Genomic DNA, 288,358 nt, shown 5'->3' with positions numbered 1-288,358 from the left:
GAAAACTAGAATGCCCACCCAAATCACACCCTGACCTAACCAAATAGAGAAATAAACAGGCTCTCTAAGGTCAGGGTGTGACATGGGTCAAATGTTTCTTGTAGCCTTCCACAAGCTTCCTACAATAAGTTGGGTGAATTTTGGCACATTCCTCCTGACAGTGCTGGTGTAATTGAGTCAGGTTTGTAGGCCTCCCTGCTCGCACACACTTTTTCAGTTCTGTCCACTAATTTTCTATGGGATTGAGGTCAGGTCTTTGTGATGGCCACTCCAATACCTTGACTTTGCTGTCCTTAAGCCATTTTGCCACAACTTTGGAAGTATGCGTGGGGTCATTGTCCATTTGGAAGACCCATTTGCAACCAAGTTTTAACTGATGTCTTGAGATTTTGCTTCAATATACCCACATAATTGTCCTGCCTCATGATGCCATCTACTATGTGAAGTGCACCAGTCCCTCCTGCAGCAAAGCAACCCCACAACATGATGCTGTCACCCCTGTGCTTCACGGTTGGGATGGTGTTCTTCCGCTTGCAAGCCTCCCCTTTTTCCCCCCAAACATAACGATGGTCATTATAGCCAAACAGTTCTATTTTTGTTTCATCTAACCAGAGGACATTCAAAGTACGATCTTTGTCCCCATGTGCAGTTGCAAACCTTAGTCTGGCAATTTGTATGGCGGTTTTGTTTGGAGCAGTGACATCTTCCTTACTGAGCCTTTCAGGTTATGTCGATATTATATACTCGTTTAACTGTGGATATAGATACTTTTGTACCTGTTTCCTCCAGCATCTTCACAAGGTCCTTTGCTGTTGTTCTGGGATTGTTTTGAACTTTCCACACAAAAGTACATTCATCTCTGGGAGACAGAACGCATCTCCTTCCTGAGTGGTATGATGGCTGCATGGTCCCATGGTGTTTATAATTGTGTACAATTGTTGGTACAGATGAGTGTGGTACCTTCAGGTGTTTGGAAATTGTTCCCAAGGAATAACCAGACTTGTGGAGGTCTACAATTTTTTTCTGAGGTCTTGGCTGATTTCTTTTGATTTTCCCATGATGTCAAGCAAAGAGGCACTGAGTTTGAAGGTAGGCATTGAAATACATCAACAGGTACACCTCCAATTGACTAAAATTATGTCAATTAGCCTATCAGAAGCTTCTAAAGCCATAACATAATTTTCTGGGTAAACTGGGACATGACTAAAGAGTTAATCAGGGTAAACTGGGACATGACTAAAGAGTTAATCAGGGTAAACTGGGATATGACTAAAGAGTTAATCAGGGTAAACTGGGACATGACTAAAGAGTTAATCAGGGTAAACTGGGATATGACTAAAGAGTTAATCAGGGTAAACTGGGACATGACTAAAGAATCAGTTAATGACTAAAGGGTAAACTGGGACATGACTAAAGAGTTAATCAGGGGACATAAAAGAGTTAATCTGGGACATGACTAAAGAGTTAATCAGGGTAAATTGGGACATGACTAAAGAGTTAATCAGGGTAAACTTATGACTAAAGTTAATCCTCTCTGGGACATGACTAAAGAGTTAATCAGGGTAAACTGGGACATGACTAAAGAGTTAATCAGCGTAAACTGGGACATGACTAAAGAGTTAATCAGCGTAAATTGGGACATGACTAAAGAGTTAATCAGGGTAAACTGGGACATGACTAAAGAGTTCATCAGCGTAAATTGGGACATGACTAAAGAGTTAATCAGGGTAAACTGGGATATGACTAAAGAGTTAATCTAAACTCATGACTAAAGAGTTAATCAGGGTAAACTGGGACATGACTAAAGAGTTAATCTCTCTGGGACATGACTAAAGAGTTAATCAGCGTAAATTGAGACATGACTAAAGAGTTAATCTAAACTGGGACATGACTAAAGAGTTAATCCGTAAATCATGACTAAAGAGTTAATCAGGGTAAACTGGGACATGACTAAAGAGTTCATCAGCGTAAATTGGGACATGACTAAAGAGTTAATCAGGGTAAACTGGGACATGACTAAAGAGTTAATCAGGGTAAACTGGGACATGACTAAAGAGTTAATCAGGGTAAACTGGGACATGACTAAAGAGTTAATCAGGGTAAATTGGGACATCTATCTATCTATCTATCTATCTTGTCCTCTCTCTCTCTCTCTCTCTCTATCTTGCTCTCTCTCTTTATCTATCTCGCTCTCTCTATTTCTCTCTATCTCTCTCTCTCATCTCTCTCTCCCCATCTCTCTCTCCCCATCTCTCTCTCTCTCTCTCTCTCTCTCTCTCTCTCTCTCCCCATCTCCCTCTCTCTCTCTCTGTCTCCCCATCTCTCTCTCTCTCCCTCTCTCTCTCAATTCAATTCAATTCAAGGGCTTTATTGGCATGGGAAACATCTGTTAACATTGCCAAAGCAAGTGAGGTAGATAATATATGAAGTGAATATATAAAGTGAAATAAACAATACAAATTAACAGTAAACATTACACATACAGAACTTTCAAAACTATAAAGACATTACAAATGTCATATTATATATATACAATGTTTTAACAATGTACAAATGGTTAAAGGACACAATATAAAATAAATAAGCATAAATATGGGTTGTATTTACAATGGTGTTTGTTCTTCACTGGTTGCCCTTTTCTCCATGGCAACAGGTCACAAATATTGCTGCTGTGATGGCACACTGTGGAATTTCACCCAGTAGATATGGGAGTTTATTAAAATTGGATTTGTTTTCGAATTCTTTGTGGATCTGTGTAATCTGAGGGAAATATGTCTCTCTAATATGGTCATACATTGGTCAGGAGGTTAGGAAGTGCAGCTCAGTTTTCACCTCATTTTGTGGGCAGTGAGCACATAGCCTGTCGTCTCTTGAGAGCCATGTCTGCCTACGGCGGCCTTTTCTCAATAGCAAGGCTATGCTATGCTGTACATAGTCAAAGCTTTCCTTAATTTTGGGTCCGTCACAGTGGTCAGGTATTCTGCCGCGGTGTACTCTCTGTGTAGGGCCAAATAGCATTCTAGTTTGCTCTTTTTTTGTTGTTAATTCTTTCCAATGTGTCAAGTAATTATCTTTTTGTTTTCTCATTATTTGGTTGGGTCTCTCTCTCTTTCTCTCTCTCTCTCTCTCTCTCTCTCTCTCTCTCTCTCCTTTGTCCTTGTCAGCGTTATAGGCAGTTCTATGGAACAACACTTGTTCTATTTTCTTCCCATGTTGTGTTGGAGATGTGGCAGTGTGTAGGCGATTCAGAGGGAAGGCGTTGTGAGGCAGCAGTCATCTCTGTGTCTCCCTGTCGTCTTCTCTCTGGGATTCACCTCCCTCTTGCCTCAAACTTCAGGAGAAAATAATGGCCACTGTCGACATCCTGTCGCCCTAGGAACAATGCAGAAGAAAGCTGCTCGCTCTCAGTTTCCTGTTGCCAAAGTCTGTGTTCCATTCCAGGAAAAGGGCTTTGCATCGGAGGTCCTCAACTCACATTGGGGTTGTTTTTAATCATGTTTTATCTGTCTTTTCCTGTGAAGAAATGACTTCACATTGATGCAGTGTGTTTTAGAAATATTGTGCATGAGTGTGGGGTGGATAGTAAATCCAAGAGAATTCTGACAATGACAAGTGAAGATGTTTAGCTGGTCCTCAGAACTAAAAAGTTTATTTTAGGCTTAGGGGTTAGGTTTAGGGTTAGAATTCAGGTTAGGGGTTAGCTTTAGGGTTAGAATTCAGGTTAGGGGTTAGCTTTAGTGTTATAATTCAGGTTAGGGGTTAGCTTTAGGGTTAGAATTCAGGTTAGGGGTTAGGTTTAGGGTTAGAATTCAGGTTAGGGGTTAGGTTTTGGGTTAGAATTCAGGTTAGGGGTTAGGTTTAGGGTTAGAATTCAGGTTAGGGGTTAGCTTTAGGGTTAGAATTCAGGTTAGGGGTTAGGTTTAGGGTTAGAATTCAGGTTAGAGGTTAGCTTTAGGGTTATAATTCAGGTTAGGGGTTAGCTTTAGTGTTAGAATTCAGGTTAGGGGTTAGCTTTAGGGTTAGAATTCAGGTTAGGGGTTAGGTTTAGGGTTAGAATTCAGGTTAGGGGTTAGGTTTAGGGTTAGAATTCAGGTTAGGGGTTAGGTTTAGGGTTAGAATTCAGGTTAGGGGTTAGCTTTAGGGTTAGAATTCAGGTTAGGGGTTAGGTTTAGGGTTAGAATTCAGGTTAGGGGTTAGCTTTAGGGTTAGAATTCAGGTTAGGGGTTAGGTTTAGGGTTAGAATTCAGGTTAGGGGTTAGCTTTAGGGTTAGAATTCAGGTTAGGGGTTAGGTTTAGGGTTAGAATTCAGGTTAGGGGTTAGGTTTAGGGTTAGAATTCAGGTTAGGGGTTAGGTTTAGGGTTAGATTTCGGGTTAGGGGTTAGGTTTAGCGTTAGATTTCGGGTTAGGGGTTAGGTTTAGGGTTAGATTTCGGGTTAGGGGTTAGCTTTAGGGTTAGAATTCAGGTTAGGGGTTAGGTTTAGGGTTAGAATTCAGGTTAGGGGTTAGCTTTAGGGTTAGATTTCGGGTTAGGGGTTAGGTTTAGAAGTTAGGGTTAGCGAAAATAGGATTTTCACAAGTACAGTAATGTGTGTGTGTGTGTGTGTGTGTGTGTGCCTGTGCATGCGTACGTGTGTGTGTGCAGGTCAGCTGTTGGTTCTCCTGCACCAGCCCGCAATTACTAATAACCCATCCACAAGCGACGACTATATGTGATGAAGTGAACATCTGAGGCCCATAGCTGACCCTATAACACTCTAACATAGAAAATGCATTTTAGACTACAGTTGGAGACAGTTGACATTTTTTGGGACGAGGGTGGAGGATGTTGTTGCTAGATTTAGATATGTTTCTGCTTGTAATTCCTGACATTTTGGTAGAGGCTATTTGTTAGTCAACTTGTCTATACTTAGATACATGCAGCTTCTCTTTTGTCATTATATGATGCCCTAGAAGACTGAATAAACCCTTGCTGGTCAGAATGTCATAAATTGATAGAATGATGTTGACATTGGTGAAGTTCTCTGTCATCGCTTCTTCTTCCGCGGAGCAAAGACGTTTAGCGAATAAAATACAATAACTCAACCCACCCCAAAAATATATATCTATAGAATTTCCGTGCAAAATGTCCAAATGACATCAGTTTGATGGGTGTCAGGAAATAAAAAGATGTGAAAACGACCATTATGTTTCTGAGAAGATTTCAGTTTGGCTTAGATGCATATTTTATGTGGTTGAAATACTATCAGTGTCAAGTGTCATCAGTGTGCAGAGATGAGGACGGAGTCAGGTTGCAGGACACAGAACTGAGTAAAATAACGCACTTTAACTCGAAAAAGAAACAACCATAAATTCCACGCAGGGAAAACACACCATAACACAAGCAGTCGTAAGACTCAACAAGGAACAAACACGCAACAAAACATATTGGGAACCAGAGGGTTAATTAGGGGAAATAATATTAACGTAATGGGAACCAGGTGTGTACAATCAAGACAAAACAAAATAGGGAAAAAAAAACGTAGATCGGTGGCGGCGAGAAAGCCGGTGACGATGACCGCCGAACGCCGCCCGAACACGGAGAGGCACCAACTTCGGCGGTGGCGCCTCCCCTCCGTCGTTAGACATATCATTTTACAGCAAGAAATGCTTGATTCAGCAGGAGGTAACTTGTAGGCTATGTAAGATGGCTATAGACCTACAGTTTCTATTTAACTCATCTGAACAGCAGGCTACAGTTCCCTTCACGTGCCATAGGCCTATTTGAAGTCCCCATCGCCTCACAATCATCACACAATCATCACACATACTGCTTTCATCCTATTCTACCACTTCACCACATCTTACCCATTACCGTTCTGGCCCTCCCTTCTCTTTATTTTCAACTCTCCATTTCGCAGCTTTTCTCTTATTGAATTAACTCTGACATTGTCCTTTTTACGCTACTGCTACTCTCTGTTCATCATATATGCATAGTCACTTTAACCATATCTAGTATCTACATGTACATACTACCTCAATAAGCCTGACTAACCGGTGTCTGTATATAGCCTCGCTACTCTTATTTTCACATTTATTTTTACTGTTGTTTTATTTATTTATGTATTACTGACACACACACATCACACACACACATCCACACACACACACACACACATACTTTTTTTCCTCCGCACTATTGGTTAGAGCCTGTAAGTAAGCATTTCACAGTAGGTCTATACCTGTTGTATTCGGCGCGCGTGACAAATAAACTTTGATTTGATTTGATGTTAACTATTCTGTACATTTCCAAAAGCATGTGGAGATTGGAGTGTAGGCTATTTGGCGTAGAGTTAGGCCTTAAAGCTTAGGCTTGTAGACTAATGCCAGATAACCTAAATACCTGAATGTCGCCTATAGATAGAAATTGCACAAGAATGATACATTTATAATTTTTTATACATTTATGGATTTTTGTCAAGGTATTGTTTTCTCGTTATTCAACACACCCGACACCTACCCGCCCTTCATCCACACAATATTTAATGACCCTAATCCCAGCCCCCCTGCGGATATGACCGCAGGGGACTGTGGGTTATGAGCCAACCCACGCTTCACAGTGTGCGTGTGTGTTGTGATTTGGGTTAGCCTAGTTTCTCAGTGTGCCTGGTTACATAGGCAGAGAGTTGTTTTTGTCAAAGGCTTTATCAACTCAAACCACATCCACCCCCATAACTTGTAGGCCCGCTCTTCTGCAGTAACTCTGAACAGCACAGCCTGTCTGTACAAACCAAAAAGAGAGCAAGGACTCACCCAGGCTGATTATACATTTGCGGCAGACAGGAAAAATAAAGGAGCTTTGATGGGGGTGGCTGAGCGCTCCGCTCCCCCACGCAAAGTGCCATCCATAAGGTGGCTTCGTCACCTCCACCAAGGGAGCACTGCATGCCTGGAGAAGCTCTCCTGAAGAGGGAACGAGAGGAGAAGACAGAGAGGCAGAGGAAAAGAGAGATACAGAGATAGAGATTATTTTCTGCTCTCAGCATCTCTCAGGTGAGTCAGTGATAGACTTGCAGGGTCTCATGCCAGTGGAGTGCTTCAGAGGAGCAGGATCATGTTTTGCTGGGTCAGTGAGTCAGAGAGATGACGAGTGAGATGAGAAACAGTATGGGGACAGAAACACTGAACAGTGGGATCGTTACTGAACACGTCAGAAACTAGGTCACCCTGCAGAGTGGAAAGTGGTGAGTACCAAACAACGTACCCTGCCTGCATCCACCAGACTAGACCGGAGGACCATCACTGGTGTAAAATGTGTGTGTGTGTGTGTGTGTGTATGGCGAGATTGTATCATGCAGTTCAATGAAAAGAATGGCCACCAACCACCCAGGTAGAAGGAAGAGATGAGGAGAGTCTGTATACTCGATACGGTAAGATAGAGGAGATGACACAGAGAGTGGGAAACAAAACACTGTTCTTCCATGTCTCAACAGATCTTATCCTGGCTGCAGTGTGTGTTGTGTTGCGCTGGGCTTGGGGACTGTGTATCTTTGCTTCAGAGCATTAATCATAGCAGTACTGTTACTGTAGGCGGTGGGATGGAGGTTAACTGCCTCTGTTTGTCAGCAGTGTGTTGTTGGTGACTCATTCAAGCTGAGTATTTGGGACTTATTTTCCCACACTAGCGCTTAGCGGGGGTCATGCTAGCTCCAACCCCATTCATCCATCCGCTATCCCAGCTGGGTCACATCACTCGACAACTGGTGCATACTCTAAACTCTGCTCTGTTCAATAAAACGCACCCTTACTCAATTTTTCATTTCATTTTTTTTAACTCGATCTGGACGACCTTATTAGAATTGTTGGTTTCATTCCAGGACTATTTTATTGCATAAATGGGAAAAAGTTTCTGGCAGCAGAAATGAAGCCAATCCCTCGTTTTCGAGGGGAAGCGTTTATTTTTTTCTCAGACTATAAGCATTGGGGAGAAGGTCCAGGCAGTCCCATTCTCCACCAGGCTGGTTACTGGCTGGGAGGAACAGAGTCATTTGTGTGGATACAGCCCAGCCCAGCAACCACTACAAAGGCACCAGAGTCCTAGATTTATGGCTCATTGCTCTGGTTCACTGGGGATAATATCATGCCTAGAAATGGGATCACTTACATTCAGGATTTACTGTAGGCCCTTCTAAGTTGTAGACTCGTCGTGTACACTTTTACTGGGTATGTATGCTTATGTCTTGGTATAGTAAGTCTCCAGCGAGGGGTTAAGTTACTGACTGTCAAAACTGAAAGTGATGGCCATCTTGAATCCTCCAATCTGGAAGCAGGCTTGTCTTATGGGTGTGTGCATGTACCAAGTGCTCCAATGGGCTGCTATATGAAACTCCTACGTTATACAGATGAACACACACTCGTGTAGAAATAACCTACGCGTGTTCCACGGTTCGTTGTCAGGTGTGTGGGAGAGTAACTTGGCAGAGGCAGCCTATGCTGTACAGGGAGACTGGAGACTGGGAGCTGAGTGCTGTGTGCATGTCGGTTACATTGGCTTTACTGAAATGTGGTTCAAGCCCACAGAAGCCATATCATTCACTGTAGTATATGGAGCCTGACTTAACCCCCATGGAAATGACTCTCCCGAAGGCCTCCAGCAAGAATGCCGGTCGGGAATGGAAATACGAAGGCGTCCTAAATAACCCGGCATCAGTAATTAGAAGGATTGGTCTGTAATAGTGGTTCTTTTGTACAAACACTAATGTAAAAACTAACACAGTTAACCAGGATTTATTTGAACCCAATTTGTGGGAAATGTGGCGTTAAGACTGGGTGTCCTAATTTCTGGAGCTTTGGGAACCTGTCCAAACAAGTTAGGCCAACTCTCTCTTGTCTGTGTAACTTGTGAGTGTTTTCCACTGTCCCTGGCTAGCTGTGCCTGGTTTGAAGGTGCCCCTGCTTGCCCTGACCCTAAATGTGCCTGAGGAGCAGTGTATTGCCCTGTTGTCTGCAACCTAGTCTGGGAGAGGACAGTGTGATGGCCAGGACACTGCTGAGCCCCGTCACACCACACAGGACACTACTAAACCCAATCACAGACTATCACACCACACACACACACACACACACACTGACCAGGAAGACTAGACACTGAGAGCCATCTGGGACAAACAGAGGCAGAGGAAATGAGAGTGAGAGGTAGTGGACTAAATGAGGAAGAGGAATTACATGAGAGATGGAAAGAGAGAGGAAGAAGGGATTGATGGATCTCAAAGCACTATGAATACCTGTGACAGGCAGCAGATGCAGCCGTTTGAGTGAGAGGGAATGGATTGTTGGGAAATAAAGAGGGGAGGAGAGAGAGAGAGAGGTTAAGGCCAATGCTGCGTGGCCAAAGCCAGAACGTCTTAATCTTGTGTCCCCTCCGAGGACGGATGGTTTGGCACCCAGTAATTCCCTCAGGCCTCCCTCGCGCTTAATTACCCAGCTAACAAGCCTTACACAACCCCTTTTTTTAATCTTCATCTGAGCCTGTTTAACCAGCCACTTCGAAACGGTTACATCATGGAAATTCAGCATTGGCCACTAAGACCTCTGTTTTCAGCTTAGACTTATTTGTGACTGGTACCTCCATGGCCGTGTTTTATACTGTGCGATGAATACAAATGATGTGGGTTTGGAGAAAGGCTTTGTTGGCGTTAGCGGGTCGTAGAGGAGCTCCAGACCTGCTGAGGGGGGTTAGGGTTGGAAAGCTTTGGACCTGGGCTATGGAAAAATACACCAGTTATACTGCTGACCGACAGCCCACATGGTTCATATCACCATTCTGCATAGTTTACTGCACCGCTGAAAACATTCTCATGCGGCTTTTGTTTTTTAATACGACCACATTATGAAGGCCGTACTACAATGGGGACGTATGTCTGTTCGGGCTGGTCTGTAAAATGGGGGTAACCATCCCTAGACCCTACCCACACAGCTCTGCCAGAACGTTAATGAAACCCCTGGTATCTGTTTAACAGATCTGCCAGACTTCTGCTCTAGTGTGGTATTACATTGTAAATATGACATCATAGGGTGAATATGAATGTAAAGCCCATATGTCAAGGTTATTGTTGGTTATTACAGTTTGTTCTTCTTTGGGCCGTGTAATTGAGTCTGACGAAGACTTTGGCGACACATTAGTGTTGGTTCAGAGGAAGACTCAGTATTGTTATGATTGGGTTAGAATTAACTGGATGTTCCAGAGTGGGAGAACCATGGGGGATTTGATATGATTCATTGCATAAAGTGGACAAATTGATATCATATTATTAGATTAGTGAAAGTAGTTTAATAAAGGCCCAGTGGCAGTGGGAGTGTTTCGGCTTGAGGGAAGGGAAGCAGACAGGAGAAGAATACAGTGAGTGGGGGATGGATGTTATGTTACCGTATGTGTTTCGATGCGATTTCCATATTGGGTCACCTATTTCTGGAGTGGGATCTGTGTGAGTGATTCCAGGTTCTACTCTGAGGTGGAATGAGTAAACGGATCCTACAGTATGCACGCACGCACACACACACACACACACACACACACACACACACACACACACACACACACACATCATAATGCACATGCTCTACAAACCTTTGCAGCATCAGACACATACCATCAACAAACAGTAATTCACATAGGATTCCAGCTGTAGCGTTTGTCTATGCCTTGAATCTTCCTCTCCTTCCCTCTCTCCCTCTGTTTTCTTCTCCAGGCAGGAACACTGGAATCCAAGGCCCAGTCCGAGTCCTCATCACACAGGGGAGGTAATGGTCACGGGGGAACCCGGGGTTCTCCCCATAGAGTTGTCGTGACTGGAGACAGAGGAGAAGGTGGGGGAGGTGGAAAAGGAGGTATGGGTTACCAGTACCCTTACACCACCCTCTGCAAACCTCCTCCAGACGCCAACATGGTGGACTGGGCCAGTAAGAACCTGAACCAACACACTCAGGGCCTGTTCCGGCGCCGCGTCTCCATCTCCAACATGCTCTCCTGGAACAGGGGCTCCATTAAGAAGCCCATGCTGATCACCAGCGACCGCACAGTCAAGAAGGAGGCCTGTGAGATGTTCAAACTGGTCCAGGCCTACATGGGGGACCGTCCAGCCCGGCTGGAGCGCCGTCACGCTGCCCTGCTGGTGGTCACTAAGTGCTGGGGCATGCAGGGCCTGAGGGACGAGTTGTACGTCCAGCTGGTCAGACAGACCACTGACAACCTGAACCTGAGAAGCCTGGAGGCCGGCTGGGAACTCATGGCCATCAGCCTGGCCTTCTTCTCCCCCTCACCCAAGTTCAGACGCTACCTGGAGGGGTACATTCAGAGACATCTGGAGCCCTCCAACGACAAGAAGAGTGAGTGGCAACACCGCTTCTATTGATAAAATGTTTTTTTCTGTTTATATAAATCTATGAATGTTTTTCTGTGTTTACCATTGGTTGTGGGTTGGTGAAGGTTGTTGTTTCCTGTGGCTGCGGATTTTTGGTGTTTTGGGGGTAAATACGATTGGTTTGATTAGACTAGAATGCATCCAGAGGTGTGTTTGTGTTTCCGGTATTCCCGTGTGGTCAAAAACAGCCAGTTGATATTTCCAGCTATTATTATCTGGGATTCAGGCCAGATCAAACAGGATGCAGCACTGGAAAAGTGAGAGAAGAAAAAAAAGGAGGGGGGAGTAAGGTCAAAGTTGAGAGAGCCCAGCACAAAACACCATCATCTGTTTTTCAGATCTCCACACGGAGAAGAGTTATTGCGATAAATCTTTAATCAAATAACGTTTTCACTTTCCGCCGTGTTTGCCACTTACAGTCATGCAGCACATTATGGAACAACAGGACATGAAGAACAAGAAGAATTCAAAGTCCCGGAAGAAGAGGAAGCAGAACAATGAGGAGGAAGAAGAGGAGGGTGAGTTTCACTACGGCAACACTTGTTCATTCATACAGGAGGAACATTGAGAGGGAGGATTAACCCCACAGTGTCACCCTCTTAGAACTGACACACTCACAGGAGAGATTAACTAGCTCTTTTTCTATATGAGATTGATCGTTGAAGGTAATTGCACACATTTGCATCACCACAACGCTTTTTAAATGAGAGTAGCAGAACCACACAAAGGAGCCTTGAGATCCAAGCGCCAGGTTGTCCTGTTTCCCTCTGTGCTGTATCTCTGTTGCCCAGCTGAGCTGGCTTGCACACTCTGCCAGTCGTCCTCCCTGGCCCTTTCTCCTCCTAACCCTCTGGTCTAAAGAACAGTAGTGACGCTGTCTTGGCCATGGCTGAGGATGGCTTTCTTTAGAGCGAGAGGAGACACCACCTACCTATAGGAAATATCCTCACACATACAGTTGAAGTCGGAAGTTTACATACACTTAGGTTGGAGTCATTAAAACTCTTTAGTCATGTCCCAGTTTACCCTGATTAACTCTTTAGTCATGTCCCAGTTTACCCTGATTAACTCTTTAGTCATGTCCCAGTTTACCCTGATTAACTCTTTAGTCATGTCCCAGTTTACCCTGATTAGCTCTTTAGTCATGTCCCAGTTTACCCTGATTAACTCTTTAGTCATGTCCCAGTTTACCTATTTTGTTATGGTCTCCCTACACCTAGTGACCTGTATTCTAAATAATATAAGCAAAAACAACTTTAATTGGAACTTCAAGCGGGCCTATTTATATAATGAATATGAATTCAGAGGGCAGAAATGATGAAATATTAAAGCATTAGACCTCCCACTGAAGGCGTCAGTCATATCCCAGTTTACCCTAAAAGTCCTACTTAAATCCAAATGGGTTCTGTAACAGATTAGTAAGTACGTCTCACAGAAATGTTCAAGATGGGGTGAGAAAACCAGGATATCAGTTTCCTTTCAGGACAAAACAATTAACAGCTGTGCCAAATAGATTGCAAAATAGTTGTCCCAGAGATTAACTCAAATGTCCCAATTCCATGATTAGCTCTTTAGTCATGTCCCAGTTTATGATTAACTGATACATAAAACAACGCTGGATTTAAACCTCAACATTTTTCAATTAAGATTATTATACAACATTTTGGCCACCAATATAATGTTATAAATATGGGGGATACAACCATCCCAGCTCTGCACATTTTGCTGCAAAGAGACAGAATCATTAGATCATTTGTTTGGTAGCTTCTTTTTGGTTGCAGGTTCAGGAATGGATGAAAATTGCAACATTTACCTTGAGAGAACTCTGCAAATAGCACTGCTGGGTGATTTAAAAAATCATAATCAATTGGTCAATAATATAATAATACTCTTATCAAAAATGTGTATGTTTAATTTACAATCTGTAGAAACTATGAGAATAGAACGGTCCAGAACTTTTGAGAAACATCACAGCACAGTTGAAAAATTGTGTGGTCTTCAGAGATAGATGGGAGGGGTTGAGGGTAGCTGAACGGGGTTGAGGGTAGCTGAACGATGGGACTAAAAACAAACTAAAGAGAACTATTGTAAAATACTTTGTGTCCATAAAATGTATATACAGTTGAAGTCGTAAGTTTACATACACTTAGGTTGGAGTCATTAAAACTCGTTTTTCAACCACTCTACAAATGTCTTGTTAACAAACTATAGTTTTTGCAAGTCGGTAAGGACATCTACTTTGTGCACGACACAAGTAGTTTTTTCAACAATTGGTTACAGACAGATTATTTCACTTATAAATCACTGTATCACAATTCCAGTCGGTCAGAAGTTTACATACACTAAGTTGACTGTGCCTTGAAACAGCTTGGAAAATTCCAGAAAATGATGTCATGGCTTTCGAAGCTTCGGATAGGCTAATTGACATCATTTGAGTCAATTGGGGGTGTACCTATGGATGTATTTCAAGGCCTCCCTTCAAACTCAGTGCCTCTTTGCTTGACATCATGGGAAAATCAAAATAAATCAGCCAAGACCTCCAGGAAAAAAATGGTAGACTTCCACAAGTCTGGTTCATCCTTGGGAGCAATTTCCAAACGCCTGAAGGTACCACGTTCATCTGTACAAACCATAGTATGCAAGTATTAACACCATGGGACCACGCAGCCGTCATACTGCTCAGGAAGGAGACGCGTTCTGTCTCCTAGAGATGAACGTACTTCGGTGTGAAATGTGCAAATCAATCCCAGAACAACAGCAAAGTACCTTGTGAAGATGCTGGAGGAAACAGGTACAAAAGTATCTATATCCACAGTAAAACGAGTCCTATATCGACATCACCTGAAAGGCCGCTCAGCAAGGAAGAAGCCACTGCTCCAAAACCACTATAAAAAGCCAGACTACGGTTTGCAACTTCACATGGGGACAAAGATTGTACTTTTTGGAGAAATTACCTCTGGTCTGATGAAACAAAAATAAAACTGTTTGGCCATAATGACCATCTTTATGTTTGGAGGAAAAAGGTAGAGGCTTGCAAACCGAAGAACACCATCCAAACTGTGAAACACTGGGGTGACAGCATCATGTTGTGGGGGGTGCTTTGCTTTGGGGACTGGTGCACTTCACAAAATAGATGGCATCATGAGGCCGGAAGGTTATGTGGATATATTGAAGCAACATCTCAAGACATCAGTCAGGAAGTTGAAGCTTGGTCGCAAATGGGTCTTCCATTTGATCCCAAGCATACTTCCAAAGTTGTGGCAAAATGGCTTAAGGACAACAAAGTCAAGGTATTGGAGTGGCCATCACAAAGACCTGACCTCAATCCTGTAGAACATTTTTGGGTAGAACTGAAAAAGCATGTGCGAGCAAGGAGGCCTACAAACCTGACTCATTTACACCAGTTCTGTCAGGTGGAATGGGACAAAATTCACCCAACTTATTTTGGGAAGCTTGTGGAAGGCTACCCGAAACGTTTGACCCAAGTTCAACAATTTAAAGGCAATGCTACCAAATACTAATTGAGTTTATGTATACTTCTGACCCACTGGGAATGTGATGGAAGAAATAAAGCTGAAATAAATCATTCTCTCTACTATTATTCGGACATTTCAAACATTGGTGATAAATGAACATAAATTGGTGATCCTAACTGATGTAAGACAGGGAGTTTTTACTAGGATTAAATGTCAGGAATTGTGAACAGAGTTTAAATGTATTTGGCTAAGGTGTATGTAAACTTCTGACTTCAACTGTAGCAGAAGTATAAGTAAACAGTAGCTGTTTGTTATAAAGAAGCTGTTGAGTGAGTGTGCTTCCTACTACAGACCACAGCTACTTTCATTATGTGTAATTGTTCTACAGCTAGCAGCACTCTCGGCATGGTCAATCAGTGACGTACTCTGACTCACCCCAGCTCTCTGTGTGTCATGACATTCCTGTTGATGTTGTTTGATTCTGTGGATTCATTTGACCAATCAGATGGCTCCTCACAGCTGTGTCCCAGCATGATGCAGCGTTCTGCCCCGAGGCCAAACACACCGCGTCTTCCACACCAAGACCCAGCCTCAGACACCAGACCACATCACAGAGTTATCCGCAGCACTGCTACCAGCTGTACTAGTACTGTGACAGAGAGAGTCGACTCACTGCACTCCATCATCAACGAGACTATAGCGCATGGGAGAGGTGAAGAGAATTGAGATGGTTGTTGACTCACTCCCCGCACTGCAGTAGAAACCAGTTAGTCATACTCCACATCCGCCCTGGAGTGTTGGCATCGAGGACAGAGGACCTACTGTCTGTGGGAGACTGGTTGTTTGTACTGTAGGGTTGGGTGATCCATACTCTTTTACAGATATGGGGCACTGGACAAATGATCCAGCTTCCTGTGATCCAGACCCCAGTCTACAACAGAGGCCCTATGATATGGGCTCAAGTACAGGTAGAGATGAAGGGAGGAGGGGTTTGATGGGGACGGTCGTAGGGATGTCCTGACGGGAGGGAGGTGGCGTCTTTATGGGCTTCACCAGCTGCCTCTCCGGGCCCAGGCTGCTGAGTGGGCATTGTTCTGGGCAGCATTTTGGGGCCTCAGATCCAGCTCTTCATCAAAAGAAGAGAAAGAGGGTGTAGAAGGTTTGTTTAGGTAGTGCCCGACTTCTCTGTGGCACGTTTTAGAGCGTGTGGCTGACAATGGCTGGGGAGGCCTGTGCAGCCAGGCATTGTGGTAGCAGCAGTGGGCTGTCCTGGGAAAGACGCTCCCAGTGAAGGGGGAGAGTGGGCTATAGGAGTGGGGTGGTTGGGGCCTCTTCTCCTCTCTGTGGAGGATTAAAGGTTGGCACCAACACTTATTTGTATGCAAATACTCTCTTTACGTTTTCTCTATCGTTTTTTCTCTGGCCCTGGCTGTCCCTGTTTAGCATTGGACACTAAGCTGAGGCTCAGGCCACAGGCACAAACAGGCTGCTAGTGGAGAGGAATGAAGAGACCGTTGCTCTTTTCTGTCACCTGCTTTATAGATACCCCCCATCCCCCATGTCTATTTCTCTTTTATGCATACATACACATCCATCCACCTCTCTCTCTCTCTCTCTCTCTCTCTCTCTCTCTCTCTCTCTCTCTCTCTCTCTCTCTCTCTCTCTCTCTCTCTCTTTCCTTCTCTCTCTCTCTCTCTTTCTCTCTCTCGTTCTCTCTCTCTCTTTCTCTCTCTCTCTTTCTTCTCTCTCTTTCTCTATTATCTCTCTCTCTTTCTTTCTTCTCTCTTTCTCTTTTTTAACTCTCTCTCGCTCTCTCTCTCTCTCGCTCAAATCTTTCTCTTTTTCTCTCTCTCTCTCGCTCCCTCCCTCCTGGACGCTCTCCTCTCTCTCTCTCTCTCTCTCTCTCTCTTGTTACTCTCTTTCTTGCCTCTCTCTCTCTCTCTCTCTCTCTCTCTCTCGTTCTTTCCTTGTGGTATTATACAGGTATTGCACCCACCAGGAAGTGTTTATTTTTATTTCATATTGTTTTAACTAGGCAAATCAGTTAAGAACAAATTATTATTTTACAATGACAGAATGAGGAGAATGGATGAGGAGTAGGAGTATGCCACAGCAACAATCAGAGGAGAGGATAATACATTCAAGATTGGGAGGGGCAGAGGAGAGGAGTGAGGACAAAAACTGGTTGAATCACACCATTTCAAGAAAAACATTCAGTGTGATGATGTTGAATCAATGTGGAAAATTGATTGGGCTTGCAAGTCATCATCAACGTAAGGGAACTCTTTTTTTTCACACAACGTTTTACCAGAATCACAGCTGTGTATTTACAGTAAAAATGAATCAATCATTTCTCCATGAGGACCCTATGATATCTTTGCACCCTTCTCTCTCTGTTGTTTCATGAAACAGTAAAGTTGGGTTGTGATTTTAAGGGTAAATTTTTGTTGTTCTTGATTTCACGCTGAATTCACATTAGCTGACAACTCAACCAAATGTCAATCAAAACTAAACATGGAACTGGCGTCTGTGCCCAGTGGGAAGTGAATAAAAGAGGATGAGAGGAGAAGAGAAGACTAGGGATCTAAAGAGAATACTGTAGGGAAGAAAGAAAGGACCTGGAGTTGTAGCAGCAGTCCCAGCAGCAGTCCTGAGCCAGAGCGATGTGTGTGTGCTGCAGTCCAGCAGCAGTCCTGAGCCAGAGTGAAGTGTGTGTCCTGCAGTCCCAGCAGCAGTCCTGAGCCAGAGTGAAGTGTGTGTCCTGCAGTCCCAGCAGCAGTCCTGAGCCAGAGCGATGTGTGTGTCCTGCAGTCCCAGCAGCAGTCCTGAGCCAGAGCGATCCTGAGCCAGAGCGATGTGTGCAGTCCCAGCAGGAGTCCTGCAGTCCCAGCAGCAGTCCTGAGCCAGAGCGATGTGTGTGTGTCCTGCAGTCCCAGCAGCAGTCCTGAGCCAGAGCGATGTGTGTGTCCTGCAGTCCCAGCAGCAGTCCTGCCTGAGTCCAGCAGCAGTCCTGAGCCAGTGTGTGTCCTGCAGTCCCAGCAGCAGTCCTGAGCCAGAGCGATGTGTGTGTCCTGCAGTCCCAGCAGCAGTCCTGAGCCAGAGCGATGTGTGTGTCCTGCAGTCCCAGCAGCAGTCCTGAGCCAGAGCGATGTGTGTGTCCTGCAGTCCCAGCAGCAGTCCTGAGCCAGAGCGAAGTGTTGTCCTGCAGTAACAGCAGCAGTCCTGAGCCAGAACGATGTGTGTGTGTCCTGCAGTCCAGCAGCAGTCCTGAGCCATAGCGATGTGTGTGTGCTGCAGTCCAGCAGCAGTCCTGAGCCAGAGCGATGTGTGTGTCCTGCAGTCCAGCAGCAGTCCTGAGCCATAGCGATGTGTGTGTGCTGCAGTCCAGCAGCAGTCCTGAGCCAGAGCGATGTGTGTGTCCTGCAGTCCAGCAGCAGTCCTGAGCCAGAGCGATGTGTGTGTGCTGCAGTCCAGCAGCAGTCCAGAGCCAGAGCGATGTGTGTGTCCTGCAGTCCAGCAGCAGTCCTGAGCCATAGCGATGTGTGTGTCCTGCAGTCCCAGCAGCAGTCCTGAGCCAGAGCGATGTGTGTGTCCTGCAGTCCCAGCAGCAGTCCTGAGCCAGAGCGATGTGTGTGTGCTGCAGTCCAGCAGCACAGAGTCAGAGATCAGAGACGGGGCCTTGGGAAATGACTGCCCTGCCTCTTAAACATGTGTTTTTACAGCCAGATTAAAGAGAACTTCTCTTGAAACAACTCATATACAACTTTCCCCTTCACCATTTCTGTTACGAAGCACTACGCCCACTATGTTTGAACATGTTGACGACACTGTAAACACGGCTGGAAGAGGAGAAGGGAAAGTGTTTGTTCTGGACTGAGGTCATCAGGTTTGTCCTGTGTGGCCCGTCACCTCTCTGACTCTCCCTGTTGAGGCCTGCTTGGCCATGTGGCCTCACAGCTGTGCTCTGAGGTGAATGACCCAGTAGTATGAATTCTGGTGTCTACTCTTCTAAAACGATGCAGTGCCATAGTAACAGTAGGGCCTGGTCGGGCTGATGAAGGTTCCTCCTTGGTCATAGTACTCCTCTTTCTCCCCCTCTCCTAGTCTCTGGGAGGGACCTGCCTAATGTGTGCCTCTTCCTTTCCTCATTTCCTCATTCCTCACTTATTTTCTCCTTTGCACCCCAGTATCTCTACTTGCACATTCATCTTCTGCACATCTACCATTCCAGTGTTTAATTGCTATATTGTAATTACTTCGCCACCATGGCCTATTTATTTCCTTACCTCCCTTATCTTGTCTCATTTGCTCACAATGTATTTGGACTTTTTTGTTATTGACTGTATGTTTGTTTACTCCATGTGTAACTCTGTGTTGTTGTATGTTTTTTTGTTTTTCTAATTTGAAACAAAATAGCGTGTTGGTTACTCATGAATGAAACAAATAACAAGAAAATACTGAGACAAATACAAAACAACAAAACGGAACGTGAAAGCTATTACAGCCTATCTGGTGAACACTACACAGAGACAGGAACAATCACCCACGAAATACAAAGTGAAACCCAGGCTACCTAAAACAAATCAAATTTATTTATATAGCCCTTCGGTTCCCAATCAGAATGACAACTCCCTAGAAAGAAAACCTCACCTGACTCTGATTGAACATGGCCAAGATGTTCAAATGTTCATAAATGACCAGCATGGTCGAATAATAATAAGGCAGAACAGTTGAAACTGAAAGCCTGGATGCAAGGAGTCATCCCCTGGGGCATGGTCCTCAAGAGAGAGAAAGAAAGAGAATTAGAGAGAGCATATGTGGGGTGGCGCAATCCCAATCAACTAAAAGAACCCCACTATGCAACACCCCTACTCAGCCGCAAATACAAAAAACAACATAAACCCATGTCACACCCTGGCCTGACCAACTAATTAACGAAAACACAAAATACTAAGACCAAGGCGTGACAGCTTTATCTTGTCCAGGTCGCAGTTGTAAATGAGAACTTGTTCTCAACTGGCCTACCTGGTTAAATAAAGGTGAAATAATAATGAATCAATCATTTCTCCATGAGGACCCTATGATATCTTTGCACCCTTCTCTCTCTGTTGTTTCGTGAAGCAGTAAAGTTGGGTTGTGATTTTAATTACTTTTCCTCGGCATTGAAATCCATCTCATTTCCGTCTTGGGTGAGAATAAAGTCCTCCCTCTCCCACCATGTCAGTTCTGTGTGATTCATTCGATTTATGACAGAAGACAATAATCACAAAATCTTTTTTAAAGCGTCAACATCTCGTAGTCTCTCAAAACGCAACTCATCTACCCTCGGCCAAAACCGCGGCGGCTGTTTTGGTGCTGAGGACATGCTTTCACCTGTTTGCCATAAATCTGTGTCATGTGGATGTTTCACTACCAGCGTCTGTAGCCAAGATGCATTTTGGTTCTCACAGTTAGAACAAGATGTGTAGGCCAATGCCTCAGTCGCTCATTCAATGCAGCCTTAATATTGTTATATGGGCCTGAGATACAATAGTAGTACTTTGCTCTAGTAATAGTTCAGCGGTCAGTGTTTGACGTCTCAGTGGCTTTAACCTTGAAGCACAGCTGTTCCCTACAGCTCTATATGCTGGGTTATATTACTCCATGCTGGCTGGGCACGATTCTCATGGAATATGCAGAGCTGATATCCAAAATGCCCCGCGGTGGACAGATTTGGTTTTAATGATTCATTGGTAACAAGATCTGTCGGTGGATCTGTCGGGTTTTATCACTGTGGAACAGAAGTGATACGGCCTCAACACTGAGGATGTTGACATGCAGGCAGATAGAAAACAGCAACGGATTGTGTTACCGCCTCAGGATTGGTCAGTAACGGTGTCTGTCATCTCCCCTCTCTCCAGGCCTGCCAATCAGCACTTATGCCAAGTACTGCTATCGCAAGCTGCAGAAGGTCGCCGTCACTGGGGTCAAAAAGGTAGGAAGGTCATCCTAAAGCACTATTAAAAGGTCCAGGGAGGGGGTGTCAGACAAGGACAGAGGGGGTTGCACCATCTCTCACTGCTGGTCTGGATGGAGGTTTCATTTACAGACTTTCTGCTGCAGTTTTATACTCTAATGATCTGAAGGGATATTGGGACTCCAACCCTCCCAGCAGACGAAGGGAAGTGGAACATTTCTATTGTTTTAATGAGTCAGTGTTGCCCCTGAGGTTAGTGTCGGCCGTGAAGCGTGGCACTGACTGAAGCATTCTGGGAGCTCTCACATATGTTAGCAATCATTGCACTGGGCCCTTAGGAGTCCTCAGCAAAATAGGCACTAATCTGTAAACCCAAACTGAGGTGGGGGGGTTACGACAACTTTTTAACCCCCCCCCTTCCGTCATCCGCTCTCTCCCCATCCACACTGGACACGTGGAGCTAAAGATGGGGTTCAAGTCTGAGCTCACAGCCCAACCAACCCTCCATCAGTGCAGCAGCAGTCTCCCAACCTCCACCCTGTCCTCTGCTGTGTCCCACCCTGTAATCAGCTTGCCCACAGCCGGCACACTGCAGCCTTACTGCAGCCCCAGGCCAAGCACTTTTACTGGGGGTTATATTTAACCCTCTGAGCTGCTGAGATGGAATCTGGGCTTTAAATATGGCCCGGTATCTCCTTCTACTGTATACAAGGGAACTGACCTACAGTTCAGCTGTGATTACTGTAGGGAAGTTACAGTAGTGTGAGAGACTCCAAGTGGGCCTCAAGTAGCTTACCTAGATAATGGGCTAGGGACAGCTTTCAACCAGTTCTAAACTTAATCAATAGACTTGTGGTTCTAGAGCTGTGCTTAGAGTCAGGTCCTGTCTACAGAAGACTCTAATGTATTTTTTTCCTTCTCACAGGGTCTAAGGAAGCCCACCCTGGAGGAGTTAGACCAGGGGAGGAATGCTATTGTGACCCCCTCTCTGTTCGGCAGTGCTCTGGAGGAGATCATGGAGCGTCAGAGTGAGCGGTTCCCGGAGCGCAGGCTCCCCTGGGTGCAGGTGCAGCTGTCCCAGTACGTCCTGGCCCTGGGAGGGGCCAAGACAGAGGGAATCTTCAGGTGAGTAGTCACACCAGCACACCAGGCTGGGCTGCAGACAGAAGGGGTGGAAGGATGGAGGGGGGCAATGTTGGTGGCAATGGGATAAACATATGGTACCAGAAACAGTCTCTGCAGATGAGGATCACTCTGAGGTATGGGGTAAGTGATGTTATGGGGGTAAAGAAAGACAGGTGTGGAAATACAGTTGAGCCTCGGTGGCAAACATGGGATGCAGAATAAGGGCCAGATTCAATCCGATCTCGTTTTGTCTGCTATACATGTTTTAAAGGTAATGTTCCCGCATTCGGGGAGACCACATTCACGGTAAACGCTGAATATGTCGGCTCAATCGGAAATTACCTTTAAATGTCAATCAAGGTTTTTAGCGGATCTTCCATGGTCCGGATTGAATCTAGGCATAAGACTGGGTCAGAGGCTTTGCTTCATCAGTAAGAAGCAGTACAGTCAGGGCTGCTCCTGTTCTGATACTCCTTTCCCAGCCCAAGGCCAGCAGCATTACGGGACCCGCCAAAAGCCTCTATCACATTACAGCATCATTGCGCAAAATGGTTCGCAGCATCATCTTGGTATGTGTGCAACAAAAGTTCATCATTCACCTTCTGCTACTATTTCTGTCAAGCCGTCTACGCATACAGTTGGATAAATCCAACGTATCCACCACACAGAACACTCTGCCTGCAACTGCCTCTGCAACGCAATGCTGCAATGCAAACACAGTGTTCCATTGGAGATGAATGTACTTCTGTACCAAAACGCAATGACACTGTCAGTGTGATCGAGGTGTGAGACTCCCATTGGCCGGCAGGGGAGCAAGTTAGCCTGAAATCAAAAGAGAAAGAGTCTATGTTAAATCACTTAAACAAACACAGCATCCCTTGAAGGGGTATACTACAAAGCAGGATCAATGAGTTAGTCAGCTAATTGTGATGACCAACCAGAAATAACTATTGACTTTCTGCTTCATTAAGAAAGCTAAACTTAGATATGTGTTTTTGGTTGTTGAGTCGATTAGCCCATTCCTATTTCAAGCTCATCTTCCTAATGTAAGAACACTTAGGCCAGTTAGTGCTAACTCATTGATCCTGCTTTGTGGTATACCCTTCAGGACCTATGGGCTTTGGTAAACAAACAAGCCATCTGGTTAACCTGGGGACGTTAATCATTCACTGACTGGGCTGTGGAGAAGAGGAGAGGACTGCACCCTGTTCTCTCTGATTCAGACTCTCTCCTGGGGCATCCATATAGACGTCTGCAGCTCTGACGACCCCCCTCCCTGGTCTGGCTCAGACTCTCTCCTGGGGCATCCATATAGACGTCTGCAGCTCTGACGACCCCCCTCCCTGGTCTGGCTCAGACTCTCTCCTGGAGCATCCATATAGACGTCTGCAGCTCTGACGACCCCCCTCCCTGGTCTGGCTCAGACTCTCTCCTGGGGCATCCATATAGACGTCTGCAGCTCTGACGACCCCCCTCCCTGGTCTGGCTCAGACTCTCTCCTGGGGCATCCATATAGACGTCTGCAGCTCTGACGACCCCCCCTGGTCTGGCTCAGACTCTCTCCTGGGGCATCCATGACGTCTGCAGCTCTGACTCTCCCCTGGTCTGGCTCAGACTCTCTCCTGGGGCATCCATATAGACGTCTGCAGCTCTGACGACCCCCCTCCCTGGTCTGGCTCAGACTCTCTCCTGGGGCATCCATATAGACGTCTGCAGCTCTGACGACCCCCCTCCCTGGTCTGGCTCAGACTGAGACTGGGTGGTCATCCAGAGAGATGGTAGTTCAAACAAACATTAATATGTTTGACTTTACCAAATGATACATATTCAGACTAAATGCCTCTCACATAACAAAGAGTGAAAATGCACCAGATAAAGCTCTTGCCCTGTCATGCTTCAGATAACATCTAGGGAGTTTTTACTAGCCACCGTGCTTCTACCTGCATTGCTTGCTGTTTGGGGTTTTAGGCTGGGTTTCTGTACAGCACTTTGTGACATCAGCTGATGCAAGAAGGGCTATATAAATATATTTGATTTGATTTGATAACAGCATCCAGTAATTAAAGACATTGTTTTATGCGTGTGTAATGTAAATACAGTGGGTATAGTTTCCCCTTTCTCTCCCATTTGTGTTTTCTCTGCACACAATCTCTGTATAAGTTCCTCTTTGTCTAAATTCTCATCACAGACTGACAGATTGTGGACTGTATATAGAACAAAAAAGGAGATTGATATGAACAAATGTGCACATTATTATTTTAAGCCAGTTCTCATTTTATGAGTCACATCTCCCTTTTGTCAGGTGTGTGATTTGAAAATGGACAGGAAATCAGTTTATTTTAAAAACCATGCTATGGAAGGATTGTCTTTATTTTTATTTTCTTATTTAGCTTCAGGGTTTATTTATTTTTACTAGACATGGGTCCCTGTGTCAGGGATATGACTGATGTTGTCCTTGTGGCTCTGTGATTTTGCTTAGGTTTTTCTTCTTGGCACAATCAGTTCCCTTGTAATAGATACCTCCGGACGTGTAGCACTGCTATGTCCATGTCTGCGGATATGAAATGACTTTCATACTAATTATATATAAATGGTATTGCATAACCATGTCCACCTGGGTTCACATATCCCCCATGTGTGGACTAGACCTTGGCAACATGCTAAAGTCATGCTGTGGTTGTCCCTGGGCTGCTTAACGGGGTTGCTGCACCACCTAGTGGGGCTATGTCACAATCCAAGAACAATGGCAATACTCTCATACAAGTATTCAGTCATATTGAAATAGGAGATAAAGCTATTACTTCCTTGTCTCCAGGGGCTGTTATACTTCTATCTGCTGTATGTCTCTTCCCTCAGGGTGCCTGGAGATATTGATGAGGTGAATGCACTGAAGCTGCAGGTGGATCAGTGGAATATTCCAGAAAACCTTGGCGACCCCAACGTCCCAGGTAAGAAAAATCCCTGTCGTTCTGGCTCTATTTCTCCTCTTTGCTGATGTCTTTCTTGAATTGAGCAACTATCTATTGCCTCTTTCCAAATATGTGTTGTAAAGGCTGGAAACACTACTGTATATAGTGCAGGCTGCACACCATTGTGTATTGAAGGGAGTGTATCTCTCTCCTCTAGCGTCTCTGCTGAAGCTGTGGTACAGGGAGCTGGAGGAGCCAGTCATCCCTCAGAGCTTCTATAAGCAGTGCATCAGTAACTATGAGGATCCAGAGGCAGCGATCAGTGTGGTGCAGTCTCTGCCTGAGTTAAGCAGGCTGGTGCTCTGCTACTTTATACACTTCTTACAGGTAACCCTCCTACATATAGGCCTCTCGTCTCTACCCTCGCTATCGCTCTCTCTCTTTATAGGTTTATCTGTCACTTTGTTTGTTTTGCAGTTATAACTACATAATACCTGTAGGTTTTAATATAAACAGAATTAACAAACACCACATAAATGTCTCTGAGCTTCACTTTCACCCTAAACTCACTCCCTCGCTCTCCTGCAGGTGTTTGCCCAGCCCGTCAATGTGAGTAAGACCAAGATGGACGTGAACAACCTGGCCATGGTGATGGCTCCCAACTGTCTCCGCTGCCAGTCGGATGACCCGCGCATCATCTTTGAGAACACACGGAAAGAGATGTCCTTCTTACGCATGCTCATTGTTCACCTGGACACCAGCTTTGTCAAGGGCATCATCTGAGAAGGCCTCCTCTAGACCGCTCACACCACTCTCTACTGCCACCTCACCCACAACAAGCCCGCTGTTCCTTCACACATGTCACATCTCAACCTTCTGTCTGGTTCACTAACACCACATTCTGAGGACTACAGACAGTGGACTGCCCAGAAAGTGACTGGACATCAAGACAGATTTCCTGCTCTGAATCATCTCAGTTGAGACTTTGGGACAAGCTCACATGTGATGGTAATGTGAGACTGTTCATCAGTTTTAAAGCACACTGCAGGACATACTGTACATACTATATGTATCTCCCCATGTTTCTGCTCCAAACACTGGACCGTGCTGGCGTGAGATTCAGCATATGAAGAGCAGTCACAATAGGAGACTGTGATGCACATTAAGCAAGAGTGCAGGGATAAATCAAGACAAATCTCATTTGTAAATATGGGTTTTTAAAGGTTTACTTCCTGCTTTGAGTGCCACATACATATCTGACGCTATGGTCATGAATTATGTCTCGTCATGTGTTCTGAAATAACAAAATGAGGGGAAACCCACTCTGTATTATAACCATTCTCTTTCCTTTATTGTAATAGTGTATTCAAGCAATGTTTTCCTTCTCATTCTAAGTTAATTTGGAATGCTTTTTTGTCTAATTTAATATGAATTCTGTCTGGGTTGACAGAGCTGCAGGATGAGTTGACAAAAAAGGTTTATGCTACTCCTGACCTCTCCACTGGCCTCAGAGACAGGTTCACTCTCTAGGTAAATAAAACACATTTATTTCTGAATTAAAGTTTCTCTAGCAGGAAAAATGATTCCCAATCAGTAAGGCATAGCTGTGTGTACATATTTTAGAGATACAGTCTTGGACTAAAATAATTAGGAGCATTTCTTGTAGCACTTTCAGCTGTTTTACTCCAGACACTTACAGTGGGCTTATTTGCCATCCGTTCAGAGAAACACAATTATACCTTTGATGGAGCTTGTAAAAAAGCAAAGTTGAGCTATTAGCAGGTCAGGGGAAAAGAATGCAGGAGAAAATGAGAGAGCTGTCGCTGCCTGTAGCTAAAGCCTCACCCACGCCAACAGTTGTGAATTTACAGTGCGAGCCATAGGGAGGGGCCATCTGGCAGTGGTTTGGGGGCCTGAGGTACGTTAGTGCCATAGACTGGGAGGAAAACCATTAAGACAAAACACAAGCTGATTTACTATTTTTAGACAGTGTTGCCTAACAAGGACTTTCCTATTCCTCTAAATCTCGTGCCTCATGAGGGGAAGAGGGTTTAAAATCCATATTTCAGCTGTCTTAACGGCCACGCTGTCGCTGTTATATTTAGCAGTGTTGTCAGGGTTTGGGTTTTAGCACCCCACATGTTTTCTCTGTGTCTACCTCATCTTAGTGATGGGCTCTGTGCTGCAAGGCTGTCCGTGTTTGCGGGTGTATGTTTGTGTGCACGTGTATGTACGTTTTTGCACATCAGTGTGGGTGTTTGTGTATCGACTGTACATGCATGTGTGTGTGTGTGTGTGTGTGTGTGTGTGTGTGTGTGTGTGTGTGTGTGTGTGTGTGTGTGTGTGTGTGTGTGTGTGTGTGTGTGTGTGTGTGTGTGTGGTATCAGAGATAGAGAAGCTTGTGTTCATACAGCACACTCTCCCTAATTCCTGGAAGCTGGAGCCCCTAAATTAGAGGGTGTGTTTAGCCAGAATAATGTATCTGGAGGCTAGATGGTTGTTAATCCCTTTTCTGCAGTCACAGCTTTTACAGCGGCCGTGACTCTGTGCCTCCATTTCTGCTTCACTATTCATCTTTTGAAAACCTAAACCCCCAGGGTTGAGTACTCCATAGCCACATTGGAGGATATACCCAGCTTTCCATCACCTCCAGCCAGCAGGGGCAGTGCTGAGGTGGGCAGGATGCACAGTGCTGGTATTTCTGGGAGTGCATCAGGGATATACAGTTGAAGTTCACATACACTTAGGTTGGAGTCATTAAAAGTCATTTTTCAACCACTCCACACATTTCTTGTCAACAAACTAGTTTTGGCCAGTCGGTTAGGACATCTACTTTGTGCATGACACAAGTCATTTATCCAACAATTGTTTACAGACAGATTATTTCACTTATAATTTACTGTGTCACAATTCCAGTGGGTCAGAAGTTGACATACACTAAGTTGACTGTGCCTTTAAACAGCTTGGAAAATTCCAGAAAATGATGTCATGGCTTTAGAAGCATCTGATAATTGACATCATTTTATTCAATTGGAGGTGTACCTGTGGATGTATTTCAAGGCCTACCTTCAAACTCAGTGCCTCTTTGCTTGACATCACGGGAAAATCAAAAGACCTCAGAAAAAAAATTGTAGACCTCCACAAATCTGGTTCATCCTTGAGAGCAATTTCCAAATGCCTGAAGGTACCACATTCATCTGTACAAACAATAATATTCAAGTATGAACACCACCACCATCATACCGCTCAGGAAGGAGACGCGTTCGGTCTCCTAGAGATGAACGTACTTTGGTGCGAAAAGTGCCAATCAATTCCAGAACAACAGCAAAGTACCTTGTGAAGATGCTGGAGGAAACCGGTACAAAAGTATCTATATCCACAGTAAAAACGAGTCCTATATCGACATAGCCTGAAAGTCAGCTCAGCAAGGAAGAAGCCACTGCTCCAAAACCACGATAAAAATAGCCAGACTACGGTTTGCAACTGCACATGGGGAAAAGATCGTACTTTTTGAAGAAAGGTCCTTGGGTCTGATTAGACAAAAATAGAACTGTTTAGCCATAATGACCATCGTTATGTTTGGAGGAAAAAGGGGGAGGCTTGCAACCTGAAGAACACCATCCCAACCGTGAAGCACGGGGGTGGCAGCATCATGTTGTAGGGGTGCTTTGCTGCAGGAGGGACTGGTGCACTTCACAAAATAGATGACATCATGAGGGAGAAAAGGATATATTGAAGCAACATCTCAAGACATCAGTCAGGAAGTTAAAGCTTGGTCGTAAATGGGTCTTCCAAATGGACAATGACCCCAAGCATACTTCCAAAATTGAAGCAAAATGGCTTAAAGACAACAAAGTCAAGGTATTGGAGTGGCCATCACAACGCCCTGACCTCAAACCTAGAGAGAATTTGTGGGCAGAACTGAAAAAGCGTGTGCGAGCAAGGAGGCCTAGAAACCTGACTCAGTTACACCAGCTCTGTCAGGAGGACTGGGCCCAACTTATTATGGGAAGCTTGTGGAAGGCTACCCAAAACGTTTGACCCAAGTTAAACAGTTTAAAGGCAATGCTACCAAATACTAATTGTGTGTATGTAAACTTCTGACCCACTGGGAATGTGATGAAAGAAATAATAGCTGAAATAAATAATTCTCTCTACTATTATTCGGACATTTCACATTCTTAAAATAAATTGGTGATCCTAACTGACGTTAGGGAATTTTTACTAGGATTAAATGTCAGGAATTGTGAACAACTGAGTTTAAATGTATTTGGCTAAGGTGTATGTAAACCTCCGACTTCAATTGTATGCTGAGCATGCAGAACAAGGAGGAAGATGTCATGGACAGAGCCCATACTCTCACGCACTGAACTCCCAAAGCTCTGGTTTAACTCGTCTCCATCCTATGCTCTTCTGTGGATGATGGCTGTACATATTCAGTTTGATATGTGAATAGCAGTATGGTCTTTGGTCACTGATTGTTCAAACCAATGAGTTATAACATGATTCAACCATATTGTTAAAAAAATATCAACTAATGTTCCATTCTACAGTAATGTCATTATTCTCTTCATTTGACTTAAATGCTCGTGGTGCAACTCATCAGTGTAATTTTTCAATTTGATAAATAGCCTAACCTTTGACACAATCTTTTTTCGTCCTTGCAATGAGTGTTGGTAGTGGTTGTTGAGATGATAGAATAACTTAGGTGTGTGATGTTTACACTGTGTGTGGTTACAGTTACAACATGTGTGTGCACCTCATCCATTGCACTTCTATCTCTAATCCCCTGTCCTCACATGATGGATGCTATTGACTATTGTTGTAAATATGCTTGCAGGTCTTTGGGGCTGTTTGAAAAACAATAAAAACAGCAATGGCGATTGTGATTTTGCAGATGCATTTATATCATGAAATGATTGTAAAAAAATCAAATGGAAAGTAAAGAAATGTGTTCATTTTGCACGGATACGAGTATTTAACTCTTAACTTTTGTCTCCCATTGACATCAATATGCATTTCACAGTTCAAGTTTTTTGTCACCAACAGAAACATTGAGTAGATGGCTAGAGGCCAGCGCTTACGCAGGATTTGGTTCTGGGTGCCATTAAATCTATGTGCTATGGTAGAATTATGTCTTTCACTGCACCCAACACACCTGGACCCTGACACATCTGAATGTGGCCTATAAGAAATAAACGTTAGCACAACCCCAACAGCAGTCATGGTATCTCCGTGTTAAAGCACACATACAAACCTCTGGGGCAGTTGCATGCAGGAGGCCAAGTAAGTATGATAAGCAGACCTGCAATTTAGGCTCAGCTGTATTTTCTAAGTGTAGGTGTTTATGTATAGGACACAATTGTTGCAGGGCCAAATCACCCTCAATAAAGGGAGAGAAAGTGGATGGGTGTTCTTGACCTTTTCTCCTGTAGGTTCTCCGTGTGGTGAGCCAGTGTGGCCCCGTCACATTCCAGGTAGTGTGGGGCCTTGGATTTTGGTGTGTGAAACAGGAGTTACTTTGACTGTTGGTGTCTCTGTCTCTGTCACATCAGCTGTTCTTGTCCCTGGTTTGTTGCAACCTGCAAGCACAGCATAAGCATGCACAACTCCACAAGGATACAGCTCAAATTATCTACAGGTTGTCTGTAAAGTATTTGAAAACATGAATGAATTCTGCATAATGCCCATTTCATTTGCTAGCTAGCACAGTGACTAAAACACAATCAAAGGAAATACAAAAGCACATATTTGAAGTTGCTTTTAATACACTATGTTGAGAAGTGGCTGGAAATAACATCTAAAATAACACACTTATGATCAGTGGTTAAATTGGGATTTGGGAGGTGGAGGGTGATATAATTGACTAGCCTAAGTAATGTGACACTGACAAAAGCACATATTACAGCATACAACAGGTCACGGAAGTGAAGGAAAATAAAACGATGCTGACATCTAAAATGTCATTTCCCCCTCCAGAAATGAGCCCAATAACATGTAGGTCCATATTATCAGCAATAATCATTATCACCTGATGTTGCCCACCTAACGCAGAACAGTGGCTAGAAATAAATAGGGGTTTTCCATCTGCGTTTATCCCAAACTCTAGACATTAGACTCTCTTGTTGCTAGTTAGAAACATATTGATGATTGAATGTCTCCCCCCAAAAAACATTCCACTGGCACTCAGCCAACCAAGGATCATGTACTGTGAATATAATGTAGGCCTACCAGTTACACCTGACAATTGTTACATTTATCTGCGGTCATCCATGTGTATTCATGCCACTGGTGACCACTAAAGCACATACAGTGCCTTTGGAAAGTATTCAGACCCCTTGACTTTTTCCACATTTTGTTATGTTACAGCCTTATTATAAAATGGATTACATTTATAAAAAATCTGGAGCAATCGACAAAGTGAAAACAGGTTTTAAGACATTTTTGCACATATTAAAAATACAAAACAGAAATACCTTATCTAAGTATTCAGACCCTTTCCTATGAGACTCAAAATTGAGCTCAGGTGCATCCTGTTTCCATTGATCATCCTTGAGATGTTTCTACGACTTGATTGGAGTCCACCTGTGGTAAATTCAATTGTATGGACATGATTTGGAAAGACTGTCTACATAAGGTCCCACAGTTGACAGTGCATGTCAGAGCAAAATCCAAGCCATGAGGTCGAAGGAATTGTCTGCAGAGCTCCGAGACAGGATTGTGTCGAGGCACAGATCTGGGGCAGGGTGCCAAAAAATGTCTGCAGCGTTGAAGGTCCTCAAGAACACAGTGACCTCTATGATTCTAAATGGAAGAAGTTTGGAACCACCAAGACTCACCCTAGACCTGGCCGCCAAGACAAACTGAGCAATCGGGGGAGAAGGGCCTTGGTCAGGGAGGTGACTAAGAACCTGATGGTCACTCTGACAGAGCTCTAGAGTTCCTCTGTGGAGATGGGAGAACCTTGCAGAAGGACAACCATCTCTGCAACACTCCACCAATCAGGCCTTTCTGGTAGAGTGGACCGACGGAAGCCTCTCCTCAGTAAAAGGCACATGACAGCCCGCCCGGAGTTTGCCAAAAGGCATCTAAAGACTCAGACCATGAGAAACAAGATTCTCTGGTCTGTTGAAAACAAGACTGAACTCTTTGGCCTGAATGCCAAGCAATCATGCCTGGAGGAAACCTGCCATCCCTATGGTGAAATATGGTGGTGGAAGCATCATGTTGTGAGGTTGTTTTTCAGCAGCAGGGACTGGGAGACTAGTCAGGATGGAGGAAAAGATGAATGGAGCAAATTACAGAGAGATCCTTGATGCCTGCTTCAGAGCGTCAAGGACCTCAGACTGGGGTGAAGGTTCCCCTTCCAACAGAACAATGACCCTAAGGAACACAGCCAAGACAACGCAGGAGTGGCTTTAGAACAAGTCTCTGAATGCCCTTGAGTGGCCCATTCAGAGCCTGGATTTGAACCCGATCCAACATTTCTGGAGAGACCTGAAAATAGCTGTGCAGCAACACTCCCCATCCAACCTGACAGAGCTTGAGAGGATCTGCAGAGAAGAATGGGAGAAATACAGGTGTGCCAAGCTTGTAGCGTCGTACCCAAGAAGACTCGATGCTGTAATCGCTGCCAAAGGTGCTTCAACAAAGTAATGAGTAAAAGGTCTGAATACTTATGTAGATGTGATATTTCAGTTTTTTGTTTTTAATACATTTGCAAAAATGTCTAAAAAACAGTTTTTGCTTTGTCATTATGGGGTGTAGATAGACAAGAAAGGAAAAAAAACAATTGAATCCGTTTTAGAATAAGACTAGTCAGGATCGAATAGAATAAGGCTGTAACGTAACAAGATGTGGAAAAGGTAAAGTGGTCTGAGAACTTTCCGAAGGCGCTGTACATCATGCAGCTGCTTAAAACTCCAGTTCTAAAAACTCAGGTTCAAAAATGTTCCATTTTAGGCCTACTCATTGATTGAATTTTACAAATATGTGTAGCCTAGTAACACTAGACATCTCTGTGATCCTCAATTAACAGTGGCCATCATAACTGCTTCCAAAGGTGTGTTTTCCGACTGCATTAAGAATGAGGTTTAGAAATTCTGTAGTTGTTCAATGACTGGGCATGCATATTTCTCTCCCTGTGCGGCTCTCGCAACAGACACAAAGTCAAAATGGGCTATATCGTAAAAATGTGTTATTAAACATTAGGCCTGTCACGACTTCTGCCGAAGTCGTTGCCTCTCCTTGTTCGGGCGGTGCTCGGCGTTCAACGTCACCGGTCTTCTAGCCATCATTGATCCTTTTTTCATTTTCCATTGGTTTTGTCTTGTCTTCCCACACACCTGTTTTCAATCCCATTCATTACCTGTTGTGTATTTAACCCTCTGTTTCCCCTCATGTCTTTGTCAGAGATTGTTTTATTGTCAGTATAGTGTGATTGTTGTATAGGTGCGCGTCGGGTCCTCGTACCCATGTTTGGTTTGTTTGTACATTTAGTGTTATGGAGCATACTCTTGGAACTTTATTAAAAGACTCCATTTTACACTCAGTTTGACTCTCCTGCGCCTGACTTCCCTGCCACCTATTACACCTATGCATGACAAGGCCAGACAACTTGATTTACTGTTTACGGCAAAGAACCACAGGCTGAAATAAAACTTTTGTATTTACTTATCAATTTTGAGATTTGTTTGTATTTTGGTCCATTAATTTGAGTATTTTCAAAAACTATATATAAAAATGTTGTCACGGATCCCTCCAGAAATGTCATTACACACACCTGTCCCCTAAGACCACTTGTTAGTATTTGTATATATGTGCCCTTTGGTTTCCATTGGGGGGCCGATTATTGTTACAATGTCCGTTGGTGCGTGTGAGTACCTGTGCTGTGTGTTTTGGCTTTCGTGCCATTGTGGATTGCGCAGATGATTATGGGTCTCGTCCCGTGTGTTAATCATTATGCACGTGTGTTATTTATTCAAGGTACTCCTCACTCTTTTGTTTAGGGTTTCTACCCTGTGTTTTGTTATGTGTTTGTTTGGTCTTCGTCCCCGTGCCTTACATGGCACGCCGTAATTTGGGTAAAAAAAAAAAAAAACAACCTATAACGCATTCCTGCATCTGTCTCCCGAATCATATATACCAACGTGACAAATGTAAAAATAAATAAATAAAATCATATCAAATTACATTGCTCACATACAGATATTATAGATATTTAGATGTTTTTGGGAGTGTAGAGAAATGCTTTTGTTCCTAGCACCAACCGTGCAGTAGTATCCAACAATTCACAACAATACACACAAATCTAAAAGTAAAATAATGGAATTCAGAAATACATAAATATTAGGATGAGCAATATCGGAGTGGCATTGACTAAAATACAGTAGAATCGACTACAGTATATCCATATACAATGAGTAAAGCAGTATGTAAACATTATTAAAGTGACTAGTGTTCCATTATTAAAGTGACCAGTGATTCCATGTCTATGTATATAAGGCAGCAGCCTCTAAGGTGCAGGGTTGAGTAACCGGGTGGTAGCCGGCTAGTGATGGCTATTTAACAGTCTGATGGCCTTGAGATAGAAGCTGTTATTCAGTGTCTCGGTCCCAGCTTTGATGCACCTTTACTGACCTCGCCTTCTGGATGATAGCAGGGTGAACAGACCGTGATGTTCTTGATGATATTTTTTTACCTTTCTGTGACATCGGGTGCTGTAGGTGTCCTGGAGGGCAGGCAGTTTGCCCCAGGTGATGCATTGGGCAGACCACAGACTGGAGAGCCCTTCGGTTGCGGACTGTGCAGTTGCCGTACCAGGTGGTGATACAGCCCGATAGGATGCTCTCAATTGTGCATATGTAAAAGTTTGTGAGGGTCGTAGGGGCCAAGCCAAATTTCTTCAGCCTCCTGAGGTTGAAGAGGCGCTGTTGTGCCTTCTTCACCACACTGTCTGCGTGGGTGGACCTGTCCGTGATGCGTACAAAGGAACTTGAAGCTTTTCACCTTCTCCACTGCTGTCCCGTTGATGTGGATAGGTGGGTGCTCTCTCTGCTGTTTCCTGAAGTCCACGGTCAGCTCCTTCGTTTTGTTGACGTTGAGGAAGAGGTTATTTTCCTGGCACCCATCTGCCAGGGCCATCACCTCCTCCCTGTAGGCTGTCTCGTCATTGTTGGTAATCAGGCCTACTACGGTTGTGTCATCTGCAAACTTGATTGAGTGATGATTGAGTTGAAGGTGTGCTTGGCCACACAGTCATGGGTGAACAGAGGGTACAGGAGGGGGCTGAGCACGTACCCTTGTGGAGCCCCTGTGCTGAGGATCAGCAAAGTGGAGGTGTTGTTGAGAAAGGGGTGAGGTGAAGAGAAAGTTTCTGCAAGGAATTTACAACCTGTCATTAAGTCATAACAACTGACCAACATCTTCCCCTCCCCTCCTCTCCCTATCCTGTGGAAGAGAGAGAGGGTCCTTTGATCCATAGTCAGGACCATCATGACACTATATATATAAAACATGGGTTTGAATAAGAACCATAGGAATACAGAGGTAGCAATTCAAAATGGTCCTGCTCCAAGGCCAATTAAGCTACAAGACCAACATTCAGGCTATCACATTCTTTAACACTTTTATAAACTTATAGCTATATAAATGTCTATAAATTTGCATAAAATAACCCACCAACAGTAACTCTTGAACTGTTCAAGCTAGGGACACCAAACCAATTTTCACGTATTCAGTCTTTCATATCTTCAAATTCTCTACAACATTTGTCAACTATATCTGTTTAAATTAGCATAAAACAACCCACCAACAGTAACTCTGAAACCGTTCAAGCTTTGGGAACTAAACCAACTTTTACACGTTTAAGCTATTCTTACTTAAAATTCTTTAAAATGCTTATCGACTTTAACTATATACATTAGTATAATATAACTCATCAACACTTGAACTGTTAAAGCTAGATACACCAAACCAAATCTCATATGTTCAGGCTTTTCTTTTGAGATTTTTGACATTCAGCAGACACTCTAATCCAGAGCAATCTATAGTAGTGGGTGCATATATTTTTGTACTGGTCCCCCATGGGAATCAAACCCATAACATTGCAAGTGCCATGCTCTTACCAACTGAGCCACAGACACCATCATATACATATATATTTATGTTCTGGACTCTGACATTGCTCATTCTAATATTTCTGAATTATTTTCTTTGAATTTGAGGGATTTGTGTGTGTTGTTTTGCATTGATAGTTATTACTGCACTGTTGGTACATTTTGTACATTTTGTTTTTTTTATTTTGTTCGCTCGCCTCACTTTTCTAGAAAAACTTTGTCCAGCCTTAGGGTTTGGCATACGGTTATCAGAGTGGTTAGAGTTCAGGTTAGGGTTAGGTTTAAAATCACATTTTAAGAAGATACATGTTAGAAGTGGGCGGTTTATAACTTTGTGACTATGGTAACTAGTGGTCACCCATAAAATGTGACAGGTTGCACAATTGAATAGGTAAACTATTCTACTATGAGGGTTGCCGGATTTTGCTGTTGCTTACTCCTGTTTTTGGCTGTGGGAAATTTTTCATAAGATAATTCAAATAACCAAAAGTACCAGGTCTAGCCCCATGCCTGGCTTCGGTGTTATTATACTGATGGTTTGTTGAGACTGATGGTTTGTACCATAGGGTTGGTTGTTTAGCAACTAAACCGAGGCGTGCTCAACTATGGGGCAAAATAGACAGGGTTGGCTTAGAGTGTTGACAACGTGTAAGCTATATTTCTTCTCCGATGTTTATTGAAAACATACATTTGCACAATGAGCACTTGTTGTCTCAAATACATCATTACCCATCTATCTTCAGAGCTCATGCTGCTAGGTGACCTAAACTGGGACATGCTTAACACCCCAGCCATCCTACAATCTAAGCTTGATGCCCTCAATCTCACACAAATTATCAATGAGGTACAACCAGGTACAACCAGGTACAACCCCAAAACCATAAACACGGGTACCCTCATAGATATCATCCTGACCAACTTGCCCTCCAAATACACCTCTGCTGTTTTCAACAAAGATCTCAGCGATCACTGCCTCATTCCCTGCATCTGTAATGGGTCTGCGGTCAAACGGACACCCCTCATCACTGTCAAACGCTCCCTAAAACACTTCAGCGAACAGGCCTTTCTAATCGACCTGGCCCGGGTATTCTGGAAGGATATTGACCTCATCCGGTCAGTAGAGGATGTCTGGTTATTCTTTAAAAGTGCCTTCCTCACAATTTTAAATAAGCAAGCCCCATTCCAAAAATGTAGAACCAGGAACAGATATAGCCCTTGGTTCACTCCAGACCTGACTGCCCTTGACCAGCACAAAAACATCCTGTGGAGTAGTGCATTAGCATCGAATAGCCCGCGTGATATGCAACTTTTCAGGGAAGTTAGGAACCAATATACACAGGCAGTTAGGAAAGCTAAGGCTAGCTTTTTCAAACAAAAATTTGCATCCTGTAGCACTAACTCCAAAAAGTTATGGGACACTGTAAAGTTCATGGAGAATAAGAGCAACTCCTCCCAGCTGCCCACTGCACTGAGGCTAGGAAACACTGTCACCACGATAAATCCACTATAATTGAGAATTTCAACAAGCATTTTTCTACGGCTGGCCATGCTTTCCACCTGGCTACCCCTACCCCGGTCAACTGCCCTGCATCCCTCACAGCAACTCGCCCAAGCCTCCCCCATTTCTCCTTCACCCAAATCCAGATAGCTGATGATCTTAAGAGCTGCAAAATCTGGACCCCTACAAATCTGCCGGGCTAGACAATCTGGACCCTCTCTTTCTAAAATTATCTGCCAAAATTGTTGCAACCCCTATTACTAGCTTGTTCAACCTCTCTTTTGTATCGCCTGAGATTCCCAAAGTTGGAAAGCTGCCACGATCATCCCCCTTTTCAAAGGGCAAGACACTCTAGACCCAAACTGCTACAGACCTATATCTATCCGACCCTGCCTTTCAAAGAACTTTGAAAGCCAAGTTAACAAACAGATTACCGGCCATTTCAAATCCCACCGTACCTTCTCCACTATGCAATCTGGTTTCAGAGCTGGTCATGGGTGCACCTCAGCCACACTCAAGGTCCTAAACAATATCATAACCGCCATTGATAAGAGACATTACTGTGCAGCAGTATTCATCGACCTGGCCAAGGCTTTCGACTCTGTCGATCACCACATTCTCGGCAGACTCAACAGCCTTGGTTTCTCAAATGACTACCTCGCCTGGTTCACCAACTACTTCTCTGATAGAGTTCAGTGTGTCAAATCGGAGGGCATGTTGTCCGGAACTCTGGCAGTCTCTATGGGGGTGCCACAGGGTTCAATTCTCGGGCCGACTCTCTTCTCTGTATATATCAATGACGTCTCTCTTGCTGCTGGTGATTCTCTGATCCACCTCTACGCAGACGACACCATTCTGTATACTTCTGGCCCTTCTTTGGACACTGTGTTAACTAACCTCCAGACAAGCTTCAGTGCCATACAACTCTCCTTCCGTGGCCTCCAACTGCTCTTAAATGCAAGTAAAACTAAATGCATCTCTCTTCAACCGATCGCTGCCCGCACCTGCCCGCCCATCCAGCATCACTACTCTGGACGGTTCTGACTTAGAATATGTGGACAACTACAAATACCTGGGTGTCTTTCTAGACTCACATTAAGCATCTCTAATCCAAATCTAAATCTAGAATTGGCTTCCTGTTTCTCAACAAAGCATCCTTCACTATCCTTCACAAACATACCCTCGTAAAACTGACAATCCTACCGATCCTCGACTTCGGCGATGTCATTTACAAAATAGCCTCCAACATTCTACTCAACAAATTGGATGCAGTCTATCACAGTGCCATCCGTTTTGTCACCAAAGCCCAATATACTACCCACCACTGTGACCTTCTTCTTCTTCTTCTTCTTACTCGTTGCCAAACCCACTGGCTCCAGGTCATCTAAAAGACCCTGCTAGGTAAAGCCTCGCCTTATCTCAGCTCACTGGTCACCATAGCAGCACCCACCCATAGCACGCGCTCCAGCAGGTATATCTCCCTGGTCACCCCCAAAGCCAATTCCTGATTGGCTGCGTTTCCTTCCAGTTCTCTGCTGCCAATGACTGGAACGAACTGCAAAACTCTCTGAAGATGGAGACTCATATCTCCCTCACTAGCTTTAAGCACCAGCTGTCAGAGCAGCTCACAGATCACTGCACCTGTACATAGCCCATCTGTAAGTAGCCCATCCAACTACCTCATCCCCATACTGTAGTTATTTATTTATCTTGCTCCTTTGCACCCCAGTATCTCTACTTGCACATTCATCTTCTGCACATCTATCACTGCAGTGTTTAATTGGTATATTGTAAATAATTCACCACCATGGCCTATTTATTGCCTTACCTCCCTTAACTTACCTCATTTGCACACACTATATATAGACTTTTTCTACTGTATTATTGACTATATGTTTGTTTATTCCATATGTAACTTTGTGTTGTGGTATGTGTCAAACTGCTTTGATTTATCTTGGCCAGGTCGTAGTTGTAAATGAGAACTTGTTAACAACTCGCCTACCTGGTTAAATAAAGGTGAAATAAAAAAATAAAAAACAGTTGTTGGTTAGCTAGCTAGCAAATTTTTACCATTTGCATTGACATGAAATCATTCAAAAGATTAAACGAGATGAAATGAGTCACTTATGATTCCTCACATAGCAGTTTCTTGTCATTCTTCCTAGTAATCTGATCATCCAGAATCACAAAAATCCGCTGACTTCTGCCTCATGGAAGCGCACACATCGTTTGTGTGATGTTGTGAGGTAACCCAACTATTGTGGCTACCATTAAAACAGGGTTGCCAACTTTTGAAGAAGGTGAGACTCTGTGATCAAATACCCATACTAACCGTACTATTTGTGACATGAATTGAGTATATAATATGCTAATTGGTCATAGTATGGATATAGTTAGTATGCCAAAAGTTCCCAGATTCGTACTAGATTTGCCAAAATACGAAGTATACGTTCAGTGGACACTATTTCCATACTTTTAGGGCCCATAATGTAATTCTTCAGAAAATGGGCGTGACTTCACAACTTTTTCAGATTTGAAGAAAATGGATGAAAATATGCAGCCAAAGTCCAACAAGAGCAGATACAAATTCATTGCTTTAACTATAGTAATTATGTCAAATGTTAAGAAAATGTTGGGCAATGTAATAATGTAATAACTTTTCAAACTATTTTCGTTACACGTTATGTTGGCTGACAATTTGCTAGCTACGCTATCCTTACGAACCGCATAGCATTACAACAGTATGTACCGGTATGTTAGCTAGTTACCTAACGTTAGTTGGCTACTCAAACTTGCCAGGCAGTATATTAATTATCGTTATCTAACTAACTACCCAATGTTGATTGACTTCATTATTTACATCATTCTTAGCTAAGTGGTATAGTTGTTGTGCGTTTCAATGGACATTGTTAATTCTGGCTATCTACTCTGCTTTCAGAGCAACACCCATTGAATATGGCCGGTGTCAGTAAACATCCACAAAAAAAGTGCAATTAAATTATTGCCAATAGTACAGTTACATTCACCAACGCTCTGGATAACATGAAACAGCAAAACCAGCTCTGCTAGGGCGTGAAAAATGGTCAGAGTGAGGTGTTCCCTCATTTGTGTCTGGAAGTAGCTAGCCAACGTTAGCCAGTTTGCTTGAGTGTACGACTGCCATTAAATGCTCGGATCAACCCTACTCCAAGGCCAGAGAGTCCATTGTGTGCTTTGAACGCTCCAAGAGCGTTTACAGTATACTAAAATTAACTAATAGTATGTAGTATATACTCATTAAGTATGTAGTATACGGTACTTTAGTATGGGTATTTGAATACAGCCACGCCTAGAGTGGGGTCGAGGTGTCCTCCTCCAGGAAAATTTATTTTTTACATGGCTTAGGCCTAAAAAAAATACAACACAGGTCAGGTGTACTCAGAATGCTTTGAACATTAAAGGGACACTCAAAATTCGACGACTTTATTACTTTGCGATTTTTGGGGGATGAGATTTGAAGTTTTAGGTGGTTTGACACTTTATTCAGACAGTAATGAACTTAGATGGGGAGACAGGGAAATGGGAGTAACATTGGGAAGGTCTGAAGCAGGGATGGATGTGTATGTGTAAAGCTGTATGTACTGGCATTGTTACCACTATACCATGTGTCAAACTTATTTTCGCATGTACTTTATTGATGAGTTACGATCACTAATTAGTAAAGAACTCCCCTCACCTGGTTGTCTAGGTCTTAATTGAAAGGAAAAAAACTAAAATCTGCAGACACTAGGCCCTGCATGGAATGATTTTGACACCCCTGCACTACACCAATGCTCTGCACAGGAAATACTAATAATAAATAATAGATTGTAGTCTCCTTGTCCATAGACTGCTTTCAAAGTAAGGATACAAACATCTTGTATTTTGTCATTTTGGTGAACTAATGTATCTCTTTAAAATACGGCTGGAAGAAAATCCTGCTTCCCATCCAGGAGGGTTGGCCACCCCTGATCTAAGTTTCCCCAGTGCTGGGTGTTTGAAAATGTTCTTGTTGTGACAATTAATTTCTCAAAATCACCCAACCTTGAAGAAAAATGGCATGATTATCAATATTCAGGTGGTTTATGCCTACTAGTTGAAAATCCTTGCCATCATCTTACTCTTCATTGACAAAATGCTATGTGTTTTTAAGTTATGAGTCCCCCTAACATTACAATCTCTACCTAGCATGTGCACAATGCTAAAATGTCAAACAGTATATTTGAGGCCTGGCGTATTTAATATCCAATGCTTATTTGTAGGACTTATTAAAAAAGTGTCCATGAGAGGCTGCAAAAATACATAGCCTCATATAATTAATTTTCAAAGACACAAGCAGGCATATCAGATTTGAAATTTGTGATTTCACAGGCAAATTTGGGAAGACGTGGAATAATAAAATACTGTAAATGTGGGGAATAACAGTAGTGTTTTTGTTGACAATCACACTAATTACCCTTTATTTTAGACCATTGTTAAGAATTAGAATTGTTCTACTGATCAGACTAAATGTTTTACATTGATAATAATATCTCCTGAAGACATGTTGACAAATTTGCCCCTACACCTTAACCACGTATCATTTCTAGTCATGTTGAAGAGATGAAAAATATTCCTGGAGTGATTGATGCACGTCGGCTAAACTCAAGTGCAGTTAGGATATATCAACTACAGAGTCAGAGCATTTATCCCAATACCAATGCAGTGGGATCATTGTCAAGCTTTTGGTCATATTTCAAGTGTTTGCAGAAGGGTGAAGCCGAGATGTCCAAGTTGTGGAAAAGATCATATTATGTGTTATAGAAGTGATGAAAATGTGACATGTTTCAATTGTGGTGGGAACCATGAAGCCACGTCTTTTGAATGCCCCACAAGGGTGAAAGAGAATGAGGCATCCAAAGTCAGGGCTGTCCAGCAGCTGTTAAAAGGGTTGAGGGTGTGAATGCTGCACTTGAAGAGTCCATGGTGGTGAAAAGGCCCCCACTGCAGGCAGTAGGCTGCAGGGTTTTCCTTTCACCTGCAGGATCCTGACATTTTAAAGGTTAAGAAGGTGGACATAATAGCGATGGTGATAGACGGAACTGCCAAGGTGGAGAGAAGGTCCAGGAATATAGAAATCATTGTGGAAGCAGCAGAACGGTTCCTAGGGCTGAAAGATTTATCGGAGAAGGAGTTACATGGAATATTGTCACAAGTCCTAGAGCCTGAGAAGGGAGATATGGAGAATTGAAAGAAGGAAAAAGTGGGAGTTTTGTTTTGTCAATGTACTATTGTTATTTGGGTGGTTTCCCTATCATGTATGGATTTTATTTTTTATCTTGATTTGGTTTCAACCCTTCCAGTTGGTGGCGGCAATACACATGTTTGGGTTGTAATCTGTCATAAAATCCACAGAAGAAGAAGAATGAAAAGACCAATCATTTGCTTGAATGTGCATTGGTTCCCAGTTCTGTGGCATGACAGGACAATGATGGAGGTTCTACTCGTGATGTTACATTGCAGTCGCAGATGTTCCGATTTCGAAACGATGTGTCTCACAGTTGAAATGTTAACGTACCATATAGAGATATAAGAGGTGTGATCGTGAGAAGAGGGACAAATGCGTGAGAGTTGGCAGCTCTGACTACATCTCCATCTAGTTGTCGCATTGGGGATAACAGTTGTTGATAGGTTTAGCTAAAATGCTAAAGTTAATTTTCCTAACCTTCAACTCAGTCTCCTAACCTTCACCGTTAATTATCCTAACCGGCTGTCTAAACTAACCACCAGTGCCGATAAATCATCAGCATCACCACAAGACCCGGCCTAATTTAACCGGGGTTTATATTCGCAAAATTGGTAGTGTGAGCAAGGAAATACGTTTTAATTAAGTGAAAGCTATACTGCTCTCTGGTGGACAGAAGTGTTAGATCATTTGTTTACATGTAGACCTTGGTGTCAGAATAGGGCGTTGGGCCGCAAGTACCGCTTCAATGCACCTTGGCATATATTATAGGGGAGGTTACAAAAGTATCCGTACTGGGTGAGCTCCATTTGTGAGCGCAACGTGGCGGCTTTGGGTTACAATGTGCTAATCTGTATGTATGCGCCAACTGGAAAAGCACACGATCATTTATCGTGGTAAAAAAAAACGCTCTGATTGGCTTGGTAAATATTATCGGTAAAATAAACCATTTCAACCATGTCTGCATCAAATAGGGCCTATGTATGCTGCTGAGACAAGGTTGTTTAAAACATGTTTGTGGTGACAGCGCTTCAAACAACAGCTCCCCAAAACAAGTCCACGTCGAAGCAAAAACTGAAAGGTCAATTAATGTGCTTTGCATTGCTTAGAATACACTTGGTTATTCCTAATATTTTTCATGATTATTCTGTTTCTTATTATTGGGAGTGCGATTTTGAGGGAGGGGGGTAGATTAGTTACATAGTCATTAAAACACATTTTTCATATCATTTATTGTGGAAAAACCTTAGCAAAATAGTTCTGTTCATAAATATGGATTCCCCCTGTTAAGAAACGTACCGCAAGCGACGCGTGTCAATGTTCAGATTGAGGTTGGGGCTCTTAACAAAACTACCCCGTATAGAAGATCCCTTCATCCAATGACTCTTATGGGTAATGCAGTGGTCACCGACTGGTCGATCTCCAAGGCATTTCTTGTCGATCAACAAATATTTCTGTAAAAAACCCAACGATAAAGCCTTGTGTTTAAAACATGTTTCATTATACTGAACAAATATATAAACACCATATGCAAAAAAATGTCAAACATGTTGCTGAGTAACAGTTCATATAAGTAAATCAGTCAATTTTAAATAAATTCATTAGGCCCTAATCTATGGATTTTAAGATACCTTAAAAAAAAGGTAGGGGGTGGATCAGAAAGCCAGTCCGTATCTGGTGTGACCACCAGTTGTCTCATGCAGCAGGACCCGTCTACTTCACATAGAGTTTATCATACAGTTGATTGTGGCCTGTGGAATGTTGTCCCACTCCTCTTCAATGGCTGTGCAAAGTTGCTGGATATTGGCAGGAACTGGAACACTTTGTTGTACAGGTCAATCCAGAGCATCCCATACATGCTCAATGGGTGACATATCTGGTGAGTATGCAGGCCATGGAAGAACTGGGACATTTTCAGTTTTCCAGGAATTGGGCACAGATCCTTGCGACATGGAGCCGTGCATTATCATGCTGAAACATGAGACAATGGCGGCGGATGAATGGCACGGCAATGGGCCTCAGAATCTCATCACAATATCTCTGTGCATTCAAAATGCCATCAATAAAATGCTATTGTGTTCGTTGTCCGTAGCTTATGCCTGCCTGCCTGCCTGCCTGCCCATACCATAACCCCACCAACACGGGGCACTCTGCTCACAACATTGACCTACGCAAACTGCTCGCCCACAAGGCGCCATACACACGGTCTGTGGTCGTGAGGCCGGTTGGACGCACTGCCAAATTCTCTAAAACTACGTTGGAGGTGGCTTATGGTAGAGAAATAAACATTTACATTTTCTTGCAAGAGCTCTGGTGGACATTCCTGCAGTCAGCATGCCAATTGCACGCCACCCTCAACTTGAGACATCTGTGGCATTGTTGTGTGACAAAACTGCACATTTTAGTGGCCTTTTATTGTCCCCAGCACAAGCTGCACCTGTGTAATGATCATGTTGTTTAATCAGCTTCTTAATTTGCCACAACTGTCAGGTGGATGGATTATTTTGGGAAAGGAGAAATGCTCACTAACAGAGATGTAAACAAATTTGTGCACAAAATTTGAGAGAAATAAGCTTTGTGCCAGTGGAACATTTCTGGGGTCTTTTATTTCAGCTCAGGAAACATGGGACCAACACTTTACATGTTGCCTTTATATTTTTGTTCAGTGTAGCTTCACACTGTTGGTGGTAGGTGCACTTGATTCAGCAGCCCGAATGCCGGGAAGGCAAAGTGTTCCCATTTTTAACCATTTCATGTGTCTGAAGGTAGAACTCTGCCTACCCAGCAGGCCCAGTGAGCAAATCAAGTGCACCTAAAGGCCTACCGCTGGATAGCTCAGATCACTGTTGTCCGCAGTTTCCTTGAGCCATACACTGTAAAAATAAGTTTTGAAAGCATGGAAAAGTCAATACTTTGAGATTTCAAAACTTTTAAAACCATGAGGAGATAGAGACTCAACAAATACAATAATGAGCTGCTGTTTTTATGAGTAAGTTTAAGTTGTTATTCAGTACTGTCAACACATTTACGCCATAAAATGCACATTCTCCCTACTTCCACTCACGCCATCACCAGCACTCAAGCTGCAATGAATGAGTATAGCAAAGTATTACAATAAGCTTGCGTTGTTATTATTAGTGGCTTGTGTCTTTTTTAATATCAAGCAATATTTAACTTTATCCTGTCATAGGAGAAACATGAATTGGTGCTTGAGGCAGAAATAATGCAGTGCGACTTGAGATTCACCATTAACTGGAAGACTGTGTTCCCTTTCCCGTGGAGGCGGGGAGAGTGGAGAGGAAGCCTCACTGCTGCTCCCTCCTTCCCCTCAGACTGACCATGAGATGCAGGCCATCAGTCCAGTAAAAAGTAATACACAAATGATCTATTACCAGTGTGATCGTAGTACGAAATGTTTTAACATATCATTTCAAAATGGTCTGAGAAGAACAACATTGGCAGGGCAATTCAAGCATAGCCAATATGCAGTGATAATGTATTGGGCCTAAAGCCTACTGCACAAACCTCATTGCTAGGGAACTGTATTTCATTGTTCATGTTGCATATGCTTACGTTTTTTTTAAGTCATGTTTAAAAAAAATCTGAGCGGTAGAGCTTGGTTTGCATTTTGACTCACAGTGATCTCAGAAAAAGGCTCAGAAAAGGTTGGTGACCAGAGCCGCCAGATCCCTCACTTAGTCAAGTGTTTCCTTTATTTTGGCAGTTACCTGTACATGTACAATGTAAAACACAAGTCACTCAAATTATGACTACTGAATTTCAATTAAAGAGGACCTAAAAAACATTATAGTTCAAGTGTAGGATTAAGGTAAACATTATTTTTCTTAAGGTCTTGATAGGTTCATCATGCCATCTACCAAAGCCTGTACAGTAGTAGTGGTATATTTTAGCACAAAGGGGAATTAAAATGGAATATAATAGAAAAGTAAACTAAACAAATGTATGAATCATCATCACTGTGTAGCCTATATTTTCTTTCTCTCTCTCTTCTCTGAGACAAAAATAATGACAGCAAGCAATGTGAACCCCCTTAAAAAAAACAACTTAATTCTCTACAAAAAAAGTTACATTTCATAATAGAAAGAAATCGAACATTCTAGATCCACTTCTTGTTCTTGAGCTAGGAGGCAGAAGAGCGGAATAGCAGTTGCGCACGCGCAGAGGTTCGCCACTTAGTAACGGAGGCAGCGCTGTCGGAGTGTGGACGAGAAACAAACTGCGTTGGCCGAGAAGCACGTTGCTCCAAGGAAGGACTTGCAAGTGAAGTAGGCTTCATCCACGAGAAGAAACAACTAGGAGCTCGAGGTAAGCGTCTAGTTTCTTTGTAATGTCAATATGTATCATGTCTTACACAATGTATAATTTAAATGTTAAACTACAATGACATGTGTTTTGGTGGCAGACATGCTTCTTCTGTGTATATCAAACTTGTCCGCACGCGTGCGGAATGTTCTGTTTCATGATGGAGTATTGTTAGCTAATGTAACGTTTGCTAGTTACAGCAAACTCATTTGTTTACGTTAAAGTTGATAAACTCAAGTGAAGCATCGAATTGCATTGATTATTTTTGTTTGCGGCATGTTGCCACTCTTCTTCAGATATGGAGTTTTCTGTGTTCTCGAGCCGTGGTTAATTGCTTAGTCTGCAACTAGACAGTACAGCAGAAGCAGGTCTACAAGGCCCGGGTAAAGTAAATAGCTAATTGACAGCGGATGCGTCCTATGAAATGTCTGTCTTCGGATCTGTCATCAGCTTCTACCCAATGAGCTTATTCGACATCGGCGGCAGCTGCATTAGCAAAACGCGGACTAGCTTTTTGTTTTTACATAATTCTATGTTTTTCACTGTTTAACATCATAATGTTAGTGAAGAAAGCGTTATTTGTAAAGGAAATAGTTGTGCGGCAGTTCTGTCGACGTTGCACGCACGTTTCATCCGCGAGCTTGTTGAGTCAGAATTATATAATCTGATCTGTCGCTGTTTTTGATAACACTCAGATTTATAAAAATGCTATTTAACGTAATTTTAAATGCGCTGTATAATTGCATTTTTTTTATTCTCATCAAATCAGTTTTGTTAGAGCTTCTGAGAATGTAAACAACATTGGAACTCATTGTGCGCCATTTGCGTTACTTTTGTCAGGCTTGTTCTATCACTCAACGCTGCGCATGTCATAACAAACTACAGAGGCCTATCATGGCCAGTTTTGGTGTGATTTGCTGCTTTATTAAATACTAGCAGAATGTTGTTACTTTCTATTCCTCAAAATTAATTTTATTCCAGTCGTGTCAATGCTTAAAATGGCATCATTCATGTACAAATCAGTGTCAGAATCAGCTATACGTATTGGTCTCCAACTGAAGGTGTCAGTTGCACTGAAAAAGGAAATCCAACAGTCAGTAGACCCACTGTGGGTATTATGAAAGCATTGTTTATGCTAAAATTAAACCAAGTAGCTTTTGCTTTTCATTATAGATACTATATTGGATTGTTTAAACTATTACCCTGCTGACAGAGAGGAGGATTTTTGTTTGTTTGTTGGTTGAAGCCGATCAACTGGCATTCTCCACAATTTATGGCCTGATTGCACAACCATCTTCCTCTTGCTGAAATAAGGTCTAGTCGGCATCTTTGGGAAAATATATTTGATTTGATGACTTCGAAATGAAAATGATTTGGTGCAGCAGTTGAATGGGTGTATTCAGTCTGAAATGAAGAGTAACAGATAAGTGCTGTTTTAGTTCTTTGCTGACAGTATCATCTGAGCCCAGACAGATATTCCCAGACTCAATTGAGTCAATAAGGCTGCATTTATACAGGCAGCCCCATTTTGACCAATCACATCTGATTGTTTTCAGAGCTGATCTGATTGGTCCAAAGACCGTTTTGTGAAAAAAGATCAGAATTGGGCTGCCTGACATGGGCAGCCAAATGCATGCTTTAGTTCTACTTATAACCCCAGTAACACCTCGATCACACTGACAGCGTCATTGTGTTTTGATACACCAGAAGTACATTAATTTCCAATGGAACGCTGCGTTTGCCTTGCTGCATTGCGTTGCAGAGGCAGATTCAGTGTGTTCTGTGTGGTGCATACGTTGGATTTATTGAACATATGCGTAGACGGCTTGACAGAAATGGTAGTAAGAGGTGATTGTTGAACTTTTGTTGCGCACATCCAGATGATGCTGTGTACCATTTTGCGCAATGACGCTGTGAATAGCTGTGATCAGCACTTTTACCTGATGTGTTGTGCTGTTAAAAATTCTAGAAGAAAGTTGCTGTTGGGGTAGTAGTTAGGAATATGCATCTTTCCCTTTCAAGATGCGTATCTAGGCTCCGGTGCCATACAATAACGATAAGTTTTAGTTTGAAATGATTCAGTACGATTCGATGCGCTAGGGCTGGGCAGTATACTGTATCTACCGGTATTGATGCACAGACCGGTTTAGGTTTTTACTTCACCTTCTATAACAGTATTTGAGTGTTTGGTTTGTTAAATGTGATTCGGTGTGTGTGTAACATCCATTTTTATAGTTTACTTTGCTTCTTTGAGTCATTTCTCACTGCTCACTTTCCACACAGACCTAGCCCCGCCCCCTGTCACTCAATGAGTGCATTTGTTCCTCGACCACGAAACACTTGCGTTCAGTCTGTATGGTCAATGCAGCACATGCAACAATGTTGATAACAATGCTATTTTCCCTTAGCTTCTTAACTTCTTGACGCTACCTATCCCGTTAGCGGGATAATTCTCATCAACCACCGCTGAATTGCAGAGCGCCACATTCAAATAATATTACTAAAAATATTTATATTCATGAAATCACAAGTGCAATATAGCAAAGCACAGCTTAGCATTTTGTTAATCCACCTGTCGTGTCAGATTTTGAAAATATGCTTTACAGCGAAAGCAATCCAAGCGTTTAAGTTTATCGATCACTAGACAAAACATTATGAACACCTAGCATCAAAGTAGCTTGGTCGCAAAAATCAGAAAAGCAATAAAATTAATCGCTTACCTTTGATCTTCGGATATTTTCACTCACGAGACTCCCAGTTACACAATAAATGTTCATTTTGTTCCATAAAGATGATTTTATATCCAAGATACCTCCGTTTGTTTGGCGCGTTATGTTCAGAAATCCACAGGCTCGAGCGGTCACGACAACGCAGACAAATTCCAAATAGTAGCCATAATGTCCACAGAAACTTTTTTTTTTTTTTACCTTTATTTAACCAGGCAAGTCAGTTAAGAACAAATTCTTATTTTCAATGACGGCCTGGGAACAGTGGGTTAACTGCCTTTTCAAGGGCAGAATGACAGATTTGTACCTTGTCAGCTCGGGGGTTTGAACTCGCAACGGTTACTTCCGGTTACTAGTCCAACGCTCTAACCACTAGGCTACCCTGCCGCCCCAACATGTCAAATGTTTGTTTATAATCAATCCTCAGGTTGTTTTTAAAATATATAATCGATAATATCAAACGGCACTGTCTTTTTCAGTAGGAGAGGGAGAGACGATGGCTGCCCAAGCTCTGTTGCGCAAGCAAAACTCATGCGAACACCTGACACGATGTTATCTTTCTCATTTTTCAAAATAAAAGCCTGAAACTGTCTAAAGACTGACACTTTGAGGAAGCGATAGGAAAAGGAATCTGGTTGATATCCCTTTAAATGGAACGAAGGCAGGCTATGGAACATGGAGCTTTCAAAATAGAAGCCACTTCCTGGTTTGATTTTCCTCAGGTTTCGCCTGCAATATCAGTTCTGTTATACTCACAGACAATATTTTGACAGTTTTGGAAACTTTGGAGTGTTTTCTATCCTAATCTGTCAATTATATACATATTCTAGCATATGGGCCTGCGAAATAGGCCATTTACATTGGGAACGTTATTTTTCCAAACATAAAAATAGTGCCCCCTAGCTGAAAGAGGTTAATATACATCCACTAGTGTTTTATAATTACACTATTAGTTTGTTACTTACATCTGCAAAAATATTGTTGGTCTTTTCTTACCAAGTTGGGCTTAAATTGTGTTAGCTGCTAATTGTTAGTTAGTTAGCTGGCTGGCTAGCTAGCTAATAAATGTACTGAGTCAGAGCAAAGGTAACTAGCTAAACAACCAGATAATACCAGTGATCAGGTTAACCTAAATCAGCATGTTTGTGCAACCGCATCTTCTAAATCAAAAAGGAATTGCAAAGCATGAGTATGTTAGCTACTTCATGAAGTAGCTAAGGGAACATTCAATGTAGCCAAAGATTATAGGAAACACTTATCAACACTTTGGTTCCTACCCTGCCACAATAACTCCTCTCTGGCATTTTAATTTGTTGTCATGTCAAACACTGTGCCCATTAGAATAATCATTCTATTTCCATGATTCCAACAGTTCACCAAGGTGTTTTGCTCTAAATCTCAAGTCAAATCAAAATGGCAACATTTGGTAAAAAACAAAGCCGAGATTGTTTGCCCATATCGTGCAGCCCTACGTGGCGGTGTGGAAACAATCTCAAATGAGTGCAGTAAATGTAGAAATGGAAAATACTGAATTGTTTGAATTGAACAGTAGCCTGTTTTTTGTCTCCCCACTTTGGTTCTGAAATCACCATCACCCACTAATGAACTGGTCAGATTAAGTGTTTGCGCTGGTAATGTATCAATATTTATTGTTTACAAATTAGCTATGACATGGGCAGTGAATATGTAGCACAATTTCAAAATCGACTGTTTGTGACGAGTTGAACGTTTTTACGGAGAGCTCTTCTCACTGCGGCCATGTAGCGTGCCTCGCAAAACTGATTGTTCTTTATGGAATTATCAACTTTACACTATGTATAAATAAAGTTTTTTGTATATAACTTTAAAGAAAAATAACATTTATTTTAATCCCTGTTCAGCAGATGGCCTATATCCAAATCAGAATTGTCTCCCGTAGCGTATTTTTATTCCAGTGAAACACAATTTAACAGCGCATATATATCAACCTAGCAAATTACATAGGCTTTATTAGAGTCACAACCTAAAGTCACCCAAGCCATTTTAGCATTTGAATGCTGAAGGTGTAGCATAGATGTGCAAGATCAGGAACAGGCCGCCTACCTTGCTTTGGTCAGCATGCGAACACTGGGCACTGTTTGACTAGGTTACTGATATTGCCTGTGGTTGTTTGGCAAGCATGCAACATCGCTTGTAAATCAATGACTGTCAATGCAGTTACATCAGGCCATGCTCCAGGATGACATGCCCGAGGGGCATTTTAAATCCATGGGGGTGGAGCAACTAGTATTGCTTTAGAGCCTTAACAATATAAGGTATATTGTCCTACTGCTGTTCAAATGTACAAAAACGTACAGTGCATTCGGAAAGTATTCAGACCCCTTCTCTTTCCCACATTTTGTTATGTTATGGCCTTAATCTAAAATTGATTAAATTAATGTTTTTCTCATCAATCTACACACAGAACCCCATAATGACAAAGCGAAAACAGGTTTTTATACATTTTAGCAAATACCTTATTTACATAAGTATTCAGGCCCTTTTGCTATGAGACTCAAAATTGAGCTCGGTCATCCTTGAGCAGTCTCTACAACTGGATTGGTGTCCACCTGTGGTAAATTCAATTGATTAAACATTTTTTGGAAAGGCACACTCCTGTCTATGTAAGGTCCCACAGTTGACAGTGCATGTCGGAGCAAAAACCAAGCTATGAGGTCGAAGGAATTGTCCATAGAGCGCCGAGACAGGATTGTGTCATGGCACAGATCTGGGGAAGGGTACCAAAATATTTCTGCAGCATTGAAGGTCCTAAAGAGAACACAGTGGTGCCCATTCTTAAATGGAAGAAGTTTGGAACAACCAAGAATCTTCCTAGAGCTGGCCACCCGGCCAAACTGAGCAATTGGGGGAAAGGGCCTTGGTCAGGGAGGTGACCAAGAACTCGATAGTCACTGGCAGAGCTCCAGAGTTCTTCTGTGGAGATGGGAAAACCTTCCAGAAGGACAACCGTCTCTTCAGCACTCCACCAATCAGGCCTTTCTGGTAGTGGCCAGGCATAAGATACTCATTAAAAGGCACATGACAGCCTGCCTGGAGTTTGCCAAAAGGCACCTGAAGGACTCTGACCATGAGAATGAACTCTTTGGCCTGAATGCCAAGCGTCACATCTGGGGGAAATCTGGCACCATCCCTACCGTGAAGCATGGTGTTGGCAGCATCAGGATCGAGTGGAAAGATGAACGGTGCAAAGTACAGCGAGATCCTTGATAGAAACCTAATCCAGAGCGCTCAGGACCTGAGACTGGAGCGACGGTTCAACTTACAACAGGACAACGACCCTAACCACACAACAAAGACAATGCAAGTCTCAATGTCCTTGAGTGGCCCAGCCAGAGCCCGGACTTGAACCCAATCAAACATCTCTGGAGGGAGCTGAAATAGCTGTGCAGCAATGCTTCCCATCCAACCTGACAGAACTTGAGAGGATCTGTGGAGAAGAATGGGAGACACTCCCCAAATACAGGTGTGCCAAGCTTATAGTGTCATACCCAAGAAGACTGGCAGCGATTACAGCCTAAGGTGCTAAAACAAAGTACTGAGTAAAGGGTCTGAATACTTATGTAAATGTAATATTTCTTTCTTTTTATTAATCTGCAAAAGGTTCTAAGCCAGTTTTTGCATTGTCATTATGGGTTATTGTGTGTAGATTAATGAGTGGGGGGGAAAAACATCAATTTCAGAATAAGGCTGTAACGTGAAAAAGTGAAGGTGTCTGAATACTCTCCGAATGCACTGTACACAACTCATTTTGCACACGAAAGCACGTGATGGGAAGGTCATGTGTCCTACAAACGTAATATTCAGACTCTGAAGCTCCTGTTGACAATTCCTCATTCTATATTTTATTTAGGTTATCTACTTCAACTATTTATACTTTCTAGTTTAAAAGTCGGTGGAAATATCTGGGGTCAAGAAACAAATGGGTTCGCCTACCAAAATGGCAACCTCAACGCTATAAGTTACTACTGATGCTAGCTTTAGCAACGCCATTTCGCTAGCTTTAGCTGAACAACAAGACCGGATGGAGGCGGTGGTTCAACGTGCGGTTGGTGCAGCAATTCAAGGAGCAAGGGAACAAGTTGCTACCTTGCAAGATAAGTTGGACACCCACATGGGATCAGTTTGAGCGTTAATAGAAAAAGTGGATTGCATTCAGACTGAGGCAAGGGATCTAAAAAGGGATGTGAACCTCTGCACTTTGGAAGTTGAGAAGATGTGGTTCAAAATGGCGTTGTTTGAGGATCAACACAGACACAACATGAGGGTCTCTGGGATTGCTACAAACCGGGAGGGAGGTGATGCAATTGCTTTCCTGCAATAAATCCTTCCCAAATGGATTCCGTCACTTGGTACTATTCCGATTCAAATGGAACAGGTTTACAACCAAAATGTAAAGGACAACCCCAAGACCCATGGTCTTCAATGATTTCAGATACCAAGACCGCAACAATATTCTACAAGGACCCTGTGAAGCAAGAATGAATGCGCCCATCCAAGATACCTGGAGAACCATACCTTGTTATGCGGACTACAGTGCCTTCACAAATCAGCGAAGAAAAGCATTTGCAGATGTCCAGAGGGAATTGTACTTGTAGGGCATACCCTCAATTCTGATCTATCCTGCCACCCTGCAACTTACTTTCAATGTTGATCAGCTCTCCTTCTGGTCTACAGACTTCCCCACAGAGTGCTTTCCTTTACGGAAGTCGAGGAAGGGCCTAGACAGCAGTGTGCAACTGGGTGCTAAAGATGCAGCTAACCGGCTAGCTAACGTTTAATTGACTACTCAACTCTTATCCATCTTTGTTTTGGAACTTCAGGAACTTCTCCTAGTACCGGGACTGAATAAAATCTATTCCAATCACGGTATCCAAACAAAACATCTAAAAAGTAGAAAAAAATTAAAGACGATATAGTCAAGAGAAATTACACTTGAATGTGTGAAGCCAAACTGGAAAACAGAAGTGGTTTAGGGAAATGGACACATTAAGTGATTAACGTTAATCACCCCAAAAGCTAGCAACATCAATCGCTAATCACGTTAACTTCAACATACCTCCATTTAAATATCGTTGAAACTTTAGGTAGTCCGAAGATTGCTGCAAATTCATGGGTTCAAACAGTGAAAACATATATATTTTTTTATAATACGGTACTAAATAATTACATCAAATAATGAGTCCAAATAAAGTCAACATGTTGAACTAGCCTCCAGGGCCGCTAGCCAGCTAATGTTAATCGTGGACCGCTGCGTATTGGCGAATTGTTCCATCACTATTAGTAGTGCTATGTAATTACGAGACACCAGTCAGCAGGTTTACTGAGACTGAAGGACTAGGGAGATGGATGCTCTGCTAGATTGGGGTGCTGGATGGCAGTACATGCAGAACTGATTTCAACCATTAGTCAGACACCTGTTGATTTCTGAATTGGCCCTAGTGACTTGGATGATCAACAGACGTATAGTACGTTTTCAGTTGAGTGATGTCAGCAAATGGTGCTTCAAAGATGGGATGTCTTCATAACTCCAGACTGTTTTTGTTTTCCTGTTGAAATTATACAATGTGATGTGTGGCAATGCACTTCCTGCAGTTATGGCCAGTTCATGTGGAGATTTGACATAATGCTAGTCTCTTGTTTCGATGTTCTTCTGCTGTTCTACAGGTAGGCCTTGAATGTGCCCGTCATGACCAAGACTCCTCCCGACAGAAGAGGGATCACCTTTGAGGTGGGAGCACAGCTGGAGGCTCGCGACAACCTGAAGAACTGGTCAGTGTCATTTCCATCTGATTACTGTCTGGCCATGTTTCTAATGTTCATGTCCTATTGTTCTTGTCTACCATTATCAGTCTTATTGAACATCCTAACTCTCTACTGCTCAGGTACCAGGCCAGCATAGAGAAGATAGACTATGAAGACGAGAAGGTTCTGATCCACTACCGTCAGTGGAGCCACCGCTATGACGAGTGGTTTGACTGGACCAGCCCATACCTGAGGCCCCTGGACAGGATCCAGTTGAGGAGAGAGGGTCTGCAGGACAAACGGCCCAGCTCGGTGAGGGAGACTAGTACTCTGACATAATGTTGTTATCCAAGACCAGTGGTTCCCAAATCTTTATTTATAGTCCCGTACCCCTTCAAACAGTCATCCTCCAGCTGTGTACTCCTTCTAGAACCTTTTTTTTTTTTGCCATCATTGTAAGCCTGCCACACACACTATACAATACATTTATTAAACATACGAATGAGTGAGTTTGTCACAACCCGGCTTGTGGGAAGTGACAAAGAGCTCTTACAGGACCAGGGCACAAATAATAATGTAATAATAATCAATAATTTTGCTCACTCTCACATAGGTATGTGGTTGCAAAGGGTATCAGTGTCTTAACTTGTTATGGCGGAACCCATTGACAACATTCCGCTGAAAAGGCAGAGTGCGAAATTCAAAAATATGTTGTAGAAATATGTAACTTTCATACATTAAGTGCAATACACCAAATGAAAAACTTTATTAATTTACCCATTGTGTTCAATTTCAAAAAGGCTTTACAGCGAAAGCACAACATATGTTTGTTAGGTCAGAGCCTAGTCACAAAAACACACACAGCCATTTTCCAGCCAAAGAGAGGAAAAATTCATCACTAACCTTTGATCTGCATCAGATGACACTCGTAGGACTTCATGTTACACAATACATGTATGTTTTGTTCGATAAAGTGCATATTTATATCCAGAAATCTCAGTTTACATTGGCGCGTTACGTTCAGTAATGTTTTGCTTCCAAAACATCCTCTGATTTTTTTTTTTCAGAGCCACATCAATTTACAGAAATAGTCATCATAAACTTTAATATAAGATACAAGTGTTATGCACAGAATTAGATATATACTTCTTCTTAATGCAACCACTGTCAGATTTCAAAGAAACTTTACGGAAAAAGCAAACCATGCAATAATTTGAGTATGGCGCTCAGACAACAAATCAATCCATACAGATATCCGCCATGTTCGAGTCAACAGAAGTCAAATAGCATTATAAATATTCACTTACCTTTTGATCTTCATCAGAATGCACTCCCCGGAATCCCAGTTCCACAATAAATGTTTGGTAAAGCCCATAATTTATGTCTAAATACCTCCTTTTTGTTCACGCGTTTAGCCCAGTAATTAGTGCGCGATTAGTTCAAAGTCAAAGTTATTACAGTTCGTAGAAACATGTCAAACGAAGTATAAAATCAATCTTTAGGATATTTTTATCATAAATCTTCAATAATGTTCCAACTGGAGAATTCCTTTGTCTTAAGAAATGTAAAGGAACTCAAGCTAACTCTCACGTGACCGTGCGTGACCAGCTCGTGACACTCTGCCAGACCACTGACTCAATCCCCTCTCATTCCCCCCTCCTTTACAGTAGAAGTATCAAACTATCAAGACTGTTGACATCTAGTGGAAGCCTTAGGAAGTGCAATTTGACCCCATAGACACTGTATATTCGATAGGCAAAGAGTTCAACTACAAACCTCAGATTTCCCACTTCCTGGTTGGATCTTTCTGGTTTTCACCTGCCATATAAGTAATGTTATACTCACAGATATCATTCAAACAGTTTTAGAAACATCAGTGTTTCCTATCTGAATATACTAATAATATGCATATACACTGCTCAAAAAAATAAAGGGAACACTAAAATAACACATCCTGGATCTGAATGAATGAAATACTTATTAAATCCTTTTTTCTTTACATAGTTGAATGTGCTGACAACAAAATCACACATTCTCAATGGAAATCAAATTTATCAACCCAAGGAGTTCTGGATTTAGAGTCACACTCAAAATTAAAGTGGAAAACCGCACTACAGGCTGATCCAACTTTGATGTCATGTCCTTAAAACAAGTCAAAATGAGGCTCAGTAGTGTGTGTGTGTGTGTGGCCTCCACGTGCCTGTATGACCTCCCTACAATGCCTGGGCATGCTCCTGATGAGGTGGTGGATGGTCTCCTGAGAGATCTCCTCCCAGACCTTGACTAAAGCATCCGCCAACTCCTGGACAGTCTGGTGCAACGTGGCGTTGGTGGATGGAGCGAGACATGATGTCCCAGATGTGCTCAATTGGATTCAGGTCTGGGGAACAGGCGGGCCAGTCCTTAGCATCAATGACTTCCTCTTGCAGGAACTGCTGACACACTCCAGCCACATGATGTCTAGCATTGTCTTGCATTAGGAGGAACCCAGGGCCAACCGCACCAGCATATGGTCTCACAAGGGGTCTGTGGATCATCTCGGTACCTAATGGCAGTCAGGCTACCTCTGGCGAGCACATGGAGGGCTGTGTGGCCCCCCAAAGAAATGTCACTCCACACCATGACTGACCCACCGCCAAACCGGTCATGCTGGAGGATGTTGCAGGCAGCAGAACGTTCTCCACGGCGTCTCCAGACTGTCACGTCTGTCAAATGTGCTCAGTGTGAACCTGCTTTCATCTGTGAAGAGCACAGGGCGCCAGTGGCGAATTTACCAATCTTGGTGTTCTCTGGCAAATTAAAAAACATCCTGCATGGTGTTGGGCTGTAAGCACAACCCCCACCTGTGGACATCGGACCCTCATGGAGTCTGTTTCTGACCGTTTGAGCAGACACATGCACATTTGTGGCCTGCTGGAGGTCATTTTGCAGGGCAGTGCTCCTCCTTGCACAAAGGCGGAGGTAGCGGTCCTGCTGCTGGGTTGTTGCCCTCCTACGGCCTCCTCCACGTCTCCTGATGTACTGGCCTGTCTCCTGGTAGCGCCTCCATGCTCTGGACACTACGCTGAGACACAGCAAACCTTCTTGCCACAGCTCACATTGATGTGCCATCCTGGATGAGCTGCACTACCTGAGCCACTTGTGTGGGTTGTAGACTCCGTCTCATGCTACCACTAGAGTGAAAGCACCCCCAGCATTCAAAAGTGACAAAAACATCAGCCAGGAAGCATAGGAACTGAGAAGTGGTCTGTGGTCACCACCTGCAGAACCACTCCTTTATTGGGGGTGTCTTGCTAATTGCCTATAATTTCCACCTGTTGTCTATTCCATTTGCACAACAGCATGTGAAATTTATTGTCAATCAGTGTTGCTTCCTAAGTGGACAGTTTGATTTCACAGAAGTGTGATTGACTTGGAGTTACATTGTGTTGTTTAAGTGTTCCCTTTATTTTTTGAGCAGTGTATTAGGAACTGGTACTTGCAGTAGCATGTAGTTTACTCTGGGCACGCTTTTCATCCAAATGTGAAAATGCTGCCCCCTTTCCCAAACAGGTTTTAACAGCGCGATTTGCCAAGGCAAGAAACTGTGAGCTCAGCCCTATCCAGAAATCTGGCAGTGGCTTCTGATTTTAAATTCACAGAACTGCTTGTTTCAATTTCGATGAGGCTCTCTTGTTCAGAAATCGGTAAGTGGACTGAAGGCAGGGCATGAAAGGGATAACAAATCCAGTTTGTCGTCCATTTTGGGAAAGTACCTGCGTAATTGAGTACCCAGCTCACTTCGGTGCGTCACTATCACATTTGACATTGTCTGTAAGCTTGTTTATTTGCACACACACAATCATACAATGATGGAAAGACCTGTCTGTTGTCCTTGTTAATGCAGATAGAAAACCGCTCCAACTTCTTAATTATAGCCTTAATTTTGTCCCGCACATTGAATATAGTTGCGGAGAGTCCCTGTAATCCTAGATTCAGATCATTTAGGCGAAGAAAAAACATCACCCATTTAAGCCAGTTGTCTGAGAAACTCGTCATCATGCAAGCTGTCAGACAAGTGAAAATTATGGTCAGTAAAGAGAACTTTAAGCTCGTTTCTCAATTCAAAATACGTTGCCTCTTGATAACCAGCGTATATTGTAAAAGTGTTACATGGTCGCTGCCCATATCAATGCAGAAAATGCAGTTCAGGGGCCTTGCTTTTAAAAAGTTAACCAATGTAGTGTCCAAAACGTGTTTCAAGCAGTCAAGCATTCCCTTGGCAGCAAGAGCCTCTCGTTGGATGCTGCAGTGTACCCAAGTGATGTCGGGAGCAACTGCTTGCACGCGCATTTCAACTCCACTATGTCTCCCTGTCATGGCTTTTGTACAATCAGTACAGATACCAACACATCTTGACCACAAGTCCATTTAATGTCACAAAGCTGTCCAGTAATTTAAAAATATCCATGTTGTCCTGGTTTGCAGAAGAGGATGTCTTCCTTAATTGACCCCCCCCCCCCATAAACTTAACGTACATATACCAGGAGCTGTGTCAGGCCCGCCACGTCTGTCTCATCCAGCTGTAACATATCATTTACTGGCGTTTATGTGAAGTAGTAATTGTTTCAAAACATCTGCTGCCATGTCACTGATGCGTTGTGAAACAGTGTTTGATAAATGTATAGTTTGTGGGCCTCTTCCTGGCAGCAGGAAGAATGAAGTCCTCCATAATAATGGTATGGGGCTTGCCTGTCCTAGCCACTCGGTAGCTCACATTAAGATGCTTCCAGCCCCTTCTTATTAATGATATATGTTGATTTTGTATAAGTCTTACTACTCGAGAGTCGTCTTAAAATCTCAAACTCCCGTGGCTTATTTTTCAAATTGTCATGTTTAGTTTCTAATTGTCTGCGCAAGAGTGAAGGTTTCCCACGAGAGAGTAACAGTTATGGGATTTTATTTTTAGTTCTTTTACACAATTACATGTAGATTTAAAACAAAAAAAAGAATTACTTTTATATTTGGTGTACCCCCGACGGCATTGCGCGTACCCCATTTTGGGAATACCTGCCCTAGACGATATCCGACGTTAACGCAGAAAGCCTAAGATTAAACTGATTAGACAACGACCACAGAGTCTGGTTGAACTTCATGACTTTGAATATCAGATTAGTGTTTAACTTTTCTTTCCCTTCCAGGTGTTTCGGGTGAATGAGAAAGTCTTGGCCTGTTGGGTAGACTGCCACTACTATCCTGCTAAGGTTCTGGAAGTCAAAAGAGATGGTGGGTCCTACACTTCCACTGGACAGAATCAAATGTTTAATCCGAAATGCATTGCACTCTAGTTACATTGGGTAAATATTCTGACCACGTTTGTTCTATCTTCAGCTTCCTACACTGTGAAGTTTTTCGATGGAGTTGTCAAGACTCTTAAGCCAAACAAAGTAAAGCCATATAAGAAAGAGGTGAGAGCTCCATGTGATTGTTAGTTCATGGTGTGAGAGGATGGTTGATGGGGTTACCTTACAGTTTTATGTCTCAATGTGAATAGAATGGGAAGGCCAGGGAGAGGGACAGAACTCAACGTGAGCAGAGCAGTAGGAAAGAGGAGAACGGGAAAGCCCTGAGTGATGAATCCAAAAGTGGCTCTTCAGACCTGGATGGAGAGAGCAACGGAGAGGAAAAGGAGAGAAGAGAAGACGGAGAGGAAAAAACGCTGAATGGCAACTTTGAGACCTGTGGACAGAAAGGGAGCCTAAACGGAGAAAAGGGGGCTGGAGGAGGGGAGAGAGAAGAGCCACAAACCAAAGAAAATGGGCAAGTTGTCCAAACTAAATCGGAAGATGTGAATGTAGAAGGGGAGCGAGTGATGCGCAGTACCAAACAACAGGGGGAGAAGAAAGAAGAGTGTGCATCGGGACAGAGTCCCCAGCTGCCCAGGGGGAACCGGTACCGACCCTCTGAAGGTATGTAAGGCTTTGACAGTGAAACAATGGAAAACTCTTAAACATTTCAGAATCATTAGATTGAAATTGAAAGTGTCCCATGGTTGTGCTCAAGTCCTAACGGGGAAGGAAAGATGATAGCTTGGCTTATGGCTTCGCTTTTGTGAAGAACCAGAAAGTTACATTGAATCGTTAGAGCGTATTAGGACTGGTTCAGTATCTAGTTGCTTGATGGTTAAGTGAATGAAGTCCGTCTCACTGACCTTTCGGTACTTGTTGTTTACAGAAAGTCAACGTGAATTGAGGAAGAGGAGGGTGTCTCTTGTACAGATGCCACCACCAAAGAGAAGAAGGCCAGACACAAGTAAGGGTCTGCATCTAATCTATGACTTGTTGTGTGTTACTGACATTCAAACCCTGTGTCCTTTGTTTATAACTCCTGCCCTTCCCTCTCCAGACAGAAACAGCCAGTCTCAGCAAGCAGGATCAGATTCCGTCCCAGCGTCCCCAGCATTAACTCCAGACCAGACAAACACCCAGATACCCACAGACGCTGGTATTGAAGCTCCATCAGATATAGGTAAATAAGATGTAGGTAAATAAGATGGAGATGAATATGCTCATAAATAAGACAATCAGCAGGTGTTTAGGAGACTTCTTGAGCTGTCCTAACAACTTCTGCCTATTTGAATACGGGTAGGAGTGCTGCTATAGGATACATTTAGCTTTTTAGATAATAATGAGTAACAGAACTTGGACAGAGGGGACCTGATCCTAGATCAGCACTCGGACTGAGTAGCTTTATGAATACAGGCCCAGCTCTTACATTGAGATATGAGATTAAACTTATTTCGGGATCTGTCAACTCTGTGCCAAAAAAAGCTACATTTGATCTATTGTGTGTTTCATTACAGAATCAATACTGAAACGCCAAGTCCATCTGCCTACCACCCACAAGTACAGCAGAGAGCCATGTGAGTACAGCCTCATTCACACACACAAACACACAAACTTCCATTAAATGACATGTTGTTCCTTGTATCTCTACCTTAGTGTATCGAGTCATCAAAAACCAGCCGCCCCCAATCCTCTCCATTGAACTGGACCACAACCCCTTCAAGTGCAAGGCCCCTGGCTGTCTGAAGTCCTTCCGGAAGGCCTCTCTCCTGCACTACCACGTCAAGTACTACCATGCAGACAGCGAGCACACCTCTGAGGGCAGCATGCAAACCCGGGCCTCAGAGAAGCAGGTTGGCTCTCAGGAGACACCCAGGAGGAGACGCACCATGTCAGGTTCTATACGTGAGTAGTAACACTCGGCCCCATGGATCAACAAACCTGAGCTCAATCATACTACAGTTGAAGTCGGAAATTTACATACACTTAGGTTGGGGTCCTTAAAACTCGGTTTTTCAACCACTCCACAAATTTCTTGTTAATCTTGTGACTCTCAAACCCGGGTCCGGGAGCGTAATCATCGCCTGACACTAATTAACATAACGCAACGGACATAAATCTTCCTATAAAATATTCCTATTCATGAAAAATCACAAGTGAAATATATTGGAACACAGCTTAGCCTTTTTTTAATCACCCTGTCATCTCAGATTTTCAAAATATGCTTTACAGCCAAAGCTAGACAAGCATTTGTGTATGTTTATCGATAGCCTAGCATAGCATTATGCCCTGCTAGCTGCAGGCAACCTTGTCACGAATCAGAAAAGCAATCAAATTATATTGTTTACCTTTGATGAACTTCGGATGTTTTCACTCACGAGACCCCCAGGTAGATAGCCAAAGTTCATTTTTTTTTCCCAAAAGATTATTTTTGTAGGCGAAATAGCTCATATCAACTGGGACAATTGGTTTCTCAGTAGAAGAGATTGGAATAATGGCTACCTTTGTACTTTACGCAAGATTTTCTCCGAGAGCATCATGTGACCACTTGCGCAATGTAGCCCCCTGCGGGTGTTCTTTAAAACTACGTCACAATGCTGTAGACACCTTGGGGAATACGTAGAAAGCGTAAGCTGGTTCATAGCACATTCACAGCTCAATAGGGACTCATTGGCATGCAGCGCTTTCAAAATATGGGGCACTTCCGGATTGGATTTTTCTCAGGCTTTCGCCTGCAACATCAGTTCTGTTATACTCACATAGAATATCTTTATAGTTTAAAACGGGAACGTTTTTTCCTCCAAAAATGAAGATACTGCCCCTAGAGTCGCAAAAGGTTAACAAACTATAGTTTTGGCAAGTCTGTTGTGTCATGCGCAAAGTGGATGTTCTAAGTAATTTTTCCAACAATTGTTTGCAGACAGATTATCTAACTTATAATTCACTGTATCACAATTCCAGTGGGCCTGAAATTTACATTCACTAAATTGACTGTGCCTTTAAACAGCTTGGACAATCCCAGAAAATGATGTCATGGCTTTAGAAGCTTCTGATAAGCTAATTGACATAATTTGAGTCAATTGGAGGTGTACCTCTGGATGTATTTCAAGGCCTACCTTCAAACTCCGTGCCTCTTTGCTTGACATCATGGAAAAATCGAAAGAATTCAGCCAATACCTCAGAAAAAATTTTGTAGACCTCCAAGTCTGGTTCATCCTTGGGAGCAATTTCCAAGCGCCATGTTCATCTGTACAAACAATAGTACGCAAGTATAAACACCATGGGAACACAGCCATCATACTGCTCAGGAAGGAGATGCATTCTGTCTCCTAGAGATGAATGTACTTTGATGTGAAAAATGCAAATCAATCCCAGAACAACAGCAAAGGACCTTGTGAAGATGTTGGAGGAAACGGGTACAAAAGTATCAATATCCACAGTAAAACGAGTCCTATATCGACATCACCTGAGAGGCCGCTCAGCAAGGAAGAAGCCACTGCTCCAAAACTGCCATAAAAAAGCCAGACTAGTTTGCAACTGCACATGAGGACAAAGATTGTACTTTTTTTGGAGAAACTGGTCTGATGAAACACAAATGGAACTGTTTGGCCATAATGACCATCGTTATGTTTGGAGGGAAAAGGGGGAGGCTTGCAAGCTGAAGAACACCATCACATCCGTGAAGCACGGGGGTGGCAGCATCATGTTGTGGGGGTGCTTTGTTGCAGGAGGGACTGGTGGCCTTTACAAAATAGATGGCATCATGAGGGAGGAAAATGATGTGGATATATTGAAGCAACATCTCAAGACATCAGTCAGGAAGTTAAAGCTTAGTTGCAAATGGGTCTTCCAAATGGACAATGACCCGACGCATACTTCCAAAGTTGTGGCAAAATGGCTTAAGGACAACAAAGTCAAGGTATTGGAGTGGCCATCACAAAGCCCTGACCTCAATCCTATAAAAAATGTGTGGGCAGAACTGAAAAAGCGTGTGTGAGCAAGGAGGCCTACAAACCTGACTCCTTTACACCAGCTCTGTCAGGTGGAATGGGCCAAAATTCACCCAACTTATTGTGGGAAGATATTGGAAGGCTTCCTGAAACGTTTGACCCAAGTTCAACAATTTAAAGTGAATGCTACCAAATAATAATTAGTTTATGTAAACTTCTGCCCACTGGGAATGTGATGAAATAAATAAAAGATGAAATAAAGCATTCTCTGTTATTCTGACATTTCACATTCTTAAAATAAAGTGGTGATTCTAACAGACCTAAGGCAGGGAATTTTGACTAGGATTAAATGTCAGGAATTGTGAACAACGGAGTTTAAATGTATTTGGCTAAGGTGTATGTAATCTTCTGACTTCAACTGTACGTTATTATCTGACCCAGTTGCTTGTGTGCTGTATATCCATCCATGAACAATAGATGCATCACATTTTATCTCTGCATTGCTCCACTGTACCACAGACTCTCCCCTGGGTGACAGGCAGGCTGCTAATGGAATGAACCGTCATCGTCGGAGATCACTGAGTGAGAAACGGAAGGAGAACCAGCAAACCAACAGCAGACCCCATGAAGAAAGAGAATGGAGCGCCAGTGAAACGGGTGAGGGACATTTTTATCTCCGATTTTTACCATCGTTCTTGACTGAGAATATCAACTTGGGTGTTGAACTACTTTTTATATCCCTGCTTTGCTTACACAGTTATTTTGTTTACTTCAGGGGAAAAGATTAGAGGGAAGACTGAAAGAGACTTCCTCCTCAATAAACAGAAGAAAAGGAAGAAGACTGGGAGGTCCAAGTCAGGTAAAATGTTGTTGACTGAATGAGTGTGTCTGGAGCCTTTATCAGTTGACAGTACTTCTTTAGTGGAATCTGATTTGCCTAACTCTATCTGCCTTTAGAAAGCTGGCCACATTCTAACAAAATATATATTTGGTTTGTAATTCTCAGTTAATGTTCCAGATGATTCAGTATTCCACTTGAGCTTTGAATGTACTGACCCAGTCTCAAACCTGCATGTGCTTTCCCCCCCTGACAGAGAATACGAATGGTGAGGAGAACATAGGCATCTCCTTATTTAACTCTACTCAGTCCAATCTGGTATCCAAATTCTCCCTCTTGCACAAACACAAGTTATCTTACGACTCAAGTCCAGAACACATCACAGATCAGGTGCAAGAAGACGGTGGGTACCAAGACCTTACATCTTCTTTATACTCCTCACTCTGTCCTTTTTGCTTTATTCAGGTTAGCTATTATTCACAAATCCTCCTTCCTCTCCACTCAGGCTTGAAATGGTTTCATCATGTTTTAGGGACCTAGTGTTGTCCTATAATAATCAGCTAATTTAAAATCTTTTAAAATGTTAGCCTGATTGTCAAATACAAATACTTGGCATATTTGTTTTTCGGTCCACTCAAAATCAGACAATTATGTCAACTAAACATGGTTTTGCTTTCGATCCTCTGAATAGATGAAAGTGATTGGTCCACAGTCAGCGCTGAGTGGAGTGATGAGTACATGGAGGCGGAGCTGGATGTGACCACTCCCATGTCGGAACAGAATGTATCCATGGTGACCAAGGGCTCTGACACAGTGCGCTGTGTCTGTGAGGTGGAGGAGGAGAATGATTTCATGATTCAGGTGAAGCTCCCCGAGACTCACGTTAGTCACAGAAGAACGTTTAACACAACACTGTTTTTTGTTGCTTTTTGTTTTTCACGTGTTTTTTCCATTGCATAATCATCTGTGAAGTGACATTGTCCTGTCCCTTTCCTAGTGTGATGAATGTCTGTGCTGGCAGCATGGCACCTGCATGGGCCTCTTTGAGCACAATGTGCCTGACACTTATAGCTGCTACATTTGCAGAGACCCACCAGGTAATCACACTGTAAACACCTCAATATAGTATTAGATCGCCAATGGGTTTCCGGTCTTTGACAGTGTACATGAACGTGTATCTTGCCTGTTCTCTCAGCCCAGAGACCAAGCCAGCGTTACTGGTACGACAGGGATTGGCTGAGCAGTGGTCACATGTATGGCCTGTCTTTCCTGGATGATAACTACTCCCACCAGAACAGGAAGAAGTTAACGGCCACTCACCAGCTCCTGGGTGACGTGCACCATGTCTTTGAGGTGCTCAACGGCCTGCAGCTTAAGATGAGCATCCTCCAGTGAGTACAATGGAAGCTACTGCAAATACTTCCCATATATGTAATGTTTCACCATTTTGGGTGTGATTGGTTCTTGGATGATCCATCTTTAGTGGCTGTGAATTAGCCCTCACCTCGCTCTATCGTCCTCTACAGGACTCAGACACACTCTGACCTGAAGCTGTGGCGCCAGCCCTGGAAGCAGGAGGAGAAGCTTGGTATGAGCTGCAGTATGGCGACCAGCAGGACCCCTTCACCTGCAGCCAACGACCGAGAGGGGGGCAACGCGCTAAAGGCAATGTCAGTCTCCGCCCTCTCTGAGAAGGCCAAAAGGGTTCAGATGAGCCCAACATCCTTCCAGGACTCGAACGCTTCCTACATCAGCAGTGAGCACTGCTACCAGAAACCGCGAGCGTACTACCCAGCAGTGGAGCAGAGGCTGGTGGTGGAGACACGGGGAGGCTCTGAGCTGGAGGACAGTCTGAGGAGCACAGAGAACCTGCTCGAACAGGAGCAACGCTATGGTGGCCCACTGGACCCAGACAGAGCCAAACTGTACCCCAGCTCCCTGCTGCAGGACCGGGCCAAGATTCACCCCATTACCCTACAACCAGACAAGGTCTGTACTCTTTCTCTAAAATGACTGTATGTCAGTAGTGAGATACTTATGGTGAAACAAGTGGTGAAGAGATGCTAGCTGTAAGCTAAAGTAGCTGGATTTATGACAAACCAGTTTCCATTTGACTTTTCCAGGGTCTTGATTTGTATAAGAAGCTGTATGTGGGTAGGGAGAGTGAAGTAGAGGTGAAGACTGAAGAGGCTGAGCCCAGCCCAGACATAAAGCCAGACCCAGATAAAGACAATGTGCTGCATCAGCAGTGGCAGATCAACCTTTTGGATCACATAGAGGCCATGCAGAACCAAGTCACACACAGGATGGACCTCATTGAGAAAGAGCTTGACGGTGAGACTTACGCCACACAGATTTGTAAAAAAATCCTGTCGCCGACAGATACATTTCTCATGGATGTAAGGTTTATAGAACTCTTATTTCTCGCTCTTTCGGTCTCTCCCCTTTTTCTTTTCTTCTACCTCCTTCTCCTTCTGATGATTTCTCTGCAGTGTTGGAGAGTTGGCTTGACTACACAGGGGAACTGGAGCCTCCTGACCCGTTGACCCGGCTGCCTCAGCTCAAACACCGTATCAGACAGATGCTCACAGACCTGGGCACGGTGCAGCAGATCTCCCTCTGCTCCTCCTAAACATGGGGGCGCCACTGAGCTCAGCACTTCACCACAGACAGCAGTGCGTAAGCAAGCAATGCTACGGTACAAACGGTTGTTTAGTAGGTTACAGGGATTGAACCTGCTCCTACTGATCATTCTAAAATCAACCATCTAAAATGTATGGTATCTTGCAACAATGATACAGGATAGATTGGACTACTTTTCTGAAATGCAAGAAAAATAAGAACATAACCATGTTCAGCGCTTTTGATTGTGAGTTAACCACTCCTAATAATGTAGTTCTTGTAAAAAAAAAAATATTAATACTTGCTTTGTTTTTGCTAAAATAATCTGCTTTTTTGATTAAAGTCGATGAATGACTTTGCTAAAAGGTTCAAATAAGGTTGAAATGTAAGCCACTATAGGCTTCATTCTACTGTAATTCTATTAAGATTTGTGTTACCTCACCAATGTTTGTTCAATGTAAGCAAATAGGATTTGATGTAGATATTTTCAAGTGCATATTTTGGATCAGGGTTGCAGTTAAATGCATATTTTTTTAAATAGCTTAATGATGTGTTTTAAGATCATAAAATAAGTATTGAAAAAGAGCGAAAGTTCCTTTTTAAAGGGAGGGAAACTATTTTCATATTTGCAAATAAATATTGTCCTGTCTTGAACTAGTCCAGAATGTTCTTGAAGTTAATAAATGTTCCCTTCCTCATAAATATTGATGTAGTACAGTACGAGTTATTCTTTAAAGTACATTGTTTGCAAACGCCTCAATGTTGGCAAACTAGATTTTGTAAATTGTAATATTTCTCAGATTTTTAGATATTTAGTTGTGATGTTTGGTTTTTTGTATGTTAGAGAAGTCAATCTTACTGGTTAAGTATCCAGAACTTATTTCATGTTTTTCCATGTGGGCACTGTGCTCTTGTCTTTATATTTATTGTGATTCAGAATTTAATTCATGATTTTGCATTTTTTTTTCTTTGTCACACAGTATGTAATGTGTACGGCACAAGGTGCATAGAGTATAGAACTGTCACAGTATATTTAGTACTGCAATACGCAGTACATGGCCTGTACACTAGTGACTGATGGGTCAGCTTTTTTGTTCACCCGCAATTTCTAATGACTCATCCGCAATTGCTAATAACCCATCTGTTACCACCCGACTGTGGTAAAGAGAAAATCTGAGACCCGCACCCGCACCCGACCGACCCTAACCTGTAAATATAGAAAAATGTGTAGGACCCTTTTTCTCTTGAACAATTACATTTTTGTTAAACATTTCTTGATTTATTTCTTGAACATTTATGCCTATTGAATGCCTAATGTTTTGTAGATCTTTTTCTCCCCCAAACAGTAGCCTAAATTGGCACCTTGCGCAAACTTACGCACTATTGCTCGATAAAAATAAAATAACCTCTATGTAGCCTATAGATATGAATTATACATGTATGACTTCTTTATCTTTGCATGTGAAATGGGTATTGGACATCTGACTTTATTTTGACCCATTTCAGAATTCTTTGTTGTCCCTTACTGTTTATTTGAATGGTTCATATTTTATTTCAGCTGTACGTTGGCATACAGTGTCAGACTTATCAATGTATGCGTTTTTCTGTTTTGTTATTTAGATTGTTTTTCAGCTTTAAACAGAGTCCCAACACTAGAAGGGTGCTGTTTTTCAACTAGTAAAGGTGCAGTAACTCCAGTCAACTGTGGTATTTTGGACGCAGCATACTGCAGTTGTACTGCACTAGAACTGCAATCTTTTTATAAGGGTTTGTTTAAGAAATAATTATTTCAGATTTCCATGCAAGAAAATAAACCAGCTTTATCTAAATTACCTGTAATCTGTATGTTACTCTTGAAATGTGGTGAATGAATCACACTATATACAAAAGTATTAGTCTGTGGACACCCCTTCAAATGAGTGGATTTGGCAATTTCAGACACACCCGTTAGTGTATTAAATTGAGCACACAGCCATACAATCTCCATAGACAAACATTGGCAGTAGAATGGCCTTGCTGAAGAGCTTAGTGACTTTCAACGTGACATCGATCGTCATAGGATGCCACCTTTCCACTTGTTGGAATGTCAAATTTCTGCCCTGCTAGAGCTCTTTGGTTCAATTGTAGCCGCACACAAGCCTAAGATCACCATGTGCAATGCCAAGCATCAGCTGAAGTGGTGTAAAGCTCACCGCCATTGGACTCTGTGTTCTCTGTAATGATGAATCACTCTTCACCATCTGGCAGTCCGACGGATTAATCTGGCTTTGGCGGATTCCAGGAGAACGCTACTTGCCCCAATGCATAGTGCCAACTGTAAAGTTTGGATGAATAATAGTCTGGGGCTGTTTTTCATGGTTCGGGCTAGGTCCCTTAGTTTCAGTGAAGGGAAATCTTAATGCTACAGCATACTATGACATTCTAGATGATTCTGTGCTTCCAACATTGGCAACAGTTTGGCTAAGGCTTTTTCCTGTTTAAGCATTACAATGCCCCTGTATACGAAGCAAGGTTTAGACAAATGGTTTGTCGAGTGGAACAACTTGACTGGCCTGCATAGGGCTCTGACCTCAAACCCATCAAACACCTTTTGGAATAAATTGGAATGCCGACTGTGAGCCAGGTCTGATCACCCAACATCATGAATGCTTTTGTGGCTGAATGGAAGCAAGTTCCCGCAGCAATGTTCCAACATGTAGTGGAAAGCCTTCCCAGAACAGTGGAGGCTGTTAGCGCAGCAAAGGGGGGTCAACTCCCTATTAATGCCCATGATTTTGGAATGAGCTGTTTGACGGAGCAGGTGTCCACATACTTTTGGTCATGTATATCATGCAAATGATCTTACAATACCCAGAATTAGACTAGTGAAATTAACTAAGTCATACAGGTATTCAATTTAAAAACCTTTTATTGTACAGGACAGCTGAGAGAAGTCATCATATAGCTCCTACCACACTCGTTCTGGTCATGCTCTAGGGGTGGTGAATGAAAAATCATGGGAGCTGCCCCCCCCCCTCCCTTTCCGCATTGAAAAGGTCCGCCTTGAATGTATGTCAATTTAGAGTAGTGTTTTCAGTTGGCACATTGGAATCGAGTGATTCAGAGCACTACGAGACAGCCAGGCAGAACCTGCTATTTCCACGGTTTTATCAAAAGTCAACGGGTGAGTAACATGGCGCAAAAGGTACATTATTGGATATAAAGAGCGTGTAGCCACCTAAAAAGGGCTTCCCAGTGTTACATTTGTGTGGCAGTAGCTATAACGTTAGCTAGCTGATTTTGTTAGCCAAAGGTTTGGTGAAGTGCGTTCTCAAGCCATCTAGCTAGCAGCTACAGTATGTGTTAGCTAGCTGGTTGTTGCACTGGTTGTTGGTTGCTGGTTAACTATCTGGTTATGAAACCGAACGTTTTTGTCGATCTCATTAATTTACTGTAATTTTCACATGGTGGTTTAGTTGTCTTGCTACTTACGTCCAGTCGTTACTTAACGGACTATAAATAGCTAACAGTAGAACAGCACAGCAGAGGTTGGTTGGAAGAGCATGTTTTTGGAGCTTTTCTAGCTAGCTATTGGACTTGAGATGCTAGCTAGGCGGCAGTACACCCCTGACATTAGCCATTTCCCCTATAACTAGGTCTATCTTGGTTGTGTATTTATCTATAGGGTGATAGGTTATTCCCTTTATGACATTCAGAACACCGAGCAAGTCATATGGGGAGGTGGACTGTCTGGTTAGTTAGAGCAAGCCCTTTGCAGAAGAACAATGATGCCCTTTAATAAGTAACTGCCAAAATAAAGGAAATTATTGAGTAAATGAGGGATACAAAGTATATTGAAAGCAGATGCTTTCATACAGGTGTGGTTCCTGAGTTAATTAAGCAATTAAGATCCCATCATGCTTCTGGTCATGTACATAACATTTTATGAAAATGTATGCACTCACTACTGCATTTCGCTCTGGATAAGAGTCTGCTAAATTATTTAAATGTATAAATATGCCCAGCTGCCATTTTTTGGGGGCTACCATGGCTAGAAGAGAGCTTAGTGACTTTGAAAGAAGGGTCTCAAAAGGGTTTATTGTGTGTGTGTCATTAACAAATGATGGATTTTCTCGTGGAAGAATGTAATCACATCTCTCCAATAGTTCCAAACACTTGTAAAGTCTATGCCAAGGTGTATTGAAGCTGTCCTGGTGGCCCAATGCCCTATTAAGACATTACGTTTGTGTGTCCTTTATTTTGGTATTTACATGTAGCTATGGCATTTGATCCCCCAGTAATGTGTCCCTTGGATTGTGTATTCGTGCTGCTAATCAAGAGAAATGGAGATCAAAAAGCACAAACAAATGCAAGCAAAGTCGATGCGATTAGTGACAACTGTTTAGTAGTCCAGATGGCCTCTGCTACTTACCCTACAGTAACTCTACAAACAATTGCCCTTGATGAGGTGTACAGACACACAGGGACTGTTATATTTTTTTTGTACTTTTAAAATATGCCCTTGTTTGCTTGGGTAATGCTATAGTCTTTGGAACTGTTAATGCTCGTGCAACTCGCACTGAATGTGGATATAGCGTTCACCTGGCAATCGCTCAGCCCGCTGTTTTAGGGACCATGCTTTTTGATCTCCATTTCTCTTGATTAGCAGCACGAATACACAATCCAAGGGACACATTACTGGGGGATCAAATGCCATAGCTACATGTAAATACCAAAATAAAGGACACATTGTTTTGTGATTCTACATGTACAATCGGCACTTGGTTCGCAAATTGCGTTCAGAGGTGCTAAGTGCTCTCGGCCAGCAAACGCTATTGGTGTGTCTGGGCTAGAGGTTGACCGATTAATCGGAATGGCTAGTGACGTTAGTCCAAAAGTTAACTCTAACCATTGCACTCCACGAGTGGCCTGCCTGTTACGCGAATGCAGTAGAAGCCAAGGTAAATTGCTAGTGGCATTAAACTTATCTTATAAAAAACAATCGATCATAATCACTAGTTATAACTACTAATCCAGTTTAGCAGGCAATATTAACCAGGTGAAATTGTGTCATTTCTCTTGCGTTCATTGCACGGAGAGTCAGAGAAAGTGGCTGTTGTCGATTGTGTTCCTGGTTCGAGCCCAGGTAGTGGTGAGGTGGGGGACGGAAGCTATACTGTTACACTGGCAATACTATAGTGCCTATAAGAACATCCAATAGTCAAAGGTATATGAAATACAAATGGTATAGAGAGAGAGAGTCCTATAAATAATATATTGACTACAACCTAAAACCTCTTACCTTGGAATATTGAAGTCTCATGTTAAAAGGGACCACCAACTTTCATATGTTCTCATGTTCTGAGCAAGGAACTAAAACGCTAGCTTTTTTACATGGCACACATTTTACATTGCACATATTTTACATGGCACACATTTTTACATGTCACCTATTGCATATTGGCACATATTACTTTCTTCAACACTTTGTTTTTGCATTATTTAAACCAAATTGAACATGTATCATTATTTATGAGGCTAAATTGATTTTATTGATGTATTATATTAAGTTAAAATAAGTGTTAATTCAGTATTGTTGTAATGGTCATTATTACAAATAAATAAAAATAGTTAGATTAATCGGTATCGGCTTTTTTGGTCCTCCAATAATCGGTATTGGCGTTGAAAAATCATAATCGGTCTACCTCTAGTCTGGGGCCTTACTTACGCTCTACCCAGGACAGGTGGGAGTTGTTGGCAATGGCAAGCAATGATGCCCCCCTCCCTCCGCTGCTACAAAACCTTCTACTGTACTTGCTCTGAATTTTCCAGGTTTCTGATTTTGTGTGTTAGTCGTTGCAGTTTTCTGGTGTAGGAAATCTGAGTGGGGATTTGGACTGGGTCCAAATCCCACTCCAAATCTGCCGCTGCTACAACATATGTCCACTAATCCTTCAGTATGTGTAATGTTTGTTTTATAAACCTGGCCTCTCTTTACTCTGCCCATCCTTTCACCTGCACCCTGGCCATGTAGAAGCTGTTGTATGGTCTCTTTCCATTCCATTGGCTGCCCTTGTTACCTCCTCCATCCTTGATTCTATTTCTGTTGCTGTCCTTGGGGAGGTCTTTGCCAAGCTCTGCTCAGAGCTGGTGGGGTGGGGGAGGAAGGCAGAAATACTGTATGTAAACAATAGTGAAAATGTTATCCTCTGGTCCAGATTACATAATGTTGTTCATGTGTTCATGTGGTTTATTTGTTTAAATGTTTTTCTGTTAACTGCTGGGGCTGGTTGATAGCTGTAATTTTAAGAATTGTGATTTATAGGCTGATCTTGTACCCTTCAGAAATGGACCCTACAGAGCGTAGCACAGTGTTGCAATGTCGCTTTTTGTCATAAAAGGGCCAGCATTCAACTTTTTTTTAACCTGGAAAATGAGAGCTGATTTATTATTCCTTGAGAAGACTGGTCAAGGAAATACCTAGTCAGTTGTACAACTGAATGCCTTCAACTGAAATGTCTCTTCCACATTTTAATCTGGATCAGAGAGGTGCAGGTGGCTGCCTTAATCCACATCTTCGGCGCCCGGGGAACAGTGCCTTGCTCAGGGGCAGAACTACAGATTTTTACCTTGTCAGCTAGGGGATTCGATCCATCAACCTTCTGGTTATTGGCCCAACGCTCTAACCACTAGGATACCTTCCGGGGCAGTATTGAGTGAGGTTTGCAACAAAGTCCCGCCCCTGTGTCTAGATCTTTTTCAATATCCCTTCTGGTATAAACACGCAATCAATGTAGGTTGTGCTACTACTTACTATTCTACTTGCAAGCTTCCTTTTTTTGTGATTTTTAGTTTGAGATTTGCTACGCACAACTATGTCTGTCCAGTTTCAAGGAGCGTCTGTGCAAGCTGCTGAGACAATACGAGCTCCAATACCTTTGATGCGGTTGTATTCAGACAAGCACGCAAAAGACAACCACTGGACGGAGATATCACAATTTAAACACTGATACTGATATCAAAGAAACATGTAGAAAGATTTGGGACCAGTCATTCGCAATCTGAAAAGGGTGAAAGAGACGTGGAGTAGGGCTGCCGACGGTGTGAGTCATGCCGATTGTCCGACAACTAGATTGGCTTTGTGTTTCCTTAACCTCATCAGACACCCATATGCCAGATGCGATATGTACTCTTGTCATGCAGCTGAGTACTTTTGTACGGTGTTTGTGATCTTAAGTTTAGAAGACCTAGTTAGAACATGTTGGCTCTTTTCTGTGTGGGAAAAATTATGAGTGGGAAATATTTAGTGCCTGTGTTATCAACATGATTAGCAGGGCTAGTTCAAACATTTGAAAACAGACAATTGAGTGTGTGCATGTATTAATTAGTTTGAGATGTTTATGGACTCCGTTCCTTTGATAAATCATTTTAACTCTAAGGAGCCCATGGCGATGTTTAAAAGTTATTGCGACATATTCTAATATATTCAACATCTGCTTTGAGGTGGGTGGTGTTTTTGCCGCTCATCTAGGGTGGTTCATTGCCCTTTGGTTCATCATCTCCCCGGCCTGGTTCATCTCAATCAACCTCTGACCCAGCTCCAGTGGCCGGAAGAGGAAGACAGCTGAGGATCCTTTGGACACTGACGTTATGCAGCGGGTGGAAGAGTTACAGAAACAACAGCAGCAGTGTCCAGCAAAGGCAGTCTATGATGTCATGGTACCATGGCTGGTGTCTTCTCCTCCTGATCAATGTCTCCCATTTGTCAGGGACATTGTTTTCCTTTTTTGGGGATTTCTTCTTGTGATAGACATTTGCAGACCTTTTTAGCTTGTAAATAACTATCTGGTTATTTGTACTAAAACTACTACTGTTCTGAATCAGTCACTTTGTAAATGTCTACTGCTTTGTACATGAGCTAGATGAGGCTAATGTCTTTAGGGTCTAGCCTTATTGTCTACAGCTGGACAACCATTTTCACCCATGTACCATAGCAGGATGCATATAATTGTCTATGTTGGTATACTGTGTGACAGTCTTATCCCCCAACAGAGATGTTCCTTTGATAATATTCATGGTAACCGTTGGGTTATATATGAAGATGAACAGTGCCTTAAAGTATTCAGACCCCTTGACTTTTTCCACATTTTGTTACTTTACAGCCTAATTCAAAAATGGATTTAAAAAATGTAAAAATCCTCAGCAATCTAATGTCAAAGCGAAAAAAGGTTTTTATAAATGTTTGCAAATGTGTTATGTAAATAAGGTATGTTTTTAATGGAAGTATTCAGACCCTTTGCTATGAGTTTTGAAATTGATCTCCAGTGCATCCTGTTTCTGTTGATCATCTTTGAGATGTTTCTAACAACTTGATTGGAGTCCACCTGTGGTAAATTGAATGGACATGATTTGGAAAGGCGCACACCTATCTATGTAAGGTCCCAAGCAAAAAACAAACCATGAGGTCGAAGGAATTGTCCATCGAGCGCCGAGACAGGATTGTGTTGAGGCACAGATCTGGGGAAGGGTACCAAAAGAATTCTGCAGCATCGGAGGTCCCCCAAAGAACACAGTGGCCTCCATCTTTCTTATATGGAAGACATTTGGAACCACCAAGACACTTCCTAGAGCTGGCCACTTGGCCCAGCTGAGCAATCAGGGCGAGAAGGGCCTTGGTCAGGGAGGTAACCAAGACCCCAATGGTCACTGACAGAGCTCAAGAGTTCCTCTGGAGATGGGAGAACCTTGCAGAAGGACAACCATCTCTGCAGCACACCACCAATCGGACCTTTATGGTAGATTGGCCAGGCAGAAGCTACTCCTCATTAAAAGGCACATGTTAGCACGCTTGGAGTTTGCCAAAATGCACCTAAAGGACTCAGACCATGAGAAACAAGATTCTCTGGTCTGATTAAACCAAGATTTAACTATTTGGCCTGAATGCCACGCGTCACGTCTGGAGGAAACCTGGCACCATCCCTACGGTGAAGCGTGGTGGTGGCGGCATCATGCTTTGGGGATGTTTTTCAGCGGCAGGGACTGGAGCGAAGATTCACCTTCCAAAAGGACAACGACCCTAAGAACACAGCCATGATGACGCATTTGTGGCTTCGGGACAAGTCTCTGAATGTCCTTGAGTGGCCCAGCCAGAGCCCGGACTTGAACCAGATCGAACATCTCTGGAGAGACCTGAAAATGGCTGTGCAGCAACACTCCCCATACAACCTGACAGAGCTTGAGAGGATCTGCGGAGAATAATGGGAGAAAATCCCCAAATACAGATGTGCTAAGCTTGTAGTGTCATACAGAAGAAGATTCTGCTGTAATCGCTGCCAAAGGTGCTTCAACAAAGTACTGAGTCAAAAGTCTGAATACCTATGTAAATGTCATAACATTTGTAAAAATTTCGAAACCTGTTTTTGTTTTGTCATTTATAGGGTATTGTGTGTCGATTGAGGGGGGGGGGGGACTTTCTTATCCAGTTTAGAATAAGGCTGTAACCTAACAAAATGTGGGAAAGTCAAGGCTTCTGAATGCTTTCCGAAGACACTGTATATGTCATAAATAGTAAAGCTGTTGACACAAGCTGGAAGTCAAATCTATTGAGGACTGTTTATGTGCTATTGACCTGCAAACTATATGAAAACCTTGCCCCTCACACACAGTAAAATCAAGCTGGTGTGAATGAGGGGGAGCCCAGTGCTGGTGTTTTTAACGGAGATCTGTTTACTCCATCTCCTCTGAAGTGTTCTGTGGATAAACATTCCCTTTTCTCTGTTGAGTTGTAAGAACAGTTCAAGCTGTTGCAATTCATTGGGACATGTTTCCTAGGCTAAAAAGTAGTGTTGAAGCATAGAACACCAGACATGTAAAAATCAAATTTATTTGTCACATACACATGGTTAGCAGATGTTAATGCGAGTGTAGCGAAATGCTTGTGCTTCTCGTTCCGACAATGCAGTAATAACCAACGAGTAATCTAACCTAACTATTCCAAAACTACTACCTCGTACACAAGTGTAAAGGGATAAAGAATATGTACATAAAAATATATGAATGAGTGATGGTACAGAACGCCATAGGCAAGATGCAGTAGATGGTATCGAGTATAGTAAATACATATGAGATGAGTATGTAGGGTATGTAAACATATTAGGTAGCATTGTTTAAAGTGGCTAGGGATATATATATATATTTTCCATCAATTGCCATTATTAAAGTGGCAGGAGTTGAGTCAGTGTGTTGGCAGCAGCCACTCAATGTTAGTGGTGGCTATTTAACAGTCTGATGGCCTTGAGATAGAAGCTGTTTTTCAGTCTCTCGGTCCCTGCTTTAATGCACCTGTACTGACCTCGCCTTCTGGATGATAGCAGGGTGAACAGGCAGTGGCTCAGGTGGTTGATGTCCTTGATGATCTTTATGGCCTTCCTGTGACATCGGGTGGTGTAGGTGTCCTGGAGGGCAGGTAGTTTGCCCCCGGTGACGCGTTGTGCAGACCTCACTACCCTCTGGAGAGCCTTACGGTTGTGGGCGGCGCAGTTGCCGTACCAGCCGGTGATACAGCCGGACAGGATGCTCTTGATTGTGCATCTGTAGAAGTTTGTGAGTGCTTTTGGTGACAAGCTGAATTTCTTCAGCCTCCTGAGGTTGACGAGACGCTGCTGCGCTTTCTTCACAATGCTGTCTGTGTGGGTGGACCAATTCAGTTTGTCCGTGATGTGTATGCCGAGGAACTTACTACCCTCTCCACTATTGTCCCATCGACGTGGATAGGGGGGTGCTCCCTCTGCTGTTTCCTGAAGTCCACAATCATCTCCTTTGTTTTGTTGACATTGAGTGTGAGGTTATTTTCCTGACACCACACTCCGAGGGCCCTCAGCTCCTCCCTGTAGGCCGTCTCGTCGTTGTTGGTAATCAAGCCTACCACTGTAGTGTCGTCCGCAAACTTGATGATTGAGTTGGAGACGTGCATGGCCACGCAGTTGTGGGTGAACGGAGTACAGGAGAGGGCTCAGAACGCACCCTTGTGGGGCCCCAGTGTTGAGGATTAGCGGGGTGGAGATGTTATTACCTACCCTCACCACCTGGGGGCGGCACGTCAGGAAGTCCAGTTGCACAGGGCCGGATCGAGACCCAGGGTCTCGAACTTGATGACGAGTTTGGAGGGTACTATGGTGTTAAATGCTGAGCTGTAGTCGACGAACAGCATTCTCACATAGGTATTCCTCTTGTCCAGATCGGTTAGGGCAGTGTGCAGTGTGGTTGAGATTGCATCGTCTGTGGACCTATTTGGCCGGTAAGCAAATTGGAGTGGGTCTAGGGTGTCAGGTAGGGTGGAGGTGATATGATCCTTGACTAGTCTCACAAAGCACTTCATGATGACGGAAGTAAGTGCTACGGGGCAGTAGTCGTTTAGCTCAGTTACCTTAGCTTTCTTGGGAACAGGGACAATGGTGGCCCTCTTGAAGCATGTGGGAACAGCAGACTGGGATAAGGATTGATTGAATATGTCCGTAAACACACCAGCCAGCTGGTCTGCGCATGCTCTGAGGGCACGGCTGGGGATGCCTTCTGGGCCTGCAGCCTTGCGAGGGTTAACACGTTTAAATGTTTTACTCACGTCGGCTGCAGTGAAGGAGAGTCCGCAGGTTTTGGTTTTTGGGCCGTGTAAGTGGCACTGTATTGTCCTCAAAGCGGGCAAAAAAGTAATTTAGTCTGCCTGTGAGCAAGACATCCTGGTTCGAGACGGGGCTGGTTTTCTTTTTGTTATCCGTGATTGACTGTAGACCCTGCCACAAACCTCTTGTGTCTGAGCCGTTGAATTGTGACTCTACTTTGTCTCTATACTGACACTTAGCTTGTTTGATTGCCTTGCGGAGGGAATAGCTACACTGTTTGTATTCGGTCATGTTTCTGGTCACCTTTCCCTGGTTAAAAGCAGTGGTTCTCGCTTTCAGGTTTGGGAATGTTTTAATCGTTGCTATGGGAACGACAGGTGGGTAGCTAGCTAGCTAGTTAACATTTGTAAACAAAAAGGCATAACCACCGGATCCGGAAGTTTGAATGTCGTCACTAGCTGCAGAGTGCCTTCTTGCTTGGTAAGCTAGTCTGGTTCCCCAATGGCCCCCTAATGGATATACACTAGACAAGGTGGACTTCCTCTGGGTGGAACGCAACGACGATGTGGACAAAAGTGCCCATGCGAGTTGTTCGACTGAGGAAAGCTTGTAGCAACCTTAAGCCTACAGTAATGGCAGCATCAACCTCAATATTACACTTTGACATTGTGGAATTGTTTGATACACAATGGAGGTTGACAATCGGTGTGTCATCACCCCAGGAGTCCTGTGTTGTCCTGAGCTCCAGCTGTTGGGCCTTGGGAAAGGACGCTGCTTGTGGGGAGGTAGCCCAGCCTGTCACATCGGTAGCCTGATATTCCCGCTCTATTTTGCCAACTGAGAATCTCCTCTTCCCCTTTAGGATAACTCCCCAGTGTCAGAGATTGTCATACAATCAGACGTATCAAATTGCCCCCCAGCAGCCTGCTAAGGATCTAAAGCCACAGGAAGCGGATCTACCAGTAACGGCACTGCACACAGGTGCCAGGCATGGAGCTGTGCTTTGGCACTTACCAAGTAGGCTACCCAAACAAGACTGTTTTGCGCAGTGTTTGTCTTACAGAATAAAGGAAACACTGGCTACTTCCTGACAGTAGCTGAAAAGCTAAAAATAAATCCACATGTAATCTACACTGAGCACAGTAATTTGATTTATATAGTTAGATTTCTTTCCTAACCAAATGGCAAACTTGTCAGTTTTGCACTGGAGAAAAAGGTCCCTGGGCTTGTGTATCAGTAAGCCCAGTTAATCAGAGCGATGGGGTGGGGAATTCAAAGCAACGCAAAGGAAGGAGCTAACATTTACACATTACCCTGCGACTCATAATGAATATTCTGTTTTGCTTGGCGTTTCACATAGCCTTGTACCTCCCCTGTGGCCTATCCTGGCTGCTTGGTGTCAGTGCCCTAGCTAGGCTAGTCTACCTCTCCTTACCTTAATGGCAAGAATGAACTATTATCCTAACAAATCCCGTGTCTCTATTCTGCCAACCTTTCCACTCTTTTTTGAAGTAGATATCCAAGTTTCTTCAAAATCCACTGACATAGTGTGGAGGGTTTGATTGAACAGATATAACTGGAACCCTGATCTGCACTGTTGTCTTGAATAACAACCTTAGATATTATTGTAGATGATTGGCTTTGCATTGCTTAGCCTGCCACCCGTATGCTACTTGCATCCTGGCTGTCCTGGCTCTCATACTTACATGCCCCCTCATTATTTTTATATTTTATTTAACTAAGCAAGTCAGTTAAGAACAAATTCTTATTTACAATGATTGCCAAACCTGGACGATGCTGGGCCAATTGTGTGCCGCCCTATGGGACTCCCAATCACGGCCGGTTGAGATACAGCCTGGATTTGAACCAGGGTGTCTGTAGTGACGGCTCTAGAACCAAGATGCATTGCCTTAGACCACTGCGCCACTCGGGAGCTGACTATTATTTTCCCCGGTGGCAGTAGCATACACAGGTGCTTGGCAGCTCTCCACAGGTGGATCCTGTCCTGTGCCCTGCTCTGAGAACATGACCCGGGCTGTCACCAGGGAGCCGGAGGCAAAGGGAAACCTGAGCTCGACCTTGAGCTAAACTCTCTTGGCTACTGCTTGGCCAGCACATCTGACCCAGGGGAGAGGGGCACCATTCGAAGGGGCTGCACTGGAATAAAGAAGCCCTACTGTTGAGTGTGACTTGTGTGTTAAAGGGATGGAGCTGGTGATCTTGCTGGAGTGAAGCGCTACTCTGGCCTGCACTTCTGCTAAGGGGCTGTTAAATATTGTATGGAATACTGATAGTGTGGCTTCAAATTATATTTAAAAAAAATCTCTATCCAAAATCCAGCCCTTCTCCTGAATTTTATTTTGATCTTGCTGTATCTGTGGAATGACAGTTCTTCTTTTGAAATGAACTCCATGACAAAGTGGTTGAATGTTAGTCTCTTTCCCCTCATGCGACGCTAATGGTAACCACCCACACACACAGACTTGTTTAAGTTAGCCTGGAGAGCCTCTGTCTTCGTCATCTCCCCCCTGGCCTCCATACATCTTTAATAAAGTAACGTGGCACTGGGCTTCAGCCCATACACTGGGTCCATTTACTTAAGCAGCTATGGTTGACAGACAGAACACCTCAACACTAACGGCAGTCGCCGAGCTATTTCACACACTGGTTTGTTTATAGTCTGTGTATATGCCCAATGTTTCTCTTCAAGCCAAGAAGGACCTGTCACATGCATTTTAGGACAAAATCTGATGTCTGTGAAATTAGTTTTGACAGTCTGTAAGTTCTCATTATTTTCCAGGCTAAAATGTGGCCAAAGCTGATTTTGACGTGAAGGGAGAAGCATTCGACTGTTAAACAGGGTGTGAATGAATGGCTCAGTGGTGTCATAATTCTCATGGAGATACAGTGAGGGGAAAAAGTATTTGATCCCCTGCTGATTTTGTACGTTTGTCCACTGACAAAAATGATCAGTCTATAATTTTAATGGTAGGTTTATTTTAACAGTAAAACAGAATAACAACAAAAAAATCCTGAAAAATGCATGTCAAAAATGTTATTAATTGATTTGCATTTTAATGAGGGAAATAAGTATTTGACCCCCTCTCAATCAGAAAGATTTCTGGCTCCCAGGTGTCTTTTATACAGGTAACGAGCTGAGATTAGGAGCACACTCTTTAAGGGAGTGCTCCTAATCTCAGTTTGTTACCTGTATAAAAGAAACCTGTCCACAAGCAATCAATCAATCAGATTCCAAACTCTCCACCATGGCCAAGACCAAAGAGCTCTCCAAGGATGTCAGGGACAAGATTGTAGACCTATACAAAGCGAATAAACTCTTAAAGACCTAGTAATATTTTACATCAATAGCAGTCAATATTAATCGTCACCTTAATTCGGTCTCATCTGAAAGTTGTAAATTCTTGGTTATCTTCACGAACCCTGGCTAACAAGTTGAAATCAGTAATAAAAAGTTGGGTTTAATTATTTATTTACTAAATACCTAACTAATCACACAGAATTACACATAATTAATCATAACTTGATTACAAATTACGTCATAAAGGAAATCGTCCCAAGCGGGCGGAACAGATATGACCGCTTGTTACACAAAAGAAAAGGGGCTGGGTTTGAGTGAAAGAGCGGGAAGAGAGTAACAAAGGAAGAAGCTGTGCTATCGTAAATACAGTATCTTATGAATTCTAAATTACCGCTCATTTGGAAAAGGAAAATGCAATAAATATTTACTCTTAAGCTGCGCTTCAGTAGTTTGGTGGTAGATGGAAGGCCGTGTTGCCAAACAGAGTCCTTTGTCCTTTGAAGAATGTCTCTGGTGGTCAATTGGATACGTTGTAGTAACGTCGGTGTGTGATAGACGGAATACTCTGTCTGTTCCTTCCTAACCCTCGTTTGCAGCTGCTGCTGCTAACTCAACGGCTAGGAGGTATCACTTCTATAGTGAATAAGAGTTTAAAGTTCATTACATTCGCAACCAAAGCTCACGCTGATGTTGGCTTCGTTCTGTAGTTATTAGCTGATCCATTCTGACATCGGACGTTTGTCCTCACATCCTTGGAACAGGAGGTCATATTGTCATATAGTGGAGCGAGAAGGGTGTGTCTGAAAAGTTTTATAACCCATGCCTCTTCACAGAGGCGGGCCACTGATTGAGCAGAGCCCTAACCTTATGAAAACCCAATTCTCACATTTTAGAAGCTAAAATCACATTTCATCCCATCACGAATTATTTCATATTCAAACATTGAACAACAATTCCATGTGAATCCGATAACTCTGTGTAGACTTTCCACTGTAGAGTTTGTCATCTTATCATTGATGAGAATGTCTCAAATGACAACTGAACTGACATCATATTCATTAAGTACCACTGCATATGTTCAATTGGTCCGATTACCAGAATATAGTTCATTTCCCCCCACCTTCTGATGTTAACCAAGGGGTTTGCAAATGTAACATCAGTAGGGTAGAGAAAGGAAAAAGGGGGAGAGGTATTTATGACTGTCATAAACCTACCCCCAGGCCAACGTCATGACACCGTTGATGTCTGGTGAGGACCTGCCTTACAACAGACCTACAAGCCCTCAGTCCAGCCTCTCAAACGTGTATTGCGGACAGTCTGAGCACTGATGGAGGGATTGTGCGTTCCTGGTGTAACTCGGGCAGTTGTTGGATGGATGTACCATGCAGGTGTTGTTACACATGGTCTGCCACTGCAAGGACGATCAGCTGTCCGTTCTGTCACCCTGTAGCACTGTCTTAGGGGTCTCACAGTATGGACATTGCAATTTATTGCCCTGGCCACATCTGCAGTCCTCATGTCTTCTTGCAGCATGCCGAAGGTATGTTCACGCAGATGAGCAGGGGCCCTGTGCATCTTTATTTGGTGTTTTTCAGAGTCAGTAGAAAGGCCTCTTTAGTGTCCTAAGTTTTCATAACTGTGACCTTAATTGCCTACTGTCTGTAAGCTGTTAGTGTCTTCACGACCATTTCCTCGCCCCTGCCTGGGCTCAAACCTAAATGTAAAGTAAATACCTAAATGTTTCAAGCAGACCACCATCGTCCTTGTGCCCAAGAACAACAAGGTAACATGTCTAAATGACTATCGACCCGTAGCACTCACATCTGTAGCCATAAAATGTTTTGAAATGTTTTGGTCATGGCTCACATCAACACCATCATCCCAGACACCCTGGACCCACTCCAATTCGAATACCACCCCAACAGATCCACAGATGATGCCATTGCACTCAACACAGCCCTTTCACACCTGGACACACAAGTAATGCCTAAGTGAGAATGCTGTAAACTAACTACAGCTCAGCGTTCAACACCACAATGCCTGCCAAGTTCATCACTAAGCTAAGGACCCTAGGATTAAACCCCTCCCTCTGCAACTGGATGCTGGACTTCCTGATGGGCTGCCTCCAGATGGTGAGGGTAGGCAACACCACATCCGCCACACTGACCCTCATCACTGGGGCCCCTCAGGGGTGTGTGGTTCGTCCCATCCTGTTCACCCATGACTGCTTGACTGGGCATGACTCCAACACCATCATTAAGTTGCCTGATCAACAACAATGGCAGTGAGGTGACAGGACAACAACCTCTCACTCAACATCAGCAAGCCAAAGGAGCTGATCGGGGACTACAGGAAACTGAGGGCTGAGCTTCAAGTTCCTAGGCGTCCACGTCACAAATAACCTATCACGGTCAAAACAAATCAACAGTTGTGAAAAGGGCACGACAACTCCTTTTCCCCCTCAGGAGGCTGAAAGGCTTTGGCCCTCACATCCTCAAAGTTCTACAGTTGCACCATTGAGAGTATCTTGGCTGGTTGCATCACCACTTGGTATGGCAACTGTTTGGCATCCGACCGCAAGTCGCTACATAGGATAGTGCGTATGGCCGAGTACATCACTGAGGCCGAGCTCCCTGCCATTCAGGACTTCCATACCAGGTGGTGTCAGAGGAAAGTCCTATAAATTGTCAGACTCCAGCCACCCAAGTCATAGACGGGTCCCTCTGCTACTGCATGGCAAGCGGTACCGGAGCGCTTAGTCTGGGACCAAAAGGCTCATGAACAGCTTTTACCCCCAAACCACAAGACTGCGGAACAGTTAATCAAATGGCTACCTGGGCTATTTGCGTTGACCACCTTTTTGCACTGACATGCTTGCATTGGCTCTATGCACACTCACTGGACACACACTGACACTCCAACACACACACGCAGACATATTGAAGCCACACTTTCAAACTCGTACCATACACTGCTTCTACTGTTTATTTATCCTCATTGTCTAGTCACGTATAACCTCAACGACCTGGTACCCCTGCACATGGACTTGGTACCGGTAATCCTTGTATATAGCCTCCTTATTGTGTTTCTATTTGCAACGGAAAAATAACTTTTTAACTGTCGCTAATTGGGATCCAAATATAAAGTTCATTGAGAGGAAATATTGCTGCCATTTCAGACCATATTAGAACTCAGACAGATTATCAACCAGTCAAGCCTGCTGTGATGGAGTTTTTTGTTGTTGTTGATTTTGCACTGCGTCATTAGCCAGGATTTTCCTTGCATGGTGGTGGAACCCTTCAGAGCAAGCTCAGTGAGGGTTAGGGGACCCGGTCCATTGACCAACAGAGCTCAGACTTAAACCTATACTGTCCCCTGCGCTCGTTTGGTACAGTTTCTAATTTTAAGCACAGATGCAGACTGACAGTGGGCCAGGAGAAGTTCAAATGGGCTCTGATTGCACACTGGGTCCAGTGAATGGAGGTAATTGACCACTAGCAGTGCCAGTGGTCCTGCCCCTCCACCCCACGACTCTGACTCTGTCCCTCCCTTTGGTCTGTCTCCCGGCCAGGCCTGCAGGGTTGTGTGCTGAGTGGGGAAATTCAACTTTTTGGTCCACCAGCCACTGTGGCAGGTAGATGGAAAAAAATATACCAGTCACTAGTGAAAAGTTAAACAGTTCTACAACTGAACAACAAAATGCTGAGTGATACGGCTTATTATTAGTTCAGGGCTCTAACGCTGACATTTTTTTCAAGGGGTACGGAAGTTGATGTTTACAATTATTTAAGTCTTTTAATTGTAATAAATTACAAAGTTTAATGAATTAAAGGTTTTTGGTCTGTTCCATGCTCAGTTAAGCACAATTTACCCCCAAATATTTGAGTCTTTAGCTATCCCTTTTTAAGTGGCAGGCCATTATCGTGGTAACTGCACTCCGTGTCTATCAGTGATGTCTGTTCTACTAGCGGTCTTTTGAAGCAAATTTCAAACTAATATTGAAAAACAACCTAGCGTGTGACTAGCCAAGTAACACTAGGACAAAGTCACAGTTTTTCATAACCTATCAGCTCAATTCAACCAACTTCTACATTTGGGCTTTGGATCGAAAATAAATAAATCATGTTCCCGAAAATTGTGACCACCAGCCAATGTGGTCGGTGAAATAGAAATTCTTACCCGCCAATGCCAAAATCTACCCGTATGTGGTGGGTGTTAATAATGCACCCTAGCAGTGTGACCGAGCCATCAGCCCTGTGATTAGGCTGGCAGATTACTGCACTTTAATTGCCCTCTGTCTATATATTGTCTTTGCTTCTCTCTCCTCTCTAGTTTTGTCCCGTCTTTTAACATTTCGGTTCCTCTTCTTAATTTCCCTTTTCCATTTAATAGAGGTCCTTTAGAATCTAAATTGTGTGGTTGGGTAATGGGGACAACCAACAGTCTCTTCTCGTGCCTGATGATGATTGGTCACCATGGCAACTACCCGCAAGGTTTTGTTCGGGTAGATGTTGAAATCTGTCTGAAAAATTGGGTTATCAGTCACCATGATCTATCCCCCAGTAGGAATAACCAGATTTCTCCATCTTTGTATGTCGGTCATTACAGGAAGTGATTGATTGGTGATCCCCTTGTCTTTAGTCTTATGAATTGTGCTGGGCTGAACGGGAGGGTAAAGGAGAGACATATACAGTAGGCAGAAGACTGGCTGGGACATAGATTGGCGACTGTCTGGGAAAGGCCTATTACAGCGGCACTGATTGTCTGCACTGTAGTCTCAACTCTGTCTCCAACAGTCCTGGCACTGACCCTCTTCTGTCTGCTTCTCTCAAACTCTCATTATCAACTCAGCTGACAGACTGTTTTAGTCTCTTCTTATTCTTCCTTTATGAAAATGAGGCTATATTAGATTACAATTGACATGTGAGCAGCATACCCTGTGTTGAAAGACATCATGGACAGGACATTAGTGTATATGACTCATGGTTTGTGATTGACATGTTGGGAAATGTAATTTGTGTGATCTTTCCATGAGAAAGGTAATCTCAGTCGTGTGTGTGTGTGTGTGTGTGTGTGCGTGTGTGTGTGCCCTGATTTAGAGGGCGGTCTGTGTGAGAGGTCTGTGTTATTCCACCATCACTGACTGACTCATCCAGGGCTCACAGCTTCAGACAAAGTGTCTCTGTTGCTGTGACTCCAGAGCAATGAAATTTGTATGCCATCACTCACGCAGCTTGTGTGTGTGTGTGTGTGAGAGAGAGAGAGATATGGACAAGAATCCATATTGCAATAAGTTGCCTGAATTGATGCGATAATGATAAATATACAGAACAAAAATATAAACGCAACAATTTAAAATATTTGACTGAGTTACAGTTCATATAATGAAATCAGTCAATTGGAATATTGAATTAGGCCCTAATCTATGAATTTCATATGCCTGGGAATACAGATATGCATCTGTTGGTCACAGATACCTTACAAAAAAAGGTAGGGGTGTGGATTAGAAAAACAGTCAGTACCTGGTGTGACCACCATTTGCCTCATGAGGCACGGCATATTTCTTTCACATAGAGTTGATCAGGCTGTTGATTGTGGCCTGTGGAATGTTGTCCCATTCCTCTTCAATGGCTTTGCAGAGTTGCTGGATGTCGGAGGGAACTGGAACACAATGTTGTTTGCATCGGTCGAGAGCATCCCAAAAATGCTCAATTAAGGAAATGTCTGAGTATGCAAGCCATGGAAGAACTGGCCATCTTCATGGTATCTCTGTGCATTCAAATGGCCATCGATAAAATGCAATCGTGTTGGTTGTCTGTAACTTATGCCTGCCCATACCATAACCCCACCCCCACCATCGGGCACTCTGTTCACAAGGTTGACATCGGCCCACCGCTCGCCCAAAGGGGTCCTAAAATTCTAAACCAAATAGCTAAATGTGACCATCCTAAAACAGTTCCATATGTTAGCTTAGTACCCATCCCCAAAGGCTTAGACTTTTAGAGGTTAAGTGTAGTCAGATGTAAGGTGGATGATTGTCTTCTCTGTCGATGGAGATTCTCCACCCATGTGACTCGTCATAATTCCAGCATGATCCAGAAGTTTGCAAGATCCATCGACTTCACTCTTATTCTTTTATTTTTTTACATGTCTTTTTCTCTCCACAAGCTGCTGTGGCTTGTCGTATTTACTCTCTTGACCTGTGTTGTCTTACACTAATTTCTTTGTCTTTCGCTGCCATCCATTCAGAACTGTTCTCCTTCAGAAAAGCGAACCACTTAGCATAGTCTGACACAGCCATTGAGCTGATTTTAACATGGTGGGAGAAATAATTCTTCAGAGCATCTCCAGTTATCTGTCAGTAGTGTAGGCATGCTGATTGGCTGTGAGTAGACCGTTTTATGATTCATTTTTTATCAACCACCCCTTCCATCCCTCTTCAGTAGCACAAATTATACAGAGTAAGCTCATTTATGGTGCTAGTATACTATATTTTAGAAAATTGCTATTTCATATTTTGTATGTAGTTTGGTTGAAATGGCACTACCCCAAGTGGGCACCCGTGGAAAATAATTGGCATTTTGGTTTCGTATCTCAGCTTCTGTTTGAATGTGCCTATTCCAATTGTTGGGAGGGGCAAAATACTTTTAAAAATGTTGTATTTTACCAGGTAAGTTGACTGAGAACACGTTCTCATTTACAGCAACGACCTGGTGAATAGTTACAGGGGAGAGGAGGGGTATTAATAAGCCAATTGTAAACTGGGGATTATTAGGTGACCGTGATGGTTTGAGGGCCAGGTTGGGAATTTAGCCAGGACACCGGGGTTAACACCCCTACTCTTACAATAAATGCCATGGGATCTTTAATGACCTCAGAGAGTCAGGACACCCGTTTAACGTCCCATCCGAAAGACTGCACCCTACACAGTGCAGTGTCCCCAATCACTGCCTTGAGGCATTGGGATATTTTTTAGACCATAGGAAAGAGTGCCTCCTACTGGCCCTCCAACACCACTTCCAGCAGCATCTGGTCTCCCATCCAGGGAGTGACCAGGACCAAACCTGCTTAGCTTCAGAAGCAAGCCAGCAGTGGTATGCTGACTTGGATACTCCACATTCTTTTAGCCTCTTTCTAACAAGAACTTCTACAGGCTTTCATACCAAATGTGAGGTGAAAGCCTGGTGGAGTCTATAGTAACCTTAATCTTCTGGGTCAGGGCGTCCATCCTCAGCCCCACTACATATTTCCCCCTCGCTGTGTCCAACTTTACCTCTGCCACATTGAAGGAAATGTGAGATCCCACCTCAAATCCTTGATAGCATGTGGAATATTGCCTCATCTCCTCCAATATCCAGTATACTTGGCTGATCTGGTTTTAGTTGAGATTTGTTATATTTTGCTTTGCCCCCCCGACCACTTATAGCTTGCTGTTGACTTCTCTGCCCTCTGGTAAGAGCAGCAAAGCTGAAGAGCTCATCAAAGCTCTCATCTAAGCTGCCTTCTATTTTCAGCCTACACTTTCAAATCAGTTGGTTTTCTGTCTGGAAAAAATGCATTCCAGATTATGTGTACGAGAGCTTGTGAGGGACTGTGTGACAGAAGCATGCTGGCAGTTATCATCAGGGCAAGTGTTCATCTTGCTCTGGCTCTACACAATGAGTGCTCATCTACCCCACATATAATTGTTCCCCACAATGAAATCGGGGAGGGGACTGTGGATCTGTCTCCGTTCGTATGGTAGTCACACGATATCTACGACAGCACTGGGACGATTTTTGACATCTTGGGTGAATGATGCGTCTTGCCTTAGAGATCAGGCATATACAAAATTACACTGATTGGCGGGAGCTAAAGTAATTATTATCCAATGTGACTTAGTCATGCACGCATACATTTAACATATGGGTGGTCTTGGGCTTCGAACACACTACCCTGGCATTACAAGCGCCATGATCTACCAACTGAGTTACAAAGGACCCGTTAATCACATGCTGCATAATTCGTGTTGGACAACATGTTCACTGTTGCCTTGTTAGATTTGCAACTGGAACAGACTTGGCAATGTTCACTAAGAAGACAGAGCAGCACAGAGAGAGAGGCGTGTTCACAAAATCACTGGACATTCATCACAGTAAGGAGGACATCCACTGCTTGTGATCCTGTTTCACCAGATTGTTGTCCCATTCTCTTCTGGCTCATTTCACCTTTACTCTACCATTCAGACATTGGTCACACAGTGATGACACGCTGTCATATACTCCCCTACTGCAACAGGACAGGGAGATGACGTTGGCTGTCTGAGCACAGCATTGTCTGCAGTTGGCATGTCAATCAATGTAATTTATTTTCTCTTTCTTAGTGCACCCTCAGTGTGCAATAATATTAGAGATCCTGGTGCACTGTGAGTGTTCAAATGTCTGCCAGTGAATTGCTGAAAATTGCCCTAGTGTTCCATTTAGGGTTTTACATAAGTAGGCTGTACTACGGCAATCGAATCTCAATCACATTGGAAATACTAGACACATTGGAAATACTAACTAGAACTACAGAAAGATTCAGTCAACACCACTGGGTCGTTCCACCATCAAAAAGCACAAGACAGAGTATTTTGACACCCACTATATAAATATGTTTCTGTAGTTAGAAACTGTTAAGATTGGCATTCCTGACACATTTTTTTGCTTAAATAACATTTTATCGCTGAGAAATTAAGCTAATTGATTGCACCCAAATTGACAATTTTAATTCATAGGATTCAGATCATATTCAATAAATACTGTACCCAACATCTGATTTGGACAAACTTTTTGCTACAAATGAGTAAGCCATGAGAACTCCATCCAAAACGGGAAAAAGCCACCCACGGACACCCCATGCAAACTCAGCCCAACCGGTATACAGTATCAGTTTTCTGTTTAACAAATAGTAGAAAGCTGTAATGTATTCCCTGTGAATCTGGTGACTGTCTGTCTGTCCCCCCCCCCCTCCCTTGCAGAGAAATTAGTAATTGAAGTCGCTTGCATTATTTACCTTAAATTACAGTGGGGCAAAAAAGTATTTAGTCAGCCACCAATTGTGCAAGTTCTCCTACTTAAATAGATGAGAGGCCTGTAATTTTCATCAAAGGTACACTTCAACTATGATGGACAAAATGAGAAGGAAAAAAATCCTGAAAATCACACTATGATTTTTAATGAATTTATTTGCAAATTATGGTGGAAAATGAAGATGCCAATCTTACCTGTTTCTAACCATAAACTATTTCAATCTGAGATTGTGGGTGTCTTGGCTTGCTGAAATGACATGACTGGAGTTGTTCCATATGTCATCCCTTTTCCTATATTGTCAGTGAACAATGTTTTTAAAGGGCTCCATTATCAAATGTTGGCTGTGTGCCTCACTGTGTCCATAGCAACAGAGCCGCTGGTTTCTCCTTTGTTGGAGTTTGCTGTCCTCCTCCTCAGACTTCTTTTGATGATGGAAGGATAGTGGATATCATTTATCGAGTTGAAGTCAGGGAAATAAGTTAGTGGTGGTGGTAGTAGCTTACAACTGCTTCCTGTGAAGAAGACTGACACTCCTCTTTGTCTTCCCCAGGTGTGATTGACTGCTGTCAGACCTAAGTTACGATGGATGAGCTCCAGGATGTGCAGCTGACTGAGATCAAGCCCCTGCTCACAAATAAGGTGAGTGGACAGAAAGATCACACAAATGTACATTTTAGTCATTTAGCAGATGCTCTTATCCAGAGCGACTTACTTAGTGAGTGCATACATTTTCATACCGGTCTCCCATGTGAATCGAACCCATAACCCTGGCATGGCAAGTGCCATGCTTTACCAAGTGAGAGAGATGCGCGCACACACACACACTTTCCTTAACACTAATACCCATATACCCCTTTCAGTATGTAAGTACCCGCTAGAGAAAGATTCATCTACTGTGATCAACCTAAATAAATACCATCGGAAAAAAATAATTGATTGAATGTAGTTATGTCTTAAGAATATTTTGTTTATATTGAATAATGATATGTTAAATTTTTTGAAGGACATAAAATGCATGTAAGTATATGTTTTATTCCACAAAGAAATAGGCTACTGCAACATGTAGGCCTCACATTTTTTCGTTTCTCTTACATTAAAAACATTAGTGTAATACATTTAATTTAATTTGTAGATTCGATTAGTACTTGAGTTACAGTAAGTAATAGTGTTGTTACAGCGAAACAAAGTAGAAACGAAAGAGATTATAAGCAAATGGCGCAGGTCAAATTATTTGTCGTAATGGTAGGCCTTAACACCAACATTTGATAAATAGCCTAGTGCATAAACAATTGTATGCATAAACAATAGTGTTGCATGGTATTCTGAAACTTTTGAACGGTTTGGTACTAGAATTTTTGTTACTTTTGGTACTTCTGTGCAGCCGATATTCCCCTTTTATAGGGTGAGCACTCTGGTCTGTGTGGGCTGTATCACTCAGGCTGCACAGAAGTTGACACACTCGCGACACGTAATGTAGAACTGAAACCGTTAGGACATTGTTTTGTGAACAGTAACTAACAGGCTAGAACACTTTACAATGCAAGAAGATAACCTACAAAGCTAGAAGCTACTGGTAACTTTTCTTGCTAACTTACAGCTGAAGCTAACCTCAATTCACTACCCCTAGTACCTTGTTTGTGATAATAGGCAAACTATAATGCAAAATATGCTAATTTCAAAGCTGATTTGCCCCCAACTCTTTATTAAGGGAAGATGAAGGGAAGAGGAAGAGCAGTTTGCGCTGCTGCCACAATTCTTAAACTATTGTTCTAAATTCAATCACCCTCTTCATCCTCATCATTCAGTTAATTCAATCGTGAAGTCGTGCACAATTATTATTTTCGATCTGGTTTCTGTCACCCATTCATCCATTGGCGTCATTCATTCAGTGTGGTGTCGTGACTTTACTTTCATTCAATCTGATGACTGCTATTTATCCAATGTTTAATTGTTACCCGATTTATTTATTTTTTATTATTTTTTTTTTTAAATTATTATTATTATTTTTATTAATCATGTAACAATTAACTCATTAGGGATTTGGGGCACCACAAAAGCGGTTGTTTAAGGAGTTACCATCTCCCGAATTAAACTCTAAAGGTCTACCTATCACATCCATAAAACAGTCAACGTAAGCTTTGTAGCATTCTTGGATCTGCAAAAACCCCAGCTTTACTCATGACTCAGTACTACACAAATTGGTTTAATTATGTATTTACTAACTAGCTAAATATTTACACAGGATAACATACACTTAATACATGAGACAGACACAATTGACACTTATTGTTGATACATTTTTAGAACTATTCTCACAGTAATCATATACTTTGCACATGAACCGCTACTTGTTTGGAGTAAGAAACCATGAATGTATTTATGTGTGAATACCGTTCGGCCTTTATCTCTGTCGAAACCAGCCCTCCTTAGGAAGGTTGATGGCCTTTCAGCGGCATTCTTGTAAGGCTTTGATTGTCCGAAGGGTCCGGACCCATCTCTTCTACTGTTGTTCACTCTGGAAGATGCTCCTGGCAAGAGCTTGGCTAGCCAGCCGTGTCAATGGTTCCCACTGGGGGATGAGAGTAGCGTAATAAGGTGATTTGAGAAAAGTTGAACAGCAGGATGATTTGAAGGGTAGTAGGATGGTCCCACTTAGTCGCTTTTTTACATATTTGACTTAAGACAGCTATTCAGCTGTACCAGTGATTGTCCGAGAGAGGAGTTTTCTCCACCTTGTGTCGAAAGTCAGATTTTGAACCACTTTACACTCGCAGCTGCAGCCTGGCGATGTTCTGGTCTAGTCTGGGAGGTGAGTTGATTTTCTTCCCCTCATGTTGAGGATCAAAGTTCCAACTATTTAAAAAAAATGTAGGCTACCGCCTCACATTTTTCTGGTCTAAAATTAATTTCTGTTCCAACCCTTTTTTGCACTCTGGCTGTTCCATCAGTCTGACATGCTCTCTGACCTCACTCGTGGCATGGCTACTTACTGTGCACAGTTTATAGAAGACAAATGCTCTTATGGCTTCTAAAATCACATTCCTCAAAAATAATTTAATGTTTTATATTTCGTATACAATGTTAAGAATGGAAAGGGAACATACTTTCCAAGGTACAGTATTTCCTTTATAATGACATCACAAAATATAAACCAATATGATATTTGTTTTCTGTAGATCATCACTGACCATTCCCATGTTCTTATGTTAGAAATATTGTTCCAGTATTCGCTTTAGAAACTGTTAGCGTTTCGGTGGAAAGACTGTCTGTTAACAAAGACATTCCTTTGATTAATACTGGAGTGGAAAATTTATGACAGTCTGAGCTGTCAACCCCCACCCGCTCGCTCCCTCCCATCTTCTGTGGGTGAGAGAGGTTTGGTTACGGTCAACCATTGTCAAGCTGATCTGACCTATTGGCTCCTCACAGGACAGTCATGACAGAGGAGAAGGACACATTAACGCCTGGGTACCAACGCCTTACGGGGCATTTGTCTTGGCCCCTTAAAAGGTAGTAATAGGTGTGTGGGGGGGAACTGGTAAATAACCTCAATACTTTTCTGCTTGTGATTTTAAACAATTCTGACAATTTTAAGTAATGTAAAATACAAATATTTTGGTAAAGTAAGGGAAGGAGCAGAGTGGCCTTTGGTGGTTCTAGTGTTAACTACCACTTTCACAATCCTTTAGTCCCAAATAGGTTCACCTTTCACTAGCCTCGCGTGATCATTTAGCCATTGCAAGAACTACATCTAAACAGAGGGTCCATGTACAGCTGTCAATCTCCACATCTACATGTTATCAGTCTGCTGACATAACCCATACTGCTTCTGCACTGGTAACCTTTGGAAACCAGGCTGGAGGAGATGATATGAGAGGCTGAGCCAAAGTGTAATGGATTTACATTTGCTCAAGGCCACATCGACCGAGTCGGCTCGGGGATTCGAACCAGCAAACTTTTTGGTTAATGGCCCAACGCTCTTAACCGTTAGGCTACCTGCCGCACTAGAAGTAATGGTAGATTAGATGAGACTGTATTGGTAGTTAGCAGGCACTTGGAGCTGATAAAAGATTTACATTGTCAGGAAGAGGGCTTGCATAGTGGGCTATATTTGATCTCACAGTGAATCAACCATAAGTTTTAAAACAGCATCTCACTTTGCTCACTACACTATGGTGGGTGGCTGAGGCACTTGAACCACTCTGCAAGCTTAAACCCCTTGACCTTGCCTTGTTAGATATGGCCTGACTAACTGTAGTGGGGAATGTGACCGTGAGTGAAAGCATGTTTGTTCTGACTGTGTAAGGGTCTGCAGTAATGATCCTGTATTAGCTCTGCGACATCTGCTCAGTGTCTCCTCTCTCCTCTCCAGCAGTACATCACTGCTAATGATGAGGGTGGGTGGAGGGCTCAGTATGAGGACACAAACAACACAGGGTGAAACACACACACACTCACACAGTTAGGCAGGACCTGGCATCAGCCACTAGAGGTAATCTACTCCACACAGTGATCTGAGACGGCTCGTGGTGCCCTCTGCCTCCTAGTGAAGGCTGTGGCTCTACAGGCTCTTCAGAAGGCCTTGGAGCAGAATGGAGTACTGAGGGATAATGAATGAGGAGAGAAGAGGAGCTTTTTACCCTTGTGCTTACTCAACTCTCTTTTTCTCACTCTCTAGATTAGAAGGTTAAGAGATCTGGCACTCGTTTATGAATTAAACTCATCAACAAATTTTCTTCTCTCTGCAGAATGGGCGGAACTTCCAGGACTTTGACTGTCAGGTGAGTCAAACATCTCTTAGATGTATGAAATGTGCCTAACATATCATGGAATGGCTGGGCACATTTGGGTCCAGCCCAAATCAGACTGCTCTCTCTGGATCTAGGGCCTATTGGCCAGGAGTGTGTTGTCTACGTTAGGCTGGTCAGTCTGTGAGATTGTTGCAGCTTTGATGCTGTGCTAATTACTCTTGAGTCTTTGGAGAAAGCAAAGTTGTTGTTTTGTGGTTTCTGGGTGGCAATCTGACCAACACCATCATGGTAAGTGATAATGGCTGTGTTTTCAAAGGCAGCCTAATTCTGATCTTTTTTCACAATTGAAAATATCAGAATTGTGCTGCCTGTGTAAACACAGCTATTGTAATGTGCATCTATCTAGCTGATAGTTAGCTTTGTTTCCTTCTCCTTATAATACATGGTTGATTTATTTCCACGCACACACTCTCTCCTCTCATGCGACCTTGTAAGACACTTCTCTGATTGGTGATTGATTGGCCAAGCAATACTTGTGACAGATTTGACAGGGGTGCTGTATGTTGTCAGCTCAGCCACTTGTGTCCGCTGGGTTGGTGTGCTGTAGATTGCTGTTATTAGACAGTGGATGTATTCACTGAATCCTAACAACCCTGAGGCTTTGCAGTGTAATACAGCTAACCTAGCCACCTGCAGGGGCCTTGAGAGAAGCCTTGCTGGATCTCATTCTGTTTAATGACTCTCCTCTCCCAGTCCTTCAGTGCTATTCGGCTTTCTAGATTAACATCCTGCGCCTCAGCTGGTTTCTGAAGCACCATTTATTTCAAAGTCTACCTCGTCTTCACGATTTCCGAGACAGATAGACCCAGGCATTAATGGAACAGAAAATAAACAGCCTTGCAAGTTGCCAATCCCATCAAGGGCTGGAGCTAAATATAGCAGCAGGTAGGGAGCTACTTTGAATCTTGAGTGTGCTCAATAGAGCATTCTCTGTTACCTACTCCTCGTCTCGCCAGCAGAGAGCAAGGACGTCATGGCAACGCATGCCCTATGGATGAGGGGTGACGAGGGCTGTTGCAGTGACCGTATTACCGCCACACAGGCAGTCATGAGTCATGAAGGCAGTCAAATTCCACATGACCGTTTAGTCACAATACGGCAACTGCACCGTAGGGCTCTCCAGAGGGTGGTGCGGTCTGCACAATGCGTCACCGGGGGCAAACTACCTGCCCTCCAGGACACCTACAGCACCCGATGTCACAGGAAGGCAAAAAAGATCATCAAGGACAATAACTAGCCAAGCCACTACCTGTTCACACCGCTTCCATCCAGAAGGCGAGGTCAGTACAGGTGCATCAGAGCTGGGACAGAGAGATTGAAAAACAGCTTCTATCTCAAGGCCATCAGATATTTCAACAGCCACCACCTGCACAGAGAGGCTGCTGCCTACATACAGACTTGATATCATTGGCCGCTTTAATAAATGGAACACTAGTCACTTTTTAATAATGCCACTTTGAGAATGTTTACATGTATTGCATTACTCATCTCGTATGTATGCACTGTATACTGTATCCTTCACTATCTATTCTTTACAATCTATTGCATCTTAGCCTCTCTGTCATTGCTCGCCCATATATTTTATACTTCTCATCCCGTTCCTTTATTAGATTGTGTGTATTAGGTCCTGTTGTGGAAATGTTAGATACTGCTGCACTGTCGGATATAGAAGCATAAGCATTTCGCTACACTTGCAATAACATCTGCTAACCATGTGTATGTGACCAATAAAATTTGATTTGATTTGACAGTAATTAGGTTTCTCCAAGCTCTGATGCTGGTCATTCGTAGCCTACCAAACTTGCTAACTTCCTGGTGCTCAGCACTCTTTTGTCCCTCTAATCACTCTGACATCAATGCAAATGTGTTCGAAAATCTCATCAAACAGCCCATGAGCTCATGTTGCTCTACATTTCTATAGGCTATACAATTGCGTGAGAAAACCAACTGATGGCCGCTAATAGAAAGACTAGGTTCCCATCAACTTTCTACAGGCTAGACCTACTATATTTATTTTTCAACATACCCAATATTAAGCACAATGCTTATATTTTAAAACAGAAGTAAAGCCTACCTGGCTGTAATGAAAATTAACCATGTGGAAAGTGTCCTCCATTCGCTATTTAATTGCATAGATTACATGTTTTTTTTTTCCCCAGCTGCCCCTGTTTCCACACAGGTGCATGATAATGGTCCATTCTAAATCAAAACAAATGTCATACATATATTATTTAGTATAGAGTACCAGTCAAAAGTTTGGACACCTAGTCATTGCAGGGTTATTCTTTTATTTTGACTATTTTCTAAATTGCAGAATAATAGTGAAGACAACAGAACTATGAAATAACACATGGAATAATGTAGTAATCCAAAAAGTGTTAAACAAATCAAAATATATTTGAGATTCTTCAAAGTAGCCACCCTTTGCCATGATGACAGCTTTGCAAACTCTTGGCATTCTCTCAACCAGCTTCACCTGGAATGCTTTTCCAACCGTCTTGAAGAAGTTCCCACACATTCTGAGCACTTGTTGATTGCTTTTTATTCACTCTGTGGTCCAAGTCATCCTAAACCATCTCAATTCGGTTGAAGTCGGGTGATTTGTGGAGGCCAGGACATCTGATGCAGCACTCCATCACTCTCCTTCTTGGTCAAATATCCCTTACACAGCCTGGAGCTGAGTTGGGTCATTGTCCTGTTGTAAAAACAAATGATAGTCCCACTAAGCGCATACCAGATGGGATGGCGTATAGCTGCAGAATGCTGTGGTAGACTACTGGTTAAGTGTGCCTTGAATTCTAAATAAATATAATAATAATAATATAAATCACTGACAGTGTCACCAGTAAAGCACCATCACACCACCACCTCCATGCTTCACGGTGGGAACCACACATGCGGAGATCAGCCGTTCACCTACTTTGCGTCTCACAAAGACACAGCAGTTGGAACCAAAAATCTAAACTTTGGACTGCAGACTGGAGGACAGATTTCCACTGGTCAAATGTCCATTGCTGGTGATTCTTGGCCCAAGCAAGTCTCTTCTTATTGTTAGTGTCCTTTTTAGTAGTGGTTTCTTTGTAGCAATTCGACCATGAAGGCCTGATTCACACAATCTCCTCTGAACAGTTGATGTTGAGGTTTGTCTATTACTTGAACTCTGTGAAGCATTTATTTGGGCTTTATCTGAGGTGCAGTTAACTCCTCCTTTCCTGTGGCGGTCCTCATGAGAACCAGTTTCATCTTAGCGCTTAATGGTTTTTGCGACAGCACTTGAAGAAATGTTCTAAGTTCTTGAGTTTTTCCGGATTGACTGACCTTCATGTCTTAAAGTAACGATGGACTGTCATTTCTCTTTGCTTATTTGAGTTGTTCTCTCCATAATATGGACTTGGTCTTTTACCAAACAGTGCTATCTTCTGTATACCAACCCTACCTTGTCACAACACAACTGATTGGCTCAAATGCATTAAGAACTATAAAAAAATCCACAAATTAACTATTAACAAGTCACACCTGTTAATTGAAATGCATTCCAGGTGACTACCTCATGAAGCTGGTTGAGAGAAAGCCAAGAGTGTGCAAAGCTGTCATCAAGGCAAAGGGTGGCTACTTTGAAGAATCTCATATTTATATTGATTTGTTTAACACTTTTTTGGTTACTACATGATTCCATATGTGTTATTTAATACTTGTGTTGTCTTCACTATTATTCTACAATGTAGAAAATAGTAAAAATAAAGAACCTGCAATGACTAGGTGTGTCAACTTTTGACTGGTACTGTAGGTAAAGACAACATTAAATCAAGAATAGTCTGATGGGTGACAATATTAGCCTACCACTTCTGAATGATGACCAGTATAAGAAACAATGCCTTTTTTTGTGCGATATGTTTTAATAAGGTTTGTTTCAAGGTTTGTAACTTACGTGGCCAAATAACTTGTTAGAATTTAGCACGTTAAATCGCTTTACAAGGGGTGTAGAGCCTAACTGGCATATTTTTTTTATTTTATTTTACCTTTATTTAACCAGGTAGGGAAGTTGAGAACAAGTTCTCATTTACAATTGCGACCTGGCCAAGATAAAGCAAAGCAGTTCGACACATACAACAACACAGAGTTACACATGGAGTAAAAAAAAAATACAGTCAATAAAACAGTAGAAAAATAAGTCTATATAAGTCTATATACGATGTGAGCAAATGAGGTGAGATAAGGGAGATAAAGGCAAAAAAAAGGCCATGGTGGCAAAGTAAATACAATATAGCAAATAAAACACTGGAATGGTAGATTTGCAGTGGAAGAATGTGCAAAGTAGAAATAAAAATAATGGGGTGCTAAATAAATAAATACAGTAGGGGAAGAGGTAGTTGTTTGGGCTAAGTTATAGATGGGCTATGTACAGGTGCAGTAATCTGTGAGCTGCTCTGACAGCTGGTGCTTAAAGCGAGTGAGGGAGATACGTGTTTCCAGTTTCAGAGATTTTTGTAGTTCGTTCCAGTCATTGGCAGCAGAGAACTGGAAGGAGTGGCGGCCAAATGAAGAATTGGATTTGAGGGTGACCAGAGAGATGTACCTGCTGGAGCGTGTGCTACAGGTGGATGCTGCTATGGTGACCAGCGAGCTGAGATAAGGGGGGACTTTACCTAGCAGGGTCTTGTAGATGACCTGGAGCCAGTGGGTTTGGCGACAAGAAAGAAGCGAGGGCCAGCCAACGAGAGTGTACAGGTCGCAGTGGTGGGTGGTATATGGGGCTTTGTTGACAAAACGGATGGCACTGTGATGGACTGCATCCAATTTATTGAGCAGGGTATTGGAGGCTATTTTGTAAATGACATCGCCGAAGTCGATGATCGGTAGGAAGGTCAGTTTTACGAGGGTATGTTTGGCAGCATGAGGGAAGGATGCTTTGTTGCGAAATAGGAAGCCGATTGTAGATTTAACTTGGTATTGGAGATGTTTGATGTGAGTCTGGAAGGAGAGTTTACAGTCTAACCAGACACCTAGGTATTTGTAGTTGTCCACATATTCTAAGTATGAACTGTCCAGAGTAGTGATGCTGGATTGGTGGGCAGGTGCAGGCAGTGATCGGTTGAAGAGCATGCATTTAGTTTTACTTGTATTTAAGAGCAGTTGGAGGCCACGGAAAGAGAGTTGTATGGCATTAAAGCTTGTCTGAAGGGTTGTTAACAGTGTCGAAAGAAGGGCCAGAAGTATACAGAATGGTATCGTCTGCGTAGAGGTGGATCAGAGACTCACCAGCAGCAAGAGCGACATCATTAAGGTATACAGAGAAGAGTCGGCCCAAGAATTGAGCCCTGTGGCACCCCCATAGAGACTGCCAGAGGCCCGGACAACAGGACATCCAATTTGACACACTGAACTCTATCAGAGAACTAGTTGGTGAACCAGGCGAGGCAATCATTTGAGAAACCAAGGCTATCGAGTCTGCCGATGAGGATGTGATGATTGACAGAGTCGAAAGCCTTGGCCAGGTCAATGAATACAGCTGCACAGTATTGTTTCTTATCAATGGCGTTAAGATATCGTTTAGGACCTTGAGCGTGATTGAGGTGCACCTTGACCAGCTCTGAAACCAGATTGCATAGCGGAGAAGGTGCGGTGGGATTCGAAATGGACGGTAAATCTGTTTGTTGACTTTGCTTTCGAAGACCTTAGAAAGGCAGGGTAGGATAGATATAGGTCTGTAGTAATTTGAGTCTAGAGTGTCCCCTCCTTTGAAGAGGGGGATGACCGCAGCTGCTTTCCAATCTTTGGGAATCTCAGACGACACGAAAGAAAGGTTGAACAGGCTTGTAATAGGGGTTGCAACAATTTCGGCAGATAATTTTAGAAAGAAAGGGTCCAGGTTGTCTAACCCGGCTGATTTGTAGGGGTCCAGATTTTGCAGCTCTTTCAGAACATCAGCTGACTGGATTTGGGAAAAGGGGAAGGCTTGGGCGAGTTGCAGTGGGTAGTACAGTGCAGTTGACCGTGGTAGGGGTAGCCAGGTGGAAAGCATGGCCAGCCGTAGAAAAATGCTTATTGAAATATTCAATTGTAGTGGATTTATCAGTGGTGACCAGAGTTTCCTATCCTCAGTGCAGTGGGCAGCTGGGAGGAGGTGTTCTTATTCTCCATGGACTTTACAGTGTCCCAGAACTGTTTTGAGTTTGTGTTGCAGGAAGCAAATTTCTGCTTGAAAAAGCTAGCCTTGGCTCTTCTAACTGCCTGTGTTGGGTATGTTGGTTTCTAACTTCCCTGAAAAGTTACATATCACGGGGGCTGTTCGATGCTAATGCAGAATGCCATAGAATGTTTTTGTGTTGGTTAAGGGCAATCAGGTCTGGAGAGAACCAAGGTCTATATCTGTTCCTGGTTCTACGTTTCTTGTATGGGGCATGCTTATTTATGATGGTGAGGAAGGCATTTAAAAAAAAACAGGCATCCTATACAGACGGGATGAGGTCACTATCCTTCCAGGATACCCGGGCCAGGCCGATTTTAGAAATTCCTGCTGACTGAAGTCTCTTCAGTGAGCATTTGACAGTGATGAATGGAGGTCGCGTGACCGCTTACCCATTACGGATGCAGACAACGAGGCAGTGATCGCTGAGATCTTGGTTGAAAACAGCAACGGTGTATTTAGAGGATAGGATGATATCTGAGGGTGTCCGTGTCAACCTCTAGTGACACCCCATCCCATGAATGGGACCGTTGTCATCATCTGACACTAATTAGCATAACGCAACGGACATAAATATTACTAGAAAATATTCCTATTCATGAAAATCACAAGTGAAATATATTGAGACACAGCTTAGCCTTTTGTTAATCACCCTGTCATCTCAGATTTTCAAAATGTGCTTTACAGCCAAAGCTAGACAAGCATTTGTGTAAGTTTATCGATAGCCTAGCATAGCATTTTGTCCAGCTAGCAGCACGTAACTTGGTCACGGAAATCAGAAAAGCAATCAAATTAAATCGTTTACCTTTGAGCTTCGGATGTTTTCACTCACGAGACTCTCAGTTAGATAGCAAATGTTAATATTATTTTTGTAGGCGAAATAGCTCCGTTTGTTCTTCACGTTTGGCTGAGAAATCGCCCGGAAATTGCAGTCACGGAAACGTCGAAAAATATTCCAAATTAGCTCCATAATATCGACAGAAACAAGGCAAACGTTGTTTATAATCAATCCTCAAGGTGTTTTTCAAATATCTATTTGATAATATATCCATCGGGACAATTAGTTTTTCAGTAGGACCGATTGGAGTAATGGCTACCTCTGTATTTTACGCGAGAATCTCTCTGGGAGCATCAGGTGACCGCTTTTTATAAGAAAATAATTACATGCATAATCGCATTTGTGATCACTTTTGATTGCGTTTTCCTGCTAATAGAACATTTTACTTTTAGCCTACTACCATGTGCGCATTATTGCGCTTATAATGTGAAGAAATAGCCTAATCGTTTAACAACATTTTAAACAAAACGTTCTGATCTGTTGCATTAGCCACATTGCTTAAAACAGTTCTTTGATGATAGTGGTTGTATTAATCTGGGATCTATCGCATCCCACAACTGTCTCAGCATATGTTTTGAATATTTATTTCTTGCACAGAATAGAATAGCTGACTTTTGCACTATGGGGGATAGTAGATTGACATAGGCTAGTGCTTTTGCTGTTCATTAGGCCGACTCATCTTGTTGGCTGACAAAGTACATGTGGACAGTTCTTCCAATATCTTAAATATGCACCTACAAATTGGATTGAGGACACTCGCATTTGCATCCCCAATGTGTCTGTCTTCACTTGTAGCTTGTGAGAAAGACCCGATAACGTGACAGAGAGCCTTGTGAGTGAGAGGCACTTCGGATTGTGCAGCACACTCAGGAAGAAGGGCAAATATTTATATTTTATTCAGGTTTCTTCAATTGTATTCTTCATACTACAAAATATAAAAAATGCCATGGAATTATAAGCAAATCTTGTCTGCTAAATGAACTAGTGTAGCCCGCAGCCATTTGGCATAGCCACATCAGGACCTAACCTAAGGACAACTGAAGTGTATGCAATTTCTTTCTTTTGAAATAGACCACATTTTCTTCATATCATGCTTCTTTAGATCAAAAATCAATAATGGATTTATTGTGAAAGTTTAGGCTATATTACATATTTATTAGAATTTTTAAAATGGCATATAGACTGTGTGGAAACCAGGAGATGCTAAATGTGTGGTAATGAACGGTCAATTATCTACAGTTATTTGCTTAACAATCACCGTCTGACAAAATTTCATCACTGCCACAGCCCTAGGGGTGACATCTAGGGTTGCACATTTTGGGGAATATATGGGAATTAACAGGAATACATGCAAATTAATATTAATACCATTTAAATGTAGATGTTTTTTGCATTGGATATATTTACCATGTAATATGGAGACAGAAACATAAACCTTATCGTAAGTAGACATAATTGAAAATGATTGTATCCTTCCAAAAGAAATAAATAAAACTATTTAGTTACGAATTGAACTTAAATTAAATGAGTTGACTCTCCACATGGGATGATTTCACTCAACAACAAAAGGGAATATTGAATGATCCCCAATGTTCCATCTCCCAAAAACGTTTTCAACATACATATGTAAAATGAAAGTCTAGAAACTAACGCTTTGGTTATCTTCCTCTCTCCCTGGACCTCCTCAATGTCCACCTCTTAAACATCAGACTGATGCCTCATCTTCACTGTCACTTTCCAACCTTGTTGAGGATGGCTCGTTGTCAGGCTCAAAAAGCCTCAAATTTGCCCGAATGGCCACCAATTTTTCAACACTTGTATTGGTCAGCCTGTTGCGTGCTTTGGTGTGTGTGTGTGTGTGTTCCCAAACAAGGACCAGTTACACTCTGAGGCGGCTGATGTCGATGGGATTCAGAGGATGATGGAGGCAACAGGGGAAAGAGCCACAAAGTCCCTTCCACCAGGTGGCTGACGAGATATGTTGGCACGACTGCCATATTGCATCTCCATCCCAAAGCACTTGCTTGGAAGTGTACTTCGCCAGACTCAAGAACCTTGCCCTCATCCAGGCCAAGGTGGCGAGACATGGTAGTGATGACACCATAGGCCTAATTGTTCTCTTGCCAGCATACTTGAGGTCCAACATGTATGCTGCGGCATGTATGGGCTTCAGGCAGAAGTCTTCATGTTTTTTAAAGTATTTCAGAACTGTAGTTTCCTCTGCTTGGAGCAACAGTGAAGTGGGCATGGCAGTACGGATTTCTTCTCTTAGATCTGCAAGAAGTCTGAAGATCAGACAGGATGGCATTGTCTCACTCAATCTGTGTAATGGCTACTGCTATAGGTTTCAGGAGTTTCAAGCTGCTTACCACTCTCTCCCAAAATACATCATCCAGGAGGATCCTCTTGATGGGGCTGTCCATATCGGCAGACTGTGATATAGCCATTTCTTTGATATGACTCCTTCCCCTCCAGGAGACTGTCTAGCATGATGACATCACAACGTCAATGGGTGTTGCGGGCAGCTTATTCTTCTCACTTTGCTAATTGAGGTAGATTGCTGCTGCAACTTGATGACCCTTCATATACCTAACCATTTCATTGGCTCTCTTGTAGAGTGTTTCTATTGTTTTCAGTGCCATAATGTCCTTGAGGATCAGATTCAATGCATGATGTGAGGGTAGGACTTCTCCACCTTAGACCAAGCAGCCTTCATGTTCGCAGCATTGTCTGTCACCAGTGCAAATACTTTCTATGGTCCAAGGTCATTGATGACTGCCTTCAGCTCATCTGCAATGTAGAGACCATGTCTGTTGTCCCTTGTGTCTGTGCTCTTGTAGAAATACCGGTTGAGGAGTGGAGATCTAGTTAATTATTCCTTGCCCACAAAATTTGACCACCCATCAGAGATGATTGCAATACAGTCAGCATTCTCTATGACTTGCTTGACCTTCACTTGAACTCTGTTGAACTCTGCATCCAGCAAAATATTAGATAAAGCATGTCTAGATTGGAGGGTGCTGGGTGAAGAACAGAGGTAAACCAGTTGCATATAAAGCTCAAGCAAGACATTCATCAGCATTTCTCTGACTACGTTCCTCCATTGAGTCAAAAGAACTGATTCCAGGAGGACCATGAGCTGTTGCTACCGTCTCTGATTCATCATTTTCACCTCGAATAGAATTAGGGGGACTTTTGTCAGATGTTGCTTGTTGTGAGCGCTGAGGGAATTGTATGCACTTGGCCAGATGATTCTGCATCTTTGTTGCATTCTTCAACAAATGTTTTGGCACAGTATTTGCAAACGTACCCAGCTTTTCCTTCTACATTAGCTGCAGTGAAATGTCTCCACACATCAGATAGTGCCCATGGCATTTTCTTGTAAAGATTTTATTTATTTAAATGTAATAAAAAAACAATACAATTCCATGTTACCCTCCGATCCAACAAGTCCCAGACATGCTCAATGGGACTGAGATCCGGGCTCTTCGCTGGCCATGGCAGAACACTGACATTCCTGTCTTGCAGGAAATCACGCACAGAACAAGCAGTATGGCTGGTGGCATTGACATGTCAGGATGAGCTGCAGGAAGGGTACCACATGAGGGAGGAGGATGTCTTCCCTGTAACGCACAAAGTTGAGATTGCCTGCAATGACAACAAGCTCAGTCCGATGATGCTTTGACACACCGCCCCAGATCATGACGGACTCTCCACCTCCAAATCGATCCCGCTCCAGAGTACAGGCCTCGGTGAAACACTCATTCCTTCGACGATAGACGTGAATCCGACCAGCGACGGTGGGTTTGGATGGAATGAAGGACAGTGTTCTCGGTGTGTGTTCTGTTTGCCTTTAAAAAAAAAACTCTTACCTCTTTCTCCCCATTTTTCGTGGTATCCAATTGGTAGTTCCAGTCTTGTCTCATCGCTGCAACTCCAGTACGGACTCGGGAGAGGCGAAGGTTGATAGCCATGCGTCCTCCATAACACGACCCAACTAAGCTGCACTGCTTCTTGACACAATGCCCGCTTCACCCGGAAGACAGCCAACCAATGTGTTGAAGGAAACACTGTACACCTGGTGACCATGTCAGCGTGCATGCGCTCGGCCCGCCACAAGGGGTCACTAGTGCGCGATGGGACAAGGACATCCCTGCCGGTCAAACCCTCCCCTAACCCGGATTACCCTGGGCCAGTTGTGCGCCGCCCTATGGGTCTCCCGGAGAGCATTAGGTTCAACTGGGCTGTTGTTAGGTGGGACCGAGTTGTGGTTATGATAATGGAAACAGGCAGTGCATCACCATTCACCATTTTGTCTGTCACAAAACATAAAAAGGCATGGTTGTCATGGCAACCCCCTTACCTCTATTCTTAACACAGTATCTATATTTTTCCAGTCCAGTGATTGAGTGTAATATTAGTGTACCTCAAAGCACCAGTGATTGGCCTCCAGAAGATGGCATCATTAGCACACGTATGAGTCTCTGACTAAACCCCAGGGAGCAAGGGTATAGAATTGCAAAACCATCAGTTGATATAATTAAGTATTGCTGACAGAGCTGAATTCAACATTTCTTTGCTTTAACCATGACAAGTGTTCTTTAGTTTGATGATCATGTCCTTGACTGGCCATGTGTAAGCAATATTTTGGGCTTGGTTTTTTTTGTTCGGGGTTAGCCTACTCGTTGATGTTATTGATGTGACTGCTTGACACCATCCTATCCTCCACCCTAGCATGTCATGTGGTCTGTCTGTTTTCAGCATATGGCAATGGGCACTTTGACTGGCACAAAGCCTGGAAATAAGGTATACAGTGCTGACGACAACCTTCCTTATCGTGTCCTTTCAGTGTTTTTCCTATAGGTCGGTCATGCGGTCTCCCCTGGTGTTCTGTGACCTAGATGACAGGGCAGGGTCCTGACTCCTTACGACAGGTATTGGGTGCCCGCCGAGAGACAGATTTAATGTGAAGGAGTCATTTTTGGAGGGTCTGGTATTTATATCCCAACACGGCCATCAGGGGTGGTGGGGAGGAGAGTATGGTAATGGAGAGGAGGGGTAGATGAATGCACAGGTTAGTGTAAACACATTAGTTGATATGGAAAATGTACAACTCACTATCTTATGGTAATAAGTAAGTATGTAGCGCCCTCTTAGGCTGATGCCCTGAACTGCAATTTTCTGAAGAGACATTTTTCTATGCAGGCATGCAGTTGCTCTTTCTTGTCTTTTTTTGAGCTGATAGTTCAGTACTGTACACAACGAGTTGACAGTTTGTTGGCTGATCATGACAGTTAACAGTTATTGTAAACTAGAAGCCAACTTGCTCGCATTGCACCAAACACCTGTTTTTAGTCTCTCCCACACCCTCAATGTGCAGAAAGCATGTACCCTGCAGAGAGGGGGCTGTATGTGGCTCAGGGAACCCTCATTTGCAGGGATACCCTCTCCCCCTCACAGTAGTGTCACTATAAGGCAGGTGTTTCCTGTCAAGAAGCTTGAAGTACGCTCACAGACAGACATCTCAAAGAACCCCACCTTTTAGATCTCCGCTTTAGAAGCTATCGAATGTCAATGATGCAAGTCTGCTCGGAGCCTGGCCTAGTGATCTACACAGTTGTAGAATGTTCAGGGTAATTTCCGCTGTCTTAAAAACTTCCAGGTCAAGTAGGTAGTACGTACAGCTTTGTCTTTAAGACGAAGTTAGCCTGGCATGGTTCATTAACATTCCACTTGGACAAAGTGTTATTTGACATTTGTTGTGTGATTCCAGGACTGCCACTTTACTTCAATGAGTTAAGATTGTTCTAACTCCAGGAACCTGCTCTTATTTGGGGTTCATCAGTCCTCGCCAGCCTCCAAGGCTGTGGTGCATGGTTAGCCTACTGCAGACCAGAGTGGCCATGGCAGCCAGGGATCCCAGGGTTGGGTCTAGGTAGCAAAAATGGCACTGACCCAGTTTGGGATATGGTTTTGGGCTGCGTTCCCTGACCTGAATCGGCCCTAATCTTGCCCTCCAAATCCATTTGGTACTAATGTTATCAAAGCTATTACTGACACAGGTGTGTGTGTGTGTGGGGGGGTGTCCATCTTTAGTTTCTTGTCTCAAGCCTATGGTTAAATCACAGCCTATTAGTGCAAATTGGTTCTGAAATAAACTGCCATCACAATAAGTCTACTAATAAGTCTACTAGAGATTAAGGAGAGTTTATTCTTCCCTTTTAATGAATATGTTATGTTGTAGGCTCTCCTGACATTTATTGCTGAAAAACGCCAAATTGAAAATGGGCCACAAACACTGATGGTCCTACTGGCTGGTTGGATTACCCTCTGATACAGAACAGTGTGGACAAAGAAACTGAGTGCACATGAAAGACAGGGAACAAGGTCCGGAGAGCTGGCTGGCTGAGAAAGACATTGTCATCTTAACCTCCCAAATCTGCAGGTAATCCATGCTAAGCTAACGCTCCCTCCATCTCTGTGCTGGGGCTGCAGGCCTGGGAGGCAGAGCAGACAGACTGTTCCCCATGAACAGACTGAGGATTAAACCCAGGCCTGCCCAGGCTCCTCAGAGTTGGCAACCAGGCTTCGAACAAAGCCCCTGCCTTCAAAAATAAAGGGATAATGTGTACTAGTTTAGGGTCATGAAATATTATATTTTAATAAAAAGAAAACAATGCATTAAAACAATCCATTAATATATCATTCTTGTGCAATTCATATCTATAGGCTACATTGAAGTTCTTCTTTTATTATTTTTATCTGGCATTAGTGCACAAGCCAAAGTTTTAGGGCCTAACTGTACGTGTACCAACTGAAACCTGGCACAGTGGATGCTATTCTGTTTCTCAACAAGGCTGCAAAAGAAAGTAAGACAGAGTAGGCAATTATAGCCTCATAACTAGACAGTGGGTACTTTGATTTTCAAAACTTTTGTGTTATGTTTATTTTCTAAGCCTATTTATTTTTGTTTTATTATAATGCCACTGTAAGGTATTAGCCCATACAGGCAGTCATCTTACAAGATGTACATTTTAATTATTTCACATTTTGTTTAGTTTCAGCAAAATGATAGGTGGCTGACTGTTCAATAAACCTTTCAAATGAATAGGCCTAAATGCTCATGAAAAAATCGAATTGTTCAATAAATTGTTCAAGGACAAAGTAGCCTAGTTGTACAGTGCATTTTCGCAAAAACATGCGCAAGTGTCAATTTAGGCTATTGTTTGAACTTTTTTCTTTCAGCAAAGCATTATGCTACCTACTGTTCAATAGGCCTAAATATGTAAGTCCCATGCAGCCATTATTATCTCTATCAATTCATTTCTGGGTTACAATTAAGTACCTCAGTGTGATGCATATTTTATTTATTTTTTCATTTAAAATGTTAAACAAGCAACAAATGGCTCCTTAGCAAAGAGCAATTTTTCAAGCCATAATTTAGTTAGGACTGTCTGGGAGTGGTCTTCGTGAGGAGGGGAAAACGAGCTGTTATTGGCAGAGGTTTGAAATGTTCTTATTGGTCTATTAACTACTTTACAGCCTTGCCAAAACTCCATTCCACCAAAACTATTCAAACAGCTCTTACACAAAGGGTATTATCATAATTTTCACAATTTCGCAGTATTATTCCAACCTTGTGTTTAGAATATATATATAAAAACTCAGACAATCATGTTTTTGACTGAAATTAATACACGTTGAAGAAAACCTATGTTCAGGGGGGGGGGGGCTGTACAGTGCTTTTTCTATATTTGCGTGTCGGGTGAACATACAGCTAAACTACTGTTCACTGCAGATTTGACAATAATGCCCAAATCCAAATCAACCACTAACATGGCATTTGTCTAAGAACTGGATGGATTGGATTAGACATCTACAGTTGAAGTCGGATGTTTACATGCACTTAGGTTGGAGTCATTAAAACTCATTTTTCATGGCTTTAGAAGCTTCTGATAGGCTAATTGACATAATTTGAGTCAATTGGAGGCATACCTGTGAATGCATTTCAAGGCGTACCTTGAACTCAGTGCCTCTTTGCTTGACATCATGGGAAAATTAAAGGAAATCAGCCAAGACCTCCACAAGTCTGGTTCATCCTTGGGAAAAATTTCCAAACGCCTGAAGGTACCACGTTCATCTGTACAAACAATAGTACGCAAGTATAAACACCATGGGACCACGCAGCCGTCATACTGCACAGGAAGGAGACGCGTTCTGTCTCCTAGAGATGAACGTACTTTGGTGCAAAAAGTGCAAATCAATCCCAGAACAACAGCAAAGGACCTTGTGAAGATTCTGGAGGAAACCAGGTACAAAAGTATATCAACAGTAAAACGAGTCCAATAGCCACATAACCTGAAAGGCCACTCAGCAAAAAAGAAGCCAATGCTCCAAAACCTCCATAAAAAAGCCAGACTACGGTTTGCAACTGCACATGGAGACAAAGATCATACTTTTTGTAGAAAGGTCCTCTTGTCTGATGAAACCAAAATAGAACTGTTCGGCCATAATGACCATCGTTATGTTTGGATGAAAAAGGGGGATGCTTGCAAGCTGAAGAACACTATCCCAACCGTGAAGCATGGGGGTGGCAGCATCATGTTGTGGGGGGTGCTTTGCTGCAGGAGGGACTGGTGCACTTCACAAAATAGATGGCATCATGAGAGAGGAAAATTTATGTGGACATATTGAAGCAACATCTCAAGACATCAGTCAGGAAGTAAAAGCTTGGATGTAAATGGGTCTTCCAAATGGACAATGACCCCAAGCATGCTTCCAAAGTTGTGGCAAAATGCCGTAAGGACAACAAAGTCAAGGTATTGGAGTGGCCGTCACAAGCCCTGACCTCAATCTTATAGAAAATTTGTGGGCAGAACTGAAAAAGCGTGTGCGAGCAAAGAGGCCTACAAACCTGACTCAGTTACACCAGCTCTGTCAGGAGGAATGGGCCAAATTTCACCAAATTTATTGTGGGAAGCTTGTGGAAGGCTACCTGAAACGTTTGACCCAAGTTAAACACTTTAAAGGCAATGCTACCAAATACTAATTGAGTGCATGTACATTTCTGACCCACTGGGTATGTGATGAAATAAATAAAAGCTGAAATACATCTCTCTGCTATTATTCTGACATTTCAATTTCTTAAAATAAAGTGGTGATCCTTACTGACCTGAAACAAGCAATTTTTACTTTGATTAAATGTCAGGAATTGTGAAACTGAGTTTAAATATATTTGGCTAAGGTGTATGTAAACTTCCGACTTCAACTGTATCTGAGGTAATTACCATAGTATGCCTATACCTGATAGTTTAGGCAGATGTTCAATGTCAGCCAATCCACAGGTATTTTATTGATCCTCTTCTGTGTTCTTCCTCTGACACGCTGTGGTGGTGTGTGTCAGGGTTGGTGAGCTCCGTCCTTTCCCTGACACTCGTTCTGCCCTCCTCAACCCTTCCTTACCCCTCTCCCGCCTCCTACCAGCCCATCTGACCTTCTAAGTCCAATTAGAGGGTTGCTGAGCGTCCAGACGACCCTGAGAGCTTTGTGCTTACCCAGCGAGGAACACACCCTCCCTCTTTCTTTCTCTACACCTTCTCCACGTCTCTCTCTCTCTCTCTAGCTCCCATTAACACGTGCCTCTCCGTCGCTCGCTCCTTTAGTTTCCCTCCTCTCCCTCTTTCACGCATTATCCTCCCCTCATTTGGTGGGACCAGCTGCTGCTACCAAACATTTCAGTCGTTCCTTGTGGGCTCCATTCTGCTGCTGCCCCCCTCCTGCAGCCAGCTATCCGCTCTGCTGCCAGCGTCACTACCACCGCCCCTTTTCAGACAACACAGGGACAGACCGACAGCACTCCTCTCTTCTACTGACAAAATGACAGCCGTTCTGGACCTCAACCAGATTGCCATTGCTTGTTCGACCATTGATGTAATGGTGAGTGGGACTTTGTCGGTTTGTGTGTGGTGTTGTGTTTTGCTGATATGCCAGTCACCCTGTGGCCTGCCTGTTGATTGTGTGCTAACAAAGCTAAACGCAAGCTGTCGGGGGTGTGTGTATGTGTGTGTGATTTTCTCTGCTCTGGCATGTGAAGGTGTGTTAGGTACTGTGGCGATGTGGGTGAGCGTATGACTGAGGGAACAAACAACCTGCTTCGCAAATTTGGGGCCAGTACCACTGCAAGCATTGTTTACCCCAGCAGGCGGAGTGGATGAATGGTGGTGAGGGTGGGAGTTCAGCACTGGGAGGGGTGCGGTTTAGAGGACAGGAGAAAGGTCTTTCTCCTTTGAGATGAAGGCCCTCTCCTTCTCTGCATTCCCTGTAATTACAGGAATTTAATATGGCACGGTTTGTTTTCCAGTCCCACTGACTGTTTTTGTGTGCAGCATTTCTCTTAGAAATTAACCACCAGCTGGGACAAGGTTTATTTTTTAAATGGCTGCTCTTCTTGCTTGTGGAGTCACGGCCTGGTGCCACTGTGTGGACTGGACCAGACTGGTTCCTTCCTCTTCTGGGATCAGTGTCTGTGCTCCTGTCTGTGGCCAGGCCAGACTGGAGAGGCTGGAACTCTAGTCTTAGAGAGAAACATACTCCTACCATATAATTTGCAGGTTATCCATCTCTCCTCCTCCCTGTGTCTCGCTCTTTCGCCACAGGTTACGGGGGGGATGTAGCAAAATGTTGGCACAGAGCAGACTGTTGAATGTTTATCAGAACCCTGCCTCGCCTCCTGCTGAGACAACCTTGAACCTTTCTTCCTCATTTAGCTCAAAGTGGCTCTGTAAAACAATACCACTGATATGATGACAATGTTGCTTTTCTTTTCGTATTATGGAACAGTGTAATTTTGTAATATGGAACTAGTTTCAACTAGTTAACACAGCCGCAAAGTCAGAATTGGCTTCAAAATGTGTTTTGTTTTTTTGTCTTCATTTAAGGTTAGGATTAGGCATAGGATTAGGTTTAAAATCACATTTTAAGAAGAAATTTTAGAAATGGGTGGCGTTTAGTCATAATTATGACTTTGTGGCTGTGGGTTCTGTTGTCGTGGTAACCAATAGTGTTCAGCGTGTGTGTTTTCTTTAAAGTGGAACTGATAGCGTTTTAACTACTTTGCAGATATCAAACAGACATTCATTATATCAGTTAAACATAACAAATTCCCAGTTTATGCTACAAAACCAACTTTTTTTTAAGAGGTTTTAAAATTAGATTCTATTTGACTCAGCATTCAATGATGAACACTAAGGCATTGTTGGCAGAATAGATGGATGAAATTTAATACATGATTAATGTAATTCACCAATACATTTCTTGGTAAATCACAGCTGGCCTGGTACATTGTTGCCTCCATTTGGGATGCACTGTTTCAATGACTCAATATTTTGGACAAAAACGGACGAATGTAACTAAGGCTGGGAATGTCAATACGATCAAACGAGCAAGGGCAATGACCACAATCTGTCATATTGTGGCTAATAGGCTAGCGTATTTATATAGAAGGCCAAAAACACAGAGCGTAACGTTAGTTAGCTAGCTGGCTGCTAGGAGGATGTCATATCAATGGAGTAGTGGGTGACTGAATTTTTCTAAATTGTTTTTCGGTGGTTAAACACAGCTAGAGATGCAGGCGTCATTTGGTTAGCTAGCAAGAACTTGAATGACTTATCCAGTTAGCATATCTCTTGTATTCGCAAATTCACTCTGGCTATCTACTCCGATTTCAGAGCACTCTCATCTGAGTGTAGAATAACTGATGAATTTACAAACAAGCAACAACCTCTGAATATGACAGTGTCAGTAAACATAGGCAAACAAAAAGTAATAGTCAGTCTCGAATGCTCTAGATAACATGTAAAAAGCCTAACCAGCTCTGCTAGGTGAGTAAAATGGTCAGAGTGAGGTGTTCTCTCATTTGTGTCTGGAAGTAGCTAGCAAGTTAGACAACTTTAGCCAGTTAGCTTGGGTGCTTGGTTGGGACAAGCATGCTTTGGCAAGCAAGCTGCAGAAGGACGAAGAGGATACAATTCCCCATTGTTTATCAGTGCAATTTTGATGGCCAACTAGCTGAAAAAGTTTGAGGTTTTTGTTTACTGTCTTGTTTTTTCCGTCAGGCTTCCATTTCATCTGGTAGTTAAAAGCCCTAAGCTACACAACACATTTTTGTTTTGTGGGTTAGACTACAGTTGTGGCACAGAAGTGGCAACCTCTACTGGAGCCTCTTTGGTCAGTGACTAGGCTGTGTGCTCTGAAGGCACCTCACATGAAGCCTCCCTCGCACACTAACAACCTTTCACACAGCCTGGCCTTTCAACCGTCTCTTCTATTTTTACTCCTCCGCACCTCGATACTGTAGTGTCAGTTTTCCAGGTGTCAGCTGGAGAACAACCACACACCGTGAATTATGATTTGAGTGACGTTATTGTCCTCATCTGTGTGTCTTCCTTCTCCAATGTACTGATTATCATAGGGTGTGTGTATATGTTGATGCTTTTTTAAGACATGGGGTGTGAATGCAGCCAGCAGGCTGCTGAACAGCCTGGTTTAGCCTAATCTCCCCTATGTCTGTGTGGCAGCCATCCAGTGAGATCTGACGCAGTATGGCCCTCAAAACCACCCTCTCTGTGGTTTTCAACTGCACCAATGAATGGAAACTGAACACTGAAACAGGCACACATATTTAGCAGTCCTATATTTGGGTCTCTGCTTTTCAATTACAGTATTCGATTATGAAATAGACATCACACCATTATTGCTACCAGACAAAAACATGCATCACACACAAAGTTATTGAAACCACAATACCAGTTTGACTTAACAGTAAGCCTACTAGTAGGGATGTCCAACGTTCAGCCAGCTGCATGAGCCTATGTCTAGAGGGCCTGGTTAAACTGACCTTAGGACCATTGTTAAGTCTCTCCGTGGATAAAGTAGGAAGAAATATATGGAATTGTTGTTAGAATGTGAATGTGCTACATTTACTATCATGTATTGATTTACCCGACAGACACATGTAGAAAACCCAATTTCATTGAGGTTTGTCTGTTAGAAGAGCGCAAACGGTACATGTCGCTGCGGTTATTGTCCCAGTTCTATTGATTTCAATATAATATCGACGTGAGTGATTCATTTGCAGGTGCTTTTGACTACAGTAGAACAAGCTAATCAATTCCAGTCTTGGTGATCGCATGGTAGATATTGGTGAATGTGTGTGGGAAGCAACTTATGTATTGGTCTTCAAAATATCACAATTTATTTCAGCATATTAATTATTAATCTTAAACTGGTGTTTTGACACTCATCCATAAACCAAAAAGCAATGACGACAGGAAGCAGCAACAGTATCATTTTCAATGTATGTTTTTAGGAATATAAATGGTATATAAAAAATAAACAAATCTACATGATTCTACTTTATCAGTAAAAACTACTGAATGAGCCCAAAAATGTGCTATGATTTATTGATTTTGCTGATGATAGTGAAGTAGTTAAAATATGTTTGTCCTGGCTACTACTAGAGTATGGTTGTTTCTCTATATGTATTGCCTTCGTTTATTGTGTTATGCTGATGGTGTGTGTGTGTGTGTCTGGAGGAAGTTGTGATCCGTTAAATGACATTCATGTGGAATTAGAGGCAGGCCTAAGGGCTGTGGACGGACTCCTATTTCCATCCTTAGATAATTAGATTAACCAGACATCAGCGGAGGCTACCTTGTGGCAGGCAGTGCATCTGTGAGACAGGACATGGAGCGGGCCCTGCTTCCTTAATCCACACAACATCTGCGTGTGTGTGTGGCAGTGGTGTGAGACTGAACAGTGTGGACATGCATGCAGAGTGGTGCAGAGCCACTTACGTTGTCATTGTCACCACAGCTTTATGGGTCATGATCCAGCCTCCATTATCAGTCTGGATCATCATGTACAGCGCCTTCAGAAAGTATTCATACCCTTCGACTTATTCCACATTTTGTTGTTACAGCCTGATTTCAAAATGGATTACATAGTCTCACCCATCTACACACAATACCCCATAATGCCAAAGTGAATACATGTTTTTACAAATGTTTGCAAATTTATGAAGAATGAAATACAGATATATCTCATTTACATAAGTATTCACACACCTGAGTCAACACTTTGTAGAAGCAACTTTGGCAGCGATTACAGCTGTTGAGTCTTTCTGGGTAAGTCTGTAAGAGCTTTCCACACATGGATTGTATTCTTTAAAAAATTCTTCAAGCTCTGTAGAGTTGGTTGTTAATCATTGATAGACAGCCATTTCAAGTCTTCCCATAGATTTTCAAACCGCTTTTTAAGTCAAAACTGTAACTAGATCACTCAGGAACATTCAATGCCGTCTTGGTAAGCAACTCCAATGTATATTTGACCTTGTGTTTTAGGTTATTGTCCTGCTGAAAGGTGAATTTGTCTCCCAGTATCTGGTGGAAATCAGACTGAACCAGGTTCTCCTCTGGGATTTTGCCTGTGCTTCGGTCTATTCCGTTTCTTTTTATCCTAAAAAAACCTCACTAGTACTTGTTGATGACAAGCATACCCATAATATGATGCAGCTAATACCATGTTTGAAAATATGTAGTGGTACTCAGTGGTGTGTTGTTGGATTTGCCCCGAACATAACGCTTTGTATTCAGGACATATAGTTGATTTCTTGGCCAAATGTTTTTTTTTTTGCGAGGCTTTGGAAAACATCCCTGATCTTTGTGGTTGAATCTTTGTTTGAAATTCACTGCTCGACTGAAGGACCTTAGATGATTGTATTATGGAGTATTGTGTGTAGGCTAGTGACACAAAATCTCAATTTAACCCATTTTAAATTCAGGCTGTAACACAACAAAATGTGTAAAATGTCAAGGGGTGTGAATACTTTCTGAAAGCTCTGCAGGCTACCTGCTGACTGTTCCACTGCAGAAGACCCTGTTTTAATGAGTTCTACTGTATGAAACGCACATCCTTTGAGAGAATGATTGATTTTCTGTCTACTACTGGCACTTAGCCTCACTGAGAAAGTGTCCTACTCAGTGTATGAAATATGAATTGTGTTTTTCCTGAAATCTGCACCTCCCATAGTGCTATGACTGTCACTAAAAGGCTGGCTCCTCTAAGCTCCACAGACACCCCAGACCATGCTGTCTTGTGTGTTCCAGGAGCATGACATCGAGACCCCCCATGGTGTCCTGCATGTGACGATGAGGGGCAGCCCCAAGGGTAACAGACCGGTCATCCTCACCTACCATGACATTGGACTCAACCGTGAGTACAGCATCACACACAGACAGACACAGGCTCTTATTTCAAAGCTTAGCTAGGCTAATCTCTCCAAACACACCTAATTACACTAAACAAAAATATAAATGCAACATGTAAAGTGTTGGTCCCATGTTTCATGAGCTGAAATAAAAGATCCCAGAAATGTTCAAATGCACAAAAAGCTTATTTCGCTCATTTTGTACACAAATTTGTTTACATCCATGTTGGTGAGCATTTCTCCTTTGCCAAGATAATCCATTGTTGTTTACATGTTATCTAATCCAATCCGTTGTGTGGGCGAGCGTTTTGCTGATGTCAACGTTGTCAACAGAGTGCCCCATGGTGGCGATAGGGTTATGGTATGGGCAGGGATTAACTATGGACAACAAACACAATTGCATTTTATCGAAGGCAATTTTGAATGCACAAAAACACAGTGACGAGATCTTGAGGTCCGTTGTGAGGCCCAATTATATTATTGTCATTTTATTTTTTAAGGTATCTGAACAACAGATGCATATCTGTATTCCCAGTCATGTAAAATCGATAGATTGGAGCCGAATGAGTTTATTTCAATTTGACTGATTTCCTCATATGAACTGTAACTTAGTAAAATCAATGAAATTGCTGCATGTTGCGCTTTATATTCTTGTTCAGTATATAATATCATGTTCTCATTAGAACAGTTGGAGATTATGTAAGAAGCTGGATGGTTGAATGTTGGCCTCTTCTTTGACTGTGGGGATATGAGCCACTAGATCAGACTGGATCGCACCAACACTTGGATGCCTCAATGGAAAACAACACTAAGAGTGTTTTAGCATCAGTGGATTTTTGTTGTTGATTACGTTCAGTGTTGCAGTTTCTGTTAGATATTAAGTAGTATGTGCCTCAATGAGGTGTCTTTTAAACTTGCCGTGTCTCTTCCTCCCTGCAGATAAGTCCTGTTTCAACACCCTGTTCAATTTTGAGGACATGCAGGAGATCACATCCCACTTTGCTGTGGTCCATGTGGACGCCCCAGGACAGCAGGAGGGTGCTCCCCCATTCCCCACGGGGTGAGAGACCGGTTCACTCCTCAGTCGTCGTCCTCAACATCATCTCAAATATGACAAAGTATCACCACAATCATGACTCATATGTTATTATTATTTTTGGTATTTTATGCCTGTCCCAGCTACCAGTACCCTACCATGGATGAGCTCTCTGAGATGCTGCCCTCTGTCATGGCTCAACTGAAGTAAGTTCTCCTGCAGTGTTTCTATAACTAACTCTTGCACTGTCTTTCGGAAAGTTTCAAAATGACTTTATTATTGAGTCTTCTTCGAAGCCTATATTGTTCTCTTCCCTTTCCCCAGGGTGAACAGTGTGATTGGGATTGGAGTTGGAGCTGGAGCCTACATCCTTTCCAGACTGGCTGTAAGTCACCATTCGTCTTAGTCCCCCACATACCACATGCACTCCTGCTCACCCCACAGTAGATGGTGGTTTCTAAACCTATCCATAAATCCACACCATTAAACCTCATTTCCCATCTTCCATCTCCAGCAGCTAATCTCAGAACATGTTGACCAGCAGTCATTACGCTCCCTGCTCTTATTCCCAGCCTCATTTAATCTCTCCATAAAAAGATAGAAGATTTGGATGAATCAGTTTCTCGCGAGTGCATGACTGGACTGATGGAGTCAGCATGCGAGTCTCATGTGGCAGTGACTGTGGCATTGGCCGGATATACAGTGACTTCAGAAAGTATTCATCCCCTTGACTTATTCCACATGTTGTTGTTACAGCCTGAATTCAAAATGGATAAATATATATTTTACTCGACAATCTACACACTATACATTTCAGCTTTTCATTTTTTATTCATTTGTAGTAAAAATTCTAAAAACATAATTCCACTTTGACATAATGGGGTATTGTGTGTAGGCCAGTGACACAAAATCTCAATTGAATACATTTTAAATTCAGGCTGTAACACAACAAAGTGTGCAAAAAGTCAAGGGGTCTGAATACTTTCTGAAGGCACTGTATATTACTGTACAAATGTTAGTTTGATGCTTAACATCGACCCTATTTCCCACCATGCACTGCACACCACAGTGTGCCTTGGCGGAGATAATGCATTCTGAAGGTAGGTGTGAGTGAGAGGAATACATTAAGAGCAGAGATTACTTGAAGAGGGGTGTTAATTATAGTTAATTTAAGCCCTGCAAACATCAGGCTCAATGTGGAGGAGAGAAGGAGAGAAGGAAAGAGAGAAACAGGAGTTGGAGAAAAGATAACACTTAATTTATGTGTTCATACATACTCTCAAGTGGGTTAACACCTAGTTTGTTTTATCCATCGTCCTCACTTATCTGTGGAAGTGAATTGGAGGCTGGGTAATTGGGTGGGGGATGATGTGGCTCTAATTTGTTGCTAAGAGCTGTGAAAGATGTCATGTGCTGGGCTATAACATGAATATTTAGGTGTGTGTGTTGCCTTTGCTGCTTGCACTGGCTATAAAGTGGGAGTGCCTGGGTTCCTATCCAACCCAGCACAGTGTGGTCAGTGTAGTGTCAAAGTAACCCCCTCTTCTCGCTCTCTCTCTCTCCCAGCTTAATGAGCCTGCCCTGGTTGAAGGTCTGGTTCTCATCAATGTAGACCCCTGTGCAAAGGGCTGGATGGACTGGGCCGCCTCCAAGGTGAGAACGTGCTCGCACACTTCAATGCTAATTCTGTGCATTGATTTCTCATCATCGAGCCATAATAGATTGGCACCTTGGAACGTGTTATTTATTCTTGTTTCAGATGTCCGGCTGGACCAGTAACCTGGTTGACATAGTGATGGCCCACCACTTCAGTGACGTGAGTGTGGGGGCATTTTGGAATGGTGGGAGACTTGGACCGGGGCAGAGCCTACTGGAGGAATACTGTGGGTGGTTGACAGTGATGTAACTATCTGTGCCATCTCCTCAGGATGAGCTGTCTGACAACCAGGAGATCACCCAGACATATCGCCTGCACATTGCCCAGGATATTAACCAGGATAACCTGGCCCTCTTCTGCAACTCCTACAACAGGTACTGTACATATAACCCCAAGATGAACTGCCCGTGTAGTTGGGTTGAATTGATTGATTGATGTATTTGTTTGACAGCCGTCGGGACTTGGAGATCGAGAGGCCCATCACTGGTCTGACTGAAGACACAGTGAACACGCTCAAGTAGGTTTATAGCTGTGTATAACTGTATCAGGGTTTTCTTTAGGAAAATGTGGCGCCGGACAATGTGACCAGGAAGATTTTAATTTACCGCCCATTCGAGAAATTTACCGGACCCATATGCATTGGGTGTGTAACCCATTAGGTCATCCACCTATAGTACTCAGAATGACAGAAATCACATTTCAATGATGGTCATTCATCTTCACAGAACATGCAACTCACTCCTGTAATGAGGCAGCCAATAAAATATATTTTTCAAACATTTTCCAAAATGCAATTCGTGGGAAAACACCATTCTTAACAGCCGTTCCATATGTGCCCGAGATGAAAATTAGAAATAGGGGGGAATCTAGAGATGCAGCAACTAGGATGGGTTGTTAAAATGACTAGGATTGTGCCTTTGGCTTCTGGACAAAAAAAAAAGTTGAAATATGAAAACCAATAGAACATAGGAAAATTCTGGTTTCAATGGAATATGAAGTTAAATTTCAAGTTTAAATGTCACGTGCACAAGTACAGTGAATTTCCTTTCTTGCGAACTCCAAACCCAACAATGCAGTAATCCAATATCAATGTAGTACTAACAATAACATAAGGTAGAACAAAAACACACAAGAAATAAGAACAGGAGAATTATGAAGCTATATACAGGTTCCGTTTTAATACCATATTTCCAATGTGCAGGGATACTAGAGTGATAAGAGGTAGATGTATAGCCTTGAGGAAGTCTTTATAAAATAATTGCCTCTGTTTCAATGGTGGGGTTTTGCCTCGGCTACTCTGAAGCAAGGTAAGACATGCCTCATAATAAGAAGGATAACGTTCAGGTTTCAAACAATTACGTATCAGTTTTCACAATGTATACTGACCCCAGCTCACATTGTAAAGTGGTTATTATGACTCGCTGGACTTGAATGGCGAATGGGAGGCGCACTTCAATTACCAGTTGAGAAATAAAAATGGTAGCCCCGCTCTTTTAAATCGTGGCTATGTTTTTAACGCGCCATTGCATTTAGAATTGTTGCGCAATGACTGGGCTTAAAAAATAAAAATGGTAGCCCCGCTCTTTTAAATCGTGGCTATGTTTTTAACACGCCATTGCATTTAGAATTGTTGCGCAATGACTGGGCTTATATTAAAGCAGGTTTCACTCCAGCAGCAACGATCTAAGGTGACGTTGAGGGGATATTCCGCTCACAATAGGCTCTGTCATAAATAAGATGCATGACGACTAACGACACTCCACACCCGCCAATTTAGTGCCACTCAGTTATCCAAATTAACCTATGGACCGATGAGCATGACTGTTAAATGTTTTCACATTGACTGGTATTTCATCAATGAATAAAAATCATTAATTAATCATCATCTCCCGGTCAATTTGGCCAGCAACAATTCTATTTATCGACTTTTCATTTTTTTATTGGCCAAATGTTGGCAATTACCAGCTAACTTGCCTTAATATTCTGACAGCTTTTTATTATTTTTATTATATAAGCTTGAAATGTGCATGGTCTAATTGATTAAACAAACAAGAACAAGGCTCTGTTAATGAACAGGAAAATCTATAGTTATTTCTGGTTGCTTATTAAAGTTAGCTGGCTATGTCATTGATCCTGTATTATACCCCTCTGCTTTCACTTTGAGTGTTGACTCTGTTTGTCCCTCCTGTCTCTCCATCCAGATGCACTTCTCTGCTGGTGGTTGGTGACACGTCCCCTGCTGTTGATGCAGTGGTGGGTGTCCACTATCTCCATGGCAACACAGTAAAGAATGAGTCAGGGGATCTAATTCTAATACAAAGTATCTTTAGAGATGATACTGGCCTTTGTAAAGATGAGGGTCTAGACTCTAAACTGTCTGAACTTCCATTGTCTCATCTCTCTCTCTCCCTTGTATACAGGTCGAATGCAACTCCAGGTTAAATCCAACCAAAACAACCCTTCTTAAGGTGTGTCCAGTTACTCGTTTCTTTGTAGCACTAGGAGTGGTAATGCCCCTAATGTGGTCTCTGCTGTTCTGCTCTTTAGTAATGCACAAGATCTGGATGGTGTGTAGATGAGTTTCAGCATTCTTGGAAGTGTTCGTACTCTTTAGTAATGCACAAAATCTGGATGGTGTGTAGATGAGTTTCAGCATTCTTGGAAGTGTTCGTACTCTTTAGTAATGCACAAAATCTGGATGGTGTGTAGATGAGTTTCAGCATTCTTGGAAGTGTTCGTAGGCCAGTGAATGTGTTCTGGCTAACGGCACAGTCCTCTCTGAGTTTGTTCACTCTGGGCATGTTCCTGATTCTCTCTTTACTTCCCTATAGATGCAAGACTGTGGCGGGCTTCCTCAGGTCATCCAGGTGAGTCATGAACAAGTTTTGTGTTTAGTTTAAACTACTAAATCTCAATGGCCAAGACAACTGTATTTTAGGCAATGCCACTCCAACATTGCTCATCCTAATATTTATATATTTCTTAATTCCATTATTTTACTTTTAGATTTGTGTGTATTGTTGTGATTTGTTAGATATTACTGCACAGGAACACAAGCATTTCGCTACAACCGCACTAACATCTTCTATATATGTGTATGTGACCACAATACAATATGATTTGAACTGTTACTTCATTCAGTTTTCTTTTTAAATGGCTCAGTTTTCTGTTTGTGTCTTACAGCCGGGTAAACTCGCGGAGGCCTTCAAATATTTTGTCCAGGGAATGGGTTACAGTGAGTACTGCTCCTCTATCATCTCTCCTCACAGTACTTCAGTCCTCCAGTGTCAGACGTCATGTTGGATTGGTGTATCTTCATGGTCTGGTTGTGTCATCTGTTGTTGGCCTGTTTACTGAAGTCCCTCTGTCTCAGAATCAGTCATCAGTCCAACTGAACGATAGTCCATAGAACACTACTCTTTCAGGCAACAGCCCTCCCCACGCACACACACACTTCTGACCTAAACTAAGACTCACACCTAATGTAGAATTCCTGAAGCACTTTAAGAATAAAGAGGAACCACAGTAGCTAGCTACATAATAACATTTAGTGGATGTGCAAGGCTGAGGTTACTGAGAGCCAGTTGTTGTATAAGCATGCAAACCATTATTAGTAACTGACCAGGGAACTAACCTCAAGCTAACCTTGTTTCCTGTCTGTTTGCAGTGACTTTTAACAACGGGTGTAAGTAGTTGTTTGATGCTGAGTAAATAAATGACATGTAGTAAGCATGATGGTCTGCATGGTCTCCTCTCAACACTCCTTGGTGTGCTGGATCTCTGAACACACTTGGTGTGTGGGATGATCTGTGAACACACCTGAGAATGGTTCCCCCAGGTCTTAAGATACAGTGCCCTGGACAGGGAGGGTGTTTACAGGCCAACATTTAAGGCCGTGGTTCATTTAGGCCACGTGTCAAACACGAGGCCTGCGAGCCGAATCTGGCCGGCGACACATTTCTATCTGGCCCGCACAATGATTTGGGTTGTTAATTAGTTTTGGCCCGTTTTCTTACCTCCCGCGATGCGCTGTACTGCACTACAAGTCACAGCAAGCACCGGCAGAGCCAGCCAGCGCACTGTACCATATTATCACTAATGGCACTGACCTAATCTTCTACCAGACTGAACTTTTAAAGGGTCATTGCTGTAGCCTACAGAAAATGTCATCTTGATTGTCAAAAAGTAAGTTAAAGGATTTACACGCGGGTATAAATGACTACTAAAGGACAATAGGACACACAAGCTAGTATAAATGAGTATAAAAACAATTGAGTCATCTACTTTATTACAACCTGATGCACCTACATCGGTGAATTCAATGTCAATTATGCTGCTTTCGTGTGTCCCGTTTCCAGCGTACAGCGGAGGGAAAGTGTACAGACACGTGTCACAGTCCTAGCTAGGCTACTAAAATGTTGCAGTCTGACTTTGTTTTTAAAGCTTGACAATGAATAACCCAAAAGCTAAACCTGCAACAAAACAACATGCAGAGGACAAACATGTAGGGACACATGTAGACTATGTTTTTATTTGGAGTTATTCAAGCCTTTTTGATTAGGGTCACAACATATTATGCACATCTGCAAGCATCGCAGGAAAGGCTGGACAAATATAATCTCTTTTTGTTTCAATATGTTAAAATGGTATATACAACATATGGCCCTTAATGAGCGGACATAATAAAGGGCCATATTTTTTTCTAGTAAAACGGGATCTGGCCATTTGGGGTCGTAGTTGTAGGCCAATGCACATTTTTGGGGTAAAAGCAAACATAATAGGCTATGTCTGGCCCTTGAATTCGTCGTGCTTTTTCAATATGGCCGTGTGCTGATTTGAATTTGACACCCCTGATTTCGGCCTACTGGGAACAGATCTGGCTTGTTGAATGATAATCATATTGTATAGATCACTTTCATAGAGTGAATTGTATTTACATATTGGGCACTGTATCTTATAACTTTGCCAAATTCCATTGGCTTTCTTTGATCACTGAGATGATTGAATCGTTTTTTTAGCATTTCAAAATGTTTATATTTTGTTCATATAAACATTGCACAGTAAGGTTTGAGTTGCTAGCTCACAGAGTGGAAAATGGAAGGTGTTACATAATGAAAGCTGCTTGATTAGAGTCTTACAATAGTCTGAGTTATTATTGTTCTCTCTCTGGAATCAGAAAGCCCTCTCTGTACCCTTGTAAACCTTTGATGTTATTAGTTTCTGAGGAGAAAAAAAACTCACTTACATAACCTACCACCCCTCGCCTGGCCCTCACTCCCCTCTCCCCGTTGCCATCACCCACTCTCCCCTGGTCCTCGCACTTCCAGTGAGGGCTGCTTCTCCAGGTATGTTAATCTCAGTGGCAGATTAGTGTATTCATTAAAGGCTGCTCCAAGCAACACAGCAGGGCCTGGCCCCCTGCCCTGGGGACCTGAACTCCCATGAGCCCAGATCCGCCTGGCTGGCCTGTTGTCCTCCACTGCTGAAATGTGCTGCTGCCACAGGGACACTCATGTGTGCTGCTGGAGAGCAATGTTAGGACAGCAGGGCCTCTACACAGGGAACCATGTTGATACTGCACAGCACTGAGAAGGAACATTTGTTTCTCCCTTCTTCCAAATCCTCCCCTCTGAAAGTTACCCTTGGATGTTTTGTCTGCAACATGTGACTACAGAGAGGCGATCCAAGCGGCCCCAGCTCCCAAGCGGCCCCAGCTCCCAAGCGGCCCCAGCTCCCCAGGCTGGCCCGGGACTAGTTGGTGCTTTATTACACGCTCCTTCACTCCTCCACCTCTTGGAAATGTTTGCCTGTTTGCTTTCCTGCTTGAAGAGACTGGGTCCTTACTATATCAACTCACTTAGTCTGGATACCAAATCCTAGTCATAAAATGAAATGGGTTACAGTATAGGCTTGAAAAACTATTTTCACTCAATGCCTGATGGCTCTCCCTGCTCTTGTCTTTCTTGTGAACCCTCTCTCTGGGTCCTGTGTGGCTCAGTCGGTAGAGCATGGCGCTTGCAACGCCAAGCGTCGTGGGTTCGATTCCCACTGGGGCCACCCATATGCAAAAGTAGTGGCCCCAGCCGACTTGTAAGTCGCTTTGGACAAAAGCGTCTGCTAAATGGGATATATTATTATATATTAAATAGGTTGGTTTCCTCCCGGTCTTAACTTTCCCCTCACACACCACTTTATGCTCAGGCTTTTCACCCACACCAGAAAAACAATGGCAAGTTCCAGAAAGTACCTCCCCTTTCTGATAATGGCTAAACATTGAAACAGTAGAGAGACAAAGCAACAAGTACATTACAAGCCTTCCCAAACACATTTTAGCATACGGTTGGTTTGTTACTCTGTAGCATTCAGACTACTAAACCTTGTGTCAGTTGGCTTGTCCCAGAAGGTCAGTGTTGTGTTGAAAGAAGCGCAGTAGGCTACCAGGAGAGTGGTTTGAGTGTGAATAGATGGAGCGCCTGTTTGAATGGAGTTTGAAAGGTCACTTTAGCTCTGTACACTGTAGTCCCATTAGGGAATTATTGCAGTGGAGGCACATTCTACTAACTGAACTGGACCAGACAATGTTGACTAGTTGTCATGGAGCACACCTTGGTACAAAAGTCCTCTTTCAGGAATCTCAGGGCCACAGGTGGCATTCTCTTTAGTTTAAGAGAACAGCGAGTAGGCCTTGGAAGAGTCACATCCTAGCTATTTTGACAACTGTTAGGTATTAGCTGAATGTAAAATTAGATACAGTGATAGAATGATCTGTTCCTGGAGCTGCTTCAAATCTCTCCTAGGTGAAGCTGGAGGACACAATTTGTTTCTTTTCTGATCTTCATTTGTGAAGACTGAGCATTAATCTGACAGTCTCGCCTTCATTTCTTCCCTCTCCATTAATGCAAACAGTCCCTCATGTACTGCTCAGCCACCTGGGCAGCGAATCAGGTACCAGGACCATAGGTAGCAGCCTCGGCTGCGCCGGCCTGCCATCTACGCCTACAGTGCTCTGCCCTCCCCACCTGTTTGCCCATCGCTGGTTGCCAGCTCACATTTTAGCCATCCTGTCAAGTCTTTCTGATTTGGCGCCATAAGATTTTGAAGCATGACAGATGGTCATTATTTTGTAAGATTTCTTTTGTCTCTCTAAATGTGTGGTATGAGCGAGTGTATGTCTGTTTATCAGGTAAAATGGTTGTCATCTGTCTATTTGTTGCTTTGTTCTTTTTCTCTTCTGCACAGATGGCCCTCAAATCTCTTGTGCATGCTGCATTCTCATATTGGCCTTTCCTATTTATTCATTTTTTCTCCAACAGTAAAAATGAATTGGAACTCGACCTGATCAGGCAATCTATTTTCTTTGTGGGAGAATAATGAACACCGGGTAGGGATTCAGCTCAGACATTTCAGGCCCCAACCACTTGAATTAGATGCATATATTCATACAGTACATTCTGAAATATGGTGTGGAATCCAGTATTCCTGCTTAGCCGATATCATTCTACTTGATCCTAACTAAATGGCAGCGTAGCTAGCATGAGGTAAACAGTATATTGTGATCAAGTTATTGAGTCTTTAGGTTAATAGACTTCATTATTCTCCCTGGGCTGCAGACCACCCCATCTTGAATTGGGAATGTTGATGCATTTATGATTGTGGTATGATCACCAGCATCCTACCCCTAGCCACATTCCCTAAAGCAAGCTACCCCTCCCCTAAAACATTCCTACACATATAAACAGCAAATATCCTCATACCTGACTTCTTACTGTAATTGCTCTCCTCTTTCTCTCTTGTCTGTAGTGCCCACGGCCAGTATGACCCGGCTGGTGCGTTCTCGCACCCACTCTGCCTCCAGCATGGGCTCTGTGGAGGGCACCCGTAGCCGCACCCACACACAGCTAGAGGGTGCCACTGCCGCCGGCCCGGCTGTTGAACAGGCCAGGCCACAGACCATGGAGGTGTCCTGCTAAAGCACCATGCCCAGAAAACATCCTCCTCCCTCCCTCCCTCCCTCTCACTTTGTTCTCCCTTTCCCAAGCTCAGTCAGAGAGGATTGGAATCCAGAGGGGGCGTCTGAAACGTGTTCGGAAGAATCATTTATGAAGCAGTCCGGTCCTCTGCTGTGTTCACTCTCACTGTTTCCTGTTGTCGTCTATCTATCATGCCTTTCTGTGCATGACTGCGGTGGTACGGCAACCTGGCAGTCAGTAAGCAGCCGGGCGACGCTGCTTTTCTGGTTACCTATTTTACGTTTTGCTGTCTACCGCCTCTCTTTTTTTGTGGGTTTTTTATCCTTAAGATATATATGAGCTATATTTGTATTTATAACTACTATTTGGATCAGTGTGTGTCAGTTTAAAGAGGAGCGTTGGAAAAGCATCAGGTGTTTTCTCTTGCAAAGTACTCTTCAAGGCGTTAGGTTCCCCGTTTTTCTCTTTCTCCCTCAGAGGTCTTCCTCACCTTGTGTGCAGATCAGACCAAATCACAACATCCCTCTCTACCTCCTCCTTAATGGTCCATTCCTAAATCAGTCTCATGCAGACTCACTTGCACACCTTTCCGACTACTTACAAAATCTCTTTATTTCAGTGTTTTTTGTAATTGTTATGTTGTGAATTGTGAAATACCTTTGCTTTCCTGTATTGCGAAATGATGTGATAAACCCACTCTTGTTCTGTACTTTTTATACCAAGAATATCTGACAGCATGACCCTCTTGTAGATGAAACGTAATGAAGGTGTCTGTAAAATTGCTTTTGTCTAGATGGATCTAGAAATAGTTACCTTGTGGTGTTATTGTTGATTTTTCTCTTTCAAGCAATTTATTTGAAATGGCAGGCAGGGTTGTTGATACCCCCATTGTTACTGACAGGCAGAGAAAAGAACCACCATTTCCTGTAGTTTATTTAAAGTTCAGAGCAATCACTTGATAATGTTCTAAGTCAGAGTACCCAAACAAGCCCACAGCTCAGTGAGTTAGGCGTTTAACTGTGTGCCAGTTGAGGTACAGATAACATGACTGCCTCCTCCCTTGTATAAAACTTTCTAACTGGAAGCAAGTCATGTTTTCCATTCTAAATCAATAATAATGGGGTGAAAACAGCCTGAGGGACTGTGGATAGTGTAATAAACTGTTATTATTAATATTATTGGTCATTTTCTCTCTGTGGTTTTTCTGCGTTTCTCTCTGATTGTACTGCAGCTTGGGTGAGCTTGTGGTGATAATGCATTGTGCTCTGTCCCCATAGTATGGGTGTGTGCTGTAAGTCATACTGTCTGCTGACTATATACATTTGTACTGATAATAAAATAAAGCTAGAAGTTGTACATTACATTTGACTGGACTTCCTTCCGTCACTGGCCTGTGTATTTTCTCACTTGGTAAACTAGCCTGATAGGATGTGATTTGAAACCTAATCTAGCTAGCCTTATTGTGCTAGAAGTAGTCGTCACACTGATCAGACCATTGCTTAAAGCTAGAATCCTTAGTTGCCACAAAAATGAATGATAGATATACCCATTGATTCTTGAAGAATATAACTTGAGCCTAGTGAGCTTAGCTCAACTGTCAAACCCCATCAGAACCCAAAATACAGTTGAAGTCGGAAGTTTACATACACCTTAGCCAAATACATTCAAACTCAGTTTTTCACAATGCCTGACATTTAATACTAGTAAAAATTCCCTGGCATAGGTCAGTTAGGATCACCACTTTTATTTTAAAGAATGTGAAATGTCAGAATAATAGAGTGATTTATTTCAGTGTTTATTTCTTTCATCACATTCCCAGTGGGTCAGAAGCTTACATGGACTCAATTAGTATTTGGTAGCATTGTCTTTAAATTGTTTAACTTGGGTCAAACGTTTCAGGTAGCCCTGCACAAGCTTCCATTCCTTTTGGCCCATTCCTCCTGACAGAGCTGGTGTAACTGAGTCAGGTTTGTAGGCCTCCTTGCTCGCACACGCTTTTTCAGTTCTGCCCACAAATGTTCTATGGGATTGAGGTCAGGGCTTTGTGATGGCCACTCCAATACCTTGACTTTGTTGTCCTTAAGCCATTTTGCTTCAACTTTGGAAGTATGCTTGGGGTTATTGTCCATTTGGAAGACCCATTTGCGACAAAGCTTTAACTTCCTGACTGATGTCTTGAGATGTTGCTTCAATATATCCACGCAATTTTCCTCCCTCATGGCGTCATCTATTTTGTGAAGTGCACCAGTCCCTCCTGCAGCAAAGCACCCCCACAACATGATGCTGCCACCCCAGTGCTTCACGGTTGGGATGGTGTTCTTCAGGTTGCAAGCCTCCCCCTTTTTCCTCCGAACATAACGATGGTCATTATGGCCAAACAGTTAGATGTTTGTTTCATCAGACCAGAGGACATTTCTCCAAAAAGTACGGTCTTTGTCCCCATGTGCAGCTGTAAACAGTAGTCTGGCTTTTTTTATGGCAGTTTTGGAGCAGTGGCTTCTTCCTTGCTGAGTGGCCTTTCAGGTGATGTCGATATAGGACTCGTTTTACTGTGGATATAGATACTTTTGTATCTGTTTCCTTCAGCATCTTCACAAGGTCATTTGCTGTTGTTCTGGGATTGTTTTGCACTTTTTGCACAAAAGTACGTTCATCTCTAGGAGACAGAACGTGTCTCCTTCCTGAGCGGTATGACGGCTGCATGGTCCCATGGTGTTTATACTTGCGTACTATTGTTTGTACAGATGAACGTGGTACCTTCAGGCGTTTGGAAATTGCTCCCAAGGATGAACTAGACTTGTGGAGGTTGAGAATTTTCTTCTGAGTTCTTGGCTGATTTCTATTGATTTTCCCATGATGTCAAGCAAAGAGGCACTGAGTTTGAAGGTAGGAATTGAAATACATCCACAGGTACACCTCCAATTGACTCAAATGATGTCAATTAGCCTATCAGAAGCTTATAAAGCCATGACATCGTTTTCTGGAATTTTCCAAGCTGTTTAAAGGCACAGTCAACTTAGTGTAGGCAAACTTCTGACCCACTGGAATTGTGATACAGTGAATTATAAGTGAAATAATCTGTCGGCAAACAATTGTTGGAAAAATTACTTGTGTCATGCACAAAGTAGATGTCCTAACCGACTTGACAAAACTATAGATTGTTAACAAGACATTTGTGGAGTGGTTGAAAAACGAGTTTTAATGACTCCAACCTAAGTGTATGTAAACTTCCGACTTCAATTGTTTAAGCTTATTTTACTCCAATTTTTGTAAACAATGTAAGTCTAAACAAACACTAAATATCTTCAAAACATGGTTAAAACTATAATGTTGATATTGTGGATGGTCAGTCCTTATATCTATAGCTCTGAATTTGATTTGAGTGGTTCCATTGTTCCAGGCCCATCCCTCAGCTTATTTATTTTTTTATACCAAAACAGGCAGGTGCCTACTTTGTTATTGTTTCAATTAAGGACTCTAGCTTTAAAGAGAGTCTACATTTTTGATTATAAAGCAGTCATCACTATGGCAATTAACATGGCTACACCAGTTATGAATGTTATGAAGAGAAAATGGATTGCTCAGCTCTTTGACCCACCCAACACCCTTTCCCCGAATGACAAAGAATATGAAGCTCAAAAATTGCTGTGACGTCAATCCACGCATCTGTGTTTTATAACACGGCTCATGCAGATGCTGCAAAACAGTACATTTGCACAGAGCTGGTGAATCTCATCGCAATTGCTGATGACTCACTGATCAAGTCATTGATGTAAAATGTCTCAGTCTGTGTCGATTACTACTGCCACACCGACAGCTCACTGCTGCTACTCCTTGTTTATTATCTATGCATAGTCACTTTACAAATGAACTTGACTAACCTGTACCCCTGCATATTGATTCGGTACCGGTAGCCCCTGTATATGGCATTGTTATTATGTCATCTTTTTTTGTTACTTTTTGATTTGTTTTTTTAACTTTAGTTTATTTAGTCAACATATTCTTAACTCTATTTCTTGAACTGCATTGTTGGTTAAGGGCTTGTAAGTAAGCAGTTCACGGTAAGGTCTACACCTTTTGTATTCAGCGCATGTGACAATTTGATTTGATTTATTGTTGAATACAACCTTTCTTCCTTTCTCTTTGTGCCTCCCTTTATCTTTGTCTTCCCTCCCTCTTCATCTCCCTCCCTTCACTCTGTCTTTGAAAGTTCAGGTCTTGTTGAAACAGGAAACTGAGTGTCTGAGTAAGAGGTGAATATAAACCCCCCTCCTCTCACATCTCTCCACTCAGATGTACTACAGAGCACTCTGCTGTGCTACACCTACAGAGCCTCCATCTATCACCACTGGCTCCTTTCCCCCATTGGAACATCACAGAGGAGGAGAACACTCATTCTCCATTGGTGTCTAAAGGACTCTCACACAGATTCTCAAACACGCACACGTCATACTCACATTACACATGTGAATGTTACCAGCAGTGTGGAACACCCAGACCCACTGGACTCGACCTCTGGGCCTCACTGGGTTATACCTCTATCCCTGCGGTACTCTACAGCTCTGACATCAACTCATTCCACAGCATCAGAGTGCTGCTGATCGTCACCAGAGCCACAACAGGGCAATGCTGTGAGTATTAACTCTTTTTGAAGCTGTCGAGTCTAATTGATCTCACTGTATTTAATGTACATGCAAAAAGTTGTTGTTTTATTCGACCCTGATTTAACTTATTAAAAGCATGTTTTTTTTGTTGCTTTAACAGAAAGAGGACAAGGTCACATAAATATATAGACCAACTGATCTTATATGAAGACTTTATAAATACGTCTCTCCTGCTGTGTTTCCTGACTCCTGGTTGGCAGACTGCTGTGGTTGATAATGGTCATCTGTTCTGTATGTTATAATGGAACATTAGATGATTCCTTGTAGCTCAGTTGGTAGAGCATGGTGCTTGCAACACAAGGATAATGGGTTTGATTCCCGGACCACCCATACGTAAAATGTATGCACTCAATGATTGTACTACATGTAATGTTCAATTTGGGCAATAACACACTGGTACTGAGAACCGGCACCTCACATTTTCTATTGCTTGAGTACTGACGCTTCTTATAGAATATCGGCTTAGAAATATGGCAGATTTCCAGCACCCAAAATGAGTACTACCTTTTTTAACCTTTAACACTTGAACTAGTTTGCACGTTAAGTGCATTCGTGTTTACATCAGTTAGAGAGTGACACACAAAAGACTGCCATGTTCTATCATTATGTATTCAGATGAAAGCCCCTTATTTTCCTTGCCAACCAGCACTCTCGACACTCCAGCAGCCCATTTGTAAAAACAAGAATTTGGGAACTAAAGGGTGTTCAGAAGAAGTGTGGTTTTCAACTTCCTCCCTCCCTTTGTTCAAGTTATCGCTGATCGAGCTTTCTGACAATAAATGGAGAAAGAAATGACATACAGGGCTATTTGAAATGCCCTTAATAGTGTTTGTTTTGATATATGTTATCTGACATAAGTTACAATGAATTGTGATTGATGCAACAGTACATCAAGAAGACATGACGCCCACCCAGATGTACCTCAGAAACCAAATGGGCTACTAATCCATACCTGTGATTCCCTCCAGCCCCCAGAGTTCTCTGGTATCCCTTCCATAAGAGCTCCACATCGCCATGGGCAGTGGGCCCAGTAAAGAGCATCAGGGATCCAGCACTCATGCAGCCTTGCTGGGCCAGGAAGAGCTCGCTGAGCCGGTCATACTGGGTAAGGCCTGGGCTCTATGTCAGATTGAGCACAGGAAAGGATAAGGCTCTGGGCAACAAGCCAGTACTAGCATATCTCAGATGGGCAGTGTCCCCAAGGGTCAATGGCTCTGGGTTTGTCTGGACTGAAACCTATAGGCCAGGGAATTGAAAATGTGCACGACAGCTGGGTCCATTTTAAAGGACAATCACCGGATGGCCTGCATCTGATGTAAATTTATAGATCAAAACAATGTGACCAGTATAATGATGAAAAAATGTAGTTAGTGTTTCTGTACATACATGGTGTGGTGATTAGCCCCTACATTAAATGTCACTGTAGTTGGTGTGCAGAAAAGAGAAAAAAAAAACAAGCCTACAGGCCTGGTCTTCTGTTAAACCACAAGAGGTGTCAAAAGAAAAAAAGCAAGAAGCGAAAGACCTATATTTAGAAGTGGTGTGACCAGGTGACACACTCTGGACTCTGGGGTAGACGTAACATAGTAAATGTAAATCTATGACACTCCAATTTGTATGATATGTTACATTTTGTATGGTATGAATTAATTTGTGGATGTCCATCATCCATGTCATATAACATGTTTTGAATTACCATTCATATAATATGTTACATATTGCAATCCGTACAATATGTTATGAATTGTCTATGAGACCAGGCTGGGTGACAAAGAAGTCCTACTTTATGAGCTGTCACTCAAGATGTTAGTTTATGAAGATCACAGTAATAATTTGTAATAATTTATTTTTTGTAACTTGGAAAGGTCTAACCATGAATACTCAAGTGTGAATTGAAAGCATAAATGTACATGGTTTGAGGTCCTTATAGTAGAGTCAGAGTGACAGTCATTTTCCTTGTCTCTGTATTGTCCATAGAGAGCAGCAGGTATGTGGTAGTGGCCCTGAATAACTATCCCACTGGACATCCAGCAAGCAGCAGTATCCGCGCGGGAGAGAGAATCAATGTGCTTTCAGAGTAAGAAACCATACCCTCTACCTACAACTACCACAATTACTACTACTACTACTACTACAGTTATTACAACTGTACTGTGCTTTTTCTATAAAACCTATGTATCTCTTTTATGTGTTTCTGTGAATGTGCATGTCTATGTAGCGAGGGGGAATGGTGGAAAGTGAGATCCTCTTCCACAGGCAATGAGAGCTACATCCCCAGCAGCTACACAGCCAGGGTGTACCACAGGTGAGTCTGCTGATCAATCTGACTATTCTCCTTTGGAGCTCTAGTTACACGGATCTGTCTTTCTAACTCCTTCTCTATTCTCTTTCCCGAGGTGTCAGTATGAGGGTCTCAGCAGAAAGAAGGCTGAGGAGCTCCTGTTGCTGCCCAACAACCAGACTGGCTCTTTTCTGGTCCGGGAAAGTCAGACTCGCCCTGGTGAGTTTAGTTCACAATCAAATGCTAACAAGAACAGGGAAAGCAGCTTAAAGTTGTAATTGATAAACCCGAAGGGATACAACTGAAGTATGGTGTACACGATCCAATCTAGGTGCCCACTCCCTGTCAGTGCGTAAGACCAGTGACCAGGACCGTTGCTCAGTCAAACACTACCGGATCCAACAACTGGAGAACGGCTGGCACTTCATCTCCCCCTGCCTCACCTTCCCCACCCTCACAGCCCTAGTGGACCACTACTCAGGTCAGTAGAGGTGGTTCAAGCGTATACAGCAGTTTAGAACATGTTGAATGCTGTAGATACAACTTTTCAAACCCTTTTGTGTCCAACCCACACATTTGAACCTCTGTACAAGGAGTGGTGGAAAAGGCACCCAATGTGTCATACTTGAGTAAAAGTAAAGATAGCTTAATAGATAATGACTCAAGTAAAAGTAAAAGTCACCCAGTAAAATGCTATTTGAATAAAAGTCTGAAAGTATTTGGTTTTAAATAAGTACTTAAGTATCCATAGTAAATGGGCTCCCAAGTGGAGCAGCGGTCTAAGGCACTGCATCTCAGGTGTCACTACAGTCCCTGGTTCGAATCCAGGCTGTAACACATCTAGCCATGATTGGGAATCCCATAGGGCGGCGCACAATTGGCCCAGTGTCGTCCTGGTTTGCCCAGGGTAGGCAGTCATTGTAAATAAGAATTTGTTCTTAACTGACTTGCCTAGTTAAATAAAGGTTGAACAAAATGCAATTGATAAAATATACTTAAGTATTAAAAGTATAAATCATTTAAAATTCCTTATATTAAACAAACCAATATTTTATTTACAGATAACCAGGGGCACACTCCAACACTCAGACATCGTTTATAAACAAAGCATGTGTGTTTAGTGAGTCCGCCAAATCAGAGGCAGTAGGGATGACCAGGGATGTTCTCTTGATAAGTGTGTGAATTGGACCATTTTCCTGTCCTGCGAAGAGGTCAAAATGTAACAAGTACTTTTGGATGTCAGGGAAAATATATAGGGTACAAAGTACATTATTTTCTTTGTGAATGTAGTGAAGTAAAAGTAGTCAGAAATGTAAAGTACAGATACCCCAAAAAAACGACTTAAGTATTTTTTTTTTTTGGATGGTTACTTTTCTCCCCAATTTCGTGGTATCCAATTGGTAGTTACAGTCTTGTCTCGTCTCTGAAACTCCCATATGGAGTCGGGAGAGGCGAAGGTCGAGAGCCGTGCGTCCCCCGAAACACATCCCAACCAAGCCGCAGTGCTTCTTGACATAATGCCCACACAATGCCCAACCAGGAAGCCAGCCGCACCAATATATCGGCGGAAACAACGTGCACCTGGCGACCGTGTCAGCGTGCACTGCGCCCAGCCCGCCACAGGAGTCGCTAGTGTAAATTGGGACAAGGACATCTCTGCCGTCCTAACCCAGACGACGCTGGGCCAATTGTGCGCCGCCCCATGGGTCTCCCGGTCGCGGCCGACTGCGACAGAGCCTGGACTCGAACCCAGAATCTCGAGTGGTGCATAGTGCCACTCGGGAGGCCCGACTTAAGTATTTTGACTTAAGTACTTCACACCACTGTGCACAGGTAGCAGTGGGTTGAAAGCTGGGGGCATCTTCAGTCATTGTACTGTAGTATTCATGTGAAACCTGAGTTGCAACAGACTGATTTATGTTTCCTTCCAGAGGTCACTGATGGGCTGTGCTGTCTGTTGGGGGAGCCTTGCTTCATCCAGGGGTCCAACAGCATTCCTGTGGCTACTGGCCCAATACCCATGGCCGTCAGGAAGTCCACCCTCAACTGGAAAGATGCGGACAGGTGAGGTCATGTTCTGTTGTCGTAATAAGATGCCAGTCTCTGTGTATGCATGTCTGCCAATAAATATATATTTATCATATTATATTTATTTACCCATTTCCTCACTAATGGGTTTTCTCTCTATCTGTCTGCAGCTCCATGATTTTTGGCAAGGTCAATGAGGATTCCCTGGTGAGCGAGGGCCTGAGAGAGGCCATCAGTTCCTACCTCTTCATGACAGGGGACTGCAGCCAGAATTGGGACAGCTGAGACTGGAGCTGTCCTCAGAGAGACAAATAGTGAGATACACAGACTAAAACGGAGAGTAAAACGGAGCAAGGAGCTTACCTATTGGGGCAGAGGGTACCTGAGGACCATATCACGTGGCCATGAACCTAGTGGATCTTGAACATTGTTGAGGGAACTGGGATTCACAACTCAACCACTGCAGACAACCATTGTTCTCAAAGCTATGGTTGTCAAGTGCACACATTGCCAAGCAGATGAGGCCCATATTTGCTTGGATTAATGATCAGAAGACATTTTTAGATCCTGGGGGCGGACTAAAAAATACTTTACCGAAATAAGGGAGTAACTGTGCCCATAGGAACACAGTGTTCTAAAGAGATCATGCATTCAAACTGATTACAGGTTGCAACATGGAAAAAGTGTCCGGAATGAGATGATGATCCTCACTGTGTCAGATTGTGTACATGATCTCTAATGTTAAACTAGAACAGTAGGTCTAAAGACAGTGCCACGATATGTTGCCATTTATTATGGTTTTTGAAAAGCTGCTAACTTCCTAATGAAATGTTTCATTCAGCCTTACTCGTGATTCTAAGTAACCACAGCAGATTGCAATGTTCCTTCCAGAAAGTAGTGTGATGGGGAGGTATACAGCCCTATATATGAAAGGCATAACCACCTGTATGTTTCAAATAGATCCCCTATCATCAGTAAACAGACTATTTGGTTGGTTTTGTTGAGCTACCTTGAAAAAAAGGAAATGTTTGTTGTATGGGTTTCCTGTCCTGAACAGAAACACCTTTTAGCTGTTGCTTGTTCTCCACCGCACCGCAGTATAACTTTGACACAGGATATGGTCAAGGTGCAGTGGAAAAAAATATTGTGTGGCAGAGACAGCAGAAAGTTATGATTTGTGCTTAAGAGCATCTCAAAGCTATGTGTAATATTTAAGCAATAAGGCAAGAGGGGTTGTGGTGTATGGCCAATATACCACGGCTAAGAGCTGTTATTATGCAAGACGCATCATGTAAACGGATTTAGAAAAGTACAAATAAATGTTTTATTCCCATGGTGTACGGTCTCATACCACAGCTTTCAGCCAATCAGCAATCAGGGCTCGAACCACCCAGTTTTTAATATGGTATAAAACACTTAAATGTTCTTATGTGGTTTCATCAACTGAAACAATAGACTATACATTATGTGCTCAATTTTGAGCTTTGTGATCAATACAAGTTGTGTAAATGTTTTCTTTAATATCCTTAAAAAAATAACAAATAAATGTTGAAACATTTTTCTATATATATATATTTTTTTCTTCAAATCAGAGAAGTTAAACCAAATAACCAAATGCAATTTAAAGAAGATTGAGTGGAAATTGCAGTATCATACTGTAGCTTGTGTAACATCGCTGCCTGCTGGAGGAAATGTGTAGGTCGTCAGGTTGCGGAAGACTTCAGCACTCACGACGCACGCGTCATGTCTATTCAATTTACTTCCTGTTAGCGATCCCTAGTGTGTGGTGGTGTTGCATTTGATAATTTAATCCGTGTTTTAGCTGTTATCCTAGCTATACCTCGTTTATTCATGCTTAGGTTGCTGTGCACTACTATTTTGTGCGTAATTCACGTTTTTACATTGATCAGCAATGCGAAAGGACAAGAGTTTACAGAGCTGGAGATGGCACACTACAGGTACAGTAATGACAATCTAGTGACGTTAGGCATTTATCACACGTCTGTTAGCTAACGTTATGTTGTAACTCTCGGCGATATTATCCCTTCTCCCTACAGTTTTCAGCCATTGGCTAAACCCAAGACTAGCTCATGTAAACTACAATCTCGATGCTGTGTTTAAGGTTTCGTCGGATTTCGAAACATTATCCTTCAAATAAAAAATATTCGACTGCTTCCATCCGACGAAACTACACTTCCCGAGTTACGTTTACACACAGATGTTCGGAGCACTCGACATAGCTAATCAGCACAGGTGATCGCTTCTTGTTTTACGTCTGTTTTCATAAACAAGAGCTGTAACGTCGAGATACGGCCTGTGTGAGAACACTAACCATATCAAGGGTGTGTATCAATGTCACCTTTTTTGAAGGATTTCTCGCTGATAAAGTCCTAAATCCGCACCGCAAGTGACGCGTGTGCATGTCCAGATTGAGTATCTGGTCTCTTAACAAACCCCCTGTACAGAAGATGCCTTTTAAAACACAAATCAAACGAAGTGTTTTATGCACATGCTGAAATTAGAATGCAAGGCAGTGAATGAGAGAAAACAGACTGGCTGCTAGCATCAATGGCATCATGCACTTGAATTTAAACTGAACGAAAATATAAAAAGTAACATGCAACAATTTAAAAAAATATTTTACCAAGTTAAAGTTCATAAAAGGAAATCAGTCACAATGAAATACATTCATCATGCCCTAAACTGGATTTCACATGACTGGGAAAACAGATATGAATCGGTTGATAGCAGATACCTTAAAGAAAGGGCAGGTGCATGGATCAGAAAACCAGACACTATCTGTAACACACTGTTGTACACTTCGTCCAGAGCATCCCAAACATGCTCAATGGGTGACATGTCAGGTGAGTATGCAGGCCAACTGGGACATTTTCAGCTTCCAGGAATTGTGTACAGATCCTTGTGACATGGAGCAATGCATTATCATACTGAAACATGAGGTGAAGGTGGCGTATGAATGGCATGACAATGGGCCTCAGGATCTCATCACGGTATCTTTGTGCATTCAAATTGCCATCAATAAAATGTTATGTTCGCTGTCTGTATCTTATGCCTGGTTTTCTGATCCACGCTCTTAACCTTTTTTTAAGGTAGTCTATGACCCAACCGATGGTTATCTGTATTCCCAGTCATGTGAAATCTATAGATTAGGGCCTAATTTATTTATTTCAATTGGCTGATTTCCTTATGAACAGTAAGTAAAATATTTTAAAATGTTGCATGTTGAATTTCTATTTTGTGTTCAGTGTAATTCCAGCGTGTACGTGCTCATTTACACATGTAAAACATTTGTTTTGTTTTAAATCAGCTTTTCATTAGATTTGGGCTTTAGTCTAGTAAATTGTGTAATGGAACTGAATCGTGATCAAGGGCTAGTATTAGTCATAGGGTTCCACTTGATCGGATCTTTTAACACCTTATCTACTTGGGTTTGTTCTTTCCTGACAGGGAGAAAATCAAGTCCATGTTTTATCATGCATACAACAGCTACTTGGATCATGCTTATCCATATGACGAACTGCGGCCCCTGACCTGTGATGGTCAGGATACATGGGGCAGGTATGACTGTTGCCTCTGCAGTTGTTTGACAATAAACCAATGTTGTAATTTCCTGTGAATGACACAGCCAAGACAAATACCTGGACAATCAATAGCCCAAGCCACCTGAAACCTCAGTGTTTTCCACTAGCCTCTGTCCTATACACTCATTTTCAGCCAGGTACTTTTTCCACTTAAATAAATTAGGCTACTTTTCAATGCGCAAGTCTGGGGGGAAAAATGTGGACGGGCCCACTCCCGCTAGAATGAACTATATCAAATATTTTGGATATACTGACATGATACATGTCACTCTGCACTACCAATGGGAGTTGTCCACAAAGTGGCACAGCTAGCTCCCTCCTATCCTTTCTTTGGATTGTTGGATATTCTCATTATTGTAATCCTTTTTCGAATATTCTTTGAGGGTTGTTGATGTCAACCGCCTGTATTCAATGGATAGAGATGCTGTGCTACTAGCCTCAAACCATGAATATGCATAGCCATCTCGAGACAACTACGATATCGTGTTTGTTTTTTTCAAAGTTTCCGGGATGTCACGTGTCTTACTTATATCAGTACACTCGTAACAACTTAAGCATTATGAAACTTCTATTTGATCAAATTAACCTCAGATAGCAAATAAGCCATACATTTTTTGGTTGACCAAATTTAACACTCTCGTTGACCTCCATACAAAAACTCCTTGCTTTGTGTGCGACACAACAGGAAAAATGCAACCTGATGGAGTGAGACTGATTTTCTGCCGAGTTGGGCCTCTCTCTTCCTTGTCCTCTCTACTATGCCATGGACATACTATGTAGTTGTATGATTTATGCATCTCCTAGTAATCTATTGATTGGACAGGCACCTGTCTGCACAAAGTGAGTGATTACAGGGAAACACTGCTGGTTTGACAGTCTGCTGTCTGTCCTGCCTCCCGGTACCTGGGTGTGTTTGTGCACATTCATTTATTTTATTTTGTGTGTTTCATATGCAGCTACGAAGTGCTGGCGCATAGGCTTACTGTGATTTGATTGACTAACAGCAAGCTTGACTAGTTTATCAATTCTGTCGAACTGACTGATAGACTTTAATCAATCTCATACATCCTTGCCATTTATAAATCATACAACTACATAGTATGTCCATGGCATCGCATTGGGACAAATAAAATAAAGATCTCGTTTGTATTTTCGATATAAAGACCATCAGGCCCTGCCAGACAGTGATGTTAAATTAAGTGACTCGTCAGTAGCTGTTGATTTGGCTCCCTAGTTTGCATACTTGTAGTTTTTTTGGGCAACTATCTGCAGATACAGTATATTCACACCCCTTGACTTTTTCCAAAATGTGTTACATCCTTAATCTAAAATCGATTTAAATGTAGGTTTTTTTTGTCACTGGCCTACACAGAATACCCCATAATGTCAAAGTGGAATAATGTTTTCAGAAATGTTACAAATGAATTAAAAATGAAAAGCTGAAACGTCTTGAGCCAAGTATTCAACCCCTTTGTTAAGGCAAGCCTAAATAAGTTCAGGAGTAAAAATGTGCTTAACAAGTCACATAAGTTGCATGGACTCACTCTGTGTGCAATAATAGATTTTAACATGATTTTCTAATGACTACCTCATCTCTGTACCCCACATCCACATATAATTATCTGTAAGTTCTCTCAGTTGAGCAGTGAATTTCAAACACAGGTTCAACCACAAAGACTAGGGAGGTTTTCCAATGTCTTGCAAAGAAGTGCACCTATTGGTAGATGGGTAAAAATAAAAACTGAGGATGGACCAACATTGTAGTTAGTCCACAATACTAACCTAGTTGACATGGTGAAAAGGAAGCCTGTACAGAATAAAAAATATTCCAACACATGCATCCTGTTTGCAACGAGGCACTAAAGTAATACTGCAAAAATGTGGCAAAGCAATTCACTTTTTGTCCTCAGTACAAAGTACCACTCTCCATATTTTCAAGCATAGTGGTGGCTGCATCATGTTGTGGATATGCTTGTAATCGTTAAGGATGGGGGAGTTTTTCAGGAGAAAACATAAACGTAATGGAGGCAAATACAGGCAAAATGCTAGAGGAAAACCTGTCTGTCTGCTTTCCACCAGACACAAGGAGATTAATTCACCTTTCAGCAGGACAATAACTTAAAACACAAGGCCAAATCAACACTGGAGTTGCTAAGCAAGAGAACAATTTACCTAGAGTGTCGCGAGTTAGAGCTTTGACTTAAATCTACTTGAAAATCTATGGCAAGACCTGAAAATGGTTGTCTCGCAATGATCAACAACCAATCTGACAGAGCTTGAAGAGTTTTGAAAAGAATAATGGGCAAATGTTGTACAATCCAGATGTGGAAAGCTCTTAGACTTATCCACAATGACTCACAGCTGTAATCCTGCCAATGGTGCTTGCTTCTACAAAGTATTGAGTCAAGTATGATACTTTAGATATTCCTGTTTCATTTTCAATGCATTTTCAAAACGTCAACAACAAAAAAAGTTACAGCCTTATTCTAAAATGTATTAAATTGTTTTTTCCCACTCAGTCTCCACACAATACCCCATAATGACAAAACAAAAACAGGTTTTTCGAAAATGTAAAAAAAATAAAAAAGGAAATATCACATTTACATAAATTAAGTATTCAGACCCTTTACTCTGTCAGGCTGGACGGGGAGCGTCGCTGCACAGCTATTTTCACGTCTCCAGAGATGTTCGATCAGGTTCAAGTCCGGGCTTTGGCTGGGCCACTCAAGGACATTCAGAGACTTGTCCTGAAGCCACTCCTGCATTATCTTAGCTGTATGCTTAGGGTTGTTGTCCTTTTGGAAGGTTAACCTTCGCCCCTAAGGTCTTGAACGCGCTCTGGAGCAGGTTTTCATGAAAGATCTCTCTCTACTTTTGCTCCATTCATCTTTCCCTCAATCCTGAATAGTCTCCCTGTGCCTGCTGTTGAAAAACATCCCCACACCATGATGCTGCCACCACCATGCTTCACCGTAGGGATGGTGCCAGGTTTCCTCCAGATGTGGCGCTTGGCATTCAGGCTAAAGTTCAATCTTGGTTTCATCAGACCCAGAGAATCTTGTTTTTCAATGGTCAGAGTCCTTTAGGTGCCTTTTGAGGAAACTCCACAGATGAACTCTTGAGCTCTGTCAGTCACTATCGGGGTCTTGATCACCTCCATGAACAAGGCCCTTCTCCCCCGATTGCTCAGTTTGGCTGGGCGGCCAACTCTAGAAAGAGTCTTGGTTGTTCCAAGCTTCTTCCATGTAAGAATGATGGAGTCTACTGTATTCTTGGGGACCTTCAATGCTTCAGAAATGTTTTTGGTACCCTTCCACAGATCTGTGGCTTGACACAATCCTGTCTCAAAGCGCAATTAACAATTCCTTCATCCTCGTGGCTTGGTTTTTGCTCTGACATGCACTGTCAACTGTGGGACCTTTTATATAGATAGGTGTGTGCCTTTCCAAATGTTGTCCAATCAAAAAAAAAAAACAGATCGATTTCAATGAGGTAGAAAGATCAAGATGATCAATGGAAACAGGATGCATCTGAGCTCAAGTTCGAGTCTCATAGTAAAGGGTCTGAATACTTGTGTAAATAATTGGCAAACATTTCTAAACCTGTTTTCGCTTTGTCATTATTGGGTATTATGTGTAGATTGAGGATATTTCATTTAATCCATTTTAGAAATGAGGCTAATGTTACAGAATGTGGAAATGGGGAAGGGGGTTGAATACTTTCTGAATACACTGTATATGCTATTTTCAAAGATATGGATATAGGTCTACTGATTTAATCAGTGTTGACCATAGTAAACTGCTGCTTTCTGTGTAGCAAAGCCCATGGTTAACACCTGCTTAATTCTTCAATCATACCTGTATTGCAAATTGCTGAGAAAATGCCTTTTAAAAAGGAAGCTTGAAGCCTGTGGGGTCAGTAGTTAAACAAGTATTTTTTTTTTTTAAATAAATGACATGCTGCAATTCACAAACAATTGCAAACACTTGTTGAAATTCTTTAACAAATTAAACTGTCATTCTATCTCTTATCTTAACATGTATGGACCCAGAACTATTCTTTGTATTTTAGAGAGCAGTTTTTTCCATTTGAAAAAGTGCCCATCACACAATTTGGTAGATTAAAAAACAAAAACATTTAAAAAAAAAATTCAAGCTCCTTTGGGATATTTACTAAAATGTTCTGTTTTAATACATTATTTGAATAACATTCAATTGTGACAATTCATATCTTGCAGTAAAACACTTCAGTCTCGATAAGACAGGTTAAAACTACTTAGGGCTGCAATCCCGTTAACGGGATTGATATGACAACTGCCAATGAAAGTGCAGAGCGCCAAATTCAAAAAACAGAAATCTCATAATTAAAATTCCTCAAACATACATGTATCTTATACCATTTTAAAGGTAATCTTGTTAATACCACCAAAGTGTCAGATTTCAAATAGGCTTTACAGTGAAAGCACCACAAACGATTATGTTAGGTCACCGCCAAGTCACAGAATTTTTTTGCCATTTTTCCAGCCAAAGAGAGGAGTCACAAAAAGCACAAATGGAGATGAAAATTAATCACTAACCTTTGATGATCTTCATCAGATTACACTCATAGGACTTCATGTTACACAATACATATGTTTTGTTCGATAAAGTGCATATTTATATAAAAAAATCTCAGTATACATTGGCGCATTATGTTCACTAGTTCGAAAAACATCCTGTGATATTGCAGAAAGCCACATTTTACAGAAATACTCATCATAAATGTTGATGAAAATACAATTGTTAGACATGGAAATATAGATACACTTCTCCTTAATGCAACCGCTGTGGCAGATTTCCCAAAAACTTTACGGAAAAAGCAAACCATGCAATAATCTGAGTACAGCTTTCAGACAACAAAGCAGCCAAAAAGATATCTGCCATATCAGGTAGTCAACAGAAGTCAGAAATAGCATTATAAATATTCACTTACCTTTTGATCTTCATCAGAATGCACTCCGAGGAATCCCAGTTCCACATTAAATGTTTGATTTAGTTTGATAATGTCCATCATTTATGTCCAAAGAGCTACTTTTGTTGGCCCGTTTGGTAAACAAATCCAAAGTCATGAAGCGCGTTCCCTAGTTGCAGACGAAATGTCAAGTTCCGTTACTGTCTGTAGAAACATGTCAAATGATGTATGGAATCAATCTTTAGGATGTTTTTAACATAAAACGTCAGTAATGTTCCAACCGGAGAATTCCTATGTCTGTAGAAAAGCAATGGAACGAGAACTAACTCTCGTGACCGTGTCTCAGAGCCTGTGGCACTCTGCCAGACACCTGGCTCAAACAGCCCTTATGAGCCCCCACTTCACAGTAGAATCCACAAACAAGTTTCTAAAGACAGTTGACATCTAGTTGAAGCCTTAGGAAGTGCAACATAACCAATATCCCACTGTGTATTCAATAAGGGCTGGGTTGAAAATCGACCAACCGCAGATTTCTCATTTCCTGTTTGGATTTCTTCTCAGGTTTTTGCCTTCCATATGAGTTCTGTTATACTCGCAGACATCATTCAAACGGTTTTAGAAACTTCAGTGTTTTCTATCCAATACTAATAATAATATGCATATATTAGCAACTGGGAATGAGGAGCAGGCTGTCTACTCTGGGCACCTTTCATCCAAGCTACTCAATACTGCCCCTGCAGCCATAAGAAGTTAAAGGTTTCATGTTGTCTTACTTAGAAAATAGTCTTGATCATATTGTCCTCGGCGATATCCCCCAAAAAAAACAATACACTGAATTCATACATTGTCTTTTAAATTGTGAATGCAATACCACAGCACACTTTTCCAATCTGAGATGTAAATTCAATTTCACAGTGTATTGACTTGACTATGACGTTGCACCTCTCATTTCTTTTCAGTGTTTCACTGACTTTGATAGATGCCCTGGATACATTGCTGGTATGCACCTTCTTGTCATCATTATCTTATATTAAGTTTGTCGTTCAACACCTGTGACAATGAGTTACTAAATGGTCTCCCAATCTTGTTGCCTCAATTTGCTTTTTTCAGATTCTGGGGAACCACACTGAGTTTCAGCGTGTGGCAACTCTGCTTCAGGACACTGTGGACTTTGACATCGACGTCAATGCATCTGTTTTTGAGACTAACATTCGAGGTGAGATTGCATGGAATAGGTTCAAATTGAAGCTTTGAAAAAGTGTCAAACAATGCTCTTGTCTAGGAGATGTATGTAGGTTTTTAGCTGTGTTTGTTGGTTGTAACTGAGCTGGGTTTCTGTTGCAGTGGTGGGTGGTCTTCTCTCGGCCCACCTGCTGTCCAAGCGTGCTGGGATGGAGGTGGAGCCTGGCTGGCCTTGTTCTGGACCCCTCCTCAGGATGGCTGAGGACGCAGCACGAAAACTCCTCCCTGGTGAGCCGTCTACATGATTTGATTTATTTTATTATTGCATCTTCCAGATGCCCAGGACACACATATGCACACTAACATATGGCTCTGACATTGCATTTGCCTGGCTCTGTATATGACCTGACTTAAACTCACATTTTCTTTTTTTCTGCAGCGTTCCAGACGCCCACAGGGATGCCATATGGCACAGTGAACCTGCTTAGAGGGGTGAACCCTACAGAGACCCCTGTCACCTGTACTGCTGGAGTGGGCACCTTCATCCTGGAGTTTTCAGCCCTTAGCCGGCTCACTGGGGACCCCGTATTTGAGGACGTGGCGCGCAAGGCCCTCAGGTCACTGTGGAAGACTCGCTCTGAGATAGGACTGGTGAGTCAGCAAAAAGAGCTGCCGATTTAGTCCTGTGACAATCTGTTTTATGCTGTCCTCTTGTGATTTGTGTAATATTCATACAGTAGATTTATTGAAACATTTAGATTGCTTGGTACACTTTGTCAGACCCAGTGACCTAGTAGCTGTTTCTTTTTTCCAGGTGGGGAACCACATTGATGTGCTCTCCAAGAAATGGGTGGCCCAGGACGCAGGTATAGGGGCCGGTGTGGACTCGTACTTTGAGTACCTGGTTAAGGGCTCTATCATGCTACAAGATGAGGAACTGCTGTCAATGTTCTTAGGTATTATTACTAGTTTATCATCAGACCACTTGATCAGGTGGTAGATGGATACACATTTTACATTGCAAGCACATTAGTAATAGATGTTTATATTTTTGGGCATCCACAGAGTATGACAAGGCAATTAAAAACTACACCAAGTTTGATGACTGGTACCTGTGGGTCCAGATGCACAAGGGAACGGTCTCTATGCCTGTTTTCCAATCACTGGAGGCCTTCTGGCCAGGGCTACAGGTAAACTACATTTCTCATTTTGCTTATCTACTGTATTCCCTCTTAACCGAGAAAATCTCTTGTTTGTGTGAATGTTTCAGAGTTTGATCGGTGAGCTGGACAGTGCATTGAGGACTTTCCATAACTACTACACAGTGTGGAGACAATTTGGAGGACTGCCGGAATTCTACAGTATTCCACAGGGGTACACTGTAGACAAGAGAGAAGGATACCCTTTACGGCCAGGTACCAGACAAAACTTGCTCACTTACAATAGTGCATAAGGGTCATACTGAAGATTTCTTGGTAATTGTATTTTGCTCCTTTTCTTGTTTCAGAGCTGATAGAGAGTGCCATGTACCTGTACAAAGCCACTGGTGACCACACCTTTCTGCAGCTCGGTCGAGATGCTGTGGAGTCCATTGAGAAGATTACACGGGTCCCCTGTGGCTATGCCAGTGTGAGTGGTTTACGCTCCCCAAGACTCGCTGGATAGCAAATACTTACTTATGACTAATCCGAATGTTCCGTACAGAAGTTGTTTGTGATTGAGAATTGTTTTGTTTTACTACCTCCTCCCTCAGGTGAAAGACATCAGAGATCACAAGCTGGACAACCGCATGGAGTCCTTCTTCCTGGCAGAAACCATCAAGTACCTCTACCTCCTGTTTGATCCAGATAACTTCCTTCACAACAGTGGCCTGGACTTTGAGCTGGGCACTGGCCCCAGTGAGGACTGTGTTTTGGGGGCAGGGGGTTACATCTTCAACACAGAGGCCCACCCACTGGACCCTGCTGCCCTTCACTGCTGCAGCCGCAAGCAGGAGGAACGCAGAGAGCTGCAGGACATCCTCCTTAACCTGTCAGAGCCCCTCCCCAGTCCACAGGATACCCAATCACAGGAGACAGACAGTGAGACTGAGCCACCTGTCATGGATCCTTCAGAAAGTATAGCTCTGAAGCCTGGGAGCAGGAGGAAAGCCCCTCTCCTCTCCTGCCCTATGCAGCCCTTCAGTGCACGGCTAGCTGTCATGGGTCAAGTCTTCACAGACTGCACATGACCTGGACTTACAAATGTTTTCACTTTTTGAAGATTACATTTAAAGATGGAATCCATCTCGCCTCTGTCTGCCCCACAGTCGTTTTTTGTTTTTGTCAACGAAGCAGAGATGGGGAGCAGATATTCTATGTATGATAGTAACAGGATATACAGAAAGTTTGAGCTACTATTTTCATTTTACCCATAGACCAGTCATTACACTAATGCTAGTTAGCATGGGCTCGCGAAACTACCTCTAACTTCCTTCTTACTGGACACAGAAACATAAAAATGGTATTGACGAGTTCAGGGCATCATTGCCAAAATCCTGAAATATCCAGCTTTTAACTGAACACTGAAAATTTGAAGATGATTTACTGTGGTTTTCATTCTACAAAATGCTTTCTGATTCATGGCTTTGCCCTTGGTTTCTGAAATATATTGTAATATAGGCATGTGGTTAGGAAAGGTATGAATAAATAATAGTATGCATTAAACATTTTCATACTCAAGTGATGGAACCAAGGATGTATATAAACTCTTGATTACTGAGTGTATTCGGAAAGTACTTTCCCACATTTTGGTACAGTACAGCTTATTCTAAAATGGATTCAATAATCCACACGCAATGCCCCATTATGACAATGCGAAAACAGGGTTTTAGACATTTTTGCAAATCTATAAAATAAATAAGAAAACAAACCTTTTTTATTCAAATCAAATTTTATTTGGCATGTGCCGAATACAATGGTATACTTTACCGTGAAATGCTTACTTACAAGCCCTTAACTTACAGTGCAGTTCAAGGAGAGTTAAGAAAATATTTACCAAGTAGACTAAAATAAAAAGTAACACAATAACGAGACTATGTACAGGGGGCACCAGTACCGTGTGTGGGGGTACAGGTTAGTTAAGGTAATTTGTACATGTAGGTGGGGGTGAAGTGACTATGCATAGATAATAAACAGCGAGTAGCAACAGTGTACAAAAATAGTGGAGGTCCATGTAAATTGTCCGGTGGCGATTTGATTAATTATTGAGCAGTCTTATGGCTTGGAGGTAGAAGCTGTTGAGGAGGCTTTTGGTCCTAGACTTGGCGCTCCGGTACTGCTTGCCGTGGGGTAGCAGAGAGAACAGTCTATAACTTGGATGACTGGAGTCTCTGACAATTTTATGGGCTTTCCTCTGACACCGCCTATTTTATAGGTCCTGGATGGCAGGAAGCTTGGCCCCAGTGATGCCGGGCAGTTGCCATACCAGGCAGTGATGCAACCAATCAGGATGCTCTCAATGGTGCAGCTGTAGAACCTTCTGAGGATCTGAGGACCCATGCCAAATCTTTTCAGTATCCTGGGGGGGAATAGGTTTTGTCGTGCCCTCTTCACGACTGTCTTGGTATGTTTGGACCATGATAGTTGGTGATGTGGACACCAAGGAACTTGAAACTCTCGACCTGCTCCACTACAGCCCCGTCGATGTTAATGTGTGACTGTTCGGACCGCCTTTTCATGTAGTCCACGATCAGCTCCTTTGTCTTGCTCACATTGAGGGAGAGATTGTTTTCCTGGCACCACACAGCCAGTTCTCTGACCTCCCTATAGGCCGTCCCATCGTTGTCGGTGATCAGGCCTACCACTGTTGTGTCATCAGCAAACTTAGTGATGGTGTTGCAGTCATGCTTGGCCACACAGTTGTGGGTGAACAGGGAATACAGGAGGGGACACACCCCTGAAGGGCCCCAGTGTTAAGGATCAGTGTGGCAGACGTGTTGTTGCCTACTCTTGCCACTGGGGGGCAGCCCGTCAGGAAGTCCAGGATCCAGTTGCAGAGGGAGGTGTTTAGTTCCAGAGTCCTTATCTTAGTGATGAGCTTTGTGGGCACTGTGGTGTTGCACACTGAGCTGTAGTCAATGAACAGCATTCTCACATTGGTGTTCCTTTTGTCCAGGTGAGAAAGGGCAGTGTGGAGTGCGATTGAGTATTCGTAAGTATTCAGACTCGAAATTGGGCTCAGGTGCATCCTGGTTCCATTGATCATCCTTGAGATGTTTCAACAACTTGATTGGAGTCCATCTGTGGTAAATTCAATTGATTGGACCTGATTTGGAAAGGCACACACTTGACTATAAGGTCCCACAGTTGACAGTGCAAGCCATGGGGTCAAAGGAATTGTCCTTAGAGCTTCAGACAGGATTGTGTTGTGGCACAGATCTGGGGAAGGGTACCAAAACATTTCTGCAGCATTGAAGGTCTCCAAGAACACAGTGGCCTCCATCATTCTTAAATGGAAGAAGTTTGGAACCACCAATACTTCCTAGAGCTGGCTGCCCGGCCAAACTGAGCAATCGGGGGAGAAGGGCCTTGGTCAGGGAGGTGACCAAGAATACGATGGTCACTCTGAAAGAACTCCTGAGTTCCTCTGTGGAGATGGGAGAACCTTCCAGAAGGTGGCACCATCCCTACGGTGATGCGCGGTGCCACCATCCCTACGGTGAAGCGTGGTGGCAGCATCATCCCGTGGGGCTGTTTTTCAGCATCAGGGACTGGGAGACTAGTCAGGATCGAGGGAAAGATGAACAGAGCAAAGTACAGAGAGATCCTTGATGAAAAACTGCTCCAGAGCACTCAGGACCTCAGACTGGGGCAGAGGTTTACCTTCCAATAGGACAATGACCCTACGCACACAGCCAAGACAATGCAGGAGTGGCTTCGTGACAAGTCTCTAAATGTCCTTGAGTGGCCCAGCCAGAGCCTGGACTTGAACCTGATCAAACATCGATGGAGAGACCTGAAAATAGCTGTGCAGCGACACTCCCCATCTAACCTGACAGAGCTTGAGAGGATCTGCAAAGAAAATGGGAGAAACTCCCCAAATACATGTGTGCCACCCTTGTAGTGTCATACCCAAGAAGACTCAAGGCTGTAATCGCTGCCAAAGGTGCTTCAGCAAAGTACTGAGTAAAGGGTCTGGATTCTTATGTAAATGTGATATTTCTGTTTTTAAACCTGTTTTTACTTTCATTATGGGGTATTGTATGTAAATGTAATACATTTTAGAATAAGGCTGTAACGTAACAATGTGGAAAAAGTTAAGGGATCTGAATACTGAATGCACTATGTTTTAATTGAAATGTATGGCTTGCATCTTATCCGCTCATTCTTCCCTTGTCATAGTTTGTACATCTCAATTGTTATATAGCTTATATAGGTCTATCTTATTAATCATTTTAGGCAGTGTTGGAATTATTTCATTGTTTTGCTTACTTTGTGTATTATAATTAGCTCATGTGCTTTTCTCCTCGAGGAGCGGATACTATATGTTGTTGGGCCTGTAACCATGTTTGCCAGTGACGGTCTCTTCCCATTCAAATATTTGTTTTCAACAAAGTTCAGTAATGACCCAAGTAATTACAGTTGACATTGGTAGGGTTGTTTTTATTTGCGCAGTGCGTTGGTATATTGTCTATAAAAGTGGGTCAACGTGATTGTATTTTCCTTCCTTTTTAAGGCCTAATAAAATACTTAATGGTAGTCTTCAATGTTTTTGTATGGTTCAGAAGTCCAACCTCGTGGCATTCGCTATTGAAGGAGAATTGCGGTTCTTATCAACTTGCACAAATTCACATAAACATTTACATTACATTTACATTTAAGTCATTTAGCAGACGCTCTTATCCAGAGCGACTTACAAATTGGTGAATTCACCTTCTGTTTTGCACATCCAGTGGAACAGCCACTTTACAATATTGCATCTAAATCATTTAAGGGGGGGGGTAAAAACAATTTATCCTATCCTAGGTATTCCTTGAAGAGGTGGGGTTTCAGGTGTCTCCGGAAGGTGGTGATTGACTCCGCTGTCCTGGCGTCGTGAAGTTTGTTCCACCATTGGGGGGCAGAGCAGCGAACAGTTTTGACTGGGCTGAGCGGGAACTGTACTTCCTCAGTGGTAGGGAGGCGAGCAGGCCAGATGGATGAACCAGTGCCCTTGTTTGGGTGTAGGGCCTGATCAGAGCCTGGAGGTACTGGGGTGCCGTTCCCCTCACAGCTCCGTTGATGCAAGCACCATGGTCTTGTAGCGGATGCTTGCTTCAACTGGAAGCCAGTGGAGAGTCGGAGGAAAGGGGTGACGTGAGAGAACTTGGGAAGGTTGAACACCAGACGGGCTGCGGCGTTCTGGATGAGTAAAGGAACTTAAACGTTAGCTTTTTTACATGGCACATATTGCACTTTTACTTTCTTCTCCAACACTTTGTTTTTACATTATTTAAACCAAATTGAACATGGTTCATTATTTGAGGCTACATAGATTTTATTGATCTATTATATTAAGTTAAAATAAGTGTTCATTCAGTATTGTTATTGTCATTCTTAGAAATATATATAAAAGTCGTCCGATTTAATCAGTAGCGGATTTTTTTGGTCCTCCAATAATTGGTATCGGCGTTGAAAAAAATCATAATCGGTCGACCTCTAGATTTGGGCGGTAAATCTCGGTAACCAGGTTCCCGCCATTCAATCCTAACGCACGTCATGCTCCAGTCATTTTAGGCATGGAAATATATTACGTACACAGGCCGAGTGTTTGCGGATTATCGCTCCTCCCTTGTAGTTGATTGATGAATTAACATCACTAATTTGTACGGAACTTGCCTCACCTGGTTGTCTAGGTCTTATTTGAAAGGAAACACCAAAAAAACAACCGCAGACACTCGACCCTCCATGGATTACAGTATAAAAGACTGTTCATCGTTTTAGTAATAAGGTTCAGTGTGAGACAGTATATAGGGCCCTATATAATCTGCAGAGTCACAGAATCCAGACATTATTCAATAATATTCTAAAATGGATTTAAGTCAACTAAATGTATTGAACTTAGTTAATCATAAGACACAAACTAAATGCAATAGTTATTTGTATTTTCCTGCAACTTTCTGAAACGGTGAAGGAATGGCCCTGTGTGTGGTGCACGTGTATCTCTACACTTTGTGTAGCTGTTAGCGATGATGCTCATGAGAACCTTCTTCATGTAAATGTTAACTACAAAGTAACCTTTGCCTACCTGGTATATCATAATTATTTGCATCAATCCAGTGGCCAATTGTTTTCCAAACTCTGAAATCACATGACTGCTACAGAAACATTTCTAACCAAACAGTCTCTTGCTGGTGGCACTTACATTAAAGTGTAACTACTTCCAAAAATATAATTGTATTATATTTTTCCCAGACCTTTCAATTCTTGTTGACTTAGAATATCCTTTTTATAGTTCAAACTGATTCCAGGACTTAACCTGTTTGACAAGCTGATCTGGAGAAAGCAAACATCTTCCCATGCTTTTTTCCCTTGATTTCATTGCTTTTCTATTGACATTTAATTGCATATATCCATGATGATAATATTGTTGCATGATTTCACCTGGATCAGCATTCACAGTATTCTCTGGACAGCGATGAGATCGAATTTTATTTTTTATTTTTTTATTCCGATGTCGGACAGGCAGACAAGCATAGTTTATACAAACCATCACTGTTGGAATTCAAATGCTCGGTCAGAATCAAGAGGAAATAAATGTTATTCTTGTTCTGAGAAATGAAGGCTATTCCATGTGAAAAATTGCCAAGAAACTGAAGATCTCGTACAATGCTGTGTTCTACTCCTTTTACAGAACAGCACAAACTGGCCCTAACCAGAATAGAAAGAGTGGGAGGCCCTGGTGCACAACTGAGCGAGAGGACAAGTACATTAGAGTGTAGTTTGAGAAACAGACGCCTCACAAGTCCTCACCTGGCAGCTTCATTAAATAGTACCCGAAAAACACCAGTCTCAACGTCAACAGTGAAGAGACGACTCCGGGATGCTGGCCTTTTCTTTCAAAAACAAGGACATTTCTAAGTGACCCCAAACTTTTGAACGGTAGTGCATGTCAAACAAAAAAACAATGATTGCAAAGTTAAACAGACCATACAACTCGATATGCAATGACTACTTTTAACAATTTCCACAGAAAATGTTAAAACACTTGAACACTGGAACTGCCCTCAGTTAAAACCTTATCCCTTCCGATGGACAATCTTCAAGTCCTGTTACATGTTTGGTTTCATTTCTGCTTCCTGTGTTAGTTCCAGACATTTATGACCCAGATCAACAGCTCTCTGGCGGACTCCAACATGCTGGTGCGCTGTATCATCCTGTCCCTGGATCGCTTTGTGAGCGGTAGGCCCATAGAAATAGGCTGAGGCATTCTGGTTAACACACGTTTGTGGCTGCTTTGTTGGTGGCTTTATGGTAGTGAAATATGGCTGCTCTTGGTCATTTCTACTCTCGGTAGTCTTAGTTACCCTCCTCTGTCTCCTCCATGTTTCTCTCCCATCCCCCTCTGTGCTGTAGTTGTGGAGGTGCTGTCAGAGTGCAGTCTGCTGTCCTACATGGCCCGCGTGGAGAACAGACAGGCCTTCCTCTTCAGACTCGTCAACGTCATCAATGTGCAGATACTCACCCAGGCAAAAGGAGATCCTCTGCTTTGTTGACCGTTTCACTGTAATACTGATGGCATCCTGCTAGCTAATATAGGCTTTACATTCCTGTACTTCTTGTTTCTCATATTCAGACATGTACACTTGTCTTCATGTGCATAATTGTCTGTGACCCTGCCTGTTTGATGGTGGCTGAACCTAATGTTAGGAGAATGTGAGCTGTCTGAACACCAGCCTGGTGGTGTTGATGCTGGCCAGGAGGCGGGACAAACTGGCCTTCTGTCTCAACGCCCTGAGGGAGGAGGAGTACGCTGAGAAATACCCCGGCTGCCTGCTCAACAACTTACACAACCTGCTGCGCTTCTGGCAGCGCCACTACCTCAACCAGGACAAGGACAGCACCTGTCTGGAGAACGTGAGTGTCCTCGACAATGCACACACACACCCCGTTGTTACTTTTAATGCTGTCTACTCTGTATTGCTTGCTATGGTGGTAATTCTGTATTGGGTCACCTGTACATTGGACCATTCTCCATCCTATTTGGTTTTTATGTCACTGTTGTATCTCTCCTATTCTCAATCAGAGTTCCTGTATATCATTTACCTACTGGAAGGAGACTGTGTCAGTTCTGTTGGACTCAGACCCGACTTCACTATTTTTTTATATATATTTTTTATTTTACCTTTATTTTACTAGGCAAGTCAGTTAAGAACAAATTCTTATTTTCAATGACGGCCTAGGAACAGTGGGTTAACTGCCTGTTCAGGGGCAGATGTACCTTGTCAGCTCGGGGGTTAGAACTTGCAACCTTTCGGTTACTAGTCCAACGCTCTAACCACTAGGCTACCCTGCCGCCCCTATGTGCCATAGCCAGCTACATCGAGGCCTACATGGATCTGGGCAGAGACTTTCTGGAAGTTTAATACCTTGGATGCTGCTTCTGGATGGATAGAGAAGAGTCAATGTCTCCATTCACCTACAAACTGAACAGATCTGAGCTCTCACTCCTCCACATAGCTGTTATTCAGGGATCCTTAGGTCTACAGAATGTGTGTGTGTGTGTGTTAGGTGTAGGAGTGGATACGTGTGTTGTGTGTGGAGCCGTGTTGGGGTGTAGAACATGCTGGAATTGGAGTTTCAATGAAGCTGTGGAGGAGAAACAGTCTGCCAATCGGCAGCCCCAGAGGGCTGAGGTTCCTTCAGCCTTTCACTAATAGTATGGATAGGATCTCTCTTACCCTCTGGTTAAAAAAACACACCCCACACCCACTTCATAGTGTCGCCAAAATGTACATGGTGATTACATTGGCAGATTGTACATTTTGTACATAGTACTTACAACTGGTATACCGTTTTGTGGCACAATTTCAGAGATTCACAAATAATGGTCTAGTGTAATAGTTCTACAGTAAGGAAAGGTTATAACGATCAATTTGAGTTTGTTTGCCGATGTAATTACATTTTGATGTGCAGTCACATGAACATGATGTGTAAGTACACTGACTGAAAGAAATACATCACCATACCAGTATGTTAATGTTTTAGGGACATTGAGGCCTAGATTCAATCAGATCAAGTGTTAACCGGTGATGGCTGGTGTTTCTTTGGGAGATGTAACTGTTGAAGCTGTCAAATTGGTGCTCTTGTGATCCTTACCACAACGTCCCACTCGCTTTAATGTTCAGAACAAGAACGTGTAGGCTATATAGAAATAACGACGCTCACATTGACAATCATTCACCAAAAGTAGGATGTCTATCTGCTTAATGGAGGTGTAGATTACATTCCAGTGCTCAAACTTATAAACAAGGCTGTGTTGGATTTATCTTAATGCGACTCCGTGCTTGTGGATTTGACTGCTCTTAACGCAGTTCCACTGACCAGAAAACAACCACTGTGGATCTAATTGAATAGAGCCCTTAATAGAAGACCAATATTTCAGGGACAAGCAATAGTTTTATTTTGTTCTAAAAAGAGGATTTTTAAAGAAATCCATCATAACATGATCCCTGTAAATGACAAAGGATTTAGGACGAGGTGGACACAAGGCTCAGGACTCACCAGATAAATCAAATAGTTATGTCCAACACACACAGGAGTCCTGACTGGCATCCTTACTAATGTTAGGAAAGGTGCTTCTCTTGCAGCATGAGGCTCCTAAACGTTGTGTCCATTCTCAGGACGTGTGGGTCTGTATGTGTATGGGCTGACCAAACAGTATAAATATTTTTACATTCAGGATGGTGAAATGTTTTCAGTGTAAACTTAAAACAATTAAAAAGCAGAAAGTAGAAAAGATAATGGACCTATATATATTTTTTTTAATAGATCTTTGAGAACTAAAAAAAAAATCAACAAAATATCCATTAAAGTCAATCTAAAATAAAGATTCTTTCATGGGTATTTTTGTTATGACATGGGACCACCACTAGCTTTAAAAACTGCAACATTGCGGGCAAGAGGGCCTCAGAAATGTGCGGTTATCGACTGCGCTGTTGAGCACGCCCACCACCTAAGCCCCAATTTGATCCAGAAAAACTGCTGGTCTGTCTGAGCCCTTCTCAGAGAGGGGGTTTGTTCATCATACACAGGTATCACCGCCACCCTCTAACTTCATTTTGTTAAGCGAATGAGAAAAAAAAACAGAACAACTTTGAATCTGTCTTGTCTCTTTATTTAAGTGTTTTTACTCACATTACATGGATATAGGTTATACAATGTATTATTGTTGACAGTGAACAGTCATGTTAAAGGACATTTTAGTATTTCAGCTTTTAACAAGGCATTGGCTTGTGTTGGTCTATCACAAATTTTTGCTATTTGAACACACACTAGTCAAAAAACACTTAAAGGCCCAGTGCAGTCAAGTTTTTAAATATATTTCCACAGTGCGATTGGAATAATACTGTGAAATTGTGATAATGTCCCTTTTAGTGTAGGAGCTGTTTGAAAAGGCCACCTGAAATTACAGCCTGTTTTGGTCAGATGAGTTTTGGCCTGCCTGGTGACATCACCAGGTGGTAAAGTAGTTAATAGACCAATAAGGAGTTCCAAACTTCTGTGTCTTTCTGACCATTTGAATTGAAGAAAAAACACACAGTAAGGATTTGATATTGAGATAAAGGTTGCGTTGGACCTTTAACACACATTGCAGTCATCTGATAGAGTTTCGTACAGGAACACTACCAGGCTTCCATTTCATTCTGCAATCTGGAAAGACAAGCAAGGTTGAAAGGGGGATACCTAGTCGGTTGTACAACTGAATGCATACAACTGAAATGTGTCTTCAGCATTTAACCCAACCCCTCTGAAGCGCTAGCCATGGACATAAACACATTATAAAGTGAGTTTAACTAAACTGAAATCAGGGCTCACCTTGGCTGGCCCTGGGTCCCGGGTGCGCACAGTCACACGCAGTTTGTTGACCTGAGTCTCCACCATGTCTGCCCTCTCCTCTGCATTGTCCAGCTTATGAACCATCTTCCTGTACTTTGTGACATTGCAGTTCACCTGCTCCTCCTAGTGGGGAGAGAGGGAAATTACTTAATATTACAAAATGTCAATTTATTGTTCAGTAATGGTAAGAGATTGTTGGTTCAGATGGGCTGTTGTGTGTGACTGAACCTATAATACTCACCGCCTCCTCAGCCAGCCTCTTGTAGCTCTTGACTTTAGCCTGCAGCTTGTCAATGAGTTCCTGCATTCTCAGCAGGTTCTTCCTGTCCTCCTCAGCCTAAACAAACAGCAGCAAACACTCAATAATGGACTGTCAAGGCATCTACTACCTTAATTGTCCCCAATCATCTGTTGATGCAGTGAAAGTGGTCCACAACTGCTTTTATTCTTCTGGTTCAACTACAACATGTTGCTATGAAAGGGGGGTACTGTGTAGGTGGGCAGCAGTGGAGGCTGCTGAGGGAAGGAAGGCTCATAATAATGGCTGCAGTGGAGCGTACTGGAGTGAATGGAATAGTATCCAGCACATGTTTGATAGTATTCGCTCCATTCCAGCCATTATTATGAGCCGTCCTCCCCTCAGCAGCCTCCAAGGGTGGGCACTGACTGCTGTGGTTGTTTACCTGGTAGGAGAGCTCCTTGACCCTCCTCTCATATTTGCGTACTCCCTTCTGAAACTCTTCACTCTTCTTCTGCTCACACAACAGCTCACTCTCCAGATCCCTCATCTGTGGGTCACAGAGGTTGGTCAGTTAGCTATTCATTGATGTCGATGTTGTGCTGTGTGAAATCCATTACTCCAATATACATTTTATTAAATGTTTAAGGGATTCGCTTTTTTTGAAAAGTGAGGCAAGCGAACCCCCCAAAAAGTAGACCTTGTTAAAATACTATAGAAGCCTTGCAACCTAATCATGAGATGTTAGCCTCTTGGGAAGGCTGGAAGATAGTTCATAGTTCATAGTTCAGCCATAATCAAAGATTAAGTTGTGCATCTTTTTGCTGGAAGCATGAGGACATTATTTTTGCTCTAATTGTGCAATTTTTCAGTAAAATGTTTACAATTTCAGAAGTGAAGATATTTAATTGAATTTGCATGGCTTATTCACTTTAATGTGAACCTCACCCTGATCTCCAGCTTCTGGATCTGTTTCTTCCCTCCTTTGAGGGCGATCTGCTCTGCCTCATCCAGCTGGAGCTGCAGGTCCTTGATGGTCTGCTCCATATTCTTCTTCATCCTCTCCAGGTGAGAGCTGGTGTCCTGCTCCTTCTTCAGCTCCTCTGCCATCATGGCTGCCTGGACAGGAGACGAGGGGAAATATCACAACCATAGTTTCAAAATGGACTGGTTGCCTCATCACACAATTAAAGCATTGAATATTGTGAGATCAGGGAGTCATTGTCGAGGTAACTCACATCTGTGATGGCCTTCTTGGCTTTTTCCTCTGCATTACGGCACTCCTGTTCTGCCTCATCCACCTCTCCAGCCATCATGGACAGGTCACTCTCCATCTTTTTCTTATGGTTGATCAGGCTTGTGTTCTGTTCAAGCAGAATAAAATACTAGGGTTTCTATGTGGCTAAGATATATCCAACAATCCTGTAACAATGTACATCCTTCAAACCTTTCATCCTCTCATCCATCCCTATGTCAGGCCCTAACCAGCCAGTTCCCTGAGGCGTCTCCTACCTGGGCATGCAGCAGGTTGACTCTCTCAGTGGCCTCCAGCAGTTCATGTTCGGCCATCTTGCGTCCGCGGTCAGTCTGCTCCACCACGGTGCATAGCTCCTGCACCTCGGCCACCAGCAGGTTGTTCCTGTGCTCCGTCAGGCCCCACTGCTCCTTCAGCTCCTCATTCTGGTGGATGCGGCCGTCCAGCTTCAACTGCAGGTCCTGTGGACCCCATCAGACAACAGTGGTTAATGGTCACTGAACAAATGGTTTATTAATAATGATTCATATAATTCTTGCCTACTTAACACATTTTTTCTTTAGTTTTTTGCTAAAAAAGTAATGTGTAGTTCCAGTAGTCAGCTACACAGCGACATGGCAAAAAACAAACTACTGAAAACACTACCAAGATTTGATTTGAGTTCAACTACCAGTGGTGTAAAGTACTTAATTGAAAATACTTTAAAGTACTACTTTAGTAGTTGTTTGGGGGTCTGTACTAGTTATATTTTTTACAACTTTTACTCCCATACGTATATGTTGGGATATGTACTTTTTACTCCCATACAGTTATCCCTGACACCCAAAAGTACTTGTTACATTTCAAATGCTCAGGCAGGACAGCCATATTGTTCAATTCACGCACCTATCAATATAACGTTTTGTCATCCCTACTGCCTTTGATTTGTTCGTATGGGTTACGTTCAGATGAGTCCCGTGACATTTGTGGGAATCGTAGAGCAAAATGGAGAACACCATTGTGTTTGTGAGAGTCTTCCCTGTCCATAGAGTTCGGACACTACAGACGTTTTCGTGAAAAGACCATTTTTTGGGATGTCTCATGGTCTGACAAACACCGCTGTAGCTCGGCCACCTTGCACCGAAAATGTGGAAGGATGACATAGGAGGATGTGGTGGATTGAGAGACAACCCATGCAAAAACACTGATATCTCCAGCTTAAACTGATAGACATTGATGGGGATTTCTTTATTATATTACTTAGATTGAGACATGGGTGGATCAATAGACTTAAGGATTAAAAGAAGATACTTTTAGACTTTTACTCAAGTCTTATTTTACTGGGTGACTTTCACATGAGTCAATTTCAATTAGGGTATCTTTACTGTTACTCAAGTATGACAATTGAGTCCTTTTCCACCACTGTCATCTTCCACCAAGCTACTGCAGAATGTAGTTAAATTACTAGCTGAACTACTCCAACACTTGTTGTCTCACCTATCTTAAGATGAATGCATTAATTGTAAGTCACTCTGGATAAGAGCATTTGATGTCTAAAATGTAAAATATCTACCCTAAGTATAAATTGTGTTTCCTTACACGTGTTGTTTGTGTGAAGAATCTATGACAATGTTGATCATTTAAAAGCATGAATTGTGTTAGTTCTCCACTGGCCTTAATCTGGCCCTGCAGGTGGTGCAGTAGTCTCTGGGACTCGGCAGCATGGCGGTTGGCATGGTTCAGCTGGACCTCCATCTCGTTCATGTCTCCCTCCATCTTCTCCTTCAGCCGTACTGCCTCGTTCCTGGACCTTGCCTCGGTCTCCAGGGTTGTCTGCAGGGACTCCAGGGAGCGCTGGTGGTTCCGGCTGCAGGTAAAGTGACAAAAAGGCTGCTTAGAGAGAGGAGCCTAAAACACCATCATGAAAAATGACAAATCTGTGCTGCTTTTAAAAGCATACTGGAAAACTATCATGGATCATGAGTCCTTACCGGAGGCTGTCAATTTCCTCGTCCTTTTCGGCTATCTTCCTGTCGACCTCAGTCTTGAACTGGTTCAGCTCCAGTTGGACACGTAGGGTCTTGCTCTCCTCATGCTCAAGGGTGCCCTGACTCAGAGCAATAGAACAGTGTCACATTTAGCGGCGTTACAGGGTCACACCAACCTTAACACCCCTGTCAGATCACTCCTCTCAGGTTTCCACTGGTCTCTCTGTACCCTTGTTGTAAGAATAGACACTTTCCAACCACAGTCAGTTCTGTGTGCTCACCTCAGCTTCCTCCAGAGCAGCCTTGATGTCACTCTTCTCAACATCCAGAACCTTCTTCATCCTCTCCAGCTCATGGATGGTCTTCCCACCCTGGCTGGTCTGGTCAGCTAGGTCCGCTATCTCCTCTGGGGAAACAAATAACACTATGGGTTAGATAGACAGGCCTTTGTGTTCACTCTTGTGACGTTTATTAGCATTGTCTTAAAACAGGTGGCGTCACTCCTACAACCACGCTCTTCCCTCAAACGACAATGGTTTATTGGTATTATTTAGAGCAGTGTTTACCTTGCAGGTTCTTGTTTTCCCGTTTGAGTGTCTCCAGGTGGTCTATGGCCTCCTCGTAGGAGTTATTCAACTTGAAGCGTTCAGTGCTCAGGCTGCGAGACTCCTTCTGAGAGCTCTCCAGCTCCGACTGGCAGTCCTCATACTTCTGCCTCCACTCTGACAGCACCTGCAGCATTTTACATTGTCAGTACTCATGTTTAGGACTTATTGTGCACAAGGGTTGTCATGCAAATGTGAAAATCCTTCTTTTGACGACTTACTAATGCTTATGGGCTCACTGCTTACCTTGTCAAAGTTGCGTTGTCTCTTGTCCAGGGCAAGGGCAGCAGCATTGGAGTGCTCCAGGTCCACCATCAGGTCTTCGATTTCGGTCTGCAGACGGTGCTTGGTTTTCTCCAGAGAGGAGCATTTAGCATGAGATGTCTCCACTGCCTCTTCAGTGTTCTGTAGACGCACCGCCAGCTTCTTCCTTTAAGGTCACAGTCAGGGGTTAACATGAAAGTTTATCAGAAGAGCAATAAGCCAGTATTGTTCGAAAGCTTTTTTCACTCTAATTTATGTAGACAAACAGATCATTTGAGAGCATCAGACTTACTTTGTTTCCTCCAGCTCCTCAGTCCTCTGGATGGCATCAAACTCATACTTGGTCCTCCACTGAGCCACCTCAGCATTGGCCTTGACTAGGGCCTGCTGCAGCTCAGATTTGGCCTCCTGCTCCTGCTCATACTGCTCCCTAAGCAGGTCACAGTCATGTCTGGAGGACTGGAGGGCATGGGCCAGGGCATTCTTAGCCTGGGACAGACAAGAAAGAAATCACATCATTCATACTCTTGTTATGGGGTCTGACAGGAAAAAGCCTTTAATATTTTTACATATCAGGTTGATCACTTAATATTTGACTTAAGTGTGACCTCTGACCTTGTTCTCCTCCTCCAGCTGTTTTTTCAGTTCCTCAGAATTCTGGCTGAAGGAGATCTTAGTGCGCTGCAGCTGACTGACCATAGCCTCCCGCTCCTCCAGCCTACGACTGTACTCAGCTACACACAGAGAGAGAGAGAGACAAAGAGAGATACATTTGGTGAGTTTCCCAAGGTCGGTTGACCTTCTGCCATGCCGTGCCGTGGCCCGTGTGACCCTTACAGCTCTCAGTGACAGCGCAGGCTCTCTGGTTGCTGATGTCAGTAAGTTGTCTCTGGAGCTCCTGTACTTTGGCCCGGGCCTCGTTCATCTGATCCTCATACAGATGACACATCTTCTCTGTGGTAGCCTGTTATTAAGCAAAACTCTGCCTTAGCATACATGACATAAAACTCAGTATTTTCTAACTTCTCATACTGTTGCAATTCAGATCATCCCAACTATCCTTGTGTCTGGGACACTGAGGAGACCGCCACATCTCAGTGACCAGATGAACCCTCTCACCCCCTCACCTTGGACTTGGAGAGGCGCTCCAGGTTAGAAGCCAGGTCCTCGGCTTCCATCCTGTACTCTGCCTTTTCCTTCTCCAGCTTCTGTTTGACGCGCTGTAGCATATCAATCTGCCCGCCAAGCTCTGCCACGCTGTCAGCGTGCTTCCTCCTCAGGGCGGCCGCTGTGGCCTCGTGGTGAAGCCCCGCCTCCTCCAAGTCTCTCCTCATCTTCAGGAAGTCCTGCTCGCGCTTCTTGTTCATGGCGATCTGGGCGGCCGAGGCCCCGCCTGCCTCCTCCAGCCTCTCACTCAGTTCCTCCAGCTCCCGGGACACGTCGCCACGCTGCTTTTCTGCCTTGGTCCTCCACAGCCTCTCCGCCTCCAACTCCTCCTCCACTTCCTCGATACGAGTCTGAGGGAGAGGCAGGGGAACATTTACATGAGCAATTTAGTAACACCTTATCCTCCAATGGAGATGTCTTTATAAGTGCTAAATGTCCTTTTATCTTCTGTATTTTGTTGTTTTTGATTACGCATAGATGTACATAGATGTGATGCATTATAGATGACTCCAAAGGAAATACCATGTTTAACTATGACCGCATTTAGTGTTGAAAAACTGGTGGTCTACAATGTAGCTTTTAAAATCTTTTTTTGTTTTGTTGGTATGGTCAACTATTGTATCATTGTGGAGTGATGCTTTAATACATTTTTCTAACTAACTTTACAAAAGAAGAGAATACAGAGGCAGATACACATACTTGCAATTCCTTTATTTTCTTTTGGAGTTGAATGACTAGGGCTTGCTCATCTTTTACCTTCGAACTGAACTGACTCATTTCAAAGTCTCTTCTGTACAGGGGGAGATAGTGAGGAGTCAGAGGACTAGACGGTACAAAAAATATTTAACATAGATAAACATTTCACTGTAAAATGCTGATAAGTGATTCATTTGCACACTAATTGACAGTCAGTAAGTAGTGTATTTATACTTGGTCAGTTAACAAGGATTTCACAGACCACTTATAAAGGCCTTATTAACTAACAGATTGAAGAGATGATTCTCACTTCTTGAGTTTCTCCTCCAGCTGCTGCTTGTCATTCTCCAGGTCCATGACAGACTCCATGGACAGCTTCAAATCCCCCTCCAGCTTACGCTTGATCCGCTCCAGATCCATACGCACCTTCTTCTCCTGCTCCAGGGAACCTTCCAACTTGGGGGGTTACATCAGTATAAGATATCTCATATTGCTGTGTGTTTAACTAAGGAGATAGTTGGGTTACTGTTCAAGGTGAAAGTGTGTATTTTTCATGCCCCTTTACTCACATCGTCCACTTGCTGCTCCAGCTTGATCTTGGCCTTGCTCAGCACGTTGACCTTGTCCTCCTCGACCTGTAGGTCAGTCAGGGCCTGCTGGTGGGCCTCCTGCAGAGCCTTCTTCTCCTTGGTCAGGCTCAGGATGGACTCGTCCAGAACACCAATTTCCTCCATCAGGTTCTTCACCTGAGGAAAGACAGGGGGAACAAACAATGTGGAACAAATAACATATCAGAAAAAAGGAAGAAATATACCAGCAATGTGAGAAATAATCTCTGATATATAATATACACGGTACAGTAAATGAACTGCCCAGGTAAAGCCAAGAGGTTAACAGAAATGCTGAATAATGTCTCTGCAAGCAGTGAGCCACCATTCCCCTGCTCACTTTGTTCTCCGTGCCACGTCTCTCCTTCTCCACCTTGGCCAGGGTGATCTCCACGTCGTCGATATCTTTCTTCAGCTCTGCACACTCGTCCTCCAGCTTGCGTTTCTTGGCAGTCAGGCTGGCGTTCATCTCCTCCTCGTCTTCCAGTCTCTCCATCAGCTCTTTGATCTTGGTCTCCAGCTGCAGCTTGGCCTTGATCAGCAGGTCACAGCGGTCTTCTGCATCCGCCATGTTGTCCTGCTCCTGAGGTCAGGGGTGACACAGAGACTTCCTGTTTAGTACTTCCCCTTAGCATCTCTTATCTTGATTTATTGCCTAATCGTCTCTGGTCGATTCTTATTAAGTCTACATTAATCTTGTCTCATCATATTGTCTTCATCTTTACTGATCCTGTCTCATCATATTGTCTTCATCTTTACTAATCCTGTCTCATCATATTGTCTTCATCTTTACTAATCCTGTCTCATCAATCCTCATCTTAATGTTATTCCGTTGTACAGTGTGTTCTCTGATATCATCTGTAAACACTCACTGCCTGCAGCTGCAGGGCCAGGTCGTTCTTCTCCTGGATCAGGGCCACCTGTCTCTCCTCCACCTCCTTGCGCTTGGTCTCTGACTTGCCAAACGCCTCCTTCAGCTTGGCAAACTCCTCCTTGAGGGCGGCCAGCTCCTTCTCGGCCGTGGCACTCCTCAGGAGAGGCCGGAGCTTGAAGAACAGCATCATCCATGGCCAGTTCTTCACCGCTGCAAAAGCACGGATGTTCCACTGGATCACCTCTATAGCCTCTCTGTGGAGGTAGAGGGGGAAGGCATTCAGGGTTACACAGGTGAATGAGGTGAATGATTTGTGTGCACTAAGGTGATGAAGTAAGTTGTATTTTCCGAATGACCTTTGAGACTGAACGGGAAAGGGAAAATACTTCAACATATGGCTGATTTGATTAGGGATAGAGAAGTGAGAGGATAACACATTTACAGTGTGTATTAGTAGAGCTTTTTGGAAATGGGCTGTGAAGCAGTAGACCATAAAGGTAGCTAGAATTCCTTGTCCTATGGCTTTCCACCCTTACACTTGTGTCCAATGAACTAGTCATGTTGGTGGGCTGGTGGCGTGGTCCAGATTCCTCCCTTCCTTCTGTTCTAAATTAGATCTGTGTGTGCCCTGCTTACCAAATATGGCCCAGTGAGCGCTGGTCATTGGATCATTTGCTTTACAATAGCGGGTGCTATGACACAGCAAGCATTCCAGACGGGGAAATAAATCAATAGTGAATCCCAGGAAAAGCAAGGCAGAGACTCACTGTGGGCCAGACAAAGGTCAGGTAGAGGTCCTTTATTATATGAAACTCCAGCCCTCTGTGAAACCGAAGACTTAATCCCTTATCACCTGACAAGTTATTCCAGCTATGTGGGGGCTCTAAACTCCAGGCTCCATGGACAAAAGGGGGCCGGGGGAGAATGCGTTATTATTAATACGAGGCTGGGCTGGAGGACATGACAGCTGCTGTTACTGATCTTTAAGGGCCATGTGTCAACCCCTCCTGTTTTTGTAAGCACCATTTGCACCCGGAGGTTATAACGGGCTATTTCCACAAGGACCACACACACACACACACACAATGTAAAGCAAGCAAGTGCTGACACACGCTCGCCACACTCCACGCATGCCATGTACATACCGACAAACCTGAGGGCAAATACACACACTAACCCACACAAAACACTACTAAATAACCTTGTCAATAAACATGTTTTGGGTTGGGCCTGAAAACTCACGACACGGCAGTCCCAGTGGAACCGTCTGACCTGTGTTACCTACCTCTTGTCCATCATCCTCCGTCTCTCCATCCTCATGAGTTTGCCCCGCAGCATAGCCTGCAGCAGGGTAAGGATCTCCGATAGCCTTTCATCCCTCATGTCCTCCAGCAGGCCCAGCAGCCCTGCCTTGAAAAACACCTGAGGACACCCAGACCATACTGTCAGTTATAGTGGATCTCTCTAAGTCTGCCCCAATACACATGAACATACTGTCTGTTTCTGTCAACAACCGATGAGGAGTGGCCATACTATAAGCTTCAGCCCCAACACAAGGCACACCTGGAGATGAGAGCTCAAAACACAAGGGTATCTCTCAGCTGCAAACTCGTCCAGGTGCACTAGTGCCAGTCATACAGTATCCACCTTGGTGATTCCAAACTTGTACTGGTTGTGGTCTATGTCCAGGGAGCCCAGCAGCTTCTCCACAGCCTTCCTGCTGTCCACAAAGGAGTCCTCTGGGGTCGCCATAGGGTTCAGGATACGATAGCTGCACAGGACAGAACACACAGCAGGGAAGACAAAGAAAGTCATTTATTCTGCACATTATTGCCATCTTGATAACGAGACGGTCCACACGTGTTTTGCTGCGTTCACAATGGCAGTCCAATTCTGATTTTGTTTTTCTCCACAAATTGGTCATTTGACCAATCACATCAGATCTTTTTCAGAGCTGATCTGATTTGTCAAAAAAACAATTAGTTACAAAAAGATCAGAATTAGGCTTCCTGTCTAAATACAGCCTTTGTGTGTCTGTATGTTAAAGTTCAACATTGTCCAGAGAGGTGCTGTGCCCACCGCTGTTTGAACTCTGCATATAGGATTCGGTTAGGGAAGCCCTTCCTGCAGATACGGATTCCCTCCAGTACTCCGTTACACCGCAACTGGTGGAGGACCTGGAATGGGTCCAAGCCCCCTGGGATAAAGAGGACAGAAAGAATCAATCTTGCAGCACTGAGACACCTAGCAGCAGGGATGGAGCCAACGGTGACAGGGTGAAGTCAGTTGTATTAAAGCTTTAGATATGTCATAATCCATTACCTGGAGTCTTTGACTCATTGGGGATAATGCATCGCACAAAGTGAGGCTGGGTGCTGCGTAGGTTGGCCATCAGTTTGTTCAGATTTTCCTGCAAATGGGCAGATTGGCAGAACGTGGATATGATTTATAATTCAATCAGTAAGTAAAAGTGTCTTAGTTGATAAATCCCACAAATCCTTTTGATCCAATCCTGTACCTCACCTAAAACAACAATGTGTTGAGGGAACATTACATTAAGGAAGTGAGGGTGCTCTTCTCCAAGGTGTGTCTTACCTCATCCTCGTTCTCAGTCAGAGGCATGAAAGAGTGGAGGTAGCACAGACTTAAAGTGATGTTCATGAGTTGAGTTACCTAAACATCACTGCAAGTCTTAACTACTTCCCTCTCAACTCAGGCACGTCACCGTGACATCAGGAAAACAACAGAGCACATTTAAATACTTCCCTTCTTCTGATCTTTACTAAACAATATGACACTTTGACACACTCTTGTAATGCCCGTCTGTCTCTACCTCCCTCTTATACACACCTTGTGAAGCTGTGACACAGTCTGGAAGGAGACCCCTTTCTTCCTCTTTCCTCTGGCCTCGGTCTTTGGATCAGCAGCTGGAAGATCAAACCGTGGAATCACGAGAACTTCATTTCCCCATTTACTGTAGTTTCACTTTCAAATATGTGAGGATATAAAGTTGAAAAAAAAAATACCTGCATCACTACTGATGAAGTTCTCAAAGAGGCTTGCCAACAGTTTATTAGATGACTTCTGGAAGCAGGTGACTATTGTCTCATTTAAGGGATCTTTATTTTTGTCCAGCCATCCACTGATGTTGTATGGTACCTGGAGAGGGGCGGAGAGAGAGGGAGGGTCAACAATGACATCCAATAGATTTGTATAAAAGTAAATGTCTCAAATGAACCGTGGGTAGAAACACACCCATTCCACACACAACAGCACAGACTGGAAGACTTACCACTCCTGCATAGTGCACCAGCTCAAAGTGGGTCTCATATTTGCGTTTCTTGTCAAGCCGCGGCTTGAGGAAGTTGGGAGACTTGCCCACGTGGTTGTCATACAGCTTGGTCTTAAAGCTGACATCAGTGGCCTTTGGAAACATGCATTCTTCCTCCAGGATGGACAGTATTCCCATGGACTGCAGGAAACACACAGAGTATAATATCACACACACATACAACCCCCCCCCAACATCGTCAGTTTCCTCAGCTCTAGCCCCTTATTTAAATGGCTGAGATAAGAGACACATACCTTCTCTATGAGGTTGATACAGGCTTGTAGGTCCAGGCCAAAGTCTATAAAGGTCCAGTCAATACCCTCCCTCTTATACTCCTCCTGCTCCAGGATGAACATGTGGTGGTTGAAATACTGTTGCAGTTTCTCATTGGTGAAGTTGATACACAGCTGCTCAAAGTTGTTGAACTTGAGCGGAGAACGGAGAGATGGGAAAGGGGGGGTAGAAAAGAAGGATAGGTTTATGTGCCGAAACAGTCTGGAGAAAGACCATATCAAATCATGCAGAGTTTGGTCGGGAACAGGCTTTATAATGTGTAGGCCTACCGCGAAGATCTCAAACCCTGCAATGTCCAGCACACCGATGAAGAACTGCCGAGGCAGTGCCGTGTAGAGGCTGTTGTTAATCCGGCCCACCATCCACTTGAACATGCGGTCGTAGGTGGATTTGGCTAGAGCACCAACTGAATAGTTCACCTACACAAAGGAAACAGATAGCTGTTACAGTATATCACAGACTCAGAAAACAATATTGGTAATGTGAATAATCTTTCCTTTACGTCCATAATACCTTCTTGTTCTATGGGTGTTTTACAGAGACAGAGAAAGAGAGCTCACCTGCTCAACAGTCTGGCCCTTAATGATGTACTCGTTCCCCACTTTGACCCGAGGGTGCAGCAGTCCTTTGATGAGGTCAGCTGAACTGATCCCCATCAGGTAGGAGGCTTTGTCAGCACCTGAAGAGCAAAGCACATACATACACACTGTATGTATTGGGTGGTGTCCTATATTGACACTGTTACGAGTAAATATATTCTATTCATGTTCCATTAAGTAAATGGAATTGGGACTCACTTTCAGTGCCGTCAGCTTCTGCTTGCTCCTCTCTCTGAACTGTCTTGAACTTCATGTTGCCAAAGTGCATGATGGCCCCCACTATTTTATAGCAGCCATACTTCTCCTCAGGAGTAAAGCCCAGACTGTCCATAGCATGCTGAGGGAGGGGTCAGGGAGGGAGAGAGACAGAGACTAGAGAGTTAGGAGAAAACAGACAGGATAGAGAGACACACAATAGAGATGGAACTCAACATAGCAGAGAGAAGGAAAGAGCATTCGTAGAAAGAGGCAGAGCTTACATCTGTGGCCAACAGTTCCTCTTCGTCATTCACGTTCTCCACTTTTGTCACACCCTGGGAGCAGAAGTGGTAGTCGAAGGGATTGGTGGAAATCAACAAAATGTCTGGAAGATCAACGAGAAGACATCATGTTAAAGTCATGGGACACTTAGAGAACTCTGAACTGATAAAACTATTGGGATAGATATTTTCTCATTTAATGTATCCATTGCTAAATATGCCCTTGGCTGTGATCTTTGGTTGTTGCCTTCCAATACCTTGAAGCTCTGGTTTCTTGTGAGATAAAATCTGGTAGTAGATATGGTAGCTCCTCTCTTCGGGCTGCTGAAAGACTACTCTGGACTTCTCCAGAAGATCTACACATGGTGACAGTGCAGAGGAGGTTTGCATTGGCCTGGAAGATTACTGTTGGATGTGAAAACCTCAATTCTACATGGTGTGATGTCAGACAGCTTACATATGTCAATATCAGCAGAGGCCAGTTTCCCTGTAGGGCCGAAGTGGATCCTGATGAACTTGCCCTAAGTCGAGAGAGATGAGAGAGATTCAAAACACAAAACGCACATTCTTATCCATTCTACTCAGAAGAGATGTCGAGTCCATCTGTGTAGTGATAAATTATATGGCACTCACAAAACGGGAGGAGTTGTCGTTCCTCAGTGTTTTGGCATTACCAAAAGCCTCCATGGCGGGGTTAGCCGCAATGATCTGGTCCTCTAAGGTTCCCTGGGGAAGCAAAAGATGTGTGACTTGATGCCAATTGCTGTAAGGATGGCAACATGATTTTAAGGAAAGCACAAGGTGATTTTTCTCACTGATTGTCATGTGAAGAGATAATGTATTAGAGGGATGAACTTCCAAATAGGAATAATGTGTAACACGATGATGGAAGGAGGATAAAAACACATCTGGGTAGAAGTCAAAAAACGAAATAGGTTTTCAACTTAGATGGTCAAATAAAAAGACAGTTGCAAAAAGTAACTGGATAAAGTAGGGCGAAAAGGATGGAATAAAAAGGATGACAAAAAACAGGCATGTTTTGGGACAAGGAAGTCTGCAGGATCAGGGAGACAAACGGCAAAGGTAACTCTTTGTTTTGCAAACCAGGGAAAGCCAGGGGGAAAACTTTAGGCTACCTTCAGGTAAAATACACACAAGTAGTTATCAAATAGTCAAAATATAACAAGCCTGTCCAAAATAAAAACAAATGCAAAAAGGAATGAAAGATGAAAAGGGGGTTTAGGTTGAAAAAAAGGGTTGGGGAAGCTCTCTGCCTTACTCCTGTCTTGGCTGCATCACCCAGGGCTGCTACAATGGCAAAATACTGAATTACACGTTTCGTGTTGACTGTTTTGCCAGCACCGGATTCTCCGCTGGGAGTGGTAGACAAAAATGTATTTGAAAAAAATCAACATAATTATAATGAAAAATGTATGTACCTCACTCTGACAAGAGTGACAAAAATGAACTGTTTCCATCAGCACAGTAAATACTGTAATGCAAGAGGTCCTTGGAAGCGGTTGAAACCTAAATAATAAGCACCAAATAAATGCTTTGGCGGGAGTGTGAATTGTATGCTTTTTGTGTGAATTGTAACAATTGATTGGAATTAATACAAATTTGTAGAAAACACATTTTTCAGTTATTTGAAAACAAATACAGGCGTGTCAATCTAGTGGCCGTGTTAGAATAGAGCAGGGCTTTTACTTACGTGATGAGCATGGATTGATTCTCACAATCTATTAAGAGAACATATTGCCCAGAGTTAGCAGAAAAATAAGTATTTTTAGGCATTGTGTAAGCACTGAACATATTTTATCTAAATATAGAACATGGATTCTTAATTCCAACATGACACAGCTTCTATGTTTAGAGTGTGTATTGAGACCAAAGACTGTATTGGTTGAGACTTACTGCGCAACATATCATTGTAGGCGTTGTCAGCGATGGCATAGATATGAGGCGGGGTCTCATTGCGCCTCTTGCCTTTGTAGGCAGCGATCACATCAGACGAATAGACGGGAAGATACTTATATGGGTTGATTGTCACACAGAACAACCCAGAGTAGGTCTGCAGAGAGAGAGAGAAAGAAAGAGATGAGACAAATTGGTTGTGTGAGAGATATAGACAAGGACAGAGAGTTAAATAGAAAGGAAATTAAATAAATAAAAGGTCAAAGTATCGTGAAACTCAAAAACAAATAGGCCACATGTAGTGTGAGACACAGGGAGAGTCTCACTGGTTCAGAATAGCCTCAGTTTATCCTCCCCTCTATGGTGTGATGTACAGAACCGCGACTCACATAGATCATCCACATACTGTAGCGCCTGGTCAGATTGAAAAGCACAGAGGCTTCATTGAGGTTCGTCAGCATGGCCATGTCCTCAATCATGTCAAACTTCGGAGGGTTTGTCTGCTGAATGTCATCCTCTTTCACAACCAAAGTCTTTGAAAGAGAGGGGGGAAAAACAACAGTGTAAGCCTATAGTCAATTCATACAGTAGGAAGGTGATAATATATCACTTAATTCAAGGGACTTGAAGCACCACTGTACCACACCATATTCAACTTTTGGTACTAACATTTCATATACATTCTATTAGATCTGCAAATCTATTAAATTAAAAAATATGTAACAGTCTGTGCACTTCAGAACAAAGAGAAGTATATTTGGATTTAGCTACTGTATATCATGGACTTAATGAGGTCAGTTTCAACAAGTGTTGAAGAGTCAGTATTATGATGTCACTTTCTGCCATATTAACTACAAGACAAGTGCTAAAACTATCCTTATTATGTTCTATTCAACTGCAACAACTAGCCTACCAACCCTTCCATCTTTGGTCTCCACAGTGGCTTTGTCACCATCCAGTTCTTTGACTTCCACCTCGATGTAAGCCTCCTTCTCATTCGGGATCCAGACTCGTTTAGTACCTGAGCAAAATAATAGAACGTTTATGGGCATTTAGAGGGGCAAAAACTGAACAAAAAAATGTGCACCATCAAAACTTGCAAAACTGTAGAAAATCTAATGGTCGGATTCCATATGTTCTTGTTTTTGTTGTTGTCCATAGATAGTAGTGTATGGCAAGACAAATACAATTGTTGAACTGATGTGCATTTCTGACAGTTATCCTACCATCAAAAGCAAGGGTCCTGGCGGCCAAAGCCTCCAAATTGGTGAGACGTAGGAACGAGGCTGCATCCCCGAAATCTTTAGTTTCATTAAAGCGAGACATGGTGACAACTCCGCAGGAAAAAACAGCACCAACGCACCTACAATGAATAAGAGCAACAACTTAAACACATTGAAGACAAGCTCAAAACTGCCGGAGACGATTTGAATTGTAAAATGTGATCGTCAATAGGCCTATTATTATAAAATGATGGTTAGTTGGTGCATCTGGTATACTAACCGTTGAACGCACTGTTCACGTCTCTTTTATTGTCCTCCTCAAGGTCAGGGTTAGCGGAGCTATGTCAGACATCCCCATGTGTCCCCTTCCTCAGCAGCCTATTGGCCCGGACCGTGTGCACGAACGGTCACGAATAGCAATCTGCATTTTTATCTCTTCTCAAACCTACAGTAGGCCAGTTATTTTTAAAACAGCATTGTTTGACAGAGGATTGCGTCAATGTTTGACTTCATTCTGTCAATCATAAACTGCACATAGTCATCTCAACGTGCAGAAGATGTGCATGTTTACACTGTAAAACAATTGGAACAGCAGAGTTATTTTCTGTCCATACCATGAAACATAATGTTTTCATTCTATTTGATCATCTTTATCAGAAACATAATACGATCTGACTATGGAACAAACTTGAAGCTGAATGTGCAGAAGGCCCCCATCTGTGCAAAAACTGGTTGAGTCAAGGTTGTTTCCATGTAATTTCAACACAAACATTTAATGTGATGACATTGAATCAACGTGGAAAAAATATTTGAAAAAAGTGATCAAAGTAAGGGAAATGACGTATTTTGTAACACCCAACTTTTCCCTAAATCCAATGGTGCGCTGAAATGTTGTCCGGTGGGTCAGGGAGTTTAGTGTTCCTGCAGGGTGCACAATGTAATTGGTATGAGCTTCAGAAGTTGACTGTGACTGTTGTGGCAATTAGAAAATATAGCTTGTCAAGATGTTCCATGTTACAGATTACAGTTGACCACTAACTCATATAGTGATTGACCTGGACTACAAGTGGCATATTTTTTTTTTTTTATCAAATCTGTACAATAAAGACAATTCATGATGATACCATTTGGTTTTCAAATAGGAATGGACAAGGCTATATGTCAGTGAAAGGGGGGATTGACTGTATTGTTGGACGTAGGCGTGTGAAAATAGATGGGGAAAAACTGAGCCAGTGGGAGATTGCAGGGTGGGGATATGGTGGGATATGGTGGGTTACTTTAAAGTACTACTTAAGTAGTTTTTTGGGGTATCTGTAGCTTGACTATTTATATTTGACAACTTTTACTTCACTACATTCCTAAAGAACATAATGTACTTTTTACTCCATACATTTTACCTGACAACCAAAAGTACTCGTTACATTTTGAATGCTTAGCAGGACAGGAAAATTGATGAATTGACAAATTCACGCACTTATCAAGACAACACATGGTCATCCCTTCTGCCTCTAATCTGGCAGACTCAATAAACACAAATGCATATTTTGTAAATAATGTCTGAGTGTTGGAGTGTGCCACTGGCTATCCATACATCTTAAAAACAAGAAAATGGTGCTGTCTGCTTTGCTTAAATGAAGGAATTTCGAAATTATTTATATTTTATACTACTTTTACTTTTGATACTTAAGTATATTCAGAACCAAATACTTTTAGACTTTTACTCAAGTAGAATTTTACTGACTTTTACTTCAAGTAACATTCTATTAAGGTATCTCATACTTTTACTCAAGTATGACAATTGGGCGCTTTTTCACCACTGGTTGGAGTGCTTCCAAACATATCTGCCTATCAGCACTTAAGGAGCTTGTTAATTACTGCAAACTCAACTAACACATTCCAGGTGAATGGTTCTTTCCAAGACGTTTGATCTCAGTGTGCCTACCATCCCCCAAAAGAGAAAATATCTTTAATCAACAGCAGATGGGTAAAATGGTGTGACAGGACGCCAACTCTTTGAATTGACTGTTTCTTTATGGTCCTATTGGTCTATATATGGTTAACAAAGCCCCATATACTACCCACCATTGCGACCTGTATTCTCTCGTTGACTGGCCCTCGCTTCATACTCGTCGCCAAACCCATTGGCTCCAGGTCATCTACAAGTCTCTGCTAAGTAAAGCCCCGCCTTATCTCAACTCACTGGTCACCATAGCAGCACCCACCCACAGCACGCGCTCCAGCAGGTATATCTCACTAGTCACCCCCAAGGCCAATTCCTCCTTTGGCCGCCTTTCCTTCCAGTTCTCTGCTGCCAATGACTGGAACGAACTGCAAAAATCACTGAAGCTGGAGACTCATATCTCCCTCACTAGCTTTAAGCACCATCTGTCAGAGCAGCTCACAGATCACTGCACCTGTACATAGCCCATCTGCAAGTTGCACATCCAACTACCTCATCCCCATTCTATATTTATATATTTATTTTGCTCTTTTGCACCCAAGTATCTCTACTTGCACATTCATCTTCTGCACACCAACCACTCCAGTGTCTAATTGCTATATTAGAATTAATTCGCCACCATGGCCTATTTATTGCCTTACCTCCCTTATCTTACCCCATTTGCACACACTGTATATAGTTTTTCTTCAACTGTATTATTGACTGTATGTTTTGTTTATTCCATGTGTAACTCTGTGTTGTTGTATATGTGTCAAACTGCTTTGCTTTATTCTTGGCCAAGTCACAGTTGTAAATGAGAACTTGTTCTCAACTAGCCTACCTGGTTAAATAAAGGTGAAATATATATATATTTTTTTAACAAGCAGTGCCAATGTACAGTACACCTATGTACACTTTATACAATGTCAACAAGTCACGCACCAGACAGAAAGGAACCTATAGAAATATCTAGGATACCTGTTACACTACTAAGCCATAGCTACAAAATGAGTGCAAAAGTCTCAGAGGTAGTATTACTGACTTTTTATATCGTATTTCCTTCCATATAAGGGTAGTTGGGTTTGATTGTGTTTGCGTTATTTAGGTCAGAGGCTGATTGTCAGTGTTGTGGATAAGCCCTTTCACAACCTTGAGAACAAAAGAGGAGATAAGTGACCTTGTGTGCACAGGCCAGAGCACAGCATCCAGAAATAGACCGGAATACAACTCCTCTTCTCAATAGCCCACATTCCACAGTCTGACATAGGGCTCACAGTTAAAGAGGTAGGATGCTGTCGTGAAGGAAACTAGAACCCCCCCCCCCCCCCCCCCCCGCCGGGCCGACACACAACTACTAAAGATAATAAAGTGAATATACGTCAACCTCAAAATACACGTTGATTGATTATTCCATCAGAATAGACGATAAAGTCAATTGAACCCTCAGTTCCCACCAACACAGAGAAATTACCATGTTATTCGAATGCACAATTCAAAAGTACATTGATTTGATACAGGCCACTTCTATCAGCTCTATTCTACAAGAGTTGATTGCTTCAGATGAGTGGACTGTCTTGTGTTCTGTGTCACTAGCAAAGCAGACTGGGAGATTTTCAAGTATGGACTTTTGTGTGTGTGTGTGTCAGTTTGGACTTTTACTTTGTCTACGAAGTCATTTTTGGCTACAGATACAATGGTCTCCTTTTAGGTAGCCAGGGTGAACCTCTGGGAATACTACTGGTCAAGAATTCCAGGAATGGATTGTGTATTTCTGCTCATAGATTACAGTTGCTCTAGTTGGCCATACGCAGCACATATCTCTTTGCTAAGCTAAAGTGCTGATCCAGGAAACAGACTGTGGTGGGGCCTAGTACATCCACTTTCATACAGCAGCAACATGAAAAATCACCAATACTAATACCTGTTAATGAATTCTTTCCTTGTGCCAATGGAAACACAACCTACAGTTAATCTAGTCTGTTTTTGATTGATGAGCCAAGCAGAAGCTTGAGGCCAGAGGACCCCTAATGGCTAGCATCCCCTGGCTTTGCCCTGATGTTGATGCAATTTATAAGTTTTAGTTTGAAATGATTCCTGATCTTTAACTGACAGCAATTAAGACCCTTCCAGCCTCAAAAGACTCCCATCAGTCATCAGCTACAGAGATAGAGACCCATATATGCAGAGAGGGCAGACTCTGGCTAATGCCACCTTCCATTCCTGGTCTTAATCTCCCACTGTCACTACCCCCACAACATCACCAACTCTCTCAGAGGCAGCAATAACATGAGCTAATCAGTCTTTTCATGACTCGGCTGGTGGAGATACTGTACCATTCCAATGGCATTATTCCTAAAGCTCCAGCCAGGGGCCGGCCTATCTAAGATTAGGGTGTGCTGAGTCCTGGCCTCAGATCCCCACTGCCTGCCTCCCATGACTGCTCCTCCCAGCCAGCCAGCCAGCCACTCTCCCTCTCTAATATGGGCACCCACAGCTGTCCTTCTATTTTGGAGCATGCTGTGACAGCGGCATGCCTCTACCCCCCCCCACCCCCCCACCCGCGACGCCCAGTCCAGAACAATAGATACACGCTCACATAAGCATTACAAACTTTTTTTTTAAACTCAGACTACAGAATACCAGAGCTATTCCCCATTCAATCATTCTGCTGCCAGACAGTAAGCCCAGGCAGGACAGGCAGGGTTAACAAGGCCTTGGGTCAACAGCGGCTAAAACAAACAGAAGGAAATGTACCTATTAATACAAGGACAAAACAATGATTACATTTCATTAGTTTGTATTTCTCTAACCTAGCCACTGGGTCCTTGCTTCATATTAAATATAAATGGAAATCTGTGACTGGGTGAGTTGTTTTATCCCAGGTAAGTTGTTTGGTGCGGAGACAGGTGAGTTGTTTGGTGCGGAGACAGGTGAGTTGTTTGGTGCGGAGACAGGTGAGTGGTTTGGTGCGGAGACAGGTGAGTGGTTTGGTGCGGAGACAGGTGAGTTGTTTGGTGCGGAGACAGGTGAGTTGTTTGGTGCGGAGACGGGTGAGTTGTTTGGTGCGGAGACGGGTGAGTGGTTTGGTGCGGAGACGGGTGAGTGGTTTGGTGCGGAGATGGGCGAGTGGTTTGGTGCGGAGACGGGCGAGTGGTTTGGTGCGGAGACGGGCGAGTGGTTTGGTGCGGAGACAGGCGAGTGGTTTGGTGCGGAGACAGGCGAGTGGTTTGGTGCGGAGACAGGCGAGTGGTTTGGTGCGGAGACAGGCGAGTGGTTTGGTGCGGAGACAGGCGAGTGGTTTGGTGCGGAGACAGGCGAGTGGTTTGTTGCGGAGACAGGCGGGTGGTTTGGTGCGGAGACAGGCGGGTGGTTTGGTGCGGAGACAGGCGGGTGGTTTGGTGCGGAGACAGGCGGGTGGTTTGGTGCGGAGACAGGCGGGTGGTTTGGTGCGGAGACAGGCGAGTGGTTTGGTGCGGAGACAGGCGAGACAGTGTTTTGGAGCGGAGACAGGCGAGTGGTTTGGAGCGGAGACAGGCGAGTGGTTTGGTGCGGAGACAGGCGAGTGGTTTGGTGCGGAGACAGGCGAGTGGTTTGGAGCGGAGACAGGCGAGTGGTTTGGAGCGGAGACAGGCGAGTGGTTTGGAGCGGAGACAGGCGAGTGGTTTGGTGCGGAGACAGGCGAGTGGTTTGGTGCGGAGACAGGCGAGTGGTTTGGAGCGGAGACAGGTGAGTTGTTTGTTTGGCATAGACTTCTCTTGCACAAGTCATTGAACATTTTTGTTAGGCTTTTGGATAATAAAAATTGTAAATTACCCCAAAACTGGCAGAAAAAGGTTTGTGGGTGACTGTGAAGACCTTCTTAGTATGTATACAAAAGCACTGTGATGATGTGCATGATATGTTGCGGCAGGGTAGCCTAGTGGTTAGAGCGTTGGACTCGTAACCGAAAGGTTGCAAGTTCGAATCCCCGAGCTGACAAGGTACAAATCTGTCGTTCTGCCCCTGAACAGGCAGTTAACCCACTGTTCCTAGGCCGTCATTGAAAATAAGAATTTGTTCTTAACGGACTTGCCTAGTAAAATAAAGGTAAAATAAAAAAAATGTGTTACCCTGTGATTTTCCTTCAATACAGAGTCCCACAATAAACTGAACATGGAATACAGTGGCTCTGTGCGGCTATCCATGGCAGTGCGCCTTCCTGCAATCTTTACATTTGAAATCTCTGTTAACAATGAACAGCATTCCAGTGAGGCTCCACATTAAAGCACCAGGGAATGCTGGGAGTATGTGATAGCCTTTCTGCGGCTCAAGGCCCCATGAGACAGACTAGCACCTGTCTATCACGGCAGTTGTCACATGTGCACACACATACACACTCATACAAATGCAGATGGACGCACACACCCCGACACACACTTGCGTGTATGTATGCACACATACATTCAACATTAACATTTAAAACAGTGAAATGCACACTAAACCCAAAAAACATTTGCCACTTTGTCATGTTTTGGGCATCAAGCCTAGGATGGGGTCACCAAGGACATTGGAAACATGATGCAGAAACATTTAAAGCCAAATGTCAATTATAATTTAGCATCATGATGGTGTGGTAGACATGTAGAATATGTGCACGTGGCAGTGGTGGCACAAAACCAGACTGTCTGAGAGGATCATGTTTTTGAAACGGAAACATAACATCATTCGGTTTCCTTTCTACCTTTCCTTTGCTCTCACGGATGTAGAAAGGCCATATAAGATCTTGCGTGAGTTGAGCCTGGGCGGTTTGCCTGTTTGTGATGGACATGACACATTGCGAGGAGACATAAGAATATTTGGTGTTGGGCAAGGCACTTGAGCTGCCATTTGCTACAGCAGTCCTCTGTCACTGCACAGATTACAGCGCTACATACCACTTAACAGGACACAGGGTGGTCAGACGCTAAGCAGCTTGTCGGGGAAAAGCTCATTCGTCAGCTACAAAACTGTGTATTCATTTCCCCCAAAATGTCCCTCTATTTCCCATGATAAATTGTTAGTAATCATGTAATTATCCAGAGATTTCCATTTTATTGTGATGCAATCAAATTCCATTATCTCTGAGACTACTTAACCTTGTCTCAACATTTAAAAAACTCTCAAACAGGGAAAGAGAAAGTAATATTCTGTAGCCTAAAGTTGTACTCAAGTGTCACCGAAACTAAAGTGAGAAACGGTAGTAAGCAAGGTTGCAATCTTTTTGTTTATTAAGCCCTCCAGAATAATCTTCTGCCATACCTTATATCTGTAATGGAGATACGGGGCGTGAGGAAGCAGGTGCAGTTGGAGAGTTTAATATAAATGAACACGTAATAATAGAAAAACAAGAGAAGCGTCTGGACATGAGAACATTGCCTGTCTACTTACACACACACACCTGGCAACCCTTTATTATGCATACCTGTGCCTCATTATTACGCACACCTGGACCTTATCACTTCCCTGATTATTCCCCCTATATATAGCGCTCTGTTGTCATTTCCCGTCAGGCGTTATTGTCTCTAAGTAGGCGATGTCGAGCGCCGGAGAGGAGCAGTGGAAGTAGACATGACAGTACCGACGTGTAGCTCCAGCCGCAGGACGACGCGGGCCAGGAGGTTGGCCCCTAGAGCGAGGAGCGGTCCGGACAGTGGAGGTGGATTTCTCGAATGATCTTGGGATCTAGAATGTTGTCCACCGGAACCCAACACCGCTCCTCTGGACAGTACCCCTCCCGGTCTGGAGTACAGAAGGGATCTGACAGCATAGGTGGGACCTCCCTTAATGTCCAGAGGAGACGGAGGGGTGTTGTGGGGAACGGCCTCAGCCAGGGGACCAGGAACCACCGGCCTGAGAAGAGAAACATGAAAAGAAGGTGCCACCCGGTAGTTAGTGGAAGCTGTAACCTATAAGTCACCTCGTTGACCTTCCGGAGGACCTTGAACGGCCCGGCAAACCAGTGACTCAGCTTCTTGCAGGGCAGGCAGAGTGGGAGGTTCCTGGTGGAGAGCCAGATGCGATCACCAGGAAGGAACGCGGGTGCCTCACTGCGGTGGCGATCCGCCTGCTCCTTATGGCGACGGACAGCACGCTGGAGCTTCACGTGAGCATCACTCCAAACTTCTTCTGCGTGCCGGAACCATTCATCCACCACAGGGGCTTCGGTCTGGCTCGGAGCCCACGGAGCCAGAACTGGCTGATAACCCAGGACACACTGGAAGGGAGTAAGCCCGGTTGAGGAGTGACGTAATGAAATCTGGGCGTGTTCCGCCCAGGGAAGTTGTCTCCCCTTGCCGGTCCGGGCAGTGACTCCTCAGGAACCTCCCCAGCTCCCGGTTCGTCCTCTCCAACCTGCCGGTTGGAATGAGGCCGGTACCTGAAAGTGAGGCTGACCGTGACCCCCAGCTTCTCCATGAAAGCCCATAACTGTGACGTGAATTGAGGGCCACGGTCGGAGACGATGTCCTCGGAAGGTCATAGTACCAGACGACCTGCTGGAACAGTGCCTCAGCGACCTTGAGAGAGATAAGGAGACTAGAGAGAGAAATAAACCGGCATGACTTGTCCTCTTGCTCAGTTGTGCACCGGGGCCTCCCACTCCTCTTTCTATTTTGGTTAGAGCCATTTTGCGCTGTTCTGTGAAGGGAGTAGTACACAGCGTTGTATGAGATCTCCAGTTTCTTGGCAATTTCTCCCATGGAATAGCCTTCATCTCTCGGAACAAGAATAGACTGACGAGTTTCATAAAGTGCTGGCCATTTTGAGCCTGTAATCAAAACCACAAATGCTGATGCTCCAGATACTCAACTAGTCTAAAGAAGGCCAGTTTTTTTGCTTCTTTATCAGAAGAACAGTTTTCAGCTGTGCTAACATAATTGGAAAAAAGGGTTTTCTAATTATCAATTAACCTTTTAAAATGATAAACTTGGATTAGCTAACACAACGTGCCATTGGAACACAGGAGTGATGGTTGCTGATAATGGGTCTCTACGCCTATGTAGATATTCCATAAAAAAATCTGCTGTTTCCAGCTACAATAGTCATTTACAACATTAACAATGTCTGCACTGTATTTCTGATCAATTTGATGTTATTTTAATGTACACAAAATGTGATTTTAGTTCAAAAACAGGGACATTTTTAAGTGACTCCAAACTTTTGAACTGTAGTGTATGTTGCGGTGGCAACTGCAGAGATGTATTTGGGTATACGAGATTTGACTACAGAAGAGTTACAGGGTGTGTTGAGTTGTGGTGTCCTGCCCTCCCAGGCCGTTGGCATGGTACAGGAGCAGATATGGTCAAAGTAGTGGACTGGGGTAGTGGGTTTTTAATGAGTGTAGGGTTAATTGGAATTATTGTATTTTTTATTTTATTTTTGTATTTAATTTTTAAAATCATTTTATTAGCATTAATGTTATTATCCAAAATATTGCTATTTCGAAAACAAACCATAGAAAGTTGGTTGCAATTTCAGTTAAATCCATCAGAAAAGACAGAACAAATAATACAACAAATAATGTGGTTAAACTCAAATATACTAAATTGATTTTTTTTTTAAACATTATTTATCACAAAAATCTTTGTAAATTATATCATAAATAGGACTGGTGGAGTTATGTCACACATGCAGCTAACAAAAATATATGGAAATGTTTGCTCTACCCAAAATTACAACCAACTAATTGCAGCATTACCGCAAAATTGAAGAGGGAAAAAGTAAAGAACTTGCCTGTCGACCCTGCATTAAAGACCAAAGTTGATTCAAGAAAATTATGATAAATTAAAAAGTAGACCAGTTTCATTTAAGGACAAAAAAATGGACAGCGCTGCCATATAAATCGTAAAATAGTTGTAAGAGATTTTCGATGTACTGATTCCATGGCACATGGCTTATGAACTGATATGTAAAACAATGGCAATTTCAAAACTTAGAATTGTTCAATTTTAATAATTATACAACATTCTTGCAACCAATAGAATATCATATACAGTTGAAGTCGGAAGTTTACATACACTTAGGTTGGAGTCATTAAAACTCGTTTTTCAACCACTCCACAAATATCTTGTTAACAAACTATATTTTTGGCAAGTCGGTCAGGACATACTTGTGCATGACACAAGTAATTTTCCAAAAAATTGTTTGCAGACAGATTATTTCACTTATAATTCACTGTATCACAATTCCAGGGGGTCAGAAGATAACACACACTAAGTTGACTGTGCCTTTAAACAGCTTGGAAAATTCCAGAAAATGTTGTCATGGCTTTAGAAGCTTCTGATAGGCTAATTGACATCATTTGGGTCAATTGGAGGTGTACCTGCAGATGTACTTCAAGGCCTACCTTCAAACTCAGTGCCTCTTTGCCTGACATCATGGGAAAATCAAAAGAAATCAGCCAAGACCTCAGAAAAAAATTGTAGACTTCCACAAGTTTGATTCTCCTTGGGAGCAATTTCCAAATGCCTGAAGGTACCACTTTCATCTGTACAAACAATAGTATGCAAGTACAAACACCATGGGACCACGCCGCCATCATACCGCTCAGGAAGGAGAAGCGTTCTGTCTCCTAGAGATGAACATACTTTGGTGCGAAAAGTGCAAATCAATCCCAGAACAACAGCAAAGGACCTTGTGAAGATGCTGGAGGAAACAGGTACAAAAGTATCTATATCCACAGTAAAATAAGTCCTATATCGACAAACCTGAAAAGCTGCTCAGCAAGGAAGAAGCCACTGCTCCAAAACTGCCATTAAAAAAAGCCAGACTACGGTTTGCAACTGCAGATGGGGACATAAATTGTACTTTTTGGAGAAATGTCCTCTGGTCTGATGAAACAAAAATAGAACTGTTTGGCCATATTGACCATCGTTATGTTAGGAGGAAAAAGGGGGAGGCTTGCAAGCCGAAGAACACCATCCTGACCATGAAGCACGGAGTATCATGGTGTGGGGGTGTTTTGCTGCAGGAGGGACCGGTGCACTTCACAAAAAAGATGGCTTCATGAGGCAAGAAAATTATGTGGATATATTGAAGCAACATCTCAAGACATCAGTCAGGAAGTTAAAGCTTAGTCGCAAATGGGCCTTCCAAATGGACAAAGACTCCAAGCATACTTCCAAAGTTGAGTCTTTATTTCTCTTGGAGGAGGACCAGAGCCCTAGGACCATGCCTCAGGACTACCTGGCCTGATGACTCCTTGCTGTCCCCAGTCCACCTGGCCGTGCTGCTGCTCCAGTTTCAACTGTTCTGCCTGCGGCTTTGGAACCCTGACCTGTTCACCGGACGTGCTACCTGTCCCAGACCTGCTGTTTTCAACTCTCTAGAGACAGCAGGAGCAGCAGAGATACTCTTAATGAACGGCTATGAAAGCCAACTGACATTTACTCCTGAGGTGCTGACCTGTTGCACCCCCGACAACCACTGTGATTATTATTACTTGACCCTGCTGGTCATCTATTAACATTTGAACATCTTGGCCATGTTCTGATATAATCTCCACCCGGCACAACCAGAGGAGGACTGGCCACCCCTCATAGCCTGGTTCCTCTCTAGGTTTCTTCCTAGGTTCTGGCATTTCTATGGAGTTTTTCCTAGCCACCGGGCTTCTACATCTGCATTGCTTGCTGTTTGGGGTTTTAGGCTGGGTTTCTGTACAGCACTTTGTGACATCAGCCGATGTAAGAAGGGCTTTATAAATACATTTGATTGATTGTATGTAAACCTCTGCCCACTGGGAATGTGATGAAAGAAATAAAAGCTGAAATAAATCATTCTCTCTCCTATTTCTCTGACATTTCACACTCTTAAAATAAAGTGGTGATCCTAACTGACCTAAGTCAGGGAATTTTTACTAGGATTAAATGTCAGGAATTGTGAAAAACAGAGTTTAAATGTATTTGGCGAAGGTGTATGTAAACTTCCGACTTCAACTGTATATACAGTGCCTTGCGAAAGTATTCGGCCCCCTTGAACTTTTTTTGTGAAGAATCAACAACAAGTTGGACACAATCATGAAGTGGAACGACATTTATTGGATATTTTAAACTTTTTTAACAAATCAAAAACTGAAAAATTGGGCGTGCAAAATTATTCAGCCCCCTTAAGTTAATACTTTGTAGCGCCACCTTTTGCTGCGATTACAGCTGTAAGTCACTTGGGGTATGTCTATCAGTTTTGCACATCGAGAGACTGAATTTTTTTCCCATTCCTCCTTGCAAAACAGCTCGAGCTCAGTGAGGTTGGATGGAGAGCATTTGTGAACAGCAGTTTTCAGTTCTTTCCACAGATTCTCGATTGGATTCAGGTCTGGACTTTGACTTGGCCATTCTAACACCTGGATATGTTTATTTTTGAACCATTCCATTGTAGATTTTGCTTTATGTTTTGGATCATTGTCTTGTTGGAAGACAAATCTCCGTCCCAGTCTCAGGTCTTTTGCAGACTCCATCAGGTTTTCTTCCAGAATGGTCCTGTATTTGGCTCCATCCATCTTCCCATCAATTTTAACCATCTTCCCTGTCCCTGCTGAAGAAAAGCAGGCCCAAACCATGATGCTGCCACCACCATGTTTGACAGTGGGTATGGTGTGTTCAGGGTGATGAGATGTGTTGCTTTTACGCCAAACATAACATTTTGCATCGTTGCCAAAAAGTTCAATTTTGGTTTCATCTGACCAGAGCACCTTCTTCCACATGTTTGGTGTGTCTCCCAGGTGGCTTGTGGCAAACTTTAAACAACATTTTTTATGGATATCTTTAAGAAATGGCTTTCTTCTTGCCACTCTTCCATCTCTGATCAGTCTTCTCCTTGTATGAGCTGAAAGTTTAGAGGGACGGCCAGGTCTTGGTAGATTTGCAGTGGTCTGATACTCCTTCCATTTCAATATTATCGCTTGCACAGTGCTCCTTGGGATGTTTAAAGCTTGGGAAATCTTTTTGTATCCAAATCCGGCTTTAAACTTCTTCACAACAGTATATCCCCTCTCTCTCCAGATGAAATCTCGCTTCTTGTGACGGCCGGCCGCCCAACAACCTGCCCGCTTGACCCTATCCCCTCCTCTCTTCTCCAGACCATTTCCGGAGACCTTCTCCCTTACCTCACCTCGCTCATCAACTCATCCCTGACCGCTGGCTACGTCCCTTCCGTCTTCAAGAGAGCGAGAGTTGCACCCCTTCTGAAAAAACCTACACTCGATCCCTCCGATGTCAACAACTACAGACCAGTATCCCTTCTTTCTTTTCTCTCCAAAACTCTTGAACGTGCCATCCTTGGCCAGCTCTCCCGCTATCTCTCTCAGAATGACCTTCTTGATCCAAATCAGTCAGGTTTCAAGACTAGTCATTCAACTGAGACTGCTCTTCTCTGTATCACGGAGGCGCTCCGCACTGCTAAAGCTAACTCTCTCTCCTCTGCTCTCATCCTTCTAGACCTATCGGCTGCCTTCGATACTGTGAACCATCAGATCCTCCTCTCCACCCTCTCCAAGTTGGGCATCTCCGGCGCGGCCCACGCTTGGATTGCGTCCTACCTGACAGGTCGCTCCTACCAGGTGGCGTGGCGAGAATCTGTCTCCTCGCCACGCGCTCTCACCACTGGTGTCCCCCAGGGCTCTGTTCTAGGCCCTCTCCTATTCTCGCTATACACCAAGTCACTTGGCTCTGTCATAACCTCACATGGTCTCTCCTATCATTGCTATGCAGACGACACACAATTAATCTTCTCCTTTCCCCCTTCTGATGACCAGGTGGCGAATCGCATCTCTGCATGTCTGGCAGACATATCAGTGTGGATGACGGATCACCACCTCAAGCTGAACCTCGGCAAGACGGAGCTGCTCTTCCTCCCGGGGAAGGACTGCCCGTTCCATGATCTCGCCATCACGGTTGACAACTCCATTGTGTCCTCCTCCCAGAGCGCTAAGAACCTTGGCGTGATCCTGGACAACACCCTGTCGTTCTCAACTAACATCAAGGCGGTGGCCCGTTCCTGTAGGTTCATGCTCTACAACATCCGCAGAGTACGACCCTGCCTCACACAGGAAGCGGCGCAGGTCCTAATCCAGGCACTTGTCATCTCCCGTCTGGATTACTGCAACTCGCTGTTGGCTGGGCTCCCTGCCTGTGCCATTAAACCCCTACAACTCATCCAGAACGCCGCAGCCCGTCTGGTGTTCAACCTTCCCAAGTTCTCTCACGTCACCCCACTCCTCCGCTCTCTCCACTGGCTTCCAGTTGAAGCTCGCATCCGCTACAAGACCATGGTGCTTGCCTACGGAGCTGTGAGGGGAACGGCACCGCAGTACCTCCAGGCTCTGATCAGGCCCTACACCCAAACAAGGGCACTGCGTTCATCCACCTCTGGCCTGCTCGCCTCCCTACCACTGAGGAAGTACAGTTCCCGCTCAGCCCAGTCAAAACTGTTCGCTGCTCTGGCCCCCCAATGGTGGAACAAACTCCCTCACAACGCCAGGACAGCGGAGTCAATCACCACCTTCCGGAGACACCTGAAACCCCACCTCTTCAATGAATACCTAGGATAGGATAAAGTAATCCTTCTCACCCCCCCTTAAATGATTTAGATGCACTATTGTAAAGTGGCTGTTCCACTGGATGTCAGAAGGTGAATTCACCAATTTGTAAGTCGCTCTGGATAAGAGCGTCTGCTAAATGACTTAAATGTAATGTAAATGTAAATCTCGGACCTGCCTGGTGTGTTCCTTGTTCTTCATGATGCTCTCTGCGCTTTTAACGGACCTCTGAGACTATCACAGTGCAGGTGCATTTATACGGAGACTTGATTTCACACAGGTGGATTGTATTTATCATCATTAGTCATTTAGGTCAACATTGGATCATTCACAGATCCTCACTGAACTTCTGGAGAGAGTTTGCTGCACTGAAAGTAAAGGGGCTGAATAATTTTGCACGCCCAATTTTTCAGTTTTTGATTTGTTAAAAAAGTTTGAAATATCCAATAAATGTCGTTCCACTTCATGATTGTGTCCAACTTGTTGATTCTTCACAAAAAAATACAGTTTTATATCTTTATGTTTGAAACTTGAAATGTGGCAAAAGGTCGCAAAGTTCAAGGGGGCCGAATACTTTCGCAAGGCACTGTATATATGGAGGATACAACCATCCCAGCTCTGCAGATTTTGCTGCGAAGAGACTGAATTTCAATAGTGAAGTTTTTGGTACTGTCCATATGTAGCTTGTTTTTGGTCACAGCTCCAGGAATGATTGAAGAAGTGCAACATTTACCTGGAGCTAACTCTGCAGATCGTGCTTCTGGGTGATTTGAAAAGTCATCGTCAATCGATCAATAATATAATAATAGTCAAATGTCTATATATTTACCCAAAAAGATATGGGGGACTGGAAATTATAGATTGTAGCTTCCATCAATGTAATTCTCTATCAGCAGTATTAAAGCTGATCTACCCCCCAAGAAAAATAAAATAATTTTTTTTTGTATAATTCCCCCCCCCCCCCCCAATTTGTAAACTACTACTACTACTACAAAGAAGAAGAACTGTAGTATGTAGTGGTTGGGAGGGGGGAATATGGTAATAGTGAAGTTTTACAACCTGTGTAAGATTCTAGAGTTGATTGCCCTCTGGAATGTAGAAGGTCAAGATAGGAGATAGATGATGTAGTTTGGGGATTGTAATGCTCATATTACGCTCTGGGGAGGATGACAGACTGATGTAAATGAACTACTGGATGAGAAAGGGCTTGTAAGTCTCTTAATGAAGGCCGGGGAACCAGGATGGACAGGAATCTGCTCTGGATCTTACCAGGTTCAATGGCAGGCAGACACAGTTGGGAGGTTTTGGAGGAATATATAGGGGTACGGATCATTATCCTGTGTACTGTAGGATTGAGGGAGGAAGATTCAGTAGTGGATGGATTGAGAAGATGGATATTTGGGAAAGCGGAGAAGGGTCAGTTTCAGGAGTTGAGTGAACAGGAGCTGTTTCAGGTTGATATCATTTCAGATATAGAAACAGCTAATGATGGAGTAAGAGGAACAATAGTAGGGGCCGCAATACAGGTGATTACTATGGGCACAGGGGGAGAAAGGGCAAGGCAGGTGATTCCTATTGGTATAGGGGGGAGAAAGAGTAACGCAGTTCCCTGGTTGACTGAGGAGTGTAGAGAAGCAGTGAAGTGTAGGAACAGGGCTTCAGAATGTTGAAAATGTCCCATAATTACCAGCACCTGATTCAGTATAAACAAGCACAAGCAGTAGTAAGAAGGATTGTTAGGACAGCTAAGAGGGAGTATTGGCGCCGGTTCTGTGGAAACATAGGCAGTACCACTCCTATGGGAGAGGTATGGGGGATGGTTAAGAGGATTTTAAAAAATATAGATATATTTCACCTTTATTTAACCAGGTAGGCTAGTTGAGAACAAGTTCTCATTTACAACTGCGACCTGGCCAAGATAAAGCATAGCAGTGTGAACAGACAACACAGAGTTACACATGGAGTAAACAATTAACAAGTCAATAACACAGTAGAAAAAAAGGGGAGTCTATATACATTATGTGCAAAGGCATGAGGAGGTAGGTAAATAATTACAATTTTGCAGATTAACACTGGAGTGATAAATGATCAGATGGTCATGTACAGGTAGAGATACTGGTGTGCAAAAGAGCAGAAAAGTAAATAAATATAAACAGTATGGGGATGAGGTAGGTAAATTGGGTGGGCTATTTACCGATAGACTATGTGGGGATCAGTGGGGTCAGATGAGATTGGGGTCTCCCTGTGCTGAAAAGTGGGGAGATTGTTGCAGTGAGAGATATGGAGAAGGTAGAGATGTTAGCCCAGGCATTTGTGAAGCTGCACAACTCAAATAATCTGATAGAAGAGGGTCAGAGTGGGAGAGAGAGAGGGTCAGAGGAGAACATCCGGTGGTCCTGGATCAGAGAGAAATGGTGGGGGATGCTTTGAATGGCCCTGTTATGTTGGCTGAGATGAAGAGAGCATTAGCTAAAGCTGGGGTAATATCTCCTGGGAAGGATGAGACGTGTTACATCATGATGGCTCATCTCAGTGACACTGCAATGGGGAAGGTATTGGGCCTTTACAATATAAGGTGTGGCAGGAAGGGAAAATGCCTGAAAGTTGGAAGCAGGTTGTAATGGTGCCGATACGGAAATCAGAGAAAGACCTTACTAGTCCTTCAAGCTATAGGCTGATAGCGTTGACATCTCACGTATGTAAACCTATGGAAAGGATGACTTACTTTCTGGAGAGTAGAGGACTAATGTCACCAGATCAAAGTGGGTTCAGGAAAGGCAGGGGAACTATGGATCCTGTGCTGTGCCTTGAGTCAGTCATATGGAAGGCAAATAAGGAGGTGGTGGTGGTCGTCATTTTCCTTGATGTAGAGAAGGCTTATGATATGATGTGGAAGGAAGGCCTACTTATCAAGCTGGATAACATGGGGGTTGGAGGAAGGGATTTTGACTGGACAAAGGATTTTATTTTTGGGTGATCAATACAAGTGAGGGTGGGGAGCTCTATGTCACAAAGCTATGAGGTAGATAATGGTAACCCCAGGGAAGTGTCATTCGTCCTTTGTTGTTCTCCATTATGATTGACGATGTATTCTCCCAGGTGAGACCTGATATTGGGAGGTCACTGTTTGCGGATGATGGGGCGCTGTGGATAGAGAGGGATAAATGTTACCCATACAGCTAGAAGAGTTCAAGTAGCGATTAGTGAAGTTGAGCAGTGGTCCCTCAGGTGGGGCTTCAAGTTTTCAGTTGAGAAAATAGACTGTTTTTTTCTAGAAGGAAGGTTGGGGAGGAAATCTGGAGAGGGTGGGAGGGTTTTAGGTTCCTGGGGGTCTGGGGGTCTGGCTTGACACTCGAATGACACGGGCGGAGCATATGAACAGAGTAGCTGTCAAAGGAAAGAAAATATTGAATGTGATGCATTGGTTGTCAGGAATGGAGTTGGGGGCAGATAGACTGGTGTTGAAAATGCGATATAGAGCACTGTTAAAGTCCTCACTGGATTATGGAAGTATAGCATCTGGATCAGCCACTCAGACGTCTTTAAAAAAGATATGTAATCCAGGCCCAAGCCCTAAGAATATGTTGTGGAGCCCTTAGGACCGCCCAGGTAGCAGCGATGCTGGATGAGATGCTGTTAAAGTTAAGAAGACAACAGCTAGCCATGACATATTGGGTAAATCTACAATGACTTACAGTTATGCATCCTACAAAAAAGGTGCTGGGAACATGAACAAAATCTTAATACAAGCTTTGGGTGGATAGGCAATGGCATGGCGAGAGAGATGGGGTTGTTTGGGAGGGAGTTTAGCCCCTCTGTGGTTCGTCCTGTTATTGGTTGCTCCCTCGGCCAGTGATAGATCTAGGGTTGCTTGAGAGGGTAAGATATGTTGAGGAAGGAGTAGATTCAGTTGTAAGTGAACATTTAAGAACACAGTACTATGCTTTCTTGAATATATTCACAAATAGATCTAAGGGCCCTAAAACAGGGAGGACAGGTGCAGCTTTCAGTATTCCGGAGTTTAAGGTGGCAGTGACAAAAAGAGCAACGGATCATTTATCTGTTTACACAATGGCTATACTTATTGTCTGCAGAGTGGGTGGACGAGGTCAGATAGAGTAGTCATCTGCTCTGACTCCTGTGCAGCACTGATGAGCTTAAATACATTTGTGTCACAGAGCAGACATTATGTATTGTATGGGGTTTTGCAGTGCTTGTATAGGGTGAGACAGGGGTATTTGTGATGTTCCTTTGGGTACCAGCTCATGTGGGAGTAGAGGGGAATGAGGAGTTGGATGTTGTCGCCAAGCAGGCTTTTAAACATCCTAATGGTGAGATGGAATTGTCAAGCAGTAAAGCCAAGGGGTCGATAAGAACAGTAGTTAAAAAGAAATGGAAAGAGTTGTGGACCAGGGAGAGAAAGGGAAGACACCTGTACACAGCAAGATCCAGGAAAAGGCGGGGGCAGGGAGGTCCTCAGACAGAGAGAAGGGAGGAAAGTGTAATCACAAGGCTGAGACGGACACACAAGGCTCAAAAGTACATTGAAATTGGTGGGGAAACATCTGACTGGGAGGTGTGATCATTGTCAGGGGGAGATGGAAACAGTGGAATATGTTCTATTTCAGTGCCAGAAATATGGGAGGGAAAGGGAGCGATTGTTATTAGATTTTAGGAGTAATGGGGTTGAAGAGCCAGGATTAATTGAATTGCTGCGTATTTCGTTTCCTTAAGGAGATGAAAACATTGGGCAGGATTTAGACCGTCGCTATCGCTGGTCCACACTCCAGTCCAGTTGGTGGCGGTAATGCACCTTAAAGTTGGTTGCCAACTGCCATATAAAATCCACAGAATAATACGTTTTCACGGTAGTGAGATTTGAAGAGAACGGAAGAGGCGTAGTCTTTGGTTTGCTCCCAAATCCATGTTTATCCGTGGTGTTCATTCTTGAAGGGAAAAACATCTGTTTTTTTGGGGGGGGGTTGCCATTCCAGAGCACATCAGCTGAGCATAATCGGCGTATAGAAGGACAGGTTTGTCATTTAAAATGTGGTGGTGCATTTAGGTCGATAGCAAGCCAACGTGTATGTGGATGCTGCTGGTAGCTAACGTTAACTTAACTAGCTAGCTACAGTGTCTTGCTAACTTTAGTATGTAACGTTACAGCTCTGTATCAGCCCAATGTCCCGTCAGAATCCAGTTGCGGTCGAGTCTAATCTCAATGGGAATCCCTGTCTAAATAAAGGTTAAATCAATAATCTGCTTTGTCATGGTGACAATGCAAATACGTTATGTTGGTCTCACCTTGCACAGGTGAACTGCAATGGCTGCCAACGGGATACCAGAGGATGTGTTGATGGATAATGATCTTATAAAGGACTTAGTGGATGTGGCAAAAGACTCAGCTCTTCTAAACGGAGTGTTGATGCGGACTAAAGAGACACCCAACTCATCAGAGGTAAACCTTATTCTGTTGATTAGGCTAAACCGTTTAGACACACTGAAATGTTGTTTGATATGACTATAGAATTCTCTACTATAAGATGGCGAAAATCACCTGTTTTGGGTTAATTTAATTCAAAGGATAAGTGGGAGAAGGAGAAACTGGGCAGCCATTGGAGCTATACTGTTCAAAAAAGGGAGTTTGTAATGCCCAGCCATGCCAGGAATTCTCTCTTTTGAGCCGATGTTGTCAGACTGGATTTGTGGGAATCCAGGGGGCAACTTTCACCACGGGCGGGGGGGGGGGGGGGGGATATGATATGTATGACATTGCATTTTTGTACCCCCCCTGCCCTCTCCCCCGTTATATCATTGGAATGTGATACAGAACAAGGTAGCGGTGTGCTTTAGGAACATGCAGACACCTCCGAGTGGTCGGGTAGGCTGTTTGGAGTGGTTATCTGACTGGTAACCTCCACTTCTAAAACCAAAGTTGCGCCCCTGTGGGAATATATTCTGTCTCAGTGGTCATGTTACATGTTTTTCTGTTTATTTTTCACTATACCAAGTATCTAATCTACCATCTTAAATGTTCAGAGAACAGAATGCCAAGACAGTTAATGCAATTAAATTGCTTACCTGTACATTGTACATGTCAATCTGTTGTGATAATCAGAGAAATCCCAATAACATCAAGTTGGTAAACTCATTCTAGGTTGCCCTCTGTAAATTCAGGGTTTTGTCAGATTGTCCTGTTGTAAATTCGGAGCGTTAAACTCTCGGAGCGTTCAGAGCGCTCACTGGATGCTCTGGCCGAGGATTAGGGTTGATCCTAGCGTTCTGACCTCGGCGGCAATCTAGCACTGGGGCTTGGACTTTCCAGGTACCTCACGATCATGATATATAGGGCTCCCGAGTGGCGCAGCGGTGTAAGGCACTGAATCTCAGTGCTAGAGGCGTCACTACAGACATCCTGGTTCAAATCCAGGCTGTGATTGGGAGTCCCATAGGGTGGCGCACAATTGGCCCTGCGCCGTCCGGGTTTGACCGGTTTAGGTCGTCATTGTAAATAAGAATTAGTTCTTAACTGATTTGCCGAGTTAAATAAAGGTTACTTTTTAACAAAATTTTATTAAACAAAGTTTAGACACACACCTACTCATTCCAGGGTTTTTTGTTATTTTTTACTTTTATCAACATTGTAAGAATAATAGTGAAGACAACAAAACTATGAAATAGTTTGCACACTCTTGGCATTCTCTCAACCAGCTTCATGAGGAATGCATGAGGAATATGATGTTCCAAACATTGCTCACTATATATATCTGCAGCAGAGTTTTTGATCAGTCGTAGAAATAAGTGCTGAAAACATATTGACACACTTTTTTTTTAATTATTCCATAGTTTTGGCAAAAGTACAGCCGATTAGCGCATGCTAACGCTACCTAGCAAATCGAAACTTGGAGTCAAAGTATCGCTATATCATCCAAAATAATATAAGCTTGCTCTTTTGTGTCTGGAAGATGCTTTAACACCTCACTCTGAACATTTTACTTGCCCTAGTAGAGCTGGTTAGGCTGTTTTCATGTTATCTAGAGCATTGGTGACTAACTGGGTTACTGGCAACAATTGAATTCAGTTTCTTTGCCGACGTTTACATATCTGCCATAACAAGAGTTTAAGGCTTTCGCTAACTCCTCAATTATTCTGCCACTCTCACATCAGTGTAGATTGCCATGGGGAATTTACGAAGGCACCCGTATTGTGTGTTTGGTTTCAGGTGGTGACCTATGCACCGTTCACACTTTTCCCCTCGCCAGTGCCCAAGGATACCTTCCACCAGGCTCTAGCAGTACAAACACACTACAACCGACTGGTGGACAAGATCAGCCAGGACTCAAGCTTCCTGGAGGAGGCTCTAGCCACCACCATCAAAGTGGATGATTTCACTGGGAGGTTGTTCAATATATACAGACATGTTTTACAGGAAGGCAAGACCCAGGTAGGGTATTATTGCTTTCGAACAAATCAAATGTTATTGGTCACACACATTTTTTGCAGGTGTTGCGAAATGCTTGTGTTCCTAGCTCCATCAGTGCAGTAATATCTAACAATTCACACATCTAAAAGTAAAATAATGTAATAAAAATATATATAAATATTAGGATGAGTGGCATTGACTAAAATGCAGTAGAATAGAATGTACATGAGATCGGATTTTATTGGTCATACACATGGTTAGCAGATGTTATTGCGAGTGTAGTGAAATGCTTGTGCTTCTAGTTCCGACAGTGCAGTAATATCTAATGATTCTAAAACGACTACCTAATACACACATTTAAAGGGATGGAATAAGAATATGTACATATACATATATGGATTAGCGATGGCCGAGCGGCATAGGTAAGATGCAGTAGATGGTATAAAATACAGTATATACATAGGAGATGAGTAATAGATGATATGTAAACATTATTAAAGTGGCATTATTAAAGGACTAGTGATCCATTTATTAAAGTTGCCAATGCTTTTGAGTCTGTATGTAGGCAGCAGCCTCTCTGTGTTAGTGACGGCTGTTTAACAGTCTGATGGCCTTGAGACAAGCTGTTTTTCAGTCTCTCGGTCCCAGCTTTGATGCACGTCTACTGACCTTGCCTTCTGGATGATAGCGGGGTGACCAGACCTTGGCTCGGGTGGTTTAATGTCCTTGATGATCTTTTTGGCCTTCCTGTCACATTGGGTGCTGTAGGTGTCCTGGAGGTCAGGCAGTGTGCCACCGGTTATGTGTTGGGCAGACCACACCACCCTCTGGAGAGCCCGGTTGCGGGCGGTGCAGTTGCCGTACCAGGCGGTGATGCAGCCCGACAAGCTGCTCTCAATTGTGCATCTGTAAAAGCTTGTGAGGGTCGTAGGGGCCATCAGCTTCCTGAGGTTGAAGAGGCGCTGTTGCGCCGCCTTCGCCACACTGTGGACCATTTCAGATTGTCAGTGATGTGTACGCCAAAGAACTTGAATCTTTCCACCTTCTCCACTGCATTCTCGTCGATGTGGATAGTGGCGTGCTCCCTCTTCTGTTTCGTGAAGTCCATAATCAGATCCTTTGTTTTGTTGAGGGAGAAGTTATTTTCCTGGCACCACTGCCAGGGCCCTCACATCCTCCATGTAGTCTGTCTCGTCGTTGTTGGTAATCAGGCCTACTACTGTTGTCAACTGCAAACTTGATGATTGAGTTGGAGGCGTGCGTGAACAGGGAGTACAGCAGGGGCTGAGCACGCACCCTTGTGGTGCCCCCTGTGTTGAGGATTAGTGAATTCCAGGACCCAGTTGCATAGGGCGGGGTTCAGACTCAGGGCCCTGAGCTTAATGATGAGCTTGGAGGGTACTATAGTGTTGAAGGCTGAGCAATATCAGATGCTATGTTGGAAGGCATTTCAAGTTGCAATAATCAAATACATTTAGGATGAGGTCAAAGACCTTGCTCATTTATTCATTGTACATTTCCAGTCCATAGTTTTGGGTTTGAATCGCTCCGACTACATGCTGGACCAGAATGGGGATGGGAGTGCCTCCCTGAAGCAGATCGAGATCAATACCATTGCTGCCAGTTTTGGTGGTCTTGCCTCACACACGCCAAACGTCCACCGGTATGTGAACCACAACAATACTGACGGTTTTCCCTGCTGAAGGTTTTTATTCTCCTGCTGTAAAAGATACAGGACGATGGGAAAGGGAATTTGAGAAATATGTTTGGTTTGAAGACAAAGTTGTAAACAATTGAATGTCCTGTGAATGACCCTGTCTGTCTGCATCAATAGACACATCCTGAAGGTGGCTGGTCGGTTGGAGGATAGCAAGCGTATCCTAGACAATAACCCTTCTGCAGGTCTGGCAAAGGGCTTAGCTAAGGCCTGGGAACTCTATGGCTCAGAAAGGTTGGTTTCTTGGTTAGGATTCAGATGTGTGAATGCATTTGAGATCCGTCAGTTTGTACAAAGAAAAAAGAGGATACGGAAAACTAGGACGTTTTGTTGGTTGTCTATGTCAGTAACAGAACACAAAGTAGATACCACTGCTGAGCTTTTAATATGGGTAATTCTGTCATTAAAGGGCAGTAGTCTTGTATCTGGTTGAAGAGCTCCAAAGAAACATCTTCGACCATCGATATGTGGAGAATGAGCTATGGAAGAGGTAAGGTAAAGAAGAGATAATCAACTCTGACGCAATCATCCGATTTTTATCCTGTTGATGATGCTGTGATGGAGCCTCTTACTGCCACTTTTGTAGCCATGGTAGATAAATGTAGTTGACTACCATTGGTATATCAAAATGGCGCGACATAAAATATTTCTGCTTGTTTTCAGAAATATTCCTGTTATACGAAGACAGTTTGAAGATGTAGCTAAGACGGGATTCCTTGATCAGGATAAGAGGCTGTTTGTGTAAGTGTTCCTTTCTTTTCAAAAGTTTATTACTGTCATTTGCATGCTCAACACAAACTAATGTTTTGATTTTGCAACATCTGTTACTGATAAAACGACTGAACATTGCCTTACTTTCAATGTAATGCCATGCTCATTGTTTCATTTAAAAAATAAAAAATATTTTGTTGCAGAGATGGACGGGAGGTTGCTATTGTGTATTTCCGCAATGGGTACATGCCACAGAACTACACAGAACAGGTTTGAACACAATAATCTTATTTTTTTTCTTCACATTCTCAGTTTTGCTGTAGTTGTGTCATCTTGAAACTGATGCAATCACTTATTATCATGACAATGATTTATTTATTTATTTTTTATTATTTTTGTAGAACTGGGAGGCTCGTCTCATGATGGAACGCTCTATGGCTGTGAAATGTCCAGATATCAGTACCCACCTGGCTGGCACCAAGAAGGTCCAACAGGAACTGGCCAGACCGGGTGTTCTGGAGAGGTTCTTTCCTGGTGAACCTGACGTTGTGGACCAGATCCGGGCCACCTTTGCTGGGCTGTATACTCTAGACATGGTAAGAGAACAAAACCGGGCTCTTTGGACTCTTGATAATGTTTACGTACATACCTCTTTCTTTATAAAGCCTTTCCTAGCAGTTTGCTTTTCTGCTTCAACTTTCTTATTCAATCTTACTAACAGGGACCAGAAGGTGACAAGACTGTGGCTATGGCTTTGGCAAAACCAGACCAGTTTGTCCTGAAGCCACAGAGGGAAGGTGGGGGTAAGAGGACCTCAGCTCTTTACTTCACATCTCTCGTGACCCTGACATCTAACCTTATCATGCTGTGGCCTGTCTGCTAAAATGTAGATTTTCTCTACTCCTGTAGGCAACAACCTGTATGGAGCTGAGATCTGTCAGGTACTGGAGGGTGTGAAGCAGAGCACAGAGAGGATGGCCTATATTCTGATGGACAAGGTTCAGCCCCGCCCTGTACACAACTATCTCCTGAGACTGGGGACGCCACTCAAACTCAGCACCTGCCTAAGTGAGCTGGGTGTATTTGGGGCCTACGTCAGGTACAGTCAAAGACCCTTGTGTATACAGTCCTGTCTTGACAACTTCATAGAAATTGTGTGTGAGTTGAAATGAAGTATACTGTAATTGGAGGTGGTATACATTTTGGCCCACTGAAAACTATTGCGTCAAGATGTGGTGATAACAATGTACTCCTGCAGAGTAATGAAGATGACTTTTGTCTCCTCTCTGAGTGGTTGTGTGTGTCATGATTTCTGTGTCCACATAGGCATGGGCAAGACATGGTGCTAAATGAGTGTGCTGGACATCTGCTGAGGACCAAAAGTGATGAACACTCTGATGGAGGTGTGGCTGCTGGAGTGGCAGTGCTCGACAATCCACTCCTCGTCTGACCGACACTGCCCTCTGTCACATTAATAGTGAAACTGCACAAAAGATGGTAATAAGAAGAGTTAAACACACAAGTGCTCTTCTTTGACTGCAGAGAAAATTGCTGCTCCCCATCTATTTTAGATGTTTATTTGATACTTTTACTGTAGAATCAAATGTGTGCTCTTAGAGCTTGTGCAGATCAGGAATGAGCCTGATGGACGAAGAATAGCTGTGTGCGGACACTATGAAGTCTTATTGGAGCAATACATTTCTATCACTGCTCGGTAGACGTAAACAGCCAAGAAATGAATGGAAACAGAAAATACAGAACTATGATTATTTCACACGAAAAACTGTAGTATTCCAGATGTTGAATTGGAGAAACTGTTTTAATCGGGAAAGAAGAGAACCATTGCGAGGTAATATCCCTAGAGTAAATAATAGTATTAAGATTGTTTATGGGAATAATAGTAATAAATTGTTTTATTACTTTCTGTCTTTTGTTTTTTTTGTATTTATTTTAATATGTATTCATAATATACTGATGGGATTTGATGCAGTGGGTTACTATATTGGCATTAGACAGATGGATAAAGGTATCTGACAGATACAATTCAGTTCCATTTTATGAACACCAGATGGGACATGGAAAAATAATATATGTGATTTGCATATTCATGGGGGTGTTACCGTGGCTCAGTTGGTAAAGTATGGCGATTGCAACACCAGTACAGTAGGTTAGATTCCCAGGACCACCCGTATGTAAAATGCATGCACACATGACTAAGTTGCCTTGGATAAAAGCGTTTGCTAAATGGCATATATTATTATCTAAGCTGTGAAGGTTATGGCCCAGGTTCATCATTTTGCATTCTCAAACACTTGGATGTCATGACAAACGGTAAACTAGTCAAACTGCTGCTTGGATTAATTGTATGGCAGAGCTAAGGTATTCATAGACTGAAACCTTAAGAGCACCTAAAATAGTGTCTACCATGGATTCGATAGCTTGCTCAACCATTCACTGAGGATTATATAACACATCTGCCATTAAGAGGATATCTTTACTTTGGGAAAAATGGATTGGTGTTCATGTGTTGCCTACCGACTATACTTTATGTACCTAGATAATTTAAAAAAATCAATAATAATTAATAGAACTGCTATGGTGGTCCGGTGTGGCTCCGTTGGTAGTGCATGGACCTTGCAATGCCAGGTTTGATTCCCATGGGGGACCAGTACAAACAAATATGAAAATGTATGCACTCATTACTGTAACTAGCTCTGGATAAGAGCGTCTGCTAAATGACTGAAATGTAAAATTACATTTTTTTCATAATTCAAACGAGGGGATACAAAGAACAAAACAATCACAGATAATACTCTATAACATTTCACTTTTCACCAGCTCATACACTAACACAGTGGGGTGGTCCAGATCTAAATCTTTTCAGGGTATATACATCTACCCCTGTGCCAAATTTGGTGCTTTTATGTACAATTGAGTCAAATTTTTCAGCTCAGCCATCCCACTAACATCTTGAACACAGATGAACTGCAATGGCTACCAGTCCGAGTGGGGTTCCAGAGGAGGTGTTTCTGAACACTGAACTTCATCAGGACTTAGTGGAAGAAGCTAAAGACTTTCCCCTTCAAAATGGAGTCTTGATAAGGACTAAAGAGACCCCCAACTCAGAGGGAAAGAGTGCAACCCCTACTATAGAAAGATCTATTTTTTATTAAATATATATATATATACATTTAACCTTTAATTTAACTAGGCAAATACATAATACGATCAAATCAAATTGTATTGGTCACATACACATGGTTAGCAGATGTTAATGCAAGTGTAGCGGAATGCTTGTGCTTCCAGTTCCAACCATGCAGTAATATCTAACAAGTAATCTAACAATTTCACAACAACGAAGGAATGAACAAGACTATGTACATATAAATATGTGGATGAGCGATGGCCGAACGGCATAGGCAAGATGTAGTAGATGGTATAGAGTACAGTATATACATATGAGATGAGTAATGTAGGGTATGTAAACATATAAAGTGACATTGTTTAAAGTGACTAGTGATACATTTATTACATTACATTTTTAATTATTAAAGTGGCTAGAGATTTGAGTCAGTATGTTGGCAGCAGCCACTCAATGTTAGTGGTTGCTGTTTAACAGTCTGATGGCCTTGAGATAGAAGCTGTTTTTCAGTCTCTCGGTCCCAGCTTTGATACACCTGTAATGGATCGCCTTCTGAATGATAGCGGGGTGAACAGGCAGTGGCTCGGGTGGGTGTTGTCCTTGATGATATTTTTGGCCTTCCTGTGACATCGGGTGGTGTAAGTGTCCTGGAGGGCAGGTAGTTTGCCCCGGGTGATATGTTGTGCAGACCTCACTACCCTCTGGAGAGCCTTACGGTTGTGGGCGGAGCAGTTGCCGTACAAGGCAGTGATACAGCCCGACAAGATGCTCTCGATTTGTATATCTGTAAAAGTTTGTGAGTGTTTTTGGTGACAAGCCAAATTTCTTCAGCCTCCTGAGGTGTAGATGTGAGGTGTAGATGTTTTTTTTATATCTCAGTGCCAAATAATTTCTGGGTAACAATTAAGTATCTTACTGTGATTGTTTTCAACTAAAGTGGTAAAAAAAGAAAATCTCAAACATTTTGCTCTGGCTGTCTGTGAGTGGTCTGAGTGGGGAGCGGAAAACTAGCTGTTATTGGCAGGGAGGTTCCAAACCCTCTCTCCTTTTTTGGTCTATTAACTCATTTCTTGCTTGATGATGTCATCAGACAGGCCAAAACTACATACATTTTCAAACAGCTCTTACGCCGCAAAGGCATTTTAATATTTTTACATTTCAGTGTTATTCCAACATCATAGTGTGCAAATGCACTGAGTTTACTCAAGAAGACCTGTGTTTCCCATGACATAGACTATCCAAAGCTATGATCCCTTATTGATGTCACCTGTTAAATCCAATTCAATCAGTATAGATCAAAGGGGAGTAGACTGTTAAAGAAGGAGTTTTAAGCCTTGAGACATGGATTGTGTGAGTGCTATTCAGAGGGTGAATAGCAAAACAAAAGATTGACGAGCTTTTGAACAGGGTATGGTAGTACAATAGGTGCCAGGTGCACCGGTTTGTGTTAAGAACTGCAAAAGAACTGCAACGCTGCTGCAACTCAATATTAGGAAGGTGTTCCTAATGCTTAGTAAATTCAGTGTATATAAAACACATGGAAATCATGTTTTCAACTACAATTAAATTCTTAGGATAGAATGGAAATCTGGGATTGGTGCAGTCGTTTTTGGAATTAATGATATATAACCATTGATTCTAAAATAATATATTTTTAATGTCTCACTCACCCCATCAGATCCCTAAATATATGCTTGCTTTATGCCATTATTTGTAAACAATATCTTTGTAAACACTATTAACATGGCTATATAATTTTGATCTCATGGATGGTCAGTCCTTGAATTTATTTGAGGGTGGTTTTATTTCTCCAGCGCTGTCCCTCAGCTGTTTACCAAAAAAAAGTGGTGGGTTGACGGCTTTTTTGTTTGAATCACAGATTGCCCCTTTAGGTGCTTACCGGACAAAATGCAAGTGTCCATCAAGATCAGGGCTCTCCAACCCTGTTCCTGGAGAGCTACCATCTTGCAGGTTTTCACGCCAACCTTAATCTCGCACACCTGATTCTAATAATTAGTTGGTTGATAAGCTGAACCAGGTGAGTTACAACTGGGGCTGGAGCGAAAACATACAGGAAGGTAGCTCTCCGGGAACACAGTTGGAGAGCCCTGATCTAGATATTGCACCTGGGTCACCTTTGCATCTCAGGACCGAATTAGCTCACTAAGCATTTACTGTTTAGCTTTCACCACACTAGCATGCTACACAATAACAGTTGAGACTATCACATGTCTATATTTTGAACGTGTCCATTTTTATCTCAATTGAACAAATAGTCATCAGAGCTGCTGTTCATTTTGTCTGGGTTCAGGTGGTGACCTATGCACCGTTCACACTTTTCCCCTCGCCAGTGCCCAAGGATACCTTCCACCAGGCTCTAGCAGTACAAACACACTACAACCGACTGGTGGACAAGATCAGCCAGGCTGGAGAACGTTCTAGCCAGGTTATACAGAGAGCTGTATGACCAAGCAGAAAAGACTAGTGCAATAGAGGGATTGTAGCCAATTTATTTTAACAGCACTATCAAAGTGGATGATTTCACTGGCAGTTTATTCAACATACACAGACATGGCATAGAAGAGGGGAGGACCCAGGTAGGTTTTGTAGTTTTAATGAACCTTTTACTGCATTGGGTTAAGTCAGGGTCACACAGTGTTTCTTGGTAGTCTTGAAACAAAAGTATACACCTCACACACATGGTTATGGGTTTAGAAAAATACACCTGTACCATGTCAGAGTTGAAATGTATTATTTTGTGTTTGCATCCCAATATTACAGTTTATATACATCACAGAAGATAGAAATACAACAAAACTGCTTGACATAGAAACACTGGCTTTTCGGTTGGTTTTTGAAATAATGTTTATTAATTATGTAAAATATGAATAACATGAGGTTACGAGGTCGTTTACTGCAGGAAAGGGCGACTTCCACCACTTTTCACTGGGGAGAACCAAGGTAGGGTGTTGTCGTTCTATTGAAATGTTAATGAACTATATCAGATATTAAGAACATTTGTATTCATCTAATTTAGGAACAATTAAGATAGGATGTTCACACCACTTTCTGAAAAATGTCCATAGTTTTGGATCTGAATCGCTCAGACGACATGCTGGACCAGAATGGCTCCCTGAAACAGATCGAGATCAACACCATGTTTCTGCACGCACACCAGACGTCCACCGGGATGTTCACACAACTAGTGACCAAGTTATTTCTTTAAATATCCCCTGTGGAGTATTGTTTCTAAATAAGGCCTGTTATTATTTGATCATTAGGAACATTCTGAAGAGGCCTGGTCAGCTGGATGAAAGCAAGCATGTCCTAGACGACAACCCTTCTGCAAGTCTGGCAAAGGGACTAGCTAAAGCTTGGGACCTCTACGGCTCGGAGAGGTGGGTGTCATAAGGTTTTCATATCACTTCAAATGTAAATGATTCAAGCTCCAACTGGCAAGGTTAACTATCTAACTTTCATTCACTGCAGGGCAGTGGTCCTGTTTCTGGTTGAAGCATTTTTGGCCATAGATATATTGAGAATGAGCTATGGAACAGGTAAGTTTGATTGGATTCCTTGGTGCTTATTAGTTAAGTGAATTATTATCTGTTCTCGCACAATGAAGTCATGAGTGTCCACATATTGACTGCAAAATGTTTTTTTGCAGACAAATTCCTGTTATATGAAGACGGTTTGACGATGTATCGAAGATGGGATTCCTTGATGAAAACGAGGCTCTTTGTGTACGTGCTATAGTAACTTTTTGGGACCAGATGGTAACATCCTGTCATTGTACCTCGCCTGTGGTGGCAGTTAGCCTCGTGGTCAGAGTGTTGGGCCAGTAACTGAAAGGTTGCTGGATCGAATCCCTAAAATGACAAGGTAAAAATCTGTCATTCTGCCCCACTGCCCCACTGTTCCCCGGTAGGCCGTCATTGTAAGTAAGAACTTGTTAACTGACCTTCCTGGTTAAATAAAGGGCTTACAGCATTTATTTAATTTTATTTACACTGATTACTGAGAAAGGTTTATCATTGACTCTAATGTTTGTACCCATTAAACTCACAGACCACTTCCCAGTTCCTCTATCTATGATGATGATACTGTTGGATTGGATTTGGCCCTTTGATTCAGCAGTAATAATCTTCCCTGTATGATTTTGTGTAGAGCTGGGAGGATCGCCTCATGATGGAGCGCTCTCTGGCTGTGAAGTGTCCAGATATCAGTACCCACCTGGCTGGCACCAAGAAGGTCCAACAGGAACTGGCCAGACCGGGTGTTCTGGAGAGGTTCTTTCCTGGTGAACCTGATGTTGTGGATCAGATCTGGGCCACATTTGCTGGGCTGTATACATGAGACATGGTAAGAGAACCTGGCTAAGTGTTTACATATTACCTCTCCTCTTTGCAATGTTGTTGTAAATAGTTTCATTTATTTTTCAATGACTTTACTTGGTCACAACAGGGACCAGAAGGTGACAAGATTGTCTATGGCTTTGGCAAAACCAGACCAGTTTGTCCTGAAGCCACAGAGGGAAGGTGGGGGTAAGAGGACCTCAGCTCTTTCTTTCTTCTTACAATGGGTACATTAACTAAAGGTTGTCTGGTGCCCTGGGTGAGCTGAGATATCACTTTAAGACCATTGGAATTGTCTGCAATGTACAAACTCTACCCACTCTATGTCCCAGGCGAGGTAAAACGAATGCACCTAGTCTCTCGTGACCCCTGACACCGTCATGCTCTAGCCTGTCTGCTGATGTGTAGAATTCCTCCTCCTGTAGGCAATCACATCTACGGAGCTGAAATCTTTCAGGTACTGGAAGGTGTGAAAGATGACATATAGAGGGCAGCTTACGTCTGGATGGACAAGATCCAGCCTGTGCACATCTACATCCTGGAATGGGGAACTCTGCTAAAACTCAGCACTAGCATATGTGAACTGGGCACATTTGGAGCTAATGTCAGGTATACACACAGACAGACATGCATATTTTTGTCACAATATTATTAATTGACTGATACAGAAATGCTCTGGATGGTGTTGAGGTGGCAGAATTTTTCACAGCAGTGTTATTTGTGTTTGCACTGATGTCTGGATTTGAATCCTCATAGGAGCAGTCACATTGTGCTGAGGACCAAGAGTGATGAGCGCTCTGATGGAGGTGTGGCTGGTGGAGTAACAGTCCAAGACAACCCACTCTTCGTCTGATCGACACTGTCCTTTATGATACTAGTGTATTTACATACTAGTCTATAGATGAAGCCAATGGGTCCATACTATCCAAGGATGAGTGTAATGTCTGTCATCCATCTATGCCCATCATGTCTGTAGGATGTATGTGCTGTTATGTTGAATTTGATATGGAATTGTTCACATAGCCTGTCTGACGGTACAGATTAAGTGATCTACAGATCTAATGAAATGCAGGAATCGGATCGAGCGAGAAAAGTAGAAATAATCATCAGTTTCATTAGCACTTTGCTGTTGATTTCTTCGCAACTTATTCAAATGACTGGCAGGGATCAACCAAGTTTAATAATGTAGAATTATGATGAGTTCAAACAGGGGTCATTGATTTGGAAAGTACATCACAATAACTGCTATTTCTCAAACATGGAGAATGGTATTAGGATGTATAAAATGCAGTTCCTTAGTTTGAACACTAGGTGACAGTAAAGGGTAAGATATTTCCATAGAGAATGATAAAGACATCAGCACACAGGCAGTGCTATTGAGGCAATCTCCATTTTGAAGTAGTAGCTGATCTTTTCAGCTATCTGAATTTGGGTGGAGTGGGGAGGCTTGGGCAAGTTGCAGTGAGGGATGCAGGGCTGTTTACCGGGATAGGGGTAGCCAGGTGGAAAGCATGGCCAGCCGTAGAAAAATGCTTATTAAAATTCTCAATTATCGCGGATTTATCGGTGGTGACAGTGTTTCCTAGCCTCAGTGCAGTGGGCAGCTGGCAGGAGGTGCTCTTATTCTCCATGGACTTTACTGTCTCTCAGAACTTTTTGGAGTTAGTGCTACAGGATGCACATTTCTGTTTGAAAAAGCTAGCCTTAGCTTTCCTAACTGCCTGTATATATTGGTTCCTAACTTCCCTGAAAAGTTGCATATCGCGTGGGTTATTCGATGCTAATGCACTACGTCATGGGATGTTTTTGTGCTGGTCAAGGGCAGTCAGGTCTGGAGTGAACCAAGGGCTATATCTGTTCCTGGTTCTACATTTTTGGAATGGGGCATGCTTACTTAAGATGGTGAGGCACTTTTAAAGAATAACCAGGTATCCTCTACTGATGGAATGAGGTCAATATCCTTCCAGGATACCCGGGCCAAGTCGATTAGAAAGGCCTGCTCGCTGATGTGTTGGTTGGCCTGCTCGCTGATGTGTTGGTCGCTTGTTGGTCGCCTGGTTGCTTGACCGCAGACCCATTACGGACGCAGGCAATGAGGCAGTGATCACCGAGATCCTGGATGAAGACAGCAGAGGTGTATTTGGAGGGAAGGTTGGTTTGGGCAATATCTATGAGGGTGCTCGTGTTTACAGATTTGGGGTTGTATCTGGTGGGTTCATTGATAATTTGTGTGAGATTGAGGGCATCAAGCCTAGATTGTAGGATGGCCGGGGTGTTAAGCATGTCCCAGTTTAGGTCACCTAGCAGCATGAGCTCAGAAGATAGATGGGGGGGCATACAATTTGCATATGGTGTCCAGGGCACAGCTGGGGGCAGAAGTTTGTTTATAGCAGGTGGCAACGGTTAAGTTGGCAAACAAACTGAAAAGGGTGCATACTGCCACCTAGTGTGTTTGAGCAGGTATTAAGCCAAGGTTGGCAATTTACTGCCACAGAATTAATTAATTAGCTGATCCCTCCTGATGACCCAGATGGAATCACATGATTCTTCATCACCCATAGGAAGTCCCACCCAGTAGTTAACTACTTTAAAATGGTGGAAGCCCCCAATGGCAATTTCCATGCCAAAACAGGTTTCATCCATCTCGAGTCCTATATCTAACTCTTTGGATATTTCTTGGAGTTTTCAAAAAATAAAATGTCAAAGGTTTTTAGAGTGATTATGAAAAAACAGTATCTCTCATCATTCTAATTTGGGCCTTTTGCAGAGGTCAAACAGTGGGCATAACACTGCTTATCAGTGAATGGATAGTTTTTGAAAACAGTACCAATATACTTGAGATATGCAACTGTTGTATTAGCCATCAAAATACTCATGTATGGTCTCAATCCAGATCCTTATAAGGTAGCCTATGTTTAGCCATTCCATTCTTTGTTCATGATCTACCAACTCTCTGAGGAGACAATGGGGCCAGATTGACTATCCTTTAAGAACAAACACACACAACAGCCACTTTGACCTGGATGTTATCTCGCCCTCTCTGTCCCTGGCAGTGATGTTGTCTACTCTGCCTGTGTGTTTTATCCTGCTGTCATCAGAGCTCTTTGTTATTGTTCGCTCGGTGCCACACATTCCTGGAGTTGGGTCATCAAACAGACGGACACACAGGTCACTCGCAATGGGCTGCATTTCCCGCAAGGCTCTGGCTGTATTCCACTTTACTTCCTGGACTGCAGCAGTGGAAAATGAACTGTGTTTGTTCCCGACCAAAGTTGCTCTAGGGGTCAGGATATGTATTACTCCAGTGATCACTAAGCAGACAGTTTTTGGTCATAGGTTTCCTTTCTCAGAAATGGCTCCACATGACTCCCAAAAGCTGACAAAGAATTGTACCTATTTTCTCCATGAATGACTCCACTGTTTGTTTCCTTGCCAGTGTGTTCACATTCTTGGACAAATTATTGGCAAAGGAAGTTGAGAACGCTTGAGAGAATGGTTGTAGTGGATTAGCCTTCAACTCTGATCACGGACTAAAAGCAAACTATTGGAGTTAACAAGCTGGTTACACAAGTGGCCCAGATAGCTGGGCACTGTGGTGAGAGTGGCAGAGACTGCAGACAGAGGCGCCAGGTCAGGAAGGAATGACAGGAAGTAGGTCATGACAGGGTGGAAGTGGGTCACAGTGCTCCAGCTCTGCATGAGAGGACTGGGAAGGACAACAGCACTGAGAAAGGACTTGGAGTAGCTTCCCTGCCTGACTCACTTTCCTGCTGCAATCCCTACACCACTCTATTTTGTCCATAGACTGTAAAAATACTATGAATCACCTAATTTTTTATTCTACACAATCTTTTGAAAATAAAGTGTGTTTTCGGCAAACCTCTGTCAGGCGTTACTTTCATTTAACCTACCTATGTTATTTTATTTACACACCTTAGAGAAAACCCTACTAGGCTACAGTGCATTTACTGAATCCTCTCAAAGCAGCAGTGGTGGAAACACAGTTGCCATGACAGCAGTTGTAACTAAGATGATGAGCAGGGTGAAGAGATCCAGGCAGTGGTACTGAATCCAGTTCAACTCATGGGCCGCTGCCCTCACATGACCTGCTCCTTTGTGCCTCTTAATAAACTCAGTCCAGAAGATCGCCAGGTGAAAGGGATTAACAGAACAGTTCTTATGCACAGCCCAAAGCTTCCTAATCTACTCCTTGTACGTTTTCTCATTGATTATCTTATTAAGGGCCTTCAGAATTTTGTCTGAGGTCACATCATTAATACTGAGGACTTTTCCCATACCTTGTGCTGCCATGCGCTGCACGTTGCCACACTGGTCACCAAAAAAGTGACCAGTGTGGTCATCATCACCATGGGCACACCGTTGCAGATCCTCTCGTGGGTCCCATGTGGATCCCTCCATGTGTGATGAAGGCCTTGACGGTGGGATGGCCCAATAGATTGTTCTGGGGGAGCCAGCTCATCACCTTGACGTTCTCTGGAGGATTTTCAGGCACAGCTCCAACGTATCTCCACACAACTCGTTGAAGAACCTGCCGGAAGACATCAAAGAACTGTTGAGCTTTCTCAGCTGGCGGTGAGAAATCAAAGTGCATGAACCAAATCGATGTCTTGCTCATCAGCTGTGGAATAGTCGTCTCCCTCTGTAGGACATCTGAGGCGATGGCATTGACTCCTGAGTACAGGTATCTGCAAGACGGGCTCAAGCAGGGCCAACAGGAAGTTGACACTCCTCTGTCTCAAGGTCATGTGGTCTGTGTAGTGTAAGGGGACATAGAAGGCAGGGAATGGGCACTGGCTGGCCTCAAACTCTACACCACACAGGGGGAAGTTATGGATGAAGAGAGAGTCTCCAACGATGACACCAACAGGCTAAAAGGGATCAGTTTGCATCAGCTTCTTGTTATATAGGAGGTTTGTTACAGGCATGCTGGATGTAGTGCCTAAGCACTGTCAGGGTTTGGTAGTAATGCCACACAGGGAGGTCAGGGTGATGTAGTGCTGCAAAGGCCCCCTGCTGCTACCCCTGAAATCACCACCACCACTCTGTGTCCCCTCCGCCCAAGCTCCTCCACCATGCTCCTCATCCCAGTCCAGTGGCTGCCGTTCATGGGCATCCCAAGCAGCTTCCCTACCTGAGGGAAGACCAGATGGAGGCAGAGCAGCTGCCCTCAGAAACACTCCTCCTTCAGCCGTAGGATAGAGTGGTCACTACACTTGGTTACACTACAGAATAGAGGGAACTCTACAGACAGTCAGTCAGAATCGTGAGTGAAAAGTAGCCGACAATTGACAGTGTAGTTTCACTGTGTTACTGTGGATTTAATTACATTTTTAAATAGAAAAAAGTTCTGTCAATAGTTTGGGAGAAGTTTGAGAGAAGTTTGACACGTTACACACATTAAAATTGAAGTGGAGTTGAGGATGATGTGTTGCAATGGGCTGAATCAGAATCAGCCATTTGCATTTACCGATATGCCCAGTTTACTCCCTTTCCTGAAAACAAATGCATATTGGGAATGTTAGTGTTTCCTAATATGTTGTTTCATTTTTGAAGAAAGGCCACCAGTCTTGTCAGTAGTGCCAGTTGTCAGCATGTCAATAAAGAACACTTCAGGGAACCTCCCCCACAGTCTACAAACAGGGCTCTGTCATGGGTGTAAAGTCCAGCACAGACAACAGAGCAACTAGAACACCAAGGGATTTGGATGTCTCTTTTTCTTTAGCTTCAAAGCTCTGTTACTACGTTATCTCCCTTTATTGCGTGTTTTCCTCCTGACACTAGCACATTTCCTTGTCCACGTGTTCATGCCAGTGATTTGGCAGAGGACCTTTAGAGTAGATCTGTTAAGTGCAGATAATATGGTTGCATCCCCCCGGAGACAAAGGTCTGTGCCAGCGTGCTTCACTCCTTTTTCTCAGTCATCCCAGTGTGATAACATCCTGTCCTAACGACTGGAGTGGCTGGCTGAGAGGAGAAAGACAGACAGGAACCCATCCGGCCCATTACACTACCATTGACCTGAATGTGTTCTGGAGGTAGGCTGTAGCCTCAGAGGAACAAATGTGTTACAGCCACACGGGTCAAGGTTCAATTCCTGTTGTCAACTTTTAAGTTCTTCATTATTGTAAATTGGAACTTTCCTAACCCCAACTTCCTCTTCCACTATCGTAATGAGTAACAAAAGACTTGAATGAAACTCTCAAAAAGCCTAAGAATTCAGTTACAGAGGCACATTCCTTGGAAGACTTTGCATACATGGTACTTATCATAAATAGCCATGTAATTGTATGACAAAGTACATGTTAGCTTGACTGTGAAAACCACAAATGGAAAACAACAAGCAGAAGCAAGTATTGACACAGTAGCATCTCCGCAACTACTCTCACAGGAATGAGGAAGTGAGTGATGCATTAGTTTACGGGAAATTAGTGGGAGGGGTTGATGGGAATGCATGGGGGTGGTTATGGGGATGACTATGACAAATATTTCAACAGAGAGAGAGGAAGAGAGAATAGAGAGGTAGAATGCCATAAACAATTGTAGCCAGAGGAAGCTGGTAGGAGGAGCTACAGGAGTACAGGCTCATTGTAATGGCATGGGATCAATAGAACGGAGTCAAACATATTGTGATGTGGTTAATACCATTCCATTGATTCCATTCCAGCCATTACAATAAGTCCTCATATAGCTCCTCCCACTGGTCTCCTCTGATTGTAGCACAGTAAAGTTGGATTTGATATCCATATTTGTTTCTGTGTGTAGTAGTGGCTAGATTCAATCCGTATTGCAGAACAATGAAGGAAGATCCACGTTATGGCTCGATACACATTTAAAGGCAATGTTCCCACGTTGGCAAAGACTAGGTTCACGGTAAATGCTGCGTATGTCGGCTCAATATGAAATGACCTATATGTTTTAATGCGGATCTTCCACAATACGGATTGAATCCAGCCCCAGCAGGCCTTCCTTCCAACAAAGACTATTCTAGGGTTCAATATAGTGTTTTGCTGATGTGTCCAGCATGCCACCAAAAGCCATTCTAAACGTCATGTTCATACAGCTTAGGAGTTCACTGTCATTCAAAACTTTGAAAACTCTCTCAGGACTCTATTCAATCTATATTGCTGAAGTGTTACAGATTGCACAATAGCAATGTAAAGGTCATTTCTGATTAAGCCGGCATATGCAGCCTTTACCGTGAACGTGGTCTCCGCTAAAGCGAGAACATTACCTTTAAATTTCAATCATGCTGTAACTCTGAACTTCCATGATACGGATTGAATAGAGCCCTCAGTGAGGTTTCCAAAGCAATTGTACATAAACAAAGATCTAAAAGACAAGACAACCCGTCAATAACATCTCCTCTTGTATATAAACAATGTTATTTACAAATGGATGAGTCCAAGTGGTGAGTCAACAGGCTCATGCTGACAGTTGCCGTTCAGACTATTGATGTGTGTCTCCCTCCCTCTGCCTCAGAAGGGGAGTGACAGGAATCTGCTTGTGGTCTGGTCACCACGCCCTCCCCTCTGCCCTGCGCTCCATGTCATCCTGTTTGCCTGTTTGCTTGAGAGAGAAAGCTGACCTTTCCCTTAATAGCCAATCTGGCCAACACAATGTGTGGAGCTGTGAGTCAGGCAGCAGGAATGCAGCACTCCCCGCAGGCGGAGATAGGGACACTACAGGTAGCGCCAGCCCCAAGGAGTTAGGGTCACCCTGAGACGTTTCATTCCTGCCTTGGAAACCTCTGAAGCATGCTGTAGGCAAACATTGACTTAGTCATCTCCCACACTATAGCCAGCCTTCCTCTCAGGCAGCTCTCCCATGTACTGGCTTGTTGTAGTAGGAGGGTGGCTGGCTGGCCAACCGTTGGATCCGTCACAGATGTGAAAGTGCTGGGGTGGATAGCTGGGATAGCTGTCCGCCCTCTCTAATTAGTCTGTCTGACTCATTCACAAAAATGTGAGAACAACTGCCATGCCTTGAACAAGTGCAGCTAGAAACTCTGCGGTGCAGTTGATTATATCTAACATTCACAGAGGAGAGTATAAACATGAGATGTGAGCCAAATAAAAATTGCAGCATTTGATACACTTATGGTGGGAAACAGTTTTGAGTGTTTTTTAAGAGCAGACGCTTTGCAGAGGGTATTTGAGATCCAGGCCACACATGCAGGCAGTGATGAGGACCAGGATCACTGACTAGTATAACACCCTGCTATACAGGGAGAGACGGATCACACTGACCTTACAGAGCACTGTGCTCCAACGGAATGACTTCCACTCCCTCAGTGCTGTGTGTGTGTGTGTGTGTGTGTGTGTGTGTGTGTGTGTGTGTGTGTGTGTGTGTGTGTGTGTGTGTGTGTGTGTGTGTGTGTGTGTGTGTGTGTGTGTGTGTGTGTGTGTGTGTGTGTGTGTGTGTGTGTGTGTGTGTGTGTGTGTGTGTGTGTGTATGCAGCCTTTACCGTGAACGTGGTCTCCGCTAAAGCGAGAACATTACCTTTAAATTTCAATCATGCTGTAACTCTGAACTTCCATGATATGGATTGAATAGAGCCCTCAGTGAGGTTTCCAAAGCAATTTAAAGGTGTGTGTGTGTGTGTGAAAAAAACAAATGTTTTGGGCAGCATACAAAACATACCTTGTGAAAGCACATCCCTTAAAGTAAATGTTAAGCAGCTAATTATACAGGGGAGTTCCTGTGTTCATGTTGTGTATGATGTCCAAAACAATCGACAGCCAGGACTCGTCAGGCCATATTATGACTATCAATTTTGGATTGTTGCCTGTGTTTGAAAATATGGTATATATGCGTGCTTCTTGAGTTCTTCAGAAGAAGTTCTTGAGAAAGATTTGGGAGGCAGAAGTTCCTGCAACAGCTGGAGTTTCTCTCTGTTTCCCAATAACTGTTTTGCAGGGAGTGGTATACAGGAATGAGCATGTAGAAGGCAGTGGAGGCTGCTGAGAGGAGGACGGCTCATAATAATGGCTGGAAACAAGTGAATGGAATGGATGTATTTGATACCATTCCACCAATTCCGCTCCAGCCGTTTCCACGAGCCCATTCTCCTTAATTATGGTGCCACCAACCTCCTGTAGTAGCTGCAAATAATCAGCCATAAACAATGTTCAGAGTTCTACAGATATAATTTAAGATGAGCAATACTGTTAACACAACACTATTAACTCATGCATTTTCCGAGAGCGAGAGAGCGAGTCGAAACAGCAGGTCCGAGACAAGGTAGAGCGTCCAGTGTAACAGGTCAGGGTTCCACAGCCGCAGGCAGAACAGCAGCAACTGTATCAGCAGCACGACCAGGTAGACTGGGAACAGGGACAGCCAGGAGTCGTCAGACCAGGTAGTCCTGAGGCATGGTCCTAGGGCTCAGGTCTTCCGGGAGGTGGGGGGGGGCATAGAGAAAGAGGGAGACAGAAGATAATTAGAGGGAGCATGCCTAAGATCACACAGTACAACAGGTAGGACAGGAGAAATTGAGGTCACACAATACACCAGAGAGGACAGACTGACCCTAGCCCACTGGGGCATAAACTATCGCAGCATAGATACTGGGGACTGAGACAGGGGGGTCGGGGAACACTGTGGCCCCATCCAAAGATACCCCTAGACAGGGCCAACCGGGCAGGATATAACCCCACCCAATTGGCCAAAGCAAAGCCCCCACACCACCAAATGTATATCAACAGGACACAAACTTACCACCCTGAGACAAGGCTGAGTATATAGCCAACAAAGATCTTCCCCGCCACACAAGCCCAAAGGGACACAAAACTTGACAGGGAGATCACATCAGTGATTCAACAAACTCAAGTCGAGTATAGCGGGAAAATAAGCGACAGGTGACATACAATGCATTCAGACATTGTTACGTTACTGCCTTATCCTAAAATTGATTTAAAAAAAATAATGATTCATCAACCTACACACAATACCCCATAATGACAAAGCCAAAACAGGTTTTAGGAAAAAAATTGCAAACTGAAATACATTATTTACATACAGTTGAAGTCAGAGGTTTACATACACCTTAGCCAAATACATTTAATCTCAGTTTTTCACAATTCCTGACATTTAATCCTAGTACAAATTCCCTGTTTTAGGACAGTTAGGATCACCACTTAATTTTAAGAATGTGAAATGTCAGAAAAATAGTAGAGCGAATGATTTATTTCAGCTTTTAATTCTTTCATCACATTCCCAGTGGGTCAGAAGTTTACATACACTCAATTAGTATTTGCTAGCATTGCCTTTATTTATTTTTTATCTTGGGTCAAACGTTTCGGGTAGCCTTCCACAAGCTTCCTACAATAAGTTGGGTGAATTTTGGCCCTTCCTCCTGACAGAGCTGTTGTAGACCTCCGTGCTCGCACACGCTTTTTCAGTTCTGCCCATACATTTTCTATAGGATTGAGGTCAGAGCTTTGCAATGGCCACTCCAATACCTTGAGTGGCCATTACAAAGTTGTCCTTAAGCCATTTTGCCACAACTTTGGAAGTATGCTTGGGGTCATTGTCCATTTGGAAGACCCATTTGCAACCAAGCTTCAACTTTCTGACTGATGTCTTGAGATGTTGCTTCAATATATCCACTTAATTTTCCTCCCTCATGATGCCATCTTTTTTGTAAAGTGCACCAGTCCCTCCTGCAGCAAAGCAAAGCACACCCACAACATGATACTGCCACCCCTGTGCTTCATGGTTGGGATGGTGTTGTTCGGCTTGCAAGCCTCCCCCTTTTTCCTCCAAACACAACGATGGCCAAACAGTTCTATTTTTGTTTCATCAGACCAGAGGACATTTCTCCAAAAAGTACGATCTTTGTCCCCATGTGCAGTTGCAAACCGTAGTCTGGCTTTTTTTATGGCAGTTTTGGAGCACTGGCTTCTTCCTTGCTGAGCGGCCTTTCAGGTTACGTCGATATAGGACTAATTTTACTGTGGATATAGATTATTTTGTACTGGTTTCCTCCAGCATCTTCACAAAGTCCTTTGCTGTTGTTCTAAGATTGATTTGCACTTTTCGCACCAAAGCACGTTCATCTCTAAGAGACTCTACCTTCCTTAGCGGTATGATGGCTGCGTGGTCCCATGGTGTTTATATTTGCGTACTATTGTTTGTACAGATTAATGTGGTACCTTCACGCGTTTGGAAATTGCTCCAAAAGATTAAGCAGACTTGTGGAGGTCTACATTATTTTTCCGGAGGTCTTGGCTGATTTCTTTGGATTTTCCCATGATGTCAAGCAAAGACGCACTAAGTTTGAAGGTAGGCCTTGAAATACATCCACAGGTACACCTCCAATTGACTCAAATGATGTCAATTAGCCTATCAGAAGCTTCTAAAGCCATGACATCATTTTCTGGAATTTTCCAAGCTGTTTAAAGGCACATTCAACTTAGTGTATGTAAACTTCTGACCCACTGGAATTGTGATTCAGTGAATTATAAGTGAAATAATCTGTAAACAATTGTTGTAAAAATTACTTGTGTCATGCACAAAGTAGATGTCCTAACCGACTTGCCAAAACTATGGTTTGTTAACAAGATATTTGTGGAGTGGTTGAAAAACTGGTTTTAATGACTCCAACCTAAGTGTATGTAAACTTCTGACTTCAACTGTAGGTGTTCCTTTTGTCCTGGTGAGAAAGGGCAGTGTGGAGTGTGATTGAGATTGCGTCATCTGTGGATCTGTTGGAGCGGTATGCAAATTAGAGTGGGTCTACGGTGTCCGGGAGGATGCTGTTGATGTGAGCCATTACCAGCCTTTCAAAGCACTTCATGGCTACCGACATGAGTGCCATGGGCGGTAATCATTCAGTTAGGTTACCTTCGCTTCCTTGGGCAACCTAAGTGTATGTAAACTTCCGATTTCAACTGTAAGTACTCAGAGCCTCTGCTATGAGACTCGGGCGCTCAGGTGCATCCTGTTTCCTTGGATCCTCCTTGAGATGTTTCTACAACTTGATTGGAGTCCACCTGTGGCAAATTCAATTGATTGGACATGATTTGAAAAGGCACACACCTGACTATATAAGGTTCCACAGTTGACAGTGCATGTCAGAGCAAAAACCAAGCCGTGAGGTCGAAGGAATTGTCCATAGAGCTCCGAGACAGGATTTTGTTGAGCTACAGATCTGGGGAAGTGTACCAAAAAACATTTCTGCAGCACTGAAGGTCCCCAAGAACACAGTGGGCTCCATCGTTCTTAAATGGAAGAAGTTTGGAACCACCAAGACTGTTCCTAGAGCTGGCCGCCCGGCCAAACTGAGCAATTATGGTAGAAGGGCCTTGGAGAGGGAGGTGACCAAGAACCACTCACTCTGACAGAGCTCCAGAGTTCCTCTGTGGAGATGTGAGAACCTTCCAGAAGGACAACCATTTCTGCAGCCCTTCACCAATCAGGCCTTGATGGTAGAGTGGCCAGATGGAAGCCACTCTTCAGTAAAAGGTACATGACAGCTCGCTTGGAGTTTACCAAAAGGCACCTAAAGACTCTCAGACCATGAAAAACAAGATTTTCTGGTCTGATGAAACCAAGATTGAACTCTTTGGCCTGAATGCCAAGTGTCTCATCTGGAGGAAACCTGGCACCATCCCTACGGTAAAGCATGGTGGTGGCAGCATCATTCTGTGGTGATGTGTTTCACCGGCAGAGACTGGGAGACTAGTCAGAATTTAGGGAAAGATGAACAGAGAAAAGTACAGAGAGATCCTTGATGAAAACCTGCTCCAGATCATTCATTACCTCAGACTGGGGCGGAGGTTCACCTTCCAACAGGACAACGACCCTAAGCACGCAGCCAAGACAATGCAGGAGTGGCTTCAGGACAAGTCTCTGAATGTCCTTGAGTGGCCCAACCAGAGTCCGGACTTGAACCCGATCGAACATCTCTGGAGAGACCTGAAAATAGCTGTACATTATGAGATATTGTGTGTAGATTGAAGAAACAAAATCGATTTAATCCATTTTAGAAAAAAGGCTGTAACACAATGTGGAAAAGTCAAGGGGTCTGAATACTTTCTAAATGCACTGTATGTATGAATATGGTACAATGATAATTTTGTTAACATATTTTGGAAAAGTTTACATTGCACAGTATATACTTACAGAAATAATCAACCTGAGAGAAAATTGGGTTATTTTATTCTCAAACAGTCCCTCACTGTAGATTGGCTTTGTCCTGCTATTGTAATGACTCAATCCAAAATGCATATTTTCCCCATTCAAAGGAGCTCCATAGTTCAGGAGTGAATGAGTCATCGATTCTCCATCCATGCAAATACAACACCCTTATTTGACTCTCATTGTAAAACAGGTTTGCATGATTTTCCCTTCCTCAGTTCAGCGAATGAGTAGGCTCCTTCATTGACTGAGTTCTATCAGTCCCATCACAAGGCAGACAGCAGCACTTTATGGGGAAAAACAAAAATGGTGGCAAGATGAAAGGTTTCATGGCAGAGGTTCCATGTTTCCATGTTTGTGTATCATATTTGACATTATAGACTTTGTTGGAGTTAAAAATACATTGCCTTTCTGTATGATGTTAATATTCAAAGCAGCCACCCACATGTCAATTGTAGTACACCCCCAGATTCTCAGAACTTATATAACTATGCCATCTAAAGGAAATGTTCTGTGGTTTTGATGATATCTCTACTACAGGCAAATGTTTTCCAGGTAGAGGATGCATACAGATAGAGGGTTAGACAAGTGTTGAGAAATATGTCAGTGAGATAAACCAAAGTGCAATGGCTTAAAAACCACAATACCGTGTTCGTTTACAGTAATACCCAGCCCACATGGTCATACAGGTCCTCTAGCTGGGCTTTGGCCATATACTGAAGCATGCATAAGCCAATAAGGTATAGTGAGCAAGGATAGGCAGAGGATTACAGAGGCTTGGGGAGCGTGACCCCCATGGCGGGTGGGGAGAGAGGAGGGGCCAGGTCGGCAAAGCTGGGGTCTGGAGAAGGGGCAGGGCAGAGGACCACATGCTGGGCAATCTCTGCTCAAGGAATTAACATGAGGGCATGCCTGGCTACGTAGGTGTATTTGAATACTTACTAAACAAACCACCAAAATTTGTGACAAAATTGTCTACCTCTATGTTGTCTCTACTGAAATACAAAATGCGAACGCTACAGATATGGACTACTAGACCTTTGTAGATGCATCTACTCTGCCTTCTGAGATGATGTTTGTAAAGTTGTGATAACAGATTTGCAGACTGAGGCCAGGACCCCCGCGGTATAATCGCCTTTTATTAAACGTAACCTGCTTTCTAGATAAACCCTTAAGAACATAAATCAAAGTTTTTTAGCTTGACTTATAAAGAGACTAATGAAATCTGGACCATGTCTCCTTGTCAACTTTGCACACTGCTGCTCATGCTCCCGTTTCGACCCTTAGGTCTTTATCAGGCATCCATATCCCAAGTGGGGGTGAAAGGTCCTATATAAAGGGGCGCTACTCAGTGACATCATTTCCTGAAACAGGAGGTAAAAATATATAACATAGGTTCACAATATTAACATTCAATGTATCAAAATATATGATCATACACATGAAATGTGATCAATATTTACTGTAATATACTCTACCGGTCAAAAGTTTTAGAACACCTACTCATTCAATGGTTTTTCTATATTTTTTACAAATTTCTACATTGTAGAATAATAGTGAAGACATCAAAACTATGAAATAACACATATGGAATAATGTAGTAACCAAAAAAGTGTGAAACATATATTTCATATTTGAGGTTCTTCAAATAGCCACCCTTTGCCTTGATGACAGTTTTGCACACTCTTGGCATTCTCTCAACCAGCTTCACCTGGAATGCTTTTCCAACAGTCTTGAAGGAGTTCCCACATATGATGAGCACTTCTTGGCTGCTTTTCCTTCACTCTGCGGTCCTACTCATCCCAAACCATCTCAATTTGGTTGAGGTCAGGGGGTTTGTGGAGGCCAGGTCATCTGATGTAGCTCCATCACTCTCCTTTTTGGTAAAATAGCCCTTACACAGCCTGGAGGTGTGTTGGGTCATTAATAGTCCCACCAAGCCCAAACCATATGGGATGGTGTCGTGCCTTGACTATCATTAATGTGTTTGACTGTTATTCTAGAAAAATAATTACATACCACATTCAATTATTATGCAATTAAATTAATCATTAAGTAGTAATCTGGAGCATCACGGGAAAACTTATTTAACGAGTTACTATCTCCTGAATTAAACTCTTGTAAGGTATATTCATATCTATAGATAAATCACTTATTAATGTACTTTTACCACATATCAGTCTCATTCTGAATGTCGCATAATCCTATAAATCTGCATAAACCCTAGTCTCCATGATGAATCAGCGATACACAAATTGGCTTAATTATTTATTTACTAACTAACTAAATAATCACACAGAATTACATAAACACATAAACAGGATAGACATAATCTACACAATGCAATTACATACTACATAATGCAGTTGTTGAGATGTGTCTGTTACTTGAAATCTGTGAAGAGTTTATTGGGGCTGTAATTTCTGAGGCTGGTTACTCTAATGAACTCTACTCTTCCATTCCTGTGGCGGTCCTCATGAGAGCCAGGTTCATCAGAGCGCTTAATGGTTTTTGCGACTGCACTTGAAGGACATTTCAAACTTCTTTACATTTTCCGTATTGACTGACCTTCATGTCTTACAGGACTATTTGCTTATTTGAGCTGTTATTGCCATAATATAGACTTGGTCTTTTACCAAATAGGGCTATCTTCTGTATACCACCCCTACCTTGTCACAACACAACTGATTGACTAAAACACAAATATACGACAGGTGTGGTTCACCTACAACTCCAGAAAGTACCTGGATGTGCACATGTTCGTCAGCCGTTGTCCTTGTCAACTTTGACACATGGTAATGGGCTACACCCCCCCACTTCTTACACAGGAAAGAGTTGAGCTACGTGAACTCTGAGCAGGTGTGGAGCAGTGGTGGCAACTTCTCTTGTTATTCATTCACCTCAATCTAATTCACACCTGAAATATGATTGGATTTAAGCTATTTTTTCACTTGTGTTTGTAGTTGAAATACCAGGCTGCTGAAGTAAAACAAGTGGGCCAAAAGTCAAGGTTAAAAAAATATTTATTGAAATCGTATAAAAATAGTTCATATAATTTACAATTCTAATTTGGATGAAAACAAAACAAACTAAGCTGCAATCATGCAACAAGAGGTGAAAACAATGTTGATGTATGACACACTTGCTTACTCAGAACAATTGTCAATTCATCCAAATCAACAGCAGACAAATAACTAACAGTTACCATCAGTAGACTTTCAACATACATTAAAATGGAAGTGCATTGAAGGTTATTTACACACACACACAAACATATATACATACACAAACATCTGCTCAGAAGATTTCAAGCCATAAATATGGTCAAAATACATTTAAATAATCTGTGGGCCCTTCAACAACTGTGGAATGAAATATACAGCCGAAATTCTCTATAAATAAATAAATAATTCCACACAGCTCGAGCGAGAAATCACAAATATTATTCACAATAGCCTTATTCCTAGCCTGTGAGGTGAAAGATAGACATGTTTACTCGAACAAAAAAGCATTTAGTATTTTAGTGTGGCGCTTTGCATCGCTGTGTGCATTCACGTCTGGGTGAGTGGTAGTTGTGTGTAGACAGGCGTTAAAAGCTCGGAGGTGGATGCAGGAAAGTGAGGTAAGTCTTCCGGTTTTTGTTTGCACAGGTTTGTGTGTACTATAGGAGGTTCTCTGGCTGCTGTCGGTATTGGAAAATGGCAAAGGCTTTACTGATCTAGTCCTGTAAGACAAAAGCAGGAAATAAAACCTTGTAAAAGAAAAGTGACATGTTGGCTTCATGAAATTCAAGTATTTCCAGGGTCCCCAACAATCTGACACCAAAGGCACTTCGATTTGCTCCTCTCTGCTTCCTGTGACACCCACTCATCAGTGAGGTGGGGCAGAATACAATGGCTGGTTGGTAGCTAGCTAGTTATGTAACAAAGACTGTCCACTTGTTCATGCCTTCAGCAGAACAAATCACATGAATAGGGATGGACTTCGTCCTTTCTGGTGTACATACTCTCACACCACAGCCAATATTACAGTGCAAGTCCTTCGTAGGGGTGAGAATAGCTTTTGATATTACAGTGTCCAATTAAGTAGCCATTAAAGATGATACGTTTTCATGAAGTCCAAAAGGAGAGTGAACAGATGGGGTCTGGCCACAAGAGAAAGAGATATTTAAATAAAAATGTAACTTCCTTCTGTATAGTCCATATTGTCTTTGGTGTACAGCCACGTCAGTCCTCTGTGTTCTACTAGTCTCGGTCTGTGCAGTGATACAGTCATTGGGCCACCACGGTGGTGAACGCAGTAGGCTCGTGACTGATGCTGTGCAGTCTGATCTCTGTGCTCTGCTCTGCTGAGGACACTGTGCTCTGCATCCATGGGTGATTGATGATGTCCTCAAACGATGGCCTCTCAGCAGGCCTCAGGGACAGGCACAACTTGATCAACTGCTGGCACTCTGGGAGAAGAATGGGGATAATGGTTAGTCAGTGCTTAGACTGGTCCCCCAATGACTAATACATGAGCAATATATTTCACTGGTGTAGCTTTAGGTTTTAGGATGTTTTGTTCCAGTTATTGGGGCTCACCTGTGGAGATTCTTCGTCTGAAGAGCACCTGGCCTTGTACAATCTCCTCGTCCTGCTCGAAGGGGATATCTCCACACACCATGTCATACAGCAGGACGCCCAAAGACCAAACAGTTGCTGACCGCCCATGGTACCGATGGTATTTGATCCATTCAGGTGGACTGTACACTCTAGTGCCTTTTGATAGAGAAATAACAATAATGGTTAAATTCAAAGATGTGCTCAATTCCTATGAAGAAATACTAGCACAGAACACTTTCAAAAATGGACACAAATAATAAACATTAAGGACTGATTAAATAAATCTGTGATTATATGCATTAAACATTGATAAATAATCACTGCGTGACAGTAGGATGTGTGAGAGTGAATGTGTGGGAGGAGTGCCTGACATGTGACAATGTTTATAAACTTTGAGTTGTAAAAATGCACTTTCCCTCCAAAGGGTGGCGCCAAAAACAACATATCCAGCTAACCACTAAAACGGACTATGATTAGAGTATATCAACGTGGATGCTTACCATCGAAGTCGGTGTAAACAGTGTCTTTGAGCAATGCCCCGGATCCGAAGTCAATAAGCTTCATTTCGCCCGTCTGAAGATCAATGAGGATGTTTTCATCTTTGATGTCCCTGTGTACAACCCCACAGTTGTGGCAGTGTCGAACAGCTTCAAGAACCTGACAGAAAAAGTTCTTTGCCAGCTCCTCTGGTAAAGCACCTTTCTCTGTGATGAAATCAAAAAGATCCTTGACCTTCTCCGGCCGTTCCATGACAATAATAAAGCTGTCAAGTCGCTCGTACCAGTCCAGCATCTTTATCACGCCCCGAGCTCCATTCCCAACTTTCTTCATGAGTAGAATCTCCATGGGGACACGAGAGCCATTTGGCTGAAAATAAAATTGAAATCTGGTTAATATCTGCCGCCAATAGTGGGAAGGCAATAATAAATATGTCGTCCCCCACGAACGATGCAGCCCCCCCGCCCGCCCCGGCCAATCGTGATATGGCATGTGACCAACATTTCTGTTAATTACTATAGCTCCCGCCTTGGGTCACAGTTTAATTTTGTATGATGCCAGATCTCTATGGCAATATGCATCTTTTGCCCGTTTCATTAAAATCGTGCCAGTGCGGTCTTGAGATATCGCTTGTGACAAACGAATGGGGCCAGGTCCACAGTCCCCTGGACAACAACATACTATACATGTATTCAAACTAAAAATGCACAACCAAAAGCATCCTTACCAGCTCTCCCCACTCCGAGACCCGATCCTTAGCCACATGTTTGACAGCAACCTGCGTGTTGAAAAAAAAAAGGATCAGATCAATTAAACCTGATATTGGTGACGAGAAAATATGCAAATATATGAATTGATTAGCCAACTTGTATTTAAAATATATATTTAAAGAATGCGACGGTTGACAATAAAATGTAAGAAATACTAACCAGTGCTCCATCTGAAATTCTTGTGCCAGAATACACCGTCCCAAAACCGCCACTTCCCAGCACAGAGCCAACCTGGTAAAGCTTCTCGAAAGGCTCCCTCTCTTTCCCTGTAAATATACAAGAACATACGATTAATACAACTCTTCCACATAGTTAGTGTAATGTTACATGTGTGAATACAAATAATTGAAATACCAGAAAGGGAAACGGTTACTGTAGATTAGGTCAAATGGAAAATACAGTATTGGTAGCCTAGTAGCATTAATGTTACTCGTTAGCTAACAGCGAACCTCCATTTACAAGACAAGCGTCATCTAACCTTGGTGAACTTGAAGCTGGATTTTCGCCGGCATATCAACGGTGGAGATGTGAGCGAATGAGTTTAATTTAGACAGCAGCATTCCTGTAATCCACGAAATTGACGATTTATTCTACAAATATTCCGATCTGGGATCCAGTTCAACTATATCTGGCGCGTGACCCACGTTGTTGTAGGAAAAAAATGCAGCACCAATCCTCGTCTCATCCGGATCTTGCGAAAACTCGTTATTTGGTCCTTAAACGTAAACGCCTTCGTATCCAGTGAGTTGAAATATCGAGTAGCCCAATGATACAATATGACTATTAATATAGTCAATTACTTGTAAACAGTAAGCCAAATTGTATAAGTAAAAGAAAAACAGCACCTCACGTTCTGCTAGGACACCGGCTCTTTGAATTTGAGGAAGGGCAGGGAAGGACAAATATATATCCATAGTAAATGGGAGTAGCCACCACAAGTTCTATCGTCATTCTGTTCTACGCCCACCACGCAGTCTCCACCAATAGTAACCATTATAGACTATACAAACGCACGTCAATCATATAATAAAAATAAAGAATAACGTGTAACCGGCTAGACTAGCCGTGGCGGGAATTAAAACGCGCCAAAAGAAGCCACATTTTCCTGCAGTTTAAAAGTAAACGCAAATTCAAGATCTAGGTGGGGCTAACCACTTGAATGAGAGATGCAGTTTGCCCATTAATGCGTGGTTACTTGCTGTTACTCAGTTATTATATTGTTTCATGCTTCAGTCTTTGGTGCAAAATAGTTTTGAAAAAATAAAACAAAATATCAAATTAACTTCCTTTTACATTATATGAAATAGCTGATTTTGGCTACCCTAAATTAGATTAATAGATTTAGAGCGTTTACTAGTGATATGCACAGGGTTGGAGATGTACATCCAGGGTACAGTTCTGTACAGGGTACAGCTCAGGTCCAACAGCGCAGGTCAAAGGGAGAAATGAAACAATACAAATAATAACAAAAGGACAGGGAAAATGTGTGTGTGTGTGGGGGGGGGGCAGGTATCTGACTAGTGGTGGCTAATTATAAAATGTCCATTTGAAGGGGGCAGGGTAATTGTCCATTGAGGTTGGGGGAGGGGGGATGTCCATGGGGGACCAGCAATGTGGGAGAGGGGAGGGGTGGGAGTATGTAGCTGACTAGTGGTGGCTAGTCAGCAGCCTGATGGTCTGGGGGTAGAAGCTATTGGCCAGTCTTTCAGGTTTTGCCATGATACTCCTATACTGCCCACATCTGAGTGATGAAAGGGGGCAGAACAGTCCGTAGCTCGGGAGGCAAGGGTCCCAGATGATCTTCTTGGCCTTCTTGCGACACATGGTGTTGTAGTAGTTGTCCTGGAGGGCAGACAGTGAGCACCCAATTGTGGTGGAGTTTCCGTACCAGGCTGTGATGCAGCCCGACAGTATGCTCTCCATGGTGCTCCTGTAGAACATTGTGAGGGCCCTCAAGGACAGGCCAAATTTCTTCAACCTCCTCCTGTCCGTGTGGTTCGACCATTTCAGCTCCTCAGAGATGTGTACGCTGAGGAACATTTCATTTTTGACCATCTCCACAGCGGCCCTGTTGATGAGGATGGGGGCATGCCCAGCCTGGTTTCTCCTGAAGTAATTAATTACATATTTTATTTTGCTGATGTTGCTGGAGAGGTTGTTTATCTTGCACCACGCCGTCAGATTGCCTTCCTCCTCGTCCTCTCGTCATTGTTGGTAATCAGGCCTACTACTGTCGTGTCGTCAGCAAACTTGGAGTTAGACCTGTGTGAGGCCACGCAGTTGTGGTACACAGGGAGTACAGGAGGGGACTGAGGATGCACCCTTGTGGGGCCCCCATGTTGAGAAGGGAATATTTTGCATACCTTCACCACCTGGGCCATCATTAAGTCCAGGATCCAGTTGCATAGGGAGGAGTTCAGTTCCAGGGCCGGTGAGCTTAGAGGGCACTATGCTATTAAAGGCCAAGCTGTAATTGATGAACAACATCTACACATATGCATTCCTTTTGTCCAGGTGTGTGAGGGCAGTGTAATGGAGATTGCATCGTCTGAGGATCTGTTGGGGTGGTAGGCAAATTGGAAAATATTGAGAGTCTTGGGGAGGGAGGAGTTGATGTGGTCATTGACTAAGCCTTTTAAAGCACTTCATTATGATGGAAATGAGTACTACAGGTTTTTTTTATGCAACTTTTATTTAACTTGGCAAGTCAGTTAAGAACAAATTCTTATTTACAATGATGGCCAACCCCGGGCCAATTGTGCTCCACCCTATGGGACTCCCAATCACAGCCGGATGTGATGCAGTCTGGATTCGAACCAGGAACTGTAGTGACGCCTCTTACATTGAGATGCAATGCTGCGCCAGTTGGAAGTCATTCAGTTTAGTTACTTTCCTTTACTTGGGCATGTTGATGATAGTGGACATCTTGAAGCAAGTGGGGATAACAGCCTGAGCTAGAGAGAGAGATTGAAAATGTCATAAAACACAACAGCTAGCTGGTCTGCACATGCTATAAGGGCGTGGCCGGCTGCCTTGCGAGTGGTAACATGTTTGAATGACTTAAGTACGTCTTCCGTGGAGACCGTAAGCACAGCTCTTGTTGTCCTAAAGGGCTCTCCTCAGCAGCTCAGAGTTGTTATACTTGAAGCGTGAGAAAAAAAGTGTTTACCTGGTCCAGTTGGGCGGCGCTGGTATCCGTGGACATGTCTTGCTTGTTTTTTGTCATCTGTAAAGGCTATTCCAGAGTTCAGCCTATATGCATTATGTTATCCTGATGTCATGCTATGCTGCAAGATTAGATTTTTAGGTCTTTACAAAAACAAAGTTCTGTCGGAAGGATACAATGAAGGCCTAGCCCTTTCTGTATCAGGATCTCTGATTTTAACCCCTGCTATAGGCTAGCCTATTCTTTTCACATTAGGACACTGACATGTTGGCCTATGCCTATTGAGTTGAGAACGAATCAGTTTTTATTTGAACAATACATGTGTCTACTCGACAGTAAAGCGCTATGTAAAATAGCCGCATACCATGCATTCTTTCAAGTTGGGTGGCTGCATTTAGTTGTTCGCAGGATGTGGGAAACTCGAGATGAAATAAATCCATAATTATGCTACTATCAGGCTTAAATGTAAAAGGTTACCTGAAACACAAATATGAAAAATTATGATTTTGTCATGTTGTGCCAAATGGTAATTCAAAGCCAATAGCCCTAATTATCAAGGCGAGACAAGGCGAGACTCAGATGCAGACACAGGAAGCAGATGGTTGGAGTCTTACAATGTTTAATAATCCAAAGAGGTAGGCAAGAGAATGGTCATGGATAGGCAAAAAAGTCAAAACCAGATCAGAGTTCAGGAGGTAAGAGCGGGCAGACAAGCTCGTGGTCAACGCAGGCAGGTACAGAGTCCAGAAACAGGCAAGGGTCAAAACCGGGAGGACTAGAAAAAGGAGACTAGCAAAAAGGAGTACGGGAAAAACATATTGGTTGACTTGACTAAACATACATGACAAACTGGCACAGAGAGACAGGAAACACAGGGATAAATAAGTGACACCTGGAGGGGGTGGAGACAATCATAGGAACAGGTGAAACAGATCAGGTCGTGACAGTACCCCCCCCCCAGGGACGCGACCTGGCGTCCTACCTGGGCGCATACCTGGCTGACTGGGGTGTCGGTGGTAGAAATCAGCGATGAGGGCCGTGTCCAAGATGTCTTTAGCTGGGACCCAGCACCTCTCCTCCGGGCCTTAACCCTCCCAGTAAACCCGGTACTGGAAACCCCTGCCCCGTGGTCGAACCTTCAGGAGGTGACTCACCGTATACGCTGGCTGGCCACCGATAACCTGGGGGGGAGGGATGAGCCTGGAGACAGAAGACAATGGACAGTGAAACAGGCTTAATCCTAGACACATGGAAGGTAGGGTGAATACGGAGGGTACGAGGTAACAAGACTAACAGCAGTGGAACTCAGGTCTCTGGTGATGGAAAAAGGACCAATGAACCGAATCCGGATGACTGACTGGCCGACAACCCAATAAGGGTGCAGAATGCCTTCCAGAACTGAGACGAGAACCCGATCGGAGACAATGTCTTCCGGGAGTCCATGGATCGCACTATAAGCTGGGCCGCCTTGACAGAAGGTAGTTTAGGGAGAGGGATGAAATGGGCGGCCTTGGAGAACCGATCGACTACCGTCAGAATGATAGTGTTGCCATCAGACGGAGGGAGCCCAGTGACAAAGTCTAGAGATATGAGACCAGGGACGATGAGGGACCGGTAGTGACTGGAGGCCAGAAGGAGCTTGCTGTGGAGTCTTGTTCTGAGCACACTGTGCATGCGGCGACGAAGGCAGAGACGTCGGGGACCATTGTGGGCCACCAGAAACATTAACGGAGGAAGGCTAGTGTACAACAGGACCCTGGAGGAATGAGCCTGTTCCAGGACCTGGGACCGGACTGGATTAAGGACAAATGTTGGTTAGTCGGGCCCCCTTCAGGTCCAGGCTGGGAGCGTTGTGCCTCGCGGACCAGGTTCTCAATACCCCAATCTACAGTGGGAGCAAGGCATGAGGTAGGGAGAATGGTTTCGGGGGTCGAGGGTGTGGCAGAGAAACTGTATAGGTGGGAGAGGGCTTCACATTTTGACCCTGGGCGGTAGGAGATAGTGAAGTTAAATCTGGTGAACAGGAGGGCCCACCGGGCCTGCCTGGAGTTGAGGAGCTTGGCTGTTCAGAGATATTCCAGGCTTTTATGGTCGGTCCAGATCAGGAATGGCTGTTCTTCGCCTTCCAGACAGTGCCTCCATTCTTCTAACGCCATCTTCACCACCAGGAGTTCTCGGTTGCCAACATCATAGGTCCTCTCAGCACGATTGAGACGATGGGACATGAAGGCACATGGATGAAGCTTCTGGTCCTGGGCAGATTGCTGGGACAGGATGGCCCTCACTCCAACATCCGAAGCATCCACTTCCACCACAAATTGACACGAGGGGTCCGGAGTGATAAAGATGGGTGCTGTTGTGAACCAATGCTTCAGGTCCACAAAGACTTTGTCGACAGCTGGAGACCATTTGAACGGTACCTTGGGATAGGTGAGTGCCGAGAGGGGGCCGCCAGGGTGCTGTAGTCCCGAATGAAACAGTGGTAGAAGTTTGCAAACCCAAGAAACCATTGCAACTGCACCCTGGACGTTGGTTGAAACCGATTCACCACTTTGACTTTTCCAGGATCCATCTGAACATTGTCCTTAGCAATGACATCCCAGAAAGGTGATTGTAGAGCGGTGGAACTTACACTTCTGATGTACGAAGGGCTATATAAATACATTTGATTTGATTTACTGAACACTTCCAGGAGGTCATGGTATTCTGTGGGGATAGCAGAGACATCCACAGTCTTGCTAACATCCTGAGGAAGACGACTTGAGGAAGGCTGTGCTGCTTGAAGGCAGTGGGAATGGCAAAATGGTCTCCAACTCAGGATGGAGCTTGTGGTCCAATCACTGGATTGTGCTTTTGAAGCCAGGTGTCGAATCCTTTCTGAAGAGCTGCCTTCGGAAACCTCCGGATTTCCTTGGAGGTGAACGCACCATAGCGGGTGCATGAGTGTGCCCAAGACCAGATCTCCTCTCACTCTTGCGTTTCCTTAGGCGTCCATTAATTTTAATGGTAAGGGCGATAAAGGAGTCGAGATCCAGCGACATGTCCCGAGCAGCTAGCTCAATCTTTACCTCTTCAGATAATCAGTGCAAAAAAGTATCAAAAAGAGACTCCGGATTCCAGGCACTCTCGGCAGTCCAACGTGCGAAAATCAACCGCATAGTCTGCCACACTACAGGAGTTTTGACGAAGTCATGCAGTTTACTGGCCACCTTTCTCCTGGAAACTCAAATACATTTCTCACTTCTGCCATGAATTCCTCCAGATGACATCAAATGGCGGATTGTTGCTCCCAAACTGCCGTAGCCCAGGAGAGCGCCCTTCCCGACATTAGCGTATAAGACGCTATCTTCAATCTTTCTGAAGAAAACGAAGATGGCTGTAGCTCAAAAATAAGCAAGCACTGAGAAAGAAAACCCCGCAGGTACCAGGATTCACCGAATATCACCCTGGAGGGTGTAAGCGAGGTTCTCTGGATAGGCTGTACAAACTCACCACAAATAGGGGAAAAATTACTGGGTGATTGTTTTTTTTCCAGAGGTAGCCTCTGAGCTAACTCCCGGATTTGCTCCACAATAGGCTTTAACCCTTGGTTGTGGTGTTACGTCAAGGACCTGAGCCCTTCCAAAAGGCCCTGTACCAACTCCTCGTGTCTCATGGTGGCTTCCTGCAGGGAGACAGCGTGGCGGAGCTGGTCCAAGTCTGCTAGGTCTGTCATGGCCAGTTCGTACTATCATGACACAAGGCGAGACCCAAATGCAGACACAGGAGGCAGATGGTTGGAGTCTTACAATATTTAATAATCCAAAGGAGTAGGCAAGAGAATGGTCGTGGACAGGCAAAAAGGTCAAAACCAGATCAGAGTCCAGGAGGTACAGAGTGGCAGACAGGTTTGTGGTCAGGCAGGCGGGTACAGAGTCCAGAAAAAGGCAATGGTCAAAACTGGGTGGACTAGAAAAAGGAGTACGGGGAAAAACACGCTAAAAAGAATATGTTTACCCCTTTTTCGTGGTATCCAATTGTTTTAGTAGCTTGTGTTGTCACTACGCTAACTCCTGTACAGGCTCAGGAGAGACAAAGGTTGAAAGTCATGCGTCCTCCGATAAACAACCCAGCAAGCTGCACTGCTTCTTAACACAGCACGCATCCAACCCGGAAGCCAGCCGCACCAATGTGTCGGAGGAAACACTGTGCACCTGGCAACCTTGGTTAGCATGAACTGCGTCTGGCCTGCCACAGGAGTCGCTGGTGCGAGATGAGTCAAGGATATCTCTACAGGCCGAGCCCTCCCTAACTCAGACGACGCTGGGCCAATTGTGTGTCGCCCCACGGATCTCCCAGTCGTGGCCGGTTGCGACAGAGCCTGGGCGCGAACCCAGAGTCTCTGGTGGCACAGCTGGCGCTGCAGTACAGTGCCCTTATCCACTGCTCCACCCGGGAGGCTGTGCTGGTTGTTTTGACTAAACATACAAGACGAACTGGCACAGAGAGACAGGAAACATAGAGTTCAATACACTGGGGAAAATAAGCGACACCTGGAGGGAGTGGAGACAATCACAGGAACAGGTGAAACAGATTAAGGCGTGACACCAGTAAGAAATGCTCTCTCTATATATTTGCTCTATATATGAAACTCTAGCACTCTATATATGCATTTGCTATTAGATTTTTACAGAAAAGGAAGAAGCAAATGGGTATTTGTTAAAAGTATAATTCTGTAGGGACATTGTTTATTTATCAATGCAAAGCACTGATGCACTGGACTGCATAATATGTATTGTTTCACCAATTCAAAGCAAATTGTATTGGTCACATACATATTTAGCAGATGTTATTGCGGGTGTAGCTAAACTAGTTTCTTAGAACACCTATTTCTGCTTATGCAATGTGCAATAACGTTGAACAGGTAGGCCTACTGGGCAACCTAATAAGGATCTCATATGTGTTACAGTCTTTTATGATTTTTTGGGCTCCCCCAAAGTTTTGGGGGGATTTTAGATTTTGGTCGAAAAATGTGTTTAATTTAGAAAACCTGTTCCCAAGTATTACCACTAATTTAAAAAATAGATATTACCATGTCACAATGTAATCAAGGTTTGAAATTATTGTTATTTTCAAATACAATCTCTTTTTGGGCTTAGTTGTGGTCAATTTGAAGTGTACATTCTAATTGTGTTCCGGCCCCCCGACCATCTGCTCTGATCGACCCCGGTTGAATCATGTTGCCTACCCCTGCTTTAGGGTGTCCACTGTCCAATGCTACAGGGTAGAGGGCAGGGCCTTTAATTTGATTTCATACTAAATTGGCCAGGGCATGGGTTTAGGAGTGCGAGCAGGCGTGCGAAAACGGAGCTGCAGGAGGGCAATGTAATGCCAGTGTAATGGCCGCACTTCTCAGTGACACTATTAAGGAGCCCGATCAGCAAAGCTCGAGTGACAGTGAACATAGTGCCCCATCTGTCAAAAGCGACACTGTCTTTTATTAGCTACTCTTGGAAGCATGCAGTATTCCATCTGCCATGTCCAATGTCCAAACTCAATTCCCTTCACCCGACCATGAGGTGTCATTTGATAACCTTCTTTCCATAAACCTGCTCAGATATTATTCCTGACAGTGGTGGTTTTTCATGATGCACGGGTTGACTCATAACCCACAGCCCCCGATGTCATATCTGCGGTTTGGGTGGGTTTAGGGTCATGAAATATTGTGTGGATGAAGGGCGTGTAGGTGGCGGGCGGGTTGAATAATGAGAAAACAATGCATAAGAATATCCATAAATGTATCATTCTTGTGCAATTCATATCTAAAGGCTTTCATCATTTTTATCTGTTGTTAGTGCGTAAACATAAGCTTCGGTGCCTCACTGTAAGCATGCCAAATACACTCCTACTGCCAAATGCTTTTGCGAACTTGGGCAGAAAAAAGGAAACATTGATCCGCTGAGGGAAAAACTGGGGAGAATGACTGCCCCCTCTCGATGACGAAAGTTGAAGGGTGACCACGGTATTGCAGGCATTGTTCGCAGAAAACAGGATCCCTCATTATAATGAATGGAAAAATGGCAAACTTTGTGGTTAATCTTTGTGTAAATAAAAAACAATTCTAAAACAGTCATGGTACCAATAATTATTTGTAATACACCCGATGTTTGTCATGAACCAATTATTAGAATATCGCACACAGAATGAGTAATTTAGTTGCTAATAGCAGACTGCAGTGCCCTGGTTGGCCTTCAACTTACTCAATGAAAGGGGGCAGCACTGAGCAAGCCTGAAATGTCACTTCCTGGAGTTGCTCAAAACGCGCATTTTATGTCCCGATGAGACACCATCTTAACCGACTTCATTTGGCTCCAATGCGCTATTGAGTCTTCACATTGGAATGACTGGTGTCATGTGATCGATGGCTTAGTCCATTCATATATAGAGTCATTGGGCAAAAAGGACAATGTCGGAGATTATCTCAATAAGAAAAATGCTGAGTAATGGAGAGTTGAAAATAAAGAGAAAAAAACACAGTAGCCTGTTTGGGAAAGATGATGATTGTGAGGAGCTATACAGTCACAAGACGGGGACTTCAAATATGGCAAGTCAAGGGAACTGTACTGTTCAGATGGGTTAAATGGAAAAGTAGCCCAAATGAAATCTGGACACTAGGTCTAGAAGGGACCGCCTGTAAAGGTGTTATCTTTATCAGCATCAGAAAAGCTGATAGTATTTCAAACAAATAAAATATATATATCTGAAACATTTTGGGTCGTTTTCACATCTAATTCCCTTAAAACCAGTCAAACTGATGTAATTTGGAAATGTTTCATGAAAAATCTTTATTGCATTTTCTCCCTGGTCCCTAAATGTCTTTGCGGCGTGTGGGAAGCAGAGATAAAAGATAACTTTACCAATGTCAACTACATTGAAGCATTCATTCTATCGATGTATGACATACTTTCTGGTGAGTAAGGGTTTATTTAGTCTTTTAGGGCAACAAGTCATGACAGTAGAGAAGCTGCATGTATCTAATTATAGACAAGTTGACTAACATATTGCCTACCAAAATGTTGGAAATTATAAGCAGAAGACATAGGCCTATCTAAATTAGGCTTAAGAAAGAATCCTGCTCCCCCGGTCAAAAAATAATTCTCAGACTTTCACTTTATCACGTAGTCGGTGGTTGCGGGTGGGTTATAAGCAATTGCGGGCAGGTGCAGTTGAACAAACAGCATCACTAGTGCTTTCTCACCTCGATAGGTCACTCTCTCTCTGCAACAGAAATGGTCTCAGAAAAAGAGAATTCCTCTGTGGAATATGTAGACTGTGGACTACCTCTGTGGATTATCTCCTCTACCTACTTGTTTGACAACAATGAAGAAAAAATGTAATATATTTTGCTTTCTTTTTGGGTCAAAAGAAGATGTTTTTTTGTTGCTTGTGTGAATATTTCTCAATATATTTATAATCTATTTGACCTTGTTATGTCATTTCCTCTTTACGCAATAGTAGATGCTGCAAGACTGTCAAATGGTCCATTTGTCACCATGACCCCAGAGCATGAACCTTCAGCCCTGCTTTGCCCTGACACTTTACCGACTGACAATCTAATGACATTTCCTGTTTTGGCTGTATGAATAAGATTTTTTCTGATGACTCTGGTTTTCTGAACATTGTATGTGCCCAATTTTACCTTATTTGGATTCATAAACTCTTATCAAGCTATTTTTTTTCTATATGACTCATCAGTTTATAATTGTGTTCCTATTTGTCAACATTGTTTCCCTCTTCTTTCATCCTGAAAAAATATGTGTTGAGAAAGTCAGAGGACCAGAAAGTCACTAACCCATCCAGCCCACTCCACCACACACTGTTTATGATATACAGTACCTCCCACTAAGGAGGTGAGCAGAACAATATTTTTAGAGGTGTATAAAAGGAAGAGAGTTTGGTGAGTAGTCTCAGTACCCCCAGTGTGACCTCTCTTCAGGTAGCTTGACCCTTCTAGTTAATGTTTTGAAAGGTCTTGACAGAAGGGGCCATGGGAAAGACTCCTAGTGGACATTAAAGCCTGGGGTTATGTGGGAAAGGGCCTGTGAGTTCCCAGGGGTCACACAGGGTCAACTTTCATGTCAGCACAGACATACCTGTCCAGGGGCACCAAGGGCACTTTTCCAGGAAATTACCCTCACTTGTCTCAATTAGAGAGCTGCTACTGAAAGGCTGCCCTTTGTTTATGAGAGGAATGATGAAGTAATAAGACCAAACTCTCTCTGTCTCTGCTGCATTAAGAAAAGGAGGCTTTTAGCACAGGGTCACGATAAGATACCTTCCTTGTTGTCCTTTGCCCCTCTCCTTGAGGGCATGTCGACATACTATTGCCAGGGGAACTTTCTATGAGCAAACTAATGCATACCACATGACATAATATCAGTTAATTAAGTGATAATGCCCGAGAAGCTGGTGTTTGGAGTATATATTGGCATTATTTTGATGAATTTATTCATACTATTTCATTCTTCCATGAGATAGTCCCGACACAAATCTAGAGTTGCTACCCATTCGTTCTATCGGTTCGGGTGCCAGAGACGTTACCCAGTTGTTAAGTCTTTTTGTTCTATATCTATAGACGCGACCCAGTCATTCGATTTAAATGTTCTATTGACATACTGGCTGGCAATGTTCTTATGCCTTGCTTTCTAGGTAGCCAACTACGGCTAACTTACAGTCACAACAAAAAGTGCAGCCAGAAGCTTTTGCGTTTGTTTAAGCTGTTTTCTACTGACATTTATTTGTATACATCCATCACAATGAGCTAATGAGGCGCGATCTTGCCTGGCATAGAAAATGTGCTCTCTCGTCAGGGCACTGATGTTCAGAGGAGCTAGCCAACAATAAGGCTAACACAAGTGCTTCAAACTGAAGCTGGAATGACTGAAAACTAGTTGCATTTAATTTAGTTTTACCTGTTTTCTATTGACATTTCTTTGTATATATCCATAAAAAATGATGCCAGCTGATTCATGATTTTGACTGGCTGAGAAAAGCTGTCTGCCTGTCTGTCTCGTCCTGAATCCTGACATGTTCATTACTATGGGACAGTTGGAGATTGAATTTCAATATTGGAACAATGTTGCAAATGTCAGAGAAACAGACAGCAAGGTTTATACAAATCTCTGCTGTTGAAAACCAAATGCTAGTCTTAAAGAAATAGGGGATAATGTTTAGATGCTTTTTATAGTGGAAATCAAGTTTATAAATAGGCTGATGAGACAGTGGATTGCGCAGTCAGATGGAACAGAGTAAATAGGCATTTCAACATCATAGATTTAACCGGTGGTAACTTGTGGAATAGACACCGGCTGGAATGCGGTTTTAACCAATTGGCATCCAGGATTAGACTCACCTGTTGTATAACATTTAATAACTATGGTGTTACCCAGTTAACAGTTTGTTAAACTAATAACAACATTCTATATCCGTCATGTGTTCTACTATTACTTCTAGTCATTGATTATATTATTAATTCACTTGTACATATAAAATAGTGAATAAAATGTAATGTCATTTATTTGTGGCAATAGACATTTGGGACTAATCCATTAGGTAAAATAATAATCTATGGGTTAGTGGTTTATGCTGTCTGTGTGTTTGTGTTCTGTCATTTGTGATAAATAAACAAAATGCCTCAGAGATCGCCAGCGCTTGGCTTTGCACCAATCACAGCATTGTCCTTCCTCCTCTTCTGTTTGAGTGTGAGGGTCAGGGAAAGGGAAGTAATCTTCTGGAATGTGATTGAGTTAGGCATGGTGAGGAATGTACTGAACTATGGAGAAGGAGTGTTCATCTCACCCCCCTACAGAGGTTAAAGAGGCTAGGGGAGGGGTTTATATATAATGTCACAAACTCTAACAAGGAAATGTTTAAAAAAACATTTGTTTACCCTTTCTATTTGCCCTTACTGTACATCAGAAAAACTCTTCTCAATCCATCTGTGTGACAGTTTTGTTTGTTGCATCCTTCTCCCCTCCCCCAATGTTTACCATTGATTTCCATGCTGTAGTGGGGTTTTCCCAGGCTGGGTCCTATTTGTCTATGCTCAGTATGAAAACCTCCTTGTTGTGTGATAGTGATGTCATGGCCTAAAAACCACTGCATCCCGAGAAATCCCACACCAGGAAGTTCAGACGATGTTTTGACTTGATTATTAAAGCAGAGAACCGTAGCAGGGGAAATTATGCTGCATTGAACACAGCATTCTAATTGCAACTTTTTAACATGTATTAACATGTATTAACATGTTTTAACATGTATTAATATTATGTTTTTGGGGCGGCAGGTAGCCTAGTGGTTAGAGTGTTGGGCCAGTAACCGAAAGGTTGCTAGATTGAATCCCTGAGCTGACAAGGTAAAAATCTGTCCTTCTTCCCCTGAACAAGGCAGTTAACCAAATGTTCCTAGGCTGAATTTGTTCTTAACTGACTTGCCTAGATAAATAAAGATAACATTTTAATGTATTTTTTATTTTAAATATGCATAAAATACACAAACTTAATTTCAAAAAATGTCCCTTATATATTCCAATGTATAATTAAGTGTGTGTTTTGTTGTGTACTCCAGATCTAGGATCTTAATTTGAGCCAGTTTGTTATCGCAGGAAAATAATCCTACGGCAACAGGAAATGTGAATTATTATGTGGATTAAAATGAATGGACATTTTTGTAGGGGTTGATAGAGTTTTCACAAGGGAAAATGAAGTCTGAAATTTCAAAATTGCAGAAAACTTTGTAAACTTCAAATACACTACACATTTTACATTTCCTGCATTGCAGGTAAGCTCTCTTTTCACAGGGTGATAAAATAAAGATCCTACAGCTGTATGTGCCATCTCCTTTTTCTCTCTCTTCTCCCTGATAGGTGGGTTAAACTTTGAATAGCTCAGCAGAAAACAACCCATCTCCTGAGCCTGCCTCTGACTGCTTTATTTCCCCCGACACATGCTATGGGGCCACTCACAAGCACCATCCCACCCCTCCATTCCCAGACCTGAATGGGGACCCAGGAGCCATGCTAATAGTTAGCAATGGCAGGAATAGCATGCAAAGTAGTCTGCTCTCCCTGTGGGTAGGGCGTGAGTTCAAGGACCACATTCTCAAACAGTTTTTGTCATATGATTACGTTCTGCTGCCATATCATAATAGGCTTCCTCTCATTCCTCCAGTTTCATTTTCCATCTTTCTGAATGGACTAAAAAAAACCATATTTTTTTGTGTGGTTATATATTTTTTATGAACAAAACAGAACATACAACACCATTTATTGTGCTCTCCTGCATCAATGTTCAGGAGGGTCAATAATGTTTCTCATATAATTGGCACCATGTTTAATGGCATGGCCCATTCTAATGAGGAATCTAATGAGGAATGTGGAAGCAGCGTTTATGTGGGGGGCCTCCCTTCTGAGTAAAGGGACCCATTTATTTTCTTCTGATCTGTCCTTCTCCCTGTTTATTGGAAGCACATGGCATCTCACTTTCCCTTTCCTTCCATTGACCAGCCTCTTTATGGTCAGGGTGACATTGAGAGTCTTTCTCTTGGTAAAATGGGAGAGGAAGCACATGGTGAATGTAATTGCAACACAAATCATCCTCCTTCCACTGTGGGCCAAAAGGTGCTGCTGGGTTAGGGGAGGGGCCTAATGAGAGAGGGCAATGAAGTGAAAAAACATTCATGTTAATTTAATCTCAAGCATGTATATAAACTTGTTGATATGTTGGTTGATATAACTGATTTTATAAATGTAAAAACATTCACTTCACAAAATTTTAACATTTAAAATATTTTGACTGAAAGAGATTTATGGTAAAAAAATGTGCAAATGCAACATCGTCATAAGATGACAAATACAAAATGCAAATAGGGGAAATGTATGATATGAAATTGTGCTTGTGGCACAGTTCTGCTGGTGTTTCCACAGAACAGCCTGTATAGGTTGGGGTCCTGTGTGGCTCAGTTGGTAGCGCATGTTGTTTGCAATGCCAGGGTTGTGGATTTGATTCCCATTGGGGTCCACCATAAATCTCTATGCACTCAGTATTGTAAATTGCTCAGAACATCTGCTAAAATGTAGCTTGGGAATGTTGAACAAAGTATTAATGTGGTGGCATAGACACATGGTGATTCTTATATTTGGGATAGAACATTTAGAGTGTGTATTGGTTGAACTCCCAAAGTTGTGCATAATTCTGGTGTGTGGATGGACTGAAAAATTCTGCATAATTCTGCTACCACAATATAGCCGGCTTCACCCTAAAATAGTTTCCTTTCCCCTGCCACACATATGTAAACACATGCTTTAGGGCCCCTCACACATACCATCCCATCCTCTAGGAATCTCTACTTATCAGACATAAAGTGAAATCTGTCCTTGCTATCAAATGAGTGTCTGAACTTTTGTCCAAACTGCACCATATTTGTGCTGAGCTAGACAGTGGGCTGCCATTAGACCACAAATGTCACGTGATACTTCCTACCATGAAATCTACCACTGTCTACACAGCAGGAATAATCACTAAGCTCAGGGTCCTGGGTCAGAACCCCTACCTTTGCAACTGGGTCCTGGACTTCCTGACAGGACAACGCCAAGTGGTGAAGGTCGGCAACAACACTTCCACCACGCTGATCCTCACCCCCCACAGGGGTGCGTCCTCAGCCCCTTCCTGTACTCTCTGTTCACCCATCACTGTGTGGCCACGCAAATCTCCAACTCAATCATCAAGTTTGCTGACGACAAAAGTGGTAGGCCTGATTACAAACAGTGATGAGACAGCCTACAGGGAGGACGTTGGAGCTCTGGCAGAGTGGTGCCAGGAAAATAACCTCTCCCTCAATGTCAACAAAACGAAGGAGCTGATCGTGGACTACAGGAGACAGCAGAGAGAGCACGACGGGCCGTCCACATCGACGGGCGGCACTGAAGAGGGTCAAAAGCTCAAGTTCCTCGGTGTGCACATCACTGAAGACCTGAAATCATCCCTTTTACACAGACATTTGGTGAAGAAGGCGCAGCACCGCCTCAATCCTCAGGAGGCTGAAGAAATCGGCTTGGCCCCTACGAACCTCTACAGAGGCACTGTTGAAAGCAACCTGTCGAGTTGTAAATCAAATTCTATTGGTCCCATATTTAGCAGATGTTATTACGGGTGTAGTGAAATGCTTGTGTTCCTAGCTCCAACAGTGGAGTAATATCTAACAATTCACAACAATTCACAACAATACACACACATATCTAAAGTGAAAGAATGGAGTTAAGCAATATATAAATATCAGGACAAGCAATGTCGGAGTGGCATTGACTAAAATACAGTAGAATAGAATGTGATCTTCCCAGCCTGGTGCAGGTCTACAATTTTGTTTCTGGTGTCCTTTGACAGCTCTTTGGTCTTGGCCATAACTGGAGTTTGGAGTGTGACTGTTTGAGGTTGTGGACAGGTATTCAGACCCCTTTACTTTTCCATATTTTGTTAGGTTACAGCCTTATTCTAAAATTGATTAAATAGTTTTTCCCCCTGATCAATCTATTTCACAATATCCCATAATGACAAAGCAAAAAAAGGTATTTTACAGCCTTGAGTTTTCTTGGGTACGACGCTACAAGCTTGGCACACTTGTATTTGGGGTGTTTCTCCCATTCTTCTCTGCAGATCCTCCTAAGCTCTCTCAAGCTATTTTCAGGTCTCTCCAGAGATGTTTCACTAGGTTCAAGTCTGCGCTCTGGCTGGGCCACTAAAGGACATTCAGAGACGTGTCCCGAATCCACTCCTGCATTGTCTTGCCTGTGTGCTTAGGGTTGTTATACTGTTGAAAGGGGAACGTTCGCCCCAGTCTGAGGTCCTGAGTGCTCTGGAGCAGGTTTTCATCACTCTGTACTTTGCTCCATTCATATTTCACCAGATCCTGACTAGTCTCCCAGTCCCTGCCGCTGAAAAACATCCCCACAGCATGATGCTGCCACCACCATGCTTCACCGTAGGGATGGTGCCTGGTTTCCTCCAGATGTGACGCTTGGCATTCAAGCCAAAGAGTTCAATCTTGCTTTCATCAGACCAAATAATCTTGTTCCACATGTTCTGAGAGTCTTTTAGGTGGACTGTCGTGCCTTTTACTGAGGAGTGGCTTCTGTCTGGCCACTCTACCATAAAGTGCTGATTGAAGGAGTGCTGCAGAGATGGTTGCCCTTCTGGAAGGTTCTCCCATATAATATTTGCAACTGTTGTCACAGGAACATCAAGCTGCTTGGAGATGGTCTTGTAGCTTTTACCTTTACCACGCTTGTCTATTATTTTCTTTCTGATCTCTTCTAAAAAATCTCTCCTTTGCTTTCTCTGGTCCATGTTCAGTGTGGTGCACACAATGATACCAAACAGCACAGTGACTACTTTACTCTGGTCCATGTTCAGTGTGGTGCACACAATGATACCAAACAGCACAGTGACTTCTTTACTCTGGTCCATGTTCAGTGTGGTGACCACAATGATATCAAACAGCTCAGTGACTACTTTTCTCCATTTTAATAGACTGAATGACTGATCACAAGATTGGAGACGTGTGATACTACTTAAAGAAACTAATTTGTTTGAAATATCACTATAATCCAATTATTTCTTATCTTTTCTAAGGGGAACCAACAAATGTGTCCAGGGCCATTTTATAATATCTTTTGTAGAATAAGCAATAATTCATCTCTTTTCACAACTTCTTTGGTTTATTCTATGACATACCAAAGGCATGCAAGTATACATGATAAAATAGCTTTTAATTTCATCACTTTTCAGGAGGAATGAAGCATTATTTCAATGAGCTGTAAGGGTACCAACAAATTTGAGCACGTCTGCGTTTATATTCTGGACTCTGATGTTGCTCGTTCTGATATTTCTTTATTTCTTTATTTTTTACTTTTGTGACTATTTTTTTGTATCGGTTTCTAGGTATTATTACTGCACTGTTAGTGCACAAGCATTTTGCTGCACCTGTGATAACATCTGCAAATCTGTGTACGCAACCAATAAACTTTGATTTGATTTAAATAAATGTGGTTTGGTAAAAAGTTGGATTCAGATGTTTGTTTGATAGAGAGGAACAATTTCACTTTATGTCTGATAAATAGAGTTCCTGGAGATTATACTTATGCCTTAGTTGACATTCAACTTCATTTGGGATATTGTGGTAATGTTATCTTCCGTCGACACCCACCAGAATGACGCACAACTCAGGGAGTCCAACCAATACACAGACTCCTGACGTTGTGTCCCAAAGCTAGGCTATTTTACTCTACTGCACCTTGCACACTGACTGCTCTGGCCAACTGTAAGTCATACATTAGTCACTGTCACTTGGAACCTGAGTTGCAAAAATCTGCCTTCTTCTATGTCGCAGTAACCTTTACCCTGTACCTCCTCAACTCCCTTCCTCCACCATGCCGACACTGTGTTGCAGGCACTGATCCAACACAGCTATCCACAAATCTTAAAGAGCCACTGAACATGGCAATTGGCACGTTTCATTAGAATATTTTTATTTCAGTCTTGGAGGTGTGTTTCCTGTCCAATTCTGCATTTGGTTAATGATGTTTGTCCCCCATGAGACACTGTAGATGCGGAAGCCCATTTCACTACCTCAAAATCCTCAGAATGAATGTAAGATAACTAAATAAATCTGTAATTCATCCCAGGATGTTTTAATTGCACAGTTTTACGTCTAACTAAGGTGTCGGGTGCAGTATTTCTCAAGTAAAAAAATGTGCGACGTGTTATCTTATGTAAACAAAGTCGCAGCTGGTCTGTCTCACTGTCTATGCTATTGGATAGAGCAATCACAGCAGCTGTTCACCTCATGTTAGTGGGCAAATGGACATCTTCAAATCAAAACTCAACCTTCATTTACCCATTGTGAAGCACGAATGTTCCAAACTCTGTTTTAGACCAGACTGACTTCATGACCAAAATTATCCTCTTTACACTTTGTAGTACATTTTGACAATAGAATAAATGTTTCTGGCTCATATAGATGTCACATAGGCCATTTTCAAAATGATTTTCAAAGGCAGTCACTCTTTAAGTGCTACTTAACATGGATAGGTTGCCTAACACCTAATCTAAACAGAATATAAATTATCTTTAAGCCTCAATGCCAATAACTTATACGGATGTGTAATTTTCCTTCCATTCTCAATATGTCATGATGCCCTCTTGTGCGCAGCCTTCCATAAACAAAGGCCATTGATTAAACAAAGATGTGGGAGAGCCAGAGTAGTCCCAACCCATGTTTACATTCTGGCAGCTTGACGTCAGCACAGGTAAACAGCCTGGCGTATACACACGGACATAAGGAAGAACCGTGTTTACTTTCCTGTACAAAGAAAATTATGGCACTTACCATATATTACGAGAGAGAGAGAGAGAGAGATACAGTTTAGAGACATAGAGCAGTCAAAAGTTTGGACAAACCTACTCTTTCAAGGGTTTTTCTTAATTTGTAGTATTTTCTACAAAGTGGAATACTAATGTAGACATCAACACTATGAAATAACACATGGAATCATGAAGTAATCAAAAAAAGTGTTACACAAACAAAATTATATTTTATTTTTGAGATTCTTCCAAGTAGCCACCCTTTGCCCTGATGACAGCTTTGCACACTCTTGGCATTCTATCAACCAGCTTCATGAGGTAGTCACCTGGAATACATTTCAATTAACAGGTGTGCCTTGTTAAAAGTTAATTTGTAGAATTTCTTTCCTTCTTAATGCGTTTGAGACAATCAGTTGTGTTGTGACAAGGTAGCGGTGGTATACAGAAGATAGCCCTATTTAGTAAAAGACCAAGTCCATATTATGGCAAGAAAGCAAAACTCAAATTAGCAAAGAGAAACGACAGTCCATCATTACTTTAAGACATAAAGGTCAGTCAATCCAGAAAATTTCAAGAAATGTTAACCTTTCTTCAAGTGCAATCGCAAAAAACATCAAGCGGTATGACAAAACTGGCTCTCATGAAGACTGCCACAGGAAAGGAAGACCCAGAGTTACCTCTGTTGCAGAGGATAAGTTTATTAGAGTTACCAGCCTCAGAAATTGCAGCCCAAATAAATGCTTCATAGAGTTCAAGTAACAGACACATCAACTGTTCAGAGGAGACTGCGTGAATCAGGCCTTCATGGTCGAATTGCTGCAAAGAAACCACTACTAAAGGAAACCAATAAGAAAAATAGATTTTCTTGAGCCATGAAACATTAGCAATGGACATTAGACTGGTGTAAATCTGTTCTTTGGTCTGATGAGTCCAAATTTCAGATTTTTGTTTCCAACCGCTGTGTCTTTCTGCAGCGATACTTTATCCCATCTGATTTGCGCTTAGTGGGACTATCATTTGTTTTTCAACAAGACAATGACCCAACACACCTCCAGGCTGTGTAAGGGCTATTTGACCAAGAAGGAGAGTGATGGAGTGCTGCATCAGATGACCTGGCCTTCACAATCACCCGATCTCAAACCAATTGAGATGGTTTGGGATTAGTTGGACCGCAGAGTGAAGTAAAAGCAGCCAAAAAGTGCTCAGCATATGTGGGAACTCCTTCAAGACTGTTGGAAAAGCATTCCATTTGAAACTGATTGAGATAATTCCAAGAGTGTGCAAAGCTGTCATCAAGGCAAAGAGTGGGATAAAGGGACAAATTCACAATGGCACCGAAGGAGATGGCCAACGTTTTACAAGTTGTGCTATTGTGTATGTTTTTTCACATTATTTGTAACTTATTTTGTACATAATTTTTCTTCCACCGTGTCTTATGACCGAAAATATCTTCTTGATATCAGGGCAGCGATTACTCATCCCGTACTGAATTAATTCTTCTCCTTCAACGAGTCAGATGGGAAGGATTTACACCAGACACCCGACAAGGCCCTCATCCCCATTATTCGCAGGAGGAAAAGACGGATGGATATATTGTGGACAACGGTCCGGGTGTCTTGTAAGGATCAGTCACCGAGAGGGAAATCTAACTTTACCATCCGTCCTATTAGCCAATTTACAATCTATCGATAATAAAATAGACAAACTATGAGCACGTACAGTATATCCTACCAACGGGACATTAAAAACTGTAATATATTATGTTCCACAGAGTCGTGGCTGATCAACGACATGATTAACATAAAGCTGGCGGGTTTTAAGCTTTTTGACAGGATAGAACAGCGGCCTCTGGTGAGACAAGGGGAGGCGGCCTATGCATATTTGTAAACAATAGCTGGTGCATGAAATCTAAAGAAGTCTTGAGGGTTTGCTCGCCTGAGGTAGAGTATCTCATGATAAGCTGTAGACCACACTATTTACCAAGAGAGTTTACCTCTATATTGTTCGTAGCTGTCTATATACCACCACAACCGATGCTGGCACTAAGACCGCTATCAATGAGTTGTATATGACCATAAGCAAACAGGAAAACGCTTATCCAGAGGCGGCTCTCCTAGTGGCTGGGGACTTTATTACAGGAAAACTAGAATCGGTTTTACCTAATTTCTAAATCAAATCAAATCAAATCAAATCAAATTTTGTCACATACACATGGTTAGCAGATGTTAATGCGAGTGTAGCGAAATGCTTGTGCTTCTAGTTCCGACAATGCAGTAATAACCAACAAGTAATCTAACTAACAATTCCTAAACTACTGTCTTATACACAGTGTAAGGGGATAAAGAATATGTACATAAGGATATATGAATGAGTGATGGTACAGAGCAGCATAGGCAAGATACAGTAGATGGTATCGAGTACAATATATACATATGAGATGAGTATGTAAACAAAGTGGCATAGTTAAAGTGGCTAGTGATACATGTATTACATAAGGATGCTGTCGATGATATAGAGTACAGTATATACGTATGCATATGAGATGAATAATGTAGGGTAAGTAACATTATATAAGGTAGCATTGTTTAAAGTGGCTAGTGATATATTTACATCATTTCCCATCAATTCCCATTATTAAAGTGGCTGGAGTTGAGTCAGTGTCAGTGTGTTGGCAGCAGCCACTCAATGTTAGTGGTGGCTGTTTAACAGTCTGATGGCCTTGAGATAGAAGCTGTTTTTCAGTCTCTCGGTCCCAGCTTTGATGCACCTGTACTGACCACGCCTTCTGGATGATAGCGGGGTGAACAGGCAGGGGCTCGGGTGGTTGATGTCCTTGATGATCTTTATGGCCTTCCTATCTTTCTATCAGCATGTTAAATGTGCAATCAGAGGGAAAAAACTCTAGATCATATTTACTCCACACACAGAGATGCGTACAAAGCTCTCTCGCCCTCTATTTGGCAAATGTGACCATAATTCTATTTTACCTACAAGCAAAAACTGAAGCAGGAACTCGGTCAATAAGAAAGTGGTCAGATGAAGCAGATGCTAAGCTACAGGACTGTTTTGCTAGCATCGGCTGGAATATGTTCCGGATTCTTCTGGTGGTATTGAGGAGTACACCATCGATGACATCGTCCCCAAAGTGACCGTAGGTACATACCCCAACCAGAAGCCATGGATTACAGGCTACATCCGCACTGAGCTAAAGGATAGAGCTATCGCTTTCAAGGAGTGGTACTCTAAGCCGGAAGCCTATACGAAATCCCGCTATTCCCTCTAACGAACCATCAAATAGGCAAATCGTCAATACAAGACTAAGATTGAATCGTACTACACTGGCTCCGACGCTCATTGGTTGTGGCAGGGCTTGCAAACTATCATATACAACAAAGGGAAGCACAGCCACAAGCTGCCCAGTGACACGAACCTACCAGACAAGATAAATTACTTCTGTGCTCGATTCGAGTCAAGTAACACTGAAACATGCATGAGAGCACCAGCCGTTCCATATGACTTTGTGATCACGCTCTCCATAGGTGATGTGAGTAAGACCTTTAAACAGGTAAACATTCACAAGGCCGCAGGGCCAGAAGGATTAACAGGATATGTACTCTGAGCATGCGCTGACCAACTGGCAAGTGTCTTCACTGACATTTTCAACCTGTCTCTGACTGAGTCTGTACTACCAACATGTTTCAAGCAGACCACCATAGCCCTTGTGCCCAAGAACACTAAGGTAACATGCCTTAATGACTTCCGACCCGCAGCACTCACGTTTGTAGCCATGAAGTGTTTTGAAAGGCTGGTCATGGCTCACATTAACACCATTATCCCATAAACCCTAGACCCACTCCAATTGGCATAATGCCCAACAAATCCATAGGTGATGCAATCTCTATTGCACTCAACACTATCCTTTCCCAACTGGACAAAAGGAACACCTATGTGAGTATGCTATTCATCGACTACAGCTCAGCGTTCAACACCACAGTGCCCTCAAAGCTCATCACTAAGCTAAGGACCCTGGGACTAAACACCTCCATCTGCTACTGGATCCTGGACTTCCTGACAGGCAGCCCCAGGTGGTAAGGGTAGGGAACAATACATCCGCCACAGTGTTCTTCAACACGGGGGCCCCTCAGGGGTGCATGCTCAGTCCCCTCCTGTACTTCCTTTTCACTCATGACTGCAAAACCGTCATCAAGTTTGCCGACGACACAACAGTGGTAGGCCTGATCACATTCAATGATGAGACAGTCTATAGGGAGACCAGAGACCTGGCCGTGTGCTGCCAGGACAACAATCTCTCACTCAACATGATCAAGACAAAGGAGATGATTGTGGACTACAGAAAAAAAGAGGACCAAGCATGCCCCCATTCTCATCGACTGGGCTGTAGTGGAACAGGCTGAGAGCTACAAGTTCCTTGGTGTCCACATCACCAACAAACTATCATGGTCCAAACACACTAAGACAGTCCTGAAGAACACACTACAAAGCCAATTCCCCCTCAGGAGACTGAAAAGATTTGTTAAGTGTCCTCAGATTCTCAAAAGGTTCTGCAGGAGCACCATCGAGAGCATCCTGGCTGGTTGCATCACTGCCTGGTATGGCAACTGTTGAGGCCTCCGACATTAAGGCACTACACAGTGTAGTGTGTATGGCCCAGTACATCACTGGGGCCATGCTTCCTGCCATCCAGGACCTCTATATCAGGTGGTGTCAGAGGAAGGCCCTAAAAATGGTCAAAGACTCCAGCCACCCTAGTCATAGACTGTTCTCTCTGCTACCGCACGGCAAGCTGTATCGGAGCGCCAATTTGAGGTCCAAAAGGCTTCTTAACAGCTTCTACCACCAAGCCGTAAGACTCCTGAACAACTAATCAAAGGGCTACCCAGACCCCTCTTTTACGGTGCTGCTGCTACTCTCTGTTTATAATCTATGCATTGTCACTTTATTAACTGTACCTACATGTACATACTACCTCAATTACCCCTGCACATTGACTCTGTACCGGTTCCCCCTGTATACAGCCTCCCTTCTTATTTTACTTCTGCTGTTTAATTATTTCTATTTTCTATTTAACACTTATAAAACATTTTTTGTGACATGTGACAAATAACATTTGATTTGGCTACTTTGAAGAATCTAAAATCTGTTTTGATTTGTTTAACACTTTTTTGGTTACCACATGATTCTATATGTGTTATTTCATAGTTTTGAAATCTTTGGGTAGCCTAGTGGTTAGAGCGTTGGACATATAACCAAAAGGTTGCAAGTTCAAATCCCTGAGCTGACAAGGTACAAATCTGTTGTTCTGCCCCTGAACAGGCAGTTAACCCACTGTTGCTAGCCCGTCATTGAAAATAAGAATTTGTTCTTAACTGACTTGCCTAGTAAAATAAAAATACATTTTGAAAATAGTAAAAATAAAGAAAAACCCTTAAATGAGTAGGTGTGTCCAAACTTTTGACTGGTACTAATATATATATATATATATATATAGAGAGAGAGAGAGAGAACAAGAAGTTATCATGTGAGTGTATGAGAACGTAAAAGAGATCAAGTTAGTAGGCCAGTGCTGTCAGCCCAGGCTGAGCTGGAAACCTGAGCCATGATCAGACGTCAATGGCTGACACAGGAGAGTCCCATTTGGCTCTGGCGGCTTTCTTAATCATCCCCCATTTCCAGTCTCTCTCTCTCTCTCTCTCTCTCTCTCTCAATATCCTCAGATCATTCATCCTGATCACGAAGAGGGCTGTGCATTGATAGAGAATATTTCTACTGGCCACTTTAGCGCCCCTTTAACGTCTAAAGGATACGCTATTATTCAAAATGGCAGTAATGGTAAAAAGGATTGGAATCACTGTATGTTGTAGTAGCACCATACTGTCAATGTGTGTAGCATAAGAATGGTGCCAAAGAACATGGCTGATATTTTACATTCTCCCATCCATTTGTGCTATTTTGTAATTTTTTTTGCATTTCGTGTAACTTATTTTAAAACTTATTGTGTACATAACGTTGCTGCTACCGTCTCTTATGACTTCTGGACATCAGAACTGTGATTACTCACCATGGACTGGAAGAACATTTTTCTTTTAATGAGTTCAGCGAGAAGGATATCCTGCTTTCACTGGAACAGGCCCAGATCAAGGCCTTTAGCGTGAAGAAAAGATGCAGGAAAAGAGGCTGCAGATCGGGCAGTGTTCTGAGAATCTGTAGGCGAGCGAGTAAACTCCCACTGCCATCCATTATGTGCAAACATTGGCAAATAATATTGATGACCTACGATTAAGATTATCCTACAGACGGGACATCAAAAACTGTAACATCTTATGTTTCACCGAGAGAGACGTGGCTGAAACGACAATGCGGACAATATATAGATAGTGGGATTTTCCATGCACCGGCAGAACAGATACGCTACCTCTGGTAAGACAAGGGGTGGGGGTTGTGTGTCTTTTTGTCAATAACAGCTGGTGCGTGATGTCTAATATTAAAGAAGTCTCAAGGTATTTCTCGCCTGAGGTAGAGTACCTTATGATAAGCTGTAGACCACACTATCTACCAAGAGAGTTCTCATCTATATTATTCGAAGCCATTTATTTACCACCACAGAACGAAGCTGGCACTATGACCGCTCTCTACCAACTCTATAAGGCCATAAGCAAAGAAGAAAATGCTCACCCAGAAGCGGCGCTCCTAATGGCCGGAGACTTCAATGCAGGCAAACCTAAATCAGTTTTGCCAGATATTTTACCAGCATGTCACATGTGCAACCAAAAAAAAAAAACTAAACCATCTTTACTCCACAAACAGAGATGCATACAAAGCTCTCTCCCGCCCTCCATTTGGCAGATCTGACCATAATTCTATCCTCCTGACTCCTGCTTACAAGCAAAAATTAAAGCAGGGAGCACCAGTGACTCGCTCAATACGGAAGTGGTCAGATGACGAGGATGCTACACTACAGGACTGTTTTGCTAGCACAGACTGGAAAATGTTCCAGGATTCATCTAATGGCATTGAGGAGTACACCACCTTAGTCATCGGCTTCATCAATAAGTGCATCGACAACGTCGTCCCCACAGTGACTACACATACATATCCCAAACAGAAGCCGTGGATTACAGACAACATCCGCATCGAGCTAAAGGCTAGAGCTTTCAAGGAGCAGGAGACTAATCCGGACACTTATAAGACATCCCGCTATGCCCTCAGATGAACCATCAAACAAGCAAAGCATCAATACAGGATTAAGATTGAATCCAACTACACCGGCTCTGACGCTCGTCGGATGTGGCAGGGCTTGAAACCTATTATGGACTACAAAGGGAAACCCAGGCGCGACCTGCCCATTGACACAGGCCTACCAGACGAGCTAAATGCCATTTATGCTCACTTCAAGGCAAGCAACACTGAAGCATGCACGTGAGCACCAGCTGTTCTGGATGACTGTGAGATAACGCTCTCGGTAGCCAATGTGAACAAAACCTTAAACAGGTCAACATTCACAAAGCCGCTGGGCCAGAAGAATTCCCAGGACGTGCACTCAAAGCATGCACGGACCAACTGTCAAGTGTCTTGACAGTTTTCAACCTCTCCCTGACCCAGTCTGTAATACCTGCATGTTTCAAGCAGACCCCCATAGTCCCTGTGCCCAAGGAAGCGAAGGTAACCTAACTAAATGATTACCGCCCCGTGGCATTCATGTCGGTAGCCATGAAGTGCTTTGAAAGGCTGGTCATGGCTCACATCAACAGCATCCTCCTGGACACCCTATACCCACTCTAATTCACATACCGCTCCAACAAATCCACAGATGACGCAATCTCAATCACACTCCACACTGCCCTTTCTCACCTGGACAAAAGGAACACCCACAGTTGAAGTCGAAAGTTAGCACACACTTAGGTTGGAGTCATTAAAACTAATTTCACAACCACTCCACAAATTTCTTGCTAACAAACTATAGTTTTGGCAAGTCGGTTAGGACATCTACTTTTTCCAACAACTGTTTACAGACAGATTATTTCACTTATAATTCACTGTATCACAATTCCAGTGGGTCAGAAGTTTACACACACTAAATTGACTGTGCCTTTAAACAGCTTGGAAAATACCAGAAAATGATGGCATGGCTTTAGAAGCTTATGGTAGGCTAGTTGACATCGTTTGAGTCAATTGGAGGTACCTGTGGATGTGTTTCAAGGCCTACCTTCAAACTCAGTGCCGCTTTGCTTGACATCATGGGGAAATCCAAAGAAATCAGTCAAGACCTCTGGAAAAAAATTGTAGACCTCCACAAGTCTGGTTCATCCTTGGGAGCAATTTCCAAACGCCTGAAGGCCGTACCACATTCATCTGTACAAACAATAGTAAGCAAGTATAAACACCATGGGACCACACAGCCGTCATACTTCTCAGGAAGGAGACATGTTCTGTCTCCTAGAGATGAATGTACTTTGGTGTGAAAAGTGCAAATCAATCCCAGAACAACAGCAAAGGACCTTGTGAAGATGCACAAAAGTATCTTTATCCACAGTAAAACGAGTCCTGTATCAACATAACATGAAAGGCCGCTCAGCAAGGAAGAAGCCACTGCTCCAAAACTTCCAGAAAAAAGCCAGACTACGGTTTGCAACTGCACATGAGAACAAAGATCGTACTTTGTGGAGAAATGTCCTCTGGTCTGATGAAACAAAAATAGAACAGTTTGGCCATAATGACCATCGTTATGTTTGGAGGAAAAAGGGGGAGGCTTGAACGCCGAACAACACCATTCCAACCATAAAGCATGGGGGTGGCAGGATCATGCTGTAGGGGTGCTTTGCTGCAGGTGTCAGGACCCGGTTGCGAACCTGGGTCTCCGGAGTGAGAAACAGTCACTTAACCAACTGAGCCACGAATAGTGAGCAGAACCCAGAAGATGAGGCAGACACAGCAGTACTTAAGACGGTGTATTTAATAAAGTAAAAAGGAGAAGTCCTTCAATACAAAAATGGCAAATCCAAAAGGTGGTAGGAATAGCACAAAAAAGCCTCAAGAGATACTCAAAAACAGAATTCCACAAGAGCATCCACCGGAATCGACAAGAATACACAGAACACTAGGGCTGGGTGCTAACATACAAACACAGAGCACAGAACTGAGGGAAACTAAGGGTTTAAATACAATCAGGGGAAAACGAGGCACAGGTGCAAATAATAATGGGGAACAAGGGAAAAAACATAAGGTCAAAAAGCACAATGGGGGCATCTAGTGACCAAAACCCGGAACAACCCTGGCCAAATCCTGACAGAATCCCCCCCCTAGGAACGGCTCCTGACGTTCCTACCAGCTCTCTCAGGGTGGAGGGCCCTGAACTGACGAATGAGGTCAGGGTCCAGGATGTCTTTGGCAGGAACCCAGGAGTGCTCCTCGGGACCGTAGCCTTCCCAGTCCACCAGATACTGCCAGGACCGCTGCACCCGGCGGGAATCCAATATCCGATGGACGGTATAAGCCGTCTGGCCTCCAATGACACGAGGCGGAGGGGGAGGTCTGTCTGCCGGGACAAGGGGAGAAAAAACAACAGGTTTTAACAATGAAATGTGAAATGTGGGATTAATCTTAAGGGATCTGGGTAAGTGTAGGCGATAAGAAACTGGGTTAACTCTCCTGGCAACCTTGAAGGGACCGATGTATTTTTGGGACAGCTTGAGACTCCACCCGTAGATGTAAGTCTCTTGTGGAGAGCCAGACTCTCTGGCCGGGCGCAGGGTAGGCCCGGGACGGCGACGTCTGTTGGCTTGTTGTTGGTACCTCTGTGAGAACGCATAAGATTAAGACGGGTCTTCCTCCACATAAGCCGACAGCGTCTGACGAACTTCAAGGCTGAAGGCACTCTGACTTCTGCCTCCTGGTCCGGGAACAATGGAGGAGCATAGCCAAACTGACACTCGTGCGGGGACATACCAGTGGAGGAGGAGCGCAAGGTGTTGTGCGCGTATTCGGCCCAAACAATAAAGGATGACCATGTGGACGGGTTGTCACGAGTCATACATTTACATTTACATTTAAGTCATTTAGCAGACGCTCTTATCCAGAGCGACTTACAAATTGGTGAATTCACCTTCTGACATCCAGTGGAACAGCCACTTTACAATAGTGCATCTAAATCATTAAGGGGGGTGGTGAGAAGGATTACTTATCTTATCCTAGGTATTCCTTGAAGAGGTGGGGTTTCAGGTGTCTCCGGAAGGTGGTGATTGACTCCGCTGTCCTGGCGTCGTGAGGGAGTTTGTTCCACCATTGGGGGGCCAGAGCAGCGAACAGTTTGACTGGGCTGAGCGGGAACTGTACTTCCTCAATGGTAGGGAGGCGAGCAGGCCAGAGGTGGATGAACGCAGTGCCCTTGCTTGGGTGTAGGGCCTGATCAGAGCCTGGAGGTACTGCGGTGCCGTTCCCCTCACAGCTCCGTAGGCAAGCACCATGGTCTTGTAGCGGATGCGAGCTTCAACTGGAAGCCAGTGGAGAGAGCGGAGGAGCGGGGTGACGTGAGAGAACTTGGGAAGGTTGAACACCAGACGGGCTGCGGCGTTCTGGATGAGTTGTAGGGGTTTAATGGCACAGGCAGGGAGCCCAGCCAACAGCGAGTTGCAGTAATCCAGACGGGAGATGACAAGTGCCTGGATTAGGACCTGCGCCGCTTCCTGTGTGAGGCAGGGTCGTACTCTGGGATGTTGTAGAGCATGAACCTACAGGAACGGGCCACCGCCATGATGTTGGTTGAGAACGACAGGGTGTTGTCCAGGATCACGCCAAGGTTCTTAGCGCTCTGGGAGGAGGACACAATGGAGTTGTCAACCGTGATGGCGAGATCATGGAACGGGCAGTCCTTCCCCGGGAGGAAGAGCAGCTCCGTCTTGCCGAGGTTCAGCTTGAGGTGGTGATCCGTCATCCACACTGATATGTCTGCCAGACATGCAGAGATGCGATTCGCCACCTGGTCATCAGAAGGAGGAAAGGAGAAGATTAATTGTGTGTCGTCTGCATAGCAATGATAGGAGAGACCATGTGAGGTTATGACAGAGCCAAGTGACTTGGTGTATAGCGAGAATAGGAGAGGGCCTAGAACAGAGCCCTGGGGACACCAGTGGTGAGGCGCGTGGCGAGGAGACAGATTCTCGCCACGCCACCTGGTAGGAGCGACCTGTCAGGTAGGACGCAATCAAGCGTGGGCCGCGCCGGAGATGCCCAACTCGGAGAGGGTGGAGAGGAGGATCTGATGGTTCACAGTATCGAAGGCAGCCGATAGGTCTAGAAGGATGAGAGCAGAGGAGAGAGAGTTAGCTTTAGCAGTGCGGAGCGCCTCCGTGATACAGAGAAGAGCAGTCTCAGTTGAATGACTAGTCTTGAAACCTGACTGATTTGGATCAAGAAGGTCATTCTGAGAGAGATAGTGGGAGAGCTGGCCAAGGACGGCACGTTCAAGAGTTTTGGAGAGAAAAGAAAGAAGGGATACTGGTCTGTAGTTGTTGACATCGGAGGGATCGAGTGTAGGTTTTCAGAAGGGGTGCAACTCTCGCTCTCTTGAAGACGGAAGGGACGTAGCCAGCGGTCAGGGATGAGTTGATGAGCGAGGTGAGGTAAGGGAGAAGGTCCCCGGAAATGGTCTGGAGAAGAGAGGAGGGGATAGGGTCGAGCGGGCAGGTTGTTGGGCGGCCGGCCGTCACAAGAAGCGAGATTTCATCTGGAGAGAGAGGGGAGAAAGAGGTCAGAGCACAGGGTAGGGCAGTGTGAGCAGAACCAGCGGTGTCGTTTGACTTAGCAAACGAGGATCGGATGTCGTCGACTTTCTTTTCAAAATGGTTGACGAAGTCATCTGCAGAGAGGGAGGAGGGGGGGGGAGGGGGAGGAGGATTCAGGAGGGAGGAGAAGGTGGCAAAGAGCTTCCTAGGGTTAGAGGCAGATGCTTGGAATTTAGAGTGGTAGAAAGTGGCTTTAGCAGCAGAGACAGAGGAGGAAAATGTAGAGAGGAGGGAGTGAAAGGATGCCAGGTCCGCAGGGAGGCGAGTTTTCCTCCATTTCCGCTCGGCTGCCCGGAGCTCTGTTCTGTGAGCTCGCAATGAGTCATCGAGCCACGGAGCGGGAGGGGAGGACCGAGCCGGCCTGGAGGATAGGGGACATAGAGAGTCAAAGGATGCAGAAAGGGAAGAGAGGAGGGTTGAGGAGGCAGACTCAGGAGAAAGGTTGGAGAAGGTAAGAGCAGAGGGAAGAGATGATAGGATGGAAGAGGAGAGAGTAGCGGGGGAGAGAGAGCGAAGGTTAGGACGGCGCGATACCATCCGAGTAGGGGCAGTGTGGGAAGTGTTGGATGAGAGCGAGAGGGAAAAGGATACAAGGTAGTGGTCGGAGACTTGGAGGGGAGTTGCAATGAGGTTAGTGGAAGAACAGCATCTAGTAAAGATGAGGTCGAGCGTATTGCCTGCCTTGTGAGTAGGGGGAAGGTGAGAGGGTGAGGTCAAAAGAGGAGAGGAGTGGAAAGAAGGAGGCAGAGAGGAATGAGTCAAAGGTAGACGTGGGGAGGTTAAAGTCGCCCAGGACTGTGAGAGGTGAGCCGTCCTCAGGAAAGGAGCTTATCAAGGCATCAAGCTCATTGATGAACTCTCCGAGGGAACCTGGAGGGCGATAAATGATAAGGATGTTAAGCTTGAAAGGGCTGGTAACTGTGACAGCATGGAATTCAAAGGAGGCGATAGATAGATGGGTAAGGGGAGAGAGAGAGAATGACCACTTGGGAGAGATGAGGATCCCGGTGCCACCACCCCGCTGACCAGAAGCTCTCGGGGTGTGCGAGAACACGTGGGCGGACGAAGAGAGAGCAGTAGGAGTAGCAGTGTTATCTGTGGTGATCCATGTTTCCGTCAGTGCCAGGAAGTCGAGGGACTGGAGGGAGGCATAGGCTGAGATGAACTCTGCCTTGTTGGCCGCAGATCGGCAGTTCCAGAGGCTACCGGAGACCAGGAACTCCACGTGGGTCGTGCGCGCTGGGACCACCAGATTAGGGTGGCCGCGGCCACGCGGTGTGGAGCGTTTGTATGGTCTGTGCAGAGAGGAGAGAACAGGGATAGATAGACACATAGTTGACAGGGTACAGAAGAGGCTACGCTAATGCAAAGGAGATTGGAATGACAAGTGGACTACACGTCTCGAATGTTCAGAAAGTTAAGCTTACGTAGCAAGAATCTTATAGACTAAAATGATTGAAATGATACAGTACTGCTGGAGTAGGCTAGCTGGTAGTGGCTGCGATGTAGCTAACCTAGAAAATCGCTCTAGGCTAAACAATTGACTTAGATACAAAGACGGCTATGTAGCTAGCTAGCTACGATCAAACAAAACAAACCGTTGTACTGTAATAGTTACTACAGTGCTGCTATTCGGGGGCTAGCTGGCTAGCTACGTTAAGAGAACGACAATAGCTGGCCAGCTAACCTAGAAAATCGCTCTAGGCTACACAATTGTCTTAGATGCAAAGACGGCTATGTAGCTAGCTAGCTACGATCAAACAAAACAAACCGTTGTACTGTAATAGTTACTACAGTGCTGCTATTCGGGGGCTAGCTGGCTAGCTACGTTGAAAGACCGACAATAGCTGGCCAGCTAACCTAGAAAATCGCTCTAGACTACACAATTGTCTTAGATACAAAGACGGCTATGTAGCTGGCTAGCTACGATCAAACAAATCAAACCGTTGTACTGTAATGAAGTGAAAAATGTGATACTACCTGTGGAGCGACGCGGAATGTTGACCGGGTAGTTGGAGTTCAATTCGGAGGGTGGTTTCCAGCTCTTGATTCATCCTCTCTGTTTGGCCGTTGGACTCCGGATGGTACCCTGAAGATAGACTGGCAGAAGCCCCCATGAGTTGGCAGAAGGCCTTCCAAAACCTTGAGGCGAACTGGGGACCTCTGTCAGAAACCATATCTTGAGGAATGCCGAAGACTCGGAACACATGATTAATTACCAACTCAGCCGTTTCCTTGGCAGAAGGTAACTTAGTCAGAGGGACGAACCTGGCCGCCTTTGAAAACCTGTCGATTATGACTAGGATAGTAGTATTGCCATGGGATGGAGGAAGTCCAGTAATAAAGTCCAATGAGATATGGGACCAGGGTCTGTGGGGAACAGGTAAAGGGTGAAGGAGTCCTTGAGGGCGGAGGTGAGAAGATTTGCCCTGGCAGCACACGGGACAGGCATTGACGAAAGTGGCAACGTCTTCTCTTATGGTAGGCCCCAGAACTTACGCTGGATGAACTCCAAGGTGCGACCTACGCCCGGATGACAGGTGAGGCGAGAGGAGTGCCCCCACAGAAGGACCTGAGTCCTCACTGCCTTGGGGACAAACAACCGATTGGCAGGACCTCCTTTCGGGTCCGGTTCGCTAGCTTGAGCACGTCTCACGGTATCCTCAACTTGCCACGAGATCGGAGCCACAATCTTAGCAGCAGGAAGGACAGGCATGTCCGTGTCATCTCGAATGGCAGGAGCGTAGACTCTGGACAGGGCATCCGGTTTGAGATTCTTCGACCCGGGCCGATAGGTGAGGATAAACTGGAATCGATTGAAGAAAAGAGACCATCTAGCTTGTCTAGAGTTCAACCGCTTCGCCTGCTGGATATACTCCAGATTTTTGTGTCCGTAAGCACTTGAAACGGGTGAGAAGCCCCCTCGAGCCAGTGTCTCCATTCCTTCAATGCCATCTTAACCGCTAGAGTTCACGATCCCCCACATCGTAGTTCCTCTCAGTCGGGGTAAGCCGGTGTGAGAAGAAAGCGCACGGATGAAGCTTCTTGTCTTCACCCCTCTGAGACAGGACAGCTCCAACACCAACCTCTGATGCGTCTACCTCCACCACAAATGGTTCATCCGTAGTCGGTAGTATCAGGATGGGAGCAGAGAGAACGCGCTGCTTGAGTCCTTGGAAGGCCGTCTCAGCTTCTCTTCCCCACAAAAACCTTGCATTGCCACCCTTGGTTAAAGCTGAGAGAGAGGGGCTGCCACCAAGCTGAAGTTCTTGATGAACTTGCGGTAAAAGTTTGTGAAGCCCAGGAAACGCTGAACTTCCTTAACGGATTTGGGGGTGGGCCAATCCGCTACCGCCCCTACCTTCCTGGGGTCCATTTGGACTCGACCGGGTTCCACTACAAATCCCAGGAATTGTACACGGGATGAATGGTATTCACATTTTTCCGGCTTAACGTACAGGTGGCTGTCCAGGAGGCGTTTGAGTACTTGTCTGACATGCTTAGTGTGTTCTTGAAGGGAGCTCGAAAAGATGAGGATGTCATCCAAGTAAACTAACACAAATATGTTAAGCATATCCCTAAGCACATCGTTTATGAGCGCTTGGAACACCGCTGGGGCGTTGGTCGGGCCGAAGGGCATCACCAAGTATTCATAGTGACCAGTAGGCGTGTTGAAAGCGGTCTTCCACTCGTCACCAGGTCTGATCCGCACAAGATGGTATGCGTTCCGCAGGTCAAGCTTAGTGAAAACAACGGCTTCCTGGAGCAGCTCGAAGGCTGTGGCCATAAGGGGTAGCGGGTAACGGTTACGGACGGTTATGGCATTGAGTCCCCGGTAGTCGATGCAAGGACGTAATCCACCGTTTTCTTGGCCACAAAGAAAAACCCTGCTCCCGCCGGGGAGGTGGATGGACGCATGAGGCCTGCTTCCAGAGCGTCCTTGATGTAGGTATCCATAGCAGCTCGTTCGGGTGGAGATAGGGAAAAGATCCGACCCCTGGGGGGCAAGTGCCCGGAAACAGGTCGATGGGGCAATCGTAAGGTCTATGGGGTGGTAGCATGGTGGCCCTCTGTTTGCTAAACACCAGTTTGAGGTCATGGTAACACTCGGGAACTCGGGTCAGGTCGATGGATTCTAAAGACTCGGGAGTAGAACTCGGGAATTCTGGAAAATACAAGTAGCTTGGCACGTAGGACCCCACTGCTTGATAGTGCCCACAGACCAGTCGATGTGAGGGTTATGGCTGTGAAGCCAGGGGTATCCAAGGACGAGAGGGAACTCGGAACAGGAGATCAAATGAAAGTTCATCAATTCCTGGTGTTGTGAAACTGAAAGTCGCAAGGAGGTAGTGACATGAGTGACAAGTCCAGATCCCAAAGGGCTTCCATCCAATGTAGTGACCCTCATGGGTTCACTTAGAGGTTCAGAGGGAACGCCATTCTCCTTCGCCCAGACACCATCCATGAAGTTACCTGCGGCTCCAGAGTCTACCAAGGCTTGAAGGTGAAGCTTGTGGTTGTCCCAGGAGAGGGTGACTGGAATGAGCAGACGGGAGTTGGACGGATGGGAGGAGGTTATGTTTCCCGTTACAGTTCCCCCCGGTCTGTACGGGACAGAGCGTTTCCCTGGAGCCCGGGACACGTGGAACGGAAATGGCCTGGTTTGCCGCAATATAGACAGCGTCGCTCCCTCATCCGGCGGTCTCTCTCAGCCTGGGAGATGCGTCCAATCTGCATGGGTTCCGATGGAGCCAGCGAGGATAAAGGTGGGGACTCGGAGCTGGGACTGATAGGGGCTAGAGGTCTACGGTTGAGTTCTCTCTCTCTCAGACGCTGGTCAATGCGTGAGGCCAACTTGATCAGGGACTCGAGATTGTCCGGTGGTTCCCGAGTGGCCAGTTCATCTTGGATAGTGTCGGAAAGGCCTTTCAGAAAGCACACCGTGAGCGCCTCGTTGTTCCAGCCACTTGCTGCTGCCACCGTGCGGAACTGGATGGCATAGTCCGTCACGCTGTGCCAACCTTGGTGGAGAGTCAGGAGCTGTTTGGCTGAGTCAGAACCACTGCTTGGGCCTTGAAACACTCGTTTGAATTCCTCAGCAAAGGCAGAGTAGCTGGCACAGCAGGAACTATGGGCATCCCACACAGCAGTAGCCCAGGCCAGGGCTTTTTCCGACAGCAGGGTGATGATATAAGCGATCTTAGACCAGTCGGTGGGAAACGACGAGGGTTGTAGCTCAAAGGAGAGAGAACATTGGGTGAGAAACCCTTTACAAGCACTTGGATCACCTGAGAACCTTTGGGGAGGTGGAAGACGAGGTTCAGCCAGGGGGTTAACTGCCATGGGTACGTGAATCTGAGGTACTGGGACGGGAACTGTTGCCGGGGTAAGACGATCAGATATTTGCTTAATGGAAGTCAGCATCTCCGACAGAAGATGAGAATGTCTAGCCATTAAGGCCTCTTGCTGAACCAGGGCGGCTTCGTGGCGTTGGACAGTCTCCTGGTGGTGGGACAGCATGGCAAAAAGGTCCTGGGAACTGGCTGCCTCTGGGTTCATTTTTGGCTCTGTGTTTCTGTCAGGACCCGGTTACGAACCTGGGTCTCCGGAGTGAGAAACAGTCACTTAACCAACTGAGCCACGAATAGTCAGCAGAACCCAGAAGATGAGGCAGACACAGCAGTACTTAAGACGGTGTATTTAATAAAGTAAAAAGGAGAAGTCCTTCAATACAAAAATGGCAAATCCAAAAGGTGGTAGGAATAGCACAAAAAAGCCTCAAGAGATACTCAAAAACAGAATTCCACAAGAGCATCCACCGGAATCGACAAGAATACACAGAACACTAGGGCTGGGTGCTAACATACAAACACAGAGCACAGAACTGAGGGAAACTAAGGGTTTAAATACAATCAGGGGAAACGAGGCACAGGTGCAAATAATAATGGGGAACAAGGGAAAAAACATAAGGTCAAAAAGCACAATGGGGGCATCTAGTGACCAAAACCCGGAACAACCCTGGCCAAATCCTGACAGCAGGAGGGATTTGTGCACTTTACAAAATAGATGCCATCACGAGGAAAAAAATTAAGTGGATATATTGAAGCAACATCTCAAGACATCAGTCAAGAAGTTAAAGCTTGGTCGCAAATGGGTCTTCCAAATGGACAATGATCCCAAGCATACTTCCAAAGTTGGGATAAAATGGCTTTAGGACAACAAAGTCAAGGTATTGGAGTGGCCATCACAAAGCCCTGACCTCAATCCCATAGAAAATGTGTGGGCAGAACTGACAAACCGTGTGCGAGCAAGGCGGCCTATTGTGGGAAGCTTGTGGAAGGCTACCCAAAATGTTTAACCCAAGTAAAAAAAAATATAAAGGCAATGCTACCAAATACCAATTGAGTGTACGTAAACTTCTGACCCACTGGCAATGTGATGAAAGAAATAAAAGCTGAAATAAATCATTCTCTCCACCATTATTCTGACATTTCACATTCTTAAAATAAAGTGGGGATTCTACCTGATCTAAGACAAGGAATTTTTACTCGGATTAAATGTCAGGAATTGTGAAAAACTGAGTTTAAATGTATTTGGCTAAGGTGTATGTAAACTTCCGACTTCAGCTGTATGTCAGAATGCTGTTCATTGACTACAGCTCAGCTTTCAACACCATAGTGCCCACAAAGCTCTTCACTAAGCTAAGAACTCTGGGCCTAAACATCTCCCTCTACAATTGGACCCTGGACTTCGTGATGGGCGGCCCCCAGCTGGAAAGAGTAGGCAACAACACGTCTGCCACGCTGATCCATAACACTGGGGGCCCCTCAGGGGTGTGTAATTTGTCCCCTCCTGTATTCCTTGTTCACCCACGACTGTGTGGCCAAGCACGACTCCAACACCATCATTAAGTTTGCTGACGACACAACAGTGGTAGGCCTGTTCACCGACAACGATGAGAATGCCTATAGGGAGGAGGTCAGAGAACTGGCAGTGTGGTACCAGGACAACAAGCTCTCCCTTAATGTGAGCAAGACAACAAAGCTGATTGTGGACTAGAGGAAAATGCGGGCTAAACATCGACGGAGCTGTAGTGGAGCGGGTCGAGAGTTTCAAGTTCCTTGGTGTCCACATCACCAACGAACTATCATCCAAACATAACAAGATAGTCATAAAGAGGCCACAACAAAACCTTTTCCCCCTCAGGAGACTGAAAAGATTTGGCATGGGTCCTCAGACCCTCAAAATGTTCTACAGCTGCACCATTGAGAACATCCTGATCGGTTGCATCACCGCCTGGTATGGCATATGACTGTAAGGCGCTACAGAGGGTAGTGCGAACAGCCCAGTGCATCACTGGGGCCAAGCTCCCTGTCATCCAGGACCTATACAATAGGCGGTGTCAGAGGAAAGCCCATACAATTGTCAAAGACTCCAGTTTTCTCTGCTACCGCATGGCAAGCGGTACTGGAGCGCCAAGTCTAGGACCAAAAGGCTCCTCAACAGCTTCTACCCCCAAGCCATAAGACTGCTGAACAATAACTATAATCGCCAATGGACAATTTACATTGATCCCCCCCCCCCATTGTACACTGTTTATTATCTATGCATAGTCACTTCACCCCCACCTACATGTACAAATTTGTAACGTACAAATATATACAAATTTGCACAAACTAACCTGTACCCCCGCACACTGACTCGGTACCGGTGCATCCTGTATATAGTCTCATTATTGTTGTTCTTATTGTGTTACTTTTTTAAATTACTTTTAATTTATTTTAGTCTACTTGGTAAATATTTTCTTAACACTTCTTGAACTGAACTGTTGGTTCAGGGTTTTTGTAAGTAAGCCTTTCACGGTCTACACTTGTATTTGGCGCATGTGACAAAGTTTGATTTGATAAGTTGTTATATATAATGAATGCTGACAGGTACAGCAGCATGAGCAGATTTACCTTTCACCCCCAGGTATGTTGTAAGAATGTATGGACTTCAGGCATCGCCCTGACACTGTCACTTTCAATGGAGAAAGAAGAGTGTTGCCAGAGTTAAAATGCACAGCAAGTTTGGTAAGTCTCTATATCCCAGTTTGTTTGTTTCTCATTCATCCCTTTATGTGCACCACAAATTTGACGTTGCAGGATCAGAGAATAGAGAGGTGCGGTTAGTTATATAACCAAATGAAGAACACTCCGGCACTGTAAAGCAGAGAGAAAGCTATTCTCGTATTTGTGAGACACTGCTGTGGAAAGTATGGCAAGCGCTGGACACTGAGACATTCACTCCCACATTAAAGACTTTGAGGATATGTACAGGAGAACACGGTGTCCTTTGCACAAGTAGGAGATAACGAGTTACAATAGAAGGGAAGAAATGCTATTACCTACCACTGAGCATGGTGTTCTGATCAGGTATTCAGAAGTACTGAATAGATATCTGGAGGTCAGGACAGGGCAGTCTGGTAGACAGATTATGTCTGAGACCACCAGAACAGACTGGCACTGCATGTGAGAAGCCTGTGGTTTAAAGTAACGAAAGGTCATACGCAATAATAGAGAACAAAATATAGGCCTACTCATGTGAATACACATTTCTTTTTGAACTCATTCGTCTTTCAATAACCTAGTAGAAAATAAATCTCCATGTGTGGGCCTAAGTAAACATGTCCAGATTTATTTTTGTTTCGACGTGGGAGACCATAAGGAAAGAGCACCAGCCTGGTGCCATGGTGGTGTCATCGAGGGCCACTTCACCTCATAGCTCCAACACAAAGCACATGTGTCCAGCAGTACTTAACAGGACAGGACAACTCCGTACATTTCAGTGTCCGCTCACACTAACACCACCATAGCCCTACATAAAGTAGTCGGGCCCAGCAGGACTGGAATAGGCCTGTTGTTACACTGCCGTTTAGTAACAATGATAGGATCAGTGACAGTTACCAGCGCAATGCATTCATGCCGATTTGGGTATAACACTGTGGAGGGCTCCTGCCGAGCTCAATTACTTGGGAATCAGGTCACTTGTGTAATCCATCAATTAATAATGCTGCTTTCCCAACAATTCCGTTAATGACAATCATGTAATGACGGATGACACAACTAAGGATCAGTTGTTGTAACAATGAACTAACCCTAACCTTAACTCCATGGCTAACTTGTGTGAACAATATGTGACATGTAAAGGTAGTTTGCCAGATTTTCCAACATACAAGTAATGCATTGCTGGACATTAAGGTGCAGGAAACATCTAACTGTTGTGTTGGTCATTTTTCCTCACAGCCTTGCCTCAAAGACTAGATATAACATTGTAAATGTACATTTATATCCCTCCAATTAGTATGATATGTTACGATTGGTATGGTTACTTAAGACAGAAGGTTAGTTAAGCCAGGAAGGAGGTTGGTCGGGGAGTATGGGTGTACGTATATCACAATCACACGTGTTCGAATCACAGGGACAACTTTAGCATTTTAACTAATTAACAACTTTGCAACTGTATAACTTTTTAGCTACTTTGCAACTACATAGCATGTTAGGTAACCCTTCCCCCAACCCTAACTCTAACCGTAACCCCTAACCCTAACTTTAACCTTAACCACTAACCCTGACCTTAATCTGAACCCCTAGCCTAGATAACGTTAGCCACCTAGCTAATGTTAGCCAAAACATATTAACATATTGTATGATTTGTTAACACGTAACATATCATAGGAATTGTAATTCATATCATATCATAGGAATTTGAGGATGTAATATATCTTACAAAATAGATGATTGACTTCCAAAATGTTTTATTGTTTATGTTACGTCGACCCCTGAGTCTATGTTGTCCCTAGTTACAGAGAAAGGGAACAAAAGCCTTTGATAAAAGAAGCTTTCTTTCAGTATGTCAAAGGATAAAACAATGGTAACACAAAACAGCTGAGGAATCAGTGTCACGGTAACATAGTGACTGGTAGGTAACATGCACAATGCTTCTGTACACAACCTGGTCTCAGGGCAATTTGTAGGATTGTGTATATTACGTTAGATTAGGTTACATTATGAATGGAATAGCGGTCGTACAATATCAAAGGAATTTGAGGGCGTAAAGTATCATACTGTACGTCTTACCTGGTCGTAAAATAGCATATGAATTGGATGACAACTTATCATACATCTTGGAGGACACATAGTATTATATTTATTTCTCTGAGACCAGGTTAATTGTTGTATCACGACAACAAAGGGGAACTACAGGGAGAATTTATGTTGGTGGTTAGGGGAACTAAAACAAAATAAATTTCCAGAAAAGGTTAGAATTATTAGGTTAAGGTTAGGAAAAGGTTGAGGGGAAAGGTTAGTTAAATGCTAGAGTGGAACTGACCTTCCACTGGGTTGCATTATTTCGGGAGAAAGCATAGAGCCCCGAAATCATGAATCAGTATCATTTGTATGGATATACTGTATACAAAGAAATGTCAATAGAAAACAGGTAAAGTGAAATGAAATCCAGCTTGTTTGTAGTCTTTCTAGCTTCAGTTTGATGGGAGAGAACAAGTGAAATCGAGCATCATTTGCTCATTGTTATGGATGTATCCAAATAACTGTCTCAAGAAAACAGCTTAAACAAATGCAAATGCAACTAAATTGCTGGCTGCACTATTTGATGTGACTGTACGTTAGCTGTTGTTGGCTAGCTAGCAAGCAAGGGATAAGAACGTTTCCAGCAACGTATGGCAATAGAACATTTAGAACAAAAGACTGGGTCGCGTCTATAGAAACAGAACAAAAATACTTAACGACTGGGTAGAGTGTCTGGCAACCGAACCGATAGAATGAATGACCAGGCTGCTTGGGTAGCAACCATAGATTTGTGTCGGGACTAAATCTCATGGAGGAAGAAATAGTATGAATAAATTCATCAAAATAAAGTTAATCGGGCCTCCCGGTTGGCGCAGTGGTCTAGGGCACTGCATCACAGCGCTAGCTGTGCCACCAGAGACTCTGGCTCAGGATGTGTCGAATACAGCCACGACCAAGAGGTCCGTGGGGCAACGCACAATTGGCCTAGCGTCGTCCGGGTTAGGGAGGGCTTGGCCGGTAGGGATATCATTTCTCATCGCGCACCAGCGACTCCTGTGGTAGGCCGGGCGCAGTGCATGCTAACCAAGGTCGCCAGGTGCACAGTGTTTCCTCCAACACATTGGTGTGGCTGGCTTCCGGGTTGGATGCGAGCTGTGTTAAGAAGCAGTGCGGCTTGGTTGGGTTGTGTTTCTGAGGATGCATGGCTTTCGACCTTCGTCTCTCCCGAGCCCGTATGGGAGTTGTAGCGATGAGACAAGATAGTAATTACTAACAATTGGATACCACGAAATTGTGGAGAAAAGGGGGTTAAATAAAATAAAAAACAAAGTTAATGAAAATATTGCAATCATTATTTGAATATGTTGGTAACTGTTGTATAAAAGTGATAATGCTCTCGATCCACTTTAACTATACATTCATGTACATACTATCTCAATTGGGGCGGCAGGGTAGCCTAGTGGTTAGAGTGTTGGACTAATTCTCTCTAATTTTGTGCACAAATTTGTTAACATCCCTGTTAGTGAGCATTTATCCTATGCCAAAACAATCAATCCACCTGACAGGTGTGGCATATCAACAAGCTGATTAAACAGCATGATCATTATTCAGGTGCACCTTGTACCGGGGACAATAAAAGGCTCTACAAATATGCTGTTTTGTCACACAACACAATGTCACAGATGTCTCAAGTTTTGAGGCAGCGTGTCTGCAGGAAGGTCCACCAGAGCTATTGCCAAATAATTGAATATTAATATTATTAATATTAGCCACCTCCAATGTCTTTTTCGAGAATTTGTCAGCACGTCCAACGGGCCCAGGACCTCCACATCCGGCATCTTCACCTGCGGGATCATCTGAGGCCGGCCACCAGGACAGCTGATGAAACTGAGGAGTGGGCCTGGCTCTCAAGTGGGTGGGCCTATGCCCTCCCAGGCCCACCCGTTGCCTCTCCCCTGCCCAGTCATGTGAAATCAATAGTTTAGGGCCTAATGAATTTATTTAAATTAACTGATTTCCTTATATGAACAGTAACTCAGTAAAATCATTGAAATTGTTACATGTTGCATTTATATTTCTGTTCAGTATACATATAGTAAGTATGCTTTGTATTGCTCTGAGGCCAGGCTGATGCACAGGATTAGCAAGTGATTCCACTGTAGTGGGGGAGGTGGGGGGGGATGGGGGATTCAGAGGGATATTTACAGTTTCCTCCTGTAACCAACTAGAAGCTAAACTAGGAAGTGGAAATTATGAGAAGTGAGTAGTAAACAAATGTTTTATCCTGTTAAAAAATGGATGGATTGTCATGTCAATATCCGGGAGTAGTAGCATGTTCTTGTCTTGTGTTTGAGATCACAAAAGGTCAACAAACAAAGGGAATATATTTAGCTATTTCCTCCTGTCTGTTTTCCACTCACATCCCCTTAGGCTGGCTTTAATTGTCTAATCCATCCTCCATCCTTCTCTGATATGAGGAAACACAACCACCTGCTGAAAGAGATACAAGCTCCTCCCTCAGGAGAAAAGTAAACATGAGAGAGAGAATGAAGCAGAGAGCCCACCCTAACAATACTCCTTAAGAGTTGTGAATTCTCAGAGTTGTACATTACATGGTAATTAACCACACTGAACATAATAATCACTATTACGAAGTGCATAAAATAACAACGTGATGTTTTTCTGTGTTGAGAAGTAGACCAGTGAGACTTTAAAAAAGTCTATTAAAAAAAACTACATCCTGAAGTTTGAAAATCACAAGCACTTTGGAGTTTAGTACATGTGTCTTATGAGTCATAATTCAGAAAAGGAAAACAAAAACAAAACACTCCCTGGAACATGGAGAGTGGATGGAACAAAACAAAAAGTAAAATAACTTTCATTCATCCAGAGCATGGGGATGGGCCAGGTGAATAACTACCTGGGAGGGGTGGGGTGGGAAACATACGCAGAGGAACAGAAGGTGTGGGGTAGGATCTGGCACGTATATACTGTGTGGGTGTGACACCAAAGGAACAAATGCTTGTCAGAACAAATTGTACACTGCAGAACAGTCAATCAATGCAGTGAGGTGATTAAATGGAATGTTGTTCTGTGAAATAGTGAATATGACAAACAAAAAGACACATTTCATATTGTCAAATGTGCTCCCTTTCCAGCCTCTAGGTCACCTGGCTGCTCGTTATGGCGCATTTCCGCATAATGACACTCACCTGGACTCCCATCACCTCCTTGATTACCTTCCCTTTATATGTGACACCCTTTGGTTTCTTCCCACGTCGTCGTTGTTTCTGTTGTTTCATGTTGGTGCGCTGTTTGTGTTTCTTGTTTTGTTTATTTATTAAACGTATTCACTCCCTGAACTTGCTTCCCGACACTCAGCGCACAACTTCAAACATATAATAGTAGCGGTGATGTTACAACATTTAAGAGTGAAAAACTGAATAACAAAGAACAGAATAAAAGCAAATGTGTCATTTTCTATATTCATGTATTAGACACAAGAGCCCTGTTATTTTTGTAAGTTAGTGTAGGCCTATATACATGTGCGCATACATGTGAGCAGCATCACTGATAAATGGCATAAACCGTGTCCACGGCAACACAACGGCACAATCGCACCTTCATCACAGAGCCCCAAAGGTTTGTTTACTTCCAAAGCGTGTGACAGCAAGCTCATGTGTGGCCTTTCTATGGAAGTCACTGCCCATTCTTATCTACCTCCCTCCTAGTTACACTGAACTCAGCCCCCTCCCTCACTCACTCCTAGGGACAGGGCAGGGACGCTTCAGTAACAGATAACAAGCCTACTGTGTGCGTATTGTATTTGAGTGGTGGTTTGACTTACCACTGTGATGTTTTTTAGTGGAAGACCTACAGTGCATTTTGAAAGTATTTTTCCACATTTTGTTACATTACAGCCTTATTCTAAAATGGATTAAATATTTTTTTAACCCTCATCAATCTACACACAATACCCCATAATGACAAAGCAAAAATATTTTTTTAGACATTTTTGCAAATGTACTAAAAACATGAATATAATATTTACATAAGTATTCAAACCCTTTACTCAGTACTTTGTTGATATCAGGTATCAAGGTAAGACCCAAGTGCAGATTGTGTGAAGTAACAATGTTTACTGTAACAACAGGGGCAGGCAAACGACCAGTCAAGGCAGGCAGGGGTCGATAATTCAGAGTAGCAGCAATGGTACCGGACGGCAGGCAGGCCCAGGTTTAGGTTCAGGGACAGGCAGAGTGGTCAGGCGGGTGGGTACAGGGTCAGGACAGGCAGAGTGGTCAGGCGGGTGGGTACAGGGTCAGGACAGGCAGAGTGGTCAGGCGGGTGGGTACAGGGTCAGGACAGGCAGAGTGGTCAGGCGGGTGGGTACCGGGTCAGGACAGGCAGAGTGGTCAGGCAGGTGGGTACAGGGTCAGGACAGGCAGAGTGGTCAGGCGGGTGGGTACAGGGTCAGGACAGGCAGAGTGGTCAGGCGGGTGGGTACAGGGTCAGGACAGGAAGAGTGGTCAGGCGGGTGGGTACAGGGTCAGGACAGGCAGAGTGGTCAGGCGGGTGGGTACAGGGTCAGGACAGGCAGAGTGGTCAGGCGGGTGGGTACAGGGTCAGGACAGGCAGAGTGGTCAGGCGGGTGGGTACAGGGTCAGGACAGGCAGAGTGGTCAGGCGGGTGGGTACAGGGTCAGGACAGGCAGAGTGGTCAGGCGGGTGGGTACAGGGTCAGGACAGGCAGAGTGGTCAGGCGGGTGGGTACAGGGTCAGGACAGGCAGAGTGGTCAGGCGGGTGGGTACAGGGTCAGGACAGGCAGAGTGGTCAGGCGGGTGGGTACAGGGTCAGGACAGGCAGAGTGGTCAGGCGGGTGGGTACAGGGTCAGGACAGGCAGAGTGGTCAGGCGGGTGGGTACAGGGTCAGGACAGGCAGAGTGGTCAGGCGGGTGGGTACAGGGTCAGGACAGGCAGAGTGGTCAGGCGGGTGGGTACAGGGTCAGGACAGGCAGAGTGGTCAGGCGGGTGGGTACAGGGTCAGGACAGGCAGAGTGGTCAGGCGGGTGGGTACAGGGTCAGGACAGGCAGAGTGGTCAGGCGGGTGGGTACAGGGTCAGGACAGGCAGAGTGGTCAGGCGGGTGGGTACAGGGTCAGGACAGGCAGAGTGGTCAGGCGGGTGGGTACAGGGTCAGGACAGGCAGAGGGGTCAGGCGGGTGGGTACAGGGTCAGGACAGGCAAGGGTCAAAAACCAGGAGGACGAGAAAAATAGAGGCTGGGAAAAGACAGGAGCTGATAAGCTTAACAAAAAAGATGAACTGGCCCAGATATTCAGAAAACACAGGTATAAATACCCAGAGGATAAGTGGGGAAGATGGGCGACACCTGGAGGGGGTGGAGAGAAACACAAGGACAGGTGAAACAGATCAGGGCGTGACAGTTGAAGCACCATTGGCAGAGATTACAGCCTCGAGTCTTCATGGTATTACGCTACAAGCTTGGCACACCTGTATTTGGGGAGTTTCTCACATTCTTCTCTGCAGATCCTCTCAAGCTCTGTCAGGTAGGATGTTGGAGCATCGCTGCAAAGCTATTTTCAGGTTGTTCGATCGGGTTCAAATCCAGGCTCTGAATGGGCCTCTCAAGGACATTCAGAGACTTGTCCCGAAGCCACTCATGCATTGTCTTGGCTGTGTGCTTAGGGTCGTTGTACTGTTGTAAGGTGAACCTTCGCCCCAGTCTGAGGTCCTGAGCGCTCTGGAGCAAGTTTTCATCAAGGATCTCTCTGTACTTTGCTCTGTACATCTTTCCCTCGATCCTGACTAGGTGTGCCTGGTTTCCTCCAGACTTGACATTTGGCATTTAAAAAGTTCAATCTTGGTTTCATCAGACCAGAGAATCTTATTTCTCATGGTCTGAGAGTCCTTTAGGTGTCTTTTGGCGAACACCAATTGGGCTCTCATGTGCTGTTTACTGAGGAGTAGCTTCCATCTGGCCACTCTACCAGATGGTTGTCCTTCTGGAAGATTCTCCTATCTCCACAGAGGAACTCTGGAGCTCTGTCAGAGTAACCATTGGGTTCTTGGTCACCTCCCTGACTAAGGCCCTTCTTCCCGATTGCTCAGTTTGGCCGGCTGGCCAGCTCTAGGGAGAGTCTTGTTGGTTCAAAACTTCTTTAATTTAAGAAAGATGGAGAACACTGTGTTCTTGTGGACCGTGAATGCTGCAAAAATGTTTTGGTACCCTTCCCCAGATCTGTGCTTCGACACAATCCTGTCTCAGAGCACTACGGACAAGTACTTCGACCTCATGGTTTGGTTATAGACAGGTGTGTGCCTTTCAAGTTACATAAACATCTCAAGTATAATCAATGGAAACAGGATGCCCCTGAGCTCAATTTCAAGTCTCAAAACAAAGGGTTTAAATACTTATTTAAATAATACATTTTTGTTTTTATTTTTAAACATTTGCTGAAATGTATCAAAACCTCTTTCGGCTTTGTCATTATTGGGTATTGTGTGTAGATTGATGAGGAACATTTTTTATTTAATTCCTTTTAGAATAAGGCTGTAATGTGACAAAACATGGCAAAAAGTCAAGGGGTCTGAATACTTTCTGAATGCACTGTATGTACACGTGTCCCTATGTGTTCCTACTGTTTGTTGTTCCACTGTGTTATTAGATGTGTGCAGCAACTGCCAAGTTTTTTAATAAGCAGTTGCAAGAGGGAATTTATCATTCATAAAATAGATAAAGTCAATTCACATTCTGAATATGAAAAATTGCCAAGGTTTCCTATGACTTGAAAATGGATAGGGTGGTACAGTAGGCTTTCTGGTTTGTCTAATTTGGAATAAGGTTCAAAATGTTCAAAATGTTCAAAACAGGGGTGGTAGAGACTACACTGTAAAGGGATTAGTGAGCAAGCCCTCTAACAATTCTTCTTCATATCAAAATTCTAACACTGATGTCATCACATTCCAGGGTGCCAAATACCAAGCAACCTAGGCAGCAAGGTTAAGCAGTTCTCAGACATTGAATACAGTAACTGTCTCTTTGGACACAAACATGCTGCAACAGGCCACATTCTTTCTGGAGCAGAGAACATCTCCCTCCCTGGCTGGCTGTTTCATGTTTGCCTCTGCTCAGCTACACTTCCTCCCAACATGCCAGTTACCTCTTACAGCTGTTTGCACACACAGCTCCTTACCTAACTTCTCTAAAACCCAAGAGTCTCAGCCCACACAGGGTTGTCCAAATCCTGGCAGCAGAATTTACATGTAGATCTGAAGGGTGGCAGGTAGCCTAGCAGTTAAGAGCATTGGGCCAGGTACTGAAAGGCCACTAAAGGCACGCTCCCGAACTTTGGCGACTAATAAGTATTTTGGGGCTGTCAATGTGTAGTTCATACATGCATAATCTATGAGCAGATTTACTGACTTACCTCAATTAACCACGAAATCCCTACTTTGAAAGCAACTGTCTTTCTGGAAGCTGTTTCTGGAAGCCCTTTCCCTAAATTTCCCCTCGCGTGGGCCAGCCCCCTAGCAATTTGAGTTCAACCAATGAGCTTCAGTCTCTCACCATATGAGTGACAGGTAGCAAGATGCACGTGATGCACACACAGCAGAGCGAGAGAGAAAGCAATGACGTGATGCACTTATCTGCACATATGTGACATAGTATGCAATTTTTGGGGAATACTTTTGGCTTGTGAGCACTACTTTCAGAACTACTGTCTAAAAAGTATACAGAAGTACTGGAGAATCCCTTCAGAGGTGCAATATGCAGAAATCACTCTGCCATTTCCTCGTTGCAAATATTCAAATAGTTAATCTAATTTCAATGTCTGTGCAGAAACAAGCAACGTAGAGAATCATTGCACCATTTAAACTGCTGTGAAATATATTTTCAATAACCAAAAACATTTTATTTTCAGTTGTTTGAAGCTGGTGTACAAAACCGTCAGTAAAAGCAAAAAACTAAACTTAAGAACGGGAAGCATTGAAATAGTGCACATAAAACAGATATACTGCTTCTTAGACTTGCTTTCAATGAGAATGACAGATCTATAACTCATATTTCTATGTGAATTTGGTCTGGTTGCCAAACAAGTTAAATATTGTAGCTTTATGTAGAAATATTCAAATACAGGCATGCAGATGGGCCCTTGAGTTAGTATGTGACTTGAAATAAAAATCTGGTTAAAAGTGAGATTGAAATGTTCTTTGTTTTGACTTTTGATATTAGTCATCTAGGTTGGAGAGGGGGACAGAAAAGAGTCAGTGTTTCTCTCACTCTTACTCACTCTACATCTGCCTCATCTGGATAAAACATGTGGGTCAATGAACCAGTTGTTTTTCTTCCATCTCTACATGCCAAGACACTCTCACATTACATAATAATGCAAGTAAATGGGTGTGGCGCTAGTACCGCTATGACTGCTGGGTTGTTCCACAAAATGAGTCCCTTTTCAGTAGTGTTGGTGATTTATTACATTTGATTACACCTTAAAATTCTGTCATAAAGAACAGGTGTTCAACTTATTAAAAATATGTTTTCCCACCTCAGGAGGTTAAATAAAAAATACTATAGTAAGTGTCTCTCTGGTGCCAAATAAAGGAACATATTTGACCATAACAGGGTTGACGATTTCATCTTAAATCAGCCATAAATCGTCTTGTGGCAGGGGGAATTTTCATAAATTACTTTGTCAAAGCAACAACATAAGTAGAGCTTTACAATGCTGATTAAAACTTGGGAGAAATGTTGGGGTTAAGTTGGTTAACATCTTCCTAGAATTCACAGCAGGTGCACAGAGGGACGTGTCAAAATGCTGAATTCTGGCACTTTAGCAAGTCTTTATTCATATTAGAAATCAAATGAATTAAATGTTCCATATTGTCAATACTGAAGGGCATGTCACGTAATATGACAAGCTTTCAACATGCAGCCTTGGTGCGCAATTTCAACTTAAAATATCAAAGGGAAGCAAAAGGAACTCATTTCGTGAAACAACCCTGCTATAGAGCCAGGGCTTCAGGCATATTTTGTTTCACACAGCAGCAGTGTGGTGAGGTAATGCAGAGGATGTGTGGCAGGCTGGAGAATATACAGTGAGGACTCCAGCAGTCTTAACCTGAATTGCTCTCATTGTGGCTTTCTCCTGTGGTGGTCTCTTAAAGTGCGCTGTGGAGCAGAGCTGACAGAGTGGTTTCTTTCCCTCACACACGCATCAGCTCTTTCTTTCTCCATCGGTGCCCTCTTTTTCTCTGTATGTCTAAATGAGAGTCTCCCCTGGCTCCATCTCCATGTATGGTATACTCTAAACGGATCCTCAGCTCTTCATGCCTTCTGTTCAGAGGGACAATACATTCACTCAATACATTCAGTAAGACACACAACTACACTGCTTAGAACAATGACATAAATACCAGTATTTATTTAAAAAAAAATGTTTTTATAAATGAAGAAGAATATGAAGAAATCCTTATTAATTGCATTCACACTGGCGTACCAACCCTCTGGGTGGAAATGCATTGGTTGCATTGCAGTCAAGACCTGCATATTTGATCAACACATACAACTGACCACATTGCTGAGAATCATCCTGTTTATGCCCTTACTCTATTCTAACCACATAGATATGCTGCTGATATGATCAAACATGAAAAACAACATTGTCTGTTTGAGCGCTCCCCATCCTATCCACTGTTCTCAGAAATGCAGTCAACGTGCAAAATAAACAGACTGGGAGGAAGTGCAGGGATGAGAATTGAAACTGAGATGTATAGTGTAAGTGACTGAAGGCTGGGTCTCTACTCTCTATATCATGATGAGTGTGTGTACCATAATGAGTGTTGGGCAGTAGGGCCTTCTCATGAGGATGATTGCCTAGGATTGATAATGGGTACATACAGTATAACTGATAGCTGAAAGAAACCTGAACTTATACATTTTGGACTTATACATCAATGTACCCATAACTCATAAATACCTTATGAGCTTAGTTCTACTGTCGTACCCCGTCAGAACCCAACATTTAAGCTTGTTTTACTCCAATGTTTGTAAACAAAGTAAATGTAAACACACACTGTATAGAGTGGTTAAACTTGTTTATTTTCCAAGCTATAGCAAACAACATTTTACATACAGATGGTTTTAAAGGACCAAAAAGTTTGGTCTGCTTTGTGCTTTCATTTAAGCCATGGAACAAATATTGTGATGCTGGTATCATCCCAGCCCTAAACACACCCTGATTCACATTCACCCCGAGTCAGAGGGCCCTCATTAACATTATCACTCTTATCATTGTATCTGACCGTCATCATCAGCCCCCCCCCTCTTCTTCTTCCTCCATCCTCTCCTCCCATTGCATTGGCTCTTGCTGGATGTCTAGTGTATCGTCCCTCCCTCCCGCCCCCCTCAAGCCTGCAGATATGTAAGTAGCAGCGGATGCACAGGTGTGAGAGCTCCCTTGTCTGCCGCTGGCAGATTCCATTCCTGTTAATTATATCAACCCACAGGAGGAGCTGGCCAGCTCTGTGGGAGACAGGGAACCTGTCAGAACAACTCTGATTAGTTGGCCCACCTAACACAAGGCCACAGCTGCTCCACTGGGTGAGATTGGACTCTTCCACTCACTCTGTGATTCAGAGAGGCAGTGAGGTATTGTCTTGTGGTCGGAGATGTCATTCATTCCCCTATAAAACACTCCCAGACAGGAAGGAGAAAGAGGAATAGCACTGTGATGAGGAACCTGAATGTAGGGCAAATGGCTTGCCCAGACGGGGTTTCAGACAGACTAAACCATTGTAAATGATGTGCTGTCTAGGCTGTTAACCACAAGTATCTTGCGTAGACTACAAGGCTTTGGAACAAATGTGTTGTAAATGAGAGTGTCTAACAATAAACTTGGGACAGAAATGGCATTCTACCACAGTGATTAACTGCTTTCTTGTAGCATTCAAGATGGCGCCGACAGAGAGGGCTGCCTCGCTTCTAGTCCTTAGGAAACTATGCACAAGCATTTCGCTACACGATAACATCTGTTAACCATGTGTATGTGACCAATAACATTTGATTTGATTTGACTTCTCCTTCTTTGTAATCATAAACATGTGGAGCTGTAGTATTTGTGTCTGTAGAGATGCTAAAGAAGTCTCGGAGCTGGCAAGCCTGACTGACTGACACAGTTGTGATATCCTTAGTTGAGCTTCCTTTCACCTCTGAGAGGTATATTACAACTCAAAATACAGTGTTTAGTGTTTTGGTTCAGGTAGATTTGTTATGCATCAGTGTGTTGGGGGTTATCCAATGGAGGCAGATACAATGGAGATAGACAATATAAATCAATGATATCTGATAGAAATAGACTCCAGTCATGTCATCCATCATCATCGGCTATACTTTGTACTGTAGTTGAGCCACTGAATTGCAAGGAGTACAGTCCTTATTTCTGTGGTCAGTCTTGTCTCAGTGCAGTAGTGTTGTTTGGGTAGCTGGAGCTGTCTTGCTCGGTTACTCAGTGGACTTTACTGGAAGTCTCGTCACACACCCTGGCAGTCTATGACTCTCCCCCGCCAAAAGCTAGCCTCCCAGGGGACGGATGGCTTGGGAGGGACAAGTCAGGGGGTGGACCTTACATTCATCATACAGTATGTATCACTTTCATTGGAGGAAAAAAATCAACATGTGAAGTCAAGTGTTACTGGGGTTTCTGTAGTAGACTCCTCCAGATGGAAAGTGCAATTGTTGTGTCAGTACGGACATGTCCCGGGGGAGCCACAAAAGCAGGTCCTTTATAGTTATACATTCTTCACCAAGTAATATGCATACAGTATATCCACTATTAATCCAAATATACAGCACTTTTATTTCCTCACAACGAACGCTAAGATTTTGAATAGGTATCCTGTCTACAATAACGTCAACTGTGTTTGATATATGGTATACTGTAGTGTATACTATGGTAGGAATACTATAGTATTCACTGTAGTGTTTTTGCGGACTGTAGTATTTACAGTTTACTATAGTATAAATGCTGAAGTAAAAAAAAAGAGTGGTATATACTATAGTAATTACTGTAGTTTTTGAAGACTGTAGTATACTGCAGTATTTACTGTAGTGTTTATGGGGACATTACTGTAGTATTTACTCAAGTTTTTATAAATTTTTTATCTAGTGTGGCTCATGTGGGGCTTTCTACTTTAGGTAACCTACTTGAGAAAAACTAAAAGAGCACATTTCACAACCTGTACATAGGTAGGACTGGGTTTTGAACAGAGAGTTCAGAGCTTCTGCTCTTTTATATAACCTGTAGGAAACACAATATGGTCTATACATAGCATTTAGGTTTCGCACTCATGGGTGACACTAATTGTGAGGGGAATGGGCAGAGTATATGCAAATACTGAACTATTTACTAGTTTAAAAAATTTAGTGTTTTTGCAGACATTTCTGTAGTTTTTATACAGTGTTTTTTTACTGTTTACTATAGTGTTCTACAACATTCTATACTAAGTACTACACATGATTGAGGGATACTACAGTGTGTAGTGCTGTCACGTTCGTTGTAACGCTGAGACCAAGGCGCAGCGTGATTTGAATACATTCTTCTTTATTTGCACAAAGAACACTAAACAAACTAACAAAATGAACGTGATGCTAATAATAACGAGTGCTGACATGCAACTACACATAGACAATAACCCACAAAACCAAAATGGAAAATGGCAACCTAAATAGGATCCCCAATCAGAGACAACGATAAACAGCTGTCTCTGATTGGGAACCAATTCAGGCCACCATAGACTACATTTACCTAGACAATACCAAAACCACATAGATATACAAAAAAAACTAGACAAGACAAAAACACACATACCAGACTCATCACACTCTAACCTAACCAAAATAATAAAGAAAACAAAGATAACTAAGGTCAGGGCGTGACAAGTACAGTGTTCAACGGTATACTACAGTCTACTATAGAATACTTAAAGTAGTAAACGGTGGTACTACAGGTACAGTAGTATTCTATAGTAAAGTGTGCTATTTTTTTATGTGGGTATGGCTTCCTCTTAAGATATTGATATGATGAGGACAATCAGTGGTACGATTCTCTGTCTAAAGTTAATATGTCGACATGAGTCTAGCATAATCTACTCTCTACTGTATACGAAGAAATCTCCTCTCTGTGCAGAGGTGATAAGACCAGAATGTGACAATAAATGCCTAGCTGCCTACGTGTGCACATACCCATTCAGTGAAAACACCAGGCTAGTGCAGCTGGCAGCTGCTGGGCCTGTAAAGAATCTCTAACCTGCATTGAACACATCAAAGACATGGCTGCTTCATCATAATTGCCTCATAGTCAAACGCGTCTTATAATTAATTAAATCTCAGCGGCACCTGGGACTGTGAATCGCCATGCATTGTGCAGCACCAAATCAAATCAAATCAAATGTTATTTGTCACATGCGCCATGAAATGCTTACTTACAAGCCCTTCACCAACAATGCTGTTCAAGAAATAGAGTTAAGAAAATATTTACTAAATAAACTAAAGTAAAAAATAAATAAAAAATGTACATAACAATAACAAGGTTATATACAGGGAGTACCGGTACCCAGTCAATGTGCGGGGGTACAGGTTAGTCAAGGTAATTTGTAAAGGGACTATGCATAGATAATAAACAGCAAGTAGCAGCAAAGTATATAGTCCAGGTGGCCATTAGTTCAATTGTTCAACAGTCTTATGGCTTTGGGGTAGAAGCTGTTAAGGAGCATTTTGAACCTAGACTTGGAGCTCCGGTGCCTCTTGCCGTGTGATAGCAGAGAGAACAGTCTATGACTTGGGTGACTGGAGTCTTTGGGGCCTTCCTCTGACACTGCCTAGTATATAGGTCATTGATGTCAGGAAGCTTGGCCCCAGTGATGTACTGGGCCGACCGCACTACCCTCTGTAGGGCCTTGCGGTCAGATGCCAAGCAGTTGCCGTACCAGGCGGTGATGCAACCAGTCAGGATGCAGCTGTAGATCTTTTTGAGGATCTGGGGACCCATGCCAAATAACCCCCCAACGCAATCACAGGCCAACAACGCATACTGTACATAGCCTATATGCATGCAAACAACCCCCTCTGCAATCCCCCAGCTCAGAGTCTGTAATAACCAGAATCCCATTTTCCCACACAATGTAAATGTTGCGAGTGAAAGTGCAACACTTGCATTCCCTGAAATGTCTAGAATAGATGATGAGGTGTGTTGATCCCAAAGCAATATCATCAGCAACCATGTTGGATTGAAATCGAATGAACTTTGACTGGGGACCATAATTTAATCCTACCTGTTGACAAGAACTCACCACCACATTATTATTATTTTTTTACTATATAATACTTCAGTACTTACTATAGAATTCTGTAGTAAACTGTAGTATACTGTAATATCCATTGATCATGTGTAGTACTTACAATAGCATGTTATAGTAAATACACAGTATTATCTGTAAAAAACACTATAGTAAATACTACACTAATGTCCACAAAAACACACATGTTTTTATTTACTATATTAATACTACAGTATTTCATTTGCATATACCCTGCCCATTCTCCTCCCCCATATCCCAATTGGTGCCATCCATAAGTGAGGAACTTACATGCCAAGTATATACCATGTATTGTGTTCCCTACAGGTTATAGAAAAAAAGCAGAAACGCTGAACTATCCATTCAGACCCCAGTCCTACCTACCTGCAAAAACACTACAGTAAATACTACAGTATACTTCAGTCCGCAAAAACACGACAGTAAAAGTACTACAGTCCGCAAAAACACAACTTTAATTTCTGTAGTATATACTACAGTCTGCAAAAACACTACAGTATACTACAGTCTGCTTAAACACTACAGTAAATACTACAGTATACTACAGTCCACAAAACACTAAAGTAAATATACTACAGTCTACAAACCATTACAGTAATTTCTATAATATATACTACAGTCTGAAAAAACACTACAGTAATTACTACAGTATATACTACCGTCCGCAAAAACACTATAGTAATTAATATAGGATATACTACAGTCAGCAAAAACACTAGAGTAATTACTATAGTATATACTACAATGGTTTTACTAAAGTATTTAAACTATAGTAAACTGTAAATACTACAGTATACTACAGTCTTGTCCAGAAAAAAATTGCAGAGAATTCTACAGTAAAGTTGGCAAAAACACTACAGTGAATACTATCATATTTATACGTTAGTATACTTCATATTATTTTTTCATGTGGGCAGTAATAAAGAGATAGACGTGAGGCCTTTAATCTCACCAGTGATGATGGAGGGAGAAGAGGACGGAGAGCACAGCATGCCTGGCTGACTGATTGAGATTCTGTCAGACAGGCGCGATTCCAATTGTTAATTAACCCATACAGGGATGCCCCTCACACAGCTGTTCATTCACAGCTCCTCAAGACTCTACGTCAGCTTCCATGTGCTGTACACTGTAGATGGACGAGGCGGTAACTTGAAGCCTCCACCAGTCGTTTAGCAATCAACAACACAGTTACATCTCCATGCATCATGGGGTTCACGAGGTGATTTAGTGAGCATATTTCATGTATTGAGATCAGATTTCACTGGATCAGCCTGACTGCAACCAGTTATCATGGAAAACACATGTTCCAACATAATCAATCATAGTACTGGGAGAGATGATTAAAACACCAAGGCAGAATGTTCAGACCCACCATGCATGAAACTGCTTCTACATGTCAATCTCTCATGAGAGTTTCCCATAGTCCATATTTTGTCTGATTTGATCTTGTTTTAAAGCAATGATATTACATATGAACGCATTACAGCGCTCAAACTATCCCACTTGATAATAGGAACCTCATAATGTGATTTGTGTAGCTAGTATGGTGTGATTTGATGTCATCTTCCCCGTTCCATTTTAAAAACACAGTTGAATTCAAAAGAGGCCAGTTTAGCCTGAGGAAGTTTTCTTATCCAATGACCATATTTGGTGGATTGCGCATGGTTTGAATAATGTAGCAGGAAGAAATATCTAAGATGACACAAATTCCTCTGAACTTAACAAATATAATTAGTGTATTGGAGTAAAATGCATGTTTGTTTATTTGTGTGTGTGTGTGTGTGTGTGTGTGTGTGTGTGTGTGTGTGTGTGTGTGTGTGTGTGTGTGTGTGTGTGTGTGTGTGTGTGTGTGTGTGCAAGTGTGCAAGTGTGTGTGTGTGTGCAAGTGTGTGTGTGTGCAAGTGCGTGCATTTGTATGTGTGTGTGTTATAGTCATGTAATTTTCTAGGAATCTGACTTTAAATAAAAAATACTATTTTAATAGCTCAATAAAACAGTCCTTTATATCACAGCAATGTTCATGCTTCAGGACCAAGGATAGCTCTCCCGGATCACCTTGTATATGGTGTGTGGGTAGGAGTAGGACATATCTAGTCTGTGCTCTTTCTGTACAGTGAAAAAATGAATAGCCTGTTACATCAGCAAGAGGTGCTCTTTACAACAGCCATGGCGTCAGAAGCTCCCTCTTGGCCTTGTCCTTCTCACTTTCCTTCTCATGACTGATACATGCTAGGATTCTCATTCAGACTCCAACTAACCACCTAGCCACAGATCCATAGCCACACACACACACGCATGCACGCATGCACAGAGGCAGCACACGCCCTGTCTGTCGTTATCAGCATGGTGCAGCTCTGCTGGGCTGAGCAGGGGAACCAGGGGGCTGAGAAGGCTGAACACACCGACTTTGCCTTTTGTTTCTTTTTGAGACCGAGTTAAAGCTGCCATTTAAATGGAGGGACATTTATGACCCGGTGCCCTCTGCATCTCTTAGAGATCAAGCTTCTTCTCTGCCATAAATTATAGGTAGTCAGACATGTTGTGTCAAAGCAGCAAGGTATATTAAGGGCCACAATAGGGAGGAAAAGGCAGTTATAACTATCATGAGTGGTATCTTGTACACAAGCTAAGAAACAGTCAACAAATTGTCGTTCTGGCGATATTCTGTATGGGTGTATTGATAGTATTCCTACTGAGAGGAGCAATGGGTTGATAAGAAAGAAAGGATAAAAGGCTTTCCTGGTCAGCTGATGTACTGTGTTGTGGAAAGAACAGAGGGATGGGTGAGCCGTATGCATCTGGCCTCAGGTGGCTACTTGCTCTTCAGCAACTCTCCAGCAACCAACCAAGCAGCTAGTTACCAGAACAACACACCTGCTTCCAGGAAATCCCTTAGACCCCAGCAGCTTTCATTTGTACTACTGTTGCCGTTGTACATGTTGTCAGTGCATCACCCCTGTTATCTTTTTGGGGTATGACATGGTGTTGATCATCCTTGTAGCTCATCTGGAACATCGGATTCCCATGAATATGTGAAAAATGATATGCATCAAACATCCAGCCCTGGGGAAAAGCAGTAAGAGTGCAGATGTGGCATTCACCTACAGTAAGAGACAGGCATGACTAGGTACCTGTACTCTTCCTCTTCTTTTTAATCTCCTCACCTCCTACCACTTGAGCTGTCCAATATGACAGTGTTATTTCCTACGTAACATGCCATGTACCAGTTGGCAGAGGAGACTAATCTAGGTAAAACACACAACCATGCCTAAAGCTAGCCTCAAGGCTAATCTTTAGCTGCTGATGAATAGAGCAGCATATTATCTTGTATATGTAGAATGGTCTATCAGGGAGGAGTGGGGGTGGGGGTTGAATAAATGCCCTGTCTCAGATTGTATATACTGTAAGTCACCAGGACAATGTTAGGGGAGGCTCTTTCTGTGAGGCTGAAAGGAACGATGCAATGTGAATTGACAGCGGTGAAATCAGTACACAGCAGTGCGCCCAGAGGCGGAGTGTGAATGTCAGAGAGAGAGACAGCTTGCCTCTGAAGTGGGTGCATGCTCTTCCCAGCAGGTAGGAGGGGGCTGCGGCAGTGCTTTATTCTCCTGCCGTCAGCTCCGCTGGGAAACTCTACCTGCCTTCTCTCATTCAGCGATGACCACTGTCACGCTCTTCTCCGATTAGACCACGGTCCTCCCTCAGAGCAGGGCAGGCCCTGGCCTGTACCCTCCCCAGTCCCCTGTGTGCTCTCTGACTGCCACCACAGCACAACTCAGAGCAGAGCAGCCTGTTCCGGACCAGGGGATAATGAAGCGAGTGCAGCATGCCCAGCAGGTATACCAGGGACAGGGAGTGGATGGAGACTGTTGGTGTCAGCAACTGTGGCAGTCATATAGAGAATTCACCTGCCCAACCACCCACAACATCATACTTCATTAATGACACTCTGGAGGAGTTGTAGAAAAGTCTAGTTACAGTATGCAGATTTGGAATTTAGATATGTAGAGTATATATTTTTTAATCATGAACTTTCGGTTATTCACTTGCAATGTTATGTTGTCAATATAATATTTTCAATATAATTGTTGCACACACATGTCTCAGAATATATAATCAAGTGGATATTCCCCAAATATAGTCATTATCCAGTGTATGCTTTGAATTATTATTCATATTCTGTTGTAAAATGTTAGGTTATTTTCTGGAATAAATGAACCGGGACCTTCCTCCATCAAGCTCTATAACCAGTGTTTGTAAAATTAGCTTTGTGAGAAATGGTGGTGGAAACGCTTTTATGAGCCAATATTGATATAATAACCATCATATCGAAGTAAACTTGGGAGAAAACATGCAGTTTATTAGGCTACAGATTAAATAAATTATGATGAACTTCACAGGGTGGTGAAAGCGCACGGTGATGAGCTTGATGCCCCTTTTACTATAAGGATCGAGGGTCTATTTCTGATGACATGACGATGATCGATTTGTGCTCTTTTTTTTATTATAATCTCATCATGTAGGCTATACCTGTCACGACTCCTACCGAAGGTGGTTCCCCTTCAGAGGAGTGTATGGGAGTTTCCATCCGTGCCACGTTTCCACTGTGCGCATTCCCCCTGAATATGCCGATTTGGCTATTGCTTTCTGTAAGAAGAGGGCGACTAAATTACCACCTCATCGACAGGGGGATAGTGCGATAAATCTCCAGGTAAACGCTGTGCTTCCCAAGAGTCATGTGTACCCATTGTCACAGGAGGAGACGTTGGCTATGAAGACATACGTCACGGAATCTCTGCGACAGGGGTACATTTCACCCGTTTCCTCAAGTTTATTTTTTTGTGAAGAAAAAGGAGCATTGATTATAGAGGTCTAAATGCCATCACGGTGGGGTTCAGTTCAACGCCGTACAACTCTCCTTCCGTGGCCTCCAACTGCTCTTAAATGCTAGTAAAACCAAATGCATGCTTTTCAACCTTTTGCTGCCTGCACCCGCACGCCCGACTAGCATCACCACCCTGGATGGTTCCGACCTAGAATATGTGGACATCTATAAGTACCTAGGTGTCTGGCTAGACTGTAAACTCTCCTTCCAGACTCATATCAAACATCTCCAATCGAAAATCAAATCTAGAGTCGGCTTTCTATTCCGCAACAAAGCCTCCTTCACTCACGCCTCCAAACTTACCCTAGTAAAACTGACTATCCTACTGATCCTCGACTTCGGCGATGTCATCTATAAAATAGCTTCCAATACCCTACTCAGCAAACTGGATGCAGTTTATCACAGTGCCATCCGTTTTGTTACTAAAGCACCTTATACCACCCACCACTGCGACCTGTATGCTCTAGTCGG

The 288,358-nt window shown here is 43.3% G+C and overlaps 10 protein-coding genes and 2 pseudogenes across 17 annotated transcripts in view; 8 read left to right on the top strand and 4 right to left on the bottom strand.

Moving 5' to 3' along the window:
* The window catches only part of LOC135504396 (rho GTPase-activating protein 39-like), a 101,917-nt gene extending 72,085 nt beyond the window's left edge, over positions 1-29,832 (top strand). Inside the window, 7 exon segments of the mRNA XM_064922962.1 lie at positions 10,726-11,362; positions 11,817-11,915; positions 20,774-20,847; positions 21,755-21,954; positions 24,811-24,902; positions 25,081-25,250; positions 25,452-29,832. Coding sequence (XP_064779034.1) covers positions 10,726-11,362; positions 11,817-11,915; positions 20,774-20,847; positions 21,755-21,954; positions 24,811-24,902; positions 25,081-25,250; positions 25,452-25,646 — 1,467 coding nt within the window. The 3' untranslated portion in view covers positions 25,647-29,832.
* A 17,067-nt stretch (positions 29,833-46,899) lies between these two features.
* On the top strand, positions 46,900-70,113 carry LOC135504395 (PHD finger protein 20-like). Of its 3 annotated transcripts, none has more exons than XM_064922960.1 (19): positions 46,900-47,046; positions 55,473-55,577; positions 55,691-55,862; positions 60,731-60,815; positions 60,921-60,997; positions 61,084-61,498; positions 61,764-61,841; positions 61,935-62,057; positions 62,392-62,451; positions 62,531-62,779; positions 65,344-65,481; positions 65,600-65,683; positions 65,919-66,065; positions 66,354-66,523; positions 66,660-66,759; positions 66,858-67,053; positions 67,189-67,651; positions 67,786-67,996; positions 68,155-70,113. In XM_064922960.1, the coding sequence occupies exons 2-19, from the start codon at positions 55,495-55,497 to the stop codon at positions 68,292-68,294; spliced, it is 2,991 nt and encodes a 996-aa protein (XP_064779032.1). In that variant the 5' UTR covers positions 46,900-47,046; positions 55,473-55,494; the 3' UTR covers positions 68,295-70,113. The 3 variants fall into 3 exon arrangements, with proteins under 3 accessions (XP_064779032.1, XP_064779031.1, XP_064779033.1); XM_064922959.1 differs by having other exon boundaries at positions 61,764-61,847; XM_064922961.1 differs by lacking the exon at positions 65,919-66,065 and having other exon boundaries at positions 61,764-61,847.
* A 1,218-nt stretch (positions 70,114-71,331) lies between these two features.
* LOC135504394 (protein NDRG3-like) lies at positions 71,332-131,375 on the top strand. Of its 6 annotated transcripts, XM_064922952.1 has the most exons (18): positions 71,332-71,447; positions 92,801-92,889; positions 96,999-97,031; positions 119,251-119,356; positions 120,291-120,411; positions 120,531-120,593; positions 120,712-120,772; positions 121,954-122,040; positions 122,147-122,203; positions 122,315-122,418; positions 122,496-122,561; positions 124,246-124,297; positions 124,465-124,512; positions 124,876-124,911; positions 125,228-125,279; positions 125,712-125,729; positions 128,951-128,989; positions 129,845-131,375. In XM_064922952.1, the coding sequence occupies exons 2-18, from the start codon at positions 92,833-92,835 to the stop codon at positions 130,012-130,014; spliced, it is 1,170 nt and encodes a 389-aa protein (XP_064779024.1). In that variant the 5' UTR covers positions 71,332-71,447; positions 92,801-92,832; the 3' UTR covers positions 130,015-131,375. The 6 variants fall into 6 exon arrangements, with proteins under 6 accessions (XP_064779024.1, XP_064779025.1, XP_064779027.1 ...); XM_064922953.1 differs by lacking the exon at positions 125,712-125,729; XM_064922955.1 differs by lacking the exon at positions 128,951-128,989.
* A 2,512-nt stretch (positions 131,376-133,887) lies between these two features.
* On the top strand, positions 133,888-140,321 carry LOC135504393 (src-like-adapter 2). The gene is made up of 8 exons (XM_064922951.1): positions 133,888-134,645; positions 135,647-135,783; positions 136,656-136,755; positions 136,897-136,983; positions 137,075-137,178; positions 137,291-137,440; positions 138,891-139,023; positions 139,158-140,321. The coding sequence occupies exons 2-8, from the start codon at positions 135,693-135,695 to the stop codon at positions 139,270-139,272; spliced, it is 780 nt and encodes a 259-aa protein (XP_064779023.1). The 5' UTR covers positions 133,888-134,645; positions 135,647-135,692; the 3' UTR covers positions 139,273-140,321.
* A 406-nt stretch (positions 140,322-140,727) lies between these two features.
* edem2 (ER degradation enhancer, mannosidase alpha-like 2) lies at positions 140,728-154,459 on the top strand. Its single transcript, XM_064922950.1, has 11 exons — positions 140,728-140,945; positions 142,456-142,566; positions 148,499-148,538; positions 148,650-148,755; positions 148,884-149,009; positions 149,161-149,372; positions 149,536-149,677; positions 149,787-149,911; positions 149,992-150,136; positions 150,229-150,350; positions 150,475-154,459. Exons 1-11 carry the CDS (start codon positions 140,839-140,841, stop codon positions 150,949-150,951), a joined length of 1,713 nt encoding a protein of 570 aa, XP_064779022.1. The 5' UTR covers positions 140,728-140,838; the 3' UTR covers positions 150,952-154,459.
* On the top strand, positions 152,338-158,325 carry LOC135559344 (short transient receptor potential channel 4-associated protein-like). Its single transcript, XM_064993515.1, has 6 exons — positions 152,338-152,412; positions 157,048-157,141; positions 157,316-157,428; positions 157,610-157,816; positions 157,986-158,052; positions 158,258-158,325. Exons 1-6 carry the CDS (start codon positions 152,338-152,340, stop codon positions 158,323-158,325), a joined length of 624 nt encoding a protein of 207 aa, XP_064849587.1.
* Positions 158,326-160,060: 1,735 nt separating this feature from the next.
* Positions 160,061-176,566, bottom strand: LOC135504391 (myosin-7-like). The gene is made up of 42 exons (XM_064922948.1): positions 176,316-176,566; positions 176,007-176,110; positions 175,479-175,622; positions 175,090-175,246; positions 174,887-174,914; positions 174,455-174,548; positions 173,809-173,901; positions 173,633-173,696; positions 173,433-173,531; positions 173,176-173,279; positions 172,895-173,033; positions 172,658-172,776; positions 172,367-172,516; positions 172,058-172,228; positions 171,765-171,944; positions 171,499-171,631; positions 171,323-171,399; positions 170,795-170,882; positions 170,552-170,669; positions 170,120-170,243; positions 169,758-169,894; positions 168,471-168,726; positions 167,939-168,181; positions 167,560-167,736; positions 167,301-167,446; positions 166,994-167,084; positions 166,255-166,644; positions 165,965-166,091; positions 165,743-165,861; positions 165,420-165,616; positions 165,110-165,293; positions 164,825-164,990; positions 164,540-164,664; positions 164,262-164,377; positions 163,945-164,137; positions 162,549-162,752; positions 162,275-162,400; positions 161,985-162,155; positions 161,482-161,586; positions 161,040-161,135; positions 160,778-160,921; positions 160,061-160,612 (listed from the first exon to the last, which is right to left on the bottom strand). Exons 1-42 carry the CDS (start codon positions 176,413-176,415, stop codon positions 160,601-160,603), a joined length of 5,811 nt encoding a protein of 1,936 aa, XP_064779020.1. The 5' UTR covers positions 176,416-176,566; the 3' UTR covers positions 160,061-160,600.
* A 4,515-nt stretch (positions 176,567-181,081) lies between these two features.
* Positions 181,082-182,026, bottom strand: LOC135559343 (uncharacterized). Its single transcript, XM_064993514.1, has one exon. The coding sequence runs from the start codon at positions 182,024-182,026 to the stop codon at positions 181,082-181,084; it is 945 nt and encodes a 314-aa protein (XP_064849586.1).
* Positions 182,027-195,680: 13,654 nt separating this feature from the next.
* Positions 195,681-202,573, top strand: LOC135504390 (glutathione synthetase-like). Its single transcript, XM_064922947.1, has 12 exons — positions 195,681-195,831; positions 196,112-196,256; positions 198,021-198,242; positions 199,745-199,884; positions 200,056-200,172; positions 200,348-200,428; positions 200,602-200,679; positions 200,853-200,919; positions 201,051-201,245; positions 201,371-201,452; positions 201,559-201,748; positions 201,976-202,573. Exons 2-12 carry the CDS (start codon positions 196,122-196,124, stop codon positions 202,097-202,099), a joined length of 1,431 nt encoding a protein of 476 aa, XP_064779019.1. The 5' UTR covers positions 195,681-195,831; positions 196,112-196,121; the 3' UTR covers positions 202,100-202,573.
* Positions 202,574-203,447: 874 nt separating this feature from the next.
* LOC135503672 (glutathione synthetase-like) lies at positions 203,448-208,999 on the top strand (annotated as a pseudogene).
* A 3,125-nt stretch (positions 209,000-212,124) lies between these two features.
* LOC135559342 (UDP-glucuronosyltransferase 1A1-like) lies at positions 212,125-213,280 on the bottom strand (annotated as a pseudogene).
* Positions 213,281-224,312: 11,032 nt separating this feature from the next.
* Positions 224,313-228,073, bottom strand: pim1 (Pim-1 proto-oncogene, serine/threonine kinase). Its single transcript, XM_064922946.1, has 6 exons — positions 227,658-228,073; positions 227,339-227,445; positions 227,137-227,187; positions 226,412-226,778; positions 225,891-226,067; positions 224,313-225,760 (listed from the first exon to the last, which is right to left on the bottom strand). Exons 1-6 carry the CDS (start codon positions 227,737-227,739, stop codon positions 225,579-225,581), a joined length of 966 nt encoding a protein of 321 aa, XP_064779018.1. The 5' UTR covers positions 227,740-228,073; the 3' UTR covers positions 224,313-225,578.
* Positions 228,074-288,358: the final 60,285 nt, after the last annotated feature.

Source organism: Oncorhynchus masou, chromosome 18 (genome assembly GCF_036934945.1).
Source record: "Oncorhynchus masou masou isolate Uvic2021 chromosome 18, UVic_Omas_1.1, whole genome shotgun sequence".
NCBI classification, from domain to species: Eukaryota; Metazoa; Chordata; class Actinopteri; order Salmoniformes; family Salmonidae; genus Oncorhynchus; species Oncorhynchus masou.
The sequence above is the reverse complement of the archived record's forward strand: the minus strand, read 5'-3'. Positions and strand labels throughout refer to the sequence as shown.

Bases quoted from the DNA above. Each gene is read 5' to 3' on its own strand.
- LOC135504395 (XM_064922959.1), top strand. From the start codon at position 55,495: ATGACCAAGACTCCTCCCGACAGAAGAGGGATCACCTTTGAGGTGGGA. The intron at 66,524-66,659 runs GTGAAGCTCCCC...TCCCTTTCCTAG, and splicing joins AGAATGATTTCATGATTCAG to TGTGATGAATGTCTGTGCTG. The intron at 67,997-68,154 runs GTGAGACTTACG...ATTTCTCTGCAG, and splicing joins CATTGAGAAAGAGCTTGACG to TGTTGGAGAGTTGGCTTGAC.
- LOC135504394 (XM_064922952.1), top strand. From the start codon at position 92,833: ATGGATGAGCTCCAGGATGTGCAGCTGACTGAGATCAAGCCCCTGCTC. The intron at 120,412-120,530 runs GTGAGAGACCGG...TGCCTGTCCCAG, and splicing joins GCTCCCCCATTCCCCACGGG to CTACCAGTACCCTACCATGG. The intron at 120,594-120,711 runs GTAAGTTCTCCT...CCCTTTCCCCAG, and splicing joins TCTGTCATGGCTCAACTGAA to GGTGAACAGTGTGATTGGGA.
- LOC135504393 (XM_064922951.1), top strand. From the start codon at position 135,693: ATGGGCAGTGGGCCCAGTAAAGAGCATCAGGGATCCAGCACTCATGCA. The intron at 137,441-138,890 runs GTCAGTAGAGGT...GTTTCCTTCCAG, and splicing joins CCTAGTGGACCACTACTCAG to AGGTCACTGATGGGCTGTGC. The intron at 139,024-139,157 runs GTGAGGTCATGT...ATCTGTCTGCAG, and splicing joins AACTGGAAAGATGCGGACAG to CTCCATGATTTTTGGCAAGG.
- edem2 (XM_064922950.1), top strand. From the start codon at position 140,839: ATGCTTAGGTTGCTGTGCACTACTATTTTGTGCGTAATTCACGTTTTT. The intron at 140,946-142,455 runs GTACAGTAATGA...CTTTCCTGACAG, and splicing joins CTGGAGATGGCACACTACAG to GGAGAAAATCAAGTCCATGT. The intron at 149,373-149,535 runs GTGAGTCAGCAA...TCTTTTTTCCAG, and splicing joins CTCGCTCTGAGATAGGACTG to GTGGGGAACCACATTGATGT.
- LOC135559344 (XM_064993515.1), top strand. From the start codon at position 152,338: ATGATAGTTGGTGATGTGGACACCAAGGAACTTGAAACTCTCGACCTG. The intron at 157,429-157,609 runs GCAAAAGGAGAT...ACCTAATGTTAG, and splicing joins ATGTGCAGATACTCACCCAG to GAGAATGTGAGCTGTCTGAA. The intron at 158,053-158,257 runs CACTATTTTTTT...CTACCCTGCCGC, and splicing joins GTTGGACTCAGACCCGACTT to CCCTATGTGCCATAGCCAGC.
- LOC135504391 (XM_064922948.1), bottom strand. From the start codon at position 176,415: ATGTCTCGCTTTAATGAAACTAAAGATTTCGGGGATGCAGCCTCGTTC. The intron at 173,280-173,432 runs GTATTGGAAGGC...TTGATCTTCCAG, and splicing joins CAAGAAACCAGAGCTTCAAG to ACATTTTGTTGATTTCCACC. The intron at 161,136-161,481 runs GTAAACAACCAC...CTGTTTGTTTAG, and splicing joins TCAAGGAGCTCTCCTACCAG to GCTGAGGAGGACAGGAAGAA.
- LOC135559343 (XM_064993514.1), bottom strand. From the start codon at position 182,026: ATGTTCAATGACTTGTGCAAGAGAAGTCTATGCCAAACAAACAACTCA.
- LOC135504390 (XM_064922947.1), top strand. From the start codon at position 196,122: ATGGCTGCCAACGGGATACCAGAGGATGTGTTGATGGATAATGATCTT. The intron at 196,257-198,020 runs GTAAACCTTATT...GTTTGGTTTCAG, and splicing joins AGACACCCAACTCATCAGAG to GTGGTGACCTATGCACCGTT. The intron at 198,243-199,744 runs GTAGGGTATTAT...GTACATTTCCAG, and splicing joins TACAGGAAGGCAAGACCCAG to TCCATAGTTTTGGGTTTGAA.
- pim1 (XM_064922946.1), bottom strand. From the start codon at position 227,739: ATGCTGCTGTCTAAATTAAACTCATTCGCTCACATCTCCACCGTTGAT. The intron at 227,446-227,657 runs GTTAGATGACGC...GTATATTTACAG, and splicing joins CCAGCTTCAAGTTCACCAAG to GGAAAGAGAGGGAGCCTTTC. The intron at 226,068-226,411 runs GTAAGCATCCAC...CTCTATCAAAAG, and splicing joins TGTTTACACCGACTTCGATG to GCACTAGAGTGTACAGTCCA.